Below are 288,358 nucleotides of genomic sequence, written 5' to 3' on the forward strand. Positions count from 1 at the left end.
CATGGATCCAGTTACCTTGTTTTTCCTTCATCACTGTGTGTTGGAAGTGTTTGTGGTAGAAGTATCACTTAACCATGGATTTATAGCTTTGAGGACCCACGCGTGGACCAGACTGAAAGGAGTACAAATCACCAACTGACCCTTGACTCTCAGCTGGATACAGTGACTAGAAAAGATTCTGGTTTGTTTTCCTTTAGAATCAGTGATTACATTTTTTAAAAAGGCTTTGCTTATTTGAGAGAGAGAGAGAGAGCACTGGACAAAGGGGGAGAAAAAGAGAGAGCGAGCGCATCAACAGGGGGAGCAGCAGGCAGAAGAGAAGGCTCTCCACTGAGCAGGGAGCCCACTGCTGGGCTCCATCTGTCCTGACCTGAGCTGAAGGCAGACGTTTAACAATTGACCCACCCAGGCGCCCTGAGTGAATACATTTTAAATGTCATTTAGAATATGTTCAGTGGGAACATTTCTGCAAGTATATACATGGAAAAAAGGGGATTGTGCTTGTGCGTGTATGTGTGAGCAGGGGGCTGAGAAGAGGTGGCATGGAGTGGACTTCTTTTTTTTTTTTTTTTCTTGTCCACTATTTAGTTCTAAGAGCACAGCTCTAGTTTTCTTCGGGAAAATACATCTATCCCATCCTCAATCCCTGTGATTTGCATAGGGTTCACTGTGCATCCAGCTGCAGGTCTGCCACAATCTGGCAAGTTAGTGAATTCCATCCTGCCCACACACAATAACTGCTCAAGGTCAAGCATGTGAATTGTTCAATTAGGCTCAGCCCTAGAACTTTTGCTAAAACTATCAGAAAAGCAGTACTGCTTGTTTTCCCCTGGGGTGACTAACTAGTAGAAATAAGTCTGTTGCTATTACTTTGCCAATATTTGCACAGAACCTGCTTAAGGATGAAATCAGTTCACTGAGAACCAGAATAGAGAGGCAGACAGAGAGAAAGACAGAGTCCTAACATCATTTGAGCAGTTCACTGTCCCTGAATCCTAGACCCTTCATTTACATGATCCAATAACTTCCTTAAAAATAAAAAAAATCTTATTTTGAGAATATTATTACCCTTTGCTTAAATTAGCTTGATCTGTTTTCTTTCAACCTGCAGGACAGATGAAGGGCTCTTTGGAGTGCTACACGTGAGCTATTATTATTATTTGGCTCCTGTGACTTGATAGTTATTTATTGTTACATAACAGGTGAGTTATTTATTGTTGCATAACAAGTGTTCCACAACTTAGCCATTTAAGATAACTTTTACTGTCTGACGGTAACAGGAGTTGGTTTCAGTTTTGTTGCATCCTTGGGCTCAAGGTCTCTGCTGAGTCAAGGTGTCATCTGGGCTGTAGTCATCTCAAGGCTCCACTGGGGAGGGCTCCACTTCTAGGCTCCCTCACACGGCTGTTGACAAGACTTAGTTCCTTGAATTCAAGTGAACTAAGGGCACCAATTCCTTGTTGGTTGCTGACTGGAGTCCACGCTCAGCTCCTGGCACATCAGGCTCTGCACGGGGCAGTTTACCACCTGGCAGCTTACTTCACTGGTGCAAGTAAGTGAGAACAACCCAACAGAAGGCAAGCAAGATGGAAGTCACAGTCTTTCATAACCTGATGTCAGAAGGAACATCCCCTTCCCTTTGCTGTATTCTGTTTTTTAGAAGAAAGTCAGTAGGTCTCACCCGTTCTCAAGCAGAAAGGATTGCAAAAGGGCAGGAATCACTGGGAGGCAGGATTACTTGAGCCACTTTAGAAGCTATTTTTAAATTTTCCCATTATGGGAGATTGTCATTATGGGGCCAATAGAGCAATAAAATAAAATTGACCTACTTGGAAAATCCTGAAGCTCAGTTATCATAAGAATTTAGGCACTGGTATCACAAATACGTGAAATCCTGTGTGACTGACATTAGGTCTGCTTTGGTAATACTAACACAGAGGCTATTGGGATAGTTAGTTAGAGGTCTTTGTAAAGGCGTCATGGTATCAATAGTCAGAGTTACTGTTAGGCCAGAGTAGGTCAGCTTCCCCCAAATGGCTATTGTGTGAAAGACAATGGAAAAGCTGATTCTTTCATTAAACTAATAGTTTATTTAGTGAGCTGCGAAAACTTCTTGAAGTCTTCCCCCAAATGAAGGCAGGCTGGTAGCATAATGTTCACGAGGGACAGTAAGTGTTTCATGTTAAATCATCTTTTAGAATAGGATTTGCTTTGACTGGAACTCCTCTATCTCTATGGGCAAATGTAAGTTTAACCCACATTTGGAAAGGAAAGATCGGAAATGATGATGTTCATAACATTTACTATGTTTTAGACTAAAGATATACCTTTGAAATTTCATATTTTTTCTATTTCTGATGACTTCTAAGTAGTATATTTTCTCCAAACATATAACATGATCCTATTCTAGTGGGAAAAAAGTTAAATATATGGGGTATTGACTTAATTTAAAGAACACATTAATTATTACCATTATTTTTCTCCTGTCAATGTAGTTTTATCTTATTTCCCTTGTGTCACTTCTAAGTAGCAAATCTGGGGCTCAATTGTCAAGAAATTACAAAGGAGCTCAAAGGATATCTTGCATATGCTATAACTGATAATCAGGCAATTTGAGGTCACCGACAGATGTATCAATGAGATAATGTGAGGGACGTGTCATGAGGCGGTGCCTGCTTCTTCTCCCTAATGCCGGATAGACCCCCCTGATGATGCTTGGAGAAGGCCATCCCAGGTGACCTGAGCACCATCTTCTCTCCTCTCAGTGCATTGTTCCTGATTTTTTTTTTTTCATGCCTTTGTGCCTCTCTGAACAGCGAAGCACTCATGGAATCTGCTGAAACCTGAGGCATAATGACAGGTCTGGGGCTGGAGTGGTGCAGAGAAGATGCCAAGACCTGGTCACCAGCTTGGCTCAGTGATGCAGAGGGACATGTTCTGCATCATGCCAGGAAGTGAACAGCTTCATCTTAAAAATGACAGCATTTTCAGGTGGATAAAGAGTGGAAGGAAGGAAAGGGACTCGTTCAGAATCTATGAATCCTTCTTTTTCTCTTTTGCCTGGAATGTGCTTTGCCTGTCTTGCCTAAGATGGGCACAAGCGTCAGTGGTAAGATGGAGCGCTGGACTTCTCTCCCCTCTCTGTGAGCTGCAGCATCAGCCTCCATTTCCAGGTGCGTGGAGCAGTTTGAGATGTATCTCTGTCATTGCACTTACTGAAACCATCTGTCTGCATCTGTGCTCCTCAACTTGACTGTGAGCAATTCTGAAGAACACAGACCCCTACCCCCAACACTGGAGTGCCTGGCAAATTTTGAAGATGTGTCTCCAATGGGATGAGAGAGAGAGGAATGAAACATGCTTGCTCTTGTGTTTTGTCTGTTCACAGGAATTTTAGTCTCTGTTGCCAATGATGTTTAATCATATTTTGTTTTGGTGGTGGGATTGAGCAGCTTCATTGGTATTGTGTATTATCACCTTGAGCTCCCATAACAAAATACCATAGACTGTGTGGCTTAATCAACAGAAGTATATTTCTCATCCTTTTGGAGGCTAGATGTCTGAGAACAGGATGCTGCCATGGTTGGGTTCTGGTGAGAGCCCTTTCTCTGGCTTGGAGACAGCTACCTTCTTGTTGTGTCCTCAGATGGCTTTCTTTGTGTCTGATGTCTCTTCTTATGGAGACACTGATCCCATGATGAAAGCATCCATATGACCTCATCGAACCCTAATTACCTCCTGAAGGCCTCATTTCCAAATACCATCACTTGAGGTTTACGACTTCAACACATGGATTTTGAGGAAAACACAAACATTCAGTTCCTAATGTTAAAAGATAAACCGAGGCACATAAATATTTTCAAGAGCTTATTTGAGTTACTATCAATTTGTACCAGGCAGCACCAAACTGAAAGTGCTTGACAGGAGCTTGTGAAAAGGCTTGTAGAGAACAGATGTGGAAGCAGAGCAAAGAAATGATTTGATGGGCTACAACTTAGGCAGTTGACTATGTTGAGGAAATCTAGGTGGCTGTGATTGTTTAATGTCATTTTCTATGGTATAAGTGCGTTTGTAGGAATTGACTCTGGGTCACATGGTCTACCAAGGCATTAGAGGAAGCTCAGTCTAATGGTCTCCTAGGTTAATTACTTTAACAGTTCCCCCTTTTGGCCATCTTCTTGTACATGATGGATTGACCACAAAAATAGTATTAGTGTCACCCTCAATCACTATCAGGGTTAAGTTGTTTTGCTGTGAAACTCGTAGGTTATGATGTCAGATTGTGAAAGGTTTTTACTATTCATCTCCTTGTTTGTCTTGTTTCTCATTTTCCCAGCTCAGGAGAGACCATCTGATATATATGCACATGTTTAAGACTTTATTTATTTACTTATTTATTTGACAGAGAGAGAGCACATAAATAGGTAGAGTGGCATGCAGAGGGAGAGGGAAAAGTGGACTCCCCACTGAGCAGAGAGCCTGATGTGGGACTTGATCCCAGGACCCTGAGAGCATGACCTGAGTCAAAGCCGCAGGGTTACCCAACTGAGATACCCAGGTGCCCTCTTATTTAAGATTCTTGAGAGATACCACTTTTAAGTAGATGTAACATAAAACATAACTGTTGTTGAAAAGTGCATTTACAAATTTTACTTACATCTATTCAATGCACTCATTCTAAACAATGATGTTGAGATTACTCCTGAAAATTTCACAGGGTATCAAACAGCTATCCATCACCTCAAGTTATTTTTCTTGCTGAAATATTTTGCAAAAGCCATAATATCAGCTTATTTGAATAGTAAACCTAGGTAGAACTGAAATTGTATATGTCTGCATTATATTTAATGTTGATAACTCTGAAGACATGAATGTTTTAATTAAACCAACCAAACTTAGACTAGCTTTTAAATACCCAGATTATGCCAGATCATGTGAACTTGAAAAACATTTGGGTTATTTTCTATATTTCTGAGAGAATACTTAATTTATGTAAATACTTTAATTTTTTTAAGCCAATTAAACAGAGTTCTACAAATTAATTTTGCCAATACCATCTGGAGATAGAAAAGTCACACATTTATAGCACATATATAGACATAAATAAATGTAGAGCAGACAATTTTTAAATTTTATTCATGAGACAAGTGTTATAATACAAAACTCACTAGTTTTTAAAAGAACTGTTGGATCCAAATTGCGTTTCTTGCAGTTGGAATAAATTAAGATTACTCGTTCTGTTGCCTAAAGATTTTTACTAATATTTATGGAGACAATGTACAATTTTTTTCATTTAAAAATATTTTATTTATTTTTAAAATTTATTTTCAGCATTCCAGAATTCATTGTTTATGCACCACACCCAGGGCTCCATGCAATACATGCCCTTCATAATACCCACCAGCAGGCTCACCCAACCTTCCACCCTCTCACCCCTCCAAAACCCTCAGATTGTTTTTCAGAGTCCACAGTCTCTCACGGTTCGTCTCCCCCTCCAATTTCCTCCAACTCCCTTCTCCTCTCCATTTCCTCGTGTCTCCTGTGTTATTCCTTATGTTTCATTGGTTTTTTAAGGAAATTTCTGAGAGGCCATTTCTAATTCACTTTGTCCCTTAGAAGCTTCTGCATATCAATCAAAAGATGTATCCCATTTTTGCGGGGGGAGATTTGGGATTGGAATGCCTTTTTCTCTATGGCATCTTATAAATGGATAATCTTATCTAGATTAAAAGATCCCCATTGTGGTCAATGTAATTCAAGATTATCTTTGATAAGTTTCATCTACTTGTTCAGATAAACACAGGCTCTGGGCTCATAATTTTTCTATGTATACTCAGGGAGAATTCTAGTTGGAGGAGTTCCAGACTCTTTGGGCTTAGAGGAACCCCTTCTGTTTTGCTCTGTCTCTTTTTCCGTTAAGAGAATTTCACCTACTGGAGTCCTCATAATGGACCCAGACCAGTTTAAGCCAGACCAACTCCAACTTTAGACCTAGTCTGGAGGAAAAAATTCTCAAACAAAGCTGGAGAGCTCACAGTGCAAAAGCTGCAGAGATCGGATGTGAGCGGAACTTTCTGTACCCTCAAAGAAAGAAGTGGACACAGTGGGCTCAGCAGGTGCTTTTGCCCAATAGCTCCCTGAAAGGTCGAAGATCTTCTTTGTATCCTATTCCTGACACCAGATTTTTTAAAAATTAAATTTAATTTATTTTCAGTGTTCCAAGATTCATTGTTTATGCACCACACCCAGTGCTCCATGCAATATGTGCCCTCCTTAATACCTACCACGAGGTTTACCCATCCCCTTTCTCCCTCCTTTCCAAAACCCTCAGTTTGTTTCTCAGAATCCACAGTCTCTCATGGTTCACCTACCACTCCAATTATCCCAATTCACTTTTCCTTTCTTTCTCCTAATGTCCTCCATATTATTCCTTATGTTCACAAGTAATTGAAACCATATTATAATTGACTTTCTCTTCTTGACTTATTTCACTCAGCATAATCTCCTCCAGACCTGTCCATGTTGATGCAAAAGTTGGGTATTCATCCTTTCTGATGGAAGCATACTATTCCATTGTATATATGAACCATATCTTCTTTATCCATTCATCTGTTGAAGGACATCTTGGCTTATCTCACAGTTTGGTGATTTGGCCATTGCTGCTATGAACATTGGGGCACCTATGGCCCTTCTTTCCTCTACATCTGTATCTTTGGGGTAAATACCCAGTAGTGCAACTGCAGGGTCATAGGGTAGCTCTATTTTTAATTTTTTAAGGAACCTCCATGCTGTTTTCCAAAGTGGCTGCACCAACTTGCATTCCCACCAACAGTGTAACAGGGTTCCCCTTTCTCTACATCCTCCCCAGCATTTGTTATTTCCTGACTTGTTAATTTTGGCTATTCTAACTGGTGTAAAGTGATATCTCAGTGTGGTTTTGATTTGAATTTCCCCGATGGGTAATGATGAGAAACATTTTTTTCATGTGTCTGTTAGCCATTTGTATGTTTTCTTCCGAGACGTAACTGCTCATGTCTTCTGCCCATTTTTTGATGTGATTATCTGTTTTTTGAGTGTTGTGTTTGAGGAGTTATTTATATATCCTGGATATCAGCCCATTTGTCTATAGTGTCATTTGCGAATATCTTCTCCCATTCTGTGGGTTGCCTCTTTGTTTTGTTGACTGTTTGCTTTGATGTACACAAGATTTTGATCTTGATGAAGTCCCAAAAGTTCATTTCACTTTTGTTTCCATTGCTTTTGAAAACATGTCTTGAAAGAATTTGCTGTGGCCGATGTCGAAGAGATTACTGCCTATGTTCTCCTCTAGGATTTTAATAGATTTCTGCCTCACGTTTTGAGGTCTCTTATCCATTTAAAGTTTATCTTTGTGTATGGCTGACACCAGAATTTTTTTTTTAATATTTTATTTATTTATCAGAGAGAGAGGGGGAGAGAGAGAGCACAGGCAGACAGAATGGCAGGCAGAGGCAGAGGGAGAAGCAGGCTCCCTGCTGAGCAAGGAGCCCAACGTGGGACTCGATCCCAGGATGCTGGGATCATGACCTGAGCTGAAGGCAGCTGCTTAACCAACTGAGCCACCCGTGCGTCCCGCGACACCAGAATTTTTAAAAGACAAGCTGAGGCATATTAAAACTTTGAAGAGTTCATTTGAGCAATTCGATGTTGAGAATAGAACACAGATTCAAATAGGCAGTGCCAAACCAAAAGTAGCTGGGGCACTCTGTGAACAGGAGTTGGGGAAAGGGCTTTTACGGAGGAGATGCAGAAGCAAAGCAAGGGGATTAGTTGACTGGCCACAGCTTAAGCAAGTTCTTCATTTAAGAAAACCTAGTTGGCTGCTTGGGATTGTTTTTGTTTGTTTGTTTGTTTGTTTGTTTTAAAAATATTTTATTTATTTATTTTGAGTGTGAGAGAGAGAGAAAGAGAGAGAGAGAAGAGAGTGGGGTCGGGGAAAGAGAGAAAGCAAAGATGGTGTCGGGCTGCAGGCGGGGGCGGGGGAAGCAGAGGCAGAAGGAGAGGGAGCAGCAGACTCGGGACTCAATCCAAGGACCCCAGGATCATCACCAGAGCCAAAGGCAGATGCTCGACCAACTGAGCCACCCAGGTGCCCTGTGGTGGGTTGCTCTTAAATTTTGTTTTCTGGAATACAAGTGCATTTACAGGAATTAACTCTGGCTTAGGTTTAGGTTTGTTTATGTAGGCTACCCAGGCATTACTGCCATTGGGGTCTAATGGCCTCCTTTAACAACAGCATATTATATTACACACTGCTGAGGACCAACTGGCTGATACATAGTTCCTAACAAGTCAGGCAGCCATCCAGGCAGCACTTGGCCGTGCTCTGTTTCCTACCCTTTGTCTTCCTATAATTAGGATCTGTATATTTCAGGGTAGTGACCGATTGGTGGTCCCTAAAAGATATGTCTACATCAACTCCTAGGAATCTGTGAATGTTTCCTTGTTTGGAAGAGGTCTTTGCAGTTGTAATTAAGTTAAGGATCTTGAGATGAGGAGATCATCTTTCAATTGCCCTAAATCCAAAATCCAATGACAAAGCCCTCATAAAGCATGGAGGTGGAAGCAGCATCATAACCAAAGAGGTGGAGATTGGAATGCTATAGACAGCAGAAGCTGGAAGAGGCAAGGATTGAATTCTATCCCAGACCCTTGGGAGGGGGCATAGTCCTGCTGTTACCTTGATTTTAGACTTCTGGCCTCCGGAACTGAGAAATAATACATTTCTGAAACTTCTGGGGTTTTTTAGTCAGCCCCCAAGTTTGTGACAAAATTGTTACAGCAGTCCTGGAGAACTAACACAGCCAGAAATCTTTTTCTTAGACAGAAGCAGTGTTTCTCAACGTTTTCTCCATTTTCCCCAGAAGAGAAAAAAATTAAACCAAATTTTATTTTATTTTTAAAGATTTTATTTATTTATTTGACAGATCACAAGTAAGCAGAGAGGCAGGCAGAGAGAGGAAGGAAAGCAGGCTCCCTGCTGAACAGAGAGCCCGATGCTGGGCTTGATCCCAGGATCCTAGGGATCATGACCTGAGCCGAAGGCAGAGTAAACCAAATTTTAAAGTGAATTTGGTTTCTCCCTAACAAGAGAAGTTAAACATTTAAGGAAATTTTGGTGGGTAGGGTTGAGTCATTGTGGGTCACAGATCATTGTAAAGTCTATGGGTTTCTCAACCTCGAGGACCATTTTGACACCTTGAAGACAATATTATCTCTCAGTTTCCATTGAGAGCACAGGTCTAGAAATATAGGAAATGATTAAAAGGAGACAATTACTAGGGAAGGAATCATCAATATGTGGAAGGAATCAGTGGAAATTTAGGTCTAATAGTTTAGTTTAAAAAAAGATATATTTGGAGAAAAAGCTACTAAAAGTCAGTATGCAATCCAACTTAACAATTTAAAACTTAAGTTTTAGATTAAGTAGTAACTGAATGATAAGATAGCGTTATAGGTAAGTCATGGCCTGGGCCTTGATTCATGAATGTGGGTGATTAGTGGAGGAGAGACAGGAGGGCATTCCTGGTACAAGAAGAGAGATGGAGTGAAGGAGAGGACACAAAACTCATCTAGTCTGGTGCAGCTTGTGGTAACAGCTGGATTAGAGCCCAAGGGAAGAAATGATGTTGGGTCCATAATGCAGGGAGCATTGAATGCTAGACCAGGAAGTCTGGATTTTGTTCTAAGGCTAATAGGGAGGTGGTGCATATTCTTCATGAATGCTTATATCCTAATCTCTCTCTCTCTTTTAAATAAGGACACCAGTTAATTGCAGTGGGGCACCCTAAGGGCTTCATTTTAACTTAATAATGTTTTTAAAGACCTTATCTCCAAATACAGTCACATTCTGAGGAGGGATTGGGACTTCACCATATGAAATTTGGGGGGAAGGACATAATTTGGCCCATAACAATAATTATATAAATCAATTTTATACCAGTGGTTTAACTTGTTACACCTGAGTTTTTAATGTTTTTCCCCCAAAATTAAAATAAATTCACTCTTAATTATTCTTTTTAATTTCTTCTTCTCAGCATCTGTAACTCTTGACACATTGATATGAAACTTAGATATTTTCAGACTCAACTTACAAGAAAGTTATAATAGAATAATATTTCCTTCTATCTCCTCTCAACTTTACAATGAAGAAAACTAGTGTTTTCATCTATTTGTAAAAATGACAACTTATTTTTTTTATTAAAATATATTATTTGCTTCAGGGGTACAGATCTGTGAATCATCAGTCTTACATAATTCACAGCACTCACCATAGCACATACCTTCCCCAATGTCTATCACCCAGCCACCCTATCTCTACTCCACAATCCCCCAGCAACCCTCAGTCTGTTTCCTGAGATTAAGAGTCTTTTATGGTTTGGCTCCCTCCCCAGTCTCATCTTGTTTCATTTTTTCCCTCCCTACCTGTCACAACCCCTGCCTTGCCCTTCAAATTTCTCATATCAGATATATCATATGATAATTATCTTTCTCTGATTAACTTATTTTGCTTAGCATAATACCCTCTAGTTCCATCCATGTCATTGCAAATGGCAGGATTTTGTGTTTTTTTTTTTTTTTGATGGCCACATAATATTCCATTGTATATATATATATATATACCACATCTTCTTTATCCATTCATCTGTTGGTGGACCTCTAGGTTCTTTCCATAGTTTGGCTATTGTGGACGTTGCTGCTATAAACATTCAGGTGCACATGACCCTTTAGATTACTATGTTTGTATCTGTAGGGTAAATACCCAGCAGTGCCATTGCTGGGTCATAGAGTAGCTCTATTTTCAACTTTTTGAGGAAGCTCCATACTACTTTCCAGAGTAGCTTCACTACCTTGCATTCCCACTGACAGTGTAGGAGGGTTCCCCTTTCTCTGCATCGTCACCAACATCTGTTGTTTCCTGACTTGTTAATTTTAGCCATTCTGACTGCTGTGAGGTGGTATCTCATTGTGGTTTTGATTTGTATTTTCCTGATGCTGAGTGATGTGGAGCACTTTCTCATGTGTCTGGTGGCCATTTGTATGTCTTCTTTGTAGAAATGTCTGTTTATGTCTTCTGCCCATTTCTTGGTTGGATTGTTTGTTCTTTGGGTGTTGAGTTTGATGAGTTCTTTATAGATTTTGGATACTAGCCCTTTATCTGATATGTTGTTTGCAAATATCTTCTCCCATTCTGTCGGCTGTCTTTTGGTTTTTTGACTGTTTCCTTTGCTGTGCAAAACCTTTTGATCTTCATGAAGTCCCAATAGTTCATTTTGCCCTTGCTTCCCTTGCCTGTGGCGATGTTTCTATGAAGAGGTTGCTGCCAGCTGTGTTCCCCTCAAGGATTTTGATGGATTCCTGTCTCACATTGTGGTCTTTCATCCATTTTGAGTCTATTTTTGCATGTGTGTAAGGAAATGGTCCAGTTTCATTCTTCTGCATGTGACTGTCCAATTTTCTCAACACCATTCATAGACTGTCTTTTTCCATTGGACATTCTTTCCTGCTTTGTCGAAGATCAGTTGACTATAGAGTTGAGGGTCCATTTCTGGGCTCTCTATTCTGTTCCATTGATCTCTGTGTTTGTTTTTGTGCCAGTGCCATACTGTTTTGATGATTACAGTTTTGTAATAGAGCTTGAAGTCTGGAATTGTGATGCTGCCAACTTTGGTTTTCTTTTTCAACATTCCTCTGGCTATTCGGGGTCTTTTCTGGTTCCATATAAATTTTAGGATTATTTGTTTCATTTCCTTGAAAAAAGTTGATGGTATTTTGATAAGTATTGCATTAAATGTGTAGATTGCTCTAAGTAGTGTGGACATTTTCACAATATTTGTTCTTGCAATCCATGAGCATGGAACATTTTTTCATTTCTTTGTGTGTTCCTCAATTTCTTTCATGAGTACTTTATAGTTTTCTGAGTACAGATTCTTTGCATCTTTGGTTAGGTTTATTCCTAGGTATCTTATCATTTTGGGTGCTATTGTAAATGTGATCAACTCCTTAATTTCTCTTTCTTCTTTCTTGTTGTTCATGTATAGAAATGCGACTGATTTTTGTGCATTGATTTTATATCCTGATACTTTACTGAATTCCTATATGAGTTCTAGCAGTTATGGAGTGAAGTCTTTTGGGTTTTCCACATAAAGTATCATATCATCTGCAAAGAGTGAGAGTTTGACTTCTTTTTTGCCAATTTGGATGACTGTTACTTCTTTTTGTTGAAAATGCCAGCTTATTATATCCTTTGTTTATATGTGTTAATCAAAGATATTTTATTATAGGGGGGAGGAGTCAAGACGGTGGAGAAGTAGCAGGCTGAGACTACTTCAGCTAGCAGGAGATCAGCTAGATAGCTTATCTAAAGATTGCAATCACCTGCAAATCCATCGGCAGATCAAAGAGAAGAAGAACAGCAATTCTGGAAACAGAAAAACAACCACTTTCTGAAAGGTAGTACTGGTGGAGAAGTGAATCCAGAGCGACGGGAAGATAGACCCTGGGGGGAGGGGCCGGCTCCCGCCAAGCAGCGGAGTAATGGAGCACAAAATCAGGACTTTTAAAAGTCTGTTCCGCTGAGGGACATCGCTCCAGAGGCTAAACGGGGGTGCAGCCCACGTGGGGTCAGCGTGGCCTCAGGTCCCGCAGGGTCATAGAAGGATCGGGGGTGTCTGAGTGTCACAGAGCTTGCGGGTATTGGAACAGGGAAGCCGGCTACAGAGACAGAGCCGACAGTAAGCTCACAGCTCGGGGTTTCCTTGAACCAAACGCAGGCTTGGTGAGCTCGGAGTGCGGCCGGAGGTCAGGCAGACAGGAGTAACTGGGCGCTCTTCTCTGAGGGCGCACTGAGGAGTGGGCCCCGGGACCTCGGCTCCTCCGGGCCGGAGACCAGGAGGCCGCCATTTGTATTCCCGTCCTCCGGAACTCTATGGAAAACGCTCAGGGAACAAAAGCTCCTGAAAGCAAACCTGAGCGGATTACTCAGCCCGGCCCCTGGTAAGGGCGGTGCAATTCCGCCTGGGGCAAAGGCACTTGAGCATCACTACAACAGGCCCCTCCCCCAGAAGATCTACAAGAAATCCAGCCACGACCAAGTTCACCTACCAAGGAGTGCAGGTTCAATACCAAGGAGAGCAGCAGAATTCCAGAGGAGGAGAAAGCAAAGCACGGAACTCATGGCTTTCTCCCTGTGATTTATTTTAGTCTTGAGGTAATTTGATTTTTTTCTTTTTCATTTTTTTCTTTTCTTCTGCTAAAATTATTTTTAAACTTTTACCCTTTTCTTTTTTAACGTTTTTAAACTAGTTTATCTAATATATATATTTTTCTTTTTTATATTTTTCTTTATTCGTTTTCTTTTTTTTTAATTCTTTTTTTCTTTTCTTTTCTTTTTTTTTCCCTTTCTTTCTTTTTAAACCTCTTTTTATGCCCTTTCTCCCCCCTCACGATTTGGGATCTCTTCTGATTTGGTTAAAGTGTATTTTCCTGGGGTTCTTGCCACCCTTTTAGTATTTTACTTGCTCCTTCATATGCTCTTATCTGGACAAAATGACAAGGCGGAAAAATTCCCGACAAAAAAAAGAACAAGAGGCAGTACCGAAGGCTAGGGAACTAATCAATACAGACGTTGGTAATATGTCAGATCTAGAGTTCAGAATGACAATTCTCAAGGTTCTAGCTGGGCTCGAAAAAGGCATGGAAGATATTAGAGAAACCCTCTTGGGAGATATAAAAGCCCTTTCTGGAGAAATAAAGAACTAAAAGAACTAAAATCTAACCAAGTTGAAATAAAAAAGAGCTATTAATGAGGTGCAATAAAAAGTCGAGGCTCTCACTGCTAGGATAAATGAGGCAGAAGAAAGAATTAGCGATATAGAAGACCAAATGACAGAGAATAAAGAAGCTGAGCAAAAGAGGGACAAACAGCTACTGGACCACGAGGGGAGAATTCGAGAGATAAGTGACACCATAAGATGAAACAACATTAGAATAATTGGGATTCCAGAAGAAAAAGAAAGAGAGAGGGGAGCAGAAAGTATATTGGAGAGAATCATTGGGGAGAATTTCCCCAATATGGCAAAGGGAACGAGCATTAAAATTCAGGAGGTTCAGAGAACGCCCCTCAAAATCAATAAGAATAGGCCCACACCCCGTCACCTAATAGTAAAATTTACAAGTCTTAGTGACAAAGAGAAAATCCTGAAAGCAGCCCGGGAAAAGAAGTCTGTAACATACAATGGTAAAAATATTAGATTGGCAGCTGACTTATCCACAGAGACCTGGCAGGCCAGAAAGAGCTGGCATGATATTTTCAGAGCACTAAATGAGAAAAACATGCTATAGAATACTATATCCAGCTAGGCTATCATTGAAAATAGAAGGAGAGATTAAAAGCTTCCAGGACAAACAAAAACTGAAAGAATTTGCAAACACCAAACCAGCTCTACAGAAAATATTGAAAGGGGTCCTCCAAGCAAAGAGAGAGCCTACAAGTAAGGAACAGAGACCATATACAGTAACAGTCACCTTACAGGCAATACAATGGCACTAAATTCATATCTCTCAATAGTTACCCTGAATGTTAATGGGCTCAATGCCCCTGTCAAAAGACACAGGGTATCAGAATGGATAAAAAAACAAAACCCATCTATATGTTGCCTCCAAGAAACTCATTTTAAGCCCAAAGATACCTCCAGATTTAAAGTGAGGGGATGGAAAAGAATTTACCATGCTAATGGACATCAGAAGAAAGCAGGAGTGGCAATCCTTATATCAGATCAATTAGATTTTAAGCCAAAGACTATAATAAGAGATGAGGAAGGACACTATATCATACTCAAAGGGACTGTCCAACAAGAAGATTTAACAATTTTAAATATCTATGCCCCCAACGTGGGAGCAGCCAACTATATAAACCAATTAATAACAAAATCAAAGAAACACATCAACAATAATACAATAATAGTAGGGGACTTTAACACTCCCCTCACTGAAATGGACAGATCATCCAAGCAAAAGACCAACAAGGAAATAAAGGCCTTAAACAACACGCTGGATCAGATGGACATCACAGATATATTCAGAATATTTCATCCCAAAGCAACAGAATACACATTCTTCTCTAGTGCACATGGAACATTCTCCAGAATAGATCACATCCTCGGTCCTAAATCAGGACTCAACCGGTATCAAAAGATTGGGATCATTCCCTGCATATTTTCAGACCACAATGCTCTGAAGCTAGAACTCAACCACAAGATGAAGTTTGGAAAGAACCCAAATACATGGAGACTAAACAGCATCCTTCTAAAGAATGAATGGGTCAACCGGGAAATTAAAGAAGAATTGAAAAAAATCATGGAAACAAATGATAATGAAAATACAATGGTTCAAAATCTGTGGGACATGGGGCGCCTGGGTGGCTCAGTGGATTAAGCTGCTGCCTTCGGCTCAGGTCATGATCTCAGGGTGTGGGATCGAGTCCCGCATCGGACTCTCTGCTCAGCAGGGAGCCTGCTTCCCTCTCTCTCTCTCTCTCTGGCTGCCTCTCTGTCTACTTGTGATTTCTCTCTGTTCAAATAAATAAATAAATAAATCTTTAAAAAAAAATCTGTGGGACACAACAAAGGCAGTCCTGAGAGGAAAATATATAGTGGTACAAGCCTTTCTCAAGAAACAAGAACGGTATCAGGTACACAACCTAACCTTTCACCTAAAGGAGCTGGAGAAATAACAAGAAAGAAACCCTAAGCCCAGCAGGAGAAGTGAAATCATAAATATCAGAGCAGAAATCAATGAAATAGAAACAAAAAAAACAATAGAACAAATCAACGAAACTAGGACCTGGTTCTTTGAAAGAATTAATAAGATTGATAAGCCCCTGGCCAGTCTTATCAAAAAGAAAAGAGAAACTGCCCAAATAAATAAAATCATGAATGAAAGAGGAGAGATCACAACCAAAACCAAAGAAATACAAACTATTATAAGAACATACTATGAGCAACTCTACGCCAACAAATTTGACAATCTGGAAGAAATGGATGCATTCCTAGAAACATATAAACTACCACAACTGAACCAGGAAGAAATAGAAAGCCTGAACAGACCCATAAGCAGTAAGGAGATTGAAACAGTCATTAAAAGTCTCCAAACAAACAAAAGCCCAGGGCCAGACAGCTTCCTGGGGGGAATTCTACCAAACATTTAAAGAAGAACTAATTCTTATTCTCCTGAAACTGTTCCAAAAAATAGAAATGGAAGGAAAACTTCCAAACTCATTTTATGAGGTAAGCATCACCTTGATCCCAAAACCAGACAAGGATCCCATCAAAAAAGAGAGCTATAGACCAATATCCTTGATGAACACAGATGCAAAAATTCTCACCCAAATACTAGCCAATAGGATTCAACAGTACATTAAAAGGATTATTCACCACGACCAAGTGGGATTTATTCCAGGTCTGCAAGGTTGGTTCAACATCCGCAAATCAGTCAATGTGATACAACACATCAATAAAAGAAAGAACAAGAACCATATGATACTCTCAATAGATGCTGAAAAAGCATTTGACAAAGTACAGCATCCCTTCCTGATCAAAACTCTTCAAAGTGTAGGGATAGAGGGCACATACCTCAAAATCATCAAAGCCATCTATGAAAAACCCACTGCAAATATCATTCTCAATGGAGAAAAACTGAAAGCTTTTCCGCTAAGGTTAGGAACACGGCAGCATTATCACCACTGCTATTCAACATAGTACTAGAAGTCCTAACCTCCGCAATCAGACAACAAAAGGAAATTAAAGGCATCCAAATCGGCAAAGAAGAAGTCAAATTATCACTCTTCGCAGATGATATGATACTATATGTAGAAAACCCAAAAGACTCCACTCCAAAACTGCTAGAACTTGTACAGGAATTCAGTAAAGTGTCAGGATATAAAATCAATGCACAGAAATCAGTTGCATTTCTCTACACCAACAACAAGACAGAAGAAAGAGAAATTAAGGAGTCCATCCCATTTACAATTGCACCCCAAATCATAAGATATCTGGGAATAAACCTAACCAAAGAGGCTAAGAATCTCTACTCAGAAAACTATAAAGTACTCATGGAAGAAATTGAGGAAGACACAAAGAAATGGAAAAATGTTCCATGCTCCTGGCTTGGAAGAATAAATATTGTGAAAATGTCTATGCTACCTAAAGCAATCTACACATTTAATGCAATTCCTATCAATGTACCATCCATCTTTTTCAAAGAAATGGAACAAATAATTCTAAAATTTATATGGAACCAGAAAAGACCTCGAATAGCCAAAGGGATATTGAAAAAGAAAGCCAACATTGGTGGCATCACAATTCCGGACTTCAAGCTCTATTACAAAGCTGTCATCATCAAGACAGCATGGTACTGGCACAATAACAGACACATAGATCAATGGAACAGAATAGAGAGCCGAGAAATAGACCCTCAACTCTACGGTCAACTAATCTTCAACAAAAGCAGGAAAAAATGTCCAATGGAAAAAAGACAGCCTCTTCAATAAATGGTGTAGGGAAAATTGGACAGCCACATGCAGAAAAATGAAATTGGACCATTTCCTTACACCACACACAAAAATAGACTCAAAATGGTTGAAGGATCTCAATGTGAGAAAGGAATCCATCAAAATCCTTGAGGAGAACACAGGCAGCAACCTCTTCAACCTCAGCCGCAGCAACATCTTCCTAGGAACATCGCCAAAGGCAAGGGAAGCAAGGGCAATAATGAACTATTGGCATTTCATCAAGATCAAAAGCTTTTGCACAGCAAAGGAAACAGTTAACAAAAGCAAAAGACAACTGACAGAATGGGTGAAGATATTTGCAAACGACATATCAGATAAAGGACTAGTGTCCAAAATCTATAAAGAACTTAGTAAACTCAACACCCAAAGAACAAATAATCCAATCAAGAAATGGGCAGAGGACATGAACAGACATTTCTGCAAAGAAGTAATCCAGATGGCCAACAGACACATGAAAAAGTGCTCCATATCACTCGGCATCAGGGAAATACAATTCAAAGCCACAATGAGATATCACCTCACACCAGTCAGAATGGCTAAAATCAACAAGTCAGGAAATGACAGATGCTGGCGAGGATGCGGAGAAAGGGGAACCCTCCTACACTGTTGGTGGGAATGCAAGCTGGTGCAACCACTCTGGAAAACAGCATGGAGGTTCCTCAAAATGTTGAAAATAGAACTGCCCTATGACCCAGCAATTGCACTATTGGGTATTTACCCTAAAGATACAAACGCAGTGATCTGAAGGGGCACGTGCACCCGAATGTTTATAGCAGCAATGTCCACAATAGCCAAACTATGGAAAGAACCTAGATGTCCATCAACAGATGAATGAATAGAGAAGAAGTGGTATATATACACAATGGAATACTATGCAGCCATCAAAAGAAATGAAATCTTGCCATTTGCGACAACATGGATAGAACTAGAGCGTATCATGCTTAGCGAAATAAGTCAAGCAGAGAAAGGCAACTATCATATGATCTCCCTGATAAGAGGAAGTGGTGATCCAACATGGGGGCTTAAGTGGGTAGGAGAAGAATCAATGAAACAAGATGGGATTGGGAGGGAGACAAACCATAAGTGACTCTTAATCTCAGAAAACAAACTGAGGGTTGCTGGGGGGAGGGGTTGGGAGAAGTCGGGTGGGGTTATGGACATTGGGGAGGGTATGTGCTTTGGTGACTGTTGTGAAGTGTGTAAACCTGGCGATTCACAGACCTGTATCCCTGGGGATAAAAATATATGTTTAGAAAAAATAAAAAATTAAAATATGAGGGTATAAAAAAACATGACGCAAAGCCCATTTAATGGAAAAAAGATATTTTATTATAATCAAAATACTTTAAATTGAATTACTTGATTTTTATAAAGTTTAATTTTTGGTTAATTAATTGAAATTTGAAAATTACCCATGATGAGGGTTCTCTTTTTATTTCCTCACTCTGACCAAAATATATGCAGTATGTGTTGTATTTTGAATAATTCCTAAGTCTACAAATGACATTCAACTCCTTTTTAAAATGGCATTAAACATTCATTTTTTGTGCTATCTTGAGGTATGATATTTATCTAGTTTGAAGATAAAGACATGCATTTGGCCCTGAGCCCTGGGCCCCTTTTCACCATTGGAGCTAACAAGATAATGAGGAGATGTGTGTTAGGGTAGGTGAATGCAAACCCTGTTTTTCTGGATGCCTCAGGAAAAACAAATTCTGCATGAATAAAATGAAAAATTTCTTGATTTCTCCACTTGTTTTACTTTTAAACCTTGCCTGTGAATGTGTGTGTGTTTGGTTATGTTTAGTTAGCCACCGTATAGTACATCATTAGTTTTTGATGTGGTGTTCAATGATTCATTAGTTGTATATAACACCCAGTACTCATCACAACATGTGCCCTCCTTAATACAGATCACCCTGCTACCCCATCCCCTCAACCCCCTCCCCTCTGAAACCCTCAGTTTGTTTCCCCAGGTCCATAGTCTCTCATGGTTTGTTTCCCTCTCTGATTTCTCCCCCTTCAGATTTCCCTCTTTTCCCCTGTGGTCCTCCGTGCTATTGCTTATGTTCCACATATGAAACCACATGATAATTGTCTTTTTCTGCTTGACTTACTTCACTTAGCTTAGTCCCTCCTGTTCCATCCATTTGGAAAAGTAAGTTTAATTCATGGTAGTGAGAAGTTATCTTCATAAAATTTTAGGGAGCTTATAGTCCAGATAGCTCCTTGAAGTTAAAAGATTGGTTTTTGGAATTTAATCACAGACAAGTTAAATGAATTGCTCTTTGATCATGTTAACTTCAGATTTTAAAAAGCTCTATAAAACCTGGGGCACCTGGGTTAAGCATCTGCCTTCGGCTCAGGCCAGGGTCCTGGGATCAAGCCCTGTGTCCCGTTCTCTGCTCAGTGGGGAGGCTGCTTCTCCCCTCCTCCTCCTCCTGCACTCTCTCTCTTAAGTGAATAAAATCTTAAAAAAAAGTTCTATAAAACTGTAATCATCCTTCAGTCTGCCCTGAAACGTCTGTCACCAATGCCAGGAGTCACTAGTAATGGAATATTTTGGTCCCTGTCTGTCCTCCTTCATGTGGCCTGCCTATAGCATCTGACACAGTAAGCCAGTCCCTCTGCTTTGCAACTTTCTGTCCCCTTAATGTTGTCAGTCTTCCATAGACTTTTTCCCTCCTACCTATCTGAACATTTCTTTTCATTATTATTTTTCCTCTTCCTAATCCCCCATAAATATTATGTCCTCAGGATTCTGTCTTTAGCCTCCTTTGCTTCCTACACTTGGCTGACTGCATCCATTCTCAAGACTGGAATTTTGTCTTCCACACTGATGATATCCACATCACATCTCCAGTCCAGACTCCATCCTGAACTTTATTTCTAAAGATCTGTTTAACTGATTCCTTGACATTTCTACCTGGCTTTCTATATGAACTTCAAACTCAACATGTCATATTACTGGCACCAACAGGTCTATTGTATCTAGACTTCCAGGACTGCCTTCAGAAAATAGAGATCAGTTTTGTTCAAATATATTTTGCTTGTAGGCATTAAGAGGGAATAGTTTATGTCCTGCTTTCAAACTGACTTACAAAGAGAAACTTTATATGGATAGTATATATAAAACTGTGGGTGTAGTATAGAATACATTCCAATTTTATCTTAGTTCATTTTTGTTCACATAACAGCCCATATTCAATAACTAAGGTTATTAACAAAAGTGATAAGGGAGGATTTTGATTGTTTTTTTTTTCAGATGTGTAGTTCAAATCCTTGTTTTTCTCAGAAATTCTTGCCATCTCATGACTTACAATATTACATTGCTTAAATTCCAGAATTCTACATCCAATCTTTGTCCTTTAGGAACCACGATGACATGAATTGCAAGAGCATTTCTTCCAATGTCAGAGACACTGAGATCTGTATTTTTTAAATTTTATTTTATTTTATTTCTTTTCAGTGCTCCAGCATTCTTTATTTATGCACCACACCTAGTGCTCCATGCAATAAGTGGAGATCTATATTTTATATCTCAATAGTGGAAACTAGTTCCCTTTTAAGTGAGGAATAAAGATAATGATGACATCAGGAAACTCAGGATATGGGAGAACCAAAGGAGGACCATATTTTTTTATTGGTATTAACTATTTAAAATTTCTATCTATCTATCTATCTATCTATCTATCTATTTAAATTCCAGTATAGTTAATATACAGCGTTATATTAGTTTCAGGTGTACAATGTAGTGATTCAACACTTCCATACATGACCCAGTGCTCATCATAACAAGTGCACTCCTTAATCCCCATCCCCTATTTCATCCATCCTTCTGCCAACCATCACCTGTTCCCTCTTGCAACCACCAGTTTATTCTCTAGAGTTAAGACTCTGCTTCTTGGTTATTCTCTCTCTCTCTCTCTCTCATGCTTCTTTTCTTCTCTCCTCCTCCTCCTCCTCCTCCTCCTCCTCCTCCTCCTCCTCCTCCTCCTCCTTCTTCTTCTTCTTCTTCTTCTTTTGCCTTTGCTCATTTGTTTTGTTTCTTAAATTCCACATAAGAGGGAAATTATATGGTATTTATCTTTCTGCGACTTATTTTGCTTAGCATTATACTTTCTGGCTCCATACATGTTGTTTGTAAATGGCAAATTTCATTTTTTATAGCTAACTAATGTGTGCGTGTGCATGTGTGTGTGTGTGTGCGTGTGTGTGTGTGTATGAGAGAGAGAGAGAGATCTCACATCTTTTTTATCCATTCATCTATGGATGGACACTGGTTCCTTCAATATCTTGGGCATTGTAAATAATACTGCTATAAACATTTGGGTGCATGTATCCCTTTGAATTAGTGTTTTTGTATTTTGGGGTACTCAGTGGTGCAATTGCTGGATTGTAGGGTAGTTCTATTTTTAAGGGAGGTCTATACTGTTTCCACAGTGTCTGCACCAGTTTGCATTTCCACCAACAATGTAAGAGTGTTCCCCTTTCTCCACATCTAACAACTGTTATCCCTTGTGTTGTTGATTTTAGCAGTTCTGCCAGTCGTGAAGTGTTACCTCATTGTAGTTTTGATTTTCATTTCCCTGATAATGAGTGATGTTGAGCATCTCTTTATGTGTTTCTCTGGATGTCTTCTTTGGAGAAATATCTGTTACTGTTTTCTACCCAATTTTTAATTGGATTATTTGTTTTTTGGGTCTTGAGTTTGAATGGTTCTTTATAGATTTTGGATACTAACCCCTCATTGGGTATGTCATTTGCGAATATTTTCTCCCATGCCATAGGTTGCCTTTTAGTTTTGTTGATTATTTCCTTTGCTGTGCAGGTTTTTATTTTCAGGCAGTCCCAATAGTTTATTTTTGATTTTATTTCCCTTGCCTCTGGAGACATATCTAGAAAAATGCTGTTCCAACTAATGTCAAAGACATTACTGCCTGTGCTCTCTTCTAGAATTTTTTGGTTTCAGTTCGTTAATCAGTTTTGAGATTATTTTTGTGTGCAGGGTAAGAAAGTGGTCAGTCTAGTTTTATTCTTTTGCTTGTTGCTGTCTGTTTTCCCAACACCATTTGGTGAAGAGACTGTCTTTTTCCCATTGGATACTCTTTCCTGCTTTGTTGAAGATTAATTGACCATATAATCACGGGTTTATTTCTGGGTTTTCTATTTTGTTCCATGGATCTATGTGTCTGTTTTTTGCCAGTACTGTACTGTTTTGATTACCATAGCTTCGTAATATAACTTGAAGACTGGAATTGGGATGCTTCCAGCTTTGCTTTACTATTTCAAGATTTCTTTGGTTATTTGGAGTCTTTGTGGTTCCATACAAATTTTAGGATTGTTTTCTCTAGCTCTGTGAAAAATGCTGTTGGTATTTTGATAGGGATTGTATTAAATGCATTGATTTCTTTGGGGGTATGGACATTTTAGCAATATTTGTTCTTCCAGTCCATGAAAATTTCCTTGTGTCACTTCAACTTCTCTTATTAATGTTTTATAGTTTTTAGAGTATGGGTCTTTTACCTCTTTGGTTAGGTTTACTCCTAGATGCCTTATTAATTTGTACAGCTGTAAATGGAATTGTTCTCTTAATTTTTCTTCCTGCTGATTTTTAGTATATAGAAATGTAACATTTCTGCACATTGATTTTATATCTTGCAACCTTATTGAATATCATGTATCATGTCATCTGTGTATCATGTCATCTGTAAATAGTGAAACTTTGACTTATTTCTTACTGATTTGGATGCCTTTTATTTTTGTTGTCTGACCACTGTGGCCAGGACTTCCAGAATTATGTTGAATAAAAGTGGTGAAAGTGGATATCCTTGTCTTATTCCTGACCTGAGGGGGAAAGTTCTCAGTTTTTCCCCATTGAGTATAATGTTTACTGTATGTTTGTCATATATGGCCATTATTATGTTGAGATATGTTCTGTCGAGACTTACTTTGTTGGGAGATATTATTATGACTGGATGTTGTACTTTGTCAAATGTTTTTAAAAAGAGGGTCACTTTAAGAAGAAAGGAACTGAAAACATTTTGATGAAAGCTTAACTTATCATTTACCTCTCAGGTTGGAAATAAAGCAAGAAATATTTTGCTGATTTGAGAAAATAATATTATCTCTGTTTCACCTTTTGGGAATTTATTAGTACATGATTACTTCATGCTTCTCCTCTTTTTATGAAAGCCCTTATATTTGCTTTCAAAAGGAAACACCCAGACTTTTGCTTCTGTCCAAGGCAGAATGACTGGATGAATTTACCCTTTCAACCAAAGCAACTAAAAACTCGACTAAGTATATGAAAAAACAAAAAACAACCCAGTACTCAAGACATTGGATGTCAGGAATGAAGGGCACCAATCCCCAAGAGACAGGAAACAAATGAAGTGAGTCCTATGGATGCCCTGGCTTCCTGCTTTGAGAGAGTTTTCAGGCTCTGACTTAGGGGTGGGAGCCCAAGTATGGAATGGTGGTCTCCCTGAGATGAGGTGATGGAGCAGGGGGTTTGGAGAGGCCATGGCAGGTAGAGTTCCTAGGGCTGAGTACTGGTGAGGAAGAGCTACATTGAGCGAAACTTTGGGGATCTTCACAGGGTCCCTCTTGAATGTTCACCTGAGTACTGATCATTGTACTTGTGTAAGGAGACAAGTTGAGGCTGGGGAAAGAAATACCCAGAAGATAGAAGAAATAATCCTGGTAGCTTATAAAAGGCTGGGATTAGCACCTGTTCTCAAAGTGGGAACACTTACAACTCACAAGGTATTGGGTATTTCAGAACTCAGAGGGTTTTGCTTCAGTATTGGGGAAAATTAATCCTGGATAACACATTGCTTTAGTTCTGCCTAACAAAGCTTAAAAGCAAGACCCAAAATATTAAACTGTGGGTAATAGAAGCATGTTCTGGAACAAAACCCAAGAATATTTATAGGAATAAAAAATATCCCTGCACCCAAGAAGGTAAAGTTCACCAGTTCTGGCATTTAATAATAATAAAAAATAACTAACACCTTGTGAATTGTAAATGTGTTCTCTCTCTCTCTCTCTCTCTCTCTCTCTCCCTCCATCACAGTAAGAAGGTGGCTATCTAGAAGCCAGGAGGGAACCTCATCTGTAACTAAAATAGCCAGAACATTGATCTTGGACTTCCAACCTCTAGAATTGGGAGAAATAAAGTGCTGTTGTTTAAGCCACTCAATCTGTGGCATTTTGTTATGGCAGTCTGACCTGACAAATAGAGTTTTCTATTTTTTTGCTATTATAATGAAATATTGCACTGAAAATCCTTGTACAGTTATCTTCACACATTTATGCTGAAGGTTTACTAACAGAGATTCCTGCAAGTTTGATTGCTTGGTTATGGTGTGTGCCCATGTAACATTTGAGTAGATACTTATGCTATTCTTTCTGGCAATGCCTCTTAGTGTTCAGATGCACCACAATGATGTCATTCTGTCATGGTAAGGCAATGTATTCTCACCACAGCCTAGAATATACGCTCATGTTTGGAATTACAGATTGATCAGGTAGAGGTAGTCATCATCCCGCTTTCTCCATAGGGGTGCTGCTGACATTTTTGGCTAGAAAATGTCTTGTGTGTGGTATTGAGCTGGTATCCTTCCCCAACACTTACTATCTCTAGTCACTGTAAGCCAAATGCCAGCAACACTTGATCACATGTCATTGCTGTAAGTCCCAAAGTCCCACGCCTCAGGGGGTTACTTTCCCATTACCAGAAACTCTGAAACATATAGCAAGTTTAAAATTTTATAGTTAGTGGGGCACCTGGGTGGCTCAGTGGGTTAAAGCCTATGCCTTCGGCTCAGGTCATGATCCCAGGGTCCTGGGATCGAGCCCTGCATTGGGCTTTCTGCTCTCTCCCTGCCTGCCTCTCTGCCTACTTGTGGTCTCTGTCTATCAAATAAATTAAAAAAATTATAGCTAAAAGAAACAGTTTTGTGACCTATAGCTTTGTTAACAAAAAATAAAAAGAATTTATTTTTTTTTACCAAGCTATTATCGTGGTTAGCATCTGCAATCTTTTTTTTTTTTTATTCTAATTCCACAGTTTTCTTAGTTAAGCAAGTCCTACATTAATTTGGGCTAGAATTTCACATATAAATGTACTCAATCCATAGCATCAAATTTATTAAAAGAAAATTTCAAATAAAAAGAACAACACGAGGAATATCCATGTACATTATTTAGATTTAAAAAGGTTAACGTTTGGGGTACCTGGGTGGCTCAGTTGGTTAAGCATTTGCCTTTGGTTCAGGTCATGATCCCAGGGTCCTGGGATTAAGCCCCACATCGGGTTCCCTGATCAGCTGAGAGCCTGCTTCTCCCTCTGTCTGCCACTTCCCCTGTTTGTCCTTTGACAAATAAATAAATAAATAAAATCTAAAAAAAAAAAGGGTAAACATTTTGCAGTATTAGGTCAAGTTTTAAAAAATTTTTACTTTATAAATATAATGTAGATATCATGGAGGGCCCTTCTGTATGTTTACTCAACCAGTTACACTAGTGTGGATCCTTCACTCTATATTTGTGATAGGCAGAATAATGTTTCCCCAAAGATGTCTATGTTCTAACCTCTGGAACCTGTGAATATGTTAACTTACATGGCAGACTGGAAACAGGGTTACGTATGTGGTTAAGGTTAAGGACCTAGAGATGGAGAGAGTTGCTTGCATTATGCTGGTGGACCCAATCTAATCACATGAAGCCATAAAATCAGAGAAGGCTTCTCAGCTGTGTGGAGAGAAGGCGGCGGGGGTGGGGGGGTGGGGAGGAGGGGGGAGGCAGAGGAGTAATAGAAGAAGAAAAAGAGAAAGGGAAAGGGCGCACATTCACGCTGTGATGCTGGCTTTGAGGATAGAGGAAGGGGGACATGAGCCAAGGAATGAAGGCATCTTCTAGAAACTGGAGAAGGCAGGGAAATGGATTGAGACCCATGTCAGGCTTCTGATCTCAAGAACTATAAAAGGATCAATTTGTGTTAAGCTCATGAATTTGTAGTAATTTGTTAAAACAGCAATAGGAAAAAAAATTATACACTATGTGTTTACTCATAAGTGTTTAAAACTTGACTGAAATGTAACATTTTTAGTAGAAATGTGTTGGTTTTACTTATAAATCCCTCTCAGTGCTATTTAGCAAAAACAGGCTATTACATATACCTGACTGTCCACTAGTTGTAGTATTGAGTAATATCACTCATGATTATCTTAAGACAAGGACAGATAGCTGAGGCCTGGACTGGGGCAACTTGGGCTTAAGGCAGGGTTATCAAATTTGCATTTTCAATAAACAGGAAAACTTATTTATTTGACAGACAGAGATCACAGGTAGGCAGAGAGGCAGGCGGTGGGGGCGGGGCGGGAAGCAGGCTCCCCGCTGAGCAGAGTGTCAGATGAGGGAGGGGCTCCATCCCAGAACCTGGGATCATGACCTGATGTGAAGGCAGAGGCTTTAACCCACTGAGCCACCCAGGCACCCAAAACGAAAACTTTTTAAAAAACGTAATTGCAAATACCACACGAAGCATAATTTGCTAAACCGAGGGCAAGATAACTTTTGTGATCAACGTTGCAGGATCAATTTCATACTTAACATCAGAGTAGAACGCCTGTGACATCGAGCTGTTAAGTCTATATGGAAGTCAATCTATTTAAACACGTTAAATCAAACACTTCAAAAGAATGACTGTTAAGATACAAATTTTGGCCTGACTCGGCCTTGGAGTGGGGACGCCGGCTGCACCCAAACGGGGCTCTGGGTTTTGGGGTGGTGGTCCCCACGTTCCCATCTTGTTCCCCTCCCTCCTGACGGGCCAGCCTGGGCTTAAGTTCTGGGTCCCTCCGGAGTCCCTGTCGCCAGTCGCCTAAACACTAGCTCCCCTCCGTGTGCAAGACCCTTCCAAGAGCTATGAGGCTGCGCGAGCTGTTTTGGATCTTCCCAGCTTCCGGCTTCCGGGATGTCACGTGCCTCTGGTCATGTGACCGACCCTCCTGTCATTCTAAGGCGGCCGCTCAAGCTTCCTTTTGCCTGCGCCTCCCCCAACGTCTCCTGGGTGCGGGAATCTCTGCACTTCCCGGGGTCTGTGGCTCCCTCCGCCTCTCCGGCCTCTTTACCGGGCAGGATACGCCGACTCGACGCTGTTTCAGGCGCCCCAGCCGGGCTGTGGCCCCGACGGCCTGAACCGCTGCGTCGTCCCCGCCGCCTTTGGGTGAGTTGTGGGGTCCCCAGGGTTTGCGAAGTAAGGCCGCACTCGCGTTTTGTCGCCTGCCTCAGCCCAGGTGAGGCGACCCCTGCGTCCTCCCCAGCTTCCCTCGCGCGCGCTGGTTTCTGGCTGCGCAGGTCCCTTCTGCTCTCCTCTCGCCGGGGTCTCCAGATTTCTTTCCTTTCAGGCCTCCAGTAGGTTTACGGAACTGAAGCTCCTCCACGGCAGAGGAGCAGGGGGGAGGGGGAGGAAAGGTTAAGAAGTGTACTTTCCCCAGGTTTGGGGCAGGCCCTGGCCTGCTGAAAATTGAGTTGTTCAGGGATTTAGAGGACGGTAATGAGGCACTTTCACCTACCCCGGGAGAGGCTGCCGGGCTTGGGTCCGCTTGGGTGTACCAGGGTTCCAGCCTGACCCGGACAGAGCCAGTTTTATCTCCGCCATACCTGTGTGTATTGCTTTCGCTTGTTTAGGCAGCAAATCCCCAGATGTAGAGATTAAGTTCCAAACTGACTAAGGTCATTGGGATTGTAGAATAGAATTTTGGGTATGGTTTTAGTTTCTTTGTGGTCATGGCGTGAACTTAACATTTTGTGAACCAGAACCTACATATTTTGTGTTGAGATAAAATCAGGCGTAAGCGTTTACTAGTGAATTTAGAAGAATTACATGAAAGCTCATTTTGCAGGTTCTTGTCATCACACCAGACTCCCATTGTCGGTTGTACCTAAACTGTAAGTGGTATTCGTTCCAAAACTTTCTCCCAAAATTGGTTATGAAAATACTGTGAACTTTGTTGAAAAAAGAAAGCTCTGTCTTTGAAGAAATGACATGGCCACTTTGGGGTTTTTAATTTGAATGAGTCATTTTAGAAGGTACTTGTAGGTTTTTCCTATACGTCACTTAAAAATGATGTTTAGTAAATGTAAATGAAATAATTGGTTTTATCTCTGCAAGTTATTTTTCCTGCCAGAAGGAGGTATGATCCCAGTTGTATACATTTAAACTGTATGCCTGTTTTATTAAAGGATGATTTCTGATGTCAGTGTCTTTAAGAGTTACTTTGAAAAATTTACTGCAAGACTAGACTCAATGATTAAAAACTTTTCTTGGAAATGAAGAAATCTTTAGGCAACACTCTTATGGGGTGTGGTGTAATTGGGCAAGATCTGAAATATAATAATAATATTTAATATTTAGGATATTCAATATTTGAGTTGAATGGTTGTCTGGGGAGAGTAGGATAATGATGATATTAATTATAACAGCAATGATTGTAGTGGTTGTTAAAAATGATAACATCTGGTATTCTGGTTTCATCTTGCATCAGAATTGAAGATCTGTTGAAAAACATCTAAGATCATAAAATCTAGATGACCAAAATGGATATCCGAGGTGCCGTAGATGCTGCTGTTCCAACAAACATTATTGCTGCCAAGGCTGCAGAGGTTCGCGCAAATAAAGTGAACTGGCAGTCCTATCTTCAGTAAGTACTGATTTGCTGTGAATCATGGATAATCATGTGCTTTCACATAGAACTTGTTCATGATCATGCTTCTATGAGAGGAATACTGGGAAAAATGCTAATAAATGTGGAAGAAAACACTTCCTCCTTAGAATTCTTACTTGACATGAGAAGTGCTGGAAACAGCCTGAGGCTCTAGCAGGGGAACAGAGCCACTCAGAGCAGTTTTGATCTTTTCTGTCTGGAAAGTTGTACTTTTTGAATGAGTGGGAAGTGTGGGCAGCGTGTTCATGGGATCTGTAGCCAAGGAAGGGGATAATGGGCAAAGCCTTCCAGACTGGCTTGTTGTGCCTTGGTGATCAATGTGGGGATGGAGGTGTTGCAGAATGGCTTATAGAACTAGTAAAAACAGTGTCGATTCTGAATTTCAAGATCTGGATTTAGGAATTCTGGTTCTTCTGTCTACTAGACTGGTAATTTTCAGTAAATCTGTTAACTTCTCTGAGGTTCACTGAAGTAAATGTGAAATGGGGATAGATAGAGTTGTTGCTCAAATAGTGTACTTAAAGTATTAACACAGTTGAATACAAACAGTATGTTGAATATACTGTTAATTAATTTTGGTTCTTTCCTTTTCTTTCTTGTATGCATTAAGATTTAGCATGCTGGTGTTCTATATTTATCTGTAAAGTAAGAGTTTATTCTTAACCGTAGTTTATCATACTGACTTTAGTTCATATCTGTTTATTTTGGTATACTTATAAGTGATTTATTAAGGAAATTCAGTTAAGATTTGCATATACATTTTGAAAAAGAAATTGAGGAATCTTTAGTTTAGTTTTTTTTTTTTTTAAGATTTTATTTATTCACTTGACAGAGATCACAAGTAGGCAGAGAGAGAGAGAGGAGGAAGCAGGCTCCCCACCGAGCAGAGAGCCTGATGTGGGGCTAGATCCCAGGACCCTGGGATCATGACCTGAGCCGAAGGCAGAGGCTTTAACCCACTGCCACCCAGATGCCCCAAGGAATCTTTAGTTTTATATTTAACAGTTTTCTTTGCTGTAAGAGGGACATGCAGTGTATAAAAATGATGCATTTATTTCTGTTAATTTAGTCACTTATCAAACATTTATTCCTGCCTTCAAGTGTGAGATATTTTTCTAGGCTTTTAGGCTTCAAAAGATAAATTTATAATCTTGTAGGTAGTCAAATATATAAACAGATCATTTAGATTTGGTATGTTAACTGAGATAGTAGAAAGGTGCACAGGGAACGATATAGGTGGACAGAAAAATGACAGTTAATTCTACCTCTGGGAGGTTTTCCTGTCGGGAGGTTTTCAAAGGTAGAGAATTAAAAGCTGCATTTTAGGTGGGGAATAAAACATGTTTTGGAAGCAGGCAGTGCAGAGGGCTGAGGCTGGAGGCAGCAAGGAGCCAGTTGTGAAGGCGCCTCCAGGAACAGAGTTTTAAAATTGCTGTTGTAGGTATTGGGAACAACCAATGTTTGTAAGTGGGGGTTAGATGTCAGATTGCTTTTTGGTTGGATTGTTCTATTGTCAAAGTAGAGGGTAGATTTGTGGAAACAAACCTAGAGCTAGGGGTGAGACTTTGGCAGTATTCAGATTATTGGAATGGATAGAACTGGATAGATTTGAGAAAGTCTTAGTGATTGATTTAATGTATGAGGGTGAAAAAAAAATCTAAGATGAGTCTGGATTCCTGCTTTAAGGGACTGGATTGTTACGGGGCCTTGGACTCAAGGGCAAGAGGAGGAGGGACTTTGTGATGTTTTCTCTCGTTATCTCTATCTGTGTAGTTAGGATTTTGAGTTCTGTTTCCTAATTTTAGTCCAAAGTGTGTTTAGACTAGAGGACAAGGAGTTTCATGTTTATAAAGCTGGACTCTGTTTATAACCTAAATAGAGTGATATTGTTACTGACCATAAGGCACTGGCTGACTGCAGAAGTTCCCTAGCATGGGCATGGAACATTTTTAATTCCATGTAGATTTTTTTTTCTTTTTAAAAGATTTTATTTATTTATTTGACAGAGATCATAAGTAGGCAGAGAAGCAGGCAGAGAGAGAGAGGGAAGCAGGCTCCCTGCAGAGCAGAGAGCCCGATATGGGGCTTGATCCCAGGACTCTGAGATCATGACCTGAGCCGAAGGCAGAGGCTTTAACCCACTGAGCCACCAAGCCCCCCCCCCCATGTAGATTTTTAATTGCTTTCTCTTCTGTTCCTTTTTTTCCAAGGCCTCTGTACTAGTAAGTTGTAGTCTCATTCCTACTTCTCTCCTTTACTTTGTTGTCCATCTCATGCATTTCTTTATAAAGCTTCTCTACTCTGTATATCTGTATACAAATGTTCATCAAATGTTACTGTGTGCCTGCTGTTGAGCCAACTGTTTAGGGGACATTGGTGGATGTTAAATGTACCCCAAAGAGCTTACAAGTCATTGGGGCCATCCATGACACATGAGTTCTCAGGGAATCTTGTATCACATCTTATTCTGATAAAAATAAAACCCTTGGAAAATCCTCTAATGTCAAAAGGCCAATATGCTCTAGCCCATATGGATTAACACGTTATTATGAAAATACAGTGTTTTAAAAATGTATGTTTGTTTGATTAAACTTTTTCTTAGTAATTGAACTATACTGTACTTAAATGAATGGACATGGCTATCTATTAGTCAAGATAGAATCTAGTAAAACTCCATCCTGAGGATCCAAGAATCATAAAATATTGTAAAATATCATTCTTCCACTCGAGTATAAGGTCTGATGAGGAAACAGAACTTTAAATAAAAAAGATTCAGTAATAAAAAGTGGGAAGCATTAAAATGGAAATATATGTGAAGTTTTCTCAAAAAGCAAAAACAGGGAACGAATAATTATTTTTTTTTTTTTGGGAACGAATAATTATTTGGGAGCTTTAGGAATGACTTCACAGAATACATGAAGATACTCGTGGGAGTTGTCCAAGCAGAGGAGCGGTGGGCGGTGGTGAAGGAAACTGCTGGCTGGGGGCTGAATTGGGGAAGAACATGCAGCACTAGGGGAGCCTCAGGTAGTTGGGTGGGGCTTTCTCCCGGCTGCTGCAGGCCAGTTTGTGGCACCTTCCTTCACTGGCTTTGGAGGCTCAAACCCATCGGGCATTTTGACACTTCTCTTCCATAACTAACCATATCCAGACAAACTCTTTTAGCTCTGTGTCAGAACCCATCCCAGATCTTACCACTTTTTCTCTAGCTCCACTTTCACTGCCATGTGTAAGCTGTCATTATCTCTCACATACTCTCTTCTTTTTTTTTTTAAATTTTTTCAATTTATTTATTTTCAGAAAAACAGTATTCATTATTTTTTCACCACACCCAGTGCTCCATGCAATCCGTGCCCTCTATAATACCCATCACCTGGTACCCCAACCTCCCACACCCCCGCCACTTCAAACCCCTCAGATTGTTTTTCAAAGTCCATAGTCTCTCATGATTCACCTCCTCTTCCAATTTACCCCGACTCCCTTCTCCTCTCTAACACCCCTTGTCCTCCATGATATTTGTTATGCTCCACAAATAAGTGAAACCATATGATAATTGACTTTCTCTGCTTGACTTACTTCACTCAGCATAATCTCTTCCAGTCCCATTCATGTTGCTACAAAAGTTGGGTATTCATCCTTTCTGATGGAGGCATAATACTCCATAGTGTATATGGACCACATCTTCCTTATCCATTCGTCTGTTGAAGGGCATCTTGGTTCTTTCCATAGTTTGGCGACCGTGGCCATTGCTGCTATAAACATTGGGGTACAGATGGCCCTTCTTTTCATGACATCTGTATCTTTGGGGTAAATACCCAGGAGTGCAATTGCAGGGTCATAGGGAAGTTCTATTTTTAATTTCTTGAGGAATCTCCACACTGTTCTCCAAAGAGGCTGCACCAACTTGCATTCCCACCAACAGTGTAAGAGGGTTCCCCTTTCTCCACATCCTCTCCAACACATGTTGTTTCCTGTTTTGTTAATTTTGGCCATTCTAACTGGTGTAAGGTGATATCTCAATGTGGTTTTAATTTGAATCTCTCTGAGGGCTAATGATGATGAACATTTTTTCATGTGTCTGATAGCCATTTGTATGTCTTGATTGGAGAAGTGTCTGTTCATATCTTCCGCCGATTTTTTGATATGTTTGCCTGTTTCGTGTGTGTTGAGTTTGAGGAGTTCATGATAGATCCTGGATATCAACCTTTTGTCTGTACTGTCATTTTCACATGCTCTCTTCTTAACAAACCCTTGCCTGCTGTGTCAGGTTTCATTGTCCCCCATAGGAGCAAGTCTGCTTTTTTTAAATTAAAAAATTGATTTAATTGACTATAATGTTATGTTAATTTCAGGTGTACAACATAGTGATTGGATATTTTTATACATTATGAAGTAATCATCTTGGTGGGTCTAGCTGTCACCTGTCACCACACAAAGTTAGTACAATATGATTGACCATATTCCCTGTGCTGTACTTTTCATCCCCATGATTTATTTATTTTGTAACTGTAGGTTTGTACCTTTTAATCGCCCTCATCTATTTTGCTCTTCCCCTCACACCCCTCTCCTTTACTCATCACTGCTTGTTCTCTGTATCTGTGAATGTGTTTCTGTTTTGTTTTGTTTTGTTTTTTTGACTTCACACATAAGTGAAATGTGCAGGATTTTTCTGTGTGTCTGACTTACTTCCTGACTTAATGCTAGGACACTAAATGCTTTGAAAACAAAACTGAAGCTTGGTAAAGAGCTAGAAAGTGCTAACAGAGGAAAGAATATATTCTCGGTGGATTACAGTGAAGGCCTTTCTTCTTTTTTTAAAATTTAGATTTATTTATTTATTTTAAAGACAGAGAGTGCATGGGCAGGGGGAGAGGCAGAGGCAGAGAGAGGAAAAGCAGACTACCCACTGAGCAGGGAGTCTGACACAAGGCTTGATCTCAGGACCCGGAGGTCATGACCTGAGCCAAAACCAAGAGTCACCTACCAAGACTTACTTCCCTTACTATTACCCTCTAGGTCCATCCATGTTGTCCCAAATGGCGAGATCTCATCCTTTTTTATGGCTGCATGATATTCCTTTGTGTATATACCACATTTTCCTTATCCTTATGTCTGTTGGTGGACACTTAGGTTGTTTCTGTATCTTGACTGTTGTAAATAATGCAGCAGTAAACACTGGGGTGCACATATCTTTGAATTACTGTTTTTTTTCCAGGGATAAATATCTAGAACTGGAATTGAAGAGCAGTTCTTTACAATGCAGTGACAGTCATTTTGAAAATATAAATCAGATTATGCCACCCTGGTCACAGATATCCAGCAACTCTGCTTTTCTTGCTCTTTGAAGCTACTGCTGCCCCAACTGTGCTTGGACTTAGACCTCTGTCTGGAAGTTCCTCCCTAGATCACTCAGCTCATTGACTTCATGCAGTTATATGCACAGGTGTGTTCAGAAAGGCCTTCACTGTGGGGCGCCTGGGTGGCTCAGTTGGTTAAGCCTCTGACTCTTGGTTTTGGCTCAGGTCATGACCTCAGGGTCTTGAGATCAAGCCTTGTGTCAGACTCCCTGCTCAGTGGGTAGTCTGCTTTTCCTCTCTCTTCCTCTGCCTCTCCCCCTGCCCGTGCGCTCTCTGTCTCTAAAATAAATAAATAAATCTTAATTTAAAAAAAAGAAGAAAGGCCTTCACTGCAATCCACCGAGAATATATTCTTTCCTCTGTTAGCACTTTCTAGCTCTTTACCAAGCTTCAGTTTTGTTTTCATAGCATTTAGTGTCCTGGCATTATGGTATGCATGTGTGTATTTAAAAGATTATTTTTGAGGGCGCCTGGGTGGCTCAGTGGGTTAAGCCGCTGCCTTCGGCTCAGGTCATGATCTTGGGGTCCTGGGATCGAGTCCCACATCGGGCTCTCTGCTCAGCAGGGAGCCTGCTTCCTTCTATCTCCCTCTCTGCCTGCCTCTCCATCTGCTTGTGATCTCTCTCTGTCAGGTAAATAAATAAAATCTTTAAAAAAAATTATTTTTGTATTTGTTTGTTTTTGTTTTCCTCCCTGCGATGCAAGCTCAAAGAGGGATGTTTAATTCACTGCTGTGTTATCTGTTCTTAAAGGTGCCTGACACACAGGCTGATAGTTGATCTTGGGTGATTAGATCATTAATGGGTAGAGTGGATGTTGGGCAGTGGTGGAGACAGTGTTTGGGAAAGGAGTAATGTATTTGGTAAGTCATGGACTGTTTCATGTTGCTTTCATGTCAACAGTAGGATCTGTTTTTCTGGCCTTATTTATTTATTTATTTATTTTTGGCCTTATTTTAAAGAAGAGCAGATAGCTGTGCAGATAGGTTAAGTAACATGTACCTGCTGATACAGGTTTTAATTAGTCAGTTGATTCAAAAGATTTTTCCTGAATGCCTTTACCTAGGTGCTAGGGAGAATTGCCATTCAAATTCACAGTCTGACTGATACGAAAGGAGAAATACTGTTAGATGTGTGCTTGAGAAAGCTGGCTGGTGGTAGGAGAGAGGGATGTGGGGTGGATCAAAAGCAAGGAAACCCTTTGGTGGATTGTTACCTTAGGCCTGAGCCACTCCAGAGACAGGGAAGTCAGGAGGAGACTGATGGTAGGTGGAAGGATGGCTAGGACTGGTGTCTGAGTGGTCTCAGGTCATTAGAAAAGAGACCAGAGTCCCTAACTTGCTAGGTTATGGGACTGTCCAAGGAAGATTGAGAGATAAAAGAATTTAAGCAAGAAAAGAAGAAGGTTACTTGAAACAAAGGCAGGAAAGACAGATTTCAGAACTGGCTTACGAAATAAAAACCACAGTTATTTAAATGGAAAAGAAAGCCATAGAATTGATAAGGTTACCAATTGTAACCTTCATTGTACTCTTAGTCATGGTAGAAAAACCACAACTTTTTCACATGATTATCCTATCTGCAAAGGTTATGATATGCTTTTATACATCAGCATAGCAAAATTTGGGGCTGAAATTGGTTTAGCTAGGAAGTTCAGGTTTATGAAAAAGACTGTGTTTATTTTGGGGCCATCGCTGGACGGGATGACCTTGCTGGTCTATCCCAGGGTACAGAGTGCATTTATTCCTGCCTGGTATGTGAAGTGCTTAGCCATGGAGAAAACAGGGCAAAGTGCCTCCCCCCCCCCCCTTTCTTTGCACTTTCGTTATCCCATTAACCAGGCTGCCGTGGAGTGTGTGTAGGGATATATGTTAGTGATGTCATTTCTGCCTCGGAGGGTTTGGAGTGCCTATGTGCTTCTTCTATTGAAGGAGAGGTCCCCGTGCATGAGAGGGGACTGCAGGAGGGCAGCCTGGGCCTCAGACTGTGAGCTACCTACACAGAGCTAGTGGAGAGCACTCAGGGAGGTTTTAAGGAGTGCAAATGGAGAGAGCCTTCCATAGAACCTGAGGCACAGGATAGGAGATAAGGAGTCTGTGAAGAACACTGATGAGTCTTTTGAGGAGGACAAGAAGAATCCGGAAGCTCAGGAAGAGAGTGTCAGGAAATGGTCATGTTTTCACCTGCCTTAGGAATCTAGAAAAATAAGGACTTGAAATTCCTGTTTGGGTTGGTAAGGAAAGGTTTGTTGATAAAATCCAATGCATGAGAATAGTTTACCAAAAAAAGCCATGTTAAAAAAAAAGGAACATATGTGAAAACAAAGTTACAAGCTTCAAACTGTGTAACTGATACAAGAATGACAGCAGTAGATTACAAAATCCAGAAGCAAGTTAACAGGATATAAAATAGTTTAGTATATAGTAGTAGTATATAGAAAACCCAGAAGGGGTAAAATAAAACACTGACATGTTGAATACTTGAAAGTCAAGATCTTTGGAGGAAGGTGGGGTTGTGGGGAGGAGTATCAGGAAGTTTAAAAGTTTGGTTCCCTTGTATTGTGGGAGGGAATAGGTCTGAGGATCTCACCTTCCCAGACTCTCCTGTGTGGTCAGAGACCTGTTCTCTTCAGGACTTTGCCTGAATCTGGGCTGGGCTCTTTCCCTTCCACGTCCGGTGCTCTCCACCCCTTCCCTGGGCCCTCTAGGGAGCACTGCCTACATAGATTGCCCACGCACCAACCTCCATGTCAAGGCCTGCCACCAGGAATCCAATCAAAGACAGATCTGAAAAAGGACTACATGTAACTATGCATGTGGGGGAAACCTGCTTCAAATTCATTGTTTTCACTGTTGGGCTTTTGTGGTACATTAGTCTCTCGATATACTTGGGGGCATGGGGTGGGGAAGGGCAGTTTTTAAAACTACTGAGTTAAACAATATATTGATGCTATTTATTGACGGAGCATATTATAAACATTTTTAATTTAAAGAAAAATTTTTTAAAAAGATTTTATTTATTTGATGAATCATCTAATATCATCTTCAAATCAGCCCCTAAAGGCAATGTGGATATTATTCCCACCTTGCAGATAAATTAACTCAGGTCCAGAGAGGTTGGATTATCAGTAAGTGGTGGAGCCAGGCTTTCACTCAGGTCTATCTGCTGCCAGGACCTGTGTGCCCACCCTAGTGGTTAACTCCCAGGGAGAGAGGAGAAAGATGGGAAATTCCTATATCCCTTGCTCACGGTGGTGATTCACTTTTATTGAGAAAACCCAAGTTACTCTTACTTTCTAGGGGGCAGATGATTTCTGCTGAAGATTGTGAATTCATTCAAAGGTTTGAAATGAAAAGAAGTCCTGAAGAGAAGCAAGAGATGCTCCAAACTGAAGGCAGTCAGGTGAGGAATATAAACATTATGTCATCAACACCTCCTTGTGTCATTAAAAATACTAGAAAAGAGTTTTAATGACTTTATGACATTCCCTTGTAGGTACACATTATAATTTAGCTAAAAGTCCTTTTTTATTGGAAGACATTTTTGTCTTCCAATAAAAAGACATTTTCCAATAAAAAGACATTTTGTCTTTGTCTTTATTGGAAGACAAGATTTCCAGTTCTCTTTGCTCATTTTGGAAAAATGTTATATTGGGTATGTTTATTCCTCTATCCTTTTCTGCATTTCTAAAAATCTTTCTGGAATAGATTCCTAGAAGGGAAATTAAGTTTCAAAGTATATGTTGCTTTTAAAGTTGCTTAACTTTTTTTTTAAGAACATTTTTTAAGGAATTTAAGAAAATTTCTAGAATATGACCATCAGATTTTCTAATGTGGGGTCTTGATGGCCTGAAAGAGCCTGTATGCAACTCAGTCTGATTCTCGCAACAATCCTGGGAAATCTGTGAGGAAACATACTGTTAGCTCCAGTTTTTGTTGAATTCCAGAGATTATCACATAGTTGAAATGTTGTAGGATGGAGACAGTTCATGGCCTTCTGATTCTAATCCTAATCCCTTGTTGCTGTAGTGTTCTGCTTCCCAGCAAATGAAAAAAACAAAACCAAAAACAACCCCAAATCAAAATCACTGATAATTTTTGGTTGTCTGTGTAACTTAATCTTTATGTTACCACAGTCAGTCAAGAGTTATAGTTACTAGGTCTGTTAAAAGTAGTAAACACTTTGAAATTTATCATTAAAAATGGTCAAAATTGAACGCAAGTCATAGTATGTTTCTATCATACTTCATCACAGTATTTGTAAAAAGTATCCATTTTTTGTAATTGAGATCTGTTGGTAATAGCATTTATATTAGAATTTATGCAAGAGAAATAATATTTTGCTGAAATTCCATTAAAATGTTTTTTGTAGTTGAAAATAAGTTAACATTACTTTTTCTTTTTCAGTGTGCTAAAACCTTTATAAATTTGATGACCCATATCTCCAAAGAACAGACAGTTCAGTACATATTAACTATGGTAGATGATATGCTGCAGGTAGGTATATTCTTTACTTAATACATTTGCTGACTTCATTAGTTTGTATTCCATGCAGTAACAGTATTTTTTATGGTTTCACTTATACCATGGGTTCTCTTTTAGAGTTGTAATTGCTAATAGTGTTAAAGATGGGAATGCCCCCACACGGGCTACTTTTGTTTTTTAGGATATCTGGTAATCAATCTGTATTTTTTCCCCGTAATACCTTAGGAGTTCTATGTCGAATAGCAACAGTTTTGGGTGAATCACTTGAGGCTTTCTGGATGTTCTTTGTACTTACGGGCAATGTGGCTTTTTCCCTTTCAGTCATTCAACAGATTTCAATGCCCCTGCTATATGTTTCAAGTCAGTGCCAAGTACTGGGGCTTCAGTGCTGAATGCAGGCAAGGTGCTTGCCTTCAAAGTCTTGTCTCTTTGGAGAACATTTTGCTTATCATCAGACTTTTCCAGTTGCATAAAGTTTCTATTTACTCTTTTACTGTCTCTCAACACAGAGGGGCCTCCCTTATTCACAGTTTTGTATTTTACAACAGAGTGTAATTTAGGTTTAAAATCTTGGTGTACTGAGTGGTTCTCTTTGAGACAGGGCACCTGGCTGCTAAATCCAGTACCTGACTGCATGTCTCAGGACTTGAAGAACAGTATCAGTGTGGTTTCTTATGTGGAGCATTGTTCTGTCAGTTTACAAGGAAAAACATTTATTGATGGCCTTCTATGTTCCATTTGTTGTACTGATTGTAATTGAAGGTACAGAAGTTAATTAAGAAGTACAGTGCTGTCTACTTAGGGACCCTCATGTCATTTATAGTAATGTAGTGATTTTGTAATATGAGTAAGGGTCAGTATCCAGCCTGGACTGATACAGGCCTGTCTGAGAATGATCATGGTCTCTCTTAGTATTTTTTCCTTTAGTAAAGTTAAGAAAAATGGGGAATGTTGTGGTCTGCCTTGGTTATCCTGATTACTATATAGGATTGTACCTAGAATGAACAGGCTTGAATTGGCATGCGGACTTTGGTTTTATTTATATGTGTATACATACATACAACACATACATGCATGCACACACAAATATCTTCATTTTTTAAAAAGATTTTATGTATTTGAGAGACAGAGATAGCAAGAGAGAACAGGAGTGGGGAGTAGGGGGAGAAGCAGGCTCCTTCCGCTGAGCAAGGAGCCTGATGAGGGACTTGATCCTAGGACCCTGGGATCATGACCGGAGCCAAAGAGATGCTTAACTGACTGAGCCACTCAGGTGCCCCACAAATACCCTCACTTTTTATACATTTATCTGTAAATTAGAAACCATGAGTCCATACTATATCAGTTTCATTTCAGCTCAACATTAGTTCATTCTAATCTCCCTTTTCTGTAATTGTAACTATTCTATGACAGTGAAATTGTGAATTCCTCTTGTCCTTTGTATATTTACTTGTCTGTTCCACCCAGCACAAGGAAAGGAGTTTCAAAATGGCTGACCCATACAGCTATGAAGAGTGAACCTTTATCTAGAGTTCAGTATTTGTTTGTGGTACTTTTCGTTAAGCTGAGAGTATGTAGCCAGTGAATTGTGTTCAGGTTTCTTTCAGAGTAGTTATATAATTTTTCTTGAAATACAGTTACGGTCATTTGTGTTTTTTGGTATTCTACTTATTTTCTTCTCATTCTTACAGATTTTGTTTTATTATTTTTGATTATGTAAAACACTAACAGCTTCCAGAAGTCAAAACTGTACAGAAAAGATAATGCTCAGACAAATGTCACCAAACCCTCACTCCCATCCCTTGCATTCCTACCTAACTCTTGTTAGGTAACTGGTATCATTGATTTCTGGTTTATTCTTCCTGTTTTTTTCCCCCCTGCATAAATAGGCAGATACATACTTCCTTCTCTTTCTTATAAAAAGCATGTACCAAATACCATCTCTTATATTTTACTCATCTCACTTAACAGAATATGCCAGAAATCATTCCATATCCATTCTGAGATACTCTTTTTTGATAAAACAAAATACTTTTTTTTTTTAAAGACTTTATTTTTAAGTATTCTCTACGCCCAATGTGGGGTTCAAACTTACAACCCTAAGATCAAGAATTGCACACCCTCTGTGTGCCAGCCAGTCTCCTTACAACAAAGCATTGGATGTACTGTAGTTTACTTAATCAGTCTCTCATGTGATGACATTGAGGTTAGCTCATATACATATTTATTTGAGTTGAAAAAAGGTTTATTTTTTGAAATGTTCATTGGGTTGGGCCTGATCATGCATCTTCACCAGTAGCTGGTAGATCTCCACCTTTGGTGCTTTCGGTGTAAATTACTTGAGCTCTATTTTGAAACCAGTTGATAAATCCTTTATGAGGAGCTCCTGAAGGACTTTCCTGGCTGGGGTACCATGAATTTCAGTCTTGGGCAACAACTGGGCTTAACCTTTATCGTTGGGAACATCTTTACAGAATTTGTCATATGTGGCTTTGTCAAGCAAGACAAGCTTATTGAGCACGTGCTGAACCTTTGGACTGCTTCTTTTTGGCTTTGCCTTCAGATTTGCTCACTAGGTTTTTGTCTTTCTTGGCTGACTTTCTGGCATCTTTCTTCTTATTGTCCTTGGGTGGCATCATGAGGTGTGGGGAGCAGCCTCGCTATGATGTTGGACCAAAATGTGGTTCCAATATTTTGTAATGAGAAATAAAGCCGATATAACCTTGGGCAAATCTATTTTCATATGGGTTGGGAGTGTACTTCGTGGTAAATGCCTCGAAATAGGATTGCTGGGCAAAAGAGTACTACATACATAGTTTTGGTAAGCTATTGCCATAAAATTCCATTTTGCAGTCCCACTGACATACAAGAATGCCTGTGTCTCTGCAACCTTGCCAACAGAGGGCATTGTCAGACTTTCACATTTTTGCCAATCAAGATGGATCTAAAGTTGAACAAATTCAAATACAGTTTTTTTTCTTTTCCTGTTGACCTGTTTTTTATGAGGGATTCAGATTTAGGTAGCTGACATTATCCTTAGCTATTGATTAAATACATTTTAACAGTTGATTTTATTGGTAACATTTTAGTTACATTGAGAAATTTGCACAAACTTTGATTTCTTGTGCTGTTTAAAAAAAATACCGTAAATTCAAATGGTTTCCTGTTTGTGATTCAGTTATTTTATTCTTCACACTTCTGGATAGAATAGTTTTGGACAGAATTGCTTGTTTTTTTTTTTTTTTTCTTACCTGTTCAGTTTTAGGTACATAATTTTGAAGATTAAGATTTTTTTTTTGGTGCTCAGGTATCAACAGCAATTATTAAATGGCTTTGAGAAGAAGGGCTTTATTCTTATTCTTAAAGGTTTGTGACTTGTGGGGCACCTGGGTGGCTCAGTGGGTTAAAGCCTCTGCCTTCAGCTCAGTTCATGATCCCAGGGTCCTGGGATCGAGTCACACATCGGGCTCTCTGCTCAGCAGGGAGCCTGCTTCCTCCTCTCTCTCTGCCTGCTTCTCTATGATCTCTGTCTGTCAAATAAATAAATAAAATCTTAAAAAAAAAAAAAAAAGGTTTGTGACTTGAGTACCTGGAACAGTGATGGGTGGAAGATAAGTTTTGCTTATTTGTTTTATTCAAATTCAAGTTTTTGGTCTCATAAAAGGAGTTTGGAAGTTTTCCTTCCACTTCTGTTTTTTGGGCTAGCCTCAGAAGAATAGGTATTAATTCTTATTTAATTGTTTGATAGAATTTCCCTGGGAAGCTATCCGATCCTGGACTCTATTTTTTGGGGGGAATTTTGATTATTGATTCAATTTCTTTGCTGGTTGATGGTCTGTTCAGATTTTCTATTTCTTCTAGGAATTTATCCATTTTTTTCCCAGATTGCCTAATTTGTTTGCTCATAATATTCTCTTACAATTGTTTGCATTTATTATTGCTCATAATATTCTCTTACAATTGTTTGCATTTCTGTGCAATCGGTTGTGATCTCTCTCCTCTCTCATTTGTTATTTTATTTATTTGGGTCCTTTCTCTTCTTTTGCTAAGTCTGGCTGCGGGTTTATCAATTTTGTTAATTCTTTCAAAGAACTAGCTCCTGGTTTCATTGATCTGTTCTACTGTTTTTCTCATTCCTGTATCCATGGTTTCTGCTTTCATCTTAATTATTTCCCTTCTTCTGCTGGTTTTAGGCTTTATTTCCTGTTCTTTTTTCCTGCTCCTTTAGTTGTAATGTTAAGTTGTGTATTTGAGACTTTTCTTGCTTCTTTTTTTTTTTTTTTTTAATATTTTATTTATTTATTTGACAGAGAGAAATCACAAGTAGATGGAGAGGCAGGCAGAGAGAGAGAGGGAAGCAGGCTCCCTGCTGAGCAGAGAGCCCGATGCGGGACTCGACCCAGGACCCCGAGATCATGACCTGAGCTGAAGGCAGCGGCTTAACCCACTGAGCCACCCAGGCGCCCCGAGACTTTTCTTGCTTCTTGAGGAAGGCCTTTATTGCTATGTCCCAAAGCTTTAGGACTGTTGTGTTTTCATTTTCATTTGCTTCCATGTGGGTTTTAAAAAAAAATTTCTTCTTTAATTTTCTGGTTAACCCATTCATTCTTTAGTAGGTTATTCTTTAACCTCTGTGTATTTGTAGTCTTTCAAAAATTTTTCTTGTGGTTGAACTTCAAGTTTCACAGAGTTGTGATCTGAAAATATGCATGGCATTATCTCAATCTTTTTGTACTGGTTGAGGCCTCATCTGTGACCCAGTATGTGATCTGTCCTGGAGAATGTTCCACGTGCACTCAAGAAGAATGTGTATTCTGCTGCTGTAGAATGAAATGCCTTGAGCCTATCTGTTCAGTCTATCTTGTCCAGTGTGTCATTGAAAGCCATAGATAGATTCCTTGTTGATTTTCTGCTTAAATGATCTGTCCGTTCCTGTGAGTGAGGTGTTAAAGTACCCTAGTATTATTATATTGTTATCAGTGAGTTTCTTTATGTTTGTTACTAATTTATTTCTGTATTTAGCTGTTCACAAGTAGGGGATAAATATTTACTATTGTTAGACCTTCGTGATGGATAGAACCTTTTATTATGATATAGTGCTCTTCTTTATCTCTTGGTACAGTCTTTGATTTACAAATCTAGTTTGTCTGCTAAAAGTATGACTAGCCCAGCTTTCTCTTGATATTCATTAGCATGATAGATTGTTGTTCACCCTTTCACTTTCACCTGGAGGTGTCTTTGGGTCTAAAATGAGATCTCTTGTAAGCAGTATTTTGATAGGCCTTGTTTTTTTTTAATCCATTCTGATACCCTGTATCTTTTGATTGGAGCACTGAGTCATTTTACATTCAGAGCAGTTATTGGTAGATATAAAATTAGTGCCACCTGTAAAGTTGCTATTCCTGTGGATTTTGTCTGTTCCTTTCTAGTCTTTGTTGCTTTTGGTCTCCCTTGTCCACTCAAAGGGCTCCTTTTAATATTTCCAGAGCTGCTTTAGTGTTCACGAACTTCTTTAGTTTTTACTTATCTTGGAAACTCTGTATTTCTCCTGTTGTGAATGACAGCCTTGCTAGGTAAAGTATTCTTGGCTTCATACTTTTCCCATTCAGCACATTGAATATATCATGCCACTGCTTTCTGGCCTGCCAGATTTCCATGGATAGGTCTCTGCTAACCTTATGTGTTCAACTTTGTCGGTTATAAGGACCTTCTGTCCCTAACTGATTTCCAGAATTCTCTCTTTATCTTTGTATTTTGCAAGTTTTACTGTGCTGTATCTTGGTGTTGACCTGTTTTTGTTGGTTTTGAGGGGAGTTCTCTGTGCCTCTTTCAACTTGAATGACTATTTCCTTCCCCAGATTAGGGAAATTCTCAGCCGTGTTCGTTCAAATAAACCTTCTATCCCTTTTTCTTGTTCTTCTGGGACTCCTGTGATACAGATATAGATATTACTGTGCTTTGAGGAATCTCTGAGTTCCTGAGGTCTATATTTTTGATCTAATAGTTTTCTTTCCCTCTTCTTTTCATCTTCATTATTTTCCTTAATTTTATCTTCTGTATTATCTATTTGATCCTCTGCTTCTTCCATTCTCATTGTGATTACATCCAGTTGGTTCTGTATCTCAGTGATAGCCTTTATTTCTGCCTGACTGGTTTTTAGGTCTTTATCTCTGCAGCCAGGGTTTTTCTGGTGTCTTCTATGCTTCTTTCAAACCCTGCTAGTATCCTTATGACTGTTGTTCTAAATTCTTGTTCGGATATATTGATAATATCTGTTTTGAGTAATTCCCTGGCTGTGATTTCTTCTTGTCATTATGTCTAGGTTTCTTTCTTTTGCATATTATGAAAGCTTGTTATGCTTCCTGCTCATGAGAGTAATACTGTATTAGAAAGGGGTAATACACTGTCTAGGGCCTGGAGCTTAAGGGGGTGATTCTGGTATATGGGTGATTTTGGTGTATGCTGTGTGGACTCTGATGTTGTCTTTTGGTAGCTCTATACCACAGGTCGGTACTCTGTACAGAGTTCTTCCTGCTTGGACCTTTAACTAAGTGTGCTTTGATTTGTTTAAGTCTGATTTTAAAAAAAGGATTCTGATTCAAGAACAGAGAAAAGGAAAAGGAAAAAAAAAGCAAACAGACAAATAGAAACCATAAGCCTGATTCTAAGGAATAAGAAAGAAGGAAAAAAGAAAAGAAAAAGAAAACAAAACCTGATCTAAAAAATGAGAAAAGGAAAGAAACAAACCAACAAATGAACAAAAAAACCTAAACCTTATATCAAAGAAAAAAGAAAAAAAGAAAATGAATAAAAAATTAAATAAAAAATAAAAAGTAAAGTAAGTAAAAATAAATAAATAAATAAATAAATAAAAAAAAAGAAAGCCTTGTTCTCGTACCACCAGAACTGAAGCTGATTCTTTGGAGCACTCTGTGATTGGTAGGCTTGTCACACACGGGGGCCTGTGTTAGTCTTCTGAGGGAGAAGCCTGCTGGGCTGGCTCACAGTCACATTTGACATTGTAAGGATGCCCTTGCTGGGTGCAGGGGTGTGGGGTTTGGTGTAGGGGACTCCAGCCTCCACTGGAGGCACTGTGTTTCTCTCTGAAGTCCTATGGTGCTGGTGGGCTGGGTGTGTGTGAGTGTATATGTTTGGAAAAATGGTGCTACTCTACCCTCTTGTCCCCCAGAAGGGGAACTCACAGCCACTGTTGTTTACGAAGTCCTCACAGTATAGTGAACAGTCTTTCCTTGTGTGTCCCTGGCTTTTGTCAGACCCCTGCCCTCAACCTCTCTGTGCTTGGGCATGCCTGGCATCATGGTTCTGTGTTTTAGCTCTGGCCAGGGACTGGGATTCAAAACTCCAAATCTTAAAGGGCCAGGCAAGACTCAGACCCTCTCCCTTACCCCATAGTAGAGAGCCTCCTGGTACACCTTGTTCCATTCTGTCCCAGAAAAGCAGTCTCAGGGCTTATGCAGGGTGGCTGGAGTCTGTTGTGCCCCAGGAAAAGCTGAAGACCAGGTTTTCTGTCCTCTGTGTACACATCTCTCTGCCTGATGAGTGTTGCTTGGTGGGCCTTTCCTCTTTAAAGTCAATAGATAGCCTCTTCCAAGTGTACTCAGGACGGGGAGTGTTCTCTCTTAGTGCAATCCAGGAGTTCCCCACATTGCAGCATCTTTTGTGAACCCTACATGCTGCTTGCTCCCCTGCTCTCACTCTCCCTGACTTCCCTACACCAAAAGGGCTGCCTCCATTTCAGGGCACCATGGCTTTTCTCTCTCCTACTTCATGTCTTTGAACTTTGCATCAGCCATGTTCTGTCTGAAGAGTTCTACAACTGAAGAGGGTGTAGGAGCTACCTCCCACCAAATTATTTGTAACTAGTTATAAGTTATTCAACACAATTTGAAGTGACAGAACCTTAAAACCCCAGTCTCAAGGGTTGGGAGCCTTAAATCCATTACCAAGGGAATCAGCAAAGAGGGTATTGATCGGGAGGAGAGAAAATTGGTAGGGTTGGTCTTTAAATATCCCCAAATTTAGTGTTTGTGTTTCCTTCAGTTATAGTTTCCATTTCTAAAATACTCTAAATCACAGAGTCCTGGGGGCACCTGGGTGGCTTTGTTGATGAAGTGTCTGCCTTGGGCTCAGGTCCTGATCCCAGGGTCCTGGTTTGGAGCCCCACATCAGGTTCCCTGCTCAGCTAAGGAGCCTGTTTCTCCCTCTCCCTCCACCCCCTGCCTCATGCTCTCTCTTGTACTCTCTCAAATAAATAAAATAAATAAAATCTTAAAAAAAAGTTAAGTTGTGCAGATTTTCTTAATCCTCTGATCAAAATGATTTGGTTGATTTAGCTGTGTTGGAGCCATGAGGCTGGCTTAGAGTGCCTTGCTGCTCTGCCATCTTAACTCCTCCTCTGTAAGATATGTTTTTAAGCAGGAATTGAAACCACAAAACCACTTTCTTGACTACAAAGTCAAGAAAAATGAATTTTTTTTAAAGATTTTATTTACTGGTCATCTGGATGGCTCAGTGGGTTAAGCTTCTGCTTTCAGCTAAGGTCATGATCTCAGGGTCCTGGGATCGAGTCCTGTTCAGCAGGGAGCCTGCTTTTCCCTCCCCACCCCGCCTGCCTCTCTGCCTACTTGTGATCTCTCTGTGTCAAATAAATTAATAAAATCTTTAAAAGAAAGATTTTATTTACTTACTTGAGAGAGCGAGCAAGAGAGAGCAGGGGATGGGGTAGAGGGGGAGGGAGAGAGAGAATCTCAAGCAGAATCCCTGCTGAGTGGGGAGCACCATGTGGGGTTCGATCTCACAACTCTGAAATTGACCTGAGCTGAAATCAAGAGTCAGAGAGTTTTCTTTAAAAAGTTTTTATTTGGGTGCCTGGGTGGCTCAGTGGATTAAGCCGCTGCCTTCGGCTCAGGTCATGATCTCAGGGTTCTGGGATCGAGTCCCGCATCGGGCTCTCTGCTCAGCGGGGAGCCTGCTTCCCCCTCTCTCTCTCTGCCTGCCTCTCTGTCTACTGTGATCTCTCTCTGTCAAATGAATAAAATCTTTAAAAAAAAAAAGTTTTTATTTATTTATTTGACAGAGACAGAGCGAGGGAGAGAACACAAATAGGGGGAGTGGGAGAAGCAGGCTTCCCGCTAAGCGGGGAGCTCAATGTGGGGCTTGATCTCCGGACTCTGAGATGATGACCTGAGCTGAAGGCAGACGCTTAATGACTGAGCCACTCAGGCACCCCAAGAGTCAGAGACTTAATTGACTGAATCACCCAGACACCTCAAGGGAGATGAATTTTAAACTTATTTAAAATGCAAAAATATTTTCTGTTCTTTCTGTATGTAGTCTACTTTGTTCAGTTACGTGCAATGATATTACAGTTTTAACTTGGGAAATAACACACCAATGGAGTAAATGATGACCTATCCAAATTTTGAGTCCTTGATAAAATCATCGTAACTTGCAATTGTTATTTTGAATAATAAATGATTCATTACTTAGAGATGTTAGTCTCTTCCTCAAATAGGTACCTGTTAGCAGACCAAGATTAAAAACAATATATTTAAAAAGAATTAAGTGTTGATCTGAAAAATTATTGTTTATGTGGGGTTTTTTTTTTGTGCTTTTACCAAAGCTGCTACTTAGAACTATATTCATTTAGTGAATCAGAAAGTATATTTGAGCCAGTGAAAGGCAGGTAAAATTTAGGTGAGAGGTAGAGTATGCTTGTTTTGGGCTAAGAATTACTTGTTTTTCAAATCCTCTGTCTTTCTGCTAGTGTTATATGCTGTTTTTTTGATATCTTTATCTGCCCTGATTTTTCTATCATAATATTTAGGAGTAACCTGATTTTATTTGTGTGGAAAAAACATTGGTCAGGGTGCAGGCTCAGATTAAATGTAATTTAGATGCTACATCCTGCAGGGTTGAGATCTGCTAGCTTGGCTCACTTGACTTAAAGCTAATCACAATAATTGAAGGTGATTTTATTTTATTTTATATATATATGTTTTTAATTTTTTTAATTTATTTTCAGCATAACAGTATTCATTGTTTTTGCACCACACCCAGTGCTCCATGCACTCCGTGCCCTCTCCAATACCCACCACCTGGTTCCCCCAACCACCCACACCCCGTCCCTTCAAAACCCTCAGATTGTTTTTCAGAGTCCATAGTCTCTCATGGTTTATTTTATATTTTTAAAGTTTTATTTGTTTATTAGAGAAGGAGAGAGAGCATGCACCTGCGCATGTGCTTGTGCTGGTGGGGAGGGGTGGAGGGAGAGGGAGAGAGAGAATCTCAAGCAGACTCCTCACTGAGTATGAAGCCCAAAGTAGGGCTCGATCTCACAACCCTGAGATTATGACCTGAGCCAAAATCAAGAGTCAGGTGCTTAACTGACTGAGCCACCTAGGCCCTTCCCAAAGGTGATTTTATTTTTAAAGTACGTATGCCTGCCCCCCTCATCACCCTGGACCCATAATAACAACTGGAGGAAGAAAATCACACTGACTGATGGGACACAGAATGAAAGGTTGAGAAGCAGTGCACAGTAGTATAATGCATTCCGATTAATGATATTTCTTTTCTTTTTTAGGAAAATCACCAGCGGGTTAGTATTTTCTTTGACTATGCTAAACGCAGCAAGAACACTGCCTGGTCCTACTTTCTGCCAATGTTGAATCGGCAGGATCTCTTCACTGTTCATATGGTAAATTTTGAATTGATCAAATTTCTGATTTGGGGAAGAAACACATGTGGGCTGTTCATGACTTGGTAATGTCCCAGTTCCCAGAGGAGTAAAGGCTGTAATGTTAATTTTTCAAAGCAGTGTTTCCTTATTGATGGTTAGTAGTGTGGGGATATTGGGAAGACAGAGGAGATGGAGTTGCTTTGATACAGTTAAAGTTTTGTAGGGTATTTGTAGAGTTCATTAGCATAAAGGTCTTTGCTAGATTGCATGCAAAAAGAGCTTTAGATTGTGATAGGATTAACCTATGTTTTGCTATAGAAGTAAAATTTTGTTTAGAAGTAGCTACTGTGCTTAATTTTTATTTTAATTTAGTAATTACTTGTTCTTTTAATATCTTAAACAGACTTCTGTTTTAAACTTACCCTGAAAGACTATCTTTGGAAGGCTTAATTAACACTGAACAGTCTTTTATGGAGTATAGAGAAGGTATGAGAGAAGAGTTGAGAGAGTAAATCTTTGTATAAGCCTTTTCTATTCCCAGCGTGGAGTGGGCTGCAGTAGCGGAGCTCCTGAGGCTGTTCATTTCAGTAGATGTCTTTAAAGTTTTCAAATCAAGAACCGCTGTTAGTAAAACATTTTTGAGCATGTGAAAGGAACTATTTAAAAATATATTTTGACTGTATTGCAAAATATATTTTTAAAAATGAAATACAAACTTATTTGGAAGGAGTTGAATATTGAAAAAAAAATCACAGCAAAGTGGTTGTGAGTCCTGCTTTTAAAGGTATATGATGTGATTTTAGAATCAACCAATGTAGTATTCAAATACATTTCTTATTTTTCAGGCAGCAAGAATTATTGCAAAGTTAGCAGCTTGGGGGAAGGAACTAATGGAAGGCAGTGACTTAAATTACTATTTCAATTGGATAAAAACTCAGCTGAGTTCACAGGTAAAAGACACTTTTTTTTTTTTTAGTATCTTTGAAGGGATGTGACACCCATATTCAGCTATTCGGGAAATTACAAAAAAGTTATATTAAAATTATGCCATTTTGAACTTGATAAGTAAGTCAGACTACTCTCAGGTATGGTAGTATGCTTCACTTTTTCTTTCATTGACTAGCTTCAACTCATACCTTTCTGTCTTCTGCCACTTGGGATTTTCCTTTCATGCTTTTCAGTGGGCAAGGAGTTTCTTCCTCCCAGGTGGCTGCCAAGCTCACATAGGTGGAAGAACTGAGAGGAGTTGCACATTCCAGACAGCATACTCATGTAAGGCTTGTAAGAAGGAAAAAGGAAACAGTATAGCAGGATACAGAGTGTTGGCAAGCTTCAGACTGAGAGACTTCAGGTGCAGCTCCCATGTCTGCCTTGGAGACTCTGAACTTTCAGGATTTGTGCAGGAAATCTTGGGTTTGGGGAGAGCTCTTCATAAGTTTCTAGTGAGATCGTTAATGTCCTTCTGGTCACAAAACCAGGCCAAGCTGTCTGACTTGTTACACCAGTAAACAAACTATCTCTGGGCGCTGTCAGGGGAGTTTTACAGACAGCACATTACACAGATCATTGATCAATCAATCCAGTTGTTCTGGTCTTTCTCAAGAGTCCATACCAGGCTTCCAGGTGCCCCCAGGTAAGCCTGGAGCTGCTGGGTACAGCTGCGAGGTAACCATTGCACAGTGGCACCTTCCCAGGATTTACTGTCACTTAGAACATTTGGTCCTAAGGTTAAACATGAAGCCTGCTTAGTGGTCATCTTGGTTGCTTTCAGATCTCTCTAGCTCTACTTCTCCATGAAGAAAATAACTTGGTGGTTAAATGATGGGGAAAATGACAGGTTTTCTGTTTTTGTCTGCATGGTTCCCTGGGACAGGCAAAAGGTAGGACACTTATGGTGGCTCAGTGGTTCTTTCTTTTAGGCTTCCAGTGACTAATATTAGTGGTAAGGGGGAACTGGGAGTGATCTCAGAAAGGGAATGAAATGAAGGTGGGTGGGGAAGGAGTATTCTGGGGGAGAAAGCATAAAAGAGAATGGGATTTTGGTGTGGGAATGTCTTATGTGAGGAATGGGACCAGGAAAATAATATAGGTACTTAGTGCATTGTAATAGTGTTCGATTACAAATAAATGTCTGTTTGAAATAAATTTTTGTAATTCAGATTTCAGGTGACATTATAATAGATTTTAATTTGAGACATAGGAGAGACACCATGACATTTACTTGGTTTACTTTTTGTTTTATCGTTGCTTGCCTTTTTGGGGAAATCTAATTGTCTTTTATATTTGAATAGGGATATTTTGGAGTGTATTGAACATTATTATTTTTTATGTCAATAGCATAAATCTTAACAGTCTGTATGGCTTAGGGTTTTTTTTTTTTTTTAAGATTTATTTATTTTAGAGAAAGAGAACTTGAGAGCAGGGGGAGGGGCAGAAGGAGAAGGAGAGGAGAAGCAGACTCTGTTGAGAAGCAAACTCTGTTGAGCGTGGAGCCTGTTGCAGAACTCGATCCTACAATCTGAGTTGAAACCAAGAGCTGGATGCTTAACTGACTACTTGAGACATAGGCACCATGGCTTAGTTTTCAAAGGTATTTTTACAAGAGCCACAAATTTGTGGATTTTACTGAATTTGTGAAGTATTTAAAAAACATACTTAGAACATGAAAAATAGGTGTGTGAAGATGAGCTTTTAAATTTCTAGGTGTGTATCATATAGGGTCAGAATGCTTAACCTTCCCCCTACCCCTTTTTTTCTTTTTTGAAATTAGTTCTTCATTTGAACAACTTCAGTCTGTTTTTGCGTTAGCTTTATGGTAATGGTAATGAGGCTGTGTTGTAACTGGATTCATAAAATGAAAATTGGTAGGAAAGAATGTATACTGTAGCTTGCCACTAACATTTTGGGTTGTTTCATCTTAGATTTTCCCTCACAAGAATAACATTTATATTGTGCCTTGCAGATAATTTATTACTTTTGGAATGATTAACTATGTTATAACTGTGTCCAAGAATTGGGGGAAATATCTTTATCATCAGTAGTGGAAGCAAAATATTTCATTGTCTAGAACAGTCTTTATTAGAACAGAGCTTCTTGGTATTAGATAAATACTTTAAAAGACCTTTTCTTTATCTTTCTGGTGCATTCTTCTTATCATCAAGTCTTTGGCTTTAAGTAGTTCTGGTGCAGTGTTTCTGCTTTCCAAGTCCTGCTACAAAGTGACTCTTCAGGGTGCTTAGGCCCCTTCTGGCTTTGCCTCTCAGAGTCTGGTCACTGCTTCTGCTAGGATCTGAATTGCCCTGTCTCTTTTGCTGTGGGCAGACACTTATTCCATAGCTTTCTATCAGGATCAAATTACAGACTTCTTGTTTAAGGAATGAAACCTAGGATTATTTGGCATTCTGTTTGCTGTTTTGCTTAAATGTCACGTGATGGCACTAGATCTCTTTTTCTCTATTGTTAGTGTTTTCTCCCTCATAAAAAGAACCACAATTTCATAATTTTAATAGAAATAAACTTTCAAATGTCCAAATTAATTGCAAGTTTCGATATTTTGTTGACTTTATAGTGACATTTAAGAGCTTTTTCTTTTTTGGTAGTTTAAGCATTCTCTATGGGTTGCAGGTGGTCTCATGCCTGGCAATTAGTAGATACTAAATAAAATCAGTTTGAGTAAAACTAAATAAAAATTTCCTTTCAGAAATTCATTACTACTTTTCTCTTGTACATTCAGCCTTTGGCTTTCTACCTTAACTTTTCTTCATTCATTTTTATATATCATTTAGACATTATATAACATGTGAAGTTCTGATTGTCATTATAACTTGCTAGGATTGCTGTTGATAATCTAAGTTCTGTGTAGAATCTTCCCATTACTAGACATCTATTTTAAAAGCTTTGCCACAAAATATATTGTAGATGGTTCAGTTTAAGATGGTCCTCTTCCTTGAAAAACAATTCAGTAAGTAAATTCTGAGACTTGGAAATTTGTACCAGCTTCACTTACAAAATTTAGTGGAGCTTAGTATTCAGTTTATTATTGTTCCATTTTTAATTAAGTTGTCTGGAAGACTGTAATATTTAGAATATTTTGTGTCATCCCCATGCTTTTTATTAGTTGATGATACTCCATTAAGTAGGATTAGGAAAAAAAATTATAAAATTTGCTTAGCTCCCTTTCATAAGCTGATAAATTAGGATAAAATTAAAAACAAAACTAAGTAATAAGTTATTTATTTCGTAATAGAAACTGCGTGGTAGCGGTGTCGCTGTTGAAACAGGAACAGTCTCTTCAAGTGATGTAAGTATATTCCTTCTTAATTCACTGGCCTCCTAACACCATGAATATAAGTTATTTTGAGTCATTTAAAATTTTAAAGATGTTTACTAGTTCCCCAAATGTAAAACCATATTAACCTTCAGTTAGGTTAATAGCATTGTAAAAACTCTATATTTATGTATATATAAATATTTATGGTCTGTTGGTAGACAGGAGACTTGCTCTTCCCTGTTGCTCTTCTTTTCAGGTCCCCTTATCTTAGACCTGAGAATCAAGGCAAGAGTCTGAATTCAGATGTACAGCTGGAGTGAGAAATCATAAAGTTACTTATTCTCTTCATGCTTTCATTGTTTGATAACCTGTCCAACATCTGCTTAACAGATATGTGAACAGTGTGTCAAGGAGTTGGAAACATTTCAGTTTCCTGATGGGATAAAGCTCATTACTTGCACAGTGTTGTTCAAGGCTTTATGTAGGGTATATGTTGGGCAGAACCCCTACCTGCCCTTTTTTTGGCCTAACTCTCCCCACATTTTTGTAGAGCCCAAAGGGTAAAGGTTAAAATTAATCACGTCTCCCCAAGTTTCCTTCTTGGTTGGACTTATCTTCCCCATTTGGGAGCAGTTTATCTTTGTTATATTTTGAATACTTCAAGAACTGGCAATAAGTTTGGACAAGTAAGGGTTGGCATGATTAGAGCTAATTGAGAATAAGAGAGGGAAAAAAGAAAGAAATGTAGGTGAGGTGCATCTATCTTCATTAGTGGGAAATATCTCTGGGAAACTGGAAGGCATCTTCAGAGGGTGGTGTCTCCCACCCGCCTGTGGTAGACCTAAATAAAGCTGTGTAGGAGCCTTTTCATATCCATATTAATTAACAGTACTTCTGTAATCAGCATGGAATATATCTGTTTGTGTGCTCTGACACTGGAGGTGACAGCAGAACCCATTTTCAAAGCCAAAAGCAGGGCTTCTCTTGGGGCAGGTATTGAAGGACTTGACAAATAGTGTGTTAGGCCAGAAAATGGCTGTTAACCTTCTGAAGAGGAATCAGAACAAGGTGTAGAACTACATGAACAATCTTGGGGTCAGAGTGGGGTAAGGAGGTGATAGGTTGGAAGTCTAGATATTCAGTCATAAGCGCATGTTTAAATTGAGAATCTTTTATTTCATGACTTGAGTTTTTACGGGTTTGAAATTCTGAAGAATAATTTAATTCATGTTTTGGAGTTATTGATAAATTTTTAAAAAGGTATTTAAAGAATTATGTATCTTATAAATTTGAGTGATTAACATGTTTGTAAATTATTAAAGCTTACATAATGAGTAATGTTCTTTTCTGAAAAACATGAACATGATGTTCTTTTCTGTCCAGTGTATTTGAAAAATAAAACTAATTAATTGAATTGGCATACATTAGTCAAAGTGGTTTACCTGGTAGACTCCTACACATACATCCCAAGCAGAATTAGCATCAGAGGTAATAGTAGGTAAGGAAAAGATGACCTTTGAGTTTTGACCTTCTTCCCTTTCATACCCTTCAAACTTTAAACATACTTGCTGTCTCGTCCTGAAGGTTCTTACTTTTTCTGATGGCTATCTACTTGGAAAGCAGACTTTGATAAGTTGAGCGTAACGTGGTAGCTTCTGCTCTGATATGATTTAATAGGGGAATCTGAATTGGTAACTAATATTGAGCTCTTATTATGTGCTCGGCACAGTTTTATTCATTTACATTTACATCTCCTTGAAATATTCATACTTCCTCTCTTGACTTAGGTCTTACTGTAAGCCACATTGTATAGATGTGAGCAGTGAGGCTGCGCAGAATGGCAATACAGTTTTTGTGAAGTCATTCAATTAATGAGTGGCAAAAACCCCAAAGGAAAGAATTGTTTGCCAAGAGAATTCCTTTTGAGGCAATAGAAGTTGCAGTTGGGCCTTTAGGCATTATCCAAGTTGCATAGCTTTCTCAGACATGTAAAAATATTGGTATTATATTTTAAAAATCCCTTTCAGTTTTCTAAGAGCATAGAAAAGCAGTTTGGGGGACGCCTGGGTGGCTCAGTGGGTTAAGCCTCTGCCTTTAGCTCAGGTCATGATCTCAGGCTCCTGGGATCAAGCCCCACATAGGGCTCTCTGCTCAGCAGGGAGCCTGCTTCTTCCTCTCTCTCTGCCTGCCTCTCTGCCTACTTGTGATCGCTCTCTGTCAAATAAATAAATAAATCTTAAAAAAAAAAAAAAGAAAAAGAAAAGAAAAGCAGTTTGGGAAGTTGCATTACACGATATTGCCACTTGATGTCAGTGTAAAACAGACACAAGTTTTATCCTGCAAAATGTGAAATAAGAATCATTCAATAGTCTTACCTTTAAAATGGTCACGGAAGCATCATTGTAAGTTATGAGTGGATCATGAAAAACGTTTTTATTTAAGTGATGTTATATAAGTAGACTTTCATTAGCAGGCATTATGTTGTTTTTGCTTGGAGATGAAAATAATAAATGATACCAAATCTTAACACACTTGCCTTAAGCTGCTCAGTTCTTTCCTGTCTGATGTGAGTATTATAAGTCCTCTGAGAAAGCTGCACAGCTGTGAACATTGATTAGTGCTGATCCCCTGATAAGAAGATGAATACGGTGATCTCTCAGAGGCTTTGCAACATTTAGAAAGAATCTGGGAATTTCTTGTTTGTTTCTTTTCTTTTTCTTCTGTCCAGCTTCACTTAAACTTGTGTAGGAAGAACCAAGGTGATTCCCCATCTAACTGTGTCCTGATCTCTGTCTATGTTGTGGATACAGTTTGGCATTAGTTACTACTAGATAAACATCGTTTCATTGATAGTAAGTAAAGTTGATGAAGTTGCCAGGTTCTCATTATTTCTTCTTGCATTTTAATGTTCTGGAGCAGTTCTGTCCGTCAGGACTTTCCATGATGTTGGAACTTTCCATTATGGTAGCCACTGTGTGGCTATTGAGGACTTGGAAAGGTGGCAAGTGAGGAAATAAATTTTCAATTTTGTTTAGTTTTTTTAAATCAAAATATATGTCACGCACCATAAAATCCATTCATTTGCAGTTCAGTAGGTTTTAGTATAGTTACAGAGTTGTGCAGCTCTTATCACAATCTAATTTTATAACATTTTTAACACCTCAGAAAGACAACCCTGTACACATTAATAGTTATTCCTCATTCCTGCTCCCCACTCCCAACTGGCAACCACTGGTCCCCTGTCTCTCTTTCTCTTTCTGTCTCTTCTGGCCATTTCATAAAAGTAAAGCACATGGAGTGTGGTGGTTGTCTATGACTGGCTTTTCTTTTTTTAAAATTTTTAATTAACATGTAATGTATTATTAGCCCCAGGGGTACAGGTCTGTGGATCACCAGGTTTACACACTTCACGGCACTCACATACGCTCCCCAGTGTCCATAACCCAGCCACCTTCTCCCTACCCCCCTCCCCCAGCAACCCTCATTTTGTTTTGTGAGATTAAGAGTCTCTTATGGTTTGTCTCCCTCTTGATCCCATCTTGTTTCATTTTTTTTCCCTACCCCCTAAGCCCCCCATGTTGCTTCTCAAATTCTTCATATCAGGGAGGTCTTATGATAATTGTCTTTTTCTGATTAACTTACTTCACTCAGTATAATTCCCTCCATCCACTTGGTTGCAAAAGGCCAGATTTCATTTCTTCTGATGGCTGCATAGTGTTCCATTGTGTATATATACCACATCTTCTTTATCCATTCATCTGTTGATGGACATCTAGGTTCTTTCCATAGTTTGGCTGTTGTGGACATTGCTGCTATAAACATTCGGGTGCACATGCCCCTTCGGATCACTAGTTTGTATCTTTAGGGTAAATACCCAGTAGTGTGATTGCTGGGTCATAGTGTAGCTCTATTTTCAACTTTTTGAGGAACCTCCATGCTGTTTTCCAGAGTGGTTGCACCAGCTTGCATTTCCACCAACAGTGTAGGAGGGTTCTCTGTTCTCCGCATTCTTGCCAGCAGCATCTGTCATTTCCTGACTTTGACGGTCTTCTTTCACTTAGCATAATGTCTTTAGGATTCATGCATGTTTTAGCACGTAATAGCATTTTAGAATGAGAGAAATGATAGATTTGGCTTTTGGCCAAATTTCTTAAATTGTTTTCTGTGGCAGTTATAATATCCTCTTTAATATGAAGATGGTTTTACTGTTTTTAATTTAATGCTGCACTGATGCAGCACTTTTCGGTCTTCCAGAAGAGTTAGAGTACTTTAATGATTTAGTTCTTTACTACTTCGTTGTTAACTACATTGAAAGTGATGCCCAAGTAGCAGAAATAAGTGGGCTGTGTCAGGAATTCATACAGCTCAGGCCTGTTACTTAACTGGGATCTGCTCTGGCTGGTGAACTATGAATTCTGTGAGGACTCAAAGTAATTCATAATCAGTTAGGCGTCTGTGTAAGTTTCAGGAGCATTGTTATTTACCTAAAGCAGTTCCTGGAGGATTTTCATTTTTAATGGCCTTTTATCTTCTTGCCACAAAATTAATGCATTTTAAATATTGGGGATCATTAAAATAAATGCACAGAATGAACATTAAGGAAGGAAGACAAGAATCTGTGAGTTTTGTTTTTCTGATCAGATTTTTTGGGAGGACTGTCTGGAGGTATATTCTGGCAATACAAAAGAAATTTAAGTGATAAGGTATTTCAGTATAAGATTTTCTTTTACAAATCATTGCCAAAGCACAGCACTGATAATAACAATAAATAATCTAATATGGTGCATTAGATGTGTTCTTTGAAGTTGTATACAAAGCAATAATTTATAAAGTAAGTAATATTTTCTTAAGTTCATAATTTTTCTGTATAGTAAAGAATCTTGTTACATGACTGAGCCAATTAGGTTGAAAGCATCGCTTGAAGGAGATTTAGATATTTGTAAATTAATAATGAAATTACTTTTTTTTTGGTAAAACAAGCATAAGACTAAATTATCTTAATTTAGACATTAACTTAATCTTAGTATTTTATGAGTATTGACTAGATCTCTTTGAGTGAGCCAACTTCAAGAGAATTCTTGAACTCATATATGTATTTTAGTTCCTGCATCTGAGGTAATAATAATATACCTTGTGATTTTTTGTGCTTTGTAGAACTGATTAGAATTCAGATTTGAGGAGATTTTCTCCCTTTAATTTGTTGGGGCTGGTATTTCTCTTTATTGATGATAGAACAGTTTTGAAGATTTTAAGTGATTTGCCAGAGATAATTTGGCAAAACTCCTGATAGGCAAAGCCTCTTCTCTTTTCCCTTCCTTTGTCTTTTTGCTTTTTCTTTTCTTTTTTGTTTCTTTTTTTAAAATTTTTTTAATTTAGTTTTTTTATTATGTTCAGTTAGCCACTGTGTTTTGTTTTTATAATTATGTCTTAACTCACCCAGAGTAAAATGCTCAGATTTTAACTGTTCAGCTAAATGAATTTACATGCCCTGTGTCCTCCTGCTCAATATCTCCCTTTGACTAAACTCTCACCAAGGTTACTGTTTTCATGGTATCTATTACCAGTGATTAGTTTTGCCTAATCTTGAGCTCCATTGTAGTGGGATCATATACAGTATGCTCTTATGTATCTGAATTCTCTTGCCAGTATTGTACTAGTGAGATTCATTCATGTTGCCTTTAACAGAAATTCATTGTTTTTATTGCCATAGTAGTAATAATCCATTAAACGAATATTCTCTATTCTGTTATTAGTGGATATTTTGGGTTACTTCTAGTATTTGGCTATTATGAATAATCCTGCTATGAACATTCTTGTACCTGTCTTTGGATAGCTGTGATCACTGTAATCACTTGTGCCTGGAGCACTTAATTCTAGAGTGGAATTGCTGGGTTGTGAGGTATATGTAAATTTAGTAGATACTACAAATCAGTGTTCTCAATCAATTTACATGTCCCTCAACAAACTATGGAGAATTTCAGTTGTTCCAGTCCCAACTGACACTTACATTGTTTTGTGTTATTTTTTTCTGTCTTGTGTTATTTTTTAAAGTGAATCTGTAATAGAGTTAAAATGACACACAAATATGCTCACACTCACTTTTTAGTTCTACAAGAAAAGATTTGTACAATATTCATGAAACATTAAATACTTTTGGGGCTGTTAAAATCAGCAGTCCTCCATTTCACATAAACTTGGCTTCTGGAATCTATTTTAGTCACGTATGTGTTTGAAAAGTTCAGCTTGGTGCTTCACCAATTCCACTGTACTGTGCATTTTTACTCTGTGGGACAGGTGCTTTTTATGTAAAGCTGAACTTTTCAAGCAGACATGTTATTTCAAGTGCCCACGATTCCAAAATTTAAATGAATATTTGCTCTTTCTCATTTAGTTTGTACTTAAATCCCAGCATTATGAAGGTGAATATTGAAAATAATGTCTATAAATGTTTTTATAAAATTAGTTTTATTTTGGTACAATATCACTGTTTTTTATGTTTATCTTTTGTTGCCTGCCTGCTTTCTGATTCCTTAAATTACTTTGTAATTCTGCAGAATATGGATCTCTGAGATCATATTTGCCACAAAGGGGAATTTTACCAGTTGCTGTTTTTCCTGTGATGTGATTATTCCACCATAAAGTAGGAGAGTTTGCATTTCAGCAACACTGGAAGATTTCTCTTAAATGTGTTGAGAAATAAAAATAGTTTTTCTGTACCAGTGAGTTTTGCTGCAGTGAGAGGTCATCTTGTGGCCAGTTCTCAGCCTAGGATGTCTGGTACAGCACAGAGAACTCTGGCTAAACCATGAAGAGAGTGGATTCCTAGGACTAGTCCAAGATTAACTCACTCTCTTAATTTCAGCAAATTACATCTCCTTTTTAAGGCTCATCTGAAAAATTGGGAATCATAATATTTCCCTTTTATTTTTAATAATTTTTCATTAATTTTTAATTTTAATTCCCTTTTATTTATAATTTAATTTCTCTTTTAATTGTTTAAAAATCCTTTAAAAATGTTAATAAATTATTTTTATAAAACATTTTAAATTTCTTTTTTGAAAGAAAAAAGAAATTTTTTGATTAGTTGTGAAGGTTAGAAGATATATTTTGATTCTTGAAAAAAACAAAAAGTTTACCTTAAGGAAGAACTCTGATTGGATGACATTTAAACAAATACAATTTAGGAAACAATGCAATGAGTACCTAAAATATCTTTTTTTTGTGTGTGTATTTTGTTGCTGTTATTTAGTCAGTCCAAATTGCCCATATGGGTGATACTTTTGTTAATGGAGAAGTGAATTACTTTAGCAGTTTGTTTATTTACTTCATAGAGAGAGAGAGAGAGAGAGCATGAGCACGGGGGTGGGGGTAGTGGGGAGGAGCAGAGAGAGAGGGAGAAGCAGACTCCCTGCTGAGCAAAGAGCCTTGATGCAGGGCTCTACCCTAGAACCCCAGGATCCTAGGATCATGACCTGAGCCAAAGGCAGATGCTTAATGGATTGAGCCACCCAGGCATCCCTACTTTAGTAACTTAAATGAAAATTATCATCTGGCTTAAGTGAGCTCTTTTACCATAAATATTTTCTAGTAAAATAGGGTGATATAAGGTACAGCCAGAATTGACTAGCAATTTAAATTAGTTTTCTTAAAAAAAAAATTTTTTTTTTAAGATGGTGAACTTTAAAATTTTTTTTTAAGATTTTATTTATTTCTTTGACAGAGATCTCAAGTAGGCAGAGAGGCAGGCAGAGTGGGGGGGGGGGTGGGAAGCAGGCTCCCTGTGAATGGGTATTGTTTTATCAAATGCTATTTCTTTACAAATTGATAAGATTATGGCATTTTTTGTCTTTAGCTTGTTAATATGGTAGATTACTTTATTGGCCATGGTGTATAGCTCTTATAAATAATGTAAAAAAAACCCTATGAAATTTATCATAATCCCCCTTTTTTTTAGTGTACAGTTAAATAAGTAGTGTAAAATATATTCACATTACTATGAAGTAGATCTATAGGCCTTTTTTTCTTCTTGGAAATCTGAAATTCTATGTCCATTATATAACTTCCTTTTTTTCTTTCTCCCCAGCCCCTGGTCACCACTATTCTACTTCCTGTTTCTGTAAATTTAACTACTTTAGCTACCTCATATAACTGGAATAATCATACAGTATTTGTCTCTTTATGACTGGCTTATTTTTTTATTTCTTATTTTTTAATTTTTAAAAATTTATTTGACAGAGAGAGAGAGTAGGCAGAGAGGCAGGCAGAGAGATTGGTGAAAGTAGGTTCCCTGCTGAGCAGAGAGCCCGAGGTGGGGCTCATGACCTGAGCCGAAGGCAGAGACTTAACCCCTGAGCCACTTAGGCGCCCCTTATATTAGTTTTCAAATTGAGATAAATTTAAAGAAAGTACTAGACAGTTACATAAAATCCATACTACCAAAAAGATTTAGTTTCAGCTCCAAAAAGAAATGATAATGGTGCTGTGTTGTATATATATCTGCAGTATTGATTGTTACTAGGATAAAAATGTTAATTATGGGACCATATCTTTTAAAGTCCCACTCATTTGGAATTTGTGTAAGATATAGTGAAATTTGGTTGTATTTCTTTTGTTTGCTCATTCAGTCAAGAAATACATATTGAGTACCTACCAGGAACAGTGCATGGTGCCAAAAGCATAGCACTGAATGGGATGGGCAGGACTTCATCTTAGGACAGCATTAGACAGTAATTAATTACACACTGTGATTATTTTAGTACCCTTCCGGCAGTGCTTGTAAGAGAGAAGCACAGGTCCTTTACAGTTAGGGGTTTCATTTGTGCAAGTTTGCTCAGCCTTACTGAGGAAGCAGAGGGATGGGGCCTGTGCCTCCACTGTAGGGAAGTGTTTGGAGAGCAATGGCAGAGAAAGGTGAGGAAGTGCTGCTGTAGAGGTGCAGGCGTGGGGAGAGTGAGGAAGGAAGGCAGGCAGGCCCAGGGTATTCAGGACCTTAGATCACATAGGGTTTTAGGACTTTTCCTCGGCAGGGGGAAGCCATTGAAGAATATTAAGAATATTAAGGAGTCACATGGCATAGAGCAGCCACAGGAAGGAGGGCAGCATTTATAAGTGCATGGCCCTGGTTCTGCCATCTTGCAGCATTAGTGCTCTTCCCTTCGAATTGCTGCATGGCTTACTTTTTTACTTTCCTGGGACTCTGTCACTTGTCTCTTTAGCAGTGAGTCCCTCCCCGAGGATACTATTTAAAAGAACACCCATCTCCTTCTCTGCATTTCCTGTTCCCTTTCTTAATGGTATTTTTGTCATATTGCACTCTAGTTCAATGTCAAACTCCAGTACGCTCTGTAATTCAGCGCTTTTCCTCTTTCTCCATTAGACGGTAAGATTCCTGATGGAAGGGATTGAGTTCTGTTTGCATGGTTGTGTGTTCAGTGCAAGTAGTGTCTTACACATAGCAGTCACTCAGTAAATATTTGTTGAATCAATATTGTTGAATCAATACTGAATACAGACTAGTAGAACCTTTCTGGGGACTAGTTGAGGACGTAGAATGATGGAGACCTTATGTTCCTTATTAGTTTCTGACATTCCAGGCAGTTTGGGGTTGTAGCTGTCGAACAGTTTACTAGAACTGTAAGGGCAAATGGGCTTCTTCATCTTCGGTTGGATTCCAACTACAAATATATTTGAAAAAAGAGTGGAGTTCCTTCTGCATACCAGATAATGTAAGCAATAGAGTAAATGTTGTTGAATGAAGGAATTCTTCAAACTTGAGAGAGCACAATGGATTTAAAAATCCTTATATAGATGATTAAAAATGTGGCAGATCTCTAAGTATAAGATTTCTTAAATGGAAAAAGAAAATTGCAAATGAAAGTTAGGGTATAATCTTATTTGTATTTTTTGAGAAAAGATGTACATATAATGCATAGAATCTGCATTTTACACAGTGGTACTGAGGGGTGATGAGTGGGAGGTTTTATTTTATGCCATTCTATATTGATTGGCTATTTTTAAAAAAGATTCTATTTTATTTTTATTTACTTATTTATTTAGAAAAGATTTATTTATTCTATAGAGAAAGTGGGAGGAGGGTGAGAGAATCTCAAGCAGACTCCCTGCTGAGCACTGAGCCTGATGGAGGGCTTGATTTCACAACCCTGAGATCATGACCTGAGCTGAAACCAAGGGTCATATGCTTAACCAACTGCACCACCTGCATGCATGCCCATTGATTTTATCGTAAATGTGTACAAAGAATTTCATGTAGAATTAAGGTCAGTAAAATTCATGTACACAAATATTAAAGAGGTTTCATACTTCTTGTCAAGTCATACTTCTAGTTCATAACTATACTTAGGACCCAGAAGCTGAGCATAGGCGATGTCCTTTGGAGTTCTGAGCATAGGAGTCAGGGAGACTCAGAGACTCATAGGAGTCAAGGGGAGTCAGCTGGAAAAGGTGAGGATCCAGTACAGCTTCAAGGGAAGGCACAGAGATTTTTTTCTTCCTTATTTGCTTCTTTGTTGTGACATTTCTGTTTGGAAGGAGCAGGATTTGATTATCTCAAATACTACTTCATCAGTTTGGCAGTTTTATATACTGTCCTGTAAGATAGACTGTTTCTCTGCCATTCACTTCTTGTTCAGCTTGTCTTTGAAATCTTGTGAGATTTCAGGATTTTCTATTAGCAATTATAGCTATTTTAAGAATGTTTTAAAGTCGTAATAGAATAGGAGATTCTAGCAAAAAGAAAAATATATGCAGCAGGAAAAGATCAGGATTGTGTTTACATTGAACAGTGTGGAGGGTAGTAATACATTTTTATATTCTCATGGAAATGAGCTTAAGGGAACAGATAATACAGAATTTGGGGGCTTCTATATTTTGTCCCTTTTTTTTTTTTTTTTAAAGAAACCGTATCTTACTAGGCAGAAAACAAAAATCACTTGACTTGGACAAAATATATCTTAAAACTTTTTAAGTTTTACTTTTTTCCTCCTGAAACCAAATGGCATGATTAAAAAAAAAGAATGGAATGAATATTTAATTTTTCAATTAGCAGACAAACATTTTTAAAGTGCTGGATTTTTGCCGTTGTTGTTGTTCTTGTTTTTCTTTTGCCAGGGACTATGCTTAAATGCTGAGATTAAGAAAGACTCCTCTTTTGCTCTCTGGTTGAATGAAGATGATTGAGACACATGCACACACTCACGCAAAGGGATTTACAAATAGAGGTTTATATGTGGCACATGGAAGTGATTAATTCCATCTGGAGAAATCAGAAAACAGTAGTAGTTGCAGCAGCAAACATTTGTTGAATATTGTATTATAGGTACCATTGAAAACTCTTTCATACATTAACTAATGAAATTATACCAACATTCCATGGGATTTGTCCTGTTATCTCCATTTTATAGATAGGAAGCTCATTCAAGGTTATGTAGTTTGCAAGTGGCTGAGTGTGGCAGGCTGATTCTGGAGCCTTTGTTTCTAAAGATTATATACTATATACTCTATTATACTACTAAACTATTACCATACTATGTACTACTGCCTTTCTTTCATGGTGGGGGAGTTAACAATTGGTCTAAGTAAGACTTGGAGCAGGTAAGTCCATTCAGAAAGTGAAGAGAATGGGGCAGAGTTGTTCAGTTAGTAGTTGGGGATAGAAGTCTGGTTCTCAGGTGAAAGTAACTTTTGGAACTGACATTTTAAGTTCAGTGGTGATCCTAGAATTTGCCATACTAATGGCTTGATAAGATACAAAAGAGGTAAAAGTTTGGTGATAACTCCTTCAAGAAACTTCATGTATTGGGAGGAATAAAGATGCAGAGATCGGTACAAGGTTTAGGGACAGCTTTAAGGTGGGCAAGGTTTGAATATATTTGGAGGCTGAGGAGAGGAAAGCTATCAAACAGAGACTGAGAATGTAGAGAGGGGTCTGATGGACAGAGCATCGTGTAGGAGGAATGGGATTAAGACTGTTCTGGGGCTGAGGGTTACAGACAGGAATAAGTTTGCTGGTCTCCTAGGTGAGAGAGAGGCAAGAATGGCTATAAGCATGGTTCGGTTTAGGGGTGAGATGTTGGCTACTGGCAAATCTCTAACTAATGGTATGCATATTTTCTCATACTGCTGAGAGGGAGGGAACGGTGTAGGACAGGAGGATAGTGGTGAGTATGGTGCCTGGGCAATGGCAGAGAGAATAGACCAGAAGTGCTTGAAGGCTTTGCAGGATTGTATAATTTTCTCTAGCAGTACTGAATTACTTTAGTCTGGAAGTAGAGATGGTGACTTGTTGGCTTGATTGAAGACTGATTTTTTTAGAAAAAAAAATTGTTGAGTAATTTTATACATGACAGTAGTAGGACACATGTGAGTAAAAGATAATGAAGTGATATGATTTACTTTGTTTAATTGAGGGCAATACTTCTATCATTTGCCAGTGTTGCTCTCACTGTACACTTTGAAAGTGATTTCTGGGATGGTATTTGGACCACTTCATTATGTATAATAGGTGCAAATACAGTTTTAGAACCAGGATCTTTTTTTTTTTTTTTTAAATTTTATTTATTTATCTGACAGACGGAGATCACAAGTAGGCAGAGAAGCAAGCAGAGAGAGAGAGGAGGAAGCAGGCTCCCCAATGAGCAGAGAGCCCGATGCAGGGCTCGATCCCAGGACCCTGGGATCATGACCCGAGCCGAAGGCAGAGGCTTTAACCCACTGAGCCACCCAGGCATCCCTAGAACCAGATCTTTAACATGCACATTTATAATGTGAATCTGGAAGCTCTGTGACAGTGAATAATCCATATTTGAAATGTATCGTGTATTTCAATGTAACATAGTAAAATGGACAGAGAAGAGAAAAGCTTCCAGTGAACGAAGATATTTCTGTGTTGAGAGGAAATTGATGATAAATGGAAGAGGGGAGAGTGTCATAGGTTTCATTTTTATTCATTATATGTAGAAACCTTGCAGGGCTCTCTCTCTAAACAAGAAAAAATGGAATTCCACTTTCACAAAGGATTACTACCTGCTGATTTAATTGGAAAAATAACATTCTTTTTTCCATAATGGAAGATTGTTTTAGAGCTGAAAATTCACTTTTTTGGGGGTCATTTCTGCTAATGTTTTGAGTATTTAGACAAGTTATATTACTGGATACATAATGCTTTTGGGCATCGTGTTTACTACTTTCTCTAAGATAACCTTTTCTTGATAACTTTTGATAATTCCACCAAATGTACTTATATCATCGTGTTTTTGTAATTGAGTACCTAGAATTTCCTTGAATTGTTGCGTTTTAATGAACTTTGAGTTAAAACACAGAACTTAGTAGCATTGTGTACATTAGGTGTTGTGAATTTTTATAACATTCTTGATTATCTGCCTCCCTACTTACTTATTCTTTCTCTCCTCTCCTCTCTTCTCTTCTTTTCTTCTTTCTTTTCCTTCCTTCCTTTTCATTTTATTTTTTAGATTAAATTAAATTTTATTTTCATGTTCTTTAAGGCTAGAGTCTGAAAATCCCACTTGTCTCTGTTCTTACAGATGTTAGGCTCATGGTAAACATTTAGAGAAGAGCCCAGGCCAGGTGTTGCTATTAGCTTTGCTAAAATGGAGGTGTCCTCATTATTCCTGGGAATATTATTCCTGTTTATTTCAGGTTCCAGATTTAGCCACAGTTTCCCTAGAATGGTACAATTGAACTAATAGTTGTTAAAAAGTATAGAGCAAAGATCTTTTTCAAATATCTAATTAGATTTCCTATATGCTGTAATATATATATTTCTAAATTCCTATTTATTGAATTTCTACAAAATGTCTGGCTGATGCCAAATGAATTACTTTACTTAATCCTACCAGTACCCCTTTGGGATATTTGGGGGGCATCACCCCCAAATACATAAAGAAATTGAGTATTGGAAAGGATCAGTGACTCACCTCAGACCATTTAAATACAGACTCATCTCAAAGCATACAGTTTTATCTTTTTAATTTTATTGTCATTCTTTGATATTTCTGCAGTTATGGAGAGCAGTATTATCTCTGTAGTGCCTCTCTTCAGGACTAAGTGAAACATTGCAAGATGATAACATTTGTCAAGCCATTATCAAGGATATAGTTACTTTGTTCCTTGATTTCCCTGTGTGTTAAGTAGTCTTGAACTATATAGGTTTAATTTGACAGAGAAGTCAACTGCATTTCTAAGAGGTGGAGAGGAGAACAAAAATGGAGGTTGATTTTGAAAAAGTAGCAGGAACTTTCGGAATGTCTTACAGTAAGAAACTCGGTAAAAAATCCAGACTTTTTGTATATGCATGATCTCATGTCTTTAAGTGTTTTCCAATTTTAAAAACCTTGTGCTTCTTCTTGCATAGAGTTCTCAGTATGTGCAGTGTGTTGCTGGGTGTCTGCAGTTGATGCTTCGGGTCAATGAGTACCGCTTTGCCTGGGTAGAAGCAGATGGGGTAAACTGGTGAGTTCCCTTTTACTTTTAATGTAGAATAACATTTGGATGCATCTCTTCTTGACATTTTCAAGGAAGTTAATACATTTAATCCTCTAAAATATATATATTTTTCATGTCTAACAGTAGATTATGTTAACCTTCATGGAAGTCAGTTACCACTAAATGGGATGTTTCCCCTTAACCTCACTTGGCCTGTGTTATTTAAGAGGTTAAGAACTCTTAACGCTTGGTAGAACAAATTCTAGGTATTCAGAATAGAACAATAATTATAAAAGTATCTTGTAGGGGCGCCTGGGTGGCTCAGTGGGTTAAAGCCTCTGCCTTCGGCTCAGGTCATGATCTCAGAGTCCTGAGATCAAGCCCCTCGTTGGGCTCTCTGCTCAGCAAGGAGCCTGCTTCCCTTCCCCTCTCTCTGCCTGCTTCTCTGCCTGCTTGTGATCTCTGTCTGTCAAATGAATAAATAAAATCTTAAAAAAAAAAAGTATCTTGTGGTAAATGTAGGCAGAAATCAGTAAGATCTTATCCACAAGAATAAATATAATCCATTCTTCATAATGTAATTAGACCATTCTCTGTGGAGTCCTGATTTGCAGGTTCAGAAACTTTGAGGAGCTACCCTCTGAGGTCAGCAAATGTACTTATAGAACAAACAACTCCCTCCTCCCCAAACAAAAAAATTCATTTTACCAAAAAGCCAACTTATTTATTCATAATCAGAGATCTTTCTACTCTTAAACCAAATAGTCTTTTTGGTTATGAAGATGTTGTTTATCTGTTGGAAAACCTATACAGGAAATTAGTTTGTCAACAGAAGGTTGCTTGGTGAGCCAAAAGAGTTGATTGAAGACCCCTGATTCTGTGTCATCAGACTCTACTAGGCTGATTCCTCCATCTCCAGTGTAGGGATACACCTGCCAGAGGGATTTCCTCAGCCAGTATTTGCAACTTCCTCAGCTGGGTTACTTCTGCAAATGGCTTTTCTTATGACTTTCATAGAATTGTAATGAAATACTCAATTACTTTTGACTCAGTAAATTAATAATGTTTTATTTCTAATGCAAAATTTCAATCTGTTTATACTTACTTAACCTTTAGTATGTCAGGAAAAATAGTCATGACAATTTGCCACATGGATCTTTAGGAAAACATATATTTGGCCAATTTATGTATAATTAACAGAATTATGACAAAAGAAATAGTGAAAACAACCACTAGAAATAAGAATTTTTAATGGTAAGGGCACCTGGGTGGCTTAATTGATATATTTCGGCTCAGGTCATTATCTCAGGGTTATGAAACTGAGTCCTGGGTCAGGCTCTGTGTTCAGCCGGGAGTCTGCTTGAGATTCTCTCCATCTCTGTCTCCCCCATCTTCCACTCCCCCAACTCGCATGTACACTCTCTCTCCAAAATAAAAATTTTTTCATGGTAAATATTTCTGTAGTAATTGAATTTTGGTGCACAAACATCCTGAAGGATGAAGGAAAACCATCATATGTCCTTTTAGCAAAATGGAATGGTCCAGGTTCTTTTTGCAAAATATTGTGTTGAAGGCTTTCATGTTGAACAGCTAAATAAGTGAGAATACTGTATTTCTTTTTTTTTTTTTTTTTGTCCTTAGAGATATATTTTCACTTACTGATTCTTGAATTTGGCAAAATGCATTTATGATAGAATCATCTGAAGGCTCATAGTTTGAGATTTCACTTATATGACCAATTTCATCATCATTTTTTAGAACAGAATGCTGTCTCTCTCTTTGCTTTCAACTTCTGATTCTTCTAATAATTATGAAGTGCCTTCCTCAGGTAATTACCATTATGGATGGAAAATAAAAAGTTCTGAATTCTTTGGATTTCTGTGTTCACACAGTGTCAGAAGACTCAGCATAAGGACTCATGGGACTCAGCATGTGATCATTCTCATGGCTGGGATTTATTTCAGAGACACAGTAGATCTGCAGGAATCCATGTTAGGCTTCCTTATGTTGTATCCCTCCTGTGGGGGTCACACAGTGTACTTTTCCACCAGCAGTGAGAATATAGCAACATTTGTGTGATTTTTTTTTCTGCTCAGGCATCTCCCTGGAGATCCAGCACCCATGGTTTTTATTGGAAGTTTGTCAGGTAGGCACCCTTTGCCTCGCATACAGGAGAATTCCAGACTCCAGAAGGATAGCAGGTGTTCAGTATAAACATAAGCATATTGTTTGAGCATACAGTATAGATATAGTGAGCCACCTTTATCATTTAGGGAAAGTTTTGTAGCAGTATAGGGGACTGTTTACTGCTCAGATACTCAGAAGCCATCCAAAGGCTCACTTTGTAGGCAGACTTCTAAGAATAGTGGTTTCAGGACTGACTTTATGTTAATTTTTTTATTGCACAGAAATCTAAAGGTAGACTACAGAGTTGATGTTTCCAGCCTTTTTACCTTTTTTAATAATGATGCACTGCTCGCTTCAGCAGCACATATTCTAAAAATGGGACAATACAGAGAAAAATAGCATGACCCTTATGCAAGGATGACATGCAAATTTGTAAAAATGATGCATATTTTGGGCAGTACAATAAGAAAAGGTAATTATATGTTTCATTATTATATCATCTTCCTAGATGATTCCACCATTCTCCAGTTTTCTTATAATTTTAGTCTTTAATTTTTTTAGCATAGTTGGGAATAATGAATGTATACTGATGAAATAATATCTTGGATAATGAAGTAGCATAATTCTTCAAATTATGGATAATATAAAATCACTGAAATCCCATAGTATATCTTAGGTTTATGAATGGATTCAATAGACCTGTATAGTAATTGCAAAATAAATTGAATTTCATTCTGTTACACAAAAGATACACTTCATTTTGTTCTTTGGAAGACCTGTAAAGAGAATAAAAGTCATGAACCAGCAATTTCTACAAACAGTTGGAAGTGGTCAAAAAATAAACTCAAATACTAAAATTTGGTCCAGTGGACCCTCATGGTATACTAAAGTTAACCAAATGCAGCTCTTCTAGTTACTGGCACTTAGTATTTTGGAGGACAGGAAGCAGTATTAACTGTTCAGTTTAGTAACAAGAGCAGGGACAAATGTAGTTTAGAATACTCTATGTTCAACCTATACATTTCAATATACTAATGACTGCTAATTAGATTAACAGTGATAAAAAAAAATTAGAGACCTTTAGGTTGAGAGCAGGCATAAATAAAGGTACGTTAACTTACAGTTAGTGTCACAATCAAAAAGCTCATTTAATATTTTCATTTTTGAAGAAACAAAATGTGTCCTTTCTATTTGTCCATTTCTTTTGTTTAGGATTGAAAGTTTCCTTTGTTTCTTTCTTTTTGGTATTCCTCAAATCACAAGCAGGAATCATGTGAGGAGGAAAAAACTCAAGTATAGGCTTTTTGAAGAGAATGGAACTGCTATTTTAATACCCAACTTTTGTAGCAACATGGACGGGACTGGAAGGGATTATGCTGAGTGAAATAAGTCAAGCAGAGAGAGTCAATTATCATATGGTTTCACTTATTTGTGGAGCATAAGGAATAACATGGAGGACATGGGGAGTTAGAGAGGAGAAGGGAGTTGAGGGGAAATTGGAAGGGGAGGTGAATCATGAGAGACTATGGACTCTGAAAAACAATCTGAGGGGTTTGAAGTGGCGGGAGGGGGTGGGAGGTTGGGGTACCAGGTGGTGGGTATTATAGAGGGCACGGATTGCATGGAGCACTGGGTGTGGTGAAAAAATAATGAATACTGTTATGCCGAAATTAAATAAAAAATAAATTTTAAAAATGTGCCTACAAATTGACCTAGAAATTCAGTGAGTTGATCCCAAGGAAATAATTAGAGGTGTGCACCAAGATTTAGTAATAAAGACTAGCCAAGTTGTTTAAAACAAAACAAAACAAAACAAAACAAAACACTCTAGAACATTTTTAGGTAACATTTTTTTTTGTTGTTAAAAAGTCTGTTATGTGGGGTCACCCAGGTGGCTCAGTCGGATGAGCATCTGACTCTTCATTTCAGCTCAGGTTGTGATCTCAGGGTCCTGGGATGGAGCAGGGAGTCTGCTTAAGATCCTCTCTTTGCTCCTTCCCCCACTTGTGCTTGCTCTCTCTCTCGCTAAATAAATAAAGCCTTTTATGTGAATGATAAAATACTATTTCTGAATGCTTATATACCTGTATAACACCAAAAATGTACTTTGCATGGTCTTGCATATTGACCTTTCTAGAAAGTCTAAAAGTTAGTATTGATTCATTAAATACTGGCGCAAAGGAGGCTTTTTTGGGATAATTGCCTCCACAGATTCAATTGGGATTGAAGTATTTGGAAGTATAAAGTAAGTATATAATGTAAGTAGTATGTAAATGAAAGGTAAGACTTATTTTAAGCATCAAAATAATAGGGGCGCCTGGGTGGCTCAGTGGGTTAAAGCCTCTGCCTTCCGCTCGGGTCATGATCTCAGGGTCCTGGGTCCTCTGCTCAGCGGGGAGCCTGCTTCCTCCTCTCTCTCTGCCTGCTTCTCTGCCTACTTGTGATCTCTGTCTGTCACATAAATAAATAAATAAAGTCTTAAAAAAAAGGCATCAAAATAATAAAAATACCATCATTAATAATATTGGGTGATACTGTGTGATGAGGTGTGAGGTACTCAGGTTTGAAGAGCAGCAGTTAGCTAGAAGTGTATCAGTAAACCAGTAAATCAGGTATTTTGTCTCCCTATGCTCTTCATTGGTTTGATTTTCTTTTTAAACCTCCATTAAAAACAAAATAGAACACTAATTATTTTGGTGCATGGACCTTAGCCTTCTAATTTTGGATTTGACTATTTGTATTTTTGAGCTCTCTGATTAATGTTGTACTGTGTATTATAGGAAATACAAAGAAACATATGGTCCCTTTCCTTTAAAAAAATTATAATCTAGTTAGAAAGTGTTATATAGCTAACAAAGGTAGCATTCAGGATTCTGTAGCATCATTTGGTAGCTTTTTCAGTGATTAAAAATAACACTAAACTCATCAGTTTAAGAAGGATAGTGGAGACCTAAATGGGACTAGATACCGACTCATTCGTCAGGTCTCAGCTCAAGGGTCACTTCCTTTTAGAATCCTTCCCTCCCACTCTGCTAGATCGTAAATTTCTTGAGAACATGGGCAGTGTCTGTTTTTGCTCACCATTATGTCCCCTGTGCCTTGCACTGTACCTGCCATACAGATCTTCAACAAATATTTGTTAAATTACTAAATTAGGTTTATCTTGGGCCTTTGTGTCCTTTGTATCCCCTTAAAGCATATTCATGATCCACTATCTTCAGAGTTAGGGTTCCTGCCCCTAGGGGAAACCCTTCCTTTTTCTGTTAACTAACAGAACAAGAACAGAACAAGGAACTTTTATTTTGCCTCATTAGAGTTTTTCTTGTCGTTAATATTTGGGTATAGAAGACTTCCTTATTTTTTCAGTAGAGTCATATATATTGTAGACAGATTTTGAACTCTGAAGTTTCTCTGCAGTAGTCATCATTGTTGACCGCAGCTTCCTTTGGAATCTTTCTGTTTTGGTTTCAGCGATAGTGTATTGATCCAGAGCTCCGTATAACCCCTCTGGACATTTACATGATTTGTTAACAGAGATAATTTAATATAAAGAACAGGTAATAGGTATAAATTTGTTAACTAAGTTTCTGAAAACAAAAGTACTCTCAAGTGTCAAGAGAGGTAGCAAGTAGAGATGCTCCTCCTGTAGTTGGGGAGCAAAGGTAAGAGATTGGAATTACTAAAGTTTACCTGCTTCAAGACATGTGTATTCAACTAAGATTTAATCCAGGGCTTGTGTTCGTGAAGTCAGAGGAAGGGCCTCGACTGGTGCTGCTCTCTCTGAGTGTGCGCAGTGAGGCTGTTCAGCCAGCGCTATTGCAAACTGAATTCAGCTGCTGCCACGGGAAAGCAGTTGCTGCTGTGGAAGTGCAGGACTGTTGATGGAGTGATACCCACAGGAGCGCGAAGCTGACAGACAAAGCCTCTTCTTCCTCTATCTTGGCAGTCAGCTTCTAGCTGCTTCTGTTGGCAGAGCCAGCTGGCAGAGCAGAACTGTGGCTTGAAGTCTCAGCCACAGTGTCACAAAGCGAAGTGTAGAAGGCTTACCTTAATAAGTGGAACAGTCAGAGAGCAAAAGGAAATTAGGTACTAGGGTATTAATAGTATAAAATGAGTTGATTTTACAGTTTTTGAAACACTGACATCAATATTAAATAAAAGCAAGTCTTAAATAACAACCCCAAATAGAAAAGAGGTAAGGGAAAAATTAAGCCTGAGAAAATTAAGGGCGATTCAGTAGATTTATAACTGTATACAAATCACAAAAATGGAGAAATGGCACAAATACAAGCCTTCCGAATAGTTAGTAGTTGTAGATTGTAAGATTAGATTTAAAAATCTATTTTTATTAATAGACTTTATTTTTATTTATTTTTAAAAATTCATTTATTTTATTAACATATAATATATTATTTGTTTAAGGTACAGGTCTGTGATTCATCAGTCTTCTGCAATATCCAGTGGTCCCCATAAGCATATACCCTCCCCAGTGTCCCTCACCTAGTTATCCCATTCCCCCCCGACTAGCCTGCCCTCCAGCAACCTTAAGTTCGTTTCCTAAGATTAAGAGTCTCTAGGGTTGACTGTGGACTCTGAGGAACTTTCCCTTTGGAGGGAAAGGAGGTGAGAGGTTGGGTGAGCCTGGTGGTGGGTATTGTGGAGGGCATGTATTGCACGGAGTACTAGGTGTGGTGCATAAACAATGAATTCTGGAACACTGAAATAAAAAAAAAAAATCTCGGGGTGCCTGGGTGGCTCAGTGGGTTAAAGCCTCTGCCTTCAGCTCAGGTCATGATCCCAGGGTCCTGGGATCAAGCCCCGCATCGGGCCCTCTGCTCAGAAAGGAGCCTGCTTCCTCCTCTCTCTCTGCCTGCTTCTCTGCCTACTTGTGATCTCTGTCTGTCAAATTAATAAATAAAATCTTAAAAAAAATCTCTAGGCTTTGTCTCCCTCTCTGTTTTCATCTTGTTTCATTTTTTCTTTTCTTCCCCTTGATCCACCCTGTTTATTAAGTTCCACATATCAGTGAGAGCAATATAATAATTGTCTTTCTCCGACTCACTTATTTCACTTAGCATAATACCCTCTAGTTCCATCCATGTTGTTGCAAATGGCAAGATTTCATTTTTTTGATGGCTGTGTAATATTCCATGGTATATATCTATCACATCTTCTTTATCTGTTCATTGTTGATGGACGTCTGGGCTCTTTGTATAGTTTGGCAATTGTAGACATTGCTGCTATAAAAATTAGGGTACAGGTGCCCCTTCGGATCACTACATTTGTGTCTTTGGGTAAATACCCAGTAATGCAATTGCTGGGTTGTAGGGTAGCTCTATTAATAAACTTTTAATTTATTTTTTACTTTTTATTTATTTTTTAAATTAAAAAAAATTTTTTTTTTAATTTGAGAGAGAGAATGAGAGAGAAAGAGAGCATGAGAAGGGGGAGGGTCAGAGGGAGAAGCAGACTCCCTGCTGAGCAGGGAGCCTGAGGAAGAACTTGATCCTGCAACTGCAGGATCATGACCTGAGCTGAAGGCAGTTGCTTAACCAACTGAGCCACCCAGGTGCTCTTACTAGACTTTTTAAAGAGAAGTTTTATGTTTAGAAATTGGAAATCAGCATTTCCATGTATACTTACCCTCCCATAGTTCTCCTGTATTAACGTTTTATATTAGTATGGTACATTTCTTTCACTTGATGAGCCAGTATTGATACATTATTATTAACTAAGGCCCATATTTACATTAGGATTCACTCTTTGTGTTGTGTTTTGAGTTCCCCTAACCCCTTTGGTCATTTTTTAGTGGTTTATCTTTTTTGTTTGAATGTAGGCATTCCCCAGGGAAATTTCCTTAGTCTTCTTCCTTGATGTAACCATTTCCATATGGCTTTCCCAGTTTCCTTATCAGTAAAATGGGAGGCTCATCTAGAAGCTTCTGAGGTTTTAACCCCCAGAGTTAAAGATTGGCTGTGTCCAGTTCAGATTCATGACAGGTTTTTCCCCAGTCATCCCCTTTTCTCTGTGTGAGGTTCCTAAGTATTTTTAAGTCTACAAATGATCCTCTTGGTTTACCAGACTCAAAATCTTGATATACCTTCTGACTTCATCAAGGTGTACATCCATTTGTGTTAACAAATCCTTTTGTATTTTTTTTTAAATGTCTTACCATTTCTTCCACTGTATTGCAAGTTTATGTTTCCTTTCTCATTGCTTCCCTAAAGCAGCTGCTGCTGAACACTGAAATCCTGTGATTTTTGGAGAGAGATTTAAGTGAGACTGTGCTGGAAATGGGCCTCTATAAGTAGGGACCTACCTTGCTTATATCTGGCAGAAAAGAAACTGAGGGCATAATTCAGAGAGACTTGTTCTGTTAGTGCAGAAAGAGAATAAGCAATTATTTTTTCTTTTTTATTGCACTGTTATAGTAAATGTCTTCTTAATGTGTTTTCCTTTTCAGCATCATGGGTGTTTTGAGTAACAAGTGTGGCTTTCAACTCCAGTATCAAATGATTTTTTCAATATGGCTCCTGGCATTCAGTCCTCAAATGTGTGAACACCTGCGGCGCTATAATATCATTCCTGTCCTGTCTGATATTCTTCAAGAATCTGTGAAAGAGAAAGTGACAAGAATCATTCTTGCAGCATTCCGTGTAAGTGTTTTATTTTATTTTTTTTTTTTAGTTGTGTGTGTGCTTGTGTGCCATTTTTCCTGTGAAGAACATTTGAGGGCTTTTAGCAGGTGGGAAAAAATTGCTTGTTCTCCACGTAGTCATGAAACTATGGGGCCTTGGTGAACACAGAGTAAAATCTCACTAATTCATTGTGACACTGGGGTCTAGGATTGGGGAATAGACATTTAAGTGGGTAAAATGTGTAGGAGATGTAATTGTATGATGAGGAAATTCTTTTTCATTGCAGTGTGTTCCAAGATGCTGTTATGGAAACTTTTCTCTTAAGGGGCCCTTGTTTTAATATAGAGTTGTATTTTAGATTCTGGATCTTCTGATGAGCTGATGAGTGTATTTCTGAAGCAACTCCAAAGATCTGTAATCATTTTGTTTAGTAAAGTTTTCCTGTTAGGATATTAGAATTTGGGTGATATCTAAGTCAGCTTCCTCTCTTGAACAGTTGAGGGAATTGAGGACAAGAGGGGGACTAGAGTTAGAACCGGAATTCTAGATCTTCTGGCTGCCAGGAAGCTATAACACAGAAATAAAGTATTGTTAATCGGTTTTCCATACCCAGTGTATTTGCTGTAGCAGTTGTGTGTTGATTATTTTGTTGGTCACCTTAAGATTTAATTGGGTTTCTGAGGGATGACTTGGCTGACCTAGTATCTTTTAAGGATGCTACCCAAGAGTAATGATAGTGGGCAGTTCAGAGAGTGCTTACTCTGTGCAATGCATCGTTTTAAGGCTTTCCATTTGTTAACTCATTTAATGCTTACCACCGCCCTATAACATGATGATTATTGTTGTTATTGTTAGTATATTGGTATCATTAGTATTAGTATTGGTCTTCCCATTTTAAAAATGGTGATACTGAGAGAAGGCACATTGCTGATAGACATGCAAATCCAAGTTAATGGCTTCACAGTCTGCTTTTAACTATTAATTGCTCTTTATGCTTTCTTTAAATAAACAACAGCAAATCAAAACTAGAAAGTAGTACAGATGTGTTGCAGAAATTTAAATAGCATAGACGTCACATTTGCCGAACATAGTGACTAACATCTTACAGATTTTTCTAAGCACATAAAGCTAGGTGTGTAATTTTATTTTGTATTTAAAAATGAAATGACATCATATTATAAATACTGTTCCATAACTTTATTCCTAACAATATATAATGAATATGTGTTCATTTTCATATATGTGGGTCTTTAGTAATTTTTTAAATGTTTGCATTCTTCTACATGTCTACCCACTTTGATGAATATTTCTGTTGAGATATAGTTCTATAGATGGAATTGCTGAATTAAGTAATAAACTTTTACAGTTTTGTTAGGGTAACATCAAATCACCTTTCATTAATGTGCAAATTTACGTTTCCATCAGCTACATATTGAGAGTGCATGCTTTTCCTTTCTTTCACTTGCATTTCTTCTAATTGTTGCAGAAGATGAGCTGAAAAGTGAAATCATTATTTTAAATTTGTATTCTGTTAATAATGAATGAAGCTGAGCATTGTTTAGTATCTTTATCAGCTATTTCTGTTCTTCCTATAAATTGCTTACTCATAGCATTTGTCACCTTTAAAATTTTAAAATTTGACGTGCAGGAACTCTTTTCTAGATGTTTATAGTTAATAGCAATAATAACTAATGTTTATTGAGAGCTTATTCAGTGTCAGGCACTGTTCTAATTGCTTTAAATGTGTTACTCATTTAATCTCCCAAGAATTCCATGTAATGGGCATTAGTTAGGCCTCAAGAGGTTAAGTAATTTGCCAAAATAGCTAGGAAGTGGCAGAGCAGGAATTAAGTCTCAGGCAGTATAACTCATGCTCTCAACCATCATGCTAACCTGTCTTTGATGCTAAGAATAATAACTGTTGTAATTTATTAATGATTTTCATGCATTGCCTTATTTAATCTTCCTGATCATCCAATACATTCTGTGATTATTTTAATGTTATATATCAGGAAACCAAGATTTGCAGATTGATTCCTCAGTTAGTAAGCAGTAGGATTGGAATTTGGAGTTTCAGTGAGTGCTGTCTGGCTCCAAAGCCACCATCTTAACAACTCTGTCATCTCCTTTGTTTCTTTTCTTAGTGCATTTTCTCAGGAATCTTAAGAGTGGCATTAAAAGGGAGGGAAACCATGAAAAGGAGAACTGTCAGTCCTGCTGAGAGAGGAATTCAGATTGCTTACTTGAAAATACATTTTTTTCGGGGCACCTGGGTGGCTCAGTGGGTTGGGCCTCTGCCTTCAGCTTAGGTCATGATCTCAGGGTCCTGGGATTGAGTCCAACATTGGGCTCTCTGCTTAGCAGGGAACCTGTTTCTTCTCTCTCTCTCTCTCTGCCTGCCTCTCTGCCTACTTGTGATCTCTCTCTGTCAAGTAAATAAATAAAATCTTAAAAAAAAAAAAAGAAAATACATTCTTTTTCATGTAGAAATTGTTCTGTAGTTTACTCTTAAGAAATAGGTAAATGTGGTACCTTCTATGCCTCACCGTACTGGCTCTGCCTTTAGATTTTCTAGCAAACTATGTGAATTGTCAAGGTAAATTTCACTTAAGTCCAGATAAGGTAATAATCAGTTTTAAATCAGAGTAGGTGTATTAATAAGACTCCACCCTGTGAAGTATTTTAGTAGCTAAGTTGAATATACTTCTTTTTCTACTTGAGTGTTTCATTATTCATTCTTATTTATTTAATAAAGATGAAGAATTCTAGAATTAGGATCTTCCAATGGTCTCCTTTCATTGCTAGAGCTCAATTTAATTCACAAAAACCAAGTTTTGAGTACCTTTTCTATTTCAGTCATTATGTAATTAATAGGGACCACAAATGCCTGAGCTATAGCTTGACACTGGAAGGCTTGTAGTTTAGTGAAGACAGAATATGTAAATAAATAATGTCATTTTAATGGAGCATTAAGTAATGTACAAGAAGAAAAGTAATATAAAAGAGGTGGGGGGGGCACCTGGGTGGCTCAGTCAGTTAAGTGTGTGCCTTCGGCTCATGTCATGATCCTATGGTCCTGGGATTGAGCCCCACATGGCTCCCTGCTTAGCAGGAAGCCTGCTTCTCCATCTCCCATTCCCCCTGCTTGTGTTCCCTCTCTCCCTGTGTTTCTCTCTGTCAAATAAATAAAATCTTAAAAAAAAATAAAAGGTGGAGGGTGAGAATTGTGGGTTTAAGGAGAAGCTTTGGAGAAGAGAAGGCTCCCAGAGATTTTGGAAGAATGTTTTAATACAAAGGTGGAGAGAGGTTAATAAATGTTAACAAAGAGGCTGGCTTTGGAATTGTCAGTAATTTGTTCTTGTAGATTGATTATTGATCGTCCCCTGTCCCCACCTTGATGTGAATATTAAGGGAATAAACGGAGCACATAAGTCTGGCCATTGAAGATACTGTCCTGATTCATGACCATTTGCTTCCTGAAGGAACAGACGCGCTCTGTAAAATGGAGCATTTGCTTTGCTGATCTGTATTATCCTTCTGGGCATTGAACTGGTGGGGCCAATGTAAATCCTTCAGCCATCGTGTCACTTCATCACCCTAAGGTGTATTCATGCTCTGGAGCATTACCCACCAAAGCACAGTGCGTCTGAACAAGGCTCTGTCAGATCTGCTCGTGCTACTTTATTGTATATTGTGCCTACTCTGATGGACATGAGGCAGAGCTGATTGCATTTTTAAACTCTATTCTTTATGGCTGAATACGGATTATATCTTTTCAACTCCATGTATTTATTTTTTGAAGGCTTAAAGCTTGTCTTTGTTTTGAGTTTCTCCCTTGTTTCTCTTCCTTTCTGTCCTGTGGTAGTTATAGGAGTCTTTAATTTATTAAAACTTCTTATTCCAAATTAAGCACCTGTAATTAAGAAAATGGAAAAAATTGATTTTTTCCTATACATGAAAATAATATTCTCTATGTTTAAAAAAAGATACTGTAGAAAAATTATAAACATTAAACATAGTCTCACTCCCAGAAATGGAAGCCTATTGATATATATATATTTTTTTTTTTTCAAGATTTTATTTATTTATTTGACAGAGAGAGATCACAAGTAGTCAGAGAGACAGGCAGAGAAAGGGGGGGGGTGGGGAAGCAGGCTTCCTGCTGAGCAGAGAGCCTGATGCATGACTTGATTCCAGAACTCTGGGATCATGACCTGAGTCAAAGGCAGAGGCTTAACCCACTGAGCCACCCAGGCACCTAAGCCTATTGATATTTTAATACCTGTAATTTATGATCTTTGTTCCCTTTCTACATGGCGGATCAACTTTGGATGAATTGTAGTGGGCACTGAAAACAATGGTTAAGAGGGGGTCTGAATTATCATCTCTTTACAGATCATGCTTGGGCAGATCACGCTGCGTGTCAATTTCTACGAAGAGTGTGTGTACTCAGATTGGTGGTAGTGGGTATGCCCAGCATGCACAGTGTGTTCTTGTTCATGTTCATTGGGCTCTTGGGCTGGCTTCTGTGCCTTTGGCGAATTGGCTTAGCCTTTCCATGCTTCAGGTTTGTTCATGTGTCTGGTGAGAGTAATATCATCTGTCTTAAGTCTCTCATTGGACTTTATGCTCATATGATAATGCCCTTTGAAAAAATAAATGTGGGCTAAATGAGTACTTGGCACATAGTAGGCCCTCAATAAGTATTACAAGTATCTGTGACTGTACGAGTAAAAAGAGTGGGGTAGTGGTATTGAATTTATTGGTATTTTTATTGTTTTTTTTCTTTGTTGACTGAGTTAAATTCCTTTTTAAATTTTTGGCTGCTTTGCTTGGTTCTCATGTTTAAAAATATGATAATAAAATTCAGTGACAGAATATCTACTTGCAAATATTTCTGCACTGAGAATGAACCTACCCGTGAGTCTCCTACTCCAGTTTTCATGAGTATGTTAAGGTTACTGATATGTTAGAATTTTATTAAAATAATCTACTTAACAAAACTTACTGTGGAAAGCAAGAGTAGAAGGAGAGAGTCCCTATTTTGTGTTAGTGCACAGACTTTTTTCTAAATTGGAAACTCTTCCTAAGTTGTCATGAAAACTCTTTTTGAAAATGAGATATATTTAGTAATTGCTAAATTGCATAGAAAGTTAGTTACCCTTAGCTCAATGTCTGCAATTAGATTATCCTAGAAAGATGATTTGGATCATTATTATTTACTTTTTTCTTTGTATGACTTTCTTTTCTGGGAAATAAAGCAACAGTTGTCTAAGTAATTAACTTGCAAATGAATAGTATTTTCAGTTTATATATACTTATCCTTTTTTGTATGTTAGTTATATATTTTAAGTTAAAATGTTTGTTCTAAGTGTTGATATTGTAAACATTTATCGAAAGTTATTTCTTCCTATAATTTGATAATAAGGTAACTTGTTTTTTAAAGGTAAGATGTGGAAGAGAGAAGGTCTAAAAGTCAGGCTCTTAATTTAGCTCTTCTGTTTGAAAGAGTAGATCTCTACACTTTTAACTTTTTCCCCTCAGTTTTCATAAATTACGCTTTGTTTAAAATTTTTTTTTTTAATTTATTTGAGAGAGAGCACAAGAGGAAGGAGAGGCAGAGGGAGAAGCAGACACCCCACTGAGCAGGGAGCCGGAGGTGGGGCTTGAGTCCAGGACCCTCACTGAGATCATGATGTGAGCTGAAGGCAGATGCTTAACCGACTGAGCCACTTAGGTGCCCCAATAAACTTGTATTTTCTAATAAGTATTATTTAGGTAATATAGTAACTTCTGTGAGTTTATAGTAAGAAATCAGTTACTAGTAATTTATAGTAATGGATTAAGATTTAATCTAAAGCTCAGGATAAGCTGCCTTAAATATAATATATATGGTCATTTTTTTTTTATAAAGATTTTATTTATTTATTTGACAGACAGAGATTACAACTAGGCAAGAGAGGCAGGCAGAGAGACAGGAGGAAGCAGGTTCTCCACGGAGCAGAGAGCCCGATAGGGGGCGCGATCCCAGGACCCTGAGATCATGACCTGAGCTGAAAGCAGAGGCTTTAATCCACTGAGCCACCCAGGCGCCCCTATATGGTCATTTTTTTATCTGAGCCTACAAACCCTGCTTAATATTTTTCTCCTAGAAACCCTGCTTAATATTTTTCTCCTGCCTAGTTCCTCTTCGATCTTTTTCATTTTAGATCATTATTATGTAAAATAAAGGGGCCATTGGAAGCAGGTATTTCTAATATTGCCACATCATAGATGAGAGGTGTTAGTTGATATTAATTGAATCCCACCTTTGAGATTCTCCCTGTCTTCTTATCCTTTTCCTTTTCCCATCCACTCTCTTCCTCTTTCATGGATTGTCTTATTCATCTATCAGATGTTTACTAAAGACCAATTGTGGTAACGGACTGAGCAAATAGAAGAATGAAAAAGATAAGATACTTTTTCTCAGGATTTTGTATTGTGTTTAAATGCTTGTCCTTAGGGGTGCCTGGTCGGCTCAGTTGGTCAAGTGGCTGCCTTCAGCTCAGGTCAAGATCCCCGGGGTTTTGGGATTGAGCATCGGGCTTTCCTGGTCAGCAAGGACTCTGCTTCTCCCTCTGTCCCTCCTTCTGCTCATGTATGCACTCTCTCTCTCTCTCCTCTAAATAAATCTCTAAAAAAAATTCTTGTCTTTATGCAGTGACTTCATGAAGTCATCATGAAGAAGGTTTACAACATAAAAAGCTCAAAAAGTCCCAAAGAACTATGTAGCTGGACTGAGGTTCTTAGGGGTTTTTCTTTTCTTTTCTATTTTTTTTTTTTGACCTGTCTAGATTGCTTATCTACTTTTAATGGAAATTTGAGAAGTACAATAGTGTAGCTCTTTTCTGATTTTCCTTTCAGTATGGTGTATTAGACAGAGTATAGTCTCTAAAGTGGGTAAGATGTTGGTGTGAATTCAATGCTGTGTTGTTGGGAGAATGACCTGAACTTAGAATGAATTTCTCTGTCTGTGAAAGGTGGTTAGTAATACTTAACTCATTTTGAGATTAGGTAAGGATTCAGAGAGACAGCAGGAGCCTGGCAATAGTAAATATACAGTTTTTGCCTTTTCTCTCCAGAAAGTCGGAGAATAATAGCAGTTTGCCTATTAAATCCCCTACCTCTGTAAATTGCGTTCTTGCTTGGTGTTGAACATAGGTAAAGATTCAATGCTGACTTTTTTGATTTAGAAAAACAAGATTTTAAAATTTAATTAATTTTAACATTTAACAAGATTTAAAAACCTATTTAAACTTTATTTACAGTTTGAATTTTGTACCCACAGCACATGGAACTAATTATTAGGCTAATTCCTGGGCTTCTGTTATCTCATTTGGATTTCAGATTATGTAAAATAGACTCAATCTCTTGGCAAGAATATTGGTTTTTTAGACTCTGCTGTGCTAAATTTGGGACCGCACAGTCATTAAGGGAATATTCTAAGGGCCAAAAACGAGAAGAATATCTTTAGACGTCCGTAACTTTAATGTACACAACAGAGTTAAAATTGAGTCATTAGTAGTGGCATTGACTTAGACCTTTTCAGTAGGTGAAAATATGCTGTGTCTTTTTTTTTTTTTTTCTTTATCATTCTCACATTCCTGTAACTGTTAAAGAAGATTCACTGATGAGGTAGTTTAAGGATGGTCTAGTCGTGTATTTTTTCCCACATCTTGAAACTCAGGAAGGAAATTTTTGTGCTGAAGACTTTAGGAAGCTTGCTGAGTTGCTGTGAGCTGGAAAAATGGCTAATTATTTTTTTTTTTCCATTTGGTTTGGTGAATTTTATTTTTGAAAATGTCAGTCTCACTTATTCATAGCAGGTGCTGGACTCCAGGTCTCTGCAAATGTTATTCTGTTGGTTAAATTGATTTGTCAATCTTTAGTTCCTAAAATAAATTAGTATGTTTTGAGTCTGTGGCTGAAAGAGACATCGAAGATCATATTTGTTTAGAGTTTTACATTGGTTGTGAGTATTATTTCTCTTTCTGGCTCCACTTAGTCAAGAGCCTATGTAATATATCAGATAATAAGATAAATTATATTTTTACATCTCAGTGGTTTTCAGCAGAAAGGCTTAGTTCAAAAGAAATACCACCAAATTGGACTTGGATTTTTATTGGCTATAGTAGTCATGATACTTAATTTACCCCACACACATGAACACGCAGACACAGACCTGTACTTACCTACATCTTTCTGTGCAGGCTGTTTATGGTTGTCGCCCTTTCAGGTAGGTCCACCCTAGTTCAAGTGTGTGGGTGCTGTTTTGCCTACTGCTTTGGCATGGAAGTATTGCTATCAAAAAATTTTGCTCCCGGGGCGCCTGGGTGGCTCAGTGGATTAAAGCCTCTGCCTTCGGCTCAGGTCATGATCTCAGGGTCCTGGGATTGAGCCCCGCATCGGGCTCTCTGCTCAGCAGGGAGCCTGCTTCCTCCTCTCTCTGCCTGCGTCTTCACCTACTTGTGATCTCTGTCTGCCAAATAAATAAATAAAATATTAAAAAAAATTTTTACTCCCAAGTCTGTACCTCATTCCTTATTTTCAGGTATTTATCTATCTTGCGCATTAGGTACCAAGTTTGAATGAGGTATAGTAATACTGAGACAATTTTTAATCTCAGGGTAAGTGTTTATACATTGATACTTCAAGTGTGGTGTCATGTCAGTGCAGTGCTGTGGACTGTTAGTAGTCTGCAGTGGGTACATATAGAAAGTAAGAGTAAGCTGTTAGAAGCTTACAGTAACTTGATGGAATAGTTGCATATCTGTCAAATTTAATAATATAAAATTTGAGCTTATATTTTGTGTGTATTTTAAAATGCATATTTCTAAAAGTCATTTTTATTGTATTTTATAAAAGTATTTGTTCATGACTAATTGGAAGTTAAAAAACAAACACAACTGGTTTTCACCACAGACGGTTTGAGAAGTCCTTTTTTAACAGTTACAGGAATGTGAGAATGATAAAGAAAAAAAAAGATATAGCATATATAATATGATATAATATAATATAATATATACATATATAATATAAGCCCTGTTTTGTATAATTTCACAAGGCTAGCAGTCCTGGTGAAGGAAAGAGCTGAATTGTCAAATGATTCCTCTGTGCTCTTAGGGAAGATTTCTGCACCTTTACTTGGACAAAAAGATAAAAATGATATATTTATACTTTTGAGTTTGTTAAGGTAAAAATGACATTGAATTTTAGGGCCTTTAAAGAGTACATTGCTGCTGGATTATCTAGGTTTGTTTTTGGCAAGTTCAGTTTCTTAAGTGCTTTTCATAATTCATTCAATCCTTTTCATTTTTTATAATGAGAGCAAAAGATGAAATTAAAACCTAAAGGGAAAATGATAAGGCTCATTGACTGATTTGACATAGGGTTAAAGAAAAGGGGAGAATCAAGTATGACTAAGTTCTAGAGTACTATTATTTTGGAGAATTGAGAGAAGAGGTGGTTTTAGAAGAATATAATAGTGGTGTTCTACCTTAGTTATTATATTAACTGTGTTGAGGTTAGAGTTGAAATCACTAGTTATGATAATACCTCAAATATGAAATTTAATTCTCTAGTCAGCAAATAGATAGTAAAAATAACAAAGGATCATATGAGCAAGAGTTTTGGTATGTTTCTAAAGTTAGAAGAAAGTAGTAAGAAAAATAACTTGAAAAAGTAACAGAAAATTCAGCAAAATAATAATGGTGAAGTCTTAACAAAAGCAAAGGGAGAAGGGAAGAGTTTCATAAAGGGAGAGGGTATCAGAATTTAGGGCTCCCCACAGAATAAGGTCTATAATTGAATTTCATTATGGCCAGGGAACATATTCTAAAAAGTTTCTATTCTTGGAAATTTGAGACTTGTTTTATGGCTCATCTTATGGTCTTTCATGGTGAATGTACCAAGTAAAGAGGGGAAAAATCGTTTTTTATATTTATTCAGAACCGTATCTGCGGTTCTTTCTTCCTTTCCTGTAGATTCATCTTTCTGTTGTACAGTGTCATTTTCTGCCACCTGCAGAATTTCCCTTAGTTCTGGGCTCATCAGTCTGTAGTAGTTCATGGGCCAAATCTGGCCCACCACCGGTTTTTGTAAGTAAAGCTTTGTTGGAACACTGCTGTGCTTATTTATTTATTTATTTATTGTATTTTGTATGCCTGCCTTTGCACTGTAATTGCAGAATTGAATAGCTGTGATAGAGACCTCAACACCTAAAATATTGACTATTTGGCCCTCCTTAGATAGGCCACCTGTGCTTCAGCATGTCTTCTACCACCGGTCTGCTAGTGACCAGTTATCTTAATTTTAGTATCTAAAAATTGTTTATTTACCTTTATTCTTTAAAAATTGAGATACAGGGGCACCTGGGTGGCTCAGTGGGTTAAAGCCTCTGCCTTTGGCTCAGGTCATGATCCCAGGGTCCTGGGATTGAGCCCCTCGTCAGGCTCTCTGCTCAGCTGGGAGCCTGCTTCCCTTCCTCTCTCTCTGTCTGCCTCTCTGCCTACTCGTGATCTCTGTCTGTCAAATGAATAAATGAAATCTTTAAAAAAAATAAAAAATAAAAATTGAGATATAATTGACATACAACATTTTATTATCAAATAATAATTTGATATTTGTATATATTGTAAGATGATGACCACAGTAAGTCTGATTAATAATTAACAACATCTATTACCACACATAGTTACAAATTTTTTTTTCTTGTGATGAGAACTTTTAGGATCTACTTTCTTAGCACCTTTTGGGAATACATATAGTATTATTAACTACAGTCGTCATGCTGTATATTATATCCCCAGACTTACTTATTTTATTTTATTTTTCAAAAGATTTTATTTACTTATTTGATAGAGAGCATGCATGTGCACAAGCAGGGGGAGTGGCAGGCAGAGGGAGAGGGAGAAGCAGGCTCTTTGCCAGAGAGCCTTGTGTGGGTTGTGAGCCAAAGGCAGATACCCAACTAACTGAGCTGGGCAGGCACCTAGGACTTTCTTATTTTGTGACTGGAAATTTGTACCTTTTAATTCCCTTCACCTAGTTTACTTCCCTTCTCCCCCTACCGCCCCTACCCCCCAATCTGGCAATCACCACTCTGTTTTCTGTATCTATGAGTTTGGGTTTTTTTTTAACTGAAGTTTTTTTTTTTTTTTTTTTTTTTTTTTAACCTTCCACATATAAATGAGATCATATAGCATTTGTCTTTCTCTGACATTTCACTTAGCATAATGACCTGAAAGTCTATCCATGATATCACAAATGGCAATATTTCCTTTTTTTTTTAATGGCTGGGTAATATTCCATTTGTGTATATGTATATATACTCATATACCCCATTTTCTTTATCCACTCATCCTTCCATGGACAGTTAGATTATTCCCAAATCTTGGCTATTGTGAATAATGGTGAAATAAACATGGGAATGCAGATAATCTCTGCAGATAATAATACAGATATCCTCTGTTTTCACTCTTTTTGGATAAATATCTAGGAGTAGAATGGCTGGAGCATATGGTAGTTCTGTTTTTAATTTTTTGAGGCACCTGCATATTGTATTCCACAGAGGCTGTACCAGTTTGTATTCTCATCAATAGTGCACAAGTGTGCACTTTTCTCCATAACCTTGGCAACACCTGTTGTCTTTTGTTTTTTTGATGATAGCCATCCTAACATATATGATATGGTATTTCTTCCTTTTTTTTTTTTTAAGATTTTATTTATATACTTGACAGAGAGAGACACAGTGAGAGAGGGAACAGAAGCAGGGGTTGTGGGAGAGGGAGAAGCAGGTTTCCTGCTGAGCAGGGAGCCTGGTGCAGGGTTCTATCCCAGGACCTTGGGATCAGGACCTAAGTGGAAAACAGACACTTAATGACTGAGCCATCCAGGCCACCCTGTGAAGTGATATTTTATTGTGGTTTTGATTTGTATTTCTCAGATGACTGGTGATATTCTTATGTACCTGTTGGTCCTTTGTATGCCTTCTTCAAAGAAAATGTCTGTTCAGATACTCTGCCCATTTTAAAATTTTGTTGTTATTGAGTTGTAGGAGTTTTCTGACCTCTTGTCAGATACATATTTTGCAAATATTTTCTCCCATCCTATAGGATACCTTTTCATTTGTTTATTGTTTTTATTTTTTTCCCTGTGCAGAATCTCTTAAATGTAGTGGATCTAGGAGACTGTGCAGACCTTTTTAGTTTTATGTTACCTACTTGTTGATTTTTGCTTTTGTTGTTGCTTTAGTGTCATATATAAAAGATTGTTGCCAAGACCAGGGTCAGAGAGCTTTCCCCTATGTATTCTTTTAGGAATTTGATAGCTTCAAATCTTATGGTTAAGTCTTTAAATCCATTTTGAGTTAATTTTTGTGAGTAGTGTGAGATAGGGCTCCATGTTAATTTTTCTGCATGTTGTTACCCAGTTTTCCTAATGCTGTTGCAAAGACTATGCTTTCCACATTGAGTATTCTTGGCTCCCATGTCAAATATTAGCCAACTTTATACATGGGGTTTTTTATTTGGGCTCTCTATTCTGTTCATCTAGTCTGTGTGTCTATTTTATGCTACTGCTATACTGTTTTGATCAATATAGCTTTGTAGTTTAGTTAAATCAGGAAGTATCATGCTTCCAGCTTCGTTGTCTTTCTCAAGACTGCTTTGGCTATTCAGGGTTTTTTGTGATTCCACACAAACTTTGGGATTGTTTTTTCTACTTCTATGAAAAATGTCATTGGAATTTTGGTTAGGATTGACTTCACTAATTTCCATATGCTAAGTTAAATTTCCTTCTGTGTTTATTTACTATAATTATTAGGAATATAATTTGCCTACAAAAATTTCATATTTTGGTATTATGAAAAAAATTTCATATTTTGGTATTATGAAAAAAATTTAATATTTTGTATTGTTGACTTGAAATTGTTATTATAGGATTTTTTTGGTGGGGTTCAGGGGAGGCATTTGTCAAGTCTTCTTTATCATCTTGGTGAAAGTAGCTTTCTTCAGAGCTTGTTTTTGTCCCTAAGCCTGAGCATGGTCTTCGCTTAGAAATACTGGTCAATTTAATTAACAGTTTATTTGTATAAATATAGTTATACAATGTAGAAGTAAGAGTGCTGACCCCCTGTGGTGTTAAAAAAATCCATGTATAACTTTAGACTTCCCCAGAATTTAATAATGAATAGCATACTATTGACTGGAAGCCTTACTGATCAAATAAATGGCCAAGTATACATATTTTGTATATTATATGTATTATATTACTGTATTCTTACAATAAAGTAAACTAGAAAGAAGAAAGTGTTAAGAAAATCATGAGGAAGAGAAAATACATTTCCAATACTATACTGGAATTATTTTGAAAACATCCTCATGTAAGTGGGCCTGCACAGGACAAACCCATGTTGTTTTTGGGTCAAGTGTATTCAGGATTCTTTTGCTCTTTTTGTAAGTACTTAATAAATAGGAAAATCACAGAAGAAAACTAGGGGATTTTCCAGGATGTCACAAAACTCTTCTCATAATTGTTCAAGCAAGAGAGTTTTTTGTTTTTGTTTTTGTTTTAAATTACTGCCCTTTTTCCCTTTGACGTTGATTGGAAGGGAAAAAAGGAGACTGACTGAGAACCTCTAATAGAGATACCTGAAGAAACTCTTAGTATCCTGAGTACTCTAGGTGGCTAATGAACAAATGGAGAGTTCACTGGGAACTTTCAGAAGCTCAGGAACGGACTGTGAGCAAGGCTTTGATGGATTTAATTGTAAACATATTCAGTGTTTTGAGACTTGTCTGGGTCAGTAATTTAAAACTTTTAGTTAAGCCGGGAAGTAAGCAAGGAATCAGAAGTTCGATTCTGTTATGGGACAAGTGTACAGCAAAGAAATAAGGATCTGTGATACAGTCATTGCATAAAGGTGATAGTTAACTTAAGAATAGAGGAGGAGAGAAGGTACAAGAGAAAGTTCAGAGACCTAAGACTATCACATGTAAGAAATTACACAGTTTTTCATGTCTTTGTCTAACTCAGAACTTTTTGGAAAAATCGACTGAAAGAGAAACTCGCCAAGAATATGCTCTGGCTATGATTCAGTGCAAAGTTCTGAAACAGTTGGAGAACTTGGAACAGCAGAAGTATGATGATGAAGATATCAGTGAAGATATAAAATTTCTTTTGGAAAAACTTGGTGAGAGTGTCCAAGATCTTAGGTATGTAATTTTTAAAAATTCTTACAGGCTGGATATATACGGCCTTGTTGGACTTTCCTAGTATTTTAAGAAAGTCTAAATTTGTTACTAACCATAAACTCGAAAGAGTTCACTAAAACTCTTGTGTCTTCTGTTAAGGATTGGGGGATATGAGGGACAAAAACTCATGACAGACTGGCTCATCACTATGGTAGCAGTTAATTATAACTATGTATTATCTCTTCTCTTTTGGGGAAATTCCCACCATTCTCTTATCTGAAATCTGACTGGTTGTACTCCCACAGGATGTTCATGTCACCCTAGAACCCATAAAGAATCTCCCCCGGTTTAGAATCTTTTTAAGCAGTACTGGTTGTTAATTTGTGGAGGAGGTTTGGCCATAAGTGAAATGAGTATTTTTTTTTTCCTGCTTTTGTAAGTCCTATTGGTATCATTTATTTTTTATTTTTTAGAGAGCGAGAGGGCACGCAGTGTGTTTGTGGCGGCAGGGGGTGGGGGCAGGTGTGGGCGTGGTTGGGTAGGAGGGGGAAATGGAAAGGGAGAGAAAGAACGGCTCCTTTCCCAACATGAGCCCAGTGTGATTCTTGATCTCAAGACCCTGAGATCATGACTTGAGTGGAAATCAAGAGTTGGACGCCTAAACAACTGAGCCACCTAGGTGCCTCTATTTGTTTTTTATATTAAAAATTATGCAAATGGGGACGCCTGGGTGGCTCAGTTGGTTACGCAGCTGCCTTCGGCTCAGGTCATGATCCCAGTGTCCTGGGGTCGAGTCCCACATTGGGCTCCTTGCTCAGCGGGGAGCCTGCTTCTCCCTCTGCCTCTGCCTGCCATTCTGTCTGCCTGTGCTCACTCTCTCTGACAAATAAATAAAAAAAATCTTAAAAAAAAAATTATGCAAATGATGTACAATGCAATAAGAAAAAAAAGAATCCTTGTGTAGTTCAGAAGGGACTTCATGTCTCCTCCACATAGTTGTCCCCAGCCTCATTTCCTGTGTTTACTTCCAAAAAATCCTAGCTCTGCCCCTCCAGCATGATAAACACACATACAAATGGGCTTCTGTATATTCTTCTGGACTTTGTTCTTTTTATTTCATAATGTATTAGTGGTCTTTCCCCTAAACCTATGTATTCTTTGTTTTTAAACTATTGATACATCTTTAGAAGAGAATTACTATCTAGAAGTAGATCTTTCTTTGTAGGTGGTTTGGGTTTGGGAACCAGGCTGAGCCAAGTTTGAATGGTTTGGCTACTTTCTTCCTGTGTAGTCTTCACAAGCTTCTTGACTTTTTAAAGTGTCAGTTTTCCTTTTGGTAAAATAGCAATTAAAAATTCTAACCTTGTACGATTTGTTGTGAGTTTTCAGGTGTCTAGCAAGTGTCTAGCCTTCAGTCTAGTATGTGTTCCAGAAATGTAAATTTACCAGATAATTCAATGCAGTTTGTAATCCCAAGGCCCAAATGCTTTTATGGAGAGGGGCGTATCACTCACATCAGTGATTTGTAATGGAGTTTTGTGGAGAGAAGCGAATGATTTTTTTGTCTCTCTATACTTTTAAATATGAATAGATTGATTGTAATAAAGTAGCCCACCAGTAGTAAACTTGCAATTTTATAAATTATGTTTGTAAGTTCATTTAAAAATTTATTATCAGTTCTCCTGTAATAATGATTTAAGATCTCTTTTAAAAAAATATTAGTGATACTTAGCTTTCTAAGTTATTTAATCTGTGTTAGCCAATTATTAATACTTACTGATTTTTCATGTTGAATTTGGTAATTTGAAATATACTGGTATTTACATTAATGCCAGTAGGGTGATGGGACAGGTAAAAGAGCTTTGTCTCTGTTTTCCTGTTATAGGTTTAGGATATTAATATTAAGTGATACTAACTTACTTCTTACACAGACTGGCTTTATTATTACTTTATTCAACAAGACACTCTGTTCAACTTGACCAGTAAAATCCTGGTTATTACAAATTACCAATCAGTATTGAAATGGCTAATTCTTTTTTAAGTTTTCACTTGAAGGGATATTCAAGGTTGTCCTGTCACTGTCCACTGGCTAACAACATTAAACATTTTTTATATTGTAAAATTTTGAATAGTTAAGTTACTTGATACATAGTGAATGATTTTTGAATTAAGTTGCATTGCAGTTTGCTATATGCACAGGGTTTTTTGTTTTTAATTAATCTGTAATGTGTTAATTTAGTGAATTACCTCTGCAGTGTATGTAATCAAATTTTTAATATTATATTCAGATGTGTATTTTTATTTGTATAGTGTGGTGTATGGTTTATGACATTTGTGGTATTAGAAAATGTTATTTTATTTTATATTTAGGTAACATACTTTTATATAAATTTATATTAATGTATCTAGTAGGCTGGCAGATGCAGTATTTTAAGTGGCATGGTGGAAACTGCTAGATTATCAGATACTTTGCTGGTATGCATTTATTTATTAGGATGAAGATTTGAAAGCAGGTGTTCCTTTTAATATCTCATGATGAGCATTCGAATTGACAGGAGTATTGGACATTAGGACCTTGAATAAATTTCACATGATTTATTAAAGATTATTCAAGCTGTTGAAACTGTTTAGTGGTAGTTTGTTAATGTACAAAGGTTTGTCAGTCCTTGCAGTTAAATCATCAGTGAAGATTTTTTTTAGTATAGTTGACATGGTAAAAATGTTTTATTTTGCTTAAGTTTCGAGTAACTCTTAGATTCTCCTAAACTTTGAATTCTTTAAAAAATTTTTTAGCTCATTTGATGAATACAGTTCAGAACTTAAATCTGGAAGATTGGAGTGGAGTCCTGTGCACAAATCTGAGAAATTTTGGAGAGAAAATGCTGTGAGGTTAAATGAGAAGAATTATGAGCTCTTAAAGTAAGTCATTAAATTCCAGTTTACACTGTTAATACCTGTTGTACCACATCCTTGCCAACATGTTTTTGTTAGTCTTTAAAAATGTTTAGCCATTTCATGATTTTAATTTGTATTTTCTTGTTTCCTTATGTGGTTGGATACATTGTCATATTCTTATTGGTCATTTGGATATATGTTTTTCCAGAATCGACTGTTCAAGCATCTAAAAAAATTTTTTAGTGGCACCTGGGTGGCTCAGTCAGCTAAACATCTGCCTTCAGCTCAGGTCATGAATGCTGCTCAGCGGGGAGCCTGATTGTTCCTCTCCCCTGTTCATTCTTTCTCTCAGGGGCACTTTCTCTCTCAAATAAATAAATAAAATCTTTAAAAAAAAACACCCTTTTTTAAAGATTTTATTTATTTATTTGAAAGAGAGAGAGAGAGAGAGACAGTGTTCCTGTGAGCAGGGTGGGGATGCTCAGAGAGGAGGGAGAGAGGGGAGAAAGAATCTTAAGCCTACTCCACTCTGAGCTTGGAGCCTGATGCAGGGCTCCATCTCAAGACCCTGAGATGGAGATCCTCAAGACCCTGAGCCAAAACCAAGAGTAAGACACATAATAACTGAGCCAAAAAGGCCCCCCTAGGGCCTTTCAAGATAGGCATACTCTCCTCTGGAATTGAAATAAAAACTTGAAGAAAAAAAAGAAAAAAATTCTTTTATTGTCATTTTAATAAGATATCTAGAAGGAGAAGATGAAATATATATGAGTGTCCAGTGGGCAGTTTTATGTAGACCTTACACGGACCTATCCTTGTTGTTTATACTTATTTTCCCTGTATTACCAAAAAGGATACATTATGCTTATTTCAACATTTGGCAAACCGGAGTGAGTGATTGATAGATGTTGGCGACAGATGGAGAATAGATGGTGGGAGAAGTGGATTATCTTTTCAGCATGGTTGTGCTCCTTTGAGTTTTTAAAAGTAGCAAAATGAGCTTGAATAATGCCTTTTAAATCTAGTTTTTGGAGAACTTGAATATAATGGAGGGGAGCTGGTTTATAAAATATCACTAAAGCATTACATGTATTTTTATTATGATACACTTAAAGAGCCTTTTGCATGTTCTGTTTTCTGTCATTAGGTTTTAAATTTTGTGGTTCCTTTATATTACTCTTTACCTTCTTACGAGCCGCTGTAGTTTTACTAAATAACCAGAAACAATGACATGTCAAACTTTAGTTTTAGAGAAATTTGAAGTCATTGTTTGTTTTTAGTTTCCATTCTTTTTTTCTTTTAAAGATTTTAAAAATTTATTTATTTTAAAGAAAGAGAGCATGAGCGTGTATATTTGTGTGAGTTGGGAGGGGGTGAGGGGGCAGAGGAGGGACAAGCAGACTCCTGATATGGGGCTTGACCTGAGGTCATGACCTGAGCTGAAATCAGGAGTCAGACACTTAACTGACTGAGCTACCCAGCATCCCCTCAGCTTCTGTTCTTAAAAGTTGTCTGTATGGAGATGATTGGCAAGGAGGGGCATGCTAGTGCCGCTCTTCAAACTAGCTGATAAAATAGATACAGAAGAAATCTTCATTCTGTTATTTAAAAAAAAACAAAAACAAAAACCAACCCAGTGAATACTAGCCTTCTTTTTATCTGTGGCTTTGACCTTTTTACCTGAGGCTTTGACCTCTTTATCAGGTAATTTCAAACTTAGCAAGTATACAGTGTAAGTTCATTTTTCCTCCATCAATTTTAGTTTGATAGTATACAGAAAGTACTTTGTAATTTTCCATGTTAAAATGTTGAAATAAGTATGTATTTTGAATAAGGAAATATTCTGAAATATAAGAAACCATGCAGATGGAAATTATCATATGGTTTCACTTACTTATGGAGCATAGCATGGAGGGCATTAGGAGAAGGAAAGGAAAAGTGAAGTGGGGTAAATCGGAGGGGAAGCATGAGAGACTGTGGACTCTGAGAAACAAACGGAGGGTTTTGGAGGGGTTGAGGGTGGGGGATGGGTGAGCCTGGTGGTGGGTATTAAGGAGGGCATGTATTGCATGGAGCACTGGGTGTGGTGCATAAACAATGATTCTTGGAACACTGAAAAAAATAAAATTAAGATGTTAAAAATAAAAGCAGAATCTGAGGGAGCAAACAAGCTTTTAAAACAGAGGAAAAACATTGTGAAAGTGAACAAGAACAAATTTGTGGAGTGATCAGTCAGAATAATAATATAAATTCTGTTTTGGATTTGAATACGCCTCCTTTCCAAGATTACATTTTGATCAAATGTCAGAGTCAGAACTCACATTTCTTCGAACTCCAAAGCTGTGTTGCTGCCTTGATCCCATTGGAGTGTCTGACAGAATCTCAGCTGTGGTTAATGTGGTAATTGAGATTTGGCTCTTGATTAATGACTCTATCGTTGACTTAACAGCTGTATTGGGGCGGGGGGATAAGATGGCGGGGAAGTAGGAGGAGGTACTGTTTCAACCTGTACCCTAAAGTGAGCTGATTACCTACCAAAGAACTCTGATCACTCATGAAATCAGCCTGATATTAAAATTATATACTTCTGGATCTCTACAGGGGCAGGTAAAGTGGAGTGGGAACATTGTACTGATATCCGAAGAAAAACAAAAGGGGAGGGAGCTACCAGAAGCGACCCATTGGAAAGTAATACCCCAATACGAGAGTGCCCTGTACATGGAGACCAGCATTAACTTGGAATCTGGTTGGAAGCACTCAAAGAGCAAAGGATCGTGGGGGGAAAATTGTGGGAATTGGGACGGTTAGGGACCGGGGTTTACATCCCCAGACCTAGGACAGCCACCCCTGGCGCTGAGCCATAGAGAGTGCGGCAAAGAAACCAGGTCTTGGTTCCTGAGAGCATCTGGGTGGCGGCTTGCGTGATGGGCAGGGAGCCTCACCAGCCGGCAGAACCACAGCCTTTTGCACTTTCCACGCACGCTGTGCTATCAGAGTCTGAGTTGTGCCCCACAACCCCTTCCCCAGAGAGGTGTGTGCAGGTGACAGCTGGCAGAACCACAGCCTTTTGCATTCTCCGCACATGCTGTGCTACCAGAGTCTGAGTTGCACCCCACACCCCTCCCTGAGAGAGGTGCCTGCAGGGGCCAGCCAGTGCTCTCTCGGACCAGGGAGTCTAAGCACTCCCAGCCTGGGCCAGCGGGAAAATCTTAGTGTACTGTCGCTGCTTAGAATCTCTCTGGTGATCTGGAGCTGCCCAGACAGCTGAAGCTATGGTGGTTTTAGGTACAAGCAGGAGTTTCTATGACCCCGTAGACCGTGACTGGGAACATGCCTGGGAACGTGCTCTGCCAGCGGCAGAGGGGGAATTTCTGTGCTCTGGAGCACCCAGAGGGGAACAGACTGAGGCTTCTCTCTGAGAGGGAGGTCTGGATACAGTTTCTTTCCTCTATACCTCCAAAAACCATCAAAAGCTGCCAAGGGGAGAGAAAACAAATGAACAAAGAAACAAACAAAATCTCCAGAGAACAAAAGCCTGAAAAACCGGTTTCCTCAGAGCCCACCCCCTTGATGGGGGCAGGAGGCCTTAACTGAGGGACATTGCCTGAAAACCCTGGCCTCTCCCCCAGAAAACCAACCAAAAAAAAAGACATGAGGACAACCACCACTACTTCATAGATACAACTTTTATTTTTAATTCACTCCCACAATTTATATATTTTATATATGTATATATATAACTTTTTAACCTATTTACCATCACAGTGAGATGTCCAGTACATCAAATTCCATAATAACCTTTTAACCTGAACTTTTTTTTTTATTTGACAGAGAGGGAGAGATCACAAGTAGGCAGAGAGGCAGGCAGAGAGAGAGGGGGAAGCAGGCTCCCCGCCGAGCAGAGAGCTCGATGAGGGGCTCGATCCCAGGACCCTAAGATCATGACCTGAGCTCAAGGCAGAGGCTTAACCCACTGAGCCACCCAGGCGCCCCTAACCTGAACTTTTTGATACAGACACCTGTGTTTTTCTTTTGCTTTTTACTTTTTATTTTTTTTTAAATTTTACTTTATTTTAGTTTATTATTTTTTTTTTTTAAATATTCATATAGAGATAATCTTCAAGGTAATTCCCTTTCCCCAATCAATGCTACCCCTATAGGTAAACCAGTTTTTAATCCCTATTTATCTTAGGAAAGTTGAGTCCATTAACAAAGATATCAAGATACATCCTAGCAAATAGGATCCAACAGCACATTAAAAAGATTATCTACCATGACCAGATGGGATTCATCCCTGGGTTGCAAGGATGGTTCAACATTCGTAAATCAATCAATGTGATAGAACAAATCAATAAGAGAAGAGAGAAGAGCCACATGGTCCTCTCAATTGATGTAGAAAAAGCATTTGACAAAATCCAGCATCTGTTTCTGATTAAAACGCTTCCAAGTATAGGGATAGAGGGAACATTCCTGAACTTCATAAAATCTACCTTTGAATGACCCACAGCTAATATCATCCTCAATGGGAAAAAGCTCACAGCCTTCCCATTGAGATCAGGAACATGACAAAGATGCCCACTCTTACTCTTGTTCAACATAGTATTAGAAGTCCTAGCAACAGCAATCAGACAATGAAGAGAAATAAAAGGTATCCAAATTGGCAATGAAGAAGTCAAACTCTCTCTCTTTGCAGATGACATGATTCTTTATATGGAAAACCCAAAAGACTCCACCCCCAAACTACTAGAACTCATTAGCAGTTCAGTAACGTGGCAGGATACAAAAGTCAATGTACAGAAATCAGTGGCTTTCTTATACACTAACAATGAAAATACAGAAAGGGAAATTAGAGAATTGACTCCGTTTACTATAGCACTAAGAACTGTAAGATACCTGGGAATAAACCTAACCAAAGAGGTAAAGGATCTGTACTATAGAGGAAAGGACACTCATGAAAGAAATTGAAGAAGACACAAAAAGATGGAAGACCATTCCATGCTCTTTGATTGGAGAATCAACATTGTTAAAATGTTTCTACTGCCTAGACCAATCTATGCTTTTAATGCCATTCCGATCAAAATTCTGCCGGTATTTTTCAAAGAGCTAGAGCAAATAATCCTAAAATTTGTATGGAATCAGAAGAGACCCTGAATCGCTAAGGAAATGTTGAAAAAGAAAAACAAAACTGGCAGCATCATATTGCCTGATACCAAGCTTTACTACAAAACTGTGATCACCAGGTACTGTGATCACCATAGTACTGGCATAAAAGCAGACACATAGACTGGTGGAACAGAGTAGAGAGCCGAGATATGGACCCTCGACTCTATGGTCAAATAATCTTCAACAAAGCAGGAAAAAATATAGAGTGGAAAAAAAGAGAGGCTCTTCAATAAATGGTGCTAGGAAAATTGGACAGCTATGTAGAAGAATGAAACTCGACCATTCTCTTACACCATACACGAAGATAAACTTGAAATGGATAAAAGACCTCAACATGAGACAGGAATCCATCAGAATCCTAGAGGAGAACATAGGCAGTAACCTCTTCGATATCAGCCACAGCAACTTCTTTCAAGACGTTTCCAAAGGCAAAGGAAACAAAAGCGAAAATGAACTTTTGGAACTTCATCAAGATCAAAAGCTTCTGCACAGCCAAGGAAACAGTCAACAAAACAAAGAGGCAGCCTACGGAATGGGAGAAGATATTTTCAAATGACAGTACAGACAAAAGGTTGATATCCAGGATCTATAAAGAACTCCTCAAACTAAACACACACAAGACAGATAGTCATGTCAAAAAATGGGCAGAAAAAGTGAACAGACACTTTTCCAATGAAAAAATACAAAAGGCTATCAGACATATGAAAAAATGTTCATCATCACTAGCCATCAGGGAGATTCAAATTGGAACCACATTGAGATACCACCTTACACCAGTTAGATTGGCCAAAATTAACAAGACAGGAAACAACGTGTGTTGGAGAGGATGTGGAGAAAGGGGAACCCTCTTGCACTGTTGGTGGGAATGCAAGTTGGTGCAGCCAATTTGGGAACAGTGTGGAGATTCCTTAAGAAATTTAGAATAGAGGTTCCCTATGACCCTGCAATTGCACTACTGGGTCTTTACCCCAAAGATACAGATGTAGTGAAAAGAAGGGCCATCTGTACCTCAATGTTCATATCAGCAATGGCCATGGTCACCAAACTGTGGAAAGAACCAAGATGCTCTTCAATGGACGAATGGATAAGGAAGATGTGGTCCATATACACTATGGAGTATTATGCCTCCATCAGAAGGGACGAATACCCAACTTTTGTAGCAACATGGACGGGACTAGAAGAGATTATGCTGAGTGAAATAAGTCAAGCAGAGAGAGTCAATTATCATATGGTTTCACTTATTTGTGGAGCATAACAAATAACATGGAGGACATGGGGAGATGGAGAGGAGAAGGGAGTTGATGGAAATTGGAGGGAGAGATGAACCACGAGAGACTATGGACTCTGAAAAACAATCTGAGGGTTTTGAAGGGGCAAGGGGTGGGAGGTTGGGGGAGCCTGGTGGTGGATATTATAGAGGGCACATACTGCATACTGGGTGTGGTGCATAAACAATGAATTCTGTTACACTGAAAAGAAATTAAGTAAAAAAAGAAGATACGGAAGAAGATATGGAAGATATGGAAGAAATTAAGTAAATTAAGTAAAAAAAGAAGATATATATAATGGAATATTACGTACCCACTAGAAAGGATGAATACCCAACTTTTATATCAACATGGTCAGGACTGGAAGAGATTATTCTGAGTGAAATAAGTCAATTATCATATAGTTTCACTTACTTGTGGAGAGAGTTATCATATGGTTTCACTTAACTTGTGTAGCATAAGGAATAACACGGAGGACATGGGGAGATGGAGAGGAGGAGTGATTTGGGGGAATCAGAGGGGAAGACAGACCATGAGAGACTGTGGACTCTGAGCAACAAACTCAGGGTTTTGGAGAGGAGGGGTTATGGGGTTGGGTGAGCCAGGTGGTGGGTATTAAGGAGGACACGTATTGCATGGAGCACTGGGTGTAGTGCATAAACAATGAATTATGGAACACTGAAAAAAATTAAATAAAAAAAACTAATGATGTACCATGTGGAGACTAACATAACATAATAAAAAAATTTTAAGAATGTAAAAAAAAACAAAAAACCGTATTCAGAGAAGAGTTGGAGGGAGCTCTTTCTTTGCTTACCACAGAATCTCTTTTTTTGGACCTATTCTTTTGAAAAATTTCATTGATGACTTGAATATAGAAATGGAAAGCATGCTCAGTTTACAGATAATAATACAAAAATATTTTCATTGTTGATGAATGTATTCAGTGGCCTAAATGGTCCTAAAGGATAGCCATTTAAATCATTTCCATATTTTCTAGATTTGATTTTAGTTACTTCACCATATTTTTGAGTCTAAGACTATATTTTTCAAATGTTAATAGAGATCTTGTTAAAATGCATATTCTAGCTCTGGAGATCCAGGATTTGTTCTGTAATTCAGCATTTCTAAGCTGATACCAATGCTGTGAGTTTGCAGGCCATATTTTGTGTATCAAAGGTCTCTGCTATATGAAGAATAGTTCAGGTTGTATAAGGCAGGCATTGGCAAACTTTTTCTGTAAAGGCCCAGAAAGTAAACAGTGGAGTCTCTGTGAGCCATTTGTTCTCTGTCACAACTACTGAGCATCAGTACTGAAGTGCTAAGGCAGTTGTGGACAGTATGTAAACTAATGCGTGTGATTGTGTTCTGATGAAACTTTATGTACAAAAACAGGAAGCTGCTAACTTTGGATTTCAGCTATAATTTGCTAGTTTATGGTTTAAGGTACTCAGAACAAATACTCTGTTACACTTTTAGGGAATCTTATGTTGATATCTTCTTATTTCCTAAAATGATACCTTAATAAAAATTCAAAATAATAAAAATAACATCAAAGTACTTCGACCTTTTGAAATTATTAAAATGTTTCAGTTGAATTAAATGTAATTTTAGAATCCTTTGCAAGTTGGCCTTTTAAAAAGAGCAAGTTTGAAATTAAAGTAAATGTATGGTATCGGTTGAGTCCTGATTTGTGACCCAGTAAAGTAAATGTATGGGAGATTGACTGTATGTCTTGCTTTTTCTTTGTGGGTTTACATGTGCTTGAGTTGAGTGAACTGCCATCATGGTGCAGTTGTGTTTAGTGTGGACTAGAGTCAACAGTTAGTGATTCAAATCTGTTTCAACATTTCTTGTGTCTGTAGGCAGACTGTGGAACTTCTCTGGGTCTCATTTTCTCATTTACGGGTTCTTGTTGTGAGGTATATGTTTACATCGAAGTTGAAACGTGTATGCATATAATAAATCTTCATTTTATCTCTTCTGTTATTTGGAAATGCAGATATCTCAGTTAGTCTGGAAGATAAAAGGCATGTAAGTACTTCCTAAGAAATAATTCCCTGATTGACAGGTTTTTTTTAGTGTTTCCTTTTGTTTATAGAGTTAGATATGTGACATGCTGAGATGATGATAGAAAAAGGTAGGCAAAGAAGTGTTGAGTTGTACTCTTAGGAGACGTTACCAAATAAATGAGCTGCAGAAACTGAAGTACACAAGCTTCATAGACTTTTACAGGTTTTTGAACTATTAAAGTAGATTCTTATTACTTAAGTATTTTAAGTGTTTAAGTTTTTGTTTTAATGCAAATGAACGAGCAAATATCATTGTGATATAAGATGTTTCCTAATACAGATCTTAAGAAATAAGGTTTGTATTTTATAATTGAAGAAGTATAGTGCAATTGCTAGATCATAGGGTAGCTCCATTTTTAACTTCTTGAAGAACTGCCATACTGTTTTCCAGAGTGGCTGTACCAGCTTGCATTCCTACCAACAGTGTAAGAGGGTTCCCCTTTCTCCATGTCCTCAATTGTTGTTTCCTGACTTGACAATTTTAGCCATTCTGACTGAGTGAGGTGGTATATCATTGTGGTTTTGATTTGATTTCCCTGATGCCAAGTGATACCCATCCATGGATGAATGGATAAAGAAGATGTGATATATATATACAATGGAATATTACTCAACCGTCAGAAAGGATGAGTACTTACCATTTACATCAGTATGGAGGGAACTGGAGGGTATTATGCAAAACAAGTCAGTGAGAGAAAACCAATTATCATATGGTTTCACTCATATGTGGAATATAAGAAACAGCCCAGAGGATCACAGGGAGGGAGGGAAAACTGAATGGGAAGTCATCAGAGAGGGAGAAAAACCATGAGAGACTCTTAACTATAGGAAACAAACTGAGGATTGCTAGAGGGAAGGAGGGTTGGGGAGGATGGAGTACTTGCATGATGGGCATTAAGGAGGGCATGTGATTTGATGAGCACTGGGTGTTATGTACAACTGATGAATTATTGAACACTACATCTGAAACTAATGATGTACTATCTGTTGGATAATTGAATTTAAATTAAAAAAATTAGAAATTCTAAGGGATAGTAAATTCTTGAGCATCTTAGTAAAATTAAGTAACTTTAAAAAAAATATGTGTGCTGAATTTTTGAATTCTAAGTTATATAGAACAGCCTGGGCCACGTCATTTAAGTATTCTTGTAGGCATACAGAAATAAAATAAAAAGATTTCTTCACTGCTGTTCTCTCTCATAGTCTTCCCCAGTGGTAACCAGAGTCAGTGTTCTCTCATTCATAGACATATCTGTATCTGCATCTTTATATAGAGTTATTTATACATGTTCCATCTAAATATGTTAGTCTTTGACTTATGTTTTTCACTAATTATGGCTTGGGGTCTGTTAAAATGACTTAGTTTTATTATTTTTAAAAATTGAAATCTATTTTCTTTTTAATTGGGCCACTTTATTCTACTGAGCCTCTGGTGTTACCACTCTGTAAAATAGGAAGAATCAATAATCCTAAGTTGTAGAGATTTTGATAAAATGGTTAATGTGAAACTGCTTTGTACATGACATACTTGGTTTATAGAGGACAAAGCGGGTGCCACCAGCATGGAAGAAGAAATGGAGGGAAAAACCTAACTCTTGTATGTGGACTCTACCCCCTAACCTTTTCTCTTAGTCACTTTTTATTTTATTTTTATTTATTATTTATTTATTTATTTGATAGACAGAGATCACAAGTAGGCAGAGAGGCAGGCTAAGGAGAGAGGCCGATGTGGGGCTCAATCCCAGGACCCTGGGATCATGACCTGAGCGGAGGGCAGAGGCTTTAACCCACTGAGCCACCCAGGCGCCCCTCTTAGTCATTTTTAAGCTAGTGTACATAGTTATCCTTGTAGAAATGTGAAGGTATTTCTGTAGGTTAGTTTCCTAGAAGTAGAATTGCTGGATCAAAGGGTCTGTGCATTTTAAATTCCATTAGAAGCTGTCACATTGTTTCCCCAGTTGGCGGCATCACCATTTTATACTTAAATTGTGTATTCATTTTTTCCAGCAAGTATGTGTTGAGCATCTGTTGTATGGTCAGTACTTTTCTAGGTGTTGCAAACACAATGGCAAATAAAATTAATTTCTTATTGTCATTAGGCTTACATTGTATTTTGTAGAGAACGAGACTAAACAGGTAGTCAGGAAACTAAATAATACCATGGCTAGTGCTGATGAGTCCTGTGAAGAAAAATAAATCAAGAAATGGGGATAGAAAATGATGAAGGGGAGGGTATTATCTTGGGATCAGAGACTCTTAAGCAAGAGGTGATATTTGAGCTGAGAACTGAAAAGGTACTCTCTCAGTATTGTACTGATTCAGTTAGCTAGTTCTTTAAGGTTTTCATATATCTGTGTCTAAGGGAGTGACTGTTGCTGGCATATTAGAAAACAGTTTTTTTAATATGTTGGTCTTCTGCCTGGCAGTTAAAATAATTACTGATTCTGATTGATTATCCCAGTATGTTCTGTTTGTGGAATGAGTTGAGCTTTCTTTCCATTTCTGTGCCCTTGAGTAGTTTCAATAACACAGGAATGATCTGTTCCTTGAGTGATCTCCCTCACTCTCATGCTGAAGACTCTCTCCCACTGGATTGGATTCTGGGTAGTGCATTTCCCTCTTTCCCTTCACTCCTGAGGAAACATGCACCCAGAAACATCTCCTGAGTGAGATGAGCCCTTTTCCTGAAGGTCCTTGAGGAAGTAGAAATATGTGGTCAAGGCTCCAGCTCCCAGCAGAAGGGAGCCTTCTCTGTGTCTGGTTGGCTGTTGTTCTTAGAAACACTGTCAGGGTCCTGCAGTGGTTTCACTCTGTGCAGTTGCTGTGGAGAAAGGACAGCAGGGGAACCAGGATTATGAATTTGGGTGCCCATCTTCTCAGAAACATTCACTTGCTGTTTTGCATTGTTTTACTTGTGAAGTTCAGGTTCAAGTTCTTCCTGAGACTTGGAGTGAGAAAGAAGGCGGGAGAGGGGGCACAGGGAATGTCTATGCTGAGGGCTCATGTTCCATCATGATCACAACTTAAAGCAACTTCTTAATACTAACAAAAGGCTTACAAATGATTAATCTTCAAAATATAATTGGCAAGGATTCACTGGTAACTATATATTAAAATAATACTAACTCACATTCTAGTTGTCTTTTTTGAGAGAACAGGAAAGTTATATTGGGGATTTTTTGATATTTTGGGGATTGTGTGTGGTATGCATTATGGATTTGAAAGTAACCTGATATAATATTGTGTAAAGATTTGAAAACTGCTAACTCATACGTAATATATTATGTGTAATAGTAAAAGCTGTAGAAAATCCTTTTGTAAATGTCTATTTTCAGGAGATACCTGAAAATACACTGTGCTCTGTTGTGCCCTCTAGAACAACTAGAAATCAGTCTCTCTTTGGATTAAATTTATTTCAGAATTTTGACAAAACTTCTGGAGGTGTCGGATGATCCACAAGTCTTAGCTGTTGCTGCTCATGATGTTGGAGAATATGTGCGGCATTATCCACGAGGCAAACGGTAAGGGAAAAGTAGTTTAGCAGAGAAACTGATGGAGTAAGTGAAATCAAGATGCTTAATTAATATGGGGAATTATCATAAACCTAATTAAAATAACACTGTTGTGTGGTGGCTAGCAGAGATCACATTAGAAATTTCACATTCATGATTTTCTTTGGTTTTTATGATTTTAATTTAGTAGCCATTTTGTTAGTACTCATTATTTTTCGACTACTACTAGTAGTTACAGAGACGATGAGACATTATTATTATCATTTAAAAAATTTTTTCACTTTTTAAATTAATTTTTTAAAAATTTCTTTTCAGCATAACAGAATTCATTGTTTATGCACCACACCAGTGCTCCATGCAATACGAGCCTTCCATAATACCCAACACCTGGCTCCCCCTATCTCCCATCCCCCACCCCTTTAAAACCCTCAGATTGTTTTTCAGAGTTCATAGTCTCCCCTTCCAATTTCCATCAACTCCCTTCTCCTCTCTGTCTCCCTATGTCCTCCATGTTATAAGTGAAACCATATGATAATTGACTCTCTCTGCTTGACTTATTTCACTCAGCATAATCTCTTCCAGTACCATCCAGGTTGCTACAAAAGTTGGGTATTCATCCTTTCTGATGGAGGCATAATACTCCGTAGTGTATATGGACCACATCTTCCTTATCCATTCGTCCGTTGAAGGGCACAGTTTTGGTTCTTTCCACAGTTTGGCGACCATGGCCATTGCTGCTATAAACAGTGGGGTGCAGGTGGCCCTTCTTTTCACTACATCTGTATCTTTGGGGTAAAGACCCAGTAGTGCAATTGCAGGGTCATAGGGAAGCTCTATTTTAAATTTCTTAAGGAATCTCCACACTGTTCTCCAAATTGGCTGCACCAACTTGCATTCCCACCAACAGTGCAAGAGGGTTCCCCTTTCTCCACATCCTCTCCAACACACGTTGTTTCCTGTCTTGCTGGTTACAGAGATGATGAGACATTATTATTATTATTTTAATTTTTAAAAAAGATTTTATTTATTTGAGAGAGAGAAATCAAGCACAAGCTGAGTGGGGAGGGAAAGAGGGAGAGGGAGAAGCAGGCTCCCTGCTGGAGCCCTCTGAGCAGGGAGCCTGATACCAATCCCAGGACCTGGAGACCACAACCACAACCTGAGCCAAAGGAAGAGCCCAACCGACTGAGCCACTCAAGCACCCCTGTTGTTACTATTTTTTAAAGATTTACTTACTTACTGGGGCACCTGGGTGGCTCAGTGGGTTAAGCCTCTGCCTTCAGCTCAGGTCATGATCTTAGGGTCCTGTGATTTGAGCCCCGCATCAGGCTCTCTGCTCAGTAGGGAGCCTGCTTCTCTCCCCCTCCGTCTGCCTGCCTCTCTGCCTACTTGTGATCTCTGTCTGTGTAATAAATAAATAAAATCTTTAAAAAAAAAAAGATTTACTTCCTTCTCAGAGAGAGAGAGAGTGCATACATGTGCATGATGGGGAGGGGCAGAGAGAGAGTGAGAGAGAGGATCTTAGATTCTCTTTTTAGATTCACAATATTGAAGAAAATATAATACCTGTAAAGAAAAGTTATAGTAGATGTATAGTGATAAAATTATGTATTTCAGAGTATTGAGAAGAGAGGAATTCCATGTGGGATGAGATAGATAAGACTTTACAGATGTGGTGATGGTAGCCACATAATTTAAAATCATTTAGATACCTCAACAATGAAAAGTTGGGCTTTTTCTGGGAAAAATAAGAAATCAGGGTACCAATATTATATTAAGGGAGAAAACATTTAAGGTAGAAAAGGGGTGTTTTCTATTATTTGGAAAAGCAGAAATGCATAGTGCCTTGGTGTGAATTGTTGCTGTTTCACTTGCTAGTTTGTTTCCTAATGAGTAAATTGGGACGATAGTCATATTCCTTTCCCATGGATGATAGTCGTATTCCTTTCTCATGAGGCTGATGTAAGGACTAAATGAGTTAACCCAATACAGTGATCCGAGTTGTCCCAGGAGATACACAGCAAGTACTCAGCTACTTTTACTATTACTAATATGGATATTTTATATTCATCAAAACTATCTATAAGGAAGAAATGATAGTATTAATCTTATTTATTATAAAACAGTGTCAAGTAAGCCCAGAACATCTTAGAATGTGAGGAAGAATTGGCAGAGCCACAGAAGTAATTGCATACTTTAACGTTCCACAATTACTTCATAACTTCCTCTTCTCCTTATAGTGTATAAATATTTAAGCATTATAAAACATTACGTCAGTGACTGGATCCAGATGCAAAAAAATTATCTTTTCGCTCCAAGTGTCTCTGACCTATATTATTTTTGATCTTCACCTTGTTTTTTTCTAGATCTGATTTGGCTGCTCGGGCTGCTTTGTATTGGACCTTGGTAAAGTCCATTTCCAAAATTATGACAGTTTCATCTGGAGCAGAATTTGCCAGGGCTGTGGGATATCACATGGATCATGGGCTGAGTTGTCAGGATTGACATTGCTATATGGAGAAGTAGGCTTGAGGTTAGTAAGGGACAGCCTCCCTTTGCTCTCAGAAATGAGAAGAGGTTGTTCATGTCCATTTTGAGTGAAGAGTTTCTCTTGCACTTTTTCTGGATGGGAATAATGAGCATGAACATCTCTGAACTCCATATGTTGGAGTGCAAAATGCCTCTTTTATGGAGGATAAATGAGAGAACATTAGGCAAATGTCATATGGGAAACTACTCAGGATATTGATACCTATTTTAGGAAAAATAGAAAATTCTTGAGTGTAGCTACTGAATCACTCAGTGTTTGAACTGCAGGATGTTTTCATTCTGACCCAGCAAGCCTTTGTTACTGTTTTTTTTTTTTTTAATGTTATGTTAGTCACCGTACAGTATAATCATTAGTTTTTGATGAAGTGTTCCATGATTCATTGTTTGTGTATAACACCCAGTGCTTGATGCAATACATGCCCTCCTTCATACCTATCACCAGGCTATCCTAGCTCCCCACCTCCTCCCCTCCCAAACCCTCAGTCTGTTTCTTGGAGACCGTAGTCTCTCATGGTTTGTCTCCCCCTCTGGTTTTCCCTGCTTCATTTTTTCCTTCTTCCTCCTAATGTCTTCCATGCTATTCCTTATGTTTCACAAGTAAGTGAAACCATATGATAATAGATTTTCTCTGCTTGACTTATTTCACTCATTATAATCTCCTCCAGTCCCATCCATATTGATGCAAAGGTTTGGGTATTCATCCTTTTTGATGGCTGAGTAATACTCTGTTGTATAGATGGACCACATCTTCTTTATCTATTCATCTGTTGAAGGGCATCTCAGCTCTTTCCACAGTTTGGCTGTTGAGGACATTGCTGCTATGAACACTGTGGTGCATGTTGCCCATCTTATCACTGCATCTATATCTTTGGGGTAAATACCTAGTAGTGCAATTGCTGGTTCATAGGGAAGCTCTATTTTTAACTTCTTGAGGAACCTCCACACTGTTTTCCAAAATGGCTGCACCAACTTGCATTCCCACCAACAGTGTAAGTAGGTTCCCCTCTCTCCACATCTTCTCCCAACATTTGTTGTTTCTTGCCTTGTTGATTTTTGCCATTCTAACTGGTGTAAGTTGGTATCTCAGTGTGATTTTGATTTGAATTTCCTTGATGGCTAGTGATGATGAGCACTTTTTCACGTGTCTGCTAGCTATTTCTGTGTCTTCTTTGGAGAAGTGTCTATTCATGTCTTTTGCCCATGTTTTGATTTGATTATTTGTTTTTTTGGGTGTTGAGTTTGAGAAGTTCTTTGTAGATCTTGGGTATCAGCCGTTTATCTGTAGTGTCATTTACAAATATCTTTTCCCATTCCGTGGGTTGCTTCTTTGTTTTGCTGACTGTTTCCCTTTCGCTTTTGTTTCCCTTGCCTTTGGAGACATGTCTTGAAAGAAATTGCTGTGGCCAGTGTTGAAGAGGTTATTGCTTATGTTGTCATCTAAGATTTTGATGGATTTCTGTCTCTCACTGAGGTCTTTCATCTATTTAGAGTTTATTTTTGTATTTGGTGTAAGAGAGTGGTTCAGTTTCATTCTTCTGTATAGAGCTATTACTGGTCTTACATAGAACTTTATTCCGGATGCATGTCAGAAGCAAATGGCACAGATACAGCAGATTTGTAAGTCTGTGTGTACAAGATTTCTGTTGCATTTTTTAGTTTTGTCCTTGTATTCTTCAGCTCCAAGATTTCTGTTTGGTTCTGTTTATTTCTCTTTCTTTATTGTCATTCTGTTCATGTGTTGTTTTTCTAATTTTGCTTAGTTGTCTGTGTTCTCTTTCATGTCATTAAGTTTCTGTAAGATGATTATTTTGATCCTTTATTAGGCAGATTTTAGATACATATTTTTATAGGATTGGTTACTGGAGCTTTATTAATTTTCATTTGGTAGTGTTATATTTACCTGATTCTTTGTGGTCTGTGTAGCCTCACATCGATGTCTGTGCGTTTAAAGGAGTAAATACCTCATCTAGTCTTTTAAGACCATTTTCAGCAGATAATGAACTCTTCTCTGTTGCCTGGGCTAATGGGTGGCATTACCTCTGAAAGTACATTCATGCCGAGTTGGAGTGGGTTATGCACAGATATGAGTCTGCAGGGGTGTCCGTGGTTGGCAGGTTTGTTACTGGGGTCTTAGGTAGGTGTGTTTCCTGTCTGGTCTTCAGATGGCTGGGACTGCCTCAAATACCTTGTTTAGTAGGGTAGTGCCGGGACAAGGATCCATTTTGGTCTCCACAGTTGTGTCCTTAACTATCCCCTTACCAGGTGTGTGGATGGGTCTTGCAGGTCCCAGGGAGCATTGCTACCTGGTCACTGATGGATCCCTGGGTGGGCAGGATAGGCCCTGGGCCATGGCTGAGAGGGACTGGAACCACGCTCCAGGGCTGATTCAGGTGTCCCAACCACAACTGAAGTCTGCATATCTGGTTTTAGAGGCACAGATGGGTATTTGTGCCACAGGTCCCTGGGTGGGTGGAACTACTCCCTGACTTTGGCTGAAGGAACTGAAGCTGAGTATAGGATTGTTTCAAGATATCCTGAGGCACAGATGTTAGTGTCCCACACCAGGTCCCTATGTTGGAGGACTGCCTGTAACTGCAGGTTGGAGGGAATTGAACCAAGTATAGGACCTTTCCAGGATCTTGGGGTGCAGATGGGAGTGTCTCCCACTGGTTTTCTGGGTCAGCAGTACTGCTTATGGACTGGCTGGGAAGGGATGGACCTGAATATAGGGCCCTTTCTACCTTCTCTGGGGTATTTTCAGAGCATCTCTTGCTAGGTCCCTGAAGCTGGCTGGCCTGCTGGCAGGCCATCTGTGATGGAGCTAGAGTCATGTATAGGACCCCTCAGAATCTATAAGGCTGCAGCCAGAAGTTTCTTGCTGGGTCTCTGTGCCAGCAAGTGTGTTTGGGGACTGGCCAGAATGAGCTAGAGACCAGTTATAGGACCCTTTCAGAATCTGTTTGACAAAGTTTAAAAGGCTTTACTTCTTGGGTAAGGGAAGGACTCCCAGAACTCAGCAGAGAGATGCTGGAGCCTGTTCAAAGGCTCTTTCAGGGTCCACACAACTGGGACTGAGGTCTCTGTGCCTATTAGCTGATGGATGGGTAGGTGTGACTCTTCCAGGGCCCCTTATTTTGGTAGAATCAGAGCCAATAGGGATGGTAGAATTCTCAGGGTTCTAGAGCTGTTTCTGGGTTTGTAGCCAGGGCAACAGTCAGTGAATCAGCTGTCCTGCCCTCTCAAAATGTCTTTCTTCAGTTGGAGAGAGCACCAGGGTTTCATAGTCCCTATCTGTATCCCACAGTTCCCAGGAGGGCAGTTTTCCATGGATGGATAGCAAATTACTGCTTTTGAGGAGGAGAGATACATGTGAAGGATGTCTTATTCAGCCATCTAGCAGACATCACTCCCATCGCCCATCTCGGCAAGTTTTATAGCAGTGCTCTTGCCCTTCTTGTGAACTGAGGTCTGGATACATTTAATCAAATGGCTGTAAAATAAGTGAAGTTATAGTTGCTGATTTTGTAGCAGTGAAGGGTAACAGCTTTAGCACATGCAGAGAAAAATAGAGACACAGGAGAGGGAGAATATTACTGATCTTTGTTTTTCAGGGAATTGCTCCTATAGCTTTTCTCATGAAGAAAGACACAAGAGATCTCTCCACTGTTGGACACTTTATATTTAATTGACTGCTGGCTCTGTCATCTACCTCCAGAGAGTGCTGCTACAATTTGATGGCCATTCCCTTTAACCTGTTGAGAAGTCTGTTGGAAACAGAAGGGATAATAATAGCTTTTGCACCTTCCAAGCAAAATACCTGTCAGTAGCTCTTTTTGTCTGCCCAACCCTCCATCCTGGAGCCTCTCTTAACCATTCCACAGGGCAGAGAAATATTGCCTATCTGGTACCATAGACAAATAGGTCATTCTTTCCTAAAACTGGGACTAGACTCAGGTATTTGACTTCAACTGAGACCCCTAAGGTTCACCCATCCATCTGGAAGTGACACTGAGGGCACTGTCAGCTTGTCTGCCCTCCCCCTGTCCCACCACCACCACTGATGAAGATCTCACTTTCTTTCCAGGGGCTGTGAGTGTCCTTGGTATGTTCTTGGTCTTCTGTATGAAGGCCAGGCATGAACTTGCTTCCCTCCCCAAACCATAGTAACTTACATATTAGGAGTGGTAACTTACACATTATAAGTAGCCTCTGTCTATTTAAGGAAACACTACCAGTAGATCATACAGTCCTCAGGTGAACATGGAGAGCTCTATAAAAGGAACTACCTTTGGTGATTCGGTGGTGTTTCCCAAAAATAAGTGATTAGTGATACTACCTTAACCCTGGAAGACATTCAATTTAGCCTCAATTGGCTGGCCATTCAGTTTGCTGGCCATTCAGTTCACTGGCCAGCATTTGTTATGGCCAAATTGACAGTGCCAGTTTTATGATTCTAGAATGAGAAAACAAATTTTAGATTTTAGAATAACAAAACTGGCACTGGCCAGTTGACAGAATTGCCCTAGACTTCCTTCTTGCCCCAAGGAAGAATCTGCACATTCTTTATAAAGTATCCATCTATACTTGGATTAATGCCAAGTGTAAAGGTCACTACAGAAACTTAAGGGGAAAGCCCATGAATTTTAAGTAGACCCTGGTGGTTTATGGCGTTTTTCCAGCTGATTAGATCCAGGACCTTGGGGGGACTTGGATAAGATCACTGTGCATTATCCTGATGCTATGGATTTGATTCCAGCCTGCATCAGCCAGATTAATCACAGTGACCACTGTAGTGATGTATATTCATAGGTAAACTTGCCAGAAAGCAAGATAAAGTATAAATGAAGATTTTATATGTGGGGAGATATTTCTCTCAGCTTTCTGTCCTTCTTGCACGTTGAATGCTCTTTTCAAATGGTTGTCTTCCTGGGAGCAAAGGGCAGGATGCTTACTGTCCATTAGGAGAGATTTGGGTTCTCTAAGTTCAGGGTTCCTCTTCTTTACACTGTTTATGCAGGGATCATTGAATTCTCTTCATGTTTTCCTGTGAAATTGTGGTTTGGGGAACCAGCACAAAGTTCTAATATTCTTGCTACTGCAATTGCCTTGAGTAACAAACTAGCATTTATCTTTGACCCAGGAGTCTCAGTGTCTTCTACAGGTCTCCATGAAACTATGGCAGCTCTACTTGCTAGCTTGCAAGTGGGATGAAAGCTAAGACCTTTAGTTCTTGACACTTTGATGATAAGAACTAACATTAATACCACTTTAAAAATAAAAAAAGTAATTAATACTGTTATACCAAAAATAAATAAAAAATAAATAAAAAAAATAAAATAGCCTATTTTATTATGAAAAATTGAGAATCTTCAGATAAGACAAAGATGAACTTTGCTTTTATATAAATGTAGCTAATAACCCAGGTCCTTAGCCCATCTAAGATGTGTTTTTTTTTTTTAAGATTTTATTTATTTATTTGACAGAGATCACAAGTCAGCAGAGAGACACTCTAGAGAGAGAAGAGGAAGCAAGCTCCCCGCTGAGCAGAGGGCCCGACGTGGGGCTAGATCCCAGGACCCTGGGATCATGACCTGAGCCGAAGGCAGTGGCTTTAACCCATTGAGCCACCCAGGCACACCTAAGATGTGTTTAACATGAAAAACAGAGAGGATAGGTGAATCCTTCATAATGATATAATCGCTTATTTATAATACTTTTGGAAAGGGAAAAAGCAAATATAGATAAAATCTTCTCATTCTAAAATCATAAAACTGGTGAAAAGCTTATTTAAGAACTTACTTTCTTACAGTACTGACTTGTTTCCAATGTCTTGAACCCTAGGGCTTCAATTGTGTCTTATGGATACACAGTTTACACCGTATCTACTGCTAATCAGAAACCTGTTATGCCTTCACATCATCCAGTTCTACCACATCCCTACTTTTCTTCCCTTCCAATCGTCTCCCCCAGTTAAGGATTATCTTGGACACCATACTTAACTTCTTCAGACTACATATCGCTGGTATCATATATGCACCAATCCTCAGTGCTAAAACACTTTCTCAAACAGTTACTCACTCATTCATGCCTGCCTGCCTGCCTGCAGCGCTGGCGCTGCTACTATTTTTCTTTGTCCTTCCAGTGGCTTACATGAATCCATGGACTAGTATGTTCATTCTTTTTTGAAGTCACTCACCAGTATTATCTCAGAGTAACTTAATTTCTCTACAGTTTTCTGTTCCTCCTTCTTTGAAATATATTTTCAAATTATTTTCTCCTCATCACATAGCCCCTTGAAGACTCTCATTCTCTCTGTGAAGTCATTCCCACATCTTCCTACATAGGAGTATTTCTCAAACTTAATAAATAGACTGTTGGTGGTTTTGCAGACCCCCAGTTTGAAATAAACAGTAATAAAATTAATCAATACTCAAAAAATGTAATTATAGTTTGAAGTACTGATAACTCTTTAATGTCAGTTATAGGAATTATTTTGTTCATGATCTTTTACCAAGGTATCAAGAACAGAATGCTTGAGTCATGCATAAGTCAAGGTCTCTTTTCACTTTCTCTTTTTTATTGCTACTAAATTTAAAAAAATGTTAACTCATTACAGTAAGTTGGCAGGAATGCCTACAACAGTTTTAAGCCTCTTGCAGATAGTTCTGGATATTCAGATCATATGTGGACTCAGAAGGACTTCTCCCTGAAACCTGCTTTAACCGTTCATCAGATATTAAGTTGACTGGCCCATTCCATGTAAAAGCAGGGAAATTGAATGTTGCTACTTGTGAGGCAGAGGCGAAAAAATTCCCAATCTACTTTGTGGTTGCAGTTGGCCATATAAAAGTATCTCTTTAAATTCAGTTGTAGCTTGTGGATGTGGTTTTTAACTATAGTCCTCATTTTTTTTCCTTCATGAATAAAATAAAAACATTTAGATTTGGAAAAATTCAAACTTTCAATGATATATCCATTTTAATTACAAATCAGTCACCTTAACAAATTGTGTTGGTATCTTAAATTTGAGGTTGATACTTTTTTTTTTACAAAGATTTTATTTATTTGTCAGAGAGAGAGAGAGAGAGGGAGGGACAGAGAGAACTCAAGCAGGGGGAGTGGCAGGCAGACAGAGAAGTAGGCTTCCCACTGAGCAAGGAACCAGATGTGGGACTTGATCCAAAGGTCCTGGGATCATGACCTGAGCCAAAGGCAGCTCCTTAACTGACTGAGCCACCCAGGTGTCCCAATATTCTTTTATTTATTTTTTTTTAAGATTATTTATGTATTAGAGAGAAAGAGAGGGAGGGAGAGAAGGCAAGTGGGGTAAGAGCAAAGAGACAGGAACAAGCAATACTGCGCTGAGCACAGAGCCTGATGTGGAGCTTGATCTCAGGACTCTGAGATCTTGATCTGAGCTGAAATCAAGAGTTGGATGCTTAACCGACTAAGCCATCCTGGCACTCTGATGTTGATATTTTTTAACCTATTCAGATGATGACTACTACATTGCTAAGTTGCTTAGAATAATGGAAAGGATTTTTACTGGTATTTATCACTGTAAGTGCTGTCTTATGTATCACATACTGAGGAAACCAATAATTATCCTTTCCTACAGCTTGAGGAAAAACAGTACGAGCAAAGAAAGTAAGTTTCCCACCCCCAGAAAAAAGAATGGCATATTTCTGTTTAGAAAGGCAGTCTTATGCTCCCCCATGTTTTTCTTCACTCAGTTCTTATAACTTGATCAAATTCACACTTGCATTTCTTTTAACACTGACAAGATTAGTAGGCAGGCAAGGTCCAGTTGAGTTAATCTCTTTGTCCATGTAGCACTACTTCTCCCTGGCAAACGTAACTAGTCCTCTGTCCGTACTAAGTCCAACAACTTCTTGTTCACATTATGCCCTCCAGAGAAATCAGGAGTATCTCCTCCATACAGGCACAGTAAATATGCTAATAGCTAATGGGCACCACAGTCATCTGTACTGAATTACCTGGTGGTTAAGTGCATATACTAAACTTGCCTGCTTAGGTTCAGATCTCAGCCCTGCTACCTGGTAACTGTACGACCTTGCCATATATCCTCTCTGTGCCAGTTTCCTCCTCTGAATATGAGAACTAAATAAGTTCATATGTAAAGTGCTTAAAACACCACTTAACACATAGTAAGTACCAGTTCAATGAGTAATTTTGTCCATTTGCTAAGTATCTGCTATCCTGCACCATAGCAATTGCAGATGACCCTTGAACAACATTGGTTTGAACTGTGTAGGTCCACTTGTATGTGGATTTTTTATAATACAGTACTGTAAATGTATTTTGTCTTACGATTTTCTTAGTAACAGTTCCTTTTCTTTAGCTTACTTTATTGTAAGAATGTAGTATATGGTGTATCATACAAAATATACTATATGAAGAGTACTAATTGACTCTTCATGTTACTGGTAAGACTTCTGTCCAACAGTAGGCTATTAGTACTTGACTTATGGGGGAGTTAAAAATTATATGTGGATTTTGACTGTGTGAGAGGTTGGTGTCCCTAACCACCTCCACCCTAATGTTGTTTAAAGCTCAGCTGTACTCCACTGTATGTTTTTGATACCATGTGATTTTAAACATTACTTAATAAGGAAATTTGGCTTTCTCTAAGAATATAGTGTTCTTATGGTGGACTTTTTTCTTTTTACAAGTTTCTTGGGAATGATTTGTACTCATCACAAAGCAGGCATTCCCTCCTTTTGAATTTTGTCCCTTTCTCCATCTCAAACAATAAAATCAATCAGTTGACAAAGTTTCATATCAAAAGTGTTTTGGAGACTACAGGTGAATATATTGCTGGTCCAGTGATGAAGATTTAGGTAGTAATACTGCCGTATTTCCTATCTGTCATTCTCTTTCATCACACTGAGATTTGTCTTGGCGTGCAGATCTACATGTGATATTCAAAATGGAGTCCTATTTACTGTTGTTTTACCTATTTGTTGTTATTTTCATGACTCCTTTTGTAGTTTAAAGAAACCCTTTCGATTCAGTAACTTGTTTTTGTAAATTCAGGTGGAGAACATAACTTCCCCCCAACAGCAAATTTAATAAGTGCCCTCAATAAATGCAAATAAGATGAAAGTAAACTATCCGAATGAATTTATTCTGTCAACTGTACTTGCCAGTTCAATTCTTATGAAGGACCCACAGCCTTTAAGACTGTGATACAATTTCCAGGAAACAAACACCACTCATTAATCTTATTTTTCAAATGTGTGTGTATGATGGGATGTGAATAAAACTGTTCCATTGCTTTGTCCTTGAAAAGCACAAGACCACCTGTGGCCCTGCTGAACACCCAGAAATCACACTTTGATGACTAGCGCCTGAGAGTTGTCCCGAAGAGAGCATCCCCCCTTTGCATGCATAATTCCCAGGCAGCAGAACATTGCAACAGCAACCCAGAGCCCCATCAGACCCTCCTAGGGCTTGGGCAAGTGCACTTCCCTCCCTCTCTCTGCCTCGAATACTGTAGTGCATGTTTATTTATTTATTTTTTTCTTTTAAGTAGTACAACATCTAAACAGTTTTCCTATATTCAAGGAATTCCCACCTTCCAAAACATGTGCTCCCTTTCGTTGGAGAAGATAAAAATGCCAGCAGCATGCTTTCCTAAACTCAGTTGCTTCCAGCCACATGCTTATGGCCTCAGTCAGCAAATCAGATCTCGCTGCCCCAGATTTCTGGCAGGAATGAGGAGTGGAGGGAAGTGGGTACTGCAGGCATTGCTTTAAGGCAGTAGCCGTGGCTGGGCTCCATGAAGACGGGAGACCGTAGCACTTGTGTCTTGGGACGAGCAGAGGAAACTTAAGGTTCTGTGCCTCGCCCCAGTAGCACACTTGCTGGACTGCTAATTTGGTTGCTTGCTTGTGAATCAGTCTGGACAGCCTTCACGCTTGGCTCCCCAGCTTTTCAAGCTGTACTTGCCTTTCAGGGATTCTTTTTTTTTTTTTTTTAATTAATTAATTTATTTTTTAAATATTTTATTTATTTATTTGACAGAGAGAGATCACAAGTAGGTAGAGAGGCAGGCAGAGAGAGGAGGAAGCAGGCTCCCTGCTGAGCAGAGAGCCCGATATGGGACTCGATCCCAGGACCCTGAGATCATGACCTGAGCCGAAGGCAGCGGCTTAACCCACTGAGCCACCCAGGCGCCCCGCTTTCAGGGATTCTTTAACTGTCTTAATTAGGTAGGCAAGTTTCTATCTCTTCAAGTAAAAATACGACTGATAAAAAATTTCTTCTCTTTTTAATCTGGAAAACCAGTATATTGCCATTAAAACAAAACACAGTATCTGTCCAATTTTTTGTGCTTTCGGTGTTCAGTATATATATCCATAGGCCTTTTCAGCTTATACATAATGATCACCTCATTATATCCCCTCTCCCCACTGAAACTGGTCTCTGAGCTCTCAAAAAGAGGAACTATATCTGATGAGGCATATCGTTGACCATAGTAGGGCAGAGTAAATGTTGAGAGAAAGAGCTATCAAAAGAATTCCTGCTTATTCTCTTAAAATGCACACTTTTGTATGAGGTAAATAGCTCTGTTTCCCTTTGTACAAAGCCTAGCATAGTATGTACAAATAAAAATTAATAACTTGTTCATTTATCTTTTCTAAGTTAGAGTTATCATGAAAAGTAACAAGTTACTATAGAAAACTTGAAAAATGCAGAAAAGAATAATGAAAAAACAAGACTCTAGTTTTGAGGTAAAAGTAATAGTTTATTCATTTTCAGGTTTTTTTCTCTATACATACATTTTTTTCCTTCCAGAGTATTGATCATGTAATATCTCCTATTTTATCTCCTGTTTTTATTCATTTTTCATGGTAATTTCCCATCTACAAATTTTAAAACATATATATTAATGCTGCCTATAGATAAATGTATTCCAGTGTGCTCAAGTTTTACTAGTGACCATTTGGTATGTTTCCAATTTTTCATTATTATAAAAACAGAGTAACTCTTTGCAGATATTTCTGATTATTTTCTGGTCCCTTAAATACATTCATTGAAAGAACGTATATAAGTACTTCTGAAATTTTATTTTATTTTACTTTTTTTTTTTTAAAGATTTTTTTTTTTTTTTTTTGTATTTGACAGAGAGAGTCACAGCAAGAGAGGGAAGACAAGCAAGGGGAGTGGGAGAGGGAGAAGCAGGCTTCCTCTGGCAAGGAGCAGGGAGCCCGATTTGGGGCTCTATCTCAGGACCCTGTGATCATGACCTGAGTCGAAGGCAGACGCTTAATGGCTGAGCCACCCAGGCTCCCTGAGATTTTAAAAATATTATTAGAGAGGACTTCAAGCTCCAAGCAGTATTGTGTGAGAATAGCATCTCTACCACCTTCTCTGCAGCAATGAGTGTTACCATTTCTCTTTAAACTCTCATGGGGGAAACCGGTACCTGGTGCTTTTTATTTTTAATTTTTAAAAAAAATTTTAAATTTTTTATAAACATATATTTTTAGTCCCCAGGGGTACAGGTCTGTGAATCACCAGGTTTACACACTTCACAGCACTCACCAAAGCACATACCCTCCCCAATGTCCATAATCCCACCCCCTTCTCCCAAACCCCCTCCCCCCAGCAACCCTCAGTTTGTTTTGTGAGATTAAGAGTCACTTATGGTTTGTCTCCCTCCCATTCCCATCTTGTTTCATTTATTCTTCTCCTACCCACTTACTTTTAATTTGTACTTTAATTTAATTTATGTGACTTAGTGGGAATTTAGCTGCTACGTTTGAGATAGAGATTTTCAAAGTTTGCTGTTTACCTCATTTTTTTTCATAAAATTTTTATCATGTTAATGTCAGTTACCATATGGTCAAATTCATTAATTCACTAGGCATTAAGGCTTTATTTGACATCAGTTGTATTCTGGGCACCATTCTCAGTACTGTCTCATGAAGCTTACATTGCAGTGAAAAATCTTTGTGTTTTCTTCCACTTTTAAGCTTCGAAGGAATGTTCCCATTTAGAAACCTGGTAAATATTTACCTAAATTATTTTTATTTTTAAAAATGTTAATGACCTTCTTAAGGGGAACAAAATGGAATAATACAAAATAGTGAACAAAATAGTGATTTCTGTGTTATTAAACTTACAAACTCTAGAGGGTGCATTATTTTCTTAGATATGCAAGTATCTACTTGTGTTTAAGTACATGCAACTTAACCATTTTTGGCAACAAGTTGTGGAATCATAATATGTTATAGTGTGATGTAACTTCATTAACCATGAGTAGTATCCTGAACAGTAGAATCCTTATCAAGATATTTTATGTAACTCTATTATATATTATAGAACTACATTAAGAGGGGAAAAGACCTTTAGAACAAACAAAAATAGTGCTGTGCTTTTTAGGATATTTAAAGTTTATTCTAAAATTACATTTCTCTGTTCACCAGCTGCACATTTCTTAAAAGTTCTTGCCAGGGGGCACGTGTGTGACTAAGTTGGTTAGGCATCTGCTTTTGGCTTAGGTTATGATCCTGGGGTCCTGGGATCAGCCCCACATCAGGCTCCTTGCTCAGTGGAGAGTCTGCTTCTCCCTCTGATCCTCCCCTCCTTTACTCATGCACTTGTGTGTGTTCTCTCTCTCTCTATCCAACCCCTCTCTCAGTCACTTAAAAAAAATTCTTGCCAATACTGAGTTTGTTAAATATTGCAAGTCTTTAAAGCCTAATGTGCTAGTGACTGGACTTGCTTCGGTTACAGTTAGCAAGTTTTCCGTTATTAGATAATACCTTATGAAAAAGGTACTTGGATCTAAGTCCTAAATTAAATCATTCAACTGTCCTGCCTTTTTATGGTGTCTTGTGTTAATGATGTCTTGTATTAATATACTAACTGGGAAGATTCTTTTCTTACTATTTTTTCAAGCATCAATGATTTTGGACATCTGTATAATCTGAAAGTAATTGGTGTTTCAATCGGGTCATGATCTCAGGGTCCTGGGATCGAGTCCCGCATCGGGCTCTCTGCTCAGCAGGGAGCCTGCTTCCTCCTCTCTCTCTGCCTGCCTCTCTGCCTACTTGTGTTCTGTCAAATAAATAAAAATAAAAAAAATCTTTAAAAAAAAAAAATAAATTTAGAAGACAGGAAATGTCTTTTCATTTTATAGCACTGAATTTCCATGGAGTAGAGATTGTCCATCCCTCTGTGAGATCTGTTGGAATCTCTGGAGTTTGGAAATGAAGGCTTAATGAATAAATATAATAATGTAAATTATTAAAAGCAAAATTCTTTAAAATTTACTTGTGGCTGGTAATATGAGAAGATAATATAAAGGGCAAGGGTTCAAAATGTCAAAAACACCAGTGTATAGAGGGGTAGGCAGCACATTTGCTGTGGGGATTATATGACATAAAAAAATATGCTTAGCTTTGTGCCCAGCGTGTATAAAATGCTGTTGTTGTTGTTATAAATGGTATGTGATCTCTGATTTTTTAAACCCATCATATTGTATACATATGATGGTGGCTTTTTGAGATTATGTTTATTCATGTATAGTTAATCCTTGTTTTTTATGGGTTCTGTATTTGTGACTTTCCCTGTTTGTTAAAATTTATGTATAATTATATATAATTATATTATGCTGAGTGAAATAAGTCAAGCAGAGAGAGTCAATTATCATATGGTTTCACTTACTTGCGGAATATAAGGAATAACACGGAGGACTTTGGGAGATGGAGAGGAGAAGTGAGTTGGGGGAAACTGGAAGGGGAGACAAACCATGAGAGACTGTGGACTCTGAGAAACAAACTGAGGGTTTTGGAGGGGAGGGGGGTGAGGGGTTCCGTGAATCTGGCAGTGGGTATTATGGAGGGCTCGTATTGCGTGGAGCACTGGGTGTGGTGCATAAACAATGAATTTTGGAACACTGAAAAAAAATAAAATTTATGGATAATCCTTAAATTAATATTCATGCTTTCAAGATCATTTTTAGACACATGCAGGGCACACAACTGAAGTCCAAGAAGGCAATGCTCAGCCTTCTTGTCTTAGTTCTTAACACTATAAACTGGTGACCTTTTTGAGATTTGTTTAGTGCCATGTTTTTTGCATTTTTGTGCTTTTTCTTGGTGATTTCACTGTGTAAAATGGCCTCCAAGCTGAAGTGCTGTCTGGTGTCCTGAGCACATGAAGGGATGTACCTTAGGGAGGAGGTGCATGTGTTAGATAAGGCTTATTCTAGTATGATTTATGGTGCTGTTGGCTAGGAGTTCATTGTTGATGAATCAACAATAGATGTTAAGTTGTCTTTAAACAAAAACCTGTAAAACAAGGCTATGTATTGAAATGTTGTTGGGAATGTCATGACCAGAGGCTTGCAGGACCATAATCCTGTGTTTCCCCTACGAGTCTCAGTATTCACTAAATCAGCATTCATGGTGACTTTATAGAACACAACCTCCATAAATAATGAGAATCGGCTGTATTTTCCATGTGTTGGAGGATCCAGATGGGGCCCAATAAATAATTACCTTCCTACTTGTCTGAATTCCAGACTATTGAGAAACTTGACAAAGGAGATAACAGATAGAGGCCAAAATAGAATCTTCCCTGAGAAAGTCAATAATAGACAGATGGCCTTCCTGTTACTGAACCCGTTAGCTCCAGGTGGCACTGAACCAGTGTGGAAGAGAAAAGAAAGTGGATTTGTGTGTCATGGATTCCTGCTTGCAAAATCACCATGCACAGAAGTATCCCCTGGAAGGAGTAGGCACAGGCAGGGAAAGACAGAGGCATTACCTTTACTAGGGGGAGTAAGAAGCCAGCTGTGCCAGGCCCCACCCCCAAAGTAGCTTATACATACTAATACCAGATTGGTTGGTTGAATAAGAGGTTGTGGTGAAATAACAATGTCTTCACATTTGTTCCCCCCAAATCCCTTTAATAATCTTTTCATGCCTTCGGATGAAAACCTAGGTGGGTTATGACTTTTACCCTCACAGCCCTATGATCATTTTAAATCACAAAAATGATTTGGTTGAAGACATTTGGTAGCCCTTCATGCTACTTATTCAAAAATAGTACTTCTCTGTTTTATCTGTGATGCCCGCAGCAGGTGCAGGCCCACAGTCCTTTCTCTTCCTTTTTTTTTTTTTTTTTTTAAAGTTTATTGATTTAGTTGACAGAGAGTGAGATCACAAGTAGGCAGGGAGAGAGGGGGAAGCAGGCTCCCCACTGAGCAGGAAGCCTGACATGGGGCATGATCCTAGGACCCCAAGAGCCAGGAGGCACCTGGGTGGCTTGGTGGGCTGGGCCTCTGCCTTCGGCTTGGGTCGTGGTCCCCCATTATTTTCTAGTGTGGCAATGGATAATTCTAAGCACATGCGAGAAAAAGGCATATTGGACCTTATGACTTTTTGTCCTGAATGTTACTCCTAATTTGTATGTTTTTCTTTTAAATTTCTGTTTTCCATTAGTAATCCCAATTGCCATCCTAGGCTACTTAAAAACTCTTGGAAGAGTTAATAATGTAAAGTGCAAAGATGAACAACTGGCAGGTAGTAAGTGGTGCGTAAATGTTCGCTGTTGGGATTCTGGTAATAGTATGCTAGAGCAATTGAGGGAGGGTTATCATTAGGCAGTTTTACTACAATAAAAGGGTATTTTTTTGAAGGCTTATTTGTCCTTTAATGATGTCATTTTTATAAAAATAAACTGGATGATAATAGATATTGTTATTAATGTAGTACATATTAAGAAGATACAATAATCTAGTTAATAGATATTTGATGAGGACTTTCTGTCTTGAGCCCTGGGAACATAGGGTAAGCAACACCATGCATAGTTTGTCCTTCATGGATCTTCTTGTATAATGAGGAAGACAAATTTAATATTTTATAAAGTCATTCAGGTGTAAAATTGCAACTCAGGTGAGTACAAGCAAAGATACATAGCGCCATGAAAGGGCATATTTGAGGGATTAATATGGGCAGAGAGAAGACTTCTCTGAGGAAGTGGCAGTTGAGGCAAGATCTTAAAGGTGCATAGAAGTTATCTTTATATACTAGGATGTTACATGAAGTGGGAAAGCTTCTGGGAGAGAAAATGGCATGTGCCAAGAGCCTGTGGTTGAAGGACCTGAAAGAAGGCCTGGGAGTCCGTGCAGAGAGCAAAGGTGTGTGACTGTGACTCCAAGTCAGACTGTGAAGGACCCAGTCAGGCATTGTTTTAAGCAGGGAAAGTGATAATTCAGATTTTTGGGAAGATTGCTTGGAGGAGAATGGATTTAAGGGAAGCAGCCCCTGTGTCCTTATCACCACCATCACCGTCACCATCACCAGTGTCATTATCATTATAACAACAGACATGGGCATACCATATTGCAGGGACCAGGGCTTTATGGCCTTTGGTCTTCATAGCAATGCCATGAAAGAGGTGTCTTTGTTACCCTCACTTGACAGGAAGGAGTTTACTAGGTTAAATGACTTAATGTAATCTATCCAATAATGAGCAGAGCTGGTGTTAGATAAGTAAGCAACTTTTTAAAGCATAGTACTTGGTGCATAACAAGCACTCAACTGATGTTTGGGTATACTTATACTGTATTTCCCCCCTCAATTCAATGTATTTTTTTTTAAAGGTGCTTTAATAATAAAGTATAAAAAGCTTTACAGACAAAAGCCTCTCTCACACTCTTGACTGCCATCCACCCGTCCTTGAGACTGTCTGCAACCACCAAAGCCCTGCCTGCATTATTCCTGATTGTGTGGTAGTGATGGTGGTGCCCACTAGAGGGTGTGGGCCGAAGACTCCACACTGTTGGGCTGGGTTAAAAGCCTCCACAGCTCTAGCCACAGCTGCACCCTTGCAACAAACAGAGAACCTCTTTTCATGAAGCAAATCACCATTTTCGCTTCATATTTGCATCTATGGTAACTGGATTTTTCAGGGTATTACAGGACACAGTGATAAAAAGCAGTGTCATTTGTCAATCACCTTGGTGCTCTTGACAGTAGGAATTTTCTCCTCTGTTTCACTGGCCAGGAGGTCATGTGGCATCTTTCTTCATTACAAGAAAGGGAAGATATCTTATAAATCAAGTCTTTTTTAGGAAATTAACACGACTTCTGCTGGGTGTTTTTTAACCCTGTGTTCCCTGCTTTTGTCTTCTGAGCCTCGCTCACAGCATGGCAACTGGTGGATTTAATGCTGATCTGATACTGTTACAGACATTAGGTGGTGTTCAGTATACTGCTTTTAAGCAGGCCAGAAATATTGGTAATCAGTTTTAATACTCAACAACTTAGAAAACTGTACTCTAGAATACTACAATAGTTTGTGAGGTATCCAGGTAGAGGATACTTGCCTGGATTAGGAAATGAGAATAACAGCTGGATTCCCCAGTAAGAATTCAAAAGAGAAAATACTTGAATATGTTAAATCTGTGGGTTAGGGAAAATGATATTGAAAAAGACGTGTTGGTTTACTCACCTATATGGGAACTTCTCTCTTTAAAATCCCTTGGCGCTCTGGTATATGGGCTCTCTACCGACTAACAATGTGAGTTAGCAAGGAATTGCAGCATCTTCACAAAGTGGCTTCTATTCCACAGGGTCATTGAACAGCTTGGTGGGAAGCAGCTGGTCATGAACCACATGCACCACGAGGACCAGCAGGTTCGCTACAATGCTCTTCTGGCTGTGCAGAAACTCATGGTGCACAACTGGTATGTGCTGGCTTTTTCTTTCCTCTCCCATACTGATCTGTAAGCTCTCACTTGTCCCTTTGAAAGGTTCTCTGATAAATGCACTGATGAGGGGTAGTTTTTTAAATCAGCAGTTTTGATGAAATATCTAGAAATATATTTTAGTAATCAAGAGCAATGATAACATTTTGGGAAGACTAACTGCATTGATATTCTCAAAAAATGTGTATTCACAGTACTAATATCAAAAACAATTCTAGGATTAACTAAAAGGATATTTGTGGCTTAAGGGAATCCAGCTTTTTTGGAGTTGAATGGAATCCAGCTGGATTACTAATCAGAGGCTTTACAATTTTGCACAGTGTAACTATTCAGCATATGGTTAACCTAAATGGTTTTTACTGGTTCATGTGAAAACACTAAAGAAAACACTAAAAGCTGATTGATCAACTAAGATTCAGCTCTCTCACATCTCATTCATTATAGCCTTTTGCTTTTGAAGTAATGGAAGTCAGTTTTTCCTCTCATTTGTTTTTATTTTTCAAATAAAAGTTATGGACCTTTTGTACCTACCTAAAACAAGATAAATTGAAGAGTGATTGTTTAGATACAGTGGTGAGCCTTTTGTGTCCATGATGGAACAAACCAGAATTCCCTTTGCTCTGGCTATTTTTCACTGTGAGTTGGGTGTTGCGTGCTTCCAATGCTCTACTGAAGAGGTCATGTACCTCTCCGTGCTTCACCATTTGGAAGGGTGCTTTAGGGCTGGGCTGTTTTGTTAAGGCACAGTGAACAAATACACATTCCTTGTAACTGGCAGTTACACTGCCAGTACCTCCAAGGAAAGAATTAATGGTGCTTTGGAAGACATGCATTTGAAAGATGCAGGCAGTATAGTATAGGGGACTATCCAGGAGCGCTGCTGTGGCATCATACATGAAATATTAAGATGTTGCCACTTAAGCACTTTTTTTCATAAATACATTTTGCATTTTTTCAATAACCACCTTTGAGGACTTTGTACCCTGTATGAAATGCTGGGCTATAGATATGATGGAAATAGGTGCAGCTTTACGTAGGACGAATAGAGAAGGCCTCTCCGAGTAGGCCAAAACAGCTAAGCTGGCACTGTAATGATAAGGAACTAGCCATACAATCCAGGTATTAGGGGTAACATTTCAGGTAAAGGGGATGAGAAGGAAAGGGCCATGAAGCTTGGCTTCTTTAAAAGCAATGTCTGGGGACATATTTGGTTGTCCAGAGACAATGGGGGGTGCTGGTCTACTGGTATAAGTGGGTAGAGGCCAGGGGTGCTGCTAAATATCCTAAAATGCATGGACAGCCCCCCACCACAAAGAAGTGTCCTGCCCAATCTGTCAACAGTGCCACGCGTGAGAGACTTTAATTTGAGGGTGGTATGAGGGCCAGCATGGAACTAGATGGGAAAGAAGATGCTCTCAGGGAACCGATCATGTAGGGTCTTGTGGGCTACCATTTGGCTCTTCCTTTTACAAGATGAGTTGAAAGCCATTGAAAAATTTTAAAATGGAAGAATGAGAATATTTGATACATGTTTTAAGAAGATCTCTTAGGCTACTCTCTGGCGAGTGGATTATACCTGGGTAAGTGTGAAAGCAAAGGACTATTTTAGTAGATTTCTCATTGTGGTTGAGAGTTGAGATGGCTAGTGGCTTGGACTAGAACACCGAAAGTTGAGGTAACAAGTAGGTGAACTTGGATAGATTTCAGAGCTAGTGCTATCTGCACCTGATGGACTGGAGGTGTTTTTACTTGTTTTCATATACTCAGTGCAAGAAGAAAGGAATCAAGGCAGAGGGCACTAGAAATGGTTTTTATCTCTTTAGCAGGAGGAAAAAATTTTTCAAGGCTATCAGTAAAAACAGAATACTCCACTGGATTTCTCTCCTTGTTTCACTTTACCATGGGCCACATTTTCAACAAAAATGAATTCATTAGTAATTTTATATCTCTTGGTTTCTTTGCGCCTCTTTCTTGAATTTAGTTTAAAGAATGTTTGCATTTAGTAGAATTTGAGGCTTTTGCAACCAGCAAAGTTATATTTGCCTTCTGTAAAACACAATTTTACTTTCTCTTTTTGTTGAATTTAAGGTTGCTGAAGTATAAATCCTGCTTTGTCAATAAGAAAAATTCATTTTAATAGTTCTTTCTCATGAAGGATTTATTGTTGGGTTTATCTCTTTTTTGATATATACTTCCGATGTTGAAGAAAAGATGGGTATGAGATAAAATGTTAGTTAACCTTTTTTCTTTACTAGTGGAGAAAATTTTTTGGTTGAAAATTTTCGTTATTTAACTGATCATGCATTGAAGATGACATGTGCAATTGGAATATTTTCCTTGAATTTAGGAACTTGATTTAGTTTCTTGGTACATTTTTCAATATATGATTACAAAAGAAAAAAATAAATGTCTTTATAGCCAGAAACTGGTTCTTTGCTCTCTATCACTGACTAGCTGATGAGAGAATATCCTTTTTCCTCCTAATTATGTGCTAAGCTCTTTTAACTTTGTTTTAATTATGACAAATCTCCTTTGATGGAGAAGCTTAATGTCAGTATTTTTCTACATTTTCGTTTTGAAAAAAATTTTCATATAAAGAAAAATTTTTTTGTGACACGTATTTTGTTGTGACATATACATTTCCATGTTTCTTTGTGCCAGAGTATGAAAATTGCTCAAGTAATAGCGGTTTATTTAAATGTCAGATTAACATGAGATCAAATAGAATGCAGTTTGGAAAGTAAATCTTCTGCAAAGTATATTCCCAGTTGTAAAAAGGATTTTGAGCTTATGCCTTTATGCAGGTATCTAATTTGTCTTCATTAAATCATGCTGGTGGAGACTGCCTTTCTACTTGCCTAAAGTAAATGATTTTTTTCCCCCTGAAAATATGGCACTTGTGTCTTAAAGATGTTTATTGATTGAGTCTTACAAAATTCTCTTGGAATTGTTTTATTTTCACACAGATACAAACATGAAAACAGAATTGATTTTGTTTCCTTCTGGCATTTTGTTTGTTTTAATTAAAATGAGTTTTTATAAATGATTTATGTTAGTACAGTGTAGTGAAAGAAATTAGTTGAGCATAATTAAAATATAATCATAGATCAAAGTAGAATGGAAATCTGCCTCAATGGCAATAGCAGCTTTTCATGACATTTTTGCATGTTTATTTGTACTCATTGTTTGCTCCTAGGCCACACTTTGAGATTTCCCACACATTCTGGATTTTCTTTCACGTTTCTACCCTACATGATTTTTAGATTTTTTTGATGTTGCATTCCTTCTAAAGCTTGTATTTTATGAGACTAAATCATAATTTTGGATATGGTAAAATAATACTTATATTTTACTGCATGGAATTTTTTTGTTTTAAATGTGTTTAAAATTACATTTTAAGTATAAATTGGATACTTATGAAATTATAGAACTGAGCTGTCTATGGATTTTTATTTTGATTCTTCATTTTAAGGAGTTAAATAATAAGTTTTTGATAATATAGAGATGGATTTGAGTTTATGTAACAGGGACTATATAAGTTGTGTATCATGGGAAAATTCTTAATTCTTTTTCATGATTTTATGGTTGATTTCAAAAGTATCATGAATCGCCGGTCTTAGCGTTGCTGTTGTTTCTCCCCTTCTCCTATGTTTACATGGAATGATGGAACACAAAAATGCTCATTGATGTGGTTGGGGAGTGGATGGGGGCTGGAGTTGCCAGGGAGGGAGGGGACGGTAGGCACACACGCATGTCTCCTCAGTTCAGGAGGTATTGAGCAGGTCAATCCCACTTAACAACCCTCCTTCTAAATGCTCTTCCCATACCCACTGTGTATTTGTTCTGTGCCTCTTATTCTTTGAACAGCTCCAGAATTTTATATTAATAAATTTGCCAAAATATATAAACAGTAACAACATACTCTAGAGAACTTTTATATATACCCTCAGTTTATACTTTATAATTCAATATCATAAAATGTCATCATTTTTCTCCTACAGAATGATTTTAAATGTAATCAGCCTCTAATTCAGAAGCAACAGTATGTGCATATGGACAGCTCAGGACTTCAGGAAAGAAACACTGAATTTTGTAGGTAGTGGATCTTGTGTAGAATTGTCTGTTTGTTTCTAGATTATTTTTCAGTGTTTTTTTTTTTTAAGCTGAATAATAAGTTATAAGAGTGTTGTTCCCTCCAGTTATTTTATGTGTAGGTATATAATGTAACAGAGACCTCCCCAAGCCAAGTGTATGAGTGATACTACTTCATTCTCTAATGTCTATGTCTGCTTAGTATATTATTCTGTAAGTACATAGCCATAAATACAGTGATTAAAATAGATACTTATGAACTGAACTGAAGGAAAAAAATCTACATTAAGCCTTTTATCATTAATAATCATGTTACTAAAACATTCCTTGTGATTTTTAATAAGCATAAAACATTTCCAGATTTAACATTTTCCAGGATTAATTTAAAAAATTGTGGCCACCCTTTGGGTGCTGGAATTTTTCACATTATTCATACAACATTTTTAGTGGAAGAATCTTTGAATATGTTTTTAGTATCACGTTTGTGTATTTTTCCAAAACAAATATAATTCAATTAGAAAATATATCAAAACCAATTCCAAGTGAAGAAGAATTCTATATAGCCTGTTTTTCACCATGAAGTTGGTGGCTAAAATTGCTTCTACTTTGCTAGAGATGTTTTGAGGCTGTACTAATTTGTCTGGACACTATGTACCACTTAATTACAATTGCTTTGGAGGTGGCAGCGTAACATAAATCCTAAATTGTTGCAAAGTAAGAGCCTAAGTAAACATTTGGAAGAGGTAGACAATGAGCATTTAGACAATAAAGAGTATAAAACCACTGATAGACAATGGAGTCGCTGTACTTTATAATTAAGTGTAAAATCAAATGCAGATTTCACATTTAAGGGCATGTGACTAGTGTATCTGTGGATCAAATTCAGGTTGTTATTTTGTTCCATTAGGTTTGGCTTTTTAGACAGACAGACACCTGATTGGGGTTTTGAAGGATCAGTAAAGTGTGGAGAAAAGAAAAGTCTTGTCTAGTAAGGGGGGGCAGAGAAAAATGAACTAACATGCTTGGCTTTTAAATGCTTTTTCTCCTTTCTCTTTCAGCGGGTTGGGCAGTTAGTTTTTGGTCACATGAATGTTTCATGGGCTTTGTGTGTGTGTGTGTTAAATAATCAAAGCGCCATAGAATAGAGTATGCTAAAAATTAGATAAAGACTTAGCAAACTTTATATTTATTCATCTTAGAGATTTGATTAAATTTTTGAATTATTTTCTTAGTTTCCATTTAAGTAGATCATCCAGATGTTCTCTTGATGGGGAACAAAATCTTATGGGTAACAAATGAATTGGTAAGTTTTCATCACCACTGAAATTTTGAGGTATACATTTAAAAAATGGTGGTAAGTCTGTCGTCTAAACAAAGATAGCTTTTGATGTAAATTTCCTTTAATTAAATTTGTATTAGATTTACTTTTTAAAAGAATTATACAGTTATGCATTAGGTACCTACTATATATCTAACCCTCACCGTGAATGTTCATCACCAGTCCTCACTTTTTTTTTTTTAATATTTTTAAGATTATTTTTATTTATTTATTTATTTATTTATTTATTTATTTGATGGAGACAGCAACAGAGGGAATACAAGCAGAGGGAGAGGGAGAAGGAGAAGCAGGCTTTCCACCGAGCAAGGAGCCCAATGTGGGGCTCAATCCCAGGACCCTGCGATCATAACCTGAGTGAAGTCAAACGCTTAATGACTGAGCCACCCAGGTGCCCCCTCACTTGTTATTTTTAAAAATGAATTCAGTATAAAGAGTCAATAGGTGCAAAAATAATGAATACTGTTATGCTGAAAATAAATAAATAAAAAAAAAGAGTTAATAGGAGCCAGTGGTGTTCCTAAAAGACCGGGTTCCTTAGACATACACATCAGAGTTCTAGAACATTTCCCTGTAATTCTCTGTACCTACAGAAGCTTTTTGCCTCACTTTCCTTAAGGGCAGGTATTTGGAGATGCCTGAACAAAAATAGTGTCTTGAATGACAGTTTCCTCTGCCTTGCTAAACAGCCCAGAAATATCTTATGAGAAAATATTTTAGCATTTGGTTAAACACTGTGCTGTTCATTTGTAGCAGTTACTTTCCCAGTTGAGGGAGTGTTTACTGTTATCTCTGTAGTTACTACTACAGAGTAATAATAATAATAATATATTATATAGTAATAATAAATACAGAGTATTATTACTCTCTAGTTATTACTACTAAATCAGAGATTTAGACATGGACAGGAATACTTATTAGATGATTTAGACGTGGACAGGAATACTTATTAGATGATTTAGACATGGACAGGAATATTTATTAGATGATTGAATATGTGCTAAAATAGATAGGAAGTAGAAAATAAGGGCATAGCACACATGACATAGCACCCCTTCAGTGCAATGTCATGAGGGCTGGGCAGAAGTATGAGTAGGTGCCATCAGAGCTTGGGAATTGTGGCTCATTCTTCCTGGGCCTTCAAAAGGGAAATTTTCCTGAGGAGATGATGCCCGGGCTTATTCTTAAGGATCAAGAAGGAGTTAGCTGGTGAAGATGAGTCTAGATAGGGAGGACTTCTATGCAGAGGCACTCTGTCAGCACGCTGCACATGGGAAGCCCCAGCTGTGTCACCAGAAAGGAAATTGGGAGCCTGGGAGTGGCTGAGCTTTTGCTAAAAGGTCAGCTTTGAGGTCATATGCCTTAGTATTGCAGGAAGATTTAATGCAACCACAGTAATCTGAATACAATTTTATTTCTTCAGGTTCCTTAGACATACATGGTATCAGAGTTCTAGAACATTTCCCTGGAACCTACAGAAGGGATTATGTCAGGGATTTATCTTTCTCCTGGAATGTGAACTGTACATGTTGGCGAGGCAAATCCAGAGCTGGTATAATCACTGAGTGAGTGAACGAGGTCATAAAAGAACCAAGATTGTTCAGCTTCCTGCTCCCCTATCCCTTGGATGTAGTTTTCATCTCTCAGTTGCAAAGGAGAAGAGAGATATGAAAAAAAAAAAAAACTTCTATTTTTTAAAAAACATTTTAATTGGAAAGAATTTAAACTACTGAAAAGTTAAGGAACAATGCAGTGAACTAGTGCTGTTTTCTTTAGATTGACCACTTGTTGACTTTTTGCTGCATTTGTATGTTCTCATTTTGTCTCTGTCTCTCTGTCTCTCTCTCTGAAGAATTTGAGACTAAGTGACAGACATTATGATCCTTTAGCCCTAAATGCTTCAGCACGTATGTCCTAGGACCTGGATTTTTTAATATCACTGTAGCACAATGATGTGCTTCTGTAATCCATAGTTGATATTCATATTTCCTTGTCTATTGTTTGCACTGTTGTCTGTAGCAAATATGTTTTGTTCCAGTCTAGGATAATACATTGCATTTAATTATCCTGTCTCTTTAGTGTCACTTAAATAAAATAGTTTTTTGGTGTTTGTCTTTTTTAACATTGGTATTTTTAATGACTACAAGGCCAGATGTTTTGTAGAATGTCCCTCAATTTCAGTTTGCTCTTTCTTCCCGATTAGCTTTAGGGTATGCATTTTTCTCAGAACACCACAGAGGTGATGTCATGTTCTTCTTCGTGTTTTCATCAGGAAGCATTTGAGTCAATTTACCCTATTATTGGTAGTGTTAACTTCCACCTGCTTAAAGTGGCATAAGGTTTCTCTACTGTAATGAGCTTCTCTCCCTCTTATAATTAGTAAGTAATCTTTGGGGAAGTACTTGGAGACTGTAAATACTGGTTGTGTTTTCCAGCAAACTTTCAGTCCTTTTTTTTTTTTTTTTTAGCATCCAATGGTGCTTCTCACAAGAGTCAGTTATTATTGTTGTAATTGCAAAATGCGTTTTGGGATTTTATTTTTTATAGGTGTAATGTAATACCTCTGGAGCCAGCAGTCTGTCTGTGTTTATCAGTGTGTAGGACACTGAATCTGGAGAAATGATAATGCAACAATCCATGAAGGATCTTGCGTGGGTTGTGCTGGGACACTGGAGAAGCAGAAGAGGATATAGTCAGGCACTTGACATTCCAGAAGTTAGCACTCCTGAACCAGGAAGAATTTTGTGTTAGTGCTTTTTTCCTAGCACCTGAGTACTGTTTGATGTTTCCCTCAGGTAGCAATGTTGAGAGAAATGTGACTTGATAGCAGCTTCCTATCTTAGATATTATTTTCTGAAAATGACATTATATCTTTGATCTCTTCAGGAGTGTTTTTATAATAGGCATTGCAAAACTGTTCAAAAAACATTTCCTAACCATACCTTTCATCAGATGTTAGTAGTAGAGGTTTTATTTGGCACACCGAGTGATGTGTTGTTTTAATGTATTCAAACATTAACACAGTTTTAAGGAAGTTTAATCATAAGGTATTTAGATGACAGCAGACATCTGTTTTCTTCGGACATATTAGACATATAAATTAATGAGATGTCTTGTTTGGTAAGGTGGTTATATGTTGATGGTTAGTGTGTTAGTAATGTTAGTAAAACATTATTATTTTATTTTATTTGCTTATTTGACAGACAGAGATTACAAGTAGGCAGAGAGGCAGGCAGAGAGAGAGGAAAGGAAGCAGGCTTCCTGATGAGCAGAGAGCCAAATGCAGGGCTCAACAGGACCCTGGGATCATGACCCAATCCGAAGGCAGAGACTTAACCCACTGAGCCACCCAGGCGCCCCAAAACATTATTTTGAGAGTACGTTTTCATTTGTCTAATTTTGTTTTGCCTACATAAGAGAATTGTGTGTATATGTATGTGTGTATAGATGTATCATATATACCTATTTTCTAAGATATTTTCTGTATATTCTGCATGTTCAGAATCAAGTATACCCAATTTATTATGTTTTGACAACCTACAGCAATTTTGCTATTTTTAAAAGTTATTTTAAGTAAGAATATGTGTGCTAACTTGTTAACTTACATTTCTGCTAAAATTGAAGGGTGGTAAAAATTTATTCTTAGATGACAATAAAAAAATATTTGCAGTGTTTTTGTGGATTGCCTGTAGAGGCTGCATATTTTAATAGGAGCTGCACAAGAAGTAATATAAATGATAAAATTACAGAAACAAATTAGCCACTAGAAGTTTCTAGAGCAAAATAAGAATGTGATTGGTTGTAGTACACTAGTGAGAGTACCTTTGTAAACTATGATCTGAACTTCTGTGTATGTGTGTTTTACTTCACTAGGAGTGGTTTATTTGCAAGAAACAAAAATCTACTCAATTTAGTATAAATATAAGAAACTCTATTAGAAGGATGTCGACTTAGCTCACAGAATCCAGTAGTAGGTGAAGTCACACAGTTTCACTGAAACTGGGAACCAGAAAGCTGGTGGGAAGCAAGGCAGCAAGTTTTTCTACCTCCTTTTCCTTCTGACCACATGAATCCTCACATCTGTAGCCCATCTGCTTAGTTATTTTCTGTAGGCTGGCTTTTCTGCCCAGGGTCCTCTCCAAGTTTCTCCACGGTTGCAGGCTAACCCCTCAGTGTCTTCATGATTGTCTACTTGAGCTTCCCGTAGTGAGCTGACTATATGTATGCCCTTCTAGATTCCGTGCTTCCTGCTGGGCCTGTTCCTTGGTCTCTTCTGTACCTGATGAAGGAGGAACAGGATTCATGAATGGCAGTGAAGTGTTGATATTTTAGACCCCAAAATTTGATGTCCCTGTATTATATCCAAGGAGAAATTCAAAAGATAGAAATACAGGTTTGGAGTTCCAGAGCAAGATGTGAGCTAGAGTTTATAGAGCTAAAGCAGTCATTAGAGGATTGAAGTCATGGCAGTAGATGAGATTACCCCCCAAATATATGTAAGAGTGGGACTCTTCTCTAGGAGGTGTTTGGATTAACTCCCTGAAATTGTATGCAAAAGCCTGTGTATAAATACTTTCTGTGGGCAGGGTACATGCTCTTCCTCAAATTTGCAAAGGGGTCTGGGGCCAGAAGAGGTTAAGAACCACTGTTAGAAACTGAGACAAAAGTATTAAGGTGTCAACAGAATAACAATAGATTTTACACAAGGAGGGTGGGGGTGGGAGAAAGACTGATTCTAATGAGAAATGGGGTTAGGAGAAAACCAGGAACATACGCTGTTAGGGAAGAAAAAGAGTATATTTCAGGCAAGACTGAATCAGTGGTAGGTAGTGTAAATTACCACCAAGGGGACCAGGGCAAAGAGGCATGAACGTGCGTCTTGGATGTGACAGCAAGAAAACCATTGGTGCCCTGGGTCAGGGCACTTGGTGGCCATGAGCAGGCAGATTGCCCCAGAGATAGTAAAGAATTAAAGCAAGTCACAGTGGTCATTCCCTCTAGGAGACAGAGGAGGAAGGACAGCATTTCGTGGGGGGCCTGAGGTAGACAGTGGATGTTTGCTGTCATCACTTGTTTCTATATTAGGAAATGTTTAAATGCAATTGGTGGTGGTGGTGGTAGGGGACAGTTAGAGTGGGAGAAACTGATAAAGGGAAGGCCCTGAAGAGGCTGGATGGGATTGTTACTTGGAAAGGTAATTTGGTGGAGATTGTCTACTATTAACTGTATAGACAAACCTCCCTGCCAGTACCTCTTCTCTTGGTGAGATTAAAGCTCTTGTCTGAACCAATTTAGCAAATAAATATTTATCAAAATGAATTGGTAAATTGGGGAGGGTCAGTGTCCAGTTTGTGCCAAGCACATGTTTTCCTCCTAGTTAAAGATTTCACTTCGTATGTTTCAGACTTTATATTTGAAGGTGGCACTAGTCCCGTCCATGTTGCTACAAAAGTTGGGTATTCATCCTTTCTGATGGAGGCATAATACTCCATAGTGTATATGGACCACATTTTCCTTATCCATTCGTCCGTTGAAGGGCATCTTGGTTCTTTCCATAGTTTGGCGACTGTGGCCATTGCTACTATAAACATTGGGGTACAGATGGCCCTTCTTTTCACTACATCTGTATCTTTGGGGTAAATACCCAGTACTGCAATGGCAGGGTCATAGGGAAGTTCTGTTTTTAATTTCTGGAGGAATCTCCACACTGTTCTCCAAAGAGGCTGCACCAACTTGCATTCCCACCAACAGTGTAAGAGGGTTCCTCTTTCTCCATATCCCCTCCAACACATGTTGTTTCCTGTTTTGTTAATTTTGGCCATTCTAACTGGTGTAAGGTGATACCTCAATGTGGTTTTAATTTGAATCTCCCTGAGGGCTGGTGATGATGAACATTTTTTCATGTGTCTGATAGCCATTTGTATGTCTTGATTGGAGAAGTGTCTGTTCATATCTTCTGCCCATTTTTTGATATGATTGCCTTTTTTGTGTGTGTTGAGTTTGAGGAGTTCATTATAGATCCTGGATATCAGCCTTTTGTCTGTACTGTCATTTGCAAATATCTTCTCCCATTCCATGGGTTGCCTCTTTGTTTTTTTGACTGTTTCCTTTGCTGTGCAGAAGCTTTTGATTTTGATGAAGTCCCAAAAGTTTATTTTTGCTTTTGTTTCCTTTGCCTTTGGAGACATATCTTGAAAGAAGTTGCTGTGGCTGATATCGAAGAGATTACTGCCTATGTTCTCCTCTAGGATTCTGATGGATTCCTGTCTCACGTTGAGGTCTTTTATCCATTTTGAGTTTATCTTTGTGTACGGTGTAAGAGAATGGTCGAGTTTCATTCTACATATAGCTGTCCAGTTTTCCCAGCACCATTTATTGAAGAGACTGTCTTTTTTCCACTGTATATTTTTTCCTGTTTTGTCGAAGATTAATTGACCACAGAGTTGAGGGTCCATATCTGGGCTCTCTACTCTGTTCCACTGGTCTCTGTGTCTGTTTTTATGCCAGTACCATGCTGTCTTGGTGATCACAGCTTTGTAGTAAAGCTTGAAATCAGATAACGTGATGCCCCCAGTTTTATTTTTGTTTTTTAACATTCCCTTAGCGATTCCGGGTCTCTTCTGATTCCATACAAAATTTTGGATTATTTGCTCCAGATCTTTGAAGAATACCGGTGGAATTTCGATCGGAATGGCATTAAAAGTATAGATTGCTCTAGGCAGTATAGACATTTTAACAATGTTTATTCTTCTGATCCAAGAGCATGGAATGGTCTTCCATCCTTTTGTGTCTTCTTCAATTTCTTTCATGAGTGTTCTGTAGTTCCTCAAGTACAGATCCTTTACCTTTTGGTTTCTTATGGTTCTTGGTGCTATAGTAAATGGAATCGATTCTCTAATTTCCCTTTCTGTATTTTCATTGTTAGTGTATAAGAAAGCCACTGATTTCTGCACATTGACTTTGTATCCTGCCATGTTGCTGAATTGCTGTATGAGTTCTAGTAGTTTGATCTCATGAACCTGAGATCATGGTCTGAGCTGAAATCAAGAGTCAGATGCCCAACCAACTGAGCTGCCCAGGTGCCCCTCTTAGCATACATTTTTGGAACACCTTTTTTTTTTTTTTTTATCATTTATGGTCTCTTTGAAGTAATGTTTCTCATGCTTCTCTTACCATTTTTTTTTTTTTTAATGCTTTAGGATTCCAAGAATACAGAAGTTATTTGTTGGTGATAGCAGAACACGTTAGTTGTTTGGGCCTTTGTTCCTGAATAATATTCTGAGGTTCCTCTAGGTATCATGATAGAATAGTATCTATTTACTGTTTGGTAGCCATGATTTACTTTAACAAGGTTAAAGTTGTTGATTTTTTAACCCTGTAGAAATAAAAAAATTTAAGTACCTTAGATTTAAACTATTAAATATATACTTTAAAAAATTAGGACTGTAAGAATAGACATCTTATATTGTGACAAAAGAGATCGATTACTTTCCTGAAATCAATTTTTAAGTTGAAGCTTTAGAACAAAGCTCCCAATTGGGAGAAAATTGTTAGGAGAAGTTATTTTACCTTAATATCATGTTAAATTAGGGTGAGTGCAATAAATAATAGGCATTAAGTTGATTATTAAATATAAAAGCCAACTTAGGGGTGCTTGGGTGGCTCAGTCAGGTAAGTGTCCTGCTCTTGATTTCAGCTCAGGTCATGATCTTAGGGGTCATTAGATCGAGCCCTGAGTTAGGCTCTGCACTTAGCAGGGAGTCTACTAGAGATTCTCTCTCTCTCTCTCTCTCTTTCTCTTCCCCTTCCTCTGCCCTCTCTTTTTCTCTCTCAAATAAATAAATCTTTAAAGTCAACAAATAAATAAAAACAACTAGGTTTGTCTGTAGAATGGAATATTTACTGCCAAAAGTATTTGTGGCAGAGCACTAGAAAATCGGTAGCTATTAGAGTAGCTGCTGGTTTTTTTTTTTTTTTTTTTTTTTTTACTTGAGTGATTTTTGGCACAGTTTTGAATATAATTTGTGGCCTGAAATGTTTAAAACAAAGAATTTTGATTTCCTCTTCATTTTGCTAATGAATAATTTACTTTGTGTTTTCTCCACTAAATGATTACTTATCAGTGATAAATGCTCTTCAGACCAAGATGCTCGTGATATCATGTTTTTAGAAACATCATTAATATTCAACTTGAAACCTCGAACTTTTCCCAAAGGATAATATAAAAGCAAGTCATCACATTCTGGCATTTTTTTTGTAGCTATTTTTGTTGATTTCTGCTTTTCTGTCTTTTTGCTTAACTAGTCTTGAATAATGTGCTAGTTTCTCAGTTGGGATAGATGATCATATGGTCATAATTTGCTATTTTCTGTGGTGCTTAAGGCTTTCTAACTTGTTTGTTGTTAAATCTTTTTTTGTTAGTTCTGGCTTGACATCTCAGTCAGCCTTTGTGCTCATCTCTGCATGGGTGAGAATTAGGACAGGCAACACATAAGTGATGAGCTCTCAGGTGGAAATGGTGTCAGAGTCCACTATGTATTGAAGCAGAACACTGAGGAAAATGTCAGAATTTCAGTATTGAAAAAATCTGAGTTCTGCCATCTCTCTGGATTTATTTAAGTTTGTCAGGGAACTGTTATTTTAGCATATTTTATATGCCAGGTTAATTGACCTAGTCACATACACTTGTGTTAAAGCCAGTGTGTTTCTAGTATAGATACTCATATTTTTATTCAAGAAGAAAAATAATGGGAAGGATAAGTTAATGATAAGCTAATGATATAACAGAGACCCAAAATAACAGTAGTTGAAACATGATAGATGTTTGTTCTAAACTCTCTCTCACGAAAGGTAGAGCTAGGTAGTCCAGAACTGATAGTACAGAGGTATTGCTCTGCATACTGCCATTCCTAGGGTGTGGCCCTCATTCTTATCACTGTGAATGGGCCAGGAAACTGGGAGCCTCCTAGAATTTGCACCCCCAAAACTTCTCCTTATTGGTCAGTACTTAGTTATGTGGCTAAGGTACTGGAAAATGAAGGCTTTGCTAAAGTCACATGTCCTACGAAAAAAGTTCATTGGTTCTATTTTTGAGGAAGAAGGAGAGAAAAAGACTGCTGGAGAACAAGAAGTTTAAATCCAAAAAGTTAAATATGCTTATATAATCTTATGTGTTAAAATGATAAGTATGTGCTTTGATATTGATTATTAGGTTTTGGGACCCATATGACCTACCTCCATTGTCACAGCTAATAGAGGAAGTTGGGATTATGTTTGGGGTTGATGTTCTTTTAAAATCCCTTCTTCCTTTAAGGGTTTTAGAAAAATTATTTGTAATCCCTTGAAAGTTAATGTTTGGGAATCCTTATGGTAATAGGCATTGCCAGAACTTAAGACTTGATGTTTGAAATGTTTATGAAATTAAAACCACTAAAGTAGTTATACTACCACTACTGATTTATTAACGAAAAAATTAGCTTGTTGTAGTTTTTATTTAAATGAATTCATTTTACTTTAATTTGAAAGCTAGTGTTTGAAAGAGAAGGTTGATGATGATAATTAGCAACTCCATTAATCTTGTACTTAAAAAATTTACACTGGACTTCTGAATTTGAAGAAAGCTAACTTTACGGGTATTTTTCAAGGGAAAGTTAGACTGTTCATTGAACAGTAATGTAATGCCACTCCTGTGTGTAAAGTGTGACAGGCACATGCTTCATTGTAGCAATGTGGGGAAAGGCTGTGTGGCCATGTGGAGAGTGGCCATAGTTCAGGCCTGGGAAGGTCTTAGGCAGAAGGGATATACGAGCTGTTGGTAGATGAAGGGGTGGTAGCTAATGAAGGGGAGGCGGGAGAGCAGGATGTGTGTGGTGGATTCTAGGGAGAGACTTATGTGTGCACTTACATTGAGATCCTGACCCATTTGGGGAATTTCCACTGGTTCCAGACAGCTGGAGTCTGGTTATGAAGCCGAAAATATAGTTGGAGACAGTAGTGGCCAGATGATGGTTATCTTTGCTGTGCTAGGTTTGGACTCTTTTATGAAGACTATGGAAAATGACAGAGGTTAGCAAAAATAATCACACTGTCATTTTAGAAAGACCATTTTAGAGACAGCAGGGGCTGGTGGAATTGAAAGGCTAAGGCTGGAGGGAAAAACATCAGTAAGGATACTACAGATTCATGTCAGGTGGTAGGTTATAAAGATGTCCATTTAGTAAGGTAGGTCAGGGGTTGGAGAGAATAGAATCTAGAAAACCTAGAGGTAAGTTGGGTATGGGGGAAAAAGAGGGAGGAGACCCGTGACACTAAAGGTTTATAGTTGATATTCTTAGTTATGAAACAGACAAACAAATCACAACCCTCTTATTTCTGTGCACGTTGTTTTCCAAATTTGCATGATCTACTTTATTTTCTAAATAATTCTGAGATTCATTTCAGGTGATTATAAATTCATATTGGAGGAACAACTGGCCCACATATTTTGGTTTATTTTTGTTTTTGCATATATTGCAGGGAAATGCTTCCCTAAAGAATAATTCTGTAGGCTTAGAAGATCTTTTAAGCTTAATTATAAAGCTAATTTAATACATTTTCTGCTACATACCATTAAAACATTGAACTTGCCTTTTAAAATATTCTTTACTGTGGATTTAGTTGAGTCTTCTTGTATTTTAAGCAGATTCTAAAAGTCTTAAATTTTGAGGTTTCTGCTAGTAACGAACTGGCTTAGATTATGAAGTATTTGGTAGGTTTAACTGCTGGCATATTTGTCTCATCTCGTGTTTCAGAACATTTTCTTGTTATGAGAAAAAGGCATTCTTTTTCAGGTTCTAACTTCCCTGTAGGATTTTGTCAGCTATTTTCATTCAACAGTTATTGACCTCTTAGAATATGCCAGGTACTGTCTAATACTCAAAGAAGATAAATGGACACTCTCTCTACTGTCATGTACTTAAAAGTCTTAATAGTCTAAATATAATTCAAGAAAAAAGAGTCTGTAATAAGCCTTAAATAAGGACTTTGCTACATATTATTTTGATAACTAATAAAAAAATAAACTTTTTTCTTAAAAGTGCCTATAACAACATAGACATTTCTCCCACATTGTATGGTGCATAACTAGATTTGTATGTATTAAGGTCACTTAGGGTATATACTCTTCATTGCACAGATTACTTTTGGTTATAACCACATGCTGATTCGGACCAGCATTTAAAAGGAAAAGGAGGGACTTCTGATTTCTGGTGCTGCGTGTAGGGTGCTTGGAGTTGCCGCTCCATCCTGACAAGTAAAAAGCTGAACATACTGAAAAACTAACTCTTCTTGGATACATAAGAGAGAGGAAGACTTGGGCTAGCAGAAGCTCTCAAGACTGGAGACAGACAGATAAGTAACATACAGAGTTTAAGCATATTGGAGCAGACCCATAAGCAGAAACCAGTGAGGGAACCAGTGCCTGATTTGGAAAACCTGAACTGTACTGAATTTCAGGAGGCTCAGTGTGGGCAAGTCTGAGAGTTAAAAACTCCAGGGGGACCCAGTTATAGTAAGTCCTTACCATACAGTGAGATTTATCTCCAGAAGTTAGAACAGGTTCCCATAGTAGATACCTGAGAAAAATCCCCTTATGCTTCTGGCAGAAGCAGGGGGAAAGGACCATCTTGAAATATGCCTGAGTACCCTGTTTTTCTTAACAAAGCCTATCGTGAGGGGAAACTAGCTAACTAGATAGAGCCTTATCTGCTGGGATATTATCAGAGTCTGTTTGGCCTGAGGAGGGGAAATAACCAGCTCAGCTCAGTCCAGCCATCCTGTCCCACCCAAGTGGAGAGAAAAAACCCTGAGAAATACTTGCAAAGTTCACAGTCCAGAGGTCATGGCTCACTAAAAGACCGAGATCTAATCATAGGACGATAGAATGTTTCCCCTCCCTCCATCTCACCACCACATTGCTGAAAGTTTATTTAGAGCAGTTCTTTTTACCTAGTACATCATGTTCAGCTATCAAGAAGATATTACAAGTCATACCAAAAGGCAAGAAGCACAGTTTGGAGAAGCAATAAGTATGTTGGAATTATCAGGCGGGGTATTTTAAACAACTATGATTACTATGCTAAGGACTCTAATGGTTCTAACAGATAAACAGTATGCAAGAACGGGTGAAGAGTGTAAGCAGGAAGCTAGAAGTCCTAAGAAAGAACCACAAAGAAATGCTGTAGTTAAAAAAAAAAAAACACCATAATAGAAATGAAAAATGCCTTTGATGTCTTTATTAATGTACTGGACATGGCTGAGGAGAGAATCTCTGAGCTAGAAAAAATATCAGTAGAAACCTCCAAACCCTAAAAGCAAAGAGAACAAAGACTGAAAGAAACAGAATAACCAAGGACTGTGGGACATCTACAAAAGGTGTAAAATATGTGTAATGGGAACGTCAGAAGGGGAAGAAAGAAAAGAACAGAAGAAATGCTCAAACAGTAATGACTGAGAAGTTCCCTCAAATTAATCGCAGACCTCAAACCATGGATTGACAAAGTTCAGAGAACACCAGGCAGGATAAATGCCAAAAGCCTACACTGAGGCATATAATTTTCAAATTACAGAAAATTGAACTCAATGAAAAAAAAAGTTGCTGGAAACCAGGTGGTGGGTATTAGAGAGGGCACGGATTGCATGGAGCACTGGGTGTGGTGCAAAAATAATGAATACTGTTGCACTGAAAATAAATAAAAAATAAATTTAAAAAAAAGTTGCTGGGGTGGTGGTAGGGTGCCGTGGTGGAAACATTTTACCTATAGAGGAACAAAACTTCTCAGAAGGCATGCAAGGAAGAAGAGAGTGGCGTGTAATATTTGAAGTGTTGAGAGAAAAAGCCTACCACCTTAGAATTCTGTGTTCTGCTAAGTTATCCGGAGTAAAGGAGAAATGAAGATTTTTTCAGGCAAAAATTGTGGGTATTTGTTGCTAGTAGATCTTCCTTGCAAGGACTATGGAAAGAAGTTCTTTAGAGAGAAGGAAAATATTAGAGGTCAGAAATTCAGATCTACAAAGAGAAAGGAAGTACATCAAAGAAGGAATAGCTGAAGGTAAAATAAAAATGTTTCTTCTTAATTGATGCAACAGCAGTTTGTTCAAAAATACTAATAGCAAGACTGTATTTGTTTATGATGATTGTGTGTATATATGCTTATGTATCCTTATACATAATTGAAATAGATGACAGCAATGTTTTCACACTACCCGTGAAGTGTTATTTAAAAGTGGACATGGATTAATTGTAAATGTGTGTTGCAAACTCTAGGGCAGCCATTAAAAAAGTTAAAAAAAAATATATATATGATATATATATGATAATGATAAGAAAGAAAGGAAAGTGGAATCATACAGAATGCTCAATTAAAACCATAAAAGGCCAAAAAAAAAAAAAAGTGGAAGACAAAACTAGGAGCAAAAAACAAGAACAAGACATAGAAAACAGTAATGAATATGGTAGATATTAATCCAGCTATCTCAGTGATCAGTTTGAATGTCAGTGGTCTAACTGTACCAAAGAGATTGTCAGAGGGGATCAAAAATTATGACCCAACTTTATATTGTCTATAAGAAATCCACTTCAAATATAAAGACAAATATAGATTAAAAGTAAATAGATGGAGAAAAATATACCATGCTAACAGTAATCAAAAGAAAGCAGGAGTCAGGTATTGATTTCAGACAAAACAGACTTCAAATTAAGGAAAGTTTATCAGGGATAAAGAAGGGCTTTACAAATGATAAAGGGGTGGGTTCTCCAAGAAGATAATGTAGTTGTTAACATGTATACACCTAACAACAGCATCAGACTATGCAAGACAAAAACTGATAGAGCTATAAGGAAAAACAGGTGGATTTTACACTTATAGTTGGAGACTTCAACATCCTTCTCAGAAATGGATGGATCCAGCAGGCAGAAAATCACTAAGGACATAGTTAAACTCAACAACACTGTCAGCTGGATGTGATGGACATCTATAGATTACTTCACCCACCAACAACAGAATATACATTTCTCTCAAGCTAAGGGAACAATCAGTAAGATTCTGGGACATAAAGCCCCCCTTAACAAATTTAAAAGACTAGAAGTCATTCATTGTCTGTGTTCAGACTACAGTGGAGTTAAACTAGAAATCTGTAAAAGAAAGATAACTGGAAAATTACCAAACATGTGGGGACTAAACAACATACTTCTAAAATAATGTATGGGTCAAAGAAGAAATCACAAGAGAAATTTAAAAATATTTTTAACTTAATGAAAATGAAAATATAACTGACCAAATTTATGGGATACACTGAAAGCAGTGCTTAGAGGAAAATATATATAAAATTGAGTACATATATTAGAAAAGAAGAAAACTCAATAATCTTGTTTCCAACTTAAGAAATGAGAAAAAGAAAAGAAAATTAAATCTAGAATAAGTAGAAGAAAAGAAATAATATGAATAAATCAAAGAAATTGAAAACAGCAAATAGAAAAAACCAATAAAACCAAATACTAGTTCTCTGAAGAAAGCAATAATATTAATAAGCCTCCAGCCAGGCTATCTAAGGAAAAAAAGAGAAGGCACAAATTAATATCAGAGGCAAAAGAGGAGACAGCACAACAGATCTCATGGCAATTAAAAGGATAGTAAATGAATACTGTGAATAGTCTGGTGCACACAAATTTGATAACCTAGATGAAATTTCAAATTCCTTGAAAAACACAGTCTGCCAAAACTCACAGAAGAAGCAGCAGATGATCTGAATAGGCCTTTACTAAAGAAATTGAATCCACAATTAATAATCTTCCAAAACAAGAAAGCACCAGGCCCATATGGGATTACTGTTGAACTCTACCAAACATTTAAGGAAGAAATTAGACCAGTTTTCCACAGTCTCTTTCAGAGGATATAAGTAGAGCAAATACTTCGTAACTCATTCTGTGAGGCCAGCATTACCTAAATACTGAAACCAAAGACAAAGACATTACAAGAAAACTAAAGACCAGTATTTTTCATGAACATAGATGCAAAAAATCCTCAACAAAAATTGAATCTAAAAGTTTGTGTAAAAAGAATTACATACCACAACGAAGTAAGATTTATCCCAGATATGTGAGGTTGGTTCAACATTAAAAAAATTAGTTAATGAGCCCAGATATGGACTCTCAACTCAGTGGTCAACTAATCTTCGACAAAGCAGGAAAAAATATCCAGTGTAAAAATGGCAATCCCTTCAATAAATGGTACTGGGAAAATTGGACAGCTCTACACAGAAAAATGAAACTGGTCTATTCTCCTACACCGTACACAAAGATAAACTCTAAATGGATGAAAGACTTCAGTGTGAGACAGGAATCCATCAAAATCCTAGGGGACAACATAGGCAGTAACCTCTTCGACATCGGCCACAGCATCTTCTTTCAAGACATGTCTCCAAAGGCAAGGGAAACAAAAGTGAAAATGAACTTTTGGGACTTCAAGATAAAATCTTCTGCACAGCAAAGGAAACCGTCAACAAAACAAAGAGGGAACCCATGGGATGGGAGAAGATATTTGCAAATGACAATATGGATAAAGGGCTGATATCCAAGATCTATAAAGAACTTCTCAAACTCAACACCCAAAAAATAAGTAATGAGTCAAAACATGGGCAGAAGACACGATCAGACTCTTTTCCAAAGAAGACATACAAATGGCTAACAGACACATGAAAAAATGTTCATCATCATTAGCCATCAGGGAGATTCAAATCAAAACCACATCTTACACAGTTAGAATAGCAAAATTTGATAAGGCAAGAAACAAGAAATGTTGGAGAAGTTGTGGAAGGAGGGGAACCCTCTACACTGTTGGTGGGAATACAGCCACTTTGGAAAACAGTGTGGAGGTTGCCACTTCCAGTTGGCGAACGGGAGAAGAATTAGGCACAAATAAGTCAGCTGCAAGAGATTGGGAGCAGGGGACAACAGTCAGAAAGACTGCTGCCCTGAGCAACTCCACAGTCTCACTTTTATTAGATAGATAGATTAGCCAACAGAAGAACCGATGAAGGTCAAACATTAGTCACATGTCTTGTGGACAAACAAGAAGGAGAGTAAAGTTTACAGTTAACCAAGCACATTTAAAGGACTCATCTAACTAACAACGGGCACTTCTGGGAAGAGAGATGGAGAGACAACGGAAAAGGGAAGCAGGCGGTATTTCCTTCCACCCTGAGCAGGCTGGGCATCCCCAGCTGCTGAGCTTCATGGCCATCTATCGTCTTTTCCCCCCAAGACCTGTTGCCTGTTTTTCTTAAGGCCATATCTAAATGTGCTTGGTAACTAGTAAAATCCTCCAGGGGTTATAGTTTAAGTAATACATTGTTCTGAGGGGCAGTTGCAGGAGGTTCCTCAAAAAAATGAGAAATAGAGCTACCCTATCACCCAGCAATTGCATTACTGAGTATTTACCCCAAGGATACAGATAGAGTGTAAAGGGCCATATGTACCCCAGTGTTCATAGCAGCAGTGTTCTCAGTAGCCAAACTGTGGAAAGAGCCAAGATGCCCTTCAACAGATGAATGGATAAAGAAGATGTCGTCCGTATATACTATGGAATATTACTCAATCATTAGAAAGAATGAATACCCAACTTCTGCATCAACATGGATAGGACTGGAGGAGACTATGCTAAGTGAAATAAGTCAAACAGAGAAAGTCAGTTACCATATGATTTTAGTTATTTATGGAATATAAGGAAGAACATGGAAGACATTAGAAGAAGGGAAAAATGAAGGGGAAGAAATTGGAGTGGGAGATGAACCTTCTAAAATGGAGGGATTTAGAAGTGGGGGAAGGGTTGGGTGAGCCTCCCTAATAAGAAGGGCACGGATTGCTTGGAGCACTGGGTGTTATACACAAACAACGAATCATGGAACACTACATCAAAAACCAATGATGTATGGTGACTAACATAACACAATAAAACAAAAACAATCAATTACTATAATCCATCACATCAAACTAAAGAAGAAAAATCACATTATCTTATCAATAGATGCAGAAAAAGCATTCACAAAATCCACCACGCATTCATGATAAAAACTCTCAGTAGACTAGGAATAGAGACATTTTCTCAACTTAATAAAGAATATCTATTTAAAAATCCTGTAGGGGTGCTTGAGTGACTCAGATGGTTAAGCCTCTGCCTTTGGCTCAGATCATAGTCTCTAGGTCCCAGAATAGAGCCCTACATCAGGTTCCCAGCTCAGCAGGGAATCTGCTTCACCCTCTGCCTCTCTCCCTGCTCCTGCTCTTTCTCTCTCTCTCTCAAAGGAATAAATAAAATCTTAAAAAAAATACCCTATAGTTGAGGGGCCTGGGTGGCTCAGTGGCTTAAGCCTCTGCTTTCGGCTCGGGTCATGATCTTGGGGTCCTGGGATCGAGTCCTGCATTGGGCTCTCTGCTCGGCAAGGAGCCTGCTTCCTCCTCTCTGTCTCTCTGCCTGCCCCTCTCCCTACTTATTATCTCTCTCTGCCAAATAAGTAAATAAAAAATCTTAAAAAAAATATCCTATAGGTAACATCTTACTTAATATTGAGAAACTGGAAGCTTTACCACAACAATCAAGTACAAAGAAGGATATCCCCTCTCATGTGTGGCTCCGTTTTTGACATCAGACTTGAAATTCTTGCTTAATGCAATAAGGCAAGAAAAGGAAAGGAAGGGTATACAGATTGGGAAGGGAGACATAAAACTTTGTTTGCAGATGACATCTGTCTATGTAGGAAATCCTAAAGATTTGACAGAAAAACTTTCCGGGAACTAATATTGGAAAGAAAGGTATACAGATTGGGAGGGGAGACATAAAACTTCGTTTGCAGGGCACCTGAGTGGCTCAGTGGGTTAAGCCGCTGCCTTCAGCTCAGGTCATGATCTCAGGGTCCTGGGATCGAGTCCCGCATCGGGCTCTCTGCTCAGCAGGGAGCCTGCTTCCTCCTCTCTCTCTCTCTCTGCCTGCCTCTCTGCCTACTTGTGATCTCTCTCTGTCAAATAAATAAATAAAATCTTTAAAAAAAAAAAAACTTCGTTTGCAGATGGCAGTATTGTCTATGTAGGAAATCTTAAAGATTTGACAGAAAAACTTTCCTGTAACTAATAGATGATTACAATAAGATTGCAGGGTACAAGGTTAATATACAGAAGTAAATCACTTTCCTATATACATGCAATGAAAAAGTGGAATTTGAAATTAAAAAGCCATTTCCTCCCCCAAACGAAGTACTTAGGTATAAATCTAACAAAAAAAATATATAAGCTATATCATGAAGAAAACTAAACTCTATGAATGAAATCAAAGAACTAAGTAAATGGAGAGAGACCCTGTGTTCATGAATAGGAAGATTCAGTATTAAGGTGTTAGTTCTTCTCAGCTTGATCCATAGAGTCAGTACAACTTCAGTTAAGATCCCAGAAAGTTATTTTGTGAATTTCAGCCGACTGATACCAAAATTTATATGCAGAACAAAACATCCAAATAGCCAACACAGTATTAAAGGGGAAGGATAAAGTTAAGAGGATTGACATTACCTGACTTCAAGACTTCATATAAACCTACAGTACACAAGACAGTGTGGTACTGATGAAAGAACAGACAAGTAGGGCAATGGAATAGAATAGAGAACCTAGAAATAGACCCCCACCAATATAGGTAACTGGCCTTTGACAAAGAAGCAGAGCAATACAGTACAGCAAAGATGTCTCAGTACTGGAGCAACTGGATGTCCACATGCAAAAATGAATCTGGCATAGACCTTACACCCTTCACAAAAACTAACTCCATTAATTAAAATGGATCATAAACCTAACTGCAGGATGTGCAACTGTAAAACTCCTTGAACATGATATGGGAGAAAGCCTAGATGACTTTGGGTATAGTGATGCATTTTTAGATACAATGGTAAAGGCATGCATGATTTGTGAAGGAAATAATTGAGAAGTTGGTTTCATGGAAATTTAAAACATCGATGAAAAATAATGTCAAGAGAATTAGAAGACAGGCTACATACTGGGAGAAAATATTTATTTGCAAAAGACATGTTTGATAAAGGACTATTATCTGCAGTATACAAAGAGCCCTTAAAACTCAACAATAAGAAAACAGCCTCAGTAAGAAATGAGCCCAAGACCTTAACAGACACCTCACCAAAGAAGATACACTGTTGATAAATAAATATATGAAAAGATGCACGTCATATGTCATCAGGGAAATGCAAATTAAAACAAAAATGAGATACCACTATATACCTGTTAGATTAGCCAAAATCTGGAACACTGACAAAAAGCAAATACTGATATGCAGTAACAGGAAGTCTCAGTTACTGCTGGTAGGAATGCAAAATAGTACAGTCACTTTGGAAGACTATTTGGTGGTTTCTTATCAAACTAAATATATTCTTATGATCCAGCAATTATGCACCTTGGCATTTACCCAAATGGGGTTGAAAACTTACATCCACACAAAAAATTGCACAGGTACATTTATAGGAACTTTATTCATAATTGCCAAAATTTGGACGCTACCCAGCTGTCCTTTAGTAGGTGAGTGCATAAACAAACTTGGGTCCATCAGGGTAATGGAATATTACTTAGCATGAAAGAGAAATGAGCTGTCAAGCCATGAAAAGGTGTGAGGGAACCTGAAACACATACTAAGTGGAAGGAGCCAAAGTGAAAAGTCTACATGCTGTATAAATCAACCATGTGACATCTAAAAAGGCAAAACTGCAGACTATAGAAAGATGAGTTGTGTGGGGAAGGAGGAAGGGATGAATAGCTGGACTAGAGAGGGTTTTGAGGGCACTAAAAATACTGTTTGGTATGATGATGATATATGTCATTATACAATCACCCAAGGGCATAATATGGACAGCATCAAGAATGAACCCTGTGGTTAACTATGCACTTTGGATGGTTATAGTGTGTCAATGCAGGTTCATCCTTGGTAAAAAAATGTACCAGTGTGGTATGGGATGTGATAGTAGGGGAGGCTGTGCATGCGCTGGGGCTGGGTGTATATAGGAAATCTCTGTCCCATCCTTTCAGTTTTGTTGCAAACCTAAAACTGCTCTATTAAAACCAGTCTTAAAATCGTTAAAAGGAAAAGAAGTGTCTGCTGCCAACTCTGATACTTTGAGTGGCTCAGTGCATTGCATATCGTCTCCATATGTTGGAAAAATGATAAAGTATGAAAGACACTGCTGATGTAATGATAAAGCTGGTGGTAATAGGTAAAGAGGGACTAGTCTTGAAAATAAGCTGGAGCTAAAGAAACTCTGGATATTTAGATTTTATAGATTTTATGGCTGGATGTTTTAGATTAAGTAGCTAGTTTAAAATGATTGTTGGAATTCCTGTGTGAAAAATAATTTTGTTATTGCAAACTTTGCCTAAATTGCTTTTGTAATAGACTCTAATGCAATTGATTTTAAAATATACATCTTTGTTTCTTAGGACCAGAATTCACATAAACAGATTCTACTTTTAGAATCACTGACCTCTTTAGAGATACTGCTAATCTATTAATCTTTGAATTTAGATGCTGTTAGGAAATAAAATGGCTGGTGGTTAGGAAAATATATTTGAGAAATAAATTTGAGGACTCACATTGTGATGTTCTTAAGCTCTTTACTCTCACATCTACACAATAATACGGCCTCAGTCAGTGTGAGGTAGAATAGTGTACCATGAGGTGGTACTATATAGTGATTAAGACTTTGAGTTTTTAAATCAGACATGGATACAAATACTCTCTGGCCATTAACTAGTTACCCTAACATTACAGCGTGTCATTTTCATTGCTCAATTCCTGTTCCTTATTCCTGTTCCTTATTTATAAAAATGGGGCTCATACATAGCTTTTATGAATATTATGGTGGAGAGTAAATAAGAAAATGTAGATCGAGCTGTTAGTGCAGTGCTAAGTAAATAGCAGGCACTAGGAAATGGTACACATCATGGTGGTCACTATGCCTAGGTTGAAATATTTAAAGTATTGTGGAAACAGTTTGACTCTATGTCCTTACATTTGGAATTTAACTGTGTCTCTAACTATGTAAATCAGATGCTGATGGGAGAGAGCACTGTGATTTTTTTACATAGTTCGGTAGTTACATAAGAAAACTGATTTCTAAAAACAGAATTTGCTTTGTGTATGATACGGAAAATCATGCTAGAAGCCTGAGGAATAACTCAACTTATAACTATAGTGAACTAGCATTAAAAAACCCAGGCCTGTATAAAATATTTAAATATTGTTTACTCTTCACCCAATAGAAATCTGTGTTATAATCCAGTATAAAGTTAATATTTTAAAAAAATTTGTTTTTATACATCCAGAGAAAGATATTTCATTTTTGATTTATATTATACCCATTTGTTTTCTGATGAGATACGTAAAGGTTAAGAGGAATACAATTATGGCTCAGTTGTAGTTTTATTTTTCTATTTTTTTGTTTTAGTATCTTTTGTATTATGTTATGTTAGTCACCATACAGTAGTGTCCCATGATTCATTATTTGCATGTAACACCCAGTGCTGCATGCAATCCGTGCCCTACTTAATACTGATCACTGGGCTAACACGTTCCCCTAATCTCATCCTCTCTAAAAGCTTCCGTTTTTCCCCTGGAGTCCGTAGTCTCTCATGGTTCGCCTCCCCCTCTGATTTTCCCCCTTCATTTATCCCTTCTTTCTCCTAATGTCCTCCATGCTATTCCTTATGTTCCTATTATGTTCCATAAATAAATGAAACCATATGATAGATTACTTTCTCTGCTTGACTTGTTTCACTTAGCATAATCCCCTCCAGTCCCATCCATGCTGATGCAAAAGTTGGGCAGTCATCCTTTTTGATGGCTGAGTAATATTCCATTGTATTCCAGAGAAGACCACATCTTCTTTATCCATTTATATGTTGAAGGGCATCTTGGCTCTTTCCACAGTTCAGCTATTGTGAACATAACTTTTTGAACACAGATGACTATTGAAGGGCATCTTGGCTCTTTCCACAGTTTGAGTATTGTGGACATAGTGCATATGGCCCTTTGTTTCACTACATCTGTATCCTTGGGGTAAATACCCAGTAATACAATTACTTGGTCATAGGGTAGCTCTATTTTTAATTTTTTGAGGAACCTCCACACTGTTTTCCAAAGTGGCTGCACCAACTTGCATTCCCACCAACAGTGTGAGGGTTCCCTTTTCTCTACAACTTATCCAACATTTGTTGTTTCTTGCCTTGTCAAGTTTTGCCATTCTAACTGGTGTAAGGTGGTCTCTCAATGTGGTTTTTATTTGAATTTCCCTAATAGCTAATGATGATGAACATTTTTTTATGCATCTGTCAGCCATTTGTATGTTTTCTTTGGAAAAGAAAAGGCTATTCATGCCTTCTGCCCATGTTTTGACTTATTACTTATTTTTTGGGTGTTGAGTTTGAGAAATTTTTTATAGATCTTGGATATCAGCCCTTTATCCATATTGTCATTTGCAAATATCTTCTCCCATTCCATGGGTTCCTTCTTTGTTTTGTTGACTGTTTCTTTTGCTGTGCAGAAGATTTTATCTTGATGAAGTTCCAAAAGTTCATTTTCACTTTTGTTTCCCTTGCTTTTGGAGACATGTCTTGAAAGAAGTTGCTGTGGCCGATGTCGAAGAGGTACTGCCTATGTCATCCCCTAGGGTTTTGATGGATTCCTGTCTCACATTGAAGTTTTTCAATCATTTAGAATTTATCTTTGTATATGGTGTAAGAGAATGGTCCAGTTTTATTCTGTATTGAGCTGTCCCAATTTTCCCAGCACCATTTATTGAGGAGACGGTTATTTTTCCATTGGGCATTTTTTCCTGCTTTGTCAAAGATTAGTTGGCCATAGAGTTGAGGGTCCATATCTGGGCTCTATATTCTGTTCCATTGGTCTGTGTATCAGTTTTTGTGCCAGTACCATGCTGTCCTACTGATCACAGCTTTATAATATAGCTTGAAATCAGGCAACATGATGCCCACAGCTTTGTTTTTCATTTTCAACATTTCCTTGGTGATTTGGGGTCTTTTCTGGTTCCATACAAATTTTAGGATTGTTTGTTTCAGCACTTTGAAAAATGCCGCTGGTATTTTTCCTTTAAACATTTTATTTATTTTACAGAGGGGCGGGGAGAATATGCACAAGCAGAGAGAGTGGCAGGCAGAGGGAGAGGGAGAGAGAGAAGCAGGCTCCCCACAGAGCAGAGGAAGCCTGATGGGGGACTCGATCCCAGGACTGAAGGAGCTGAAGGCAGTTGCTTAACCAACTGAGCTACCCAGGCGCCCTGCCATTGGTATTTTGATTGGGATGGTATTTTGATTGGTGTTGAAAATATAGATTGCTCTGGGCAGCGTAGACATTTTAACAGTGTTTACTCTTCTAATCCATGAGCACGAGATGTTTTTCTACCTTTTTGTGTCGTCTTCGATTTCTTTCATGAGTGTTCTGTAGTTCCTAGAGTATGGATCCTTTACCTCTTTGGTGAGGTTTATTCCCAGTTATCTTATGGTTTTTGGTGCTATTATAAATGGAATCAAGTCTCTAATTTTTCTTTCTGCAGTTTCATTGTTAGTGTATAAGAAAGCAGCTGATTTTTGTGCATTGATTTTTGTATCCTGCTACATTACTGAATTGTTGTATGAGTTCTAGTAATTTGGGGGTGTGGAGTCATTTGGGCTTTCCATCTGTGAAAAGAGAGAGTTTGACTTCTTTGCCAATTTGAATACGTTTTATTTCTTTTTGTTGTCTGATTGCTATTGCTAGGACTTCTAGTACTATGTTGAACAATAGTGGCAAGAATAGGCATCCTTCTTGTGTTCCTGATCTTAAGGCTCTCAGCTTTCCCCATTGAGAATGATATTCGCTATGGGTTTTTCATAGATGGATTTTATGTAATTGAGGAATATTCCCTCTATCCTTATACTATGAAGAGTTTTAATCAGGAAAGGATGTTGTATTTTGTGAAAGGCTTTTCGGCATGGAGAGGACCATGTGGTTCTTCTCTCTTCTCTTGTTAATTTTTTCTATCCCATTGATTGATTTGTAAATGTTGAACTACCACTGCATCCCACGGATAAATCCCACCTGGTCATGGTGGATAATCTTTTTAATGTACTTTTGGGTCCTCCTATTAGTTAGTATCTTGTTGAGAATCTTGGCATCCATATTCATTAGGGATATTGGTCTGAAATTCTCCTTTTTGATGGGGTCTCTGCCTGGTTTGGGGATCAGGGTAATACTGGCCTCATAGAAAGAGTCTGGAAGTTTTCCTTCTGTTTCTGTTTTTTGAAATAGCTTCAGGAGAATAGGTATTATTTCTTCTTTGAATGTTTGGTAGAATTCCCCAGGGAATCCATCAGGTTCTGGGATCTTGTTTTTTGGCAGGTTTTTGGTTACTGCTTCAATCTTGTTCTAGTTACTGGTCTATTCAGGTTGTCAGTTTCTTCCTGATTCAGTTTTGGAAGTTTATAGATTTCCAGGAATGCATCCATTTCTTCTAGGTTGCTTAACTTATTGGCATATAGCTGTTGCTTCTAATTTCTGATGATGATTTCTATTTCCTTGGTGTTAGTCGTGCTCTACCCTGCTTCATTCATAATTTTATTAATCTTGGTCTGTTCTCTTTTCTTTTGGGTAAATTTGGCCAGTGGTTTTTTGATCTTATTAATTCATTCAAAGAACCAGCTTCTAGTTTCATAGATGGTTCTTTTAGATATCTGGTTTTTAATTCATTGATCTCTGCTCTAATCTTAATTATTTCCCTTCTTGTGCATAGATTAGGCTTAATTTGTTGTTGGTTCTCCAGTTCTTTAAGGTGTAAAGATAGTTTGTGTATTCAGGATTTTTCTATTTTTTTTTAATATAATTTTTTATTTTTTATAAACATATATTTTTATCCCCAGGGGTACAGGTGTGTGAATCACCAGGTTTACACACTTCACAGCACTCACCAAAACACATACCCTCCCCAATGTCCATAATACCACCCCCTTCTCCCAAACCCCCTCCCCCCAGCAACCCTCAGTTTGTTTTGTGAGATTAAGAGTCACTTATGGTTTGTCTCCCTCCCAATCCCATCTTCTTTCATTGATTCTTCTCCTACCCACTTAAGCCCCCATGTTGCATCACCACTTCCTCATATCAGGGAGATCATATGATAGTTGTCTTTCTCTGCTTGACTTATTTCGCTAAGCACGATACGCTCTAGTTCCATCCATGTTGTCGCAAATGGCAAGATTTCATTTCTTTTGATGGCTGCATAGTATTCCATTGTGTATATATACCACATCTTCTTGATCCATTCATCTGTTGATGGACATCTAGGTTCTTTCCATAGTTTGGCTATTGTGGACATTGCTGCTATAAACATTCGAGTACACGTGCCCCTTTGGATCACTACGTTTGTATCTTTAGGGTAAATACCCAATAGTGCAATTGCTGGGTCATAGGGCAGTTCTATTTTCAACATTTTGAGGAACCTCCATGCTGTTTTCCAGAGAGGTTGCACCAGCTTGCATTCCCACCAACAGTGTAGGAGGGTTCCCCTTTCTCTGCATCCTCGCCAGCATCTGTCATTTCCTGACTTGTTGATTTTAGCCATTCTGACTGGTGTGAGGTGATATCGCATTGTGGTTTTGATTTGTATTTCCCTGATGCCGAGTGATATGGAGCACTTTTTCATGTGTCTGTTGGCCATCTGGATGTCTTCTTTGCAGAAATGTCTGTTCATGTCCTCTGCCCATTTCTTGATTGGATTATTTGTTCTTTGGGTGTTGAGTTTGCTAAGTTCTTTATAGATTCTGGACACTAGTCCTTTATCTGATATGTCGTTTGCAAATATCTTCTCCCATTCTGTCAGTTGACTTTTGATTTTGTTAACTGTTTCCTTTGCTGTGCAAAAGCTTTTGATCTTGATGAAATCCCAATAGTTCATTTTTGCCCTTGCTTCCCTTGCCTTTGGCATTGTTCCTAGGAAGATGTTGCTGCGGCTGAGGTCGAAGAGGTTGCTGCCTGTGTTCTCAAGGATTTGGATGGATTCCTTTCCCACATTGAGGTCCTTCATCCATTTTGAGTCTATTTTCGTGTGTGGTGTAAGGAAATGGTCCAATTTCATTTTTCTGCATGTGGCTGTCCAATTTTCCCAGCACCATTTATTGAAGAGGCTGTCTTTTTTCCATTGGACATTCTTTCCTGCTTTGTCGAAGATAATTTGACCATAGAGTTGAGAGTCTATTTCTGGGCTCTCTATTCTGTTCCATTGATCTATGTGTCTGTTTTTGTGCCAGTACCATGCTGTCTTGATGATGACAGCTTTGTAATAGAGCTTGAAGTCCGGAATTGTGATGCCACCAACGTTGGCTTTCTTTTTCAATATCCCTTTAGCTATTCGAGGTCTTTTCTGGTTCCATATAAGTTTTAGAATTATTTGTTCCATTTCTTTGAAAAAGATGGATGGTACTTTGATAGGAATTGCATTAAATGTGTAGATTGCTTTAGGTAGCATAGACATTTTCACAATATTTATTCTTCCAATCCAGGAGCATGGAACATTTTTCCATTTCTTTGTGTCTTCCTCAATTTCTTTCATGAGTACTTTATAGTTTTCTGAGTATAGATTCTGTGTCTCTTTGGTTAGGTTTATTCCTAGGTATCTTATGGTTTTGGATGCAATTGTAAATGGGATTGACTCCTTAATTTTCCTTTCTTCTGTCTTGCTGTTGGTGTAGAGAAATGCAACTGATTTCTGTGCATTGATTTTATATCCTGACACTTTACTGAATTCCTGTATAAGTTCTAGCAGTTTTGGAGTGGAGTCTTTTGGGTTTTCCGCGTATAGTATCATATCATCTGCGAAGAGTGATAATTTGACTTCTTCTTTGCCGATTTGGATGCCTTTAATTTCCTTTTGTTGTCTGATTGCTGAGGCTAGGACCTCTAGTACTATGTTGAATAGCAGTGGTGATAATGGACATCCCTGCCGTGTTCCTGACCTTAGCAGAAAAGCTTTCCGTTTTTCTCCATTGAGAATGATATTTGCGGTGGGTTTTTCATAGATGGCTTTGATGATATTGAGGTATGTGCCCTCTATCCCTACACTTTGAAGAGTTTTGATCAGGAAGGGATGCTGTACTTTGTCAAATGCTTTTTCAGCATCTATTGAGAGTATCATATGGTTCTTGTTCTTACTTTTATTGATGTGTTGTATCACATTGACTGATTTGCGGATGTTGAACCAACCTTGCAGCCCTGGAATAAATCCCACTTGGTCGTGGTGAATAATCTTTTAATGTACTGTTGAATCCTATTGGCTAGTATTTTGTTGAGTATTTTCACATCTGTGTTCATCAAGGATATTGGTCTATAGCTCTCTTTTTTGGTGGGATCCTTCTCTGGTTTTGGGATCAAGGTGATGCTGGCCTCATAAAATGAGTTTGGAAGTTTTCCTTCCATTTCTATTTTTTGGAACAGTTTTAGGAGAATAGGAATTAGTTCTTCTTTAAATGTTTGGTAGAATTCCCCCGGGAAGCCGTTTGGCCCTGGGCTTTTGTTTGTTTGGAGATTTTTAATGACTGTTTCAATCTCCTTACTGGTTATGGGTCTGTTCAGGCTTTCTATTTCATCCTGGTTCAGTTGTGGTAGTTTATATGTTTCTAGGAATGCATCCATTTCTTCCAGATTGTCAAATTTGTTGGCGTATAGTTGCTCATAGTATGTTCTTATAATAGTTTGTATTTCTTTGGTGTTAGTTGTGATCTCTCCTCTTTCATTCATGATTTTATTTATTTGGGCCCTTTCTCTTTTCTTTTTGATAAGTCGGGCCAGGGGGTTATCAATTTTATTAATTCATTCAAGGAACCAGCTCCTAGTTTCGTTGATTTGTTCTTTTGTTTTTTTGGTTTCTATTTCATTGATTTCTGCTCTGATCTTTATGATTTCTCTTCTCCTGCTGGGCTTAGGGTTTCTTTCTTGTTCTTTCTCCAGCTCCTTTAGGTGTAGGGTTAGGTTGTGTACCTGAGACCTTTCTTGTTTCTTGAGAAAGGCTTGTACCGCTATATATTTTCTTCTCAGGACTGCCTTTGTTGTGTCCCACAGATTTTGAACTGTTGTATTTTCATTATCATTTGTTTCCATGATTTTTTTCAATTCTTCTTTAATTTCCCGGTTGACCCATTCATTCTTTAGAAGGATGCTGTTTAGTCTCCATGTATTTGGGTTCTTTCCAAACTTCCTTTTGTGGTTGAGTTCGAGCTTTAGAGCATTGTGGTCTGAAAATATGCAGGGAATGATCCCAATCTTTTGATACCGGTTGAGTCCTGATTTAGGACCGAGGATGTGATCTATTCTGGAGAATGTTCCATGTGCACAAGAGAAGAATGTGTATTCTGTTGCTTTGGGATGAAATGTTCTGAATATATCTGTGATGTCCATCTGGTCCAGTGTGTCGTTTAAGGCCTTTATTTCCTTGCTGATCTTTTGCTTGGATGATCTGTCCATTTCAGTAAGGGGAGTGTTAAAGTCCCCTACTATTATTGTATTATTGTTGATGTGTTTCTTTGATTTTGTTATTAATTGGTTTATATAGTTGGCTGCTCCCACCTTGGGGGCATAGATATTTAAAATTGTTAAATCTTCTTGTTGGACAGACCCTTTGAGTATGATATAGTGTCCTTCCTCATCTCTTATTATAGTCTTTGGCTTAAAATCTAATTGATCTGATATAAGGATTGCCACTCCTGCTTTCTTCTGATGTCCATTAGCATGGTAAATTCTTTTCCACCCCCTCACTTTAAATCTGGAGGTGTCTTTGGGCTTAAAATGAGTTTCTTGGAGGCAACATATAGATGGGTTTTGTTTTTTTATCCATTCTGATACCCTGTGTCTTTTGACAGGGGCATTTAGCCCATTCACATTCAGGGTAACTATTGAGAGATATGAATTTAGTGCCATTGTTTTGCCTGTAAGGTGACTGTTACTGTATATGGTCTCTGTTCCTTTCTGATCTACCACTTGTAGGCTCTCTCTTTGCTTAGAGGACCCCTTTCAAGATTTCCTGTAGAGCTGGTTTGGTGTTTGCAAATTCTTTCAGTTGTTGTTTGTCCTGGAAGCTTTTAATCTCTCCTTCTATTTTCAATGATAGCCTAGCTGGATATAGTATTCTGGGCTGCATGTTTTTCTCGTTTAGTGCTCTGAAAATATCATGCCAGCTCTTTCTGGCCTGCCAGGTCTCTGTGGATAAGTCAGCTGCCAATCTAATATTTTTACCATTGTATGTTACAGACTTCTTTTCCCGGGCTGCTTTCAGGATTTTCTCTTTGTCACTGAGACTTGTAAATTTTACTATTAGGTGACGGGGTGTGGGCCTATTCTTATTGATTTTGAGGGGCATTCTCTGAACCTCCTGAATTTTGATGCTTGTTCCCTTTGCCATATTGGGGAAATTCTCCCCAATAATTCTCTCCAGTATACCTTCTGCTCCCCTCTCTCTTTCTTCTTCTTCTGGAATCCCAATTATTGTAATGTTGTTTCGTCTTATGGTGTCACTTATCTTTCGAATTCTCCCCTCGTGGTCCAGTAGCTGTTTGTCCCTCTTTTGCTCAGCTTCTTTATTCTCTGTCATTTGGTCTTCTATATCACTAATTCTTTCTTCTGCCTCATTTATCCTAGCAGTGAGAGCCTCCATTTTTGATTGCACCTCATTAATAGCTTTTTGGATTTCAACTTGGTTAGATTTTAGTTCTTTTATTTCTCCATAAAGGGCTTTTATATCTCTCAAGAGGCTTTCTCTAATATCTTCCATGCCTTTTTCGAGCCCGGCTAGAACCTTGAGAATTGTCATTCTGAACTCTAGATCTGACATATTACCAAGGTCTGTATTGATTAGGTCCCTAGCCTTCGGTACTGCCTCTTGTTCTTTTTTTTGTGTTGAATTTTTCCGTCTTGTCATTTTGTCCAGAGAAGAGTATATGAAGGGGCAAGTAAAATACTAAAAGGGTGGCAACAACCCCAGGAAAATATGCTTTAACCAAATTAGAAGATATCCCAAATCATGAGAAGGGGGATAAAGTGTAAAAAAAAGGTTCAAAAAGGAAGAAAGAAAAAACAAAAGAAAAAAGAAAAAAAAAAGAAAAGAATTAAAAAAGAAAAGAAAACACCTAAGAAAAATATAAAAAATAAAATATATATATATATTAAACTCGTAAAAAATCGTTAAAAAAGAAAAAGGTAACAGTTAAAAAAAAATTTTACCCGAAGGCGAGAAAAAAAACAAAAAATGAGAAAGAAAAAAATTAAATTAATCGCAAGACTAAAAAACATCACAGGGAAAAAGCCATGAGTTCCAAGCTTGGCTTTCTCCTCCTCTGGAATTCTGCTGCTCTCCTTGGTATTGAAACCGCACTCTTTGGTATGTGAACTTGGTCTCGGCTGGATTTCTTGTTGATCTTCTGGGGGAAGGGCCTCTTGTAGTGATTCTCAAGTGTCTTTGCCCCAGGCAGAATTACTCCGCCCTTACCTGGGGGGCCGGGGTGAGTAATCTGCTCGGGTTTGCTTTCAGGAGCTTTTGTTCCCTGAGCGCTTTCCATAGAGTTCCGGAGGTCGGGAATACAAATGGCGGCCTCCTGGTCTCCGGCCCAGAGGAGCCGAGATTTGGGGGCCCCACTCCTCAGTGCGCCCTCAGAGAACAGGGCCCAGTTACTCCCGTCTGCCTGACCTCCGGCCGCGCTCGAGCTCACCGAGCCTGCGACCGGTTCAAGGTCACCCCGAGCTGCGAGCTTACTGTAGGCTCTGTCTCTGTAGCCGGCTTTCCCGTTCCAATACCCGCAAGCTCTGCGACACTCAGACACCCCCGATCCTTCTGTGACCCTGCGGGACCTGAGGCCACGCTGACCCCGTGTGGGCTTTGCCCCGGGTAGCCTCTGGAGCGATGTCCCTCAGCGGAACAGACTTTTAAAAGTCCTGATTTTGTGCGTGGTTGCTCCGCCGCTTGCCGGGAGCCGGCCCCTCCCCCTGGGGTCTATCTTCCCGTCGCTTTGGATTCACTTCTCCGCCGGTCCTACCTCTCAGAAAGTGGTCGTTTTTCTGTTTCCAGAATTGCTGTTCTTCTTCTCTTCAATCTGCCGATGGATTTTCAGGTGTTTGCAATCTTTAGATAAGCTATCTAGCTGATCTCGGGCTAGCTGAAGTAGTCTCAGCCTGCTACTTCTCCGCCATCTTGACTCCTCTCCCGGATTTTTCTATTTTTTTGAGTGACACTTGGATGGCTGTCTATTTCCCCCTTAGGACTGCCTTTGCTGTATCCCATAGGTTTCAGACCGATGTGTTTTTGTTCTCTTTGGTTTCCATGAATTGTGTAAATTCTTCTTTGGTTTCCTAGTTGATCCAGACATTCTTGAGCAGGATGGTCTTTAGCTTCCAAGTGGTTGAATTTCTTCCAAACTTCATCTTGTGATTGAATTACGGTTTTGAAGCATTTTGGTCTGAGAATATGCAGAGAATGATCTCCATCTTTTGGTATCAGTTGAGACCTGATTTGTGACCCAGTGTGGTCTATTCTAGAGAAAGTTCCGTGTACGCTTGAAAAGAATGAGTGTTCTGTTGTTTTAGGGTGGAATGTTCTGTGTATATCTGTGTGGTCCATCTGGTCCCGTGTGTCATTCAGAGCTGTTGTTTCTTTGTTGATTTTCTGCTTAGATTATCTGTTTCTTGCTGAGAGTAGAGTGTTAAGATCCCCTATAGTTAATGAATTCTTACCAATATGTTTCTTTATTTTGGTAAACAGTTGGCTTATGTAGTTGGCTGCTCCCATGTTGGGGACACAGATATTTACAATTATTAGATCTTCTTGTTGGATAGATCCTTTAAGAATGATATAGTGTCCTTCTGTGTATCTTACTACAGTCTTCAACTTAAAATCTAATTTGTCTGTTAGGAGAATTGCTACCCCAACTTTCTTTTGTTGTCCCTTGGCATGAAAGATAGTTCTCCATCCCTTCACTTTCAGTCTGGATCTATCTTTAAGTTCAAAATGAGTCTCTTGTAGATAGCATATCAGTGGGTCTTGTCTTTTTAACCGATCTGCAGCCCTGTACCACTTTATGGGAGCATTTAGGCCATTCATGTTGACAATGATTATTGAGAGATACTATTTTATTGTTACCATGTTTCCTGTGAGGTCCTTGTTTCTGTAGACTGTCCTTGTATATTTCTGTTCTGTATTACTCTTGGGGTTTTTCTCCTTTTATAGAACCTCCCTTGGTATTTCTTGTAGTGTTGGCTTAGTGGTTACCTGTTCTTCAAGTTTCTGCCAGTCCTGGAAGCTCTCTCCATCCATTCTGATTGACAGCCTTGCCATATAAAGAAGTCTTGGTTGCATGTTCTTCTTATTTAGTACCCTGAATATGTGTTGCCAGCCAGCCTCTTCTGGCTTGCCATGTTTCCATGGACAGGTCTGATGTTATTCTGATGTTCCTCCCTCTGTATCTAAGGAATCTCTGCCCCCTAACTACCCTTAAGATGGTTTCCTTGGTTCTAAGATTTCTAAGTTTTACTATTACGTGCCAGGGTATTGGTCTGTTCTCCTTGATCTTGGGAGGCGTCCTCTCTGCCTCTAGGACAGGGATACTTGTTTCAGTCCCCAGATTAGGGACATTCTCAGCTATGATTTGGTCAAATATATCTAATGATCACCCCCCTTTCTATCCTTTCAGGGATCCCAGGAATTCTGACATTGGAAGGTTTCATGGCATTTATTTCTCTAATTCTGTTTCCATGAATTTTAAGCTGTTTGTTCCAGGCCTCCTCCTGTTCCTTCTTTTCTGTCAGCTTGTCTTCTAGATCACTAATTTGTTCTTCTGCCTTGTTTACCCTGGCTGTTAAGAGTGTCAAGGTTAGAGTGGATCTCATGGATAGCACTTTTAAGTTCTGCCAGATCAGCTTTCATTTATGCCCTTAGAAAATCTATGTTGCCATTAATAGTTTTCTCCATCTTAGCTATTGTCTTCAGAACGCTGAAGTTTGCTTCCGACATCTTTCTTATATCCACAGTTAGTTCTGTGGTAGAAGTCGCAGTCTGAGTTTTTCCTACATTGGGGGTTTCTCCTCTTAGTTATTCTGTTGAGGTGGTTGAGGGAATGTATAGATTCCAGATTATTGACCACAACAGAAGCAAGATGCACCTGTTTTATAGGGACTTTAGGGTTGTTGGCCTCTTGTACTTCCACCCTGTCTTCTGGGGGAGGGGTCTGCAGCACTGTTACTCAGGCAACTCTGTTTGGGCAGAGTTGCCCTGACTCCTCTGTGGGGGGGGCAATGGGGTCAGTGAAAACAGTTTTCCTGGGACTTCTGTTCTCTGGCAGCTTTCCCTAGTGGCTTTCCACATCTCTTTTGAGAGCCAGAGCAGAAGTGACTGTATCTAAACCTCTTCAGAACAGAGAGATCATAGTCTGTTCTTCAGTGAGCTCTCCAGGCCATACCCTCTCCATTTGTCTATGCTGCTAAAAATGGCAGGATACTGGGTTGTGCGCCCCACAGTAGCATTACCAGCCTTGCTTCCAGGTCCAGGCACATCTCTGCCCTTTGTGCTTCTAAAACCACCAGCCGCCCCTCAGTTCATAATCTCCAGGTTTCAGACTAGAAGGCTGGGGAGCTGACCTAAAGTCCTTTCCCTGCTGCGACCAGTCTGCCAGTCTGTGCCTGGTCCCCAGCACAGGAGGCTTTTGTGCTCCAGCGGTTCAGGGATCCTGGAGGCTCCCTCCTCCTTCTGTTTATCTTCTGATATCTGCCTGCAGAATCTTGGCTCCCTATTTCATATCTCCAGACCAGCCTTGGAGATACTCTTGTTTGTAGGGATCCAGATATATCTTCTTACATCACAGGCTGATTTCATAGGTGTTTGGAATGGTCTGGTAGATATTAAGCTCAACTTGGCACTGGTTGAGATAGGATTCCCCTCCTCCTCCGCCATCTTTGGGCCTCTCCTTTTCACAGTTCACAGTTGGGGCTGGATAGTTATTTGTGTTGAGTGATGTTCTGTAGCAGCCACACAGCAGAAGGATTATCGTTCACAGGGAACTCCTCTACCTCAGTTGTAGTTTTAATAATTATTGTAATAAACTCACAGAAGGATGTGGGATATAGAATTGTATGTCCTTCATAATTTTAGTTATGAAAGCTTACATATCAAATGGAGACTAAAGAAAATAATATAAAAATGATAGTAACCATGGAATTTCTACTGAACTTTTTGGCAACCAAGGGAAAAAGAAAAATAAGGGAGATTGTAGTTTTCACAGATTAATATGTTTGTCAGGAGAAAATTCTCTCTTTTCCAGGCGCTAAATTGTATGGGTGAAGTCACTGTGAGTTTAAATTATATATAGGTGAAGCATATTGGATGATATCATAGTTCCTTCAACTACGTTTTTTTTTTTTAACTATAATTTTAAAGAAAGAATAAAAATGTTCAACTACTTACACAGCCCTAAGTATAGTGAAGATTGTAATATGGTGAAGGCCTTTCTTGTCTAAGAGTTAAAAATATACCAGGTAAACACTTCTTGATCTGTTAGCTACTAACAGCTTGGAACCTAGGTAGCTAATCTTCAGACTACCTCTTTCAAGCCCTGTGTAGCTTTCTCAGGAATTGGAAAGTGATTTTTCGGTATTATGGTCAGTGCCAAAGTATAGATTTTTTATGGCCATTGACAAGAGAATAAAATAGGTTTTTTTTTTTTTAAATTTAAAGATTTTATTTATTTGAGAGAGAGAGAGAGAGAGAGCGCATGTGAGCAAGCGTGAGCAGGGGTAGATACAGAGGAAGAGGGAAAGAGAGCCTGAAGCAGGCACCCTTCTGAGCATGGAGCGCCACACTGGCGCGGTCTCAGAACTCTGAGATCATGACCTGAGCCAAAATTAGAGTTGGACACTTAACTGACTGAGCCACACAAGCGCCCTCTTTTTTGGGGGGTGGGTGGGTAAAGATTTGTTTATTTTAAAGAGAGCATGTGTGCGTGCATGGGCACCCGTGGGAGGAGGGGCAGAGAGAGAGAGAGTCTCAAGCAGACTCCCTGCTGGGCATTGAACCTTGAGCACTCAGGGCTCAAACCCACAACTCTGAGATTATGACCTGAGTCAAAATGAAGAGTCAGATGCTTAACCGACTGAGCCACCAAGGTGCCCCTTAAAAAAGATATTTCTTAATCAGTGCTTTCCCGACATGCAGCATGGTTTCTTTTATGAAAAATTTTGTACATGGATTTTTTTTAATTAATTTTTTATTTTGTATAAACATATTTTTATCCTCAGGGGTACAGGTGTGTGAATCACCAGGTTTACACACTTCACAGCACTCACCAAAGCACATACCCTCCCCAATGTCCATAATCCCACCCCCTTCTCCCAAATCCCCTCCCCCCACCAACCCTCAGTTTGTTTTGTGAGATTAAGAGTCACTTATGGTTTGTCTCCCTCCCAATCCCATCTTCTTTCATTTATTCTTCTCCTACCCACTTAAGCCTCCATGTTGCATCACCACTTCCTCATATCAGGGAGATCATATGATAGTTGTCTTTCTCTGCTTGACTTATTTCGCTAAGCATGATACGCTCTAGTTCCATCCATGTTGTCGCAAATGGCAAGATTTCATTTCTTTTGATGGCTGCATAGTATTCCATTGTGTATATATACCACATCTTCTTGATCCATTCATCTGTTGATGGACATCTAGGTTCTTTCCATAGTTTGGCTATTGTGGACATTGCTACTATAAACATTCGGGTGCACGTGCCCCTTTGGATCACTACGTTTGTATCTTTAGGGTAAATACCCAATAGTGCAATTGCTGGGTCATAGGGCAGTTCTATTTTCAACATTTTGAGGAACCTCCATGCTGTTTTCCAGAGTGGCTGCACCAGCTTGCATTCCCACCAACAGTGTAGGAGGGTTCCCCTTTCTCCGCATCCTCGCCAGCATCTGTCATTTACTGACTTGTTGATTTTAGCCATTCTGACTGGTGTGAGGTGATATCGCATTGTGGTTTTGATTTGTATTTCCCTGATGCCGAGTGATATGGAGCACTTTTTCATGTGTCTGTTGGCCATCTGGATGTCTTCTTTGCAGAAATGTCTGTTCATGTCCTCTGCCCATTTCTTGATTGGATTATTTGTTCTTTGGGTGTTGAGTTTGCTAAGTTCTTTATAGATTCTGGACACTAGTCCTTTATCTGATATGTCATTTGCAAATATCTTCTCCCATTCTGTCAGTTGTCTTTTGGTTTTGTTAACTGTTTCCTTTGCTGTGCAAAAGCTTTTGATCTTGATGAAATCCCAATAGTTCATTTTTGCCCTTGCTTCCCTTGCCTTTGGCGTTGTTCCTAGGAAGATGTTGCTGCGTCTGAGGTCGAAGAGGTTGCTGCCTGTGTTCTCCTCAAGGATTTTGATGGATTCCTTTCGCACATTGAGGTCCTTCATCCATTTTGAGTCTATTTTTGTGTGTGGTGTAAGGAAATGGTCCAGTTTCATTTTTCTGCATGTGGCTGTCCAATTTTCCCAGCACCATTTATTGAAGAGGCTGTCTTTTTTCCATTGGACATTCTTTCCTGCTTTGTCGAAGATAATTTGACCATAGAGTTGAGAGTCTATTTCTGGGCTCTCTATTCTGTTCCATTGATCTATGTGTCTGTTTTTGTGCCAGTACCATGCTGTCTTGATGATGACAGCTTTGTAATAGAGCTTGAAGTCCGGAATTGTGATGCCACCAACGTTGGCTTTCTTTTTCAATATCCCTTTAGCTATTCGAGGTCTTTTCTGGTTCCATATAAGTTTTAGAATTATTTGTTCCATTTCTTTGAAAAAGATGGATGGTACTTTGATAGGAATTGCATTAAATGTGTAGATTGCTTTAGGTAGCATAGACATTTTCACAATATTTATTCTTCCAATCCAGGAGCATGGAACATTTTTCCATTTCTTTGTGTCTTCCTCAATTTCTTTCATGAGTACTTTATAGTTTTCTGAGTATAGATTCTGTGTCTCTTTGGTTAGGTTTATTCCTAGGTATCTTATGGTTTTGGATGCAATTGTAAATGGGATTGACTCCTTAATTTTCCTTTCTTCTGTCTTGCTGTTGGTGTAGAGAAATGCAACTGATTTCTGTGCATTGATTTTATATCCTGACACTTTACTGAATTCCTGTATAAGTTCTAGCAGTTTTGGAGTGGAGTCTTTTGGGTTTTCCGCATATAGTATCATATCATCTGCGAAGAGTGATAATTTGACTTCTTCTTTGCCGATTTGGATGCCTTTAATTTCCTTTTGTTGTCTGATTGCTGAGGCTAGGACCTCTAGTACTATGTTGAATAGCAGTGGTGATAATGGACATCCCTGCCGTGTTCCTCACCTCAGCGGAAAAGTTTTCAGTTTTTCTCCATTGAGAATGATATTTGCGGTTGTACATGGATTTTTAAAAAGGGGAGTAGGTCTTCAGACCCTTTCTTTTTTCAGTTTCAAAGATTTAGAATCCCAAATGATATAAATTATGGATGAAGTTAAAGAGGAGAAAATATTATACTTCTCAACTTTTGCTTCTTAGTAGAAGTAAACATTTAATGTCAAACTCCTGTGGATTGCTGGTACAAATTGGGTACTTTCTGAACAAATTATAAGTTGAATTTTATTTTTGTATTGATTTTCAGGTACAGAGAGAAAGACCAACTCAATACATAGATAATTCACTTAAAATAACTCTTCTTGAGTCCTTTGTTATGGATCCATTATAATCCCTGGAAGTAAAATCCATAGTTATTTTATCTTTTGCCTGACAGTAATGTTACCTTAACCTGAAGACATTATTCATACCTTCTTATTATTCTCTAATGTGTAAAATTAGGAATAGTGGCTGCTTTTCAAACCTTTGGGGGCTCTTTCTGGGGGCCTGGCAGCTTCACAGTATTAAGGAGAATAGGATCTGAGCCCTGTCCAGGCCTTTTGCTCAGTTTGTCCTTGAGCTTGTTATTGGAAGTTTTCTGAGGCTCCAGTTGATTTGCTATAAATGGAGATAACACTCACCTCACACGGATGCTTTAAACACAGGAGGATAACGCGTGGGCATACCTACAAACAGGTGTCCAGGATTGTTGTAATAATGTGTGGAATGTGGCAACTGTCCTGTGTTCTCTGCCCCAGACACATAGTGCCAAGACTTCCCTATGGCTGGGGGGTCATAGGGAGTTCACAGGCAGGCTTAGATGATTTGGGGGAATATTTTAATGGACTGCATGTTGCCAATTGACATGAGGGAAACAGACTATAACATTTTATAAGCTAAGTTCAAAGGAGTAGATGTTTGCCAAAGCTTTGGGTAGGCCAAATCCTTTTTCTACAGTTAATATCTTTTTCAGTTGGGCCTCAGGTCATCTCTCTCTGGTATTTTAACAACTCAATAAGCCATTACAAACAGTAATTTCAGAAAAGCCTGAGGAGATTTGATTCTTCTCTCCATGGGTCCCATTTGGTTTCTTCTCCTATTAGACTTTCAGCATTGTGTGACCTACAAGTTAGGCTCACAAAGTTTCCTCTGGGATTCTTGATGTACACATTCACAGTTGAACCCCTTATGTGTGTTCTTTCTTGTCCTTTGAATCTTTAAGTTGCATAAACTCTATTTAACAGACACAAAGGAAGGCTTGTGTTTTCTGCATCCCAGGCACTAAAGTAGTGAAAAAGAAGTAGATGTCTCAGGGCCACTTTGTATGTAGGAAAAAAAAAAATGAGAGGATAGTAGAGCATGTCATCCATAATAAAGACCTCTGGCCAAGAAAAACAAAGAAGCCGAAAACCAGTGAGCAAAAAGCCATGGTTTGGCACGTTTTATATTCTCTGCCAGAACGGCTCATCTTTGTTTTGTTCTGTTATTCCTCTTTGACCCTTATTTCAATAATGTCTTTTTTTTTTGAAGAAATCAGTTAGCTCTTTCACCTCCCAAGTATTCACTCTCATCCCTGAGTGTCAGTTAAACCTGGTATGGGAAGCAAACCACCCTTCATGTCTCTCTAAGGCGTGGAGCAGATGGGAGCCTTTGTGTGTGATCAGAGCCAGCCAGACCCTTTTCCATCTCTTGGCAGTTCAGAGCACTGAGCTCTGGAAGGCGTTGTTCTATTCTCTTGTGATTTGTCTTGGAAACGTCTATTTATAACATGGCCCTTCGCACTGGACCTTATTGAAAGTACCACAGCTTATTATAATTGAAGGGTGGCATGGTATCTTTAGGAACACTTTTTAAATGTTTTCTAAGAAGGGAGGAAAACTAATTTTCTTTCTACACTCTTGAGTTCTTAGCTGAGACCCTGTAGTAAATGACAGATGAATGTGAAAAAAGCTATTGATTAACATGTTATACCTCATGTACACATGGGAGATACCCAGGAAAAAATGGGTAACTTAAAGTTGTAGCTTTAGAATTTAAGATTAAATTCCATCTTAATAGGGAACAAAGAGTGGGGATGTAGGCCTCTTATAAGGAGTATGTGATTTTTGGGAATGATGGCTGGGCCCGTAGCAGAGTAGGTGGGAGATACGAGACTGTGACATGGTCTGCCAAGTCTCTCTTGATGTAATGTGGACTTTAAGACTGTTCTCTTGTGATAAGAGTCAGTCCTCCCTGTTTGATGAAACTCCCAGGGAGGGGACTTAGGACAACTGAGTTCCTTTTGGAGGACCTGTCTTTAGGTAGATAAGGGGAGTTCAGAGAAAGCCTCTCCCTGCACTTGGCTATTTTCAAGTATCTACAGTTCACAATAGTACACCAAAGTGGCATATTTTGGGGTTGCATATTCTGCTCATCCTTTACACTAAAGAGTCTAACATTTAAAATGGGAATATTTGAGGGCCCTCTTGCAATGAAGCATGTCTAATTTCAGGCTTGATTTTTTAAATACATAGGAAAAAACAAATATATGTATGTATTATATATGCATATATAATATATGTATAAGATCTGGAAATTTTGTGGTAAATGTTGTTATACCCTCCCTCTCATCTTCCCTCCCGACCCAAGAACAGCAATATAGCCCAGCACATCAAACTTATGCAGTCACACATACTCCATAGTTGCAGGCCTCTCCAGAGTGGTGACATTTATAGTGACAATAAACTTACTTTTTTCCTAATGAACTTTATAGGTGGTTTCCCTTTTAGCCCTTGTGTGAGTGAGACAGAACTACTTCCTTACTGTTGGTTGAAAGTAAGATCCATACCCATTGTCTAGATTATGCTTGTGTAGCTTGTAAGTGACACAAAAATATATTATATGCTTTAATATGACACCCAAAATTAATAAGTCAGTATAAGGGTTAAAAAAACCCCACATAAATCATGTTCATGATATAGGAGGTTTCAGTCAGTCCCTAAGTATTTGCAGTCCTAGTTTATCTTCGTGAGCTGGGGGGGTCGCTAAACCTTCACTGGCCCAAGTCCACAGAATTCCGTCTGGTTCCTATCTCTAACTTGTCTTCCTTTTCTCAGTCTTGCTTCATATCTTTGATAGCTTTGGACTAAGGCCATGATAGTGGAGGTAGAGCAGCATAGTAAAATCCTTGGACTACCTCAATCCCCTTTCTCTGGACCTCTGTGGAGAAAGGTAGGGTCACATTACTGGTCCATGCTGGTGGCCCACAGGTCATTTCCTGGAGGTGCTTAGACAAGGAGAGGTTAAATGTCAGCTAATGAGGAGAGAAGATGACAGTGCCCCTGCGTGTGCCTGCTACTCGTCCCCAGCAGGTGCCCTCATCCCACAGCCTCTGGAACTGTTATGTCCATGGGAAGACATGCACCCAGAATGTAAATCCAGGTCTCTATCCAAAACTTATGCTCTTTCCTTTTCATAGTGGGGACTTCTTAAAATGTTATTCACAAAATTTCTTCTTTTGTTCAGAAACAGAAGTTTGGGCAAGGCATTCACAAGAAAATAGGAAAGAGATTATTTTTTCCCCCTGGAATTAACAGTGAAATCTGTGTGTAATTTAGAGCTAAGTATACACGTTCTCTGGGCCGACATTCATTTCCTAAAGGAGAATGTGACCTAAGTAGTTTGGAAACCTCTGCTCTAAGCCTCAGTTGCCTTACCTGCACAATGAGAATACCTCTTCTCTGCACTTGGGATTGTTTGTGGATTCAGTATGACCATCTTTGTGAAGGTTTTAGACTATGTTGGTGCAGAGAAAGTGCACAGTAACAAGTTTCGTTAAGTGTTGTCAATCTTGATGGTATTTTTTAGTGATTTATTTTCATTCCGAGGTCTAGGTACTTAATATTCATTCACTAGTATCAGGAAATGTGTTTTTCATGTATCAGTCCACTGACTTGGAATCCTACTTCAGTTGATTTTGAACTTCGTCGATTGCAAAAGTATGACTGCAGTAAACAAAACTTGACCCAGACAGGGAGGTAGACACTGCCTTGTAGTTGCATGCAGAATCACCTGTTTGTGTGTGTAATGACTTATGCATGGTAAAGAGAGTGTTTCAAATTCATTCAGTATAGGTACCTTTCAAATCTGGAAAAGTTTAGTTTTCTGGAGATATTTCACTAATTTTTAGATGTTAAAGTAAGTATAGATAACATGGTGTACTGTGCTTTGATTTTGAAACTTCATTTAAATTTTGTTTAAGCTTTGTTAAACAACTTTGTTATTTTATTCCTACTGTTTTAGGGAATATCTTGGTAAACAGCTCCAATCTGAGCAGCCCCAGACCGCTGCTGCCCGAAGCTGAACATGCCCTCTAACCTCAGAATCTCCAGCCTTCCGGTTTCGCCTGGGATGGAGTACCTGAGTATGAATCTCACTAGTTAGTGTCAAGAACAAGTAATTTTTCATTTTACTTGCAATTTTCTTCTGTTGTGTCACTTTTCCCAGTGCTGATTTTCATTAAATGTGTTTGCCCTGTAAGTTGTATAAAAGTAGGTGCTTTCTGTTGCTAAGGAAAAGATTACTGTTACATGTACCGCTTGTAATTTCTGTATTTATTGTTCTCTGGAAATGAGTATCATTATTAAAGGATTCTTGCTTCAAAAAGGTTTTGCTATTTACTTATTCCTTACTTGAACTATAACAAAAATCATCCATTTTCCTAACCAAATTGGGAGAATTGTTGTAAGGTAATGAATGGTAAGTAAATATTCTGAAATTCTGCATATCTGTGTCCATCTACCCATCCATCCGCCCATCTGACCATGTACACATACACATTACAGCAATCCTCTGCTAATATTTAAAGAACTTAAAATTTTTTTTTTAGAACTTGAAAATTTTATTTTATTTTATTTTATTTTTTAAAATTTTTTTATTTTTTATAAACATATATTTTTATCCCCAAGGGTAAAATTTTAAATACATTTTTAAGATAATGCTATGGTCCAAAAGATTTGCCTGTGGAGCTCAGTGAAGAATTTTAGCTTTAGAGTTATTTTAAAAAGATTTTATTTTTTTTGACAGAGAGATCACAAGTAGGCAGAGAGGCAGGCAGAGGAAGAGGGGGAAGCAGGCTACCCGCTGAGCAGAGAGCCCAATGTGGGGCTCGATCCCAGGACCTTGAGATCATGACCTGAGCTGAAGGCAGAGGCTTAACCCACTGAGGCACCCAGGCACCCCTAGAGTTATTTTTATTTTATTGATTTCCTGTACTTTCTTTCTTGGATTTTCATATCTCAAGTCTGTCTTTTTTTTCTTTTTTTAAAAGATTTTATTTATTTATTTATTTGACAGAGAGAGATCACAAGCAGGCAGGCAGAGAGAGAGAGAGAGAGGAGGAAGCAGGCTTCCTGCTGGGCAGAGAGCCCGATTGGGGGCTCGATCCCAGAACCCTGGGATCACGACCTGAGCTGAAGACAGAGGCTTTAACCCCCTGAGCCACCCAGGTGCTCCTCAAGTCTGTTTTCTTTTAATCCTTTTTGGTTTCAGTATTGCCAGTAGATAGTTATTTCTGTCCTCTTCCCTCTTTACCCTGGAACTACAGGCCTTGAGCAGGGCATGCCTAGCATACATGTTCCCTCTCCCTACCCCCAAGTCTGAGCCTTTCGTCTTTAATCGATTAATTTATTTATTTTGTTTTTATTCTTTTTAAAATTATTATTATGTTCATTATTAGCCAACATATAGTACATCTTTAGTTTTTGATGTAGTGTTCAACGATTGAATATTGCTTTCTTTGCAGCATAGAGATCCTATGGGAAAAGTTAGTTAAGATAACAGATGTTTTTCTTGGTTAGTGATTTCATGTACCAGAATGGTTTTTCTTTTCTTCTTCTTTTTTTTAATGAGAAGAACTTTATTTTTATTTATTTATTTATTTATTTATTTATTTTTAGATTAATTATTTTCAGCATAACAGTATTCATTGTTTTTGCACCACACCCAGTGCTCCATGCAATCCCTGCCCTCCATAATACCCACCACCTGGTACCCCGACCTCCCACCCACCCCCCCCCTTCAAAACCCTCAGATTGTTTTTCAGAGTCCATAGTCTGTCATGGTTTACCTCCCCTTCCAATTTCCATCAACTCCCTTCTCTTCTCCATCTCCCCTTGTCCTCCATGCTATTTGTTATGCTCCACAAATAAGTGAAACCATATGATAATTGACTCTCTCTGTTTGACTTATTTCACTCAGCATAATCTCTTCCAGTTCCGTCCATTGCTACAAAAGCTGGGTATTCATCATTTCTGATGGAGGCATAATACTCCATAGTGTATATGGACCACATCTTCCTTATCCATTTGTCTGTTGAAGGGCATCTTGGTTCTTTCCACAGTTTGGTTACCATGGCATGGTCCTTTAGCATGGTAAATGGTTTTGCACCCCCTCACTTTATTTTTTTTCCCTTTTTTAAAAAATTTCTGCTCAGCGTAACAGTATTCATTGTTTTTGCACCACACCCAGTGCTCCATGCAATCTGTGCCCTCTCCAATACCCACCACCTGGCTCCCCCAACCTCCTACCCACCCCCCCTTCAAACCCCTCAGATTGTTTTTCAGAGTCCATAGTCTCTCATGGTTCACTTCCCCTTCCGATTTCCCCCAACTCCCTTCTCCTCTCTAACTCCTCTTGTCCTCCATGCTATTTGTTATGCTCTACCAATAAGTGAAACCATATGATAACCGATTCTCTCTGCTTGACTTATTTCACTCAGCATAATCTCTTCCAGTATAGGGATAGAGGGAACATTCCTGAACTTCATAAAATCTATCTATGAAAGACCCACAGCAAATATTTATTTTTTTATTATGTTAGTCACCATACAGTATGTCATTAGATTTTTTCTTTTGATCTTGTTTATTTATTTGAAAGAGAGAGAATAAGAGAGTGAGCATGAGAGGGGGAAGGTCAGAGGGAGAAGCAGACTCCCCACCAAGCAGGGAACCCAATGTGGGACTCAATCCTGGGACTCCAGGATCATGACCCAAGCCAAAGGCAGTCGCCTAACCAACTGAGCCACCCAGGTGTCCACATCATTGGTTTTTGATGTAGTGTTCCTTGATTCATTGTTTATGCATCACACCCAGTGCTCCATGCAATACATGCTCTTCCTAATACCCACCACCAGTCTTAACCCATTCCCCCATCACCTCCCCTGCCCTCTAAAAACCTCTTTTTTTCTCAGAGTCCACAGCCTCTCATGGTTCGTCGCACCCTCTGATTTTACCCCCCTTCACTTTTCCCTTCCTTCTCCTAATGTCCTCCTTGTTATTCATTATATTCCACAAATAAGTGAAACCATGTGATAATTGACTTTCTCTGCTTGACTTCTATTCACTCAGCATAATCTTTTCCAGTCCCATCCACGTTGATGCAAAAGTTGGATATTCATTCTTTCTGATGGCTGAGTAATATTCCATTGTATATATGGACACATCTTTTCCCCAAAGATACAGTGTTGTGAAAAGAAGGGCCATCTGTACCCCAGTGTTCATCACAGCAATGTCCACAATAGCCAAACTGTGGAAAGAGCCAAGACACGCTTCAACAGATAAATGGATAAAGACGTTGAAAGGGTTTTCTTTGAGAGTTGACTTCATATTTGCCAAGAAAAAAGGTAGTCTGATTGAACCAATACTTCCTCCTTCCTTCCCTCCCTCCCTCCTACCCTCCCTTTAACATTTTATTCATTTGAGTGAGAGAGGGACAGAGGGAGAGGAAGAAGAAACAGACTCTCTGCTGAGCAGGGAGCCCATGGCAGAGCTTGATCATGACCTGGGATCATGACCTGAGTCAAAGGCAGATACTTAACCAATTGAGCCACCCAGGCGCCCCAAACCAATTTATTTGACTGAAAGTTTTCTGAATTGCTTTGACCTAGATATTTTTACTTCCCAAACATGGAAAAAAAAAGAGATAAAAGTTTTCTATGTAGTAATTACAGATTCTGCATCAGCAGAGGATCAGTTTTCATGTTAACATAATGGTCTGTAACATTATTAGGTTTTGAAAGACATTCAGTTTTCAGAAGTTCTGGTAATGAGACAATGCAGTTTTCTGAATTTCATAAGAGCACATTATTCTGATTTTAGTTTCATTTTGCATAAATTCTAAAGTAGATTCAATGACAGTTATTCTGATGGAAATTGTTAATGCTTTAATTCCCAAGAAATGGTTTTGGACATGGGAAGCAATACTCCCATGTCCTCATATTTTAATTATTATCCCATGTATTAAAATGATCTGTAGGCACCTTTTCTCCTTCAAATCTTTACATTCAACTTCTAGAACTTATTTCTTAGAATTACAAAAACATTTTTTATCTTTGCTTAAGGCTTTTAACATTCATTGACTAAATCCGCCTAAAATTTTAATACCACTTGTATGTTCAACAAAACTGCAAACACCTGGGGCGCCTGGGTGGCTCAGTGGTTAAATCCTCTGCCTTTGGCTCAGGTCATGATCTCAGGGTCCTGGGATCAAGCCCCACATCGGGCTGTCTGCTCAGCGGGGAACCTGCTTCCTCCCCTCTCTCTGCCTGCATCTCTGCCTACTTGTGATCTCTGCCTGTCAAATAAATAAATAAAATCTTAAAAAAAAAAAACAGACTGCAAACACCTGACAAGGTTTACTTATAAATTTGACAGATAGTAGTTAATGCTTATAAATCTAATCAGGCATACATTTAGTAGAACAAATTTTGTTAAGCATTTTTAAACATCTTTAAAAATAGCCTAAACAAAGAGCACGATGATTATAGAATTTGTTAATCCATCTAAATAAACAGTTTACACAATCTCATCAAATACAGGATTGAATAATTTCAACAGTTTCTCTGTACTTATTTTTATGTAGTTTTAAAAATCCTTTTGTGTTTCATTGGCTATCGGTCTGTTTTCAACTCGTGAAAAATAATTTTGCTAAAAATAAAATACATTAGAAAAAAGTTGGTATAGAATTCAGGTGTTACTGGTTTTCTTGTTGAGGGCACAGTAGGTTCTACAAAGTTTGAGAGAAAACTTAATAAATTTCTAAACTATCATACATCCATCATTTATAGTAAAATTAACCTGAGTAGGTATGCACAGTAATTAAAAAAAAAAAAAAGACCTGATTTTCAGATCTTAAGAGGTACATAGACATTCACATTAAAGGGAGAATGAAATAATATCTTGTTCTTCTGGAAAATTCCTCTTGTGGGGATCTTGTTGACCCTTATATTTTAAAATTTGGGAAAAGCTTTCCCATTGACTGGTGAAGCCTCGTCCTACACATTGCACCAGGCCAGTCACATGTATCAGATTGATAATATATGTCCAATTAGAAAAAAACTCCTTGCCTTCTTGTTTAGCCACAGCAGAATAATTGAGGTTAATTTTCCTGTAATTAAAATTTAAATAATTTTGTAACCTCTAGCTGTCAAATCTTGGAAAGCTCAGAGCCAAGTTTTAATGCTTTTGATTTATTTCATAATCACCTAAAAGATTCTCTGTTCTTATCTTTGCCTTTGAAAATAGAGAATATTTGAGACTGAACTTTGAAACCACTCAATGTTCGTAGGTGTCAAAGTTATTTTCCAAATCTGAACCTTCTGATGAAATCACTTTTTAGTTTCAAAGTTCTCTTTTGTTTTGCTGTACAAAATGTTCTGTTCTGGTTAAGAGATGTGGCTCCTTTAACTTTCTGAACAAGGTCCCAGTGGAAAAGTCAGAAAGATGAATGAGCTACAAATAATGTTACTTCATTTATGCAAAGCTGACATGGAATTTACATTCTCTTTCAGATTTTAGAAGAGAATGTTGACTACTTTTCCAAAAATGGAATAAAAGTGGACTAGCCACTTTTATGACTGAGGAATACTGGTTCTAGATACTTGACCTTCCAGTAACCATCTATGTCATTGTCTTTTTTCCCTCCCAAAGAAAGAAAGTATCAGGGAATTTGGTCGAAAGAACCAATGCACAAAGATTACTGAGTAACAGGTAGAAAGAAAATATGAAGGGGATGGAAATTGAATTACGCTCTTGTAAGGTTCTTACATTACGTGTGAGGTGGTGTAACATGAATACAGACCATGATGAAATAAGAATGCATATATAATTCCCTAGAACAACCATCGAGTCAATAAGTTGAGAGGTATAGCTAAGGAGCCATTAGTGAAGATAAAATGGAATACTCCAAATACTTGATTAACCCAAAAGATGGCAGGAGAGGAGGAATAAGGAAGGGGCACAGAATGTAAACAGCAAGAAAACGGATTTAACCCAACAATAACTACATTCACAGAAGGGGTCTGGGTCTTCCGGCCCTCTATACCTCCAGAATTTTAACTCTTTAGCGCTACTGCGTCCAGGAAGCCCCACTGCTTCCAGTTCCCAAGATTTGAGAAGAGGGTGTGTCCTGGAGTGCTGTGTGGCTGGCTGCCATCACCTCCTCTCATCTACCCCTTTTCAGGCTGTTTGGTGGAGTAGAAAAGCAGACACTGAAGTTAGTTACCATTTGTACAGCTTCCCAAATTTTCATGATAGCGTTGGCTATGATTTCTTTTGTTGTCTCTGTCTTTGTAGGTTTATTCCTTTTGATTTATTTTTTTATTCTTTTTAAATCCTTTGTAGCCTTTTGCTACAGAAACCTGTTTTGTGACAGAAACCTGTTTGCCCAGGTTGGGGAAGAAGCAGAGATAAATGTGTGTGTTTGTTTATCTATTTTTTAAGATTTTATTAATTTATTTGACAGAGAGGGGAAGAGCACAGGCTGGGGGAGTGGCAGGCAGAGGGAAAAGGAGAAGCAGTTTCACCGCTGAGCAGGGAGTTGATGCTGGGCTTGATCCTAGGACTCCCGGATCATGACCTGAGTGGAAGATACTTACCCCTGACTGAGCCACCCAGGCACCCAAATGTGTGTGTTTAGAACGTTCACTATATTTAACCTAAAGTCCCTAAAGTGGTATTTTTAATCAAAGTTGACATGTAAAGTTCATTTGAGAATAGACTGAGATTAAATTTGGGAGTGAGAGGGGCAGATTTGCCAGAGTGTATAGCCTCAGAGCTGGAAGGATTTTAGAGTCTGTTCCAACAACGCTTACCATCTGAAGTGAGAATTCAAATTTGTGTTAGTGTAAAGGATTGAAAACAGATTGTAATCATTACATGGGATTATTTTAGCTGGCATCATAGACAGATGGATATCCTGCCTTTTCGTGATTAATACCAGCAACAGGCAACCTGCTTTATTGCAAACAACTCTAGTTAGAGTATTTTCTCCCTCTGAGCCATTATCAGTTTGTAGTAATTCTCAAAATTTGAGCCAAGTATTTAGAATAATAGAACAAGTTTGATCTTTCAGGTTCAACTTTATTTTAAAAATAGAGCTTCCCTATGACCCTGCCATTGCACTACTGGGTATTTACCCCAAAGATACAGATGTAGTGAATAAAAGCACTCATTCTAAAATAATAACTCCTTGTCATGTAAAATGTTTCTATTTGAATGCTAAACATTCTGGATCACATTTTGATGTACAAAGTTGAAGAAAACAGGTATCACGTGGCCCTCCTCCCAGCAGCCTAGACATCAGGAACTGTCTGGAGAAACCATTGCAGAAGTGAAGTTTTGAGTTGGTTGGTTGGTTATCCCAAAACCACATTAAAGGAAGGCATTTGCAAGTGTTAGAGGTAGCCCTCTATAGAGAGCAGCTGGGCTGTGCCCTTGGTCACCACAAAAGGAGTGGTATTGACAGGTGCTTTGTGCAGGGGTGTTGCCTTGATGGCGCTCAGGCACCCTGTACATCAGCACAGCTGACTGAACCCACAAGCAGCAAATAGGGAGATGGTGGTGGGAGCTGGGGCAGCCCAGTCCAGGTGTGGGGCCCAGCAGGAGCATCACAGCTGACTCAGACCTCTCTTTTGAGCCAATGGCGTGTAAGATGGATAGAAGTAACAAGCAGTGAGATGATACAGACAGAAGAGTTAGAGAGGAAGATAGAGGTGGTGAAGAGTGGACAGGTGAGTTGGGTGACAGCTAGGTGGGAGCTGCAGGGAGGCAGAGAGGTGGCCCTTTCTTCACCTGGCTGAAAACCAGTGGCCCTGGGGACCTGGGGCCCTGCTGGCACAGGATCCTTCCTGTGTGCTGGTGGAGCTTCTGCCTCCCTTGCTTCTCAGAGTGTATTTACCTGTTCTCATTGGCTGGTTAACCTGAACATTCCTTCTGAAGGAGGCTGAAGCACACACTGGAGGTTGCCCTAGGAGTGTCTTGTGTGTGGCCTCAATCTACATTAGGTGGACAAGAGGCTGGTGTAGTCAGGTTTGCATGATGGGATGAACTTGCCTGGGCAAACAGGTTTCTGTCACTTGCAAAGTGTCACTTGCAGAGTCAGGATGATTTTGAAGGAAAGGGAGCTTTTTAGGGGCATGGTAGAAAGTTCAGAACTCTTCCTTGCCATCAAGGGAGGTTTATTCCCATGTCCATCCATCTTTCTCTCTGCATATCTGTCTGTCTACCCATCCATCACTTGAATCATCTTACTGAGGTTTGTTTCCACTGAGAGCTAAGTGCTTCCAAGACATGGCAGTGATTATGAAGATGGACTTGTTGACCTCCATTCTCTAGAGCAGATGCTGCAACTCTTGAATACAGAGCTCTGTGGTAGTGAGTGTTCAGTCTACTTGCCTCATCAAATATGCTGTTGCAATGGCTTCCAGGTTCATCCTCCAGGAACAGTCTTCCACCTGACCCAGCAAAGGACCCCTGGCCTCCGAGTGGGCACTCCACATTCCTGTTCCCTCCCAGAGGTAGCCTGGCTCCAATGGGATCCTCTCCCAGGGACCATGGAATTGGAATGCATGCAGACATAGCCAATTAGTCTTGGCAGCATAACAAGCTCAGGTGCTGACTTATTTTGACATAATACTATTCATTATTTTTATGTAATTTCACACATACAGAAAAGTAGCAAGAATAGTACAAAGAGCTCTCTTATGTCTCAGCTCCAGTTCATGCTGGCTTGATTATTAATGTTTTAAAATACACTATAATATCTGGTACTGGCAGGTGAGTGATGCTTTCCTCTACTCACTTTGTAGGTTTTTCCTTTTTCCCTAGATTTCTCTAGATTTTCTCTAAGTTTTTCTAGATGAGATTTAAATCACTTGTTTAGATTCAAAAGAGACCATTGAGATTTTTATGTAATTTATTTTAATCTACATATTAATTTGGAAAGGCTCTAATAGCACTAACTTGTCCAATCCAAAAAAATTAAATGCTCTCTCCATTTAGTCAGGGTGTCTCAAGTGATAATAGCTTCAACATACAGAGCCTACAAATTCTGTTAAATTATTTCCACCTATTTTTTAAATTTAATTTTTGTGAAAAGGGTTTTTTCTCCATAAATTTTTAAATAAACATATAATGTGTTTTTATCCTCAGGGGTACAGGTCTGTGAATCGCCAGGTTTACACATTTTACAGCACTCATCATAGCACATACCCTCCCCAATGTCCATATTCCCACCACACTCTCCCGTCCCCACTCCCCCCAGCAACCCTCAGTTTGTTTTTTGAGATTGAGTCTTCTATGGTTGGTCTCCCTCCCGATCCCATCTTCTTTCATTTTTTTCTTTTCCTACCCCCCTAACCCCCCATGTTACATCTCCACTTCCTCATATCAGGGAGATGATATGATAGTTGTCTTTTTCTGACTGACTCACTTCGCTAAGCATAATACCCTCTACTTCCACCCACGTCATCGCAAATGGCAAGATTTCATTTCTTTTGAAGGCTGCATAGTATTCCATTGTATATCTAACCACATCTTCTTTACCCATTCATCTGTTGATGGACATCTAGGTTCTTTCCATAGTTTGGCTATTGTGGACAATGTTGCCATAAACATTTGGGTGCACGTGCCCCTTCGGAGCACCACGTTTGTATCTTTAGGATATATACCCAGCAGTGCAATTGCTGTGTCATAGGGTAGCTCTATTTTCAGTTTTTTGAGGAAGCTCCACACTGTTTTCCAGAGTAGCTGCACCAGCTTGCATTCCCACCAACAGTGTAGGAGGGTTCCCCTTTCTTCTCATCCTTGCCAGCATCTGTCATTTCCTGACTTGTTAATTTTAGCCATTCTGACTGGTGTGAGGTGGTATCTCATTGTGGTTTTGATTTGTAGTTCCCTGATGCCGAGAGATTTGGAGCATGTTTTCATGTTTCTGTAGGCCATCTGAATGTCTTCTTTGCAGAAATGTCTGTTCACGTCCTCTGCCCATTTCTTTTTTTTTTTTTAAAGATATTATTTATTTGTCAGAGAGAGTGAGTGAGAGCAAGCACAGGCAGACAGAGTGGAAGGCAGAGTCAGACGGAGAAGCAGGCTCCCTGTGGAGCAAGGAGCCCGATATGGGACTCGATCCCAGGACGCTGGGATCATGACCCGAGCCGAAGGCAGCTGCCTAACCAACTGAGCCACCCAGGCGTCCCCCATTTCTTGATTGGATTATTTGTTCCTTGGGTGTTGAATTTGCTGAGCTCTTTATAGATTTTGGATACTAGCCCTTTATCTGATATGTCGTTTGCAAATATCTTCTCCCATTCTGTCAGTTGTCTTCTGGTTTTGTTCACTGTTTCCTTTGCTGTGCAAAAGCTTTTGATCTTGATGAAGTCCCAATAGTTCACTTTTGCTCTTGCTTCCCTGTCTTTGGCGATGTTCCTAGGAAGAAGTTGCTGTGGCTGAGGTCAAAGAGGTTGCTGCCTGTGTTTGCCTCAAAGATTTTGATGGATTTCTTTCTCACATTGAGGTCCTTCGTCCATTTTGATTCTATTTTCGTGCGTGGTGTAAGGAAGTGGTCCAATTTCATTTTTCTGCATGTGGCCGTCCGATTTTCTCAGCACCATTTGTTGAAAAGACTGTCTTTTTTCCAATGGACATTCTTTCCTGCTTTGTTGAAAATTAGTTGACCATAGAGCTAACGGTCTATTTCTGAGCTCTCTATTCTGTTCCATTGATCTATGTGTCTGTTTTTGTGCCAGTACCATACTGTCTTGATGATGACAGCTTTGTAATAGAGCTTGAAGTCTGGAATTGTGATGCCACCAACTTGGCTTTGTTTTTCAATATTCCTTTTGCTATTTGAGGTCTTTTCTGGTTCCATATACACTTTAAGATTATTCTATTTCTTTGAAAAAAAAATGGATGGGATTTTGGTAGGGATTGCATTAAATGTGTAGATTGCTTTAGGTAGAATAGACATTTTCACAATATCTTCTGATACAGGAGTATTGGAACATTTTCCCATTTTTGTCTTCCTCAAATTCTTTCATGAGTACTTTATAGTTTTCTGAGTATAGATTCTTCACCTCTTTGGTTAGGTTTGTTCCTAAGTATTTTATGGTTTTGGGTGCAATTGTAAATGGGATGGACTCCTTAATTTCTCTTTCTTCTGTCTTGTTGTTGGTGTAAAGAAATGTGACTGATTTCTGTGCATTGATTTTATATCCTGACAATTTACTGAATTCCTGTACAAGTTCTAGCAGTTTTGGAGTGGAGTTTTTTGGGTTTTCCACATATAGTATCATATCATCTGCGAAGAGTGATAATTTGACTTCTTCTTTGCCAATTTGGATGCCTTTAATTTCCTTTTGTTGTCTGATTGCGGAGGTTAGGACTTCTAGTACTATGTTGAATAGCAGTGATGATAATGGACATCCCTGCTGTGTTCCTGACCTTAGTGAAAAAGCTCTCAATTTTTCTCCATTGAGAATGATATTTACAGTGGGTTTTTCATAGATGGCTTTGATAATATTGAGGTATGTGCCCTCTATCCCTACACTTTGAAGAATTTTAATCAGGAAAAGATGCTGTACTTTGTCAAATGCTTTTTCAGCATCTGTTGATATGGTTCTTGTTCTTTCTTTTATTAATGTATTGTATCACATTGATTGATTTGTGGATGTTGAACCAACCTTGCAGCCCTGGAATAAATCCCACTTGGTTGTGGTGAATAATCCTTTTAACGTACTGTTGGATCATATTGGCTAGTATTTTGGTGAGAATTTTCGCATCTGTGTTCATCAAGGATATTGGTCTGTAATTCTGTTTTGTATCCTTGTCTGGTTTTGGGATCAAGGTGATGCTGGTCTCATAAAATGAGTTAGGAAGTTTTCCTTCCATTTCTATTTTTTGAAACAGTTTCAGGAGAATAGGAATTAATTCTTTAAATGTTTGGTAGAATTCCCCTGGGAAGTCGTCTGGCCCTGGGCTTTTGTTTGTCTGGAGATTTTTGATGACTGTTTCAATCTCCTTACTGGTTGTGGGTCTGTTCAGGTGTTCTATTTCTTCCTGGTTCAGTTGTGGTGGTTTATATATTTCTAGAAATGTATCCATTTCTTCCAGATTGTCAAATTTCTTGGCGTAGAGTTGCTCATAGTATGTTCTTCTAATTGTTTGTATTTCTTTGGTGTTGGTTGTGATCTCTCCCCTTTCATTCATGATTTTATTTATTTGGGTCCTTTCTCTTTTCTTTTTGATAAGTCTGGCCAGGGGTTTATCAATCGTATTAATTCTTTCAAAGAACCAGCTCCTAGTTTCGTTGATTTGTTCTATTATATTTTTAGTTTCTATTTCATTGATTTCTTTTCTGATCTTTATGATTTCTCTTCTGCTTCGTTTAGGCTTTGTTGTTCTTTCTCCAGCTCCTTTAGGTGTAGGGTTACTTGAGACCTTTCTTGTTTCTTAAGAAAAGCTTGTACCGCTATGTATTTTCCTCTCAGGACTGCCTTTGTTGTGTCCCACAGATTTTGAACCATTGTGTTTTCATTATCATTTGTTTCCATGATTTTTTTTCAATTCTTCTTTAATTTCCTGGTTGACCCATTCATTCTTTAGAAGGATGCTGTTTAGTCTCCATGTATTTGGGTTCTTTCCAAATTTCCTCTTGTGATTGAGTTGTAGCTTCAGAGCATTGTGGTCTGAAAATATGCAGGGAATGATCCCAATCTTTTGATACTGGATGAGACCTGATTTATGACCCAGGGTGTGGTCTATTCTGGAGAATGTTTCATGTGCACTAGAGAAGAATGTGTATTCTTTTGCCTTTGGATGGAATGTTCTAAATATATCTGTGTTGTCCATCTGGTCCAGTGTGTCATTCAAAGCTTTTATTTCCCTGTTGATCTTTTGCTTGGATGATCTGTCCATTTCAGTGAGGGGAGAGTTAAAGTCCCCTACTATTATTGTATTATTGTTGATGTGTTTCTTTGATTTTGTTATTAACTGGTTTATATAGTTGGCTGCTCCCATGTTAGAGGCATAGATATTTAAAATGGTTAGGTCTTCTTGTTGGACAGACTCTTTGAGTATGATATAGTGTCCTTCCTCATCTCTTATTATAGTCTTTGGCTTAAAATCTAATTGATCTGATATAAGGATTTCCACCCCAACTTTCTTTTGATGTCCATTAGCATGGTACATTGTTTTCCACCCCCTCACTTTAAATCAGGGGGTGTCTTCGGGTCTAAAATGAGTTTTTTGTAGGCAGCATATTGATGGGTTTTGTTTCTTTATCCAATCTGATACTCTGTGTCTTTTGATTGGGGCATTTAGCCCATTAACATTCAGGGTAACTATCGAGAGATATGAATTTAGTGCCATTGTATTATCTGTAAGGTGACTGTTACTGTATATTGTCTCTGTTCCTTTCTGATCTACTACTTTTAGTCTCTCTCTTTGCTTAGAGGACCCCTTTCAATATTTCCTGTAGAGCTGGTTTGGTGTTTGCAAATTCTTTCAGTTTTTGTTTTTCCTGGAAGCTTTTTATCTCTCTTTCTATTTTCAGTGATAGCCTAGCTGGACATAGTATTCTTGGCTGCATGTTTTTCTCATTTAGTACTCTGAATATATCATGCCAGTTCTTTCTGGCCTGCCAGGTCTCTGTGGATAAGTCTGTTGCCAATCTAATATTTTTACTCTTGTATGTTACAACTTCTTTTCCTGGGCTGCTTTCAGGATTTTCTCTTTGTGGCTAAGACTTGTAAATTTTACTATCAGGTGATGGGGTGTGGACCTATTTTTATTGATTTTGAGGGTCGTTCTTTGCATCTCCTGGGTTTTTATGTTTGTTCCCTTTGCTATATTAGGGAAATTCTCTACAATAATTCTGTCCAATATACCTTCTGCTCACCTCTCTCTTTCTTCTTCTTCTGGAATCCCAATTATTCTAATGTTGTGTCATCTTATGGTGTCATTTATCTCTCGAATTCTGTCCTTGTGGTCCAGTATTGGTTTGTCTCTCTTTTGCTCAGCTTCTTTATTCTCTGTCATTTGGTCTTTTATATCACTAATTCTTTCTTCTGCCTCATTTATCCTTGCAGTAAGTGCTTCCATTTTTGATTGTACCTCATTAATAGCTTTTTTGATTTCAATTTGGTTAGATTTTAGTTCTTTTATTTCTCCAGAAAGGGCTTTTATATCTCCAGAGTGGGTTTCTCTAATGTCTTCCATGCCTTTTTCGAGCCCGGCTAGAACCTTGAGAATCGTCATTCTGAACCCTGGATCTTTCATATTACCAATGCCCATATTGATTAGGTCCCTAGCCCTTGGTACTGTCTCTTGTTCTTCTTTTTGTGGTGAGTTTTTCCACCTTGTCATTTTGTCCAGATAAGAATATATAAAGGAGCAAATAAAATGTTAAAAGGGAGTCAAAGATCCCAGGGCAATGTGCTTTAACCAAATCAGAAGAGACCCCAAATTGTGGGAGAAAGAAAGGGGATAAACAAGGAAAAAAAAAAAAAAGGAAAGAAAAGAAAAGAAAAAAAAATAAGGAAAAAATATTAAAAAAAGAAATTTTGTATATACAAAAAATATAGTTAGATACAATGGAGGATAAAATATGACTCTAATAATGAAGGTTCAAAAAATTATTATTATTATTTTTTGGTAAGGTATTGTTAGGATAAACTAGTTAAAAAAATTTAAAAGACGAGAGCGCCTGGGTGGCTCAGTGGGTTAAGCCGCTGCCTTCGGCTCAGGTCATGATCTCAGGGTCCTGGGATCGAGTCCCGCATCGGGCTCTCTGCTCAGCAGGGAGCCTGCTTCCTCCTCTCTCTCTCTGCCTGCCTCTCTGCCTACTTGTAATCTCTGTCAAATAAATAACTAAATCTTTTAAAAAAAATTTAAAAGACGAAAGGGAAAAAGTAAAAAAAAATAATTTAGCAGAAGAAAAAAGAAAAAAAAATTAACTGCAAGACTAAAGAATCATGAGGAGAAAGCCATGAATTCCTTGCTTTGCTTTCTCCTCCTCTGGAGTTCCACTGTTCTCCTTGGTAAGTGAAGTTGGTCTTGGCTGGGTTTCTTGTTGTTCTTCTGTGGGAGGGGCCTGTTGTAGTGATTCTCAAGTGTCTTTGCCCCAGGCGGAATTGCCCCACCCCTATCAGGAGCTGGGCTAAGTAATCTGCTCGGGTTTGCTTTTGGGAGCTTTTGTTCCCTGAACACTTTCTGTAGAGTTCCGGAGGACAGGAATGATAATGGCGGCCTCCCGATCTCCAGCCCAGAGGAGCCGAGAGCTCGGGGTCCCACTCCTCCGTGCACCCTCAGAGAATAGCACCCAATTGCTCCCATCTCCCTGGCCTCTGGTCACGTTTGGAGAAAAGCTCTCAGTCGCTGAAGCTTGGAGAAAAGCGCCCAGTCGCTTGTATTTGGAGAAAAACGCTTGGTTGCTTCCTTCTCCATGGCCTCTGGCTGCGCTCTGAGCTCACCCAGCCTGTGACCCGTTCTGAAAGACCCGCGGATCCCCTTACCCAAGAATTCAACACTGCCACAGGATGCAAACAGCAAGAGGTTCTTTATTGTTACGCAGGCGCCTGCGGGTGGTCAGCGCGCGCCTGGGGGTGGTCAGCAGCTCCTGCTAGCCGAGCACACCTGGCTGGGGTGGTGCAGGATTTTTATAGACAGGTACAAACAAGTCCCGGGTGGGACGGGGCCGATTGGCTGACAATTTGAACATTTGAAAAAAGGCATACTTGGTGTTAACGGATTGGCTTTGGAAGACCCCCTCGCGCGAAGAGAAAGGCGGGAAGGGGAAACAAAGAGGGGAAGTTTGACCTTATTACTCAGCAGAAAGACATCCTGCCTACCTGACTATGCAGCCCCCTGTCTACGTGACCTACGTGACCATGCAGCCCCCTTGCCTATGTGACCATGCCTCGGCTATTAGGAGAAGGTATCTTGTTCAAACAGGAGACAAGTGTCATTCCCTAAAAGCCAAGCAGTTACAGAAAGGCAAAAGAGCAGTTACATTGAATTCAACCCTGGGGGAAGGGTCTTTTCACTGCAAGGGGAGGAGGGGTACTCTTACACAACAAAAGAGCAGTTAATTAGTTAACGATGGGGTGGGGGGTCTTTCAGTTCAAGGTAACCCTGAGCTGAGAGCTCACTCCTCGGCTTTGTCACTGTAGCCATCTTCCCCGCCCTAATACCTGCGAGCTCTGCGACACTCAGACAGCCCTGGTCCTTCTGTGATCCCGCGGGACCTGGGGTTACGCTGACCCCGCTTGGGCTTCACCCTGGTTTAGCCTCTGGAGCGATGTCTCTCAGTGGAGCAGACTTTTAAAAGTCCTGATTTTGTGCTCCGTTGCCGCCCCTTGCCGGGAGCTGACCCCTCCCCCCAAGGTCTTTCTTCCCGTCACTTCGGACTCACTTCTCTGCAGGTCCTATCTGTCAGAAAGTGATCGATTTTCTGTTTCTAGAATTGTTGATCTTTTCTTTGATTTCCCATTGGATTTGTAGGTCTTTGCAATGTTTAGATAAGCTATCTAGCTGATCTCCTGCTACCTGATGTCATCTCAGCCTGCTACTTCTCTGCCATCTTGACTCCTCCCCCCTCCCATTATCTTTTCTAACCACTATTGCTAGCATATAGGGACATTATTTATGAATGTATATCATTATCCTGTATTTAGTTGCTTCACCATGTTGTTATGAACTTTAACAATCTTTCAGCCCTATAGTTTTTCTGTGTATAATCACATGTAATGACAATTTTATCCTTTCCAGTAGCTGTGCAGGCCCTTTCTATTCCACATATGTAAAGGGAAGATCAAGGTTAAAAATAAGCTCTGATTCATCTCTTAATTAAATACTATCAAACTTCTTTTGGCTTTGGTTTTGTTTCCTGTAAAATAGAAAAATGGTAGTATCTGCTTGATGGAGTCACAAGGGTTAAAGGAGAGAATGTGTGAGCCTGTATATACTAAGCACTTAAAATGCTCCTTTTTAGTTATTGTGTTGGTTGAACTCACAGGACAGTACTACTTAATAGGGTATTCTTGGCGGGTCTTAATTTTTAAGGTAATACCTCCAGTATTTCTATTTTATGTGACATTCATTTGTTGGCCTGGGAGGATTGACATGTTCAGAAGAGACACATGTTGGGATGCCTGGGTGGCTCAGTCAATTAAGCAGCTGCCTTCAGCTCAGGTCATGATCCCGGGGTCCGGGGATCCAGTGCTGCATCAGTCTCCTTGCTCTGCGGGGAGCCTGCTTCTCCCTCTGCCTGCTACTCTCCCTGCTTGTCTTCTCTCTCAGTCTCTTTCCTGAAAATCAATCAATCAATCAATCAATCAATCAATTATAAGAGACACATGTTGCTGGTCTGCTCCAAGATTTCCCCTGTCAGTGGTAGATGTTGAATTTTGTCCATACCTTCGTGTCAGCTCTTGGACTCATCCCATGAAAGTTTGTATTTGACCTATGGATGTGATCTTCTAAGGTCACCCCCAAATTAATCTATGGGGTTCTCAAAGCTAAAATGTCTTTATAGATTAGGATTGGTCATGGCAAATTATTCTTTAATATACAAGTAAATGACGTTCATATTTTCAAATCCTTCAGCTGTTATTTATTTATTTATTTATTATTTATTTATTTTTTAAGATTTATTTATTTATTTGACAGAGAGAGAGAGATATCACAAGTAGGCAGAGAGGCAGGCAGAGAGAGAGTGGGGGAAGCAGGCTCCCTTCTGAGCAGAGAGCCCGATGTGGAGCTTGATCCCAGGACCCAGAGATCATGACCTGAGCCAAAGGCAGAGGCTTAACTCACTGAGCCACCCAGGTGCCCCTCCTTCAGCTGTTATTTAGTTTATTAGCAATTCCTCTTGGCTTTTGTCACCTAAGAATTTTATAACTATAATGTTATGTCCTCATGCTAGTGTTTGATAAAAGTGATGCTCAGACCATGATCAGGTTGAGATCCTGGAAATGGATTGAAAGAACCTCAAATTCCATTAGAAACCTCAGCTCTATGGTTGATTACTCCATGTTGCCCACTCTAGCAACTGAAAGGTCATAGTGAATAGACTGGGAACTGCATGACTTTGCCCTGTGAAAGTGTTCAGTGTTGAGTGATGAGGCTTAATCATACAGAAATCTTACACAGATGTGTCCTTTGGCTTCTGGCTGCAAGTAAAAGAAGACTTGTCTTATGTAGCTTTAAATCAGTGTCCATGTCCCATGTGAGAAGCATAGGGAGATCCCGTTCCCTGGCTCTCTCAGTTCTGTCCCTTGCTATGTATCTGCTCACCGTTAGGCTGGGCTCCCCAGGCCTCATACAAGACTTGCTCTCCACACGTTAGAAATCTCTAGCAGACATCCTCACACTTCTCATGGTCAAAAGCAGTGCAGAGCCAAGGGCTGGGCAGGAGGGTCAACTAGGATGACCTTGCTTGCTTTATAACCACCATCTTCTCCTGAAAAGGAGGTAGGAGCCTGAACACAATGGGGCTTCCACTGGCAAAGGAGAGTAGGGTGAATGGATGTGGAGTGAGATAGCCCCCATGTCCACTGTACCATGAACGGTAAAGCAGGACTTCTGATTGTGAAAGGCCAGGGAGAGTGATCCCCACAGAATCCTCAGAGGATAGGGAGGAAACAGGACCCTTGTTGGGGTTATGCTCATAGGCTTGGAATTTTAATTTTTACCACTACTGGTATAAGGAACAATCCACCAGCCTGGTGACTGGTGCTTTCCGACAGCTACTTTCCATCATGAGTTTCTCTCAGGAAGAGTTACAGGGAACCAGTGATTGAATAAGCCAAGTGCCCTGAGAAGTTTGAGCCTCAAATGGAAGTGGATCTGGCCATAGAGAAAGCTTATTCTGAAAGTGAGTGTAGATTGCAACCAGCCTGGCCTGGAGATACCAAGTACCCTCCTCACCAGTGTCAGAACCTGATGCCACAGCCCTAGAAGTGGATGCCATGGGCCTCCTCTTCTCAGCCAAATGAATCATCCCACAGTAGGCAGCTCCAGAGGAAAATCCGTGAGTCTGGTCTTTGAGGGGTGGCTGTGCATTCCTGAGCCTAGAGACTTCGCATTGTAAACACTAGTTTAAACTTTTGGTCTTTGACATACTGCATATCCACTGAGGGAAACCTATTCCCTGGCTTTTGGGGAAGAACTCAGAAGTATATTCCAAGCTATGGGAATTTAATCCTTGGACATGAAGGTGTTTCACCAGAGTTGGCTCTTAGTATCTGTAGCTGCAAAGAGAGCACATAATGTCCTTGGAAGGTATGACTTTGATGGGTTTCCTCTAAATGGATCCCTCCTCCTTACTGCCCTGGTTATTGTTCTCAGATGTTTGCCTTGTGCCATGGTGAGCAGACATCCACAGGGCCACAGTGTGATGCCCAGAGACCAGATAGGTGTGCGAGCTTGGTCTCCTTCCACAGGGGCTACAGGCTTTCTAATAAGACTATATGAATAAAAAAAAAGTCCTTCAAAAATCACTCCCTTAGAATATAAATGCTAGAGCCACATTTATGTATAAAAATCCAATTTTACAAAATGGCACTTTAATAAAAATTGTTCTGAGAGGAAGGTGTCTGAGTGACTCTACATATTCAAATTATCCAGTTACCGTGAAGTTTTTATTAGATGCATTTAAATTTAGAATGAAATTTGTAAGAAATAAGTCTCCTTAACTCCCGCTTATCTTATTTTTTCCTACTAAGTTGCTGCTAAATATAAATGACTACAAAGAAATGAATATGTATGATATGTTAGGCATGACGCTGAGGCTGGACAGAAAAAACCACCCAAGGAGGCTGGGAACTCTTTCCAATACTGATGAACCTAAAATTGGTTTGTTTAGCCTCCCAAAGTACCAGGCACGTTCAAACATTTTCCCTAAAGATGAGATGAAGGAGGAAGGCCATAAAAGATGACTTTCATGAGTATCAGTTGGCACCTATATAGGCTCCCTTGCCAAAAGTACCCTCCTTAGAGTTCAGGAGGGATGTTGAAACTGGCTCCCAGGGGAGAGCTGGGTGCTTCCAAGCCTACAAGTTGTGGGTGAGCCTAGGGTTGCCCTGAGATGTGCCAATGGCCTGGGAAGAGAATGGGCATGGGCTCATCTACAGAGGATGACCACTCGGCCATTTTCCCCATCCTGTAATTTGACTTTTGAAGCTGAGTCATCCATAGTTAGCAGTGGCTTTCTGAAAGTGGGGCTCCAGTTTCAGAAACTCCCCTACCACCTCATTGTGCTGAAAACCACATGGCATAAAAAGAAATTCAGAAAGCAAATGGGCACCCAGACAAAACACTAGAGAACAAAGTGGTGGTTGCCAGAGGGAGATAGGGTAGAGGGGGATGGGTGAAATCAGTGAAGGGGAGTAAGACAGACACACTCCCATTATAAAGTAAATAAGTCATGGGGTTGAAAAGTACAGCATGGGGAATGTAGTCATTAATATTGTAATAACTTTGTTGACAGATTGGTGACTACACTTATTGTGGTGAGCACTGAGTAATGAATAGAATCTTCAAACTGCTGTGTTGTACATCTGAAACAAATATAACATTGTATGTCAGCTATACTTCAATAAAAAAAATAATGAAAAGAGAGAAAAAAATTGAGAACACAACCATTTCTTGTAAGAAAACTATAACCACACCCTCTCCATCTCCTCACTCCTACTCCCCCCAACCTTACCCTCAGGAGGCAGGGAAGATAAAAAGGCAATAAATTACCCTAGTGTACCCTAGGTCACAGACCAGACTCAACTTTTCAGAGTTGAGGGGCACCCATTCAGCTGGAGATGTTAAGCTGACTTCAGAAATGAAATCATGTTTCCCCCCTCTCCCCCACCATGTGTATGATGACATTATTGCTCTCTTCCATTAAATACTACATACACTAGTCTCAATGTTGATTTTGCTTTGTGTTGATATTTGGGTGGACTGTGGGGGCCGTTGAACTTCATGTTCCTCGCTGAGCCTTCTATGTCCTCTAACACCACACACACACACACACACACACACACACACGTCTGGTACATGTTGACTCATCTCTCTGGAACACTTCTGAGCCCCCAGTGCCTGTCTGTCCTTGAATTTTGCAGGTTTGAAGGATTTTCATGCCAAAATGTGAACTTCAGAGATTTTTTGTTTGTGTAAGTCACATTAGTGCCCTCCTGGGTCAGGGCTCCTCCTTGCCACACATTGCAGTTCTGAGGACAGTGAAGAAAGAGGACATTTGTCCAAGCTGCCCACAGCCCAGGATATTCCTCCAGGGCATCATTTTGGAGTCATTTGGACTCTCCATTTTGGAGATATTTGGGAAAAGAAACAAAATAGAACAAAAGGGAAAAAGAAATGAAATTTCAAACAAAGATTTGGTGGAGTGACTTTCCAAAAAGGTCTACATTGAAGAGAAGCTGGGAGGGAGTCATCCCTTCTCCCATATTCTGGGAGATTTGACAGATTTAATGCAGGACAAGAATTACAAGAATGGGTTTCATAGATGACAGAAATGCCTCTTGGTGTATTTGCTAGCATGTGCTCTACAGATAGTACCAGTTCAAATATTCATGAACTGGCAAATCCAATTTGCCATATGTAAAGTATGTGTATATGTATATAATCTAAAATTTGTCCCTATCCCCCCCGCCATTTTTTAAAGGTTTACTCATTTATTTTCAGAGGGAGAGTGTGCTTACAGTGTGAGGGGCAGAGGGGGAGAGAATCCCAATCAGATTCCCTGCTGAGTGCAGAGCCAAGGTGATGGAGGTGGGGGTCTTGGTCTCATGACCCCGAGATCACAACCTGAGCAGAAACCAAGAATCAGATGTTCACCTGACTGAGCCACCCAGGTGTCCCAACCTCCCTTTCTTTAAAACATACATCTTACCAGTTAACGTTTGTGTCACAGTGTTTTAGGAACTTGAGCTAAGAGGTTGGCAGGGGATTGATGTTGTGGTTGTTTGCATCTGTATGCACTTGCGTATGTGTCCTGACTATACCCAAACTCCTCCATGTAGGACTGTGTTCACAAGATGGAATTGGGAGGGAGATAAATCATCAGAGACTCAATCTCAGGAAACAAACTGAGAGTTGCGAAGGTGTGAGGGGAAGGATAAGGTGGTTGGGTGAGTGCTGTGAATTGTGTAAGACTGATGATCCACAGACCTGTACCCCTGAAACAAATAATACACTTATGTTAATTAAAAAAATAAAAAAGCACCAGTAAAAATAAGAAAAAAAAAAAGAGTATGGAGCAAATTTTCAGGGGATTTAGAGTTTCAGTGACATTTAAAGAAACAGTGATAGACAACTTGTAAACGTGTTTCCAATGTAAGGGAGAGCAAACCTGTATCTCTGTAGGGGCTTTGTATATGCTGGAACCCACCCAAGAAGACCCGTCAGGGCAGAATTGTTGGGATATTCCACAGGATCATGGTAGTGGAGTGTGTGGCTCTTGACTAGGGCTGCGGGTGCTGCTGGAATCTCATGCTATACATGAGATTGTGTAGGATCAGCTGGAGGAGGGTTGGGAGTCAGGGAAAAATTAGTGGTGCAAGGATGGGTGGGAGGGGAGTGTGAACACAGGGAAATGGAACATATTTCAAATGCAGCCCTGTAGCAGGGACTGTGGTCAAGAGTAACAGTTTTTTAGATAGCACCTTTTTGTTAGAGATACAGTAAGGAGGCACCTGAGGAGTCTAGGTGTGATATACACAGATGGACAGGTGAAGAAACACTGAAGTAGTCCAGGCGGCTGGACCAGAGTCCAGGGTACTGCCAAAAAGCTTATGCCCAATTCCTATTTCAAAGCTGTTAGGTGTTCTAGAAGCACTGACACTGAGAGTGTGCATGCACCTCAGATCCATATTTTTCCAGAAGAAAAGCCATGGATTAAAGAAAATAAAAGTTATTGGTCAGGGCTTTAAAAAAACCTGGGTCATTCTCTTATGAGACATTTAGAGACCTCCCCCTGTATGTCCGACTCAACTTTCTGAATGCTACCACTCTTGGTAGTTACTAGAAGTCGACTGTGAACACTGAACACTGAGAAAGTCCCTTACCTCCATACTTTCTTTGATCCATCCATTTTTCTGGATCTCACATTCTTGACTTTTTTTGTATCTAGGGGCTGCCTACCATACTGGGTCTCAACTCTGATGGACACTTGGGCATCCTCCTCAACAAAGGGGATCAATGACTCTTACCTGTTAGGATGTTGTGAACATTTATATTATGAGAAATTAACTACCCACAAAGAAAAATAAGCAATCTCTCTCTGTGAAAATGATTGAACACTGTGAAAGTATGTAAATATCTATTTCTGAAATTCTAGCAAATAATCTGGAAAAATAGTCTACAATGTCAGAAATCAATTATTAGAGTTTAGGAATATCAGTCAGTGCTACCTAAATTTTAGACTGACCAATCCAGGGCCTTTAACATGAAAATCTCACTTTCTTCTCCTTTTAGAGGTGGAACACTATTTTTTTTGATGATTAATATTTTATTTAACACTGATCACCTTACAACAAAAATATGTTTGAATACTTTTAATTGCTGGGCAATAATGTCTTATCTTCAAATAAATAAAGAACCCACGTATCCTTGAACCCATTTTTTCACCAATAACCGCCAAATTTCTTAGCTTTCTTTCATAAAAATTACTCTCTGAAAGACTTACTTACACTAGTGGTGTATAAACAATGAATCTTGGAACACTGAAAAAATAAAATTAAATAATAAAAAAGAAATTATACACAACCTTAAAAAAAAAATAAGTGGGAGGTAGAGGAGGACACTATTCTATGATTCCGTGCACAGGGAAAACTGACTCTCCTAAGAGAGTTCAGGGAAATGGGCTGAGAGGAAGTGAGGCATTTCACTTCCCAGGCTGAGAATGTACTAAGCCCATAGTGGATTCTCTGGTCTCACTTCCCTTATTTTGGCACCAAGAAGGCCACATTATAGCTCTTAGAAATGAGAGATATAAACGGGGGTCTGGAAGAGGACACAAGGGGACAGGAAGACACAGGACACAAGGTGGCCTTTAGGATGATTGCCATGTTTATGAAAACAGTCTATCCCATAGGACCACTGAGAAGATACCTCAACTTGTTCCCTTTCCTAAGCCAAGTTAGATAAAGCTCCAAAATATGTGCATGCTGGAAGAAGGGAATATTTTTATTTCCCATTTGGATATTCCCTGAACTGTCGCACTAACTGATTTTCCCCTTTGCTATTGGACCCGAAAAAAGGGTTTGATGAGAGATGGGAGTGATAATTTGGCTTAATAGGAAGAGGAGTGAGGATCTTCCTCAGAGTAAGGGAGCTGGAGTCATGGAAGCAGGTGAGATGAGATTGCAGGTTTGCTGGTGATCACCTCAGTGCTGGGAAAGAAGGTAGATCCAAAAGTAGAGCATTTTTTGCGAGTTGCAACCAGGCAGAGACAGCTGAAGGGCACATCATATCTTACAAGGGACCACTTTATACATAGGGTAGCTGCCAAGGATTCAGCTGTCAGTGGGTCTTGTTGGGGACCCATACTCATCAATTCTACAGAAAATGAACTAATTTCAGACAATTATAATCAATAAAAACACAGCAAGTGTCTCTTCCTCCATTCTTATAATGGATTAACTGGTATAACTAACACAGCACAGTCAACATGAGCAGAATCAGGTAAGGAAATTTCATTTTTCAACCTCTTCCTCCTCTTTTCAACTACAGAGGGGCAAGCAGTTGAAAGGGGTGATGTACCAGAAACTCTGCTTGCCTGCCTCTCCAGCAACAGGAGCTGTGCATGCAGCAGGGCAGTGCTGGGAAGAACAGAGGGTCATTTTAATGGACTATGAGATTGACATGTTGGTCAGATTGTTTTAATAGTTAAAAGTGACTAGAAACAGAATCATATTGAAATCCTAATAAGGGAAATAATTGGAGAGAAAGGGGGAACTTGATGGAACAAATTAATGTAAGAACAATTTCTGGAAAAATATCAGCTACCTATGTATTTCAATCGGATTCTCCAAACAAATTACTTGTTTTATCGATCTATTATCCGTCTATCTATTATCCATCTATCTATCATCTGTCTATCTAACTATCATCTATCTATTTGTTCAATATTCTCCGCAGTAGAGTGTAAGCATCCTGAGATTAAAGGACATTCTGTTTTGTTCACTAAAGTATATCTAAGTCTCAGCCAGTAGTGGTACTAGGTGAAACCCGATACATATTTGCTACATAAATGCTACGAAAATCTCCTCTGGATCTTTCCTATCCCTATTATTGATTACTACAAATTATGAAAATGGGTAAACAGTTTTGCTAACTTCACTGGAAACAACAAAAATAGAAACTAAAATGCACTGTGATAGGTGCTTTATGAGAACTGACCCAACTATATCCCACAAGAATGCTGAGGCAGGTGTGAGTCTTACCTTACAGATGAAAGAAGTAGAGCTAATTGAGGTAAGGATCTAGCAAGTCCTAAGGGCAAGGTCAGGATTTAAACTCAAGTCCCTAGGCTCTTAATCCCCTCTTTATATCTGGAGTATTCATCAATCACTTTCTCATTCTTACCGTTTAATTTTAGTTTAGTTTAGTCTAGTTTATTCCTTTTTATTTTTATTTTCTAATATTCATAAAGAGTTAAACTTCAAAGTAATCCCCTTTCCCCAATCAATACTACCCCTATAGGTAAACCAATTTTTAATGCCCCTTTATCTTAGGAAAGTTGAGTCATTTAACAAAGATATCAAGATACATCCAGGAAGAATCAAAACAACCTTCCTCGCCCACACTGAGAATTTATAACCACTTTCCCATCTTTTTATTCCACCATTGTTTCTTTGTTTTTGTGTTTGTCCTGATAGTATATAAATCTAACACGTGGGGTTCTTTTTGATGAGGTTCTTCCTTTATTTGCATATATATATATATATTTTTTCTCTTGTCATATACTTTTATCTTTGTGTTTGTACTCCATAAATCTTACCTTGGGGCACTTTTGGGCTGAACCTTCTCTTTCATCTTCCCTTTCTTTCCTGTCTCTCTCTCTCTTTTTCTTTTTATTTTCTTTTGTCTCTAGTTTGGGTGGGGAATCCTGATTACTTAGAAGTGTTCCAGGGTGCACCTTGACTGCACCACGGTCGATACATCCAGCTACATCTGTTCAGTCATCTCTCACCAAAATGACTAGGAGGAGAAATGTCCAACAGAAGAAAAATACAGAGGATGGACCTTCTGCAACAGAGCTAACGGCTATCAACATAGACAATATGTTGGAAAGAGAATTCAGGCTAACAATTATCCAGGCAATAGCTAGAGAAATAGTTGGAGAAAGCCATGGATGACCTAACAGAATTGATTAGGGCCGAGCGGAAAGCGATGAGAGATGATGTTCACAATGTTAGGGCGGAGTTAAAAGCTACCATGGAGGAGGTTCACAATGCTCTCAATGAATTCCAATCTAATCTAAATTCTCTCAAAGCTAGGGTAACTGAGACAGAAGATAGAATTCGTGATCTGGAGGACAAACATATAGAGAGAAAGGATCAGGAGGAAGCCTGGAACAAACAGCTTAGAAACCACAAAAACAGAATCAGGGAAACAAATAATGCCATGAAATGTTCCAACGTTAGAATTATTGGAATCCCTGTAGGGGAGAAGAAAAAAAGAAGTCTAGAAGATATAGTGGAACAAGTTCTTCATGAAAATTTTCCCAATCTTGTGAATGGAACCAGCATTCATGTACTAGAGGCTGAACGGTCTCCACCCAAGATTCTACATTTCAAAAAAACATCAAGGCACCTGAGAGTCAAATTGAGGAATTGTAGGTATAATCTCTCGAAAGCCGCTAGGACAAAGAGGCTGCTTACCTACAGAAGAAAGCCCATCAGAATAATGTAAGACCTGTCCACAGAGACCTGGCAAGCCAGAAAGGGCTGGCAAGATATATTCAGGGCATTAAATGAGAAGAACATGCAGCCAAGAATACTTTATCCAGCAAGACTGACATTCAAAATTGATGGAGAGATAGAGTTTCCAAGACTGGCAAGGCTTAAAAAACTATGCCACCACCAAGCAGACACTGCAGGAAATATTAAGGGGGGTTCTATAAAAGAGGAAAAATACTAAGAATAGCATTGAACAGAAATAAAGAGACAATCTACAGAAAGAAAAGACATCAAAGGTAACACGATGTCAATAAAAATGTATCTATCAATAATCACTCTCAATGTGAATGGCCTAAATGCACCCATAAAATGGCACAGGGTTGCAGATTGGATAAAACGACAGAACCCATCCATATATTGTCTACAAGAGACCCATTTTTAACCTAAAGATACACCCAGACTGAAAGTGAAGGGATGGCTGCAAATCCATCCATGCCAATCCATGCCAATGGGCCTCAAAAGAAGGCTGGGGTAGCGATTCTCATATCAGATAAATTAGATTTTAAACTAAAGACTGTAGTTAGAGATACAGAAGGACACTACATCATTCTTAAAGGGACTATCCAGCAAGATGATCTAACAATTGTAAATATATATGCCCCCAATATGGGAGCAGCCAATTACATAAGAAAACTGTTAATCAAGATAAAGAGTCACATTGATATGAACACACTAATCATAGGAGATCTTAACACGCCTCTCTCAGAAATAGACAGATCATAGAAGCAGAAAATCAATAAAGAAACAAGAGCATTGGGGTGCCTGGGTGGCTCAGTGGGTTAAACCACTGCCTTCAGCTCAGGTCATGATCTCAGGATCCTGGGATTGAGTCCCACATCGGGCTCTCTGCTCAGCGGGGAGCCTGCTTCCTCCTCTCTCTCTCTGTCTGCCTCTCTGCCTACCTGTGATCTCTCTCTGTCAAAGAAATAAATAAAATCTTAAAAAAAAAAAAAGAAACAAGAGCATTGAATGACACATTGGACCAGATGGACCTCATAGATATATACAGAACATTCCACCCTAAAACAATAGAATACTCATTCTTCTCATGTGCACATGGAACCTTTTCCAGAATAGACCACATACTGGGTCACAAATCAGGCCTCAACCGATACCAAAAGACTGAGATTATTCCCTGCACATTCTCAGATCACAGTGCTTTGAAACTGCAGCTCAAACACAAGGAAAAGTTCCGAAGGAACACAAACACCTGGAAGCTAAAGGCCACCTTGCTTAAGAATGCTTGGATCAACCAGGATCAAAGAAGAACTGAAACTATTCACGGAAACCAATGAGAATGAAGACACTTTGGTCCAAAACCTATGGGATAAAGCAAGGGCGGTCCTAAGGGGGAAATACATAGCCATCCAAGCCTCTCTCAAAAAATTTGAAAAATCCAGAACACAGCAGCTGTCTCTACACCTTAAAGAACTGGAGAATCAACAACAAATCAAACCAACTCCGCACATAAGAAGGGAAATAATCAGGATTAGAGGTGAGATCCATGAGGTAGAAAGCAGAGATACAGTAGAACATATCAATGAAACTAGAAGCTGGTTTTTTGAAAAAAATCAATAAGATCAATAAATGACTGGCCACACTAATCCAAAAGAAAAGAGAGAAAGCCCAAATTCATAAAATTATGAATGAAAAGGGAGAGATTACAATGAACACCAAGGAAGTAGAAACAATCATCAAAAGTTATTATCAACAGTTATATGCCAATAAGCTTAGCAACCTAGATGAAATGGATGCATTCCTGGAAAACTATAAACTCCCAAAATTGAACCAGGAAGAAATCGACAACCTGAATAGGCCAATATCTTATAACGAGATTGAAGCAGTGATCAAAAACCTCCCAAAATACAAGAGCCCAGGACCTGACGGATTCCCTGGGGAATTCTACCAAACTTTCAAGAAGAAATAACACCTATTCTCCTGAAGCTGTTTCAAAAAATTGAAGCATAAGGAAAACTTCCAGACTCTTTCTATGAAGCCAGCATTATCCTGATCCCCAAACCAGGCAAAGACCCTACCAAAAAGGAGAATTTCAGACCAATATCACTGATGAATATGGATGCTAAGATTCTCAACAAGATCCTAGCAAACAGGATCCAACAGCACATTAAAAGGATTATTCACCATGACCAGTTGGGATTTATCCCTGGGCTACAAGGATGGTTCAACATTCACAAATCAATCACTGTGATAGAACAAATCAATAAGAGAAGAGAGAAGAACCAATGGTCCTCTCAATTGATGCAGAAAAAGCATTTGACAAAATCCAGCATCTGTTCCTGATTAAAACGCTTCAAAGTATAGGGATAGAGGGAACATTCCTGAACTTCATAAAATCTATCTAGGAAAGACCAACAGCAAAGATCATCCTCAATGGGAAAAAGCTTCCAGCCTTCCCGTTGAGATCAAGAACAAGACAAGGATACCCACTTTCACCACTCTTGTTCAACATAGTATTAGAAGTCCTAGCAACAGAAATCATACAACAAAGAGAAATAAAAGGTATCCAAACTGGCAACGAAGAAGTCAAACTCTCTCTATTCGCAGATGACATGATTCTTTATATGGAAACCCAAAAGACTCCACCCCCAAACTACTGGAACTCATACAGCAATTCAGCAACGTGGCAGGATACAAAGTCAATGTGCAGAAATCAGTGGCTTTCTTTTACATTCACAATGAAAATACAGAAAGGGAAATTAAAGAATCAATTACATTTACTATAGCACCAAGAACCATCAGATACCTGGGAATAAACCTAAACAAAGAGGTAAAGGATCTGTACTTGAGGAACTACAGAACACTCATGACAGAAATCGAAAAAGAAACAAAAAGGTGGAAGACCATTCCATGTTCTTGGATCGGAAGAATAAACATTGTTAAAATGTCCCTTCTGCCTAGAGCAATCTATACTTTTAATGCCATTCCGATCAAAATTCCACCAGTATTCTTCAAAGAGCTGGAGCAAATAATCCAAAAATTTTTATGGAGTCAGAAGAAACCCTGAATTGCTAAGGAAAATGTTGAAAACAAAAATAAAACTGGGGGCATCATGTTACCTGATTTCAAGCTTTACTACAAAGCTGTGATCACCAAGACAGCATGGTACTGGCATAAAAACAGACACATAGACCAGTGGAATAGAGTAGAGAGCCCAGATATGGACCCTCAACTCTGTGGTCAAATAATCTTCGACAAAACAGGAAAAAATATACAGTGGAAAAAGGACAGTCTCTTCAATAAATGGTGCTGGGAAAACTGGACAGCTATATGTAAAGAATGAAACTCGACCATTCTCTTACACTGTACACAAAGATAAACTCAAAATGGATAAAAGACCTCAATGTGAGACAGGAATCCATCAGAATCCTAGAGGAGAACATAGGCAGTAATCTCTTCGATATCAGCCACAGCAACTTCTTTCAAGATATGTCTCCAAAGGCAAAGGAAACAAAAGCAAAAATAAACTTTTGGGACTTCATCAAAATCAAAAGCTTCTGCACAGCCAAGGAAACAGTCAAAAAAACAAAGAGGCAACCCACGGAATGGGAGAAGATATTTTCAAATGACAGTACAGACAAAAGGTTGATATCCAGGATCTATAATGAACTCCTCAAACTCAATACACACAAAGCAGGCAGTCATATCAAAAAATGGGCAGAATATATGAACAGACACTTCTTCAATCAAGACATACAAATGGCTATCAGACACATGAAAAAATGTTCATCATCACCAGCCCTCAGGGAGATTCGAATTAAAACTACATTGAGATATCACCTTACACCAGTTAGAATGGCCAAAATTAGCAAGACAGGAAACAACATGTGTTGGAGGGGATGTAGAGAAAGGGGTACCCTCTTCCACTGTTGGTGGGAATGTAAGTTGGTGCAGCTTATTTGGAGAACAGTGTGGAGATTCCTCAAGAAATTAAAAATAGAACTTCCCTATGACCCTGCAATTGCACTCCTGGGTATTTACCCCAAAGATACAGATGTCGTAAAAAGAAGGACCATCTGTACCCCAATGTTTATAGCAGCAATGGCCACGGTCGCCAAACTGTGGAAAGAAGCAAGATGCCCTTCAATGGTCGAATGGATAAGGAAAATGTGGTCCATATACACTATGGAGTATTACGCCTCCACCAGAAAGGACAAATACCCAACTTTTGTAACAACATAGACGGGACTGGAAGAGATTATGCTGAGTGTAATAAGTCAAGCAGAGAGAGTCAATTATCATATGGTTTCACTTATTTGTGAAGGATAGCAAATAGCATAGAGGACATGGGGAGTTAGAGAGGAGAAGGGAGTTGGGGGAAATTGGAAGGGGAGGTGAATCATGAGAGACTATGGACTCTGAAAAACAATCTGAAGGTTTTGAAGGCACGGGGGGTGAGAAGTCGGGGTACCAGGTGGTGGATGTTATAGAGGGCACGGATTGCATGGAGCACTGGGTGTGGTGCAAAAATAATGAATACTGTTATGCTGAAAATAAAAAATTAAAAAAAAAAAGAACTGGAGAATCAACAACAAATCAAACCAACTCCATACATAAGAAGGGAAATAATTAAGATTAGAGCAGAGATCAATGAGGTAGAAACCAGAGATACAGTAGAATGTATCAATGAAACTAGAAGCTGGTTTTTTGAAAGAATCAATAAGATCAATAAACCATTGGCCACACTAATGCGAAAGAAAAGAAAGAAAGCCGAAATTCATAAAATTACCATTTGTATTTTGATGAGATTCATTACACTTTCTCTGTAAAAATTAAGTTTTTAGACTATTGGATTATTTTAGATGAATTAAAAATCAAATATACTCCCTTTCCTCTTAAAAAGAGAGTAGGAGTTCTACTTCTGCCTCTGAAATCTTGACTGCTATGGGAATTGAATTTTATATTAATTACCTATTGCTGTGCAACAATATTACCATAAACTCAGCAGGCTGAAATAACACCTTTATTACATCTCAGTTTCTGTGGGTGGGTCAGGTGTCTGGGCAGGGCTTAGCTGGACCCTCTGCTTTAGAGTTTTATAAAGTTGCAATTGCCTGTTGACCAGACCAGTTGTCTCATCTGAAGTCTGACCAGGGAACTATCCACTTTTAAACTCACATGATTTCTTGAAAAGTCCAGTTTCTTGCATGCTGCTGACGCAAGTGCTTCAATTTCTTGTTGGCTTTTGGCCAAAGGCCATCCCCCGCTCCTTGACATGAGGTCCTCTCCAACTGGTAGATCACAGTATAGCAACTTATTTTGGCAAAGCCATCAAGGTTTCTTAGGGACATGAGTATTACAATCTTATGTAACATATACATGTAACTGCATACAGCCTGCCATCTTTGCTACATTCTGCTGGTTAGAAGGAAGTCACAGGAGCAATCTACACTCAAGGGCATGAACACCCTGGGAGTCATGGGAGGATGTGGGAGTCATAGAGACCATCTGAGAGTCCTGCTGCCACACTCTCCCACCATAGACAACTAGAAAATAGACAAAATATAGGGACCAGCTCTTTCAGACATTGGACAACAGCTAGTGCAAGAGTATGATCCCCTGGGACAAAGAAACAAGGTACACCCTGTGGTCGTCTTGGCTGACTGCCTAGAGTAGTTTCCAGAACAGTGCATAGATGAATCATTCTACTCAGTTGAAGAGAAAGATAAACATTTATAGGGACCAAAGCTGCTAGGGTTTGTGGACAAAGTACCAAAGAAGAGGGACTTACACAGAGCAAATTCTGAGGATCTAAAAAGGAATCCCTTCAAGTCTTAGGCTGAATACTGGCTTGTGTGGGCACAGTGTACCTGTCCAAAGGGCTGAAAAGCAATTATCCAAATAATTACCAGAGCTTTCACAGGACTGGGAAGAGTCTGTGTTTCCTCTTGCAGGAGGGAGAGAGCTCATAACACATAGAAAATCAGACAGAGTCCTAAGCAGTATCACACCTTTGTTGACTGAACTAAGCTAGTTGACTAAACTTGGCTCTATACTAAAGGTTGCTCCAGATTGCCCTAACAAGTCTTAAATTAAGCTTTGAAATTTCCTAGGGAACCTGGGTCCCTAGTTCCTTTGAGAGAATGCAGTGAAATTCAGTAAATGGCAACATTAAAGTCACAACATCTGGCATCCAGTTAAAAAAACTCATAAAACATGCAAAGACAAAAAAAAAAAAAAAAAAAAAAAAAGACCTACAACCAGGGAAAAATCCATTTAATGAAAAGAAACCAGAAATGATAAAATGAGAGTATTAGCAGATTAAGATCTTAAAGCAGCTATTATAATATGCTCTAATGCTCAGAATGTAGATGAAAACATGGATATGATGAGGAGAGAAATCAAAGATATTAAGAAAGACCCAGATGGAACTTCTAGAGATTAAAAAATAATAATATTGGAAATGGAATACACACTTGATTGGATTAACAGCACACTAGATACTTTAGAAGGAATAATAGGAAAAATAACAGGAATCCTGAGTACACAGGAATAGAAACTATGCAAAACGAAGCATACAGAGAGAAAAAACTGAAAAAAGCCTCAGGAATTTGTGGGATAATATCAAGCGCACTAGCATATGGGCAATTAAAATATGAGGAGAAGAACTACCAAATAAGCAACAATAGCTACACATTTTCCACACTTGATGAAAACCATAAAACTATGAACCCAAGAAACTCAGTGAACCTTGACAGAAAAACAAAAAGCCACAAATAGCCTCTCACTGCTGAAAGAAATTGAATTTATAGATGAAAACATTCCAATAGAGAATAGGAAACTCTCCATCCAACAAGCTTTAGTGGTAAAATATACCAAAATTTAAGGGCAAAAAATATTAAGGTATACCTGTTACTTCCAACTTATTTTCAGAGGCCAGAATTACCATGACGCCACAACCAGAAAAAGTATTACAAAGAGAAAAGAAAGGGAAAGACAACTATCACCCAATGTCCTTCACATACATGGATGTAAACCTGTTAACAAAATTTTAGCAAACTGAATCCAACAATATATAAGAAGGATAACATAACACATCAAAGTGTGGTTTATTGCAGAAATTCTAAGTGGACATTCAAAAATCAATCAATGGAATTCACAGAATTTAAAGACTAAAAGAGAATGAATGGAAAACATATTTTTATTATATGCAAAAAACATCATTAAATATATGCAAAGAAAGAACTTGACAAAACCCAGTGCCTACTCACATAAAAATCCCTGGCAAATTAGGCATAGATGAAAACTTCCTCAATTTGGTAAGGGATACTTATTAAAAACTTTCCATTGACACTATATTAAATGAAGCCAAATGGATTGCTTTTCCCATAAGAGTAGGAAGAAAACACTGATTTCTGTTCTATTCAACATTGTAACAGAGTCCCAGTCCACACACTATGGCAAGAAAAAAGTAAGTATATAGGTTGGAAAACACAATGTAAAATTTTAGTTATTCACAGATGACATCACCATCACCATGTAGAAAACTGGAAGAAATGTACAAAAACCCCTAGAATTAATCAATGAGACTAATATCTCAGTATACAAGGTCAATATAAAAATACATTTCTCTATGCTAGTAATCAACAATTGAAAAATGAAATTTAAAATAGTGTAAAAATACTTTAAAAGCTCAACAAAATATGTGTAAGACTGTACACAAAACCAAAAAACGCTATGAAAAAAAGTGAAAGAAGACAAAATTAATGAAGAAATATACCATGATCATGGATAGAGAGATTCAGATACTAATTCTCCCCAATTGATCCATAAATTCAATATTATCACAGTAGAAATGCCATTAAGCTTTTTTGTAGAAATTGACAAGCTGATATTTATTTATTTAATTACCTATCTATCTGGGGTGGTTGAGGAGGGGCAGAGGGAGAGAGAGAATCTTAAGCAGGCTCCATGCTCCATGTCGAGTTTGATTCCATGACACTGAGATTATGACTGGAGCTGAAATGAAAAGTTGAACACTTAAATGACTGAGCTACCCTAGTGCCCCGACAAGCTGACTTTAAAATGAACACTGGGTGTTACATAAGTAATGAATTACATAAGCAAGGAATCATTGAACATTACATAAAAAACTAATGATTTATTGTATGTTGGATAATTCAACTTAAATTAAAAATGTACATGTAAAGGACCTAGAAGAACAGAAACAATTTTGAGAGAATGAACCAAGTTGGAGGACTTAACAGTACTTGGTTTATTTATTTATTTTTTATTAAAAGTTTTTTTAAAAAAGGGTTTTATTTATTTATTGGACACACACACACAGAGGGAGAGAGATGGTGAGAGAGGGAACACAAGCAGAGGAAATGGGAGACGGAGAAGCAGGCTTCCTGCTGAGCAGGGATCCTGGGGTGGGGCTTGACCACAGGATCGTGGGATCATGACCTGAGCCAAAGGCTGACTTAACCAACTGAGCCACACATGTGCCCCACCAGTACTTGGTTTAAAGGCAATAACCAAATCAGTGTTGTACTCATGGGAAAATCACTGGACAAACTGGGAAGACAGCATACAGTCCAGAAATAGAGCTTGGCTGAATACAACTGTGAGAATTAACGAAGGGCAATGTCACTAAAATGGAGTTGGGAGGGCAGAGGGGGGAGTCATATCACCTAATGTCCATGCTAGGACCTATTGCCAGTTATAGACTCCAACAGAATAAGCAACAGAAAGGAATCACCATTTATAGCTCCCAACAGGAAAAGGTGTACACTGCTTTTCCTACCCCAGCAACTCAGCCAATGAGAAACCGTTATCACCCTGAACTCTTGCTTTTCTCTAAGGGGTTTTCTTTCAAAATAACCCTTCCCAACTTCCTCCTTATTCTCCATAAAATATTCCTCTCCTTTGTTTGTTGGACTTGTCTATGGTTTTGCTGTGGCTTCCATAACCTGAATTGCAATTCTCTGCTATTCCTGAAAAACTTGTTTGCTGGTAAAATAGTGGACTGTTTTATCGTGAAGGTTAACAAAACTAAACAAATGATGCCTACTTTGGGAGATTAAAATAAAATCAAGACACAACGAAAATATCAGGTGTGGCAGAGTGTGGTTTGTGTGGATCATGATATGAGTTTGTGTTCAAAGGTCCTTGCTTTACTTGGGAGGAGGGGAAAGATAATGCTTAATTTTAAGTTTTATAAGTTAAGTATTCTTGGTGAAATATATATTGTAACCCTCTCTTTCTCTCTCTTTTTAAATATTCTATTTATTTATTTGAAAGAGAGAGAGAGAGAGAACCACAAACCAAGGGCAGTGACAGGCAGAGGGAGAGGGAGAAGCAGGTTCCCAATGGTCAGGGATCCTAATGTGGGGCTCGATCCCAGGACCCTGGGATCATGACCCAAGCTGAAGGAAGATGCTGAACTGACTGAGCCACTCAGGTGCTCCAAGGATAACTCTTAGAATAAAATCAAACCATAATGCAGAGATGAGAGGTATATAAGTTGAAACCCAACCTCTGTCACACATACATGTTGTGTCTTAGCATCTGCATGTGTATTGGAGCTTATTTCATAGACTGGTGGGGGGGCGTTTAGGTCAGAACCTGCCTCATGCTCAGTGTCCAGTAAATGTTGACCCTCTGGCCAGTTTCCCGGTGTTATCTGTGGCTTTCTTTGCACAGGTCCAAGGCTGCTTTCTGAGTCACCAGGGTCCTTCCAGGATTCTTTGGTAGATGAAAGCAGAGTGCTAATTCTCCAGCCTTGCCAAATATTTACTGCCCAGTGTGTGTGTCTGTCTCTGTGTGTGTGTGTGCATGCACATTCCTGTCACTCCAGGCACAGCTGTTGCATCTGGCAGACAGCAAACTGCATTCATTCTCCATAGAGCACACAGGAGAACCATTGATAGATTCCAGTCCCAACACCTAACATCTTCTACATATAGTAGTGGCTTGATAAATACTGTTGGTTATGCTTATCTATCAATCAGTCCTCTCTAAGGGTTTTAGAGGATTTGAAAATAAGAAAAAAAACTGAAGTGCATGAAGCAGTTGGATTTCTATTTAAATCAGTTTTAAAAAGGAATCTGACTTTAAAAAGGAATCTTCTTTAAATAGAGGCAGTGAAAGGTGCCTTGAGTTGCTTAGTAACCTCGCACCATTCTATTTATACAGCACATACCCAGGCGTCTGTGGTTCCGTGCTGTTCCTTTAGGATGCAGAGAAGTCCCAGGGAGTCTGAGTTACAAAGTAAAGGGTCTGACTAAGGCAAAAGGCTGTTAAAAATCAGCATATAATTAAACCTTTTTCTTTAATATTTGTTTGGAAAATGTTGCAGAAACAAAAATAATGTGAAGAACTTTATAGAAAGATGCACCTTTAGCTAATATTTTATCCCATTTGCTTTTTAATTATTTCCTTGTGCCTTTTCTTTCTCTGTCTCTCTTCACAAATGGATACAGACACAAATATACACATTTGTTTTTCTGAACCATTTGATGGTAAGTTACATACATGTCTCCTTGCCCATAAGTATTAAAATGTGTATTTCCTAAAAGAGACTTTTTCCTTATAAAACCACAGTACACTTATCAATTAAGTAAGTGTACATTTACTTTTCTGTGATTTACTGTCCATATCCCAATATTTTTGGTTGACTTAATGTCCTATATTGCAACTTTTCCCCTTCAGTACCAAATCTAGATTAGGGTCAGGAATTGCTTTTTGTTGGCATGTCAATTTTGTTTAATTAAAAAACAACAAACAAACTATGGAGAGAAACAAATGACTATTTTTTTAAATTTAAAAATTAAATCCATGATTAATCAAGATTTAGGGCATAGAATTCTGTCTAAAGTTTGCTATCTTGGCATAAAAAGGGATTAGAATATAAGAAAATAAGTTTATATTATTCCCTCTGGTGACTGGAAAAGCCATTCCTAAAGGGCTTGAAGATCTTTAAAAATAGGATCTTAGACACTATTCTCCAAAACTCAGATTTAATAGATTTGGTCTCAGGCTTGGGAGGCTGGGTTTCTGTTTTTTGTTTTGTTCTTGTCATTTAGACTTGGTGGGTGATTACAACCTTCCAGCAGTTTCTGGAAAACAAAGTGAGTTATGCATTGCCACAGACAGCAAGCCTGACTCTCGCTGTGGAACATAAAGACTACTATTGAAAGCCAATCACTAGCTCTGAAAAAATTTGATTCCATTCTTTAAAGTCCCTTATAGGGAGGAGATGAGTCAAGATGGCGGAGGAGTAGCAGGCTGAGTTGACATCAGGTCGCAGGTGTTTAGCTAGATAGTTACCAAACCATTTTGAACACTGAGGAACCTAACAGGGGATCAAAGGAGAGCAGTAATTCTAGAAAAAGAAAATTGACCACTTTCTGAAAGGTAGGATGTGCAGAGAAGTGAATCCGAAGCTTCAGGAAGATAGACCGTAGGGGCGGGGGGGCAGCAGCTCCCTGCAAGCAGTGGAGCAATGGAGCACAAAATCAGAACATTCAAAAGTCTGCTTCACTGAGGGACATTACTCCAGAGGCTAATCAGGGGTGCTGCCCTCACAGGGACAGCGTGGTCCCATGGGGTCACAGAAGGATCAGGGGTGTCTGAGTGTAGCAGAGCTTGCCAGTATTAGAGTGGGGAAGCCAGCTACAGAGACAGAGTGAGCTCTCAACTCAGGGTTACCTTAAACTGTGATCTGTGGCACAGTCAGTCCACTGCTCTTTGAGAAGGAACTCCACAAGTGGCAGATCTGGGGAGACTCATCTTCCTTCTCTGGAAACAGGAATCTGCTAGGTTTGGAGGCTCCAAATGGGGCTGTGCGCCAGAGACAGAAACACTCATTCACAGGCCAAGTGTGCTTGGAGCACGGCTGGAGACCAGGAAGATGGGAGTGATTGAGCACTTTTCTCCAAGGGTGGACTGAGCAGTGAGGCCCTGAACTCTCAGCTCCTCCGGGCTGGAGATTGGGAGGCTGCCATTTTCATTCTTGTCCTCCAGAGCTCTATGGAAAGTGTTCAAGGAACAAAAACTCCTGAGAGAGAACCTGAGTAGATTACTCAGCCTAGCCCCTGGCAAGGGTGGTGCAATTCCACCTCAGACAAAGACACTTGAGAATCACTACAACAGGCCCCTCCCCGAGAAGATCAGCAAGAACATCCAGCCAAGACAAAGCTCACTGAGTGAACAGTGGAATTCCAGAAGAGAGGAAAGCAAAGCAAGGAACTCATAGCTTTCTCCCCATGATTCTTTAGTCTTACAAAATTTATTAAATTTTTAAAATTTTATTTTTTTCTTATTCTATTTTTTAACTTTTACTCTTTCCTCTTTTAAAATTTTTAAAAACTAGTTTATCTTAACAATACCTTTCTTAAAAAATATTTTTGAGCCTTCATTATTATAGTCATATTTTATCCTTCATTGTGTCTAACTTTATTTTTTGTATACATATAGGGTTTTTCTTCTAAAAAATTTTGGGATACAACTTCTTCTAATGGATCAAAATATACCCTAAATCTAGCACAGGGCTTTGTTCTAGTCTCCACCTGAGCAAATTCTTTTCACTTTCTTTTTCTTTCTTTTCCCAACCAACTTATCTTATCAACTCCTTTTTTAGATTTTTTAAAAAAATTTTCATCTTTACAGTCATATTCTATCCTTTCTTCATGTTTACCCTTATTGTGTGTGTGTGTATCTTTAAAATTTTGGGAGGTAGTTTCTTCTAAGGACCAAAATACACCCAAAATCAAGTGGGTGGCTCTGTTGTATTCACCAGTCTAATATATATATTTTTGTTTTTCTTCTTTTTTTATCCCCTTTCTTCTCCCCACAATTTGGGGTCTCTTCTGATTTGGTTAATGCACATTTTTCTGGGGTCTTTTCCACCCCTTTAGTATTTTATTCTCTCATTCATATATTTTTATCTGGATAAAATGACAAGGTGGTAAACCACACACACACAAAACAAAGAAACAAACAAACAAAAAAAAACAAGAGGCAGTACTGAAGGTTAGGGACCTAATCAATATGGACGTTGGTAATATGTTAGATCTAGAGTTCAGAATGATGATACTCAAGGTGCTAGCTGGACTCAAAAAATGCATGGAAGGTATTAGAGAAACCCTGTCTGGAGAAATAAAACCTCTTTCTGGAGAAATGAAAGAAATGAAATCTAACCAAGCTGAAATAAAAAAAGCTATTATTGAGGTGCAATAAAAAAAATGGAGGCTCTTACTGCTAGGATAAATGAGGCAGAGAGAAAAAAAAAGAGAGGATTAGTGATATAGAAGACCAAATGATGGAGAATAAGGAAGCTGAGCAAAGGAGAGACAAACGACTACTGAACCACGAGGGGAGAATTTGAGAGATAAGTGACACCATAAGATGAAACAATATTAGAATAATTGGGATTCCAGAAGAAGAAGAAGAAAGAGAGAGGGTGGAAGAAGGTATATTGGAGTGAATTATTGTAGAAAATTTCCCTAATATGGCAAAGGAAACAAACATCAAAATCCAGTAGGCACAGAGAACCCCTCTCAAAATCATTAAGAATATGTCCACACCCCGTCATCTAATAGTAACACTTACAAGTCTTAGTGACAAAGAGAAAATCCTGAAAGAAGCCTGGGACAAAAGTCTGTAACATACAATGGTAAAAATATTAGATTGGCAGCGCACTTATCCACAGAGATCTGGCAGGCCAGAAAGGACTGGCATGATATATTCAGAGCACCAAATGAGAAAAAATATCCAAGAATACTATACTCAGCTAGGCTATCAATGAAAATAGAAGGAGAGATAAAAAGCTTCCAGGAGGGGCACCTGGGTGGCTAAGTGTGTTGGGCCTCTGCCTTCAGCTCGGGTCATGGTCTCAGAATCGTGGGATTGAGCCCTGCATTTGGCTCAGCTCAGCAGGGAGCCAGCTTCCACCCCCCCTGCCACCACTTGCCTCTCTGCCTACTTCTGATCTTTGTTTGTCAAATAAATAAATAAATAAATAATCTTAAAAAAAAAAAAAAACCAGACAAACTTCCAGGACAGACAAAAACTAAAAGAATTTGTAAACACCAAACCAGCTCTACAGGAAATATTGAAAGGGGTCCTCTAGCAAAGAGAGAGCCTAAAGGTAGTAGACCAGAAAGGAACAGAGACAATATACAGTAGCAGCCACCTTAAAGACAATACAATGGCACTAAATTCATATCTCTCAATAGTTACCCTGAATGTTAATGGGCTAAGTGCCCCAATCAAAAGACAGGGTATCAGAATGGATAAAAAAACAAAACCCATCAATATGCTATCTACATGAAACTCATTTTAAACCCAAAGACACCTCCATTTAAAATGGGGGGGGGACATCAAAAGAAAGCTGAGGTGGCAATCCTTATATCAGATCAATTTGATTTTAAGCCAAAGATTTTAAGAACACAATATCATATTCAAAGGGTCTGTCCAAAAAGAAGATCTAACAATTTTGAACTATATAAACCAATTAATAAGAAAAGGGTCCGTCCAACAAGAAGATCTAACAATTTTGAACTATATAAACCAGTTAATAACAAAATAAAAAAAACACATCAACAATAATACAATAACAGTGGGGGACTTTAACACCCCCCTCACTGAAATGGACAGATCATCCAAGCAAAAGATCAATAAGGAAATAAAGGCCTTAAATGACACACCGGACCAGAAGGACAAAACAGATATATTCAGAACATTCCATCCCAGAGCATCAGAATAAACATTCTTTTCTAGTGCACATGGAATATTCTCCAGAATAGATCACATGCTGGGTCACGAATCAGGTCTCAGCTGGTACCAAAGGATTGGGATCATTCCCTGCATATTTTCGGACCACAATGCTCTGAAGCTAGAACTCAGTCACAAGAGGAAATTTGGAGATAACCCAAATACATGGAGTCTAAAGAGCAACCTACTAAAGACTGAATAGGTCAACCAGGAAATTGAAGAAGAATTGAAAAAATTCATGGAAACAAATGAAAATGAAAACACAACTGCTCAAAAATCTTTGGGAAACAGCAAAGGCAGTCCTGAGAGGAAAATATATGGTGATACAAGCCTTTCTTAAGAAGCAAGAAAGGACTCAAATACATAACCTAACCCTACACCCAAAGAAGCTGGAGAAAGAACAGCTAAACCCAGCAGGAGAAGAGAAATAATAAAGATCAGAGAAGAAATCAATGAAATAGAAACAAAGGAATAGTAGAACTGATCGACAAAACTAGGAGCTGGTTCTTTGATTGATTGATTGATTGATAAACGCCTGGCCAGACTTAACAAGAAGAAAAGAGAAAGACCCAAATTAGTAAAATCATGAATGAAAGGGGAGAGATCACAACTAACACTAAAGAAATTCAAACAATTATAAGAACATATTATGAGCAACTATAAGCCAGCAAATTTGACAATCTGGAAGAAATGGATGCATTCCTAGAGACGTATAAATGACCTAAACTGAACTAGGAAGAAATAGAAAACCTGAACAGACCCATTACTAGTAAGGATATTGAAGCAGTCATCAAAATCTCCCAACTAACAAGATCCCAGGGCCAGATGGCTTCCCAGGGGAATTCTACCAAACATTTAAAGAATTAATTCCTATTCTCCTGAAACTGTTCCAAAAAATATAAGTGGAAGGAAAACTTCCAAACTCATTTTATGAGGCCAACATTACCTTGATCCCAGTACCAGCAATGAACTCATCAAAAAATAGAATTACGGACCAATATCCTTGATGAACACAGATGCAAAAATTCTCACCAAAAGTACTAGGGAATAGGATCCAACAGTACATTAAAAGGATTATTCACCACAACCAAGTGAGATTTACTCCTGGGCTGCAAGGTTGGTTCAACATCCACAAATTGATTAGTGTGATATAATACATCAATAAAAGAAAGAATAAGAACCATATGATACTCTCAATAGATGCTGAAAATCATTTGACAAAGTACAGCATCCGTTCTTGATCAAAATTCTTCAAAGTGTAGGGATAAAGGGTATACCTCAATATCATCAAAGCCATCTATGAAAAACCCACAGCAAATATCATTATCAATGGAGAAAAACTGAGAGCTTTTCCGCTAAGGTTAGGAACTAAGGCAGGGATGTCCACTATCACCACTGCTATTCAACATAGTACTTACTAGAAGTCCTAGCCTCAGCAATCAGACAACAAAAAGAAATTATATACGTCCAAATAGGCAAAGAAGTCAAATTATCACTGTTTGCATATGATATGATACTTGATGTGGAAAACCAAAAAGACTCCACTCCAAAACTTGTAGAACTCATACAGGAATTCAGTAGTGTCAGGATATAAAATCAATGCACAGAAATCAGTCGCATTTCTATACACCAACAGCAAGACAGAAGAAATAGAAATTAAGGGGTCAATCTTATTTACAATTGCACCCAAAGCCATAAGATACCTGGGAATAAACCTAACCAAAGAGGCCAAGGATCTGTACTCAGAAAACTGTAAAGTACTCATGGAAATAATTGAGTAAGACACAAAAAAAATGGAAAAATGTTCCATGCTCATGGATTGCAAGAACAAATATTGTGAAAATGTCTATGCTACCTAAAGCAATCTCTGCGTTCAATGCAATCCCTATCAAAATGCCATCCATTTTCTTTTTCAAAGAAATGAAACAAATAATCCTAAAATTTATTTGGAACCAGAAAAGACCCTGAATAGCCAGAGGAATGTTGCAAAAGAAAGCCAAAGTTGGTGGCATCACAATTCCGGACTACAAGTTCTATTACAAAGTTGTCATCAAGACACTAAGGTACTGGCAGAAAAACAGACACATAGATCAATGGAACAGAATAGAGAGCCCACAAATAGACCCTCAATTCTATGGTCAATTAATCTTTGACAAAGGAGGAACATATGTCCAATGGAAAAAAGTCCCTTCAACAAATGGTGGTGGGAAAATTGGACAGCCACATGCAGAAAAATGAAATTGGACCATTTCCTTACACCACACACAAAAATAGATTCAAAATGGATGAAGAACCTCAATGTGAGAAAGAAATCCATCAAAATCCTTGAGGCAAACACAGGCAGCAACCTCTTTGACCTCAGCCTCACCAACTTCTTCCTAGGAACATCGCCAAGGCAAGGGAAGCAAGGGCAAAAATGAACTATTGGGACTTCATCAAGATCAAAAGCTTTTGCACATCAAAGGAAATAGTTAACAAAACAAAAAGACAGAATGGGAGAAGGTATTTGCAAATGACATATAAGATAAAGGGCTAGTATCCAAAATCTATAAAGAACTTATCAAACTTAACACAAAAGGAACACATAATCCAACCAAGAAATGGGTGGGGGCATGAACAGACATTTCTGCAAAGAAGACATCCAGATGGCCAATAGACACATGAAAAAGTGCTCAACATCACTCAGCATCAGGGAACTACAAATCAAAACCACAATGAGATACCACCTTACACCAGTCAGAATGGCTAAAATTAACAAGTCAGAAAATGATAGATACTAGTGAGGATGCAGAGAAAGGGGTACCCTCCTACACTGTTGGTGGGAATGCAAGCTGGTGCAGCCACTCTGGAAAACAGTATGCCGCTTCCTCAAAAAGTTGAAAATAGAGCTACCCTATGACTGAACAATTGCACTACTGGGTATTTACCCTAAAGATACAAATGTAGTGATCTGAAGGGGCACGTGCACCTGAATATTTATAGCAGCACTGTCTGCAATAGCCAAACTATGGAAAGAACCTAGATGCCTATCAACAGATGAATGGATAAAGAAGATGTGGTATATATATGCAATGGAATACAATGAAGCCATCAAAAGAAATGAAATTTTGTCTTTTGCAATGATGTGGATGGAACTAGAGGGTATTATGCTGAGTGAAATAAGTCAATCAGAGAAAGATAATTATCATATGATCTCCCTGACATGAAGAATTTGAGAGGCAACATTGGGGGTTTGGGGTTTAAGGAAGGGAAAAATGAAACAAGATGGGATTGGGAGGTAGACAAACCATAAGAGACTCTTAATCTCAAAAACAAACTGAGGGTTGCTGGGGGGATAGGGGATAGAGAGAGGGTGATTGGGTTATGGACATTGTGGGGACATCACATTGCCTGATTTCAAGGTATATTACAAACCTGTGATCACGAAGACAGCATGGTACTGGCACAAAAACAGACGCATAGATCAGTGGAACAGAATAGAGAGCCCAGATATGGACTCTCAACTCTATGGTCAACTAATTTTTGACAAAGCAGGAAAAAATATCAATTAAAAAAAAAGACTGTATCTTCTGTAAATGGTGCTGGGAAAATTGGATGGCTCTATACAGAAGAATGAAACTGGACTCTTCTCTTACATAATACACAAAAATAAACTCTAAATGGATGAAAGACCTCATTGTATGACAGGAAACCATCAAAATCCTAGAGGAGAATGTAGGCAGTAACCTCTTTGACATTGGCTACAGCAACTTCTTTCAATATATATCTCCAAAAGCAAAGGAAACAAAAGTGAAAATGAACTGTTGGGACTTCATCAAGATCAAAAGCTTCTGCACCGCAAAGGAAATAGTCAACAAAACAAGGAGGCAACCCGCAGAATGGGAGAAGATATTTGCAAATGACACTACAGACAAAGGGCTGATATTCAAGATCTATAAAGAACTCCTCAAACTCAACACCCAAAAAACAGATCAAGTCAAAAAATGGGTGGAAGACATGAGCAGACACTTCTCTAAAGAAGACATACGAATGGCTAGCAGACACATGAAAAAACGTTCATCATCATTAGCCATCAGGGAAATTCAAATCAAAACCACATTGATTGTCTGTTTTGTGTGTGTTGAGTTTGAGGAGTTCATTATAGATCCTGGATATCAACCTTTTGTCTGTACTGTCATTTGAAAATATCTTCTCCCATTCCGTGGGTTGCCTCTTTGTTTTCTTGACTGTTTCCTTGGCTGTGCAGAAGATTTTGATTTTGATGAAGTCCCAAAAGTTCATTTTTGCTTTTGTTTCCTTTGCCTTTGGAGACATATCTTGAAAGAAGTTGCTGTGGCTGATATCGAAGAGATTACTGCCTATGTTCTCCTCTAGGATTCTGATGGATTCCTGTCTCACATTGAGGTCTTTTATCCATTTTGAGTTTATCTTTCTGTACAGTGTAAGAGAATGGTCGAGTTTCATTCTTCTACATATAGCTGTCCAGTTTTCCCAGCACCATTTATTGAAGAGACTGTCTTTTTTCCACTGTATATTTTTTTCCTGTTTTGTCGAAGATTATTTGACCATAGAGTTGAGGGTCCATATCTGGGCTTTCTACTCTGTTCCACTGGTCTATGTGTGTTTTTATGCCAGTACCATGCTGCAATTGCACTACTGGGTATTTACCCCAAAGATACAGATGGAGTGAAAAGAAGGGCCATCTGTACCCCAATGTTTATAGCAAATGACAGTACAGACAAAAGGTTTATATCCAAGATCTATAAAGAACTCCTCAAACTCAACACACACAAAACAGATAATCATATCAAAAAATGGGCAGAAGATATGGAGAGACACTTCCCCAATAAAGACATACAAATGGCTATCAGACACATGAAAAAATGTTCATCATCACTAGCCATCAGGGAGATTCAAATTAAAACTACATTGAGGAGGTGAATCATGAGAGACTATGGACTCTGAAAAACAATCTGAGGGGTTTGAAGTGGCAGGGCGGTGGGAGGTCGGGGTACCAGGTGGTGGGTATTATAGAGGGCACGGATTGCATGGAGCACTGAGTGTGGTGAAAAAAATAATGATACTGTTATGCTGAAAATAAATAAATGAAAAAAAAACCACATTGAAATACTACCTTACACCAGTTAGAATGGCAAAACTTGACAACGCAAGAAACAACAAATGTTGGAGAAATTGTGGAGAGAGGGGAACCCTCTTACACTGTTGGTGGGAATGAAGATTGGTAGGGCCACTTTGGAAAACAGTGTGGAGGTTCCTCACAAAACTAAAAATAGAGCTACTAGATGGCCCAGCAATTGCACTACTGGGTTTTACTCCAAAGATACAAATGTAGTGAAAAGAAGGGCCATAAGTACCCAAATGTTCACAGCAGCAGTGTCCACAGCAGCCAAGCTGTGGAAAGAGCTGAAATGCCCTTCAGCAGATGAATGGATGAAGAAGATGTGCCCCATTTATACAATGGAATTTTACTCATCCATCAGAAATGGGGAATACCCAACTTTGGGTATTCCCAAATACCCAAACATGGATGGGACTGCAGGAGATTATACTAAGTGAAATAAGTCAAGCAGAGAAAGTCAACTATCATATGGTTTCACTTATCTGAGGAACACAAGGAATTGCATGGGGGATATTAGGAGAAGGAAGGGAAAAATGAAGGGAGAGAAGTCAGAGTGGGAGAGGAACCATGAAAGACTATGGCCTATGGAAAACAAACTGAGAGTTTTAGAAGGAAGGGGGTGGAAAGATGTGTAAGCCTGGTGATGGGTATTAAGGAAGGCATGTATTGCATGGAGCACTGGGTGTGGTGCATAAACAATGAATCTTGGGACACTGAAAAAATAAAATAAAATAAAATAAAAAAAACTAATGATGTACCGTATGGTGATTAACATAACATACTGAAAAAAAAAACATAATAAAACCTAAAACCAACAAATTTCTAAATGAATGTTTAAAATCTGATTTGCTTTTTTCTGACAGTCCATACTGTGGGTTCTTCACTTGTGTTCCTTGTTACTTCTCACAGTATTTCAGAGGGAGTTAGACTCAGTGCTTATGTACCTGAATTTGTTCCTCTCTTTCCCCCTGGGACCTTAGAAGGTGGTAAATAAGAGAAAAAGGAGGACCCCTGACATCCAGAATCTTGGCACAGGAAGGAGAAATGGCTGAGAAGTACAGTGATGTATATGGCCTCTGGGTGTGCTCTTGGCCCCCAATAGTGTCACAAGCAGTATTTTTTTCATCCTTTAATGCAGAACATTGCAAAAGAAATTCCTTAATGTCATCATTAAATATTGAGGTCAACTAATCATTCTAAAATTCTGTGCTAATTTAACATAGCCTAATTTTCTAAAAATTACATTTACAAAGTTTTAATTAAATGGTTTTTTATTTTTAGCACAATGAATTAAAGTAAGTAGCATCTCAATGGCCAATGACATTTCATGCCTATAGAATCCCACCTTGACATTATTTGTTGACCTTACAATCACAGTTAATATTGTTTGTTGACAGATATTTTTACTTTCACTATTATACATAAATATCTATTTATTTTGTTACATTTTTCAGAGAAACAGTGGACAAAGGCTCTTCCAAGAGGGTATGTATTAGGCTAATGTACTTCTTTCCTTGTGGATGGTCTCACCCAGGAGCCCTAGTCAGACAGTATCTATTAAGTTGTGGCATGGAGACCAATCTCAGGGGGGTGAATCTAGGCTTGTTAAACTCAAGCCTAGATATCTTTACTGAGCAACTTCCCTATGTGTGTCCCACTCTAGACAATGGGTACACTGTCTTTAAGTAGCTTACAGTTCAATGAGATGAGAACTAGCATTAGGTGAAGCTTACCCATTTTGCTAAGTGGTAGAGGATAGTGAAGCAGGACCACACTTCCACATTCCTCCTGTTTCTTGATGTGTCCTTGTGTGTGTAAAGAAAGCTCTGGCAGTATAACCCATCTGGCCCAAACCCTCACTCACTTTGTCCAGGAGAGGGAGTGATTTAGCTAATGGTGAGTTTGGGAGGAGAAACTTGGCCTGTGGATCCCAGATCCTTCCTCTCCATTTAAGCTACCTGTTGGAAAGTCTGCCTCTGTTAGTGTCCATCACTGCCATGAATGGTGGGCGAGTCTGCTAAGATTTGGGGTTTGGTATTGTGAAACTTGCTCGCTGTACCCTCCAACAGCAGCTGTTACTAATAAAGATACTAATTGGCCTTATTTTCAGGGATTTTATATTGGGATCAGGTAGGGAAAAAGAGGTATCATTCATTAAAGTCCTCATAGATAATCCACAGTAAGAACAGAAAGAAAGGGAGCACTGAGATGAGGCCCCTAACCTAGACTGGGGGCCCAGGGAAGATATTTCAAGGAAAGGTGCCCCAGGAACGGAATGCTGAAGGATGAGTTCATCAGCCAGCTAGAGAGGAGAGTGTGTGAAGACTGTCTGAGAGAACATTATTAGGTAGAGGTCTGGAGTCAAGAAGCAGTCCTATTTGTGTGAGGAACAAACAATGCAAGATTTCTAGAGAATGAAGTGGAAGAGGGAGGTATGTGAGATGAGATCAGAGAGGCAAACACGTGGAATGGGATTTGTTTTCCAAGGCAACCATTGCTACCTTTTGAGACTCATTGTCCCCAAGTCCCAATGGTTTCACTCACCAGATAGATATTGACAGTTGACAGTAAGATATGTGAAACAGGCTTGGAGACTTTCACAAACATTCCCACTGTGAGTCAATAGGACACAAGGCTGTCAACTACCGTGCCTATTGAGTTACAGTCATGCTTCAGAGAAAGGTGAGGTAGCCAGCCTCTTGGATACTGGCACAGCGACATAGAAAGCATTGTGGTCAGGCTTGTGAGAAAAAATGGAAAAGCAGAGAACATCTAGTGATGTGTGAACAGCACCTAAAAGTAGGTCATAGGAAAAGATATCAGAGAAACTGGGGTAAGTTGGACCCACCCTGTGTTGTCAAGTGATAGATTTTTGGCTGTTTATAAACAAAGGATTTTTCGATTAGAGTTAGATAGAATAAAATATTGCTGAGATGTAGAAATTCTAAAATTATCTATAAAGCAGTGAGTCCTACATTGTGGAAGGCACCATGCTAAGTACTTTAAATGCTCCATTCATCTCATCTAAAGCTTAGAATAGCTCTATTGTGAGGATATGGTTATTACTTTCCTTTCAGAGATGAGGAAATGGGACTGAGAGCAGTTAGGTTACTTATCCAAACCGATGGGATTTGAGCTCATCTTTAACAACTGCTTGGTTGAGACCAGGGATAGCCCCATCTCAAAGGTGTTCTAAAGTCAAAAGAATTCTTAGATTTTACAAGATGAACAACTTAAAAATACTACTATGTAGTGGAACCCTATTGAAAATGAATGGGATCCCAGTATTTATTACAGGCAGAAGTGGATTTGCTCTGTATTGAAGTGGAAATATATCAGTACCCCTTCTTTCCTGGACTCAAGCTGACTGAACCTTCTGCACCTTCAGAATTTCTTGGGACTCAGTGAAGCAGAGCTTGAAAGGCTTTGGGATGAGATGATTTTGAATGATCCTATGGTCAGGATATGAGAAGTGGTGCAGTGGAGCTCATGCACGAGAAAGCTGAAAGGCACCTGCTTTGGTCAGAATCTAATGGCCCATGCAGGGAAGGCTGCTGTTTTAAATTAAACTTCTAATTTTTAGGTAATTATGAATTCATATACACTTGTGATAAATAATATAGAGAGATGCTGTGTCCTTTTTGCTCAGTTCTCCTGAGAGTACAATATCAAAACCAGGAGACCAACACTGATCAAGAAAATTTTCATCACAAGAGTTTCCTATGTTGCTTTGAATAGCCACACTCATTTCTTTTCACTCCCTCCTTAACTGCTGGCAGTCATGAATCTCTTCTCCATTCCTATTACTTTGCATTTCAGGAATGTTGTATAAATGGAATAATATAGTACGTAATCTGTTGAGCTTGCCTTTTTCCACTTAGCACAATTCTCCATACATCAAGTCAGTCAATCCCCAAACACCAAGCCAATTCTGGATTTTATACTTATTTCCTTGTTTCTTCTTATCCCAAGCAAGTTTGACTCTGTGGCTCCAACCAATTCAACTTTTCTATTTTCTTTTTCTTGTTCTATGATCTGTTTTTTTCTAAAATATTTATTTATTTATTTTTAGAGAGAGAAAGAGAGAGAGAGCGAGCGAGCACAGGAGCATGCAAGTTGGGAGAGGGGCAGAAGGAGAGGGAGAGAGAATCTCAAGCAGACTCTGTGCTGAGGGCACAGCCTGTCATGGGGCTTGACCTCATGACACCTGAGATCATGACCTGAGCCCAAACCAAGAGGTGGATGTTTTACTGACTGAGCCACCCAGGTGTCTCCCTTATTCTTTAATCTTTATCCTATAAAAAGCCAATGGGGCCTTCTGCCCCATTTTGCAGTTATTCAAAAGGAGTTTGCTCACTTCATAAAGCATTGTAGGGTTTTTTTTTGTATAACTTAACTTGTCTTTGATAATTTTTTAAAGAATCACTTGATACAAAATAGTTTTTAATTTTAGTGAAGTTCAATTAATCTATTTTGTCATTTTTTGCTTACACTTTTGCTATTGTATCTAAAAAACCATTGTCAAATCCATGATTTTATCTCTTACATGTCCATTTTGAGTTAATTTTTATATATTATGTGACATAAAGTCCCACTTTATTCTTCGGTGTGTGGATATCCTGTGATTTCAGTACTATTTGGGGAAGAGACTATTCTTTCTGCACTGAATGCTTTTTGCACTCCTGTTGACAATTAATTGATCATATATGTATAGTTTTATTTTTAGACTCTCAATTCTATTCCATCGATCTATGTTTATTCAAATGTCAGTTCCATATTGTTGTGATTATTATTGTTTTATACTAAGTTTTGAAAATGGGAAGTGTTAGAACTCCAACGTTCTTTTCTCATGATTCTTTTGGTTATTTGGGTCCTTTATAATCTTTTCTGTGTGTGTGTGTGACAGAGAGAGAGAGAGCTTTTTAAAATTCGTATATTTTTCTTTCTTGTTTTTCTGCTCATTGGTTTGTTTTTATTTATTTATTTATTTATTTTTTAATTTTTAATTTTTTATAAACATATATTTTTTTCCCCAGGGGTGCAGGTCTGTGAATCACCAGGTTTACACACTTCACAGCACTCACCAAAGTACATACCCTCCCCAATGTCCATAATCCCACCCCCTTCTCCCAACCCCCTCCCCCCATCAGCCCTCAGTTTGTTTTGTGAGATTGAGAGTCACTTATGGTTTGTCTTCCTCCCAATCCCATCTTGTTTCATTGATTCTTCTTCTACTCACTTAAGCCCCCATGTTGCATCACCACTTCCTCATATCAGGGAGATCATATGATAGTTGTCTTTCTCTGCTTGACTTATTTCGCTAAGCATGATACGCTCTAGTTCTATCCATGTTGTCGCAAATGGCAAGATTTCATTTCTTTTGATGGCTGCATAGTATTCCATTGTGTATATATACCACATCTTCTTGATCCATTCATCTGTTGATGGACATCTAGGTTCTTTCCATAGTTTGGCTATTGTGGACATTGTTGTTATAAACATTCGGGTGCATGTGCCCCTTTGGATCACTACATTTGTATCTTTAGGGTAAATACCCAGTAGTGCAATTGCTGGGTCATAGGGCAGTTCTATTTTCAACATTTTGAGGAACCTCCATGCTGTTTTCCAGAGTGGCTGCACCAGCTTGCATTCCCACCAACAGTGTAGGAGGGTTCCCCTTTCTCCGCATCCTCGCCAGCATCTGTCATTTCCTGACTTGTTGATTTTAGCCATTCTGACTGGTGTGAGGTGATATCTCATTGTGGTTTTGATTTGTATTTCTCTGATGCTGAGCACTTTTTCATGTGTCTGTTGGCCATCTGGATGTCTTCTTTGCAGAAATGTCTGTTCATGTCCTCTGCCCATTTCTTGATTGGATTATTTGTTCTTTGGGTGTTGAGTTTGCTAAGTTCTTTATAAATTTTGGACACTAGTCCTTTATCTGATATGTCATTTGCAAATATCTTCTCCCATTCTGTCAGTTGTCTTTTGATTTTGTTAATCCATTCATCTTTAAAGACATCTTGATTGCTTCCATTTACTGACAAATGAAAAAACTTGCTATATACATTTGTGTATAAATATTTATGTTAACACAAGTTTTCAAATAAGCTCTTAAAATAACTAGGAGCACAGTGGCTGGATTGCATGGTAAGACTATGCTTTGCTTTGTGAGAAATTGCCAAACTACCATCCAAACTGGACATAACATTTTGCATTCTTATCATCAAAAAATTGAGTGTTGTTTTGGCTTCATGTCCCAGCTAGCATTTGATATTGTCAGTTTTATGGACATACCCATTCTAATAGGTGTATAACGGCCCATTCTAATAGGTGTATAATGGTATCTTAATTAGGTTTAATATTTATTTCCCTAATAATTCACGAAAGTGAACATCTTTGCCATCTGTATAATTTGCATTTGTATATCTATCTTTGGTGAGCTGTCTGTTCAGATCACTGGATATATTTTTTAATTGTGTTGTTTGTTTTCTTATTGTTGAGTTCTCTGTACATTTTGCATTATTTAGAATTCCCAGGGGTTAAATAAGAGTGGTAAGAGGGGACATCCTTGCCTTGTTTTTATTTTTTTATCTGTGCTATGGTGAGCGCTGTGAATTTTGTAAGACTGATGAATCACAGACCTGTATCCCTGAAACAAATAATACATTATAGATTCCTTATAATCTTGTATGAATTTTAGGATCAGCTTTTCCATTTACACAAAAAAGGTCATTGGGATTTTAATGGGGATTGCATTAGATTTGTAGGTCTGCTTTGGGGGATTTTGCCATTTTAACAATATCTGTTCTTCTAGTTCATGAAAATGGGCTGTCTTTCCATTTAGTTAGATTTTCTTTAATTTCCTCAGTGTGTTGTAGTTTTCAGGGTGTAAGTCTTGCATGGTTTTGTTTAAATTTATTCCTAGCTATTTTCTTCTTCTTCTTCTTTTTAAATTAACATATAATGTATTATTTGAAAGAGCCCTTTCATGTGTTGTTCTTGTAGTCTGTAACTTTGCTGAATTCATTTATTGGCTGTAATAATTTTTTGTGTGAATTCTAAAGGATTTTTAAAGATTTTATTTATTTATTTGACAGAGATCACAAGTAGGCAGAGAGGCAGGCAGAGAGAGAGGAGGAAGCAGGCTCCCCACTGAGCAGAGAGCCCAATTCGCGGCTTGATCCCAGGACCCTGGGATCGTCATCTGAGCTGAAAGCAGACGCTTTAACCCACTGAGCCACCCAGGTGCCCCAAGGATTTTTTATATATAGGGTCATGTCAGCTGTGAAGAGATGGTTTCATTTCTTTCTTCCCAGTCTAAATACCTTATATTCCTTTTTCTTGTCTCATTGCTCTGGCTAGAACTTCTACTAAAATTTTGACTAGAAGTGGTGAAAGGGAACGTCCTTCTCTTCTCCTTGACCTTAGGAGGGAAGCTTTCAGTCTTTACCATTGAGTGTGATATTAGCTATGGGTTTGTCTTAAATGATCTTATCATGATAAAGATATTATTTTCTATTCTTAGTTTTCTGAGTGCTTTTATTAGGAAAGGCTAATCAAATGTCTTTTCTGTAGCAATTGAGAAGATCATGTGTTTTCTTCTCTTTCATTCCATTAATGTGATATATTACATTTATTGATTTTCAAGTGTTGAACCACCCATGTATTCTGGGGGATAAATCTCACTTAGTCATGTTCCTTTTAATATAATGATCCTTTTAATATAGTGTTGGATTTAGTTTGCTAAGGTTTTACTATGGATAATTGCATCCATATTCATAAAGGGCATTGGTCTTTAGTTTTCTTTTCTTGTGGTATCTTTGCCTTTGATATAAAGGTAGTACTGGCCTCATAGAGTAGATTCCTTCCTATTCTTTTTTTTTTTTTTTTGAAGAGTTTGAGGACTAGTGAGAATGTTTAAAGGTTTTGCAGAATTTATAAGTGAAGCCCTCTGGTCCTATTAAGAAGTTTTTGAATGAATCAACCTCTTTGTTTTAGGTTTGTTGAGAGTTTTTATTTATTCTTTTTAAAAATTATTTCTAAAAATTTATTTTCAGCATAACAGTATTTATTATTTTTGCACCACACCCAGTGCTCCATGCAATCTGTGCCCTCTCTAATACCACCACCTGGTTCCCCCAACCTCCCAACCCCTGCCCCTTCAAACCCCTCAGATTGTTTTTCAGAGTCCATAGTCTCTCATAGTTCACCTCCCCTTCCAATTTCCCCCAACTCCCTTCTCCTCTCCATCTCCCCTTGTCCTCCATGCTATTTGCGATGCTTCACAAATAAGTGAAACCATATGATAATTGACTCTGCTTGACTTACTTCACTCAGCATAATCTCTTCTAGTCCCGTCCATGTTGCTACAAAAGTTGGGTATTCGTCCTTTCTGATGGAGGCATAATACTCCATAGTGTATATGGACCATATCTTCCTTATCCATTCATCCGTTGAAGGGCATCTTGGTTCTTTCCACAGTTTGACGACAGTGGCCATTGCTGCTATAAACATTGGGGTGCAGATAGCCCTTTTTTTCACTACTTCTGTATCTTTGGGGTAAATACCCAGGAGTGCAATGGCAGGGTCATAGGGAAGCTCTATTTTTAATTTCTTGAGGAATCCCCACACTGTTCTCCAAAGAGGCTGCACCAACTTGCATTCCCACCAACAGTGTAGGAGGGTTCCCCTTTCTCTACATCCCCTCCAACACATGTTGTTTCCTGGATTGCTCATTTTGGCCATTCTAACTGGTGTAAGGTGGAATCTCAATGTGGTTTTAATTTGAATCTTCCTGATGACTAGTGATGATGAACATTTTTTCATGTGTTTGATAGCCATTTGTATGTCTTCATTGGAGAAGTGTCTGTTCATATCTTCTGCCCATTTTGTAATATGATTGTCTGTTTTGTGTGTGTTGAGTTTGAGGAGTTCTTTATAGATCCTGGTTATCAACCTTTTGTCTGTACTGTCATTTGCAAATGTCTTCTCCCATTCCATGTGTTGCCTCTTTGTTTTTTTGACTGTTTCCTTTGCTGTGCAGAAGCTTTTGATTTTCATTAATCTGTAAGTATTTTCTAATTTCCTTTTTGATTTCTTCTTTGACCCATTGATTATTTAGGATATGTTGTTACATTTCTACATATATGTGAATTTTCCAGTTTTCCTATGGTTATTGATTTTTAGGTTTATTCCATTATCATTGGAGAACATACTTTGCATGACTGTAGTGTTTAAAAACTTATTGAGACTTGTTTTGTAGATTAACATGATATATCCTGCAGAACATTCCATGTGCACTGGAAAAGAATGTTTATTCTACTGTTGTTGGGTGGACTTCCTTATAACTGTCTGTTATATCTCATTGGTTTATTATGTTTTTCAAGTACTCAGTATCCTTATTGACCTTTTATTTAGATGTTCTCTGCATATATTGACAGTGATGTATCAAAGTCTTCAACTATTATTTTAGAACTGTCTATTTTTTCCCATCAATTCTATCAATACCTGCTTAATGTATTTTGGGGCTATACTATTTGATGTATATATTTATAATTATCAATATATAATGCATTTTTTCCACATTTTTTATTAAAAGTCTATTTTGTCTAATAAAAGTACTGCTCCCCCAGCTCTCTTTTGTTTCTGTTTGCCTGGTAAGAAATAGTACCAGGGCACCTGGGTGGCTTAGTCAGTTAAGTGTCTAATTCAGCTCAGGTCATAATCTTGGGGTCCTGGGATGGAACCCTACATTGGGCTATGTGCTCAGCAAGGGGTCTTCTTCTCCCTCTCTCGCTACCCCTCTCCATTCTCTTAAAAAAAAAAATAAAATCTTGGAGCACCTGGGTGGCTCAGTTGTTAAGCATATGCCTTCAGCTCAGCTCATGATCCCAGGGTCCTGGGATGGAGCCCTGCCTCAGGCTCCCTGCTCAGCAGGAAGCCTGCTTCTCCCTCTCCTACTCTCCCTGTTTGTACTTCATCACTCTCTCTCTCTGTCAAATAAATAAATAAAATCTTAAGTAAATGAATGGATAAATAAATAAATAAATAAATAAAATCCTTAAAAATAGTACTGTTTGTGTGTAAAAATTTTCTCTATCTTTTGACTTTCAACCTGTTTGCTTCTTTGGATTTAAGGTGAATCTGTTGTAGATGGCATATATTTGAATCATGGTTTTCTTCCATTCTGCCAATCTCTTTCTTCTAACTGCAGAGTCTAAATCGTTTATACTTAAAGGAATTGTTGATAAGAAAAGACTTATTTATGATATTTTGTGGTTTATTTTCTGTATATCTTATATATATATATATATAAAATATATATATTTATATATATGTCTGTATATATGTATATCTTTATATATATATATCTGTATATCTCTTAGCTCCTCAAATTTTTTATATAGCCTTTTGGGTTTGATTGATTTTTTTGTAGTGTATCATTTTGACACCTTCCTCATTTCCTTTGTTTTTCAGTGGTTACTATGGGGATTACAATTAATATCTTAAATTTATAGCAATGTAGTTTGCATTGATACCAATTAATCTTCAATAGTAAAAACAAAACAAAACAAAACTACTCCTCTACAGCTTCATCCACCTCCCCTTTATGTTGTTCTCATAAATTCTATCTTTGTACATTGTATGCTAATTAACATACAATTTACAATTCTTATTTTATGAATTTTAAAAATCATATTGGAAACAAAAAGAGAAACAAAGACCCCCACATTTTGAAAATAATGTATAACTGGTCCTAAAATAAAGTTTTCAGATGTAGTCTTGTCTGACCTTAGGGTTGTTCTCTGCATAGAACTTGTCTGAATGCATCTACAGAGAGAATAAATGAACAGACTTCAGGATGCCTTAGAGGGATGTCTTACTCAGCAATGCCCAGGGTAGAGTAGCTTCACTACCTGACCAGACACTAGACCAACTTTTTTTTTTTTTTAAAGATTTTATTTATTTATTCGACAGAGGGAGATCACAAGTAGGCAGAGAGGCAGGCAGAGAGAGAGAGGAGGAAGCAGGCTCCCCGCTGAGCAGAGAGCCCGATGCGGGACTCGATCCCAGGACCCTGAGATCATGACCTGAGCCGAAGGCAGCGGCTTAACCCACTGAGCCACCCAGGAGCCCCAACTAGACCAACTTTTTAGTCTGCTGGCAGGGATACTGCACACCCCAGTTTTAGGGAAGGGTTGCTGCTAGGTTTTCCTTACTCCCAGTCCCATGCCAGGAGGAAGAGAAATTCTGGTGTAAGTCATGGAAAAACTATTCAGTCAAAGAAGAAAGTGTGCTGGTCCGGTATCATGGGTGTCCTAGACACTTAGCTTTCTAAATTGGTGAATTGACATTTTGCTTACATACAAGTATCCAAAAGTCTAATTGGCTTTCAGTGTTTTGCTAAAATTGTGGTCTAAAAAGTTGAGGAATGGATCTCAGAACATTGGTACCCAAGAGAGGTGTACTTATGAGACGCCCATCTGCCTTAATAAGCATTGCTTGAAGCTGAGATATGTGTGATAAATTTTTACATTATATCCCAAATCCCTATTTGCCAAGCATATTAAAGTTAATTTGACATTCCAAGTGAAAACTGACCCAAGCATTGAGCTCTAAAAGACATGTCATGCATATCCAAGCCTCAGAGGTATATTTAATAAGCATATGATTAATGTCTGGAGCAGATTTAGTAAATTTAAGTTTTATTTTGAGGTGAAAACACAACACTGAGATGGAAATAAATGAGACGATTAAGAACAGAGTTTCCATTATCACCACATAATCTGACAATAAATCAGTGGAATAGAATATTTTAAAAAATGTTAATAAGATTATTGATGTGTAGTACATTAGTTTAATTCAAATCAACTAACAGTTATTAAAAACTACTGTGTGCAGGGCTGGTCTAAGCAGTTATTGTGCATAGGGGTGTGTGTGTTTGTGTGTGTGGTGGGCAAATAAGAGAGTGTGTGAGAAATGCCACTTTCTTTCTTCAGAGAGTTTATGATATAGGAAGAGAGATGAGTCATGCTTTAATCTAAGGCAAATGTCATGAATACTATAAGAAATTTTTTTTAATGTTTCATGTGGTTTCCAGGAATGATGTATTACTTTGGTTTGGAGAAACTGGGAAAAGCATTACAGAGAAAATGATGATATTTGAGGTCTGTAGCTTTTCCATGAGATTTTTTCTAAGCTCTCAGCTCATTGTTACTTGGCTTCCTACTGCACTCCTCTCAACATAACTGCCATCAGTTACTTTACCAATGACACTCTTGTTGCTAAATAGAACAGGTTCTTGTCCATCCTTATCTAAACAGAATGCGTAGCACTTCTCATTCTTATTTACCTTGCTTTTTTTGAAGAAGATCCATTTTCATCTTTAACTCTGATCTCAGAAGGATGAGACCTTACCCACCCACCTGGAAGCCAGAGCTATCTAGCATCATCACCCTGCACAACCACTCTTGGAATCATCTAGCAAAGATGTAACTACTAAAAAAATGGTGCCTTGAAAAAAATAGATCCTTAGAAATGGGCATTCCAGAGAAGAGCACACTGTCTGGGCAGGATACCATGGAACCCACAGAAGAGAATCCAGACCAGGCTAGCACAGCAACAGATGAAAGATATCAGCAGTTTGCAGTAAGGAGGAAGCAAGCTAACCACTTTCATCTGTACACAGCTCCCTTCACATGGACTACACCTTGGAGGTCATGACCATTCTTCCTCACTGCCCTTTTCAACTATGTCATGAAACACAGAAACAATCTGAGATGTTGGTGTTGGTGAAGTTCTTCTCATCAAAGTTCCATAAACTCATGTAAGGATTTTTGACATTCATGTCTCACATATATTTCCCTGAAGAGTGAAGATGACATAAGAAACAATACTTTGGTCACTATTGGGCTGCTCTGAATTCAGATATATTGTAGAGTGAGGCAGAAAAATCAGTTGATTTGGAAATTAGTCAGTTGTAGTGTAGACTGACACTCAGTTATCAGTGCTCTTCATAAAGGTTGAAGAGAGGAAAAGTAACAGATACTTTGTATGAAATTCATTCACTCATTCATTAATAGTTATTAAATATCTGCTTAATGTCAGACTTTGATAGTCCATTAGATCACAATCTGAGAAGTGAATGTCGTTAGGTTTTGGTCTTGTTCATGATGTGGAGAGAAGCATGGTATGAGGCACATCTAGAATTAGGAGATAGGCTATGTTTTGTGTGCTATGAGGAGGGTATAAATTGTCCTGCAAATACCATATGTATGTATGTATATATATATATGTATATATATATATATATATATATTTACTATGTTATGTTAGTCACCATATATAGTACATCATTAGTTTTTGATGTAGTGTTCCATGATTCATTGTTTGTGTATAACACCCAGTGTTCCACGTGATCCATGCCCTCTTTAATACCCATCACTGCACTCAACCTTTCTCCCTAACTCCTCTCCCTTCTGAAACCCTCAGTTTGTTTCCTGGAGTCCATAGTTTCTCATGCATTTTTTGGTAAATATTTCATTTATTTATTTGACAGAGAGAATGAGACAACAGCAGAGGGAAAGGGAGAAGCAGACCTCCCGCTGAGCAGGGAGCCTGATGTGGGGCTCAATCCCAGGATCCCAGAATTATGATCTGAGCTGAAGACAGATGTTTAACCATCTGAGGTGCCCCTCTCATGCATTTTGAGTGAAAGTCTCTTGGTACATCAGTAAAAGTACCTTGAGCAAATCATTTGACATTCCTGGGACTCACCTTTCTCTTGTGCAATAAGAATCTTTGATTTAGATTTAGGTTGCTAAAAGTTTAGTTCTGTAAAGATGGGACAGGCAGCAGGGTGAATGTCTGCACCAATTAGGTCCCTTGAAGGCACAAATTCTGCGCTTTGAGAGTACCTGACTCAGTTCTGTTTTAAGACCTTCTACTGATGACAGAAAGTTGAGTTTGGGTCAAATCAATTAATTGATGCTTTTCTGAGTCAGTTCAGGTTTCCTCTTCTCTTTCTCCTGGAGTTGCTGTTGCTTGGATGCCTTTACCTATCTGTGCTGCCATCTGCTGAAATGAGCCTGCAACCCACCTGTCTCCGCCCAGTACCTCACACCATCACTCTTTGCCCTCTTTGTCCAGATAAGGAAGCCACCTTGGCAGCCGCCCTTATTAAGTCCTTGTGGTGGAGCCTCATTTTGTGCTCATTTTTTTCTTCACCACTTGACAAACAACACACTTCAAAAATTATTTGCTAAGGAGGAGTCAAGATGGCGGAGAAATAGCAGGCTGAGACTACTTCAGCTAGCAGGAGATCAGCTAGATAGCTTATCTAAAGATTGCAAACACCTGAAAATCCATCGGCAGATCGAAGAGAAGAAGAACAGCAATTCTGGAAACAGAAAAACAACCACTTTCTGAAAGGTAGGACCAGCGGAGAAGTGAATCCAAAGTGCCGGGAAGATAGACCCCAGGGGGAGGGGCCGGCTCCCGGCAAGCGGCGGAGCAACCGCGCACAAAATCAGGACTTTTAAAAGTATGTTCCGCTGAGGGACATTGCTCCAGAGGCTAAACCGGGGCGAAGCCCACGCGGGGTCAGCGTGGCCTCAGGTCCCACAGGGTCACAGAAGGATTGGGGGTGTCTGAGTGTCGCAGAGCTTGCGGATATTGGAACGGGAAAGCTGGCTACAGAGACAGAGCCGACAGTAAGCTCGCACCTTGGGGTGACCTTGAACCCGTCGCAGGCTCAGTGAGCTCGGAGCGTGGCCGGAGGTCAGGCAGACGGGAGTAACTGGGCGCTGTTCTCTGAGGGCGCACTGAGGAGTGCGGCCCTGGGCTCTCGGCTCCTCCGGGCCGGAGACCAGGAGGCCGCCATTTGTATTCCCGTCCTCCGGAACTCTAAGGAAAGCGCTCAGGAAACAAAAGCTCCTGAAAGCAAACCCGAGCGGATTACTCACCCCGGCCCCCCAGGTAAGGGCGGAGTAATTCTGCCTGGGGCAAAGACACTTGAGAATCACTACAAGAGGCCCTTCCCCCAGAAGATCAACAAGAAATCCAGCCGAGACCAAGTTCACATACCAAAGAGTGCGGTTTCAATACCAAGGAGAGCAGCAGAATTCCAGAGGAGGAGAAAGCCAAGCTTGGAACTCATGGCTTTTTCCCTGTGATTTTTTTTAGTCTTGCAGTTAATTTAATTTTTTTCTTTTTCATTTTTTGTTTTTTTTTTTTCTCGCCTTCGGGTAAAATTTTTTTTTAACTGTTACCTTTTTCTTTTTTAACGATTTTTTACTAGTTTATCTAATATATATATTTTTTCTTTTTTAAATTTTCTTAGGTGTTTTCTTTTTTTAAAAATTCTTTTCTTTTTTTTTCTTCCTTTTTGAACCTCTTTTTATCCCCTTTCTCCCCCCTCACGATTTGGGATCTCTTCTAATTTGGTTAAAGCACATTTTCCTGGGGTTGTTGCCACCCTTTTAGTATTTTACTTGCCCCATAATATACTCTTCTCTGGACAAAATGACAAGACGGAAAAATTCAACACAAAAAAAAGAACAAGAGGTAGTACCGAAGGCTAGGGACCTAATCAATACAGACATTGGTAATATGTCAGATCTAGAGTTCAGAATGACAATTCTCAAGGTTCTAGCCGGGCTCGAAAAAGGCATGGAAGATATGAGAGAAACCCTCTCGAGAGATATAAAAGCCCTTTCTGGAGAAATAAAAGAACTAAAATCTAACCAAGTTGAAATCCAAAAAGCTATTAATGAGGTGCAATAAAAAATGGAGGCTCTCACTGCTAGGATAAATGAGGCAGAAGAAAGAATTAGTGATATAGAAGACCAAATGACAGAGAATAAAGAAGCTGAGCAAAAGCGGGACAAACAGCTACTGGACTACGAGGGGAGAATTCGAGAGATAAGTGACACCATAAGATGAAATGACATTAGAATAATTGGGATTCCAGAAGAAGAAGAAAGAGAGAGGGGAGCAGAAGGTATACTGGAGAGAATTATTGGGGAGAATTTCCCCAATATGGCAAAGGGAAGGAGCATCAAAATTCAGGAGGTTCAGAGAACGCCCCTCAAAATCAATAAGAATAGGCCCACACCCCGTCACCTAATAGTAAAATTTACAAGTCTCAGTGACAAAGAGAAAATCCTGAAAGCAGCCCGGGAAAAGAAGTCTGTAACATACAATGGTAAAAATATTAGATTGGCAGCTGACTTATCCACAGAGACCTGGCAGGCCAGAAAGAGCTGGCATGATATTTTCAGAGCACTAAACGAGAAAAACATGCAGCCAAGAATACTATATCCAGCTAGGCTATCATTGAAAATAGAAGGAGAGATTAAAAGCTTCCAGGACAAACAACAACTGAAAGAATTTGCAAATACCAAACCAGCTCTACAGGAAATCTTGAAAGGGGTCCTCTAAGCAAAGAGAGAGCCTACAAGTGGTAGATCAGAAAGGAACAGAGACCATATACAGTAACAGTCACCTTACAGGCAATACAATGGCACTAAATTCATATCTCTCAATAGTTACCCTGAATGTTAATGGGCTAAATGCCCCTGTCAAAAGACACAGGGTATCAGAATGGATAAAAAAACAAAACCCATCTATATGTTGCCTCCAAGAAACTCATTTTAAGCCCAAAGACACCTCCAGATTTAAAGTGAGGGGGTGGAAAAGAATTTACCATGCTAATGGACATCAGAAGAAAGCAGGAGTGGCAATCCTTATATCAGATCAATTAGATTTTAAGCCAAAGACTATAATAAGAGATGAGGAAGGACACTATATCATACTCAAAGGGTCTGTCCAACAAGAAGATTTAACAATTTTAAATATCTATGCCCCCAACGTGGGAGCAGCCAACTATATAAACCAATTAATAACAAAATCAAAGAAACACATCAACAATAATACAATAACAGTAGGGGACTTTAACACTCCCCTCACTGAAATGGACCGATCATCCAAGCAAAAGATCAGCAAGGAAATAAAGGCCTTAAATGACACACTGGGCCAGATGGACATCACAGATATATTCAGAATATTTCATCCCAAAGCAACAGAATACACATTCTTCTCTAGTGCACATGGAACATTCTCCAGAATAGATCACATCCTCGGTCCTAAATCAGGACTCAACCGGTATCAAAAGATTGGGATCATTCCCTGCATATTTTCAGACCACAATGCTCTAAAGCTCGAACTCAACCACAAAAGGAAGTTTGGAAAGAACCCAAATACATGGAGACTAAACAGCATCCTTCTAAAGAATGAATGGGTCAACCGGGAAATTAAAGAAGAATTGAAAAAAATCATGGAAACAAATGATAATGAAAATACAACAGTTCAAAATCTGTGGGACACAACAAAGGCAGTCCTGAGAGGAAAATATATAGCGGTACAAGCCTTTCTCAAGAAACAAGAAAGGTCTCAGGTACACAACCTAACCCTACACCTAAAGGAGCTGGAGAAAGAACAAGAAAGAAACCCTAAGCCCAGCAGGAGAAGAGAAATCATAAAGATCAGAGCAGAAATCAATGAAATAGAAACCAAAAAAACAATAGAACAAATCAACGAAAGTAGGAGCTGGTTCTTTGAAAGAATTAATAAAATTGATAAACCCCTGGCCCGACTTATCAAAAAGAAAAGAGAAAGGACCCAAATAAATAAAATCATGAATGAAAGAGGAGAGATCACAACTAACACCAAAGAAATACAAACTATTATAAGAACATACTATGAGCAACTCTACGCCAATAAATTTGACAATCTGGAAGAAATGGATGCATTCCTAGAAACATATAAACTACCACAACTGAACCAGGAAGAAATAGAAAGCCTGAACAGACCTATAACCAGTAAGGAGATTGAAACAGTCATTAAAAATCTCCAAACAAACAAAAGCCCAGGGCCAGACGGCTTCCCGGTGGAATTCTACCAAACATTTAAAGAAGCATCACCTTGATCCCAAAACCAGAGAAGGATCCCACCAAAAAAGAGAGCTATAGACCAATATCCTTGATGAACACAGATGCGAAAATACTCAACAAAATACTAGCCAATAGGATTCAACAGAACATTAAAAAGATTATTCACCAAACCAAGTGGGATTTATTCCAGGGCTGCAAGGTTGGTTCAACATCTGCAAATCAGTCAATGTGATATAACACATCAATAAAAGAAAGAACAAGAACCATATGATACTCTCAATAGATGCTGAAAAAGAATTTGATAAAGTACAGCATCCCTTCCTGATCAAAACTCTTCAAAGTGTAGGGATAGAGGGCACATATCTCAATATCATCAAAGCCATCTATGAAAAACCCACCACAAATATCATTCTCAATGGAGAAAAACTGAAAGCTTTTCCGCTAAGGTCAGGAACACGGCAGGGATGTCCATTATCACCACTGCTATTCAACATAGTACTAGAGGTCCTAGCCTCAGCAATCAGACAACAAAAGGAAATTAAAGGCATCCAAATCGGCAAAGAAGAAGTCAAATTATCACTCTTCACAGATGATACGATACTATATGTGGAAAACCCAAAAGACTCCACTCCAAAACTGCTAGAACTTATACAGGAATTCAGTAAAGTGTCAGGATATAAAATCAATGCACAGAAATCAGTTGCATTTCTCTACACCAACAGCAAGACAGAAGAAAGAGAAATTAAGGAGTCAATCCCATTTACAATTGCATTCAAAACCATAAGATACCTAGGAATAAACCTAACCAAAGAGACACAGAATCTATACTCAGAAAACTATAAAGTACTCATGGAAGAAATTGAGGAAGACACAAAGAAATGGAAAAATGTTCCATGCTCCTGGATTGGAAGAATAAATATTGTGAAAATGTCTATGCTACCTAAAGCAATCTACACATTTAATGCAATTCCTATCAAAGTACCATCCATCTTTTTCAAAGAAATGGAACAAATAATTCTAAAATTTATATGGAACCAGAAAAGTCCTCGAATAGCCAAAGGGATATTGAAAAAGAAAGCCAACGTTGGTGGCATCACAATCCCGGACTTCAAGCTCTATTACAAAGCTGTCATCATCAAGACAGCATGGTACTGGCACAAAACAGACACATAGATCAATGGAACAGAATAGAGAGCCCAGAAATAGACCCTCAACTCTATGGTCAACTAATCTTCGACAAAGCAGGAAAGAATGTCCAATGGAAAAAAGACAGCCTCTTCAATAAATGGGGCTGGGAAAATTGGACAGCCACATGCAGAAAAATGAAATTGGACCATTTCCTTACACCACACACAAAAATAGACTCAAAATGGATCAAGGACCTCAATGTGCGAAAGGAATCCATCAAAATCCTTGAGGAGAACACAGGCAGCAACCTCTTCGACCTCTGCCGCAGCAACATCTTCCTAGAAACAACGCAAAAGGCAAGGGAAGCAAGGGCAAAAATGAACTATTGGGATTTCATCAAGATCAAAAGCTTTTGCACAGCAAAGGAAACAGTTAATAAAATCAAAAGACAACTGACAGAATGGGAGAAGATATTTGCAAATGACATATCAGATAAAGGACTAGTGTCCAGAATCTATAAAGAACTTAGCAAACTCAACACCCAAAGAACAAATAATCCAATCAAGAAATGGGCAGAGGACATGAACAGACATTTCTGCAAAGAAGACATCCAGATGGCCAACAGACACATGAAAAAGTGCTCCATATCACTTGGCATCAGGGAAATACAAATCAAAACCACAATGAGATATCACCTCACACCAGTCAGAATGGCTAAAATCAACAAGTCAGGAAATGACAGATGCTGGCGAGGATGCGGAGAAAGGGGAACCCTCCTACACTGGTGGGAATGCAAGCTGGTGCAGCCACTCTGGAAAACAGCATGGAGGTTCCTCAAAATGTTGAAAATAGAACTGCCCTATGACCCAGCAATTGCACTATTGGGTATTTACCCTAAAGATACAAACGTAGTGATCCAAAGGGGCACATGTACTCGAATGTTTATAGCAACAATGTCCACAATAGCCAAACTATGGAAAGAACCTAGATGTCCATCAACAGATGAATGGATCAAGAAGATGTGGTATATATACACAATGGAATACTATGCAGCCATCAAAAGAAATGAAATCTTGCCATTTGCGACAACATGGATGGAACTAGAGCGTATCATGCTTAGTGAAATAAGTCAAGCAGAGAAAGACAACTATCATATGATCTCCCTGATATGAGGAAGTGGTGATGCAACATGGGAGCTTAAGTGGGTAGGAGAAGAATCAATGAAACAAGATGGGATTGGGAGGGAGACAAACCATAAGTGACTCTTAATCTCACAAAACAATCTGAGGGTTGCTGGGGCGAGGTGGTTTGGGAGAAGGGGGTGGTATTATGGACATTGGGGAGGGTATGTGCTTTGGTGAGTGCTGTGAAGTGTGTAAACCTGGTGATTCACAGACCTGTACCCCTGGGGATAAAGATATATGTTTATAAAAAATAAAAAATTAATAAAAAAATTATTTGCTGAATAAATGATCTTTCCCACTAGGGTCAGAGAGGGCTTGTGTGAAGGTTGGGTGCTTTCCTGTCACTCTGGGGTTGTAGCTGAGAGGATATGGGTCCCTCTGGCCTCAGCTGTTCCATTCCCTTCTGATTCTTCTTTCCCACTTTGCAAAGCCTTTACATCTGTCTCTTGATCTACACTGCCTACATCTGTTGCTTATGTACACATTATTGAAGGCAATTCCTCCCGTTTAGTAAAGATGGAGAATGTGTGGCTCTAAGTCAGGGGTTCTCAGTGTTTTTTGTTTATGTAGACCCCTTTAAGAATTTCATGAATTTCAGGATCTTTTCTGCAGAAAGTGCAATGGAATCGCATGCTCACAATCTTACCCAGTATTTGGGAGGATTTTATGGACTCTTGAAACTGAGCATTTACATGTCCTTGATGATATGTCTCTGGGCTTGATAATGCATCAGGCAGAAATTTCATTACCCAAATGTCCTGAACACAAAAGACCCTTTAAAATAGGATGTACTAAAAATGGCAGTACATCAGACTCAGAGAGCATTAGAACAGAAAGTAATAGGATAGACTTCTAGATGCCTTCATTTCGATGATAAAGAAACTGAAGCCCAAAGCAAGAGATGTCTGCCCCAGGGAAAGGATGCTGTGTTCCAGCTCCTGTCATGAGTCCTGCATGCTAATGGTACAGTTTGGGCTGCACAGCATCTCCAGCTAGGGATGGTACAGTCTCCTGCCAGATAGATGGGGCTTGCCTGCTTGGAATTAGTTCACTTGGACTGGTTACTTGCTTAACTTATTGGTTACTCTCTCTAATCAGAGAAATAAGACCAGAACTAACTAATGAACCAAGGAACTATTTCCTTTTCTCCCACTCTCCTTCCTCCCTCTGTCTCTCTTTTCTCTTTTCTTTTTTACTTTCCTGCTTCCTTCCTCCCTTCCTCCTTCTCCTACACTCCTCCCTTCCTTCCTTCCTCCATTTTCTTTCTTTCTCTACTCTTCCTCTCTCTTTTTTTCTCGCTTGCTTTTTTTGTTTTCTTGGTATCTTTCTCTCCTTCTGTTTCTTTTTCTTTCTCCCTTTCTTTGCTTCTCTGCTTCTGTCTCTTGCTTTCTTGCTTTTCTTTTCTCTTTCTTTCCTTTCTCCAGTTCTCCATAAGAGGAGTGTAATTCTTGTTTGGGTCATGTCTCGCCATTGTACGTCAGACTTTCTGGGAGTAGTAACTGAGACAGATTTTGGGGTGAAAGATATTTATTATGGAGCTACAGCTATGAAGGGAAGAGATAGAGCCACCAGAGCCGTGGAGGAAGCTGCGTGGTGATGTAGGCTCCTCACAGCCTGCCTGCCTACCAGAGCAGCAGGAGGAAGCAGAGCCCCAAATGCCTGGGCCCTTATACCTCTGCATCACCCTGTGAGTCCTGTGGAGGACTGTGACACTGGCTGTCTGTGGCTGATCCAGGACTTGACAGAGAGAATTGGATGCTGTCTGCTTACCTCACTTCCTGAAGCTGGGCTGCATGCTGTCTCTGGAGAAAAACCAGGCAGTTCATCTGGGTCTGTTGCAGACCACCCTGGGATAGTCAGATCCATGTTCCCGTGTGTGTGTGTGTAGGGAGCAGAATTCCCATGGGTCTCTCTTGCTGAGTGGAAACAAAAGAGGTACATAAGACAGACAGATGAAAGCCCCTGGCGCTGTGGTTGGCCTTGGAACACAATTGATAGTGGTCAGCTTCTTCCTCCATTGCCTGTCTTAGATGATCCCTATACTCAAGGGCTACTCCTGTTGGCCTCAGCTGCATGTCTGGTTATATGACCCAGGTGCTCCTCTCCATGGAACCTGGATTTCCTTGTCAGGTTGGGGATGCTTTTCCTGGCCATTTGAATTCACAGGTAGGCAAGAGACATCAGAACATCTCTGTGGCAAAAGCCTGGGTCCCTCCAGGCCCCAGGATCAGCCACTGCCCCCAGTGAACAAGCATATATTTGCAGAGGTTGGCAAAGTTCCCTATATCTGCCACTGAGAATAATGTGAGGTGTGGTGGGGTGCTTAAAGGCTTTGGTGTCGGCATATCTGGAACATCTGAGGACAAGTCAAGCTCCACAGACCAGTCAGGATCAGAAATTTCTCCTGTCCAGTTCTGTTGGGAAAATGATAACAGGAATGGGGTGGGGTGCTCCTGGGAAGGTCCTGGCTTCTCCTGTGGTCAGGGTCACTGTGGAACTGGGCCTGGTCTCCATGGGTTGGCGATGTCATGTGCTAACTCCAGTGTGTGGTTGCTGTTTCGGGTGGAGGGACTCCAGCACCTCCAAAACTGTTGCAGTGCTGGAGAGGCGTCCTTCAGCAGCCTCAGGACACGGAGTAATTTATTCCAAAGAAGAGTAGATGGTTGATGTCACCTCAGGAAAGGAGCTAGAGTAGGTGTGAAGGAAGCTAGCTAGACTTCACATGTTTGAGTGCAGCTGGAGTTGGGCCCCTAAAACAGGATGACCAGGGCAGACTGGCCAGTCTGTCTGCTGCTGGCATGAGAGTAACTGATGATGTGGGAGAGATGATGCCGTTCAGGATTCAGGGTGATTATAAAAAATTGTTACAAGACACAAGATAAGACAATGCCTCATTCTTCTCAGAGATGGACCAGTGGTAGAGGCCCAGGGGAGAAATGCAGAGAGGTTAGGAGAGTAGGGGACTGGCTGCCCACTGTTGTGGGGGGGTGATTAGTGACCCCGTCTTAGAAGACAATTGAGCAATATGTTTTCAGATCTTTAAAAATACTTATACCCTTTGCTTGTAACTGCATTTATAGGAGTCTATTTTAAGGAAATTTTAAATTGATGCTTACAGAGATTCATCGTCGCTGTTCATGGAATAACTATCCTAATAGACTGAGAAAAATCCAAAAAATTAGTAGGAAAATTAATACATCATTCAAGAGATATCTATATGCTGGGATACTACACAGAAATTTGTTGAAGAATTCCTAATGATATAAAGCAATTTTGATGATATCTTAGGTAAAAAAAGAATATATTTTTATTCTTGTACATTGTACAATTGTACATTTATTCTTGTACATTGTAATTCCAATTATGTGTCTATATGTGTCTTCATTTATATGTGCATATATGTATGTATTTATAGGAAAAAACAGGTCCAGATTTTGCATTGTATTTGAAATTTGGAACTGCTATTATCACAATTTACTTTTACTTATACAACCAATGTTAGGGAGAACGAAGTCTTATAGATTATTTATCATAACTCAAAGAAAATCTATACGTTCTATTCTGTTATTTGGGATAATCAAAATTGAATTGGCTACCACATGTTTGATAAGTAACTGTAAGTATTGATGACACCTGTATGATAAATACAATTTCTCAGAAATAGAACCAGTGTTATTGTCTCAGGACCAAATTTTTTATAACAAGTAACCATTTTGACTAGACTATAAGCTCAGAAGAGTATTTATTGTAAGTAAGTCACTCCATTTTGTGGTGAAAAATACACAGTAAATGCGACTTCAAAGCACCACGGGTCTTGGCACATGTGGCGTGTTTGAAGGATCTGGATGCTCCTGTTCTCCTTCTCTTGAAAACAGGCTGATATGCCAGGTCAATGCACCCTCATGGTTATAGACATACACCTTAATTACTTTTAGAACTTGTGGCCTTTGGTTTGTTAAAAGATAAAAAGAGGCATCCTAAACATATTAATAATTTATTGGAGCAAGAAGTCCATTGCTATCAGGCACCAAGCCAGAAGTGGTCAGGAGGGCCCCACCGGCAGTTGCTGGGGAAAGAGTTTTGTAGAGAAGGAGCAAAGCAAAGAAAGGAAGTTATTGGCTGGCTACAGCAGAAAGCCTAGCTGGCTGTTGCCTAGGTCCCTAGGTTTTGATTTTGTAACCTGGAGGCATTTATAGGCTTAGATTGTGGTTTGCTTCCCACAGGCCGCTAAGGCACCTGTTCTAACAATCTCATTGTTTAACCAATTTCACAGGTTTTAATGATGATTTTAACGAAGGCTGAGGAAGTGTATCACACAATCTCCTCTTTTTATGCTTCTACATTACTTCCAATTTTACTTACAAAGTCTTTTTTGGGTCAGTGGCTTCTCTTGATCTCCATTATCACTCCATCGCCCTGCTACATTTGCGTGGGTCTGTGTGGGCAGTCACTCCTGGCTTAGGCTCTCCTGAGTTACTGCTCCACAAGCATCCAGTCCCAAAGTTGGCCTGACAGGAGACTGACCTTCTATCCCAACCCACTCCCAGTGCTTCCTTCTAGGTGTCTCCTGCTGCTCTCCTGTTGACAACTACTCATTATCCTGATCTCGGTATTAGGTTCCTCAGAGCCAACTGATTTTCTCAAAGGTGCCTTCCTGATCCCCAGTTTAATTAGTGCATTCCCCTCTACTTTCACAGTAATCTCAGTGACTTGATGGTAATTTATAATTATGTTTTTGTTTGGGGACCTTTTGCTTGGTTCTCCCCAAGGCAGAGAGCTCACAGGATGTCCAACTCTCTGCCCTGCACTGGCCCCACCCACAGCACTTGGTATAAACACTAGATGCTCAATTTGTGTGTGAACGATGTATACAAGAAGTAGAATAATGAACCATAAAAAGGCCTATCAAGGAAGAGATGATCATGTTGTGTAGCAGTATTTATCTCTGACAGGTTGGGTTATGGATGATTTTTAATTTACTATTTAAACATTGATGTTCTATCCAATTTTTCTGTAATGAGAATTAATTACTTTTGTATTCAGAGCAAATCCTTAAAAAAAGGAAAACCACATCTCTGAGGCATTAGTAGAGGGGGGAGAGGGTTCCTTGCAGGAGCTCAGGGAGATCTTGGTAGGGGGTGTCCCCGAAGAGGGGGCTTCAGGGTGTCCATAAGGTGTGGAAGGGGTAGGCTGTGCTGGGCTGCTGCTGTTGCCCCAAAGGCTCCCGGGCTTGAGCAGAATAGGTGGTGCTGGCCTACACAATGGCAGGCAGAGAGGTTGAGCCATGGAAAAAGAAGGGATACTTTGAGATTAAATTCAGCCTCCTCTTCTTTTTTTTTTTTTTAAAGATTTTATTTATTTATTTGAGAGAAAGAGAGCACACACATGTGCAGACATGCATGCAGGCAGGGGTACAGAGAGGGAGAGAATCTCAAGGGGACTCCGTACCCAGTATGGAGCCTGATAGCGTCTCCATCTCACAACCCTGAGATCATGACCTGAGCTGAAATCAGGAGTCTGCTGCTGAACTGACTGAGCCCCCACAGGTACCTGTTGGCCTCTTTTTTTAAGCAGACAAGAGGTAGGGAATGAGTTGCTTTCTTCCTTCTACAGGTGGGTGGTCCAGATGGTGTGAGCTGGGTTAGGAGCATGACTCTTATAAAGGATGGAAATTTACATTGTGGTTCTAGGGCAAAACATTTCCTCCAGCTGAGATTTCCATATATAAGATGATGGTGTGGATAATGCCTATCTGATGGCATTGCTATGGAGACAAATAATGAATTTGAGTTAAGAGCTTGTAACAGGCTCTGACCTGGTTTATGCTCAATTGCTTACTCCAGTAACCAGCAATAGGTTTGTGGGGTTGGTGCCTTACAAGAGAGAGGCTCCTACACTGTTGGTAGTAATGCAAGCTGGTCCAGCCACTCTGGAAAACAGCATGGAGGTTCCTCGAAAAGTTGAAAACAGAGCTACCTTACGACCCAGCAATTACACTACTGGCTATTTAGCCTAAAGATACAAATGTAGTGATCCAAACGGGCATGTGCACCAGAATGTTTATAGCAGCAATGTCCACAATAGCCAAACTATGGAAAGAACCTAGATGTCCGTCAACAGATGAATGGATAAAGAAGAGGTGGTATATATATATACAATGGAATACTATGCAGCCATCAAAAGAAATGAAATCTTGCCATTTGCGATGACATGGATGGAACTAGAGGGTAGAAAACAACTATCATATGATCTCTCTGATATGAGGAAGTGGAGATGCAATGTGGGGGGTCTGGGGGGTAGGAAAAGAATGAATGAAATAAGATGGGATCGGGAGGGAGACAAACTATAAGAGACTCAATGTCACAAAACATACTGAGGGTGGCTGGGAGGAGGGGGGTCAGGAGAGAGTGGTGGAGTTATGGACATTGGGGAGGGTATGTGCTATTGTGAGTGCTGTAAAGTGTGTAAACCTGGTGATTCACAGACCTGGGGCTAATAATACATTACATGCTTATAAAAATACATTATATGCTTATAAAAAATAAAAAAAATTATCTGTCAAAGAAAAACGAGAGAGGCTTTCGATATTGCACGGTGTTCTGCCACTATCACACATAATTCGGTTTAGAATCACATTTGGGAGCCATTATCCTGAAGCCATCACTAGTCCCTAATTTTCTGTTCTACACTTTCTCATGATCTAAATTTTCAAGCTGAGGGGTTGTTTTCCAGTTACCTGCCAATATCCGCTTTTTCAACACCACTCAGCAATTATGTTGCTTTGCTTGCTAATTTCACGAATAAGACAGATATATTCTTTAAACAATTTCCATGAAGGAAAATGGGTTTCTGGAGTTGAATATCATGGTCTTGTTTGGGTCACTGATTTGTGGGTGGACATTGTGAAATGTCATTTCCAGCCGCAGGTTTGTTTCTTTCTAGAAACTTGACCCACAGCAACGTCTTTGCTCTTGCTTTCAGTATGGAGACAACGTGAAAATGACACTTTGTACTCTCTTCTGCTTGCTTTTATGTGCACATCTAGACAAATTGAAAACCGAGTGGAAGGCAACACTTTCTTACACTTTCAGAGGTGCACTGAAGAATGACATCATCTGAATTGTCAAGTCAATCTTCACAATAGAGGAAGAAAAGCTAGCAGAAACATAGAAGGAAAAGTGGGGCAAACAGACAGAAGAGTGTGGGAGGCTGGGTCATGCTGCCTTCTTCCAATTTTGAGCTGAAAGAACCACAGGCAGACACAACTGGAGGGAAGACAACAAGTTCTTGACCAAAGCCAAGGAGTTCTGGCTTGAGATTCTTGGAAATGCTCTAATAGCTCCTGTTCGTCAGTTTCACACATAAGCGAACAACTCATAAAGACCAATTATTTATGCTGGCAAATAATACAGATAAACTAAGATGAGTCAGTAAGTACACCTTACCTTCTAGTAATAATTTCTAGCATAAACATAAAATAAGCCCATCATGCCCAGACTTGGCACCTGGAGTGTCTTCAGTAGCATCAGAGCTCTGTTCCCTTAAATGTGCTTTGGGGACCCCAGACCAGCAGTGGGGAGGGGCGGAGGTGTTCTGCAGGTGCCACTGTCATTAACAGGTTAGGAAAAGTTGGGAAAGACGGGACACCAGGGACAGATCACATAAGCCAGGCAATGCAGTCTAAATGGATCTTCAAAGAACCAGGGAAACATGTATAGAAAATTCAGCTTTGAAATCCAGAGACTGGGAATCAGGAAGGAGATACAGGGTACCTAGGATCAGGCATTGCCTGTGGAGTTTGTTATGGACTCCCAGCAGGGGTGGGTGAGTGCGACGACTGTGCTCAAAAGGCCAGGGTGGAAGTCCAGCATCCTTCCTTGGTCACAGCAGCTGATATGCTCATGATTAGGGTCTTTGTGTTCAGTAATGAGTGAAGCTTGTCAGATATGCTCCACTTGCCTTGTGCAGGGAGTTCCTCACTGTTAACCACCTGGGGAGACAATCAGAAGCATTTGTGGGCAAAACCAGGCATCCTAACATTTAGGAACTCGTGCCCTGCAGGTGGCTGGCATCTGACTTTGCACCAGGGAAGTGCTTGCCTGCCCACCTCCCACCCCCACTCTCACCATGCTTATCGCACTTTCTTTCTGTCCTTTGCCAAAGTGGTGCGGTAAGAGCCTGTAGAGCTGGTTAGCCTGGACATAAGTCCTGGCTCTGCTGCTCCCTAGCTCTGTGACCTAGGGCAAACTACTTAACGTCTCTGTGCTGTAGTTTCTCTGATAATAAGAGTACCAACTGCACAGTGCTGTTTTTAGGAATACATGCAATAATATTTATATGATCTTCAGATAGAGCTTGAAAAAGTGTTAAATCTCATCCCCAGTGCTTGAAAACCCTGCCAGGTTTTGGATTCCTTGAAGTGTGACCAAATGCACAACATCAATAACAGCTGAGGTTTCCAGCATGCACAACATTTGAGAACGTCCCCAGCTGAAAATCTGAGGAGTTTAACCTGGAGATAAAGTTTTGTTCCTTTTTTCCATATAGAATTTCCATCAGCCATTTTATTCTGTCTCCTGCTTTCAAGCCTGTCTGCCTCTAGCCCATCTGAGATCAGTAATTTGTCTCCATGATCTCAGGGAATGATCCTTCCTGTGATAATTTATTCTAATCACACTGGTTTGTTTGGATTCTCTGTTGCTAAGCAACACTTACTGAGCTTTCTTGTCCTTTTTTTGCTCTTCTGACTATCCAGCTCAATACAAGGAGCCCCTTTGCAACCAGTCATGACACAGTTTATAAAGGCAAGTGATAACAGGGCATGAAAGGGTGGCGAGATGGGTAAAGTGGGCCTAGCCCTATACTCCTGGAAGCCCTGAGCTTCTGAGGGTCCAGGTGAGAGCCAGCCGAGTGAGGATCCAGAAGGCAGGTTGTTTCCATCCACAGGAGACTTGGCAGAAGCTCTGATCCATTGGCCCAGCCCGGGACACGCTGTACTGTCACCTTGGCAATGCTGAGAACTGCCTTAGCTTCTCACCCCATTTCTGCACATCTACTGTCCTGTCCCTGGCCTTAGAGTGAGTAGGAGGGAGGGGGAGGGTGGCATCTTGTTGGTGTGGCCCCTGGCCTAGAAGTCTCCGGAATTTGATGAGTTTATAGAAAAGCTTTTCAGCCCAGGAACTAACTGTTGTGGCCTGAACTCAAACAAATGCTACAGGCAATGAGTGTCTTTGGTTCCGTCCACACTCTGAGCTACCGGCGGGCAGGGAGTGGTGGGTGAGGATCTGCTCACTCCACAGGACTCCAGCCTGCAGGAGAGCTGAGCGGGGCTCACCCTGGACAACACCTCCTTCCAGAACACTGATGGGAGTGCTTTCTCTGTGCAAAGAGGCTGCTTTGAGGTTGTAATTGTTCTACTATTTATTTTCTCTAAACCACTGGGGAGGCCAATATCAGGAGCCACCAAAGGGTGCTTACTCCAAATGTTCCCTTTGCCTACATGGGGTCTGATCTCTCTCTGTTTTTGAGCCATAATGGTTTGTTTATCAAAATTGGGTATCAATAAATATATATTTACATATTTTTAAAAACATAAATAATATAATATTAATAAGAAGAACACCTGGACACTTCCCCACTCTACACATTAGCTTAAGGAAAAGCTGATTACCAGGTCCTTCAAGGAGCCCTGGGCTTCTCTGCAACCACTTCTCCCTAGTCTTTGAGGCAACTGCCACTTTGAATTTTGTGTTTAGCAGTTCTTGCTTTTCTTTATGGTTTACTCCAGAAGTTTCCCTAGTCAGTATATTCAATTTTGCCTGCTTTTACATTTTATATAAATGGAATCACATTGAAAGTATTCATCTGCAATACATTTTTCAGATATCAGTATTATTTTCCAAAGATTGATTCACAGTGATGATTTTAGCTGAGTTCCTTCTTTCTTAACCTCTACTACATAATAATCCACTGGACCCACTGGACAAGTATACAGTGATATACTTACCTTTTCTCTGGTTGATGGCTATTGGGGTTGGCTCCATTTTCTTGCTTCTACACCCAAGGCAGCCATGGACACATTTCTGCAACTCCTGTGCACAAGGTGACAATTTCTCCAGGATGGTAGCTCTTTAATGTTTTGTTCTAGGACCATTGTATGCTCATAAAAGGACTTCTGTTTATGTATACTGCATTTGTTGGTATTTACCATACCAAAAATGAACAGTGAATGATTGAGAAATATTAAGTCATTTAAAATAACTATCATATATCTGTTACATGATAACATGAATAATACTTCAATGAAAAAAATTTTTTACCACTTTGTGAGGGAGACCAGCAGCTCCACACCTGAGGGAAGCCCTTCCAGCTGGCCCTCGTTCTGTGGAAGTTGGACAGGAAGGAATTTGGCATCTATCCTCACCAGTCGGGAGATTGAAGAGAGGAAGAGCAGCAATTCTGGAAACAGAAAATCAACCACTTTCTAGAGGTAAGACATGTGGAAAAGTGAATCTGAGGCAACATAGCGAAAGAGACACTTTAAGGTGAAGGAACCGGCTCCCGGCAAGTGGTGGAGCAGTAGTGGAGCACAAAATCAGAAATTTAGAAGTCAGTTCCACTGAGGAATGTAGCTCCAGAGGCTAAGCAGGACAGTGGGGTGTGGAGCCTTGATGGGGAGAATGTGGTCTCAGGACCTGCAGTGTCACAGAAAGATTGGGAGTGCCTGAATGTGGCAGAGCTAGGTTTCAGAGTGGGAAATCTGGCTGCAGAGATGGAACCAAGGAGTGGGCTTTTAGCTCAGGATTACCTTAAATCAAGATCCAAAGCACAGTAGGACCACTCTTTTTTGAGCAGGGACCCCAAAAGTGGCAGATTTAGGGAGACTCCATCCTTCCTCCTCTGGGAGGAGTGGTGCAGGAGCACACTGCAGGAATCTACTGGGTTTGGAGACTCCAGATGGGGCCATGTACCAGAGTTAGAAATGCTAGGTCACAGGGTGGGTGAACATGAAGACCCGCTGGAGACCATGGAGATGGGAGTGATTGACTGCTTTTCTCAGAGGGTGCACTTAGGGGGCCTGAGCTCTTGATTCTATGGGGCCAGAGACTGGGAGGCCACCATTTTCATTCCAGTCCTCCAAAGCTGTATGTTCAGGGAACAAAAGCTCCTGAGATCAAAACCAAGCATATTACTTAGCCTGGCCCCTGGCAAGGGTGGTGCAACTCTGCCTCTGGCAAAGAGATTTGAGAATCATGGCAACAGGCCCCTTCCCCAGAAGATTAGCAAGAGCATCCAGCCAAGACAAAATACGCTGATCAGTGAGAACTGCAGAACTCCAGAGCTAGGGGAAAGCAACACAGAATTCATAGCTTTTCCCCCATGATTCTTTAGTCTTTAAAGTTAAATTTTTTAAATTTTATTTTTTTCTTATTCTATTTTTGAAAATTTTCCTCTTTCTTATTTTAATGTTTTACAGTATTTTATTTTATAAATATCATTTTAAAAATCTTTTCAAATTTTCATTGTTATAGTCATACTCTTATTCTTATTTGTATACATATAGGTTTTCTTTCTTTAAAGTTTTGGGATATAGTTTCTTCTAATAGATCAAAATATACCCCCATGTTGCATCACCACTTCCTCATATCAGGGAGATCATATGATAGTTGTCTTTCTCCGCTTAGAAAAATGGGATTGGGAGGGAGACAAACCATAAGTGACTCTTAATCTCACAAAACAAACTGAGGGTTGCTGGGGGGAGGGGGTTTGGGAGAAGGGGGTGGGATTATGGACATTGGGGAGGGTATGTGCTTTGGTGAGTGCTGTGAAGTGTGTAAACCTGGTGATTCACAGACCTGTACCCCTGGGGATAAAAATATATGTTTATAAAAAATAAAAAATTATATAAAAAAATAAAATAATAAAATAAAGATTTTTAGCTGAAAGTGCAAAGATAAAAAAATATATATATACCTAAATCTAGCACAAGGCTTTGCTCTAGTATCCAGCCTGATCACATTCTTTCCTCTTTTTTCAACCAACTTCTTATCTTATCAATTGCTTGTTTAGAATCTTTTTAAATTTTCATCTTTACAGTCATATTCCATCCCTTCATCATGTTTACTCTTATTTGTGTGTGTGTGTGTGTGTATGAAGTTTTTCTTTCTTTAAAATTTTGGAAGATAGTTTCTTCTAACAGACCAAGATACACCCATTTACAATTGCACCCAAACCTACAAGATACCTAGGAATAAAGCTAACTAAAGAGGCAATGAATCTGTACTCAGAAAACCATAAAGTACTCATGAAAGAAATGGAGGAAGACACAAAGAAATGAAAAAATGTTCCATGCTCATGGATTGCAAGAACAAATATTGTGAAAATGTCTACACTACCTGGAGCAATCTACACATTTAATGAATCCTTATCAAAATACCATCAATTTTTTTCAAGGAAATGAAACAAAAAATCCTAAAATTTATATGGAACCAGAAAAGACCCCAAATAGCCAGAGGAATGTTGAAAAAGAAAACCAAAGTTGGCGGCATCACAATTCCAGACTTCAAGCTCTATTACAAAACTGTCATTATCAAGACAGCAAGGTACTGGCACAGAAGCAGATACATAGATCAATGGAACAGAATAGAAATCCCAGAAATGGAACCTCAATTCTATGGTCAACTAATCTTTGACAAAACAGGAAAAAATGTCCAAAGGGAAAAGGACATTCTATTCAACATATGGTGCTGGGAAAACTGGACAGCCACATGCAGAAGAATAAAACTGGACCATTTCCTTATACCACACACACACATGGACTGAAAATGGAAGAAAAACCTCAATGTGAGCCAGGAATCCATCAAAATCCTTGAGGAGAACAAGGCAGCAACCTCTTTGACTTCAGCCTTAGCAACTTCTTCCTAGAAACATTGCCAAAGGCGAGGGCAAAAATGAATTCCTGGGACTACATCAAGATCAAAAGCTTTTGCACATCAAAGGAAACAGACAAAACCAAAAGACAACCAACAGAATGGGAAACTATATTCGCAAATGATATATCAGATAAAGGGATAGTATCCAAAATATATAAAGAAAGTATCAAACTCAACACCCAAAGAACAAATAATCCAATCAAGAAATGGACAGAAGACATGAATATACATTTCTGCAAAGAAGGCATCCAGATGGCCAACAGACACATGAAAAAGTGATCCACATCTATCAGCATCAGGGAAATACAAATCAAAACCACAATGAGATATCACCTCACACCAGTCAGAATGGCTGAAAGAGGATCCCTCCTACACTGTTGGTGGGAATGCAAGGTGGTGCAGCCACTCTGGAAAACAGCATGGAGGTTCCTCAAAAAGTTGAAAATGAAGCTACCTTATGACCCAGCAATTGCACTACTGGGTATTTACCCTAAAGATACAAATGTAGTGATCTGAAAGGGCATGTGAACCCAAATGTTTATAGCAATGTCCACATTAGCCAAACTATGGAAAGAACCTAGATGTCATCCATCAACAGATGAATGGATAAAGAAGATGTGATATATATACACAATACTATACTATGCAGCCATCAAAAAAACCACCAAAATCTTGCCATTTGCAATGATGTGGATGGAACTATAGGGTATTATGCTAAGCAAAATAAATCAATCAGAGAAAGACTGTTGTCATATGATTTCTCTGATATGAGGAATTTGAGAGGCAGAGCGGGGGTCATGGGGAGCAGGGGGGAAATGAAACAAGATGGAATTGGGAAGAATATTAATCATAAGAAACTCCTAATCTCAGGAAACAAACTGAGGGTTGCTGGGGGGTGTGGGGAGGGATAGGGTGGTTGGGTGATGAGCTGTGAATTGTGTAAGACTGATGATTCACAGAGCTATGCTCCTGAAGCAAGTAATATAGTCATGTTAATTAAAAAAAAGGAAACTTCTGTTTTATACATGGAATTTTCTTAAAGTGAGTACAGGTATCCACAATCAGGATACATTATGGACTGAGATAAACCCAAGGTTAATAATTATGGTGTTCACCATTCTGAATTGTAAAATATTTGTCATCTATGCCTTGATTATGAATGACAGTTCTATTTTCTTCAAAAAATTGACTGAACAAGGTTCAGAGTAGGTCTTTAGTATGAAAATGTAAATGCATGTCATTTAAATACAGTCACAGAATTCATGTAAAAAATAATTTTTTAAAAAGATTTAATTTATTTATTTGAGAGAGAGACAGCATGCGTGTGCATGCACACATGGTGGAAGGAGGGACAGAGGAACAATAAGACCTCCCACTGAGCCAATGTGGGGCTCAATCCCAGGACCCTGAGATCAAGACCTGAGCCGAAATCAGATGTCTAACCAACTGAGCCACCCAGGCACCCTGAAAATAACTATTTTTTCAAAACAAAAAATAGTGAGAGAAGTGACATTGTTTTACATTTTTATGGCTCTCTTGCATATCTGTCTGAATAGAAGTAAGCTGGATTCTCCTATTTTCTTCTGTATTTGGTCAGTTGTAATTTGTTGTTTTGGTTGAAGTATATGTAGAAATCCAGCTTCCCATGAAAGAGGGAAAAACATCTTTAAAAACTTTTCTTGAGATATTTGAGATAATTGTGGATATATTTTGATAGGACACCAAAACTAGATAAGATATCTTTAAAAAAAATTTTTTTTTATTTGTTTTCAGCGTAACAGTATTCATTGTTTTTGCACCACACCCAGTGCTCCATGCAATCCGTGCCCTCTATAATACCCACCACCTGGTTCCCCCAACCTCCCACCTCCCGCCCCTTCAAAACCCTCAGATTGTTTTTCGAGTCCATAGTCTCTCATAGTTCGCCTCCCCTTCCAATTTCCCTCAACTCCCTTCTCCTCTCCATCTCCCCAAAAAACCCTTTTATATCTTATTACATCAAAGTACATTGTGTTTTGAGTCAATCTTATACCCAAACATTGTTTTCACACATCGGTCATTTGGAAAATATTAGTTCACTGAGGTATGCAAATCTTCCGAATGTTGACACATTTTCTTAACAATACCAAAGAAATTATATTCATTTATATCGTGCCTAATCTCACTAGAAGTCTTTAAATATTGGGGAGCTATAGTGCTCATGGTGGCAGAAACAAAATTTCTACATTTCTAATTTTTGTTTGAAAGGGTCAATTTGATTATTTGTAACAAATATTGTCAGTTACTTTTATTTTTAAGTGACAGGCACACTGGGTGATTTTTGAAAAGTTGCCAACGTGCTTTCAAGTGCAATAAGTGCTTCATGAGAAAACAGCTAGTTCAATTTTGAAAGGAATTTTCCTTAATGAAACCATTGCATGCAACCTAAGTGCTTTATGCTTCTCAGTTAGTCACACAGGCTATTAAAAAGACATGCACCGAAGGGCTGAGATTTAGTAAAATGAACAACTTTTACCCCTTCACCAATGAGGCAAAATGCTTAGGTACACCTGGCTTTCTATTTGTTAGCTGCAAGCACTTGGCCATGATGAACATGACTACTAGTGTGGATTGTGCCATTGCCTTGATTTGAGCTAAGCATCTGCCGTTACCCCACCATCGCTGCAGTGCAAAAGTCAATGCAGTGAGAAAGGCAAATTTGTCTTAAAGTACTATGAAATAAGTTTAACTTGGAGGACTAATTGAATGTGTCTTTAGTGACCCCAGTGTCTGCCAAAGCACACAGTGAGAACCATGACTCAAGGGAACACACTTGGAATTGGTGGACTGTACAGCATGTTTATGTTCAAAACTATACCCAGTCAAAACTATACCTAAATTGTTTTCCAGAATGGATGTGGCAACGTACACAACATCCACCAGCAATGTGTGATCCTGGTTTGCTTAAGTCCCTCTAAACTTGATACGGTCATATTTCTCTTCTTAAATTTGGGCTGTTCTAGTGAGTATACTGAGGATCAATTTACCCTTTAGTGATAAAATTTTAAAACTTTATTGAAATATACTAAAGAAGACTTCAAGTAATAGAGATAACATGTTAGTTGCCCACTTGTGTTCTTGTATAGGAATACACTTATTAAAGTGCCAGAAGCTCATACACATTCCATTATTTAATCTTTCCAACAATTTTGTGAAGTTCTTACTACCTTTGCTTTCATTTCATACCCACAAACTGAAGCTTAGTAAAGAAACTTGCTGAAGATCTCACGGGGTAAAATAAGAAATATATATGATGTCTCTGTCCCTGGTTCCTGCTAATATTTAGTCGTGGACCTCAGTTCCTAAAATCTCTTTAATCTCCTGAGTGATGGAAGTGATAGGAGCATCTTCCACAGAGTTCCTAAATCTGTTGGAATTTCTTGAATAATAGAAACATCCTTTGTTCTAATGAGGCAATTCTTGGTGGGCTCCTGTTGGGGGCTGGCCACTTAAAGAACAAGCCATGATTAGAAGCTTTGAACATTCAGCCTCAGCCCCCATCCTGAGGTAGGAGAGATGAGCTAGAGAAATAGTTAATAACCATTTATACATGCATGCTGGATCCTCTCTAAAAATCCCTATAGCACAGGGTTTAGAGAACTTCTGGGTTGGTGGACACATCCATATGCTGGGAGGATGATGCACCTCAATTCCATTAGAACAGAAGCTCTTGTGCTCAAAACCCTTCTGGACTGAGTCCTCCCTCTCTCTTCATCTGGTTGTTCATTTGGGTCCTTTATTGTATCCTTTATTATATATCGCCCCAGGGAATGTAAGTAAGGCTTTCTCAGAGTTCTGTGAATTATTCTAGCCAATTATTAAAACTGAAAAGGGGGAATTGGGAACCTCTGCTTTGCAGCCATTTTGTACTGACGTGTGGTTATCCTGGACACTCATCCCCTGTGATTGGTATCTGAAGTTGGGGTCAGTCTCATGAGGCTGAGCCCTTAGCCCATGGGATTTGACGCTAACTCTACGTAGATAGTGTCAGAATTGAATTGCATTGTAGGACTCCTGGTTGATGTCAGAGAATGGGTTGGTGTGGGGAAAAGCACTCATATATTTGGTGTCAGAATTGTTGAGTGAATACAAAAGCAGTTTTTCCTGTTACAAAACTTGCTGGGAAAGTGAGTCCATATGTGTACCATCCTCATGCACTCAATCACTATGCCATATAGATGCTGGTAGGTGGGGGTTTTGGAAAAAGAGAGAAGCGGAGTAGAAGGTACAAAATTTGTTTTGTACAGGGGTGTTTGGGTGGCTTAGTTGGTTAAGCATCTGCCTTTGGCTCAGGTCATTGATCCCAAGGTCCTGGGATCAAGTGCATTGGGCTCTCTCCCTGCTCAGTGGGGAGTCTGCTTCTCCCTCTGTTGCTCCTCCTGCTTGTGCTCTCTCTCTTTCTCTCTGTCAAATACACAAATAACATCTTTAATTTTTTTTTTTTTACATAAGGCTGTAATCAATTTTGAAGTGAATGTTGGCTAGAATTTATTTGTATATAGGCTTCAAGATTCTTATGAATCTTTCTTGCTCATTTAATGCTCACAGTATTTTGTCAGGTGCACTTCATGGAAAAGTGGTGTTGCACACCAACTTCTTGTATTGGCTGAAGGAGCGTTGTTTGTGGTATATGGAAAGTCACTCAAAAGCCCTTCCAGACAAGCTGGTCCAGAGGTCACAGACCAGAAGGGCTCATAAACAAAATTAAAATGTCTCCATCACATGGTTTATTCAATCAATTTAAATCACAGTGAGAAGCAAGGGAAAAGAGAAGTGCAAGTTAACACACTTAGGATAGGACACACTCTTGGAATACTGGGCATTCAGTGCTTATCTGCTGGGGCCAGGATAGGTTGCCAATGGGCCACCAAGTGAAACCTCATGAGTATTAAGTACTCATATGTATCTAGTATATCCTGCTAGCTGGGGGTTTTGGTAGTTCCTCTTGTATATTTACTATATTATGACTATTTAGTACCTAAGTGCCTCACAAATATTAGATATATCTTGGAAATTTCATCTATCTAGGTTTAAAACTCAAGGTCTATTTACTAACTACTTGTTTCATGTGTAACACACATTGTGCTTTCTGTTTATGTTCAATGAACTTGTTGCTGATCAGCTTCTTAATTTAAACCATCTTTTTAAAAAAATTTATTTATTTTCAGAAAAACAGTATTCATTATTTTTTCACCACATCCAGTGCTCCATGCAATCCGTGCCCTCTATAATACCCACCACCTTTACGCCAACCTCCCACACCCCCACCACTTCAAACCCCTCAGATTGTTTTTCAGAGTCCATAGTCTCTCATGGTTCACCTCCCTTCCAATTTACCCCAACTCCCTTCTCCTCTCTAACACCCCTTGTCCTCCACGATATTTGTTATACTCCACAAATAAGTGAAACCCTATGATAATTGACTCTCTCTGCTTGACTTATTTCACTCAGCATAATCTCTTCCAGTCCCGTCCATGTTGCTACAAAAGTTGGGTATTCATCCTTTCTGATGGAGGCATAATACTCCATAGTGTATATGGACCACATCTTCCTTATCCATTCATCCGTTGAAGGGCATCTTGGTTCTTTCCATAGTTTGGCGACCATCTTAAACGTTGTGCCTGTTTGACCAACTATAAATTTCTTCATCTGATGGAATTGAATATTCTCAAAGCAAATGTACATTACAGTTTGCAAAATGACAATTTCAGGAATCATTATTTATGTTCATTTTAAACAAAAGCAACACACCTGTGTAATTAATGTAGTTAACAGTTGCATCTAAGAATTGAGCCCAAGTGGAGTTTATGTTATTTTATGGATTGCTTTAGTCATCTGGGCTACACTGTTTAAAAGGATAGTCAGTGGCCACATATGCCTACTGAGTACTGCAGCTATGGCTGGACCAAACTGAGATGTGCTGTTAAGTGTAAAATATGCACTAAATTCAAAGACTTACTTTAGAAGAAAGAGCATAAAATAGCTTATTAATAATTTGTATATTAATTACACACTGAAATGATATTTTTATTATATTGAATTAATTAAACTATATAATTAAAAATAATTTCAGCTATTTTATTTTTTGTACTTTAATGTGGGTTCTAGAATATTTAAAATTAATTTAATTTAAATTTAAAATCTAAAAAACATCACCATTTAATTACCTATTAGATTTTGAAATACACTCATTAAAATGGATTAAAAACTTTTGCTGTTTATTTATTTATTTTTTAAAAAAGATTTTATTTAATTATTTGAGAGGGAAGGTGATCTAGAGAGAAGAAGCAGGGGGAGGAGCAAAAGCAGGGGGCCTCAGTCTCTGGGCTGGATCCCCAGACTCCAGGATCATGACCAGAGCCTAAGGCAGATGCTTAACTGACTGAACCACCCGGGCTCCCCTCAAAACTTTTATTGTTTATTTTCCCAGTCTTTTCTGGGTTACTGAGATGTCCAAATGAAGTTGTTTGCTCAAGGATGGCCATTCTCATGTGAAAAATCAGTTACAGAGATCTAGTTTGAATGACGGTATAGGAAAATCCTGAAGTCACCTCCTTCCATGGACAGACTGAATCTACAGTTACACATAAAAAAATTTCCTCTGAAAAAATATCCTAAAGCTAGCTGAGTGATTCCAACACATCTGGCACATGAAAAAAAATCCATATTCACATTTATCATGAGGACCATTAATAATTAATTAATAATGTATAGAATTGTGGAATCACTATGTTGTACACCTGAAACTAATGGAATTAGTTAGTGTACAATATTGAAGTAGGTAGGGGAGGCTAACTGACAATCTTACCATAAACTGTACCCTCCAGCACAGTGACCCACATTTGGGAGAAAACTCAAAACCTGAGCTTCTCCCCAAGGAGAATAGGATTTGAACACCTCAGGGGGCACGCTAACTTCTAAGACCTATAGCTGAGAGACAAGCTCCTAGAACATCATGTTTAAAAACATACAGGGCCTGTGTCCACAAGACTCACAGGATCATAGGGAGCTGAGAAATGACTTCCAAAGGGCTCATCTGTTCCAGGGTGCAGCACAGAAACAGCTGAGGGATAGGTGCCCAGACTTTATTGCAGGAGGCTCATTTGCTTATCTTAAAGTTAAGTTCTCATCATAGGAAAAAGAATTTTTTAAGTACATACAGTGACAGATGTTACTATACTTATTGTGGTGATTATTTTGCAGTATATACAAATACCAAATCATTATGTTGTACACCAGAAACTAATATAATATTATATGCCAGTTATACCTCAATAAAATAAAAAACACAATGTTTGAGAAAAAAAACCAGATAATAATTTTCAGATTATAAGCTAATGAGGGTCTCTTTAAGGTAAAGGCTCTGTGTTCTCAATTATTTCACATTCATCTAAATTTTTTTGCCTTCTCTTTAACTTCGCCAATGTGCCCTTGCTCGATATAGAGAAAACGAATATAGATATAGAGAAACTAGAGGAAACATTTCCTCTAGTGAAGTTTGTTTGTAAGAATGATTTACCTAATTCTCCTTTTAGTGTACCTTCTTCATGCTCTGTGGCTTCAACCCCAGCTAAGAAGATGGTCAGTTATACTTTATGTGCCAGTATGTTAGGCATCCAGTGAGGTTAATTTAGGCTTCCTTTGATTTGTGTGCAAATGTCTTTTTTCCCCCTTGCCTGGGACCTATCTTGAGGAAGGCAAAAAGAGAATTTAAAACTTGCCAAGTGGTGAGTAAATTTGGGAACCATAAAAGAACGGAAGAGGCTGCTCATAAGATTCTTGCTGATATAATCTGATATCAGGATTTCATTTTTGTCTGCCTCTCAGAAGGCATGACAAACATTGCCAGCTGAATCTATGAATTTCTTCCCAGCTTGGAAAGGAAGGCACACTCTGGATGAGATAGGCATTTAAAATGTGACCTTCCTTGCCCCCCCTTTTAAAAATTTCTTTTCAGTGTAACAGTATTCATTGTTTTTTGCCCCACACCAAGGGCTCCATGCAATATGTGCCCTCCCTAATCCCCACCACCTTGTTCCCTCAACCTCCCACTTCCCACCCGTTCAAGACCCTCAGGTTGTTTTGCAGAGTCCATCGTCTCTCATGGTTCACCTCCCCTTCCAGTTTCCCTCAACTCCCTTCTCTATATCTCCCCATGTCCCCCATGTTATTTGTTATGCTCCACAAATAAGTGAAACCATATGATAATTGACTCTCTCTGCTTGACTTATTTCACTCAGCATAATCTCTTCCAGTCCCATCATTGTTGCTACAAAAGTTGGGTATTCATCCTTTCTGATGGAGGCATAATACTCCATATGTATATGGACCACATCTTCCTTATCCATTCATCCGTTGAAGGGTTCTTTCCACAGTTTGGCGACCGTGGCCATTGCTGCTATAAACATTGGGGTACAGATAGCCCTTCTTTTCACTACATCTGTATCTTTGGGGTAAATACCCAGTACTGCAATTGAAGGGTCATAGGGAAGCTCTATTTTTAATTTCTTGGGGAATCTCTGTTCTCCAAAGTGGCTGCACCAACTTGCATTCCCACCAACAGTGTAGGAGGGTTCCCCTTTCTCCACATCCTCTCCACCACATGTTGTTTCCTGTCTTGCTAATTTTGGCCATTCTAACTGGTATAAGGTGGTATCTCAATGTGGTTTTCATTTGAATCTCCCTGATGGCTAGTGATGATGAACATTTTTTCATGAATAAAAAGAGAGAAGGATCACAACTAACACCAAGGAAGTAGAAACTATCATCAGAAGTTATTATCAACAGTTATATGCCAATAAGCTAAAAAACCTAGATGAAATGGATACATTCCTAGAAAACTATGAACTACCAAAATTGAACCAGGAAGAAATTGACAACCTGAATAGACCAATATCCTAGTAACAAGACTGAGGCAGTGATCAAAACCTTCCCAAAAAACAAGAGCCCAAGACCTGAACGATTCCCTGGGGAATTCTATCAAACTTTCAAAGAAGAAATAGCACCTGTTCTCCTGAAGCTGTTTCAAAAAATTCATGCAGAAGAAAAACTTCCAGATTCTTTCAATGAAGCCAACATTATCCTGATCCCCAAACCAGGCAAAGACCCTACCAAAAAGGAGAATTTCAGACCAATATCACTGATGAATATGGATGTTAAGATTCTCAACAAGATCCTAGCAAACAGGATCCAACAGTACATTAAAAAGATTATCCACCATGACCAGGTGGGATTCATCCCTGGGTTACAAGGATGGTTCAACATTTGCAAATCAATCAATGTGATAGAACAAATCAATAAGAGAAGAGAGAAGAACCACATGGTCCTCTCAATTGATGCAGTAAAAAGCATTTGACAAAATCCAGCATCCGTTACTGATTAAAACGCTTCAAAGTATAGGCATAGAGGGAAAATTCCTGAACTTCATAAAATCTATCTATGAAAGACCCACAGCAAATATCATTCTCAATGGGAAAAAGCTCACAGCCTTCCCATTGAGATCAGGAACACAACAAGGATGCCCACTCTCACCACTCTTTTTCAACCTAGTATTAGAAGTCCTAGGAACAGCAATCAGACAACAAAGAGAAATAAAAGGTATCCAAATTGGCAATGAAGAAGTCAAACTCTCTCTCTTCGTAGATGACATGATACTTTACATGGAAAACCCAAAAGACTCCACCCCCAAACTACTAAAACTCATCCAGCAATTCAGTAACGTGGCAGGATACAAAGTCAATGTACAGAAATCAACAAGATATTTGCAAATGACAGTACAGACAAAAGACAAAAGGTTGATATCCAGGATCTATAAAGAACTCCTGAAACTCAACACACACACACACACACACACACACACACACAACAGATAATCATATGGAAGAATGGGCAGAAGATACGGACAGACACTTCTCCAATGAAGATATACAAATGGATTCTTTGCCTTTTTATCTTACTGTGCAAGTGATTGCCTTCACAGATCCTTTGCAGAAGGGCCAGGAGGGGAATGAGACCCACCCATTCCAAAGGGTGGAGGGATACAGTTAAAATTCTCCTAAGTTATTGCTTTATATCACCACTTGTAATTGAAAGCTGGTGCTGTCTGGCTCCCAGAGAGCTCTCAGTAAATGATAGGAGAAGAAGTTAAATATTTACCTATGTGTCCTAGGGCAGATCAGGTGGTCTCTAATAAAAACTGTCTAGATGCTCCTGAAACACGACATAGTCTGGGAATCCCTCCTCTCCCATCTCAAATCTTGGCTGCCATATCAAGGAAGAGGGTTAGTAGGAGATTTTGATCTGCAGGGCTGTTGTCAGCAAGGAGGTGTCCAGATCATGTTTGCTTTAAAGTGGGCAGAACTGGAACCAGAGGAATGGCAGTAGGAGCCTTGGAAACAATGTGGAAAAGTGTTCAATAGCAAATGGGAAAAATTGTGTAGCTGTGTTCTTAAATTTGAAGCCTGAGATCACATCCTCCAATAACTTGTCCTGTATTCATTTCAAAGACCTTTCTAAATGAAGATTTGTCACTTTTCAAAAACTATATGAAGTGTTCCAAGTGGTTATGCAGGAACAGTGAAGGGGACATTTGTTGTCTTTCATGTTGTCTTCTAAAAACCAATGGCTTTGTTTGTTTGTTTCTTTCTTTCTTTCTTTTTTTCCTTTTGGAATGTTGCTAGCTTTATTTTATTTTTTTTCCTTTTTTAAAAATTTATTTTTAGTGTAACAGTATTCATTGTTTTTGCATCACACGCAGTGCTCCTTGCAATCCGTGCCCTCTATAATGCCCACCACCTGGTTTCCCCAACCTCCCACCCGCTGCCCCTTCAAACCCCTCAGATTGTTTTTCAGAGTCCATAGTCTCTCATGGTTCACTTCCCCTTCTGATTTCCCTCAACTCCCTTCTCCTCTCTAACTCCCCTTGTCCTCCATGCTATTTGTTATACTCCACAAATAAGTGTAACCATATGATAATTGACTCTCTCTGTTTGACTTATTTCACTAAACATAAGCTCTTCCAGTCCCGTCTATGTTGCTACAGAAGTTGGGTATTCATCCTTTCTGATGGAGGCATAATACTCCATAGTGTATATTGACCACATCTTTCTTATCCATTCGTCCATTGAAGGGCACTTTGGTTCTTACCACAGTTTGGCGATTGTGGCCATTGCTGCTATAAACATTGGGGTACAGATGGCCCTTCTTTTTACTACATCTGTATCTTTGTGGTAAATACCCAGGAGAGCAATGGCAGGGTCATAGGGAAGCTCTATTTTTAATTTCTTGAGGAATCTTCACACTGTTCTCCAACGTGGCTGTACCAACATGCATTCCCACCAACAGTGTAGGAGGGTTCCCCTTTCTCCACATCCCCTCCACCACATTTTGTTTCCTGTCTTGCTAATTTTGTCCATTCTAACTGGTATAAGGTGGAATCTCAATGTGGTTTTAATTTGCATCTCCCTGATGACTAGTGATGATGAGCATTTTTTCATGTGTCTGATAGACATTTGTATGTCTTCATTGGAGAAGTGTCTGTTCATACCTTCTGCCCATTTTTCTATATGATTATCTGTTGTGTGTGTGTGTTGAGTTTGAGGAGTTCTTTATAGATCCTGGCTATCAACCTTTTGTCTGTACTGTCATTTGCAAATATCTTCTCCCATTCCGTGGGTTGCCTCTTTGTTTTCTTGACTGTTTCCTTTGCTGTGCAGAAGCTTTTGATTTTGATGCAGTCCCAAAAGTTCATTTTCACTTTAGTTTCCTTTGCTTTTGGAGACATTTCATGACAGAAGTTGCTGTGGCTGATATCGAAGAGATTACTGCCTATGTTCTCCTCTAGGATTCTGATGGATTCCTGTCTCACGTTGAGGTCTTTTATCTATTTTGAGTTTATCTTTGTGTACAGTGTAAGAGAATGGTCGAGTTTCATTCTTCTACATATAGCTGTCCAGTTTTCCCAGCACAATTTATTGAAGAGACTGTCCTTTTTCCACTGTATTTTTTTTTCCTGTTTTGTCGAAGATTATTTGACCGTAGAGTTGAGGGTCCATATCTGGGCTCCCTACTCTGTTCCACTGGTCTATGTGTCTGTTTTTATGCCAGTACCATGCTGTGTTGGTGATCAAAGCTTTGTAGTAAAGCTTGAAATCAGGTAACGTGATGCCCCCAGTTTTATTTTTGTTTTTCAACATTTCCTTAGCGATTCAAGGTCTCTTCTGATTCCATACAAATTTTAGGATTATTTGCTCCAGCTCTTTGAAAAGTACTGGTGGAATTTTGATTGGAATGGCATTAAAAGTATAGATTGTCTCTAGCCAGTAGAGACATTTCCACAATGTTTATTCTTCTGATCCAAGAGCATGGAATGGTCTTCCATCTTTTTGTGTCTTCTTCAATTTCTTTCATGAGTGTTCTGTAGTTCCTTGAGTACAGATCCTTTACCTCTTTGGTTAGGTTTATTCCCAGGTATCTTATGGTTCTTGGTGCTATAGTAAGTGGAATCGATTCTTTAATTTCCCTTTCTGTATTTTCATTGTTAGTGTATAAGAAAGCCATTGATTTCTGTACATTGACTTTGTATCCTGCCACGTTACTGAATTGCTGGATGAGTTTTAGTAGTTTGGGGGTGGAGTCTTTTGGGTTTTCCATGTAAAGTATCATGTCATCTACAAAGAGAGAGAGTTTGACTCTCAAGTCAAACACCTGGAAGCTAAAGACTACCTTGCTTAAGAATGCTTGGATCAACCAGGAGATCAAAGAAGAACTGAAACAATTCATGGAAACCAATGAGAATGAAGACACTTCATTCCAAAGCTTATGGGATACAGCAAAGGTGGTCCTTAGGGGGTAATACATAACCATCCAAGCCTCCCCCTCCAAAATTGAAAATTCCAGAACACACCAGCAGTCTCTACACCTTAAAGAACTGGAGAATCAACAACAAATCAAATCACTCCACACATAAGAAGGGAAATAATCAGGATTAGAGCTGAGATCAATGAGGTAGAAACCAGAGATACAGTAGAACGTATCAATAAAACTAGAAGCTGGTTTTTTGAAAGAATCAATAATATCAATAAGCCATTGGCCATACTAATCCAAAGGAAAAGAGAGAAAGCTCAAATTCACAAAATTATGAATGAAAAAGGAGAGATCACAACTAACACCAAGGAAGTAGGAACAATCGTCAAAAGTTATTATCAACAGTTATATGCCAATAAGCTAAGCAACCTAGATGAAATGGATGCATTCCTGGAAAACTATAAACTCCCAAAATTGAACCAGGAAGAAATTGACAATCAAAATAGACCATTATCTAGTAACGATATTGAAGCAGTGATCAAAAATCTCCCAAAAAACAAGAGCCCAGGACCTGACCAATTCCCTAGGGAATTCTACCAAACTTTCAAAGAAGAAATAACACCTATTCTCCTGAAGCTGTCTAAAAAAATTGGAGCAGAAGGAAAATTTCCAGACTCTTTCTATGAAGCCAGCATTACCCCAATCCCCAAACCAGGCAAAGACCCTACCAAAAAGGAGAATTTCAGGCCAATATCACTGATGAATATGGATGCTAAGATTCTCAACAAGATCCTAGCAAACAGGATCCAACAGTACATTAAAAAGATTATCCACCATGACCAGGTGGGATTCATTCCTGGGCTACAAAGATGGTTCAACATTCGCAAATCAATGTGATAGAACAAATTAATAAGAAAAGAGAGAAGAACCACATGGTCCTCTCAATTGATGCTGAAAAAGCATTTGGCATAATCCAGCATCCGTTCCTGATTAAAACGCTTCAAAGTATAGGCATAGAGGGAAAATTCCTGAACTTCATAAAATCTATCTATGAAAGACCCACAGCAAATATCATCCTCAATGGGAAAAAGCTTGCAGCCTTCCCGTTGATATCAGGATCACGACAAGGATGCCCACTCTCACCACTCTTGTTCAACTTAGTATTATAAGTCCTAGGAACAGCAATCAGACAACAAAGAGAAATAAAAGGTATCCAAATTGGCAATGAAGAAATGGCTTTGTTTCTAATTGTTTCTCTCTCTCTTTGTGTGTGTGTGTGTGTGTGTGTGTGTGTGTGTGTATGTGCTTTCATACTGTCACCCCCCCACTATAAAAGGACATCAGATGACCTGTCTGTTTTTAAAATCATCCTTCAAACAGCAAAACCCTGTGGCTCGAGTGTTTCTAGTTTGGGATGAAATAAGAAAAAGTCAATTTCTTATTTGCACATAGTATCTTGACACATTAATAAAACAATCCAGAATGACTAATCATAATATTTTCGAGTCACAAATTATCTATCCCATAGCAGTAGTCATTAATGCCAAATGAAAATGAGAGCTAAACAGTGATGTTAGCCATAATGCTATTGTAGAGTTCCTCAGGGATATACATTATACTTTAATAAAACAATAACTTGGGAAAATTTTGTTATTGCAGTGAATTTTGGCATAGTATTATTGCTTTAGAGGAAACTCAATTCTGAAAATGTTATTTCCCAGTCACACATCTGAAAATATGTTGAAACTTGTTACTTTTAATCTCAAATTTGGTAATCAACTTTTAATTATTATCATTATTAGACTTTTCCCCCCCAGCTTGTCCTTTATATGTACCTCTGTGTCTCCGGCCCTTGGGAGTCAACTTCCCTGTTAATTTCTTTTTTTTTCCCCATAAAGATTTTATTTATTTATTTGAGAAAGAGAGAGCACAAGGTGGGGGAGTGATAGAGGGAGAGGAAGAAGCAGACTCCCCACTGAGCAAGAAGCCCGAAGAAGGGTTCCAGCTTGAGACTCTAGATCATGACCAGAGCAGAAGGCAGACACTTAACCGACTGAGTTACCTTGGCACCCCTTCCATGTTAATTTACTTTTTATTTATTTATTTATTATCTATCTATTTATTTATTTAAATTCTATCTTATTTTTTTCAGTGTTCCAAGATTTATTGTTTATGCACCACACCCAGTGCTCCATTCAATACATGCCCTGTTAATTTCTAAAGAAAATAATTTAGTCCTCATCTTACGTGACTGCAGCAAGTTTAGTACCATCCCAAACAGGGTTTCTGAACGTCTGAGTTGTGGTGTGGCTTTTTCCTTGGTTGTTACTTTTCCCCCTATAGATTCCGGTGACTTCTAGTTGTTTGCCTTCCATCTTTGGCCACTAATGGTGTCACTGTCTCTGTGAATCTCTCCATCCATTGTATCCCCATCCCAGGTGCTGAATTGGTCCCATCCCCTTAGTCCACAAGACAAAGCAAATGAGTACAGGGATAGTGTTGAGTCTAGAAGATGACACAGTGAGAGTATAGCCCAGAGCAGGAGATTGTTCACACCTCTCTGTCCTCATAGTCATGGCCTGCACCCTCAGAATCTTTCTCTATCTGCCCCCTTTTCCCTTTGAATGCCTCCTCTGGGTAGCAGGGATGGGGTATATCTCCTAATCATACCTTTCCTCCTCATAGAAGACTTGGTTGCCAACTCCCAGATTATACATCTGTCAGTGGGAAACCCAAATAGTCTTACCTCATATTCATCCCTATAGAGATGAATTTCACCACAACAGAGGTTAACCTTTTCCATATTTAAACAGAATTAAATGAACATAGTTGAAAGCTTGTACATTTGTATTACTTCACCAAACTTTAGGATCTGCTTATACCTATATGAACAAAATTGATCATAGAAGTATTCCCTCTCAGGATAAAGATAAAGTCTCCCCAGAGAAAGATTTTAGCTACTAACCTGGATGCATAAATGACTGGAGTTTTTTTTTAAATTTTTAATTTTTAAATTAACATATAAGCTATTACTTGCTTCAGCAGTACAGGTCTGTGTATCATCAGTCTTACACAATTCACAGCACTCACTATAGCACATACCATCCCCAATGTCCATAACCCAGCCACCCTATCTAAATGACTAGAGTATTAAAAACAGCACAGTTTGTGTGGTTATCTATTTATCAAAGCTTAAATAGTTAATACAAATTAAATTCATATAATTGACATAAAATATTAATGATTAAATGTAATGATTTTGATTGATTTGATTTTTTTAACTGAAGTGTAATTGACACATGCTGTTACATTACTTTCAGGTGTATAACACTGATTCAACATCTCTATGTGTCATACTGTGCTCACCACAAGTGTAGCTACCATCTGTCACCATACAACACTATTACAATACCATTGACTATATTCCCTGTGCTGTACCTTTCATCTTTATGACTTATTCATTCCATAGCTGGAAGCTTGTACCTCTCACTTTCTTTTACCCATTTTCCTATTCCCTCAACCCCCTTCCCTCTGACAGCCAACAGATTTTTGCTCTGTTTATAAGTCTGTTTCTGTTTTTCTCCTTTTGTTTGTTGGTTTTAGATTCCACATATAAGTAAATCATATGGTATTTGTCTTTCTCTGAGCACAATGCCCTTCAGTCTATTCCTGTTGTCACAAATGGCAGGATCTCATTCTCTTTTATGGCTGAGTAATATTCCATTGTATATATGTTACGTCACATCTTCTTTATCCATTCATTTTTTGAATAAACAAAAGGTTTTATTTGTCTCACATAATGTTCAGAGGTGGGAAGTCCAGAGCAGATGACATAACTCAACACTTGAGCCACACCAATGCCTACTTCTACATTCCTAGTGTATTGTCTTATGGTTGCTAGGTGTCTGAAAATCTCTTCCCAGAGCCACAGGAGGAGAAACCAAAACTGGAAAGGGAGGAGGGTGGAGGTGGCACCAGTGGAATTTTATTCTTGAGCCAGTTTCAATAGTTCTGATTATATTTCTATATCACAATATCATTGTTGTATGACAAATCACTTTGAAATTAAGTGTCTGAAAACAACAACCACATGTAATTGCTCATGGGTTTAATGGGTCAGCTTTGAAATTCTGCTAATCTAAGTCACAGATGGTGGGTCTTGTTTGGGCACACTCATATGTCTGCATCCCAGCCACCAGTGGCTCAGGATGATGGCCAACCTTGGATGACTTGGGATGGACCCTCTTACATGTCTGGCATTGTCAGGCTGTCAGCTGGAAAGATGGGGGATGCATCCCATCATCTAGCAGGATAGCCTAGGTTTGTTCACATGATAGCTGGTACAGGCTTCTGAAAGAGTGGGTAGAAATATGCAAGGGCTCTTAAGACTCAGGCCCAGACCTGGTACAGTGTTACTACTTCTATTGACCTAAAGTCACGAGGTCAGCTCAGAGTCAATGTGGAGAAACAGGCGCCATCACTTTTTTTTTTCCATAATGTTTTGGATTTTTCTTTTATTGAGGCATAAGCAACATAAAATATATTAGTTTCAGGTATAAGATAGTAATGATTTAACAATTACAGCAAAAACACTAGATATGAATCAAAAAGCTAGCTACAGTTGACATTTTTTAAGAAATACTTGAAGATATGTGAAAGGAGGTAGTACAGTGTGATGTTCAGAGTATAGACTGGCTGGGTTGAAATCCTGGCTATATCAATGATTAGTTTCATAATTTTGGAAATATGACCTATTTCTCTGAGCTTCAGATCCTTCATCAGAAGTGATGATGATGCTGTTGTTGATGATGATAGTAACAAAACTGTCTCAGGTCTTGGGAGGCTTAAATGAGATTGTCCAAGGAGAGCCCATAGCACAGTGCCAGGTATGTAGCTCCTATCATAATGCATCTGAAGAGTTGTTAACCCCACATTTCAGAACACCTAGTCCTTGACTTCTTCCAGGAATACATTCTAGTTGACAGTCATATGCTTCTTTATATCACCAGTGGACAACTTTCCAAGTTTTGGAGTTTTAATCTTTCATTTGATGAGCAGATTTTTCCTTGGCTTGAAGATTTTTTGAGCCACTTTTAATAATTCTATTTCCTTGTCTTTACAGGACTCATAGTGAATTTTTTAGGGGAGAAATGTAAGCTGTGGTCAGTGTCAACCCTATTTTATTTGTCTATCTGAAGCCTCCATTTTCTTGCTCTAAACTACGAATCATCTCACTACTAGAACCTCATCTTTTTCATCAACAACCTAAAACTTGACTTTCTTTTGGAGGCTATTTCTAAAGAAACCAAATCTCTCTTCACAAGAGTTGCACAGTCTGTGATTTAAAGAGCAACAGGCCAACACTGAGGTGTACTTATCAGTCAAGTCCATGTTCCTCACTAGCTGAGTGAATCCCACTCATAGCAGTTTAAATCCATGCTTCAAGAAAGATGACATTTCTGGTTTTGGATGCACAAGAAACTTTGTTGGTAGTTAAAGCTGCAAATCTGGTTAAGTGAAAGACCATTAGGGTTTTCTTTCTTTCTTTCTTTTTTTTTTTGGTGTATAAAATTTATATGAGAGTAAAAGTAGTATAATTTGCATTTTCTCTGGTCACTTAGCATGTTCTCAGAATCTTTGTGGGAGAAATATACGTGTGTGTGTGTGTGTGTGTGTGTATGTGTGTGTGTATACACATTTATATGTGCATAATGTACTTGCCCACACACATGGGGGGTAGAGAGAGAGTTATTATTTTAATGAATTGGCTTGTATGATTGTGAGGGCTGGCAAGCTCAAAACCTAGAGGTTGGCTAGAGACTCAGGTACCAGCCAATGTTACAGTCTTGAGTCCAAAGGCTAGAAACTTAGATGGAATTTCTATGTTGAGTCTGGAGATAGAATTTCTTTTTCCTTGGGGAACATCAATCTTTTCTCTTAAAACCTCCAGCTGATTAGATGAGACCCACTCACGTTATGGAAGATAATCTGCTTTACTCAACATCTACTGATTTAAATGTTAATCATGTTTTAAAATGTACCTTTAGAACAACAACTAGATTGGTGTTTGATAGAACAACTGGGCACTATAGCCTAGCCAAGTTGCTATTTCAAATTAACCATCACAGTGATCTTCCTGCCTCTGTCAAAAGCACTTGGGTCAGACTTTTGCTTGGGATCTGGTGTTCCAAAGAAACAAGGGCCATTGGGATTTCTTCTTGGTGAAGGCAGTAGCAGGGCAATGCCACTGTCAAGGTAGACAGAGTAGGGAATTCCAGCAGAGCCTGGTGTTGGGGATAGCAACTGGGAAGACAGTGGCAGTGGGGAGGTCTCTGCAGGCAGAGTCCATGGCATAAATTTTGGGCTGTTTGCTTGTCTCTGTAACTTTAGCCACTGGTTTGCCAACCTCTGAGAGATACCTTGAACAACTCAGTATCATTTACTAAATTCCTCTGGCTTAGGCAAAGTTCATTTCTATAATTTCCAACTGATTCAGGAGGTCCTAAAAAAAGTGAGCATGGAAATTATTCATGATGTATTAAACGTGTTTTCTTTGGGAATCTGGTGCATCAGAAAAGGGAGGCATTTCAAGGGTTGAGGAGGAACCTGTACATGGATACAGAAGAGTGGGCTGACGGAAGTGCAGCTGGGGGAACCAGGCAGACAGGGTGAATGAGGCGATGGGGAAGACAGCCCAGGCCACTGGGAATGATTTATAAGTGAAATGTAAAGGCAGGAATCTAATCTTTGCTTAGCCTAGTACATAAGAATTTTATATCCTCTTATTCTTTTCTTTTAGGACAGATTACCTCCTACATTGAGAATCATTAGGGCCAATTTAATGTTAAAACCTGTTTAACTATTAGGGCCTGCTTAGCTAGAGTGACTCCATATTGCCTAGGTAGCCATATTATTGTTTACATCCAAGGACTTCATTCCAGGAATAAATGCCCCAGTAGTTCCTGGTATCAGTTCCAGGTATCGATTCCGGGAGTAAAAACCCTAACAATAGAAGCCACGTACTTGAGGACTGCTGTTATAATCTATAAAACCAGCCTGTGAGAGGGGGTGGGAGTCAAGGTGGTGGAGAAGTAGCAGGCTGAGACGACATCAGGTAGCAGGAGATCAGCTAGATAGCTTATCTAACCATTACAAACATCTACAAATCCAACAGAAAATCGAAGAGAAGAAGGGAAACAATTCTAGAAACAGAAAATCGATCATTTTTTGAAAGGTAGGACCTGCGGAGAAGTGATTCCAAAGTGACAGGAGATAGACCGCGGGGGGAGGGGCCAGCTCCCTGCAAGTGGCGGAGCAATGGAGCACAAAATCAGGACTTTTAAAAGTCTGCTCCATGGAGGGATATGCTCCAGAGGCTAAACTGTAGGGGAAGCCCACGTGGGGGCAGCGTAACCGCAGGTCCTGGGGGGGTCACAGAGGATCTGGGGGTGTCTGAGTGTTGCAGAGCTCACAGGTATTAGATCGGGGAAGCCGGCAACAGTGACAAAGCCAAGGAGTGAGCTCTCAACTCGGGCTTCCCTTGAAACAGTCACAGGCTGGGTGAGCTCGGAGCACAGACAGAGGCAACCGAGACAGAAGCGACCAGGTGCTTTTCTCCAAGTGTGAGCGATTGAGCACTTTTCCCCAAGTGCAGCCAGAGACCAGGGAGACAGGGATGGTTGGGTGCTTTTCTCTGAGGGCACACTGAGAAGAGGGACCCTGAGCTCTTGGCTCCTCTGGGCCAGAGATTGGGAGGCTGCCATCTTCATTCCAGTCCTCTGGAGCTCTACAGAAAGTGCTCAGGGAACAAAAGCTCCCGAAAGCAAACCTGAGCAGATTACTTAGCCTGGCCCCTGGTAAGGGTGATGCAATTCTGCCAGGGCAAAGACACTTGAGAATCACTACAACAGGTCCCTCCCCCAGAAGATCAACAAGAAACCCAGCCAAGACCAACTTCACTCACCAAGGAAAACAGCGGAATTCCAGAGGAGGAGAAAGCAAATCTTATCTGTACAAAATGACAAGGCAGAAAAACTCACCACAAAAAAAGAACAAGAGGCAGTAATGAGGCTGGGGACCTGATCAATACAGACATTGCTAATATGACATATCTAGAATTCAGAATGATGATTCTCAAGGTTCTAGCCAGGCTTGAAAAAGGCATAGAAGATATTAGAGAAATGCTCTCTGGAGAGATAAAAGAACTATTTTCTGGAGAAATAAAAGAACTAAAATCTAACCAAGTTGAAATAAAAAAAGCTATTAATGAGGTGCAATAAAAAATGGAAGCTCTTACTGCTAGGATAAATGAGGCAGAAGAAAGAATAAGTGACATAGAAGACCAAATGACAGAGAATAAAGAAGCTGAGCAAAAGAGAGACAAACCAATACTGGACCACAATGAGAGAATTTGAGAGATAAGTGACACCATAAGATGACACAACATTAGAATAATTGGGATTCCAGAAGAAGAAAGAGAGAGGGGAGCAGAAGGTATATTGGAGAGTATTATTGTAGAGAATTTCCCTAATATGGCAAAGGGAACAAACATCAAAATTCAGGAGATGCTAAGAACGCCCCTCAAAATCAATAAAAATAGGTCAACACCTCATCACCTGATAGTAAATTTAGTTTAAAAGATTTTATTTATTTATTTGACAGACATAGATCACAAGTAGGCAGAGAGGCAGGCAGAGAGAGAGAGGAGAAAGCAGGCTCCCCACTGAGCAGAGAGCCCAATGTGGGGCTCAATCCCAGGACGCCAAAGACAGAGGCCCTAACCCAGTGAGCCACCCAGGTGCCCCACCTGATGGTAAAATTTACAAGTCTTAGTCACAAAGAGAAAATCCTGAAAGCAGCCCAGGAAAAGAAGTTTGTAACATACAAGGGTAAAAACATTAGATTGGCAGTGGACCTATCCACAGAGACCTGGCAGGCCAGAAAAAACTGGCATGATATATTCAGAGCACTAAACGAGAAAAACATGCAGCCAAGAATACTATATCCAGCTAGGCTATCACTGAAAATAGAAGGAGAGATAAAAAGCTTCCAGGACAAACAAAAACTGAAAGAATTTGCAAACACCAAACCAGCTCTACAGGAAATCTTGAAAGGGGTCCTCTAAGCAAAGAGAGAGCCTACAAGTGGTAGATCAGAAAGGAACAGAGACAATATACACCTTATAGGCAATACAATGGCATTGAATTCATATCTCTCAATAGTTACCCTGAATGTTAATGGGCTAAATGCCCCAATCAAAAGACACAGGTTATCAGAATGGATAAGAAAGCAAAACCCATCGATATGCTGCCTACAAGAAACTCATTTTAGACCCAAAGACACCTTCAGATTTAAAGTGAGGGGGTAGAAAACAATGTACCATGCTAATGGACATCAAAAGAAAGCTGGGGTGGCAATCCTTATATCAGATCAATTAGATTTTAAGCCAAAGACTATAATAAGAGATGAGGAAGGACACTATATCATACTCAAAGGGTCTGTCCAACAAGAAGACCTAACCATTTTAAATATCTATGCTCCTAACATGGGAGCAGCCAACTATATAAACCAATTAATAACAAAATCAAAGAAATACATCGACAATAATATAATAATAGTAGGGGACTTTAACACTCCCCTCACTGAAATGGACAGATCATCTAAGCAAAAGATCAACAAGGAAATAAAGGCCTTAAATGACACACTGGACCAGATGAACATCACAGATGTATTCAGAACATTCCATCCCAAAGCAACAGAATATCCATTCTTCTCTAGTGCACAAGGAACATTCTCCAGAATAGAACACATCCTGGGTCATAAATCAGGTCTCAACTGGTATCAAAAGATTGGGATCATTCCCTGCATATTTTCAGATTGCAATGCTCTGAAGCTAGAACTCTATCACAAGAGGAAATTTGGAAAGAACCCAAATACGTGGAGACTAAACAGCATCCTTCTAAAAAATGAGTGGGTCAATCAGGAAACTAAAGAAGAATTGAAAAAAATTCATGGAAACAAATGATAATGAAACACAACGGTTTAAAATCTGTGAGACACAGCAAAGGCAGTCCTGAGAGGAAAATATATAGTGGTACAAGCCTTTCTCAAGAAACAAGAAAGGTCTCAAATACAAAACCTAACCCTACACCTAAAGGAGCTGGAGAGAGAACAAGAAAGAAACCCTAAACCCAGCAGGAGAAAAGAAATCATAAAGATCAGAGCAGAAATCAATGAAATAGAAACAAACAAAAAACACAAAAAACAAACACAAATCAATGAAACTAGGAGCTGGTTCTTTGAAAGAATTAATAAAATTGATAAACCCCTGGCCAGACTTATCAAAAAGAAAAGAGAAAGGACCCAAATAAATAAAATCATGAATGAAAGGGGAGAGATCACAACTAACACCGACGAAATACAAACAATTATAAGAACATACTATGAGCAACTATACGCCAACAAATTCGACAAACTAGAAGAAACGGATACATTTCTCGAAAAATATAAACTACCACAACTGAAGCAGGAAGAAATAGAAAACCTGAACAGACCCATAACTAGTAAGGAGATTGAAACTGTCATCAAAAATCTCCAAACAAACAAAAGCCCAGGGCCAGACGGCTTCCCAGGGGAATTCTACCAAAAAATTAAAGAAGAATTAATTCCTATTCTCCTGAAACTGTCCCAAAAAATAGAAATGGAAGGAAAACTTCCAAACTCATTTTATGAGGCCAGCATCACCTTGATCCTAAAACCAGACAAGGATCCTATCCAAAAAGAGAATTACAGACCAATATCCTTGATGAACACAGATGCGAAAATTCTCACCAAAATACTGGCCAATAGGATCCAACAGCACATTAAAAGGATTATTCACCACGACCAAGTGGGATTTATTCCAGGGCTGCAAGGTTGGTTCAACATCCGCAAATCAATCAATGTGATACAATACATTAATATAAGAAAGAACAAGAACTGTATGATACTCTCAACAGATGCTGAAAAAGCATTTGACAAAGTGCAGCATCCTTTCCTCAATAAAACTCTTCAAAGCATAGGGATAGAGGGCACATACCTCAATATTATCAAAGCCATCTATGAAAAACCCACTGTAAATATCATTCTCAATGGAGAAAAACTGAAAGCTTTTCCACTAAGGTCAGGAACACGGTGGCAAGGATATCTGTCATCACCACTGCTGTTCAACATAGTACTGGAAGTCCTAGCGTCAGCAATCAGACAACAAAAAGAAATGAAAGGCATCCAAATCAGCAAAGAAGAAGTCAAATTATCACTCTTTGCAGATGATATGATTCTATGTGTGGAAAACCCAAAAGACTCCACTCCAAAACTGTTAGAACTTGTACAGGAATCCAGTAAAGTGTCAGGATATAAAGTCAATGCACAGAAATCAGTCGCATTTCTTTACACTAACAACAAGACAGAAGAAAGAGAAATTAAGGAGTAAGTCCCATTTACAATTGCACCCAGAACTGTAAGATACCTAGGAATAAACCTAACCAAAGAGGCAAAGAATCTATACTCAGAAAACTATAAAGTAGTCATAAAAAAATTGAGGAAGACATGAAGAAATGGAAAAATGTTCCATGCTCATGGATTGGAAGAACAAATATTGTGAAAATGTCTATTCTGCCTAAAGCAATCTACACATTTAATGCAATACCTATCAAATCCCATCCATTTTTTTCGAAGAAATAGAATAAACAATCCTAAAATGTATATGGAACCAGAAAAGACCTCGAATAGCCAAAGGAATATTGAAAAAGAAAGCCAAAGTTGGTGGCATCACAATTCCAGACTCAAGCTCTATTACAAAGAGCTTGGGGAGGGTATGTGCTATTATGAGTGCTGTGAAATGTGTAAACCTGGCGATTCACAGACCTGTACCCCTGGGGATACAGGGGATACAGGCGTGTAAACCTGGTGATTCACAGACCTGTACCTCTGGGGATAAAAATACCTTATGTTTATTTAAAAAATAAATAAAAAAAACAAACAAAAAAACCCCAAACAAACAGCCTGTGAAATTGGGATGGGGTCACTCTCTTCAGAGGTGGCCCTGGCTGGTCAGTCTGACTTTTAATGCTTGGCATAGAATAAAGCTTTGCATAACTTTCACTTTGTCTCAGTCTCATTCCTTTCATAACAGACTCTATCTTCTGGGTGCTCGTCCAGGATCAAATGATGAGACCTGAACCAGAATCAGAATTTCTGGGAAAAGCCTCTGGAGGTAAGATCTCGAGAAGCCCTATGAGATCCTGTTCTGTCTGTGTTTGTCGAGTTCCAGGGATATGGTCAACCTGGGTGAAACTGCTCTTCAGGGCTGGAGTAGATGCGGGGATGCCCCATCCCTCCACTGGTAGATCACCAGGGGGTTCGAGTCCATCTAGGCAGTCAGGGGACCATAAAAAGTCCCCACCGGGGGTTCGAGTTCCCCCTAGGTGGTCAGGAGACTGAGAAAATTCCTACCAGTGACAGGTTGTATGTTTTTGAGTTAGGATTACATCTTGCACACCTTTAGACTTGATATCTGGTCAAGGAAGGGCCACTGGGTCTGTGGTTGTCTTTGTCTTGTCTTTTTGTTTTCTGTTGTGTTGTTTGCTGTGTTTGAAGAAATGGGGCAATTGGGGAGTACGGGACCTGTGATGCCCCTAAGTCTTGTTCTCCAGCATTTCAAGGATTTTCAAGGTAAAACCACCCAGTCTGATGACAAGGCTTACCCAGGAAAACTCTCTGAAATTGGGAATCCTTTCTCCACCCTATGGCAGCACTTTGTTCTTCTGTCTCCCCCTTCTGTTTCTGCACTGACTTGGGTGTGGCTTGCATAACTGGCCTCTAGACCATCCTCAGTGCTTCCTGTATGGGGCTCCTTCTCTCTTCACTGTCAAGGAGCAAGAAGAGCATCCTCTGGACCTAACACCAGTCCAGATATTCCCACTCATGTCTCAGTAAACATTCAAAGAGGAGTGGGCCCAGGTAGAATGTAAATCAGTATTTGAACTAAGTAAATGTGAAACTTCCATCAAATTTTACTTAAGATCAAATAAGCTTGTGTTATTTGTTAAAATCTGTTAGTGAAGAGATGACTGAACTGATGGCTAACTGTCATCTAGGTCTTAACCAAGTAGGTTAAGGTACTTAACCTGCTAAAGCACTGAGTACTTGATACAGGTTTATGCTTTTGACTTCTTACTGCAAAGAAACTAAGAATATTTAAATCTGTTGGTAAATATGTTTTGTGCTTAACTGATTCATAAATTTGCTGTCTACAGAATTCTGTTGTAACTTTGCACAATTAGTTAATACTTAGCCATCACTAGAGACTGAAGTCTTTATAAGAATAAAAAAATTCTGCTAATTGTAACTAGGACTGATGGAAGTAAGGGAAACTACTATTATGAAAAAGTAGGAGATACATAAGAAAGATAAGGAATGGGAATACATTTTGTTAAAGATAAAAGGTAATTTTTTCCTAAATGAGATGGTTGTTTGGAAGAAAATGGCTTGGTACAAAACCTGGATGCAAAAGAAATTTGTAAAAGGTTTGTGAAGGGAAATCTTCAGAAAAGAAATTTTAGGTATGGTCAGGATGGATTAAGATTAAGGTGAATTTTAAAATGTAGCACATCAGAGTGGTAATTACACATGAAATGACTCCATGTATTCTACCAAAAGAATTGCACCATAATGTTTTTATTAAAAGTTTTAATATTGTCTATAAAACCAGAGGGAAGGCAGTTGACTGATGACTGATAGTAAGTTTAGAAAAACTGTACACACACAAAAAAAGAGGGCCTAAGAGAGTAAATAGTTTTGTCTTAAAGTAAAAATGTCTGGTTCCACCAGAACATGAAAGGAGTTAATAGCAACTAAACTTGAGGGTATATAGTAAATCACAGAAGGCTTGCGGCAAGTGACTTTTATTTGCTTTGGTTTATGGCTATGAAAGAAAACAATGAAATATGTTGAAAATTTGACCATATTAGATCAGTTTCGATGGATTTATTCACAAGAAGGGAAAAAAGACTAATAAATCTTTTCCTGTAAAATGCTTCTTTTCAAATGAGTCATAGTATTTAAGGAAGGAAGACTAAAGCCCTGTGTCATGGCAAATCTATATTGGTGATCCACTCAAGTAAATGTTGACTATTATGTAAACTAAAAGACACTGGTATTAAAAAATCTTCTTTCTCTCACTGACCGCGCGTCCCACCCAGCCAATCGTCCCTGCTGCGCCTCGGGCCAAGGTTTCAACAGACCTCACCAAAATGCCATCTCAAATGGAACATGCCATGGAAACCATGATGTTCACATTTCACAAGTTTGCTGGTGAAAAAGGCTACTTAACAAAGGAGGACCTGCGAGTACTCATGGAAAAGGAGTTCCCTGGATTTTTGGAAAATCAGAAAGACCCTCTGGTCGTGGACAAAATAATGAAGGACCTCGACCAGTGCCAAGATGGCAAAGTGGGCTTCCAGAGCTTCTTCTTGCTAATCGCAGGGCTCACCATTGCATGCAATGACTATTTTGTAGTACACATGAAGCAGAAGGGAAAGAAATAGGCGATATTGAGCACCACTCCTACCCAATGAGAGTTCTTCCGAAGGGTCTTTTAAGGAATCTGTCACACAGCTTCCCTCTGTATAAAGGATTCCATTGGCAGTTGGGGACCCTCAGAAAATTTACAAATAAAATCCAACCCCCATTTGAGAAGCAGAGAAAGAAAAGTCAGATAAGCTTTTGATTTTTATATTGTTTGCATCCTCTTGCCCTCAATAAACAAATTCCTTTTTTAGTTCCTCAAAAAAAAAAATATTCTTTCTCTCTGTTCAAAAAGACAAAGTTTTCTTAGATTAATTGATCTGCTGTTAAGACAAGAAAGTAAATGGTTTTCTTTTTGCCTTCCCAGAGAAACCAGTTTCTAGGTTTTGTTTTATCAGATCTTAAACATCTGTAAACGTATTTAGGCATGTGCTTTAAAAACTTAGATTTTAGCAATTGTCAACAAGATTTAAATTGTAAATGAGATCTCTTTGACTCATAAAGCTTTTCCTTGGTATGTTAAGTTACTCAGGAAGTCCTGCTAAACCAATGATAAATCTTAGGTTACATTTGGGTAACTACTATAACTATTATAGAGATTATATGCATTTCCTAAAGTTTTAACCTTTTGATAAGGTCATCACTTGCTATTGTAATTATTGAAATGTTATGTGTCCCAGAAGTAACCTGATTTTCTTGCCAGTTAAATTGTAAACTCTCATCTCCTCAACTCTTTAACCATATCTATTCTGAGATTTTGTCACTTCTAATTGTTTTAATTCTCTTATAAAATGAGTTTTACCTTAAAGAAGATTCATATAAAGGATATTCAGGACAAATACAGGTATTTGATATGTTAAAAATCCTAGAACTTCAGGTAAGAATTTCCAGAACTAAGTAAAAGCTGCATTCAGACTAAACCAGAATTAGTAACATGGGACTAAATGAACTAAAAGATTATAATTTTGTATCTGTTATTTTAATCATTGCTGGTTCTCTAATGTTTACTCTTCCAGACTAAGGGAACTTTTTTCTTAAGATGTCTGTGACTTACAGAAATGTAAAAATATTCATTTGTAAACAAACCAAAGCATTCAACTTTTCTCTCTATCTAAACCCTCTGAAACTCAGAAAGGTCTCAGCAAGTATTCTTTCTTCCATGGAAATCAGTCATTTGCATAAGTTCAATAAGAATCTGTTCTCCTTATAACAGGACACCATTGGAAACACCTGTTATTTTACCGAGGCTTTGACTGAAATGTCATATTTGAGAAAGACATGCATAAACTCAGATATGACCAGACAGCTTTAAGAAACTAAGGTAGACTTTATAAAACCTGGAGCCATAAAGCCCTTTGGAACTGTTGGCCTGATACCTTGCTTACAGAGTTCCCAGCAGCCTCACCAGGTGAGTAAAGAATGTCACTTCCTGGCAGGTGCAGGAACCTCAGGATACATTGGGGACCTTAGGAAGAGGAAATAGCCCAAATTGGTATTGCAGGCATGTCTGATGACAAGTATGTGGCTTGGCTGCTGGCTTGGAGAGGCTATTACAAGTTCAACCTAGAGATTCCTTATAAGGAGTTCCAGCAAAGCAGATTCTAAAAGATCTATATGATCACTCACTGTTTTTGCTGAGCTTATGTAAATAATTAGGCCAAGTTTGTTATAACTGGACTTGTTTTTCAAATAAATTAGTCCTAATTTGGCTATCTCTGGAAATGAGGTCTATTTTAGAGAGAAAAATTATGGTTCAGTAACACATCTTTATGGATATTAAGTTCTAGATTTTGTTGTCTTTAAATGTTTGTTTACCTAAACTAGACAACTTGAGGTAAACTTCAAAGAAGTTGCATAGCTTCTTTGTTAGCTATTCATAGTTGAATAGCTCATTTAGACAGTCTTGCCTAATATTCTGTAGGGATAATAACAGAACCCATTGGACACAAATATATGTTAGCTTTTATGGATACCTTTTCAGGCTGGGTAGAGACTTTTTCTGCCAAACATGAGACGGCAGGAATGGTAGCCAAAAGCTGCTAGAAAAAATAATTCTTAAGTTTGGGTTGCCTTTTGCAATCAGTTCAAACAACAGCCCTGCATTTGTGAGGGCATTAGCCTCACAGGCATTAGCCAAGGCCATGGGCACTATTTAAAAACTACATTGTGCCTACCAGCCCCAGAACTCCAGATAAAAAACAAAACAAAACTTAACCAGACTCTTAAAGAGACCTTAACAAAGTTAATTCTGGAGACTGGTGGTGGATGGGTGGATCTTCTTCCCTTCACCCTCCTTAGGGCGCGATGTACATCCTACTTAAACAAGGTTACCCCATGTGAAATAAAGTTCGAGAGACCCCCTCCACTCTGCCCATGGCCACAAGAAGTTGCCCTAGTGGAAATGACTGATCAGTCTGTACTTCAGTCACTGCAGGTGCTACAGGCTGTCTTAAAAAGAGCTGACACAGGGATCCAAGCTGCCTACCCTGAGATGGAGATGGAGGTGGAACCACATCCTTACCAACCCGAAGACATGGTTTGGATACACCACCACCAAGTGGGGAACTTGAAGTCTTGCTGGAAGGGACCATTCACTGGAATCCTGACCACCCCCAGGGCAGTAAAAGTAGAAGGCATCAGGGCCTGGATTCACATGTGTCACATCAAATAAGCCAAAAGCAAGGACACCCCCAGAAACGGGAGCCACTGCCAGTGGACCCCACCAACTGTGGACTAAAACCAAGACCCAAAAGTATTTCATAACTTGGTCACTTTTAACCCTGCTCCTACACAGCAGCAGCTAGGGGACACTTCATCAGCCTATAATAGCCCAGTGGATAATCCAAAAGACAGCATATGGAACAACACTCAAGGTTAACCACACCTCAGATCAGCCTGTTTTCACCCTTGAGAACTGGCTGAAAAGTCAAGGAATTAACTAATCTCCAAAGAAAAGGGGGGAATGTTAGGGCCTATTTAATGTTAAAACCCATTTAACTATTAGGGCCTGCTTAGCCAGAGTGACTCCATATTGTCTAGGTAACCATATTGTTGTTTACATCCACGGACTTAATTCCAGGAATAAATGCCCCAGTAGTTCCTGGTATTGGTTCTGGGTATTGATTACGGGAGTAAACCCCCTAACAATAGAAGCCACGTACTTGAGGTCTGCTGTTACACTCTATAAAACCAGCCTATGAGATCAGGATGGGGTCGTTTTCTTTGGAGGTGGCCCTGGCTGGTCAGTCTGACTTCCAACGCTTGGCATAGAATAAAGCTTTGCATAACTTTCACTTTGTCTCAGTCTCGTTCCTTTGATAATGGACCCCATCTAGAGTAACTTTTGCACCCATTTCGATAGAAAGAGTGGAAAGGAAATTCCAGCATGTGGAAGTTGATGTGGTATTGGCTTCTGCACAACACAGATGCCATTTTTGGCAGGAAATCAAGTGGGAGAGAATTCTCTTAAAATAGGTTAACTGGTTATTTTCAATGCCATTCAGGCAAATAAGAATTCTTTCTCCCTACAGATATATTTTTTCATTTTATTACTTTAGTTACAATAGTCCTATAGCTATGTATCCTCATGTGTGTCTGATGTATTAGGAATTATCCATCTTTTGTGAGTTTATCACATCTTCAGATGTCACAAAGAGGACAATGGGAAGCAAGAACAGCAGAATAATTGTAATGCTTTCAATGGCTCAGTGTTTTGTATTTATTTGCATATAACTTTGTAAAAACATGTTACCTGTTTTTTTCTCCCATTTTCTGCAGTAGAATTTATTTTTCACCTGTTGAGTCATCAACCAGTGACAGTGAATCCTACATGGTAGCACATTAAATAACAATGCATTAAAATGAAAACTTGTTGACCCTGAGCTTGGCAGATGTTCTTCATTTCCCACACAGAACTGATATTGACTTAAGAAGAATTTAGCTTGTTTCTGTTGGACACACTAAGTCTCAAAAAACAAGAAACAATGATGGTCATATAAATCAAACATTTTTAAAGTAATAAAAGTAACAATTAAAAAGAGTATGTCAAGAAGGAATCTTTGCAAATAGTAATGGGGGCAATTTTAGTATATATGCTACTTAAGTGAGCACAACAAATGGTAATGGGGCAGAGGAAAGCATTCAAACCTGTTGCTGTGTGAACAGGGGCAACATAACAGCCCTACCAGGCAGTGTTTTGGGTCTAGGTGAGGTGACAGAGTGTAACTGTGGTGGCCCCATCTCTTCAGGTGAAGGTAGGCAGGCAGCCATTGTTCTATTGAGAAGTGGTAAAGAAAGGACCAGGAAGGAGTCAGTGGGTTGCATTCTAGCAGAAAGGTTGGGATATGGACAAAGCTGGACAAAGAAGGAGGCAAAGTTGGGCAGGAATTCATAGCCTGGGTTAAGTCAAAGGCTTGCAGTCTTGAAGTTGTAATGAATAATAAAGCAGATATAGTGGAAATAATGGAGGAGTAGCACTATAGGTGAGGTCAACATGGTTAGAGGGAGGTATGAGTCAATTTAGAGCCTCAAAGGTGACACAGTTCTAAGTGGTGGCAATTGTTAGGCATTTTTATGGGCATGAAAAGGAAAGAGCAAAGGGCATGGAAATAGGATATTAAGGTACTGAGAAGCTAGCTTTTTGGGTGGTTGGCCTCATGCATACTCAAAACACCCAGGATGATGGATAGGGTTGGAGTGAAGAGAAGGTTCTGAGCCATGTGTCTCAGGCTGAGTTGAACCAGGAGGTGGTATAGATGGATGACAAGAATCTAAAAGGGATGAAGGCTTTCACATGAGGTTGGGGAGGTGTGACTGAGATAAGAGCAGGGTCAGGAAAGACTCCAGCATGTCCCTGCCCCCGAGGCTTATGGGACATTGGAGCATTAGCAGGAATGATTCAAGAAGCTCCTAGTGGATGTAGAAGGAAGGAGAGGAGTTAAGATGACAGAGGAGTAGGGGGACCCTAATCTTGTCCCATCCCTTAAACACAGCTAGATGAATATGAAATCATTCAGAACACCCAAGAAATTGATCTGAGGACTGAGAGAACAAAACTCCACATCTACAGGTAGAAAAATGACCACTTTGTGGAAGGTAGGACCTGTGGAGAGTTGATTTGGGAAAGGGAAGAGCTGTAGATGCTGGCAGAGGGGAGGGAGGCTTGATTATGGAGAGGGGAGTGAACAAGTAAGAGGAAGAGAGAGAGAGAGAGGGAGAGAGAGAGAAGGAGCAGGCTGGGGATTACAGAAGAAAAACTCTTTCCCCAAACCAGTGACTGGAAAGGAAGGGTTGACCACTGCAAGTTATTATAAGCATTGGAGCACAAAGTGTGGTTTTGGAGATCCATGCCATCACCAAGCACCTGACATGCTTGGGTGCTCTGATGGGGAAGGAGGGCAGAGTCTCATAAGCGGGCAGCATGGTCCGAGGATCCCCTAGGTAACATGGGGGAGAAATAGTTCTCCTGCTTGGAGTGGTGGCATGGTCTCTTCAGGGACAGAAGAGCGGTAGTGTCAACATGCTCCTCTGTTACCTAGAATAGGGAAAAGACACTGGATGAGGGCAGCAAACCTTGGTGCTGGCTTTTTAAAAAAAAATTTAAATTCAATTAGCCAACATTAGTTTCAGATGTAGAGTTCAATAATTCATTTATTATAAGTTGCATATAACACCCAGTGCTCATTATATCACATGCCCTCCTTAATGGTGGCTCAGTGGTTTGGGCTGCTGCCTTCAGCTCCGGTCATGATCTCAGGGTCCTGGGATCGAGCCCCGCATCGGGCTCTCTGCTCCGCAGGAAGCCTGCTTCCCTCTCTCTCTCTCTCTCTCTGCCTGCCTCTCTGCCTGCTTGTGATCTCTGTCTGTCAAATAAATAAATAAAATCTTTAAAAAAAATGGGGCGCCTGGGTGGCTCAGTGGTTTGGGCTGCTGCCTTCAGCTCCGGTCATGATCTCAGGGTCCTGGGATCGAGCCCCGCATCGGGCTCCCTGCTCCGCAGGAAGCCTGCTTCTCTCTCTCTCTTTCTCTCTCTCTCTCTCTCTGCCTGCCTCTCTGCCTACTTGTGATCTCTGTCTGTCAAATAAATAAATAAAATCTTTAAAAAAATAATAATAACCTTAATGGCTATTACCTCACTCCCCCCCAAATCCCCCACAGCAACACTCCGTTTATTTCCTATAGTTAAGAGTCTCTCATGGTTTTTCTCCCTTTCTGATTTCTTCCCATTCAGTTTTCCCTCCCTTCCCCTATGATCTTCTGTGCTGTTTCTTATATTCCTTGTATGAGTGAAACCATAGGATAATTGTCTTTTTCTCATTGACTTACTTCACTCAGCATAATATCATCCAATTCCAACCGTGTTGGAGCTGTTTGCTGCACTTTACCATAAACCCTGAACCACTGCTTGGTAATGCAACTGTTTTTCTGTGATAAACAGGCAAAATACAAAAGTCTGGGAGGATCCTCCCCCAGGGTACCAGCATGGGTCAGCACCATGCGGGTCCCTAAAATTTGGAGTTTTGAAACCCAGCCATGCACCTGAGATAAAACACAAGAGCACTGTACCACCTGGCAGGGAGACAGCTCCGAGACAAGGTGAACGCAAGGATCTCGTGGAAGCTAGGGGCAAAAGAGGGGTGATTCTTTGCTCTTCTGTGAGGGCTTCCTGAAAACTGGCAGACAGGAACTCCCTGCTGTGGGAGAATAGCAGGGTGACACCATTAGGCAAATGGCATCTGCCCACCCATCATCACTGGCTGACATCAGTGAGCAACAATGCAGTCCCCAACTGACCCAATGGAAACTGGAGCTGCTTATACCAAGGTGCATCTCCACT

The 288,358-nt window shown here is 38.9% G+C and overlaps 2 protein-coding genes, 1 non-coding gene and 1 pseudogene across 5 annotated transcripts; 3 read left to right on the top strand and 1 right to left on the bottom strand.

Annotated features, from left to right (window-relative positions):
- Positions 1-27,601: 27,601 nt before the first annotated feature.
- On the top strand, positions 27,602-174,397 carry ATP6V1H (ATPase H+ transporting V1 subunit H). Of its 3 annotated transcripts, XM_004768822.3 has the most exons (15): positions 27,605-27,842; positions 28,522-28,567; positions 29,164-29,319; positions 37,999-38,101; positions 39,106-39,195; positions 49,790-49,903; positions 50,731-50,835; positions 54,132-54,185; positions 68,545-68,642; positions 77,206-77,398; positions 91,454-91,632; positions 94,405-94,530; positions 106,429-106,530; positions 126,686-126,799; positions 174,035-174,397. In XM_004768822.3, the coding sequence occupies exons 3-15, from the start codon at positions 29,207-29,209 to the stop codon at positions 174,093-174,095; spliced, it is 1,452 nt and encodes a 483-aa protein (XP_004768879.1). In that variant the 5' UTR covers positions 27,605-27,842; positions 28,522-28,567; positions 29,164-29,206; the 3' UTR covers positions 174,096-174,397. The 3 variants fall into 3 exon arrangements, with proteins under 3 accessions (XP_004768878.1, XP_004768880.1, XP_004768879.1); XM_004768821.3 differs by lacking the exon at positions 28,522-28,567 and having other exon boundaries at positions 27,602-27,842; XM_004768823.3 differs by lacking the exons at positions 28,522-28,567; positions 54,132-54,185 and having other exon boundaries at positions 27,602-27,842.
- On the bottom strand, positions 41,463-41,819 carry LOC123390899 (annotated as a pseudogene).
- LOC123390915 lies at positions 71,088-71,195 on the top strand. Its single transcript, XR_006605504.1, has one exon. It is a non-coding gene; the product is annotated as a U6 spliceosomal RNA (small nuclear RNA).
- Positions 174,398-281,174: 106,777 nt separating the features above from the next.
- On the top strand, positions 281,175-281,694 carry LOC101686713 (protein S100-A10-like). Its single transcript, XM_045075809.1, has one exon. The coding sequence runs from the start codon at positions 281,250-281,252 to the stop codon at positions 281,541-281,543; it is 294 nt and encodes a 97-aa protein (XP_044931744.1). The 5' UTR covers positions 281,175-281,249; the 3' UTR covers positions 281,544-281,694.
- Positions 281,695-288,358: the final 6,664 nt, after the last annotated feature.

This window comes from Mustela putorius, unplaced genomic scaffold, assembly GCF_011764305.1.
Source record: "Mustela putorius furo isolate JIRA1106 unplaced genomic scaffold, ASM1176430v1.1 tig00000151_pilon_pilon_pilon, whole genome shotgun sequence".
Classification (NCBI taxonomy): Eukaryota; Metazoa; Chordata; class Mammalia; order Carnivora; family Mustelidae; genus Mustela; species Mustela putorius.

Coding starts and splice junctions, on each gene's coding strand:
- ATP6V1H (XM_004768821.3), top strand. CDS start 29,207: ATGACCAAAATGGATATCCGAGGTGCCGTAGATGCTGCTGTTCCAACA. Junction 29,320..37,998: donor AACTGGCAGTCCTATCTTCA/GTAAGTACTGAT, acceptor CTTACTTTCTAG/GGGGCAGATGATTTCTGCTG. Junction 91,633..94,404: donor GAGAGTGTCCAAGATCTTAG/GTATGTAATTTT, acceptor AAAATTTTTTAG/CTCATTTGATGAATACAGTT.
- LOC101686713 (XM_045075809.1), top strand. CDS start 281,250: ATGCCATCTCAAATGGAACATGCCATGGAAACCATGATGTTCACATTT.